This window comes from Coccinella septempunctata, chromosome 2 (assembly GCF_907165205.1).
Source record: "Coccinella septempunctata chromosome 2, icCocSept1.1, whole genome shotgun sequence".
In the NCBI taxonomy this organism is placed as follows: domain Eukaryota; kingdom Metazoa; phylum Arthropoda; class Insecta; order Coleoptera; family Coccinellidae; genus Coccinella; species Coccinella septempunctata.
This window is the reverse complement of record NC_058190.1, coordinates 28,336,062-28,547,344: the sequence shown is the minus strand read 5'-3', so window position 1 is coordinate 28,547,344 and position 211,283 is coordinate 28,336,062. Positions and strand designations below refer to the sequence as shown.

The window sequence follows — 211,283 nt, the reverse complement described above, 5'->3', positions numbered from 1 at the left end:
TTGTCGCAAAAATAGAATATCGCTGATGGTTGAGTCATCTGTCGTTGTCATTAGACAGCGAATCGAATTGTGAATTTTTCAATTTTTGTTCTTTGGCTATTATTTGAAAAATATTTATTTATTCTAAATGATAATGCAGAAACTGCATTATTGGCAATAAAAGCACTCCTCCCTAGTAGGAATTCAAATCAAATTCGATATAAACAACATATTCTCCCTTCTTCTTTATATTTCCTCTTTCCGCTTAAGACGTTCTGTGCTTAAGACGACACAGGCCAGAGACAAGATGACTCTATGACACAGGCGCTCTCCACAGACCGCCAGGTTCCGCTTAAAGCGTCTTAAAGACTGACGTCATGACTTATTCGCTCTAATAGCACCGCTTAAAGACGCTTCACGCGTCTTAATCGCGAAAATATGGCTCTACATTCGTCCAATTGCCAAAATGACAAGGCATTTCTATGATGACAATTTCAAAATTAGTCACGAAAATTTTAGTGTTGTCTCTGACTGAACCTTAGAATGTACCTACTATTTTTCAACGAGTGAATTTTCGCTTCAGCATGTATCGCTAAACACCTCGCCTTAATCGCCATATCTCAAAAACTTTTGAACGTAGAAAAAATTGCTTAGGAAAAAATTTGTGGAAAATGTTATGCTCTACAACTTTTATAATGAATGGGAAAAAGATTTGAAGCTCAGGAGAGGAGATAATTCTAAAAAACTGATTATATTTTTTCCGTTATTCTTGAGTCATTAGCTTCAAAATGAGAAAAAACGCCACCGTGCTAGAGAATGTACACGTGACGTTTTTTTTTTGCAACAGATTAAGAGAATATATACTTGTCAACATGTAATTAACCACATATACCTTAATCTGACACGCTCGAGTATGTACAATGATAGTTTTTTTTACTATTTTGACAGGCTGTCCTAGATACAGGTCTAATTTTTGGTAGAGGTACTCTATAGGGTCCAAGATATGTCCCCTTATATTAATCTGACACGCTCGAGTAAATCCCAAATTTCCTTCTTCGGCTCCCCAACTATTACACTTGTTTCTATTTCACATCACAAAGCACAACTCCGATGATATCAGCATTGGTAGTGGTTGTGTTTTGTGAAGAATTTACTTTATCGTTATTTGTTGCCGTTTGATGTAAAATGGATTCAACATCGTTACTCTTTTTGGATTGAGTGTTGAGACATTCAGTTGATAGCAAATGTGAGCTGGGAATAAAGTCAGGTGTAACGTCTGCAATATATTTTACCGATTCAACAGAATGTTTGTGTTTCTGGTGGTTCAAACATATAGTCTGGAATAATATCAGGATTGATGGGCCAGATGCCTGTCTTTTTGAAGCCATTAGTTGCATTCTGAACAGTTGCAGCTTTTCCACACGCTTCATTAAAAAAACACCCAATTTGTAAATGGGTCGAGTTTCTAAAAACTTTAATGTTCCGCTGACTCCTGCTCAATTTCAGTTGGAAATTTTTTTCTGAATATTCCCAAATCTTAAGAGTTACACTCCAAGGTTTTATTGTCTTCTAAGCGTCGCCTGAGGAATACCAATTGTTTTCCTTTTTTTGCTTAAATAGCCTTACTTATAGATTCTTGGCTCCAAAACTGCCGATTAGTTTTTCTTTCGTAGTTTCACGGCATATCACCTGAACAAAATGATAAATTTAATATAGGTGTGTTTTGGGAAACAGGAAGCTGCACTAACATAAAACATCAGACAACCGCCACAGACAGTCGATGAATGTCAGCGTAGAATAAGTTTCAGAAAATTGATTTTTCTATTTTTCTGTTTCCTGTTGATTGTTAATTCACGTGAAATTTTTTATTCCTCTTGCCTTGAAACTTCCTTTTATTTTTTTTGACTCCCATTGATGCAAGATGATTTTTTGTTGAAGAATTTAACATTCTTGTGATTATCCGTTATTTCCTTCGAGAGATATATCTATTCTCTACCACTGCATCAGATGCATTTCATGTTCTGTTTGATTTTTTGAAATCTACAACTTATGTAACGTCTTCAACCTTTAGTCGAAGAATATAACCAATATTAAACCTCCTCAAGCTATTGCATATTATGTGACAATAACTCAATTTTCTTCCATAGCAAAAATAAATATATTTGAAAACTGATCTCTTGTACTCTCCATGCAAATAACCAGATTTGGTATGCCTTCAATCAGTTTGTATAAACGTCAATTATGTTCGTTGCATATTTTCGAACTTGTGATAAAATACTAGTTACTAATTACATAGAACGGGCAACATAGTACTGATTTAAAACTAAAAATTATTTCGACAGGAGTCATAACGCCACATTTTCGTACTATACAGAGTGGAATGTGTCAAATTTCCATGGCCAACCGAGTGCTACAATAAAAGTGAATGGAGTATACAACGTCAGTTGTATCTCAAGCTTGCTTATGGAACATAATCCAAGTCGAAATTAAAATTTTATTTCGATTCCTAAGTGCTGTTCAGAGCTCATCTCTCTGTACCTACCAGGCAACTGCAGACATTTATCATACTTTCCATTACGGCCCAAGTGTGCTAGTGCTAGTACTAGGTTTCGTCTTTGCGTATTTGTTTTAGCCGGGTAATTATGCATTTTCGGGAAGTTTAATTTTCGTGGCTAATACTCGAGAAATATCCGAGGCGTAATAAGTGAAGGCGCAGCGGCAATTTCGAAATATACCAATTAATTTTCGCTGGCTCGGAAGGAGGGTGTTAGCCAAACAACGGCATGTTTCTGAAATACTAGCGTATAATTAACTTCGCGATGTTGAACACCAGATATTCCCAGTTAATGAGTATGTATTTGAGGTGTAATTGTGAAATTTTCATATGAATTTCGCTTCCGTTCGGGTTTCCTACCAACTGGCTTGGAGGCTTGGTTTAAACATTGCTTGCTCATTATCTGCACATGCAAATTGGTCGGAATGCAATCTCTTATTGAACGTTCGATTCAAAATTGGTTCGTTTAATTGTCACGGGTGATTGGATGTCAATCGAATCAAAATCTGCACATCTGTCAGAGAGTTATATCAGAGTGGAACAAGGGCTCCGATATTTAAGTAAGCTAACTCACCCTTCTACTGTAGTCCAAGAGACAGAGCCAAAAAAGGCTCTGAACTTATGAAGCCTGTTTTTTTTTCAGGTGATTATAAGCATAATACATAATATACAATAAAATGCTGCGGTCAGTCACGCACCCTTATAAACGTCGCTACGCAGCTGACTGACCAGCTGTGTCCCCATTGGACGTTGACTGACTATCATAATTTTGATTTATATAACAAAAACAACAGTTTACAAAGTTTCAGCCTTAAGAAATTGATTTTATTATGTCGGTGATCACGACATAATAAAATCATCATGTTTGACCACGCTCCTGAGGCGCCTGTTCTTCTGTTTCACTTGACTGACCACAGACATTTTAACCACGTATTCTACATAAAAAATAAGTTTGTCATATAAACATATGTCGAGAAATGTTTCCATTCCGAGATACGGGGTGTTAAAATTATAGAAAAAAAAATGTTTTTTATTAATAACTTTCACACCGCTTGAAATATTTTTATAAATTTTGAAACATAGGTTTTGAGCGTCAAGTAGCACTTTTTGCATAATATCATTTCTTTTATATTCTACCTGTGGCGTCCGTACTGCAGGGAGATGAATATTTTCAGATAAAAAAATGATACGCCACTGGTTTTTCCGACAATAAAAATTACTATTCAAATCCTTATTTAATTTGGAGCAAATTCGGTCTCTTGACTTTTTGCTGTACGAGGCACCGTTTCCGGTTAAAAAAAATTAAACAATTTTTATGCATGAAGAAATCGTTCACAAAAATAGTCTTATTATTATTATTTACCTACTATATACAATTTTGGCGTTTTCTTCATGCATGAGAATGTGTTTTATTTTTTTAACCGGAAACGGTGCCTCGTACAGAAAAAGTCAAGAGACCGAACTTGCTCCAAATTGAATAGGGATTCAAATAGTAATTTTTATTATCGGAAAAACCAGTGGCGTATCACTTTTATCTGAAAATAAACAGTCTCGCTGCAGTACGGACGCCACTGGTAGAATAGAAAAGAAATGATATTATGCAAAAAGTGCTCTTTGACGCTCAAAACCCATGTTTCAAATTTCATAAAAATACTTCAAGCAGTTTGAAAGTTATTGTTAGAAAACTTTTTTTTCTATAATTTTAACACCCCGTATCTAGGAGAGGAAACATTTCTCGACATATGTTTATATGACAACTAGGGCTTATTTTTTATGTAGAATACGTAGTTAAAATTTTTTGGTTACGATCTGGACCACCCTGTATATTATGATTATAATCACCTAAGAAAAAACCAGACTCAATAAATTCAAATATTTTTTTTGTCTCTGCCTCGCCGTCTACTGCAAGGGCGATCTAACGAATAATATTGAAATGTAAACATGAATGTTTGGTTGAATTTATTAAAATGAAAAGTCAAAATAGGGAATTTCCCTATGAAATGAGTCTACTTTCTTGTGTTTTTGAAAAGAATATCAATGTAACAGTGATATTTTCGAAGGAGAAATAACGAGAAAACAAAACTGAAGGTTTGCGTCTGATGAAGGTGTCTGATATAAACTCCGAAACGTCACATCCATTCAAGGTGTACTTATTCTTGTTATTCTCATACACTCTGGCAGAATGTTCCAGAGCTAGTACTAATGAACTTCAATACTGCGAGATCTTATAAATTTCTGGATCTTCGTAAATATCAGTGCTTCTTTGCATAGCACTGTCGACTAACGAAGCATTTAATGGGGAGATCTAGAAGAAACTGACGAGTGTTAGGCAAAGAAAACACCCGTCTTGATTTACTTTATGGTGTTAGGAGGAGAATGAAACCCGGATAACCTGCTCACAGAATGCAGGTCACAGCAAAACTCCGTTGGACGACAAACTTGTAGGAGCGATGACAGTAGCCACAACTTCGACATTTCTTCGCCGATATTGGATTATTCGCCAGTGATGCAAATCAAAATTCTCAGTCTTTATTCTTCTTTTTACACTGGGTGTGAATATAAGGAAGCAAAATATTCACATTTTTTTTTATTGAGAAGTCAGAAACATTGAGGGCCTTACAAAATGCTTCTTTATGTTGGATGGATTGTTAGGTTCGGTTAGGATAAGATTGTTAGGTCATTACTTCGGGTCGTTTTCGTCATTTTGTCGATACATTGTGTTACTCTGTTAATAACTCTATTTCATGAAATTTCGTTTTTCTCGTGAAATTCGTATTTTTTGAGAAACAATAGCAATATAGCACAATAATTGATCGGAAAAAGGTTTATTCGTAACAAAGAGCAAATAAACCAATTGACAATTGACCAAATAAGTCAATAATAACAAAGGCTTATAGGGCGTATTTTCCACAAATATCAATACTTGAGAAATAGGAATTTCAGAGAAGAATTATCGGCTTTCGATATCGGAATTTTCATTAACGAAAGAACCCAAAACAGATTGTTCCTGAAAATCATAGCCAATACACAACCCTTACAACAACAGCAATGAAATTCGCTGGAGAATTTCGGTGACAACGAAGCAGAAAACGTTAGGTGGAAAATATTCTTGTTCTAAAGGGATATTATGCAGATATACAATTCTATTCAATTGCATTTTCTTTTTCAGTATTAATTTTCCACGACTCTTCCATGTAGAAAATTCAACTTGAAGATTTTCATTTTCGTTTTCATTATTTCACGAATAGATGAAATGTCAGCTCTTTTATAAAACCTCTCAGAATATTTTTTAATTATCCTATAGAAGTGTGAAATGGAGGAAATGCGTCTTGAATGTTTATTATTAAGGACAAATAAAAATTCATACAAGATTTTAATTAATTTCGTTCTGGCGAGAGGCACTTTCCCGACTCGGAAATGTAGGTAATTCAGCAGAGCCATTACCTTCATTGATTATTATTAAGAGTGGGCTCTAAATGGATAGATTTGAGGTAATTGCCATTGAATTGACAGAGTTCAGGATTTGGATTCAAAGGATTTCGCCGATATGAAAAAGAAAAAGATTTCATGAGTTCACTTGTTGTAATATTCAAGTAATTTCAAAGATATTCATTTCTGGTTCACTGCTAGTTTTCGCATATCGCATATCAAAATATGTATCTGATTCATATTAAAAAAAAACTTATTCCTACGAATTTCCCTAGGTTCTTTGTCTATATTCTGTTCCTGATTTTCAGAGAGAGAATTCGTTCTGCAAGTGAAAATGAAAAACAAAAATTTTGGCCTCTTCGCAATAACGTAAATTATCACAGTTCCACAAAATGCAATCAGACCTAAAGCAAACTTCAGCTGTCAGTAGAAAATAACATCAAATCAAAGGTTCCGCATATTCTCTCTAATAAAGTAGGTATCTATTGATGTTTTCGGCATCCCTTTGATATCTAGGTACATGCCACTGTCGAGAGAGGGGTGTAAAGGGCAGTTGTTTGTCATTTCTTAGTTCAAAATTATGGTCATTTTCATTTAATAACCCTAAGGAAGATTCAAATGGTGTTTATGGTGATGATCGAGTATTTATACAGTTCTACTTGCATTTCTTATGAATATGAATTGTGGAAAACTGAAGAGTGTTGATGTTAAGGATGAACAATATCTTTCTATCTTTGGACTTCTAATTCGAGTGATAACATATTCTTTCTGAACTTTAAAAGCTAAGAATTAGAACAATGATTGCGGGAATTTGGAAACTTATCTTCCTTTCAAATCTTTATTTCAAAATTTGATAAATTTCTCCTTTTTCAAGGCTGTGGGGACAAAAAGTAGAAATTAATGTTATTAGCCAGTTTTGAAATGAAGATTTGAAAAGAAGATAACTGTCCAAATTCCCGCAATCACTGTTCTAATTATTGATTTCATAGATGCAAATACTAACAATATACAGGGTGGGCTTTTTAGAACGAAACAGACGAGATGACGGGCGGAGCAAATTTATTTCGAAAAAATGCTCGGACACGTCGATTATTGTTTCGAGGGGGACCACTTTTAAACACAAATTCACAACTATATCGCTTCAACCCTTAGTGTTAGAACACCAACCTCTGAATTTTGAATAGGAATGGGGTGAGTGATACCTCATTTGAAAGGCCTTTCTATGCTGAATTCAGCGTATTAATTTTTTTCTCATTTAATCCATTCGTTTTCGAGATATTCAATTTTGAATTTCGTACAGTACCAAGTCATTCCGCTAACCATGCTATGTGAAATCATCAATTATTTGACTAATTCATTCTGTTGTTACGATGGTAACCGTTAATTGTCAACATTGGACAACGAAATAATTATTATTGGTTCTTACTTCCTTCAGAAATTAAGGTGAAAATGGTTTATTCTTTGGCAGAAAGAATTGAAATTCATTGCTGATGAGAGAAATGAACATTATTTTGATGTCTGGTGTATGGCAGTTATGGAGTTTCATCAAATCTACAAAATAAATGAATAAATTCGCTTGATTCAGACAGCTTGCTTGACGACAATACCATCGTTGTTTCAAATTCAAATGTCAATATTTCAAGAATCAATAAATGAAATGAAGAAAAAACCAATATGCTGAACTCAGGATGAGAAGACCTTCTAAATGAGGTGAAATTTCCCCTATCTTCCGCATTGAAAAGTTAAGGGTTGTTGTTCTAACACTAAGGATTGAAGCGATGTAGTTGTGAATTTGACCTTAAATGTTGTCCCCCTCGAAACAAAAATCGACGTGTATAAGGCTATAATCAAACCAATATGGACCTACGGCATTCAATTTTGGGGATGCGCAAAACCATCGAATACGGGAATTATTCAGAGAACCCAATCAAAAATACTCCGCTTTATAACAGATGCCTCTTGGTACGTCTCCAATCTTACAATTCATAACGATCTAGGAATACCATTCATTTCAGAAGAAATCAGAAATCGTTTCAACCGTTATTAGCAGAACCTGCAAAGTCACGAAAACAACCTCATTAATATACTAACTGAGAATCCATTCAACATAAGAAGATTGAAGAGAACTTGGCCAGTTGACTTGAATTGAAAATATAGTAAAGAAGAATATTAATAGGTTAATATCTTCAACATGTCTGTAACTTTCATCACGTTTGCTCAATACTTTATAGAAGTAGATTGTAAACCTCAATAAAGAGCTATAACAAAAAAAAAAGAATATACCTTTCAAATTCAAGACATGTATCTAACTGAATAACAGGGAATCAAATGAGGTTATCAAAGTGTAACAATGCTGAATCCTTCAGCCAAGTCACGAGATAAGAAGGAAAAGGCAAACTATCGAAAGCGTCAGGTCTTGAGTAATAAATGGTGCCCAATATATCGTTTTGTTATAAAAATGAACTCACAACTACGGTGCAAGAGGTCCCACATGGGCTCACTCGTCCAGTCCTAACAAAATCATTTCAATAAATTTCATTTTCAGGTGACAACGTAGATGCCATCCTGATGCGTGGATCCTGCTCGATGTGCATAACACACAAACTGATGGTGTTAGTTATCGTTCTCGCCACTATAGTTCGATAGAATAAAACGGTTGTCACCGATCTGCGACCCGAGAAAAGGATGGACACGTAAGCCTCGTGTGATATGGTGGAGTGAAAAGTTGAAAAGTCTGGTGATATAGAACGACCGATTCTACATGTGATTCATTACCGAAAAAATTCTGATTACTAAAGGTGCGTTTTCTCCTCAAGCGCGTTGATATTATTTGATTGATGTTCGATTCGATACCTACCTGTCATCTGTCATTCATGAAGTTCCGATTGAACCTGATGACCTTTCAGTTCAGAAATATCGAATTCCGCCTAACCTGCCGAATAAGCAATTTGGCAAGAAACAATTGATCCTATAGTCTCATTCGAAATAAAATACCGAAGAGATTACATATTTGTTTTTTGAAAAACGACGAACTGTTTTCTTCAAAAACATTTACCATCTTCAAATGCTCACTCTTTTTTAGCTGAAAAACTGTTACAGATAATTCAAGATGTGAAAATGATCATATGGCAACAAAGCAAAATATTCGTCTAATGATCAAATGATGTCTTACAAAAAACATAACTTCTTTGCTTTCGGCAGTATTCTCTGAATTCGAAATATTAAAACACAAATTTATCGTTTGCTGAAAAAAATTTTCATCTCTATCTCCATTTTTTCTTGATAATATTTATATACTTATTCGAAATATATCGAGGAACTATATTTGAGCACTGCTGCATAAAAATCCATTTGATTTTCAATATCAAATATGAAGAAGTTTCATTAAAAAAACTACCCCAATACAATACAATACAATAATTTTGCCAACAAATTATTTTTTTTTGTATCAGCAGGTAATTTGCGCCCCCAATTTGGAAACAAATTCGAGTAAAAATGTATAAATATCAACATGATCTAGAAGTTAATTTCGAATTTCATTTCTGCAATTCGCTTGGATTGCATACATTTTAATCAAATTCAATGATAATGATGATATTTTTTAAATACCTACAATTGTTGACTGCCTAGACGTTATATCGCCTGTTTGCAAAATATTTTCAGATCTTTAAACTTTGTTAGGTACTGTCAAACTTGAGAACAACTCCATGCACCTTTATCTGTATTTAATAGCGAACTTAATTCAAACGTTCAGTTGAATATTTCAGTGCGTGTATATTCCTAATGAATGGTTTAGGGAACCCTCCTGTAACTCAGTAATAAATCTGAAGTAAGACAGTTATTATGCTATAATTCCGTAAAGCGTGAAACTTGTGAACAACTAGTTTAATTAAATTGTAAAACTTAGTTAACGCGTTCTATGGAATTTTCAATTCGACTTCACCAATAAAGACAATTCAACTGAGACGTGGAATCCGTATAGCAAAATTGTCGACGATGAAAATAATGACTCTGCCACAATTATTCCTACTCAGTGCTGAAATTCGAAAGAAAGCGGAAAATAGGAAGTAAAGGTGATATTTTCATCAACTCTCCAATAGGAAACTTCTGTCCAGTTTCTTATTTATTTATTTATTTATTTATTTATTCAAAGGAGTACAAAACAGGACGAACCCAATTATATGCACTCACTAATAATTACAGTTTAGGTTATTACGATGCAAAAGAGAAAATTAAACATAAAAATTTTTCTACAATATAAATGGATGCACAAACAAAAAAACAGTCATCATTACATAGCCTAACTATGATTAATAAAAAATCGTTTCAATCCAGTCGAAAAACTCTCTGGTGATAGTGAAAAAGCATCCACAGATGCAAGGGCCGACAACGAGTTATATGACCTGAGGCATCTAACCAAAGGTGAATTCAGGTGATAATTGGTGAAACTTTGGGGTATATGAAATACAAACTTATTCCGTGTGTTATAAGATGGCACATTAAAGGAGATCACACTGACAAGTTCACAACAGTCTGAAATATTTTTTATGATCTTGTAAACAAACTTTACATCCCTCATCATTCGCTGATCAGCAAGGTTCAACAATTTCAATTTCTTCATGATTTGTCCCCTGTTGTTTACAGTATTATGATGAAATTTTTTATTTATGTGCCTAATTAATTTATTTTGAACATTTTCTAACCTATTTATGTAAATATTATAATATGGGTTCCAGATGACCGAACCAAATGTTAAGACACTTTGCACATATGCTACATAGAGAGCTCTTATAGAGTTACATTGATGAAAATTTTTACATATTCTGATTATAAAACCTAGCATTCTATGAGCCTTTTTGGATACATAATTAATATGATGATCAAAAATGAGTTTGGAATCATAGAATATACCCAAATCCTTAATTACAGAGACTGCACTCAAGGCATTATTGTTTATTTTATATTGGGTCTTAATAATGTTTTTATTGCGAGAAAATGTTATATAACGACACTTACTGAAGTTGAGAAAGAGCGAGTGTTCTTGGCAATATTTGAAGAGTCTATCCAAGTCCTCTTGAAGCTTGACAGAATCTGATAAGCTAGAAATGGCACAGAAAATTTTCAGATCATCAGCGTACATCAGAAACTTTGTGAATCTGAAGCAGTCTACAATATTGTTGACGTATATATTGAAGAGAAGGGGTCCCAAATGAGACCCCTGTGGTACACCAGAAGTGAGATTTTTATAGGAAGAGCAATAATCACCAATAACAACTGATTGGCGTCTATCATTGATATAGGAAGTAATCCACCTCAGCAAAGTACCGTGTACGCCGACCTCATCAAGCCTCCGAATTAAAATGGTGTGATCGATTTTGTCAAAGGCCTTGCTGAAATCAGCATAGACCGTATCTACCTGAAGACCTGCGTTCATCTGCTCGAGAAGAAAATCAGTATACAAAAACAAGTTGGTTTCGACAGACCTACCCCTCATAAAACCATGCTGCTCAACGTTGATGATGTTCTTAACCTCACTATATAAAAAGTCATATATGATTGACTCAAAAATTTTAGCGATGATGCACAATTTTGATATAGGCCTATAGTTCTCCAAAAGTTGTTTATTTCCAGATTTATGAATTGGCACAATTAAGGCAGTCTTCCAGATTTTGGGAAAGCAACCTTCCCTTAAAGATTTGTTGAACAACTTGTGAAGAGGAGTAACAAAAGAAGAGGCGCAATTCTTGAGCAAACATGTGGGCAAATTATCTGGCCCAGGAGGTTTATTTGGCAGATCTTTTATTTTCTTCAGAATGATTTGAGGCGGTATAGAAAATGATTCAACGTACTGGTATTCGTGAACAAAGCACGAAGGATTGATCAGACTCGACGGATTGAAGACAGAAGCGAAGTGGTCAGAAAACTCCTCTGCAATGTCCTGATGATCCGTAATGACCCTGTTCGTTTTCTTTTCTTTTATTGCCGTGATGGAAACTTTAGCCCCTTTTTTATTTTTGGCAAACTGCCACAACAGTTTCGGATTGGAACCTATCGAAGACTCAACAGAGTCCAAATATTTTTTGTAGTCAGATTCAATTAGAAATTTTGAACGACTCCTCAATACTTTGAACTCTTGGTAGTCTAGGATGTTTTTGAATCGTTTCCACTTTCTATGAATCCTCCTTTTCTCTTTTATTACTTTAAAAGTTGAGTAACTCAGCCAACTAGGTGAATTCGATGAGTTAAAGGATGATTTAGGTACATACATCTCGATCAATTCAAAAACCTTTCTATAAAATACATCAACACATTGCTCAGTATTCAGACCCCCAAACCTCTCGTCCCACTCAACCTCATCCAATTTGTTGGAAATAAGCTCGTAGTCGGCTTTCGAATAATTAAATTTTTTCTTAGCTAGCCTTTCCTTTTGGAAACTGAACACTTTCCGCCCAACATAATCAAATTCTAAAGTATTATGAAACTTGTCCTCATTCACCAAAGGTTCTTTAGAAATTTTCAATCCTCTAACAGAAAAATCATTGTTCAGAACTAAGTCTAATGTATTATGAGAACAATTTTGATAGTGATTGAACTGTGAGAGGCCACAATATGACATAGTATCTACGAAATGATTTGTATGAACATCGGTAAAATTAAGAGGGATACAATTACTATTCACATTATCATATTGCCATTCAATAGAAGGCAGATTGAAATCACCACAAATTACAAATGAATCATTTGGATGGTCATTGATTATGTCCTCCAATTTAGAACAGAAATTTTGTAAGCTCAAAAAGTCACCTGGTGGGAGATACACACAGCATAGATGGAACCTGGATGAGTTGCTTGTCACAGTAAGCCATAGATCCTCAGCATCAGATATCCATTCGGACCTCGGAATGGCACACAAATGTTTATTAACCGCGATCAAAACTCCTCCTCCGTCACGCTTGGTCGAGCTACTCTCATCACGATCGCGACGAAATACCTCAAAGGCATCGCAAAAAACTTCACTATCAGCTATCGCACCGTTGAGCCACGTTTCAGTTAGACAAATAACATCATAATCACAGTTAAGGGAATTTTTGTAAATATTGGCTAGTTTGGATTTCAAACCGCGCACATTTTGGTACAGAATAGAAATACCCGTCACGATTGAGCGCAATAACCGAAAATTACCAAACTGAACTAAATCATCTTGTCCAAGTCACTTTCAGTCAGAATTTTTATAACCTTGGATTTATCCTCTTTTCTAGCATAAATAATACCATCTCTAACCCAGGTGAACTTGTAATTGCGTGATTTGGACAATTCCTTCGTTTTATTTAATAACATCTTATTGAATCTCGTCAGATGTTCATTTATAAATAGTTGGTTGGAAATGTTATCAATTTTAAGTACGGGAGGTGACGATCCGATCGACTTCCGTTTGAATCTAGATGCAGCCAAGAATTCATCTCTCTTGATTTTCCGATTGAATTTAACAATGATTGGTTTCGGTTTTCCAACAACAGAACTATTGTTAGCCCTGAACAACGCTTCAACGTCAGAAGGAGATATAGGACAATCAATGAATTCGGAAATCTTCTGCAATACGTTCGGCAAGTTCTCATTTTGTTTTTCCGGTACACCAAGAATTTCCAGGTTGTTCAATTTAAGCTGTTGCTCCAAAGTATCAATCCTTTTGGTTAGGTTTATTCAAAATTTTTTACTGCTGGGGAAGAAAATTTCATCACTAGTTCATCAAGTTAAAGTTCGCGCAGGGGGGCCATGTTTGAAGCAAGTTTATCTTAATCGTCATATGATTACGTATTGTATTTTCAGATTTTGTATTTTCCTTCCGCTTTGAAACACTTGCATGAAACCAAGGAAAATTCAACCTCATACATTAGGATATATTTGACGGAAATCAGAAATTCCACCACGATATTTCCACGATATTTAAACCCAATAACCTGAGGGCGTAGTTCTGGAATATTTATAAATATCGCGAACCTCAACAGGATGAATTCGTAATGATATTTCCCATCCCCAGTTGTGGGAAAACGTCAAAGTTTTGGTTTGGAAACTAGAGACTAGAATCTCCGATTCTGGAAAAATATAACTCAATATGAAGGATGCTTGATTGCCCATTCTACATATTTATGAAGACACAGAAATATTAATGAAGTAATACATGTTTCATGGCTATTATGAAATGAAGTAAACTTTAACTCCGGTGGTTTGGAAAGTTTTCAATAACCATCAAACGTAGGTATATTTCATTAATAATTCGGTGTATTCTCGAATCAATATGAAGACTTTCGCCATTTAGAAAGGAGCAAAATGAATGAAATTACCGATAAATAATAATAAAATGAACCCAGGATCAATATATCTGAACATTATAGTTTATGGAAAAATTCTTATTGCTGAACGATAAAGGTCATCAAGTTTAATTTCTCGACTCGAAATTATCTAAGTGTAAAATATGCTAAAACATCCATTTAAAAAATACATAAGAGTAATAATAGTGAAACACTTGAAATTAATATTGAAGTAAGTTTTCATCATTTTGAAACATTTCCACCAATATTTCCAGTTGTACATAAAACTTTCCATTCTGTGAGTGAATTCATTCGATGTGATTTATGCGATATCAAAGAATTCAAAACATAATAATCTTAGGATTGTCAATAGGCATTATAACAAGAACAGGAATGTTTTGGCAATCATTAAACCTTTTTTTCTTTCATAGTGTATAATACCATGTAAAATAATTCATTCACTATCCAATTAGGAAGATATCACTATTTATATTAACATTTTGTATGTGTTTTTTATCTAACTCTCAGGAGAAGTTGGTTTCTAAGTCATTTGTATGGCCAAAGTATGACTCTTTATACCGCAAAACTGTTATTATATTCCGCGCAATAGTATAATGAGTACATATGTACTTCTTCCGGAGTTTGAAATGAATAGAGATCAAGATGTTCTTCTGTCGGCAATGCAATTGTTTTTAAAACAAAAACTCAAATTCACTAAATGCAAATAATATAATTATTATTTCTTTAAGGCTCTATGAACATGTAATGTAACTGAACAGACATGAATTTAGGAAATAAACTGTAAAAACAGTCCTCAAGAGTTGTAGAAACCATATGTCGGCCAATTTTTTTTTGTTACTCCCGTGGTAACTTTCTTCAAAAAATACACTACTCAACACGTCTGTATTTGCGGTTATTTTTCTTTCCTTTCGTATTATGAACTTTGAATTTTCTGATATTCGCAGTCTTGCGTTGGAGTGTAAATATATTTCTTCAATGTGAAATAGCTATATAAGAGATCTCCAAAGTCTTGTAAATATACCCTTAAATTAATTATAGATATTAATGATAAATTATACATAAGTACCATGTTTTTTCAATACCCTAAATAACTACCTCCCTCATTATTCTTTCAAGTCCTTGATATGACAAAATAATGACCGATCATTCATTAAATAGGTTATACAAACAGAGCTCATTGATGATAGTAATATAATATAATCCATATGCATCAGGGAAAGCTTCATATTAACATAATATACCTATCGCTATCGATTGGTATTTTAATGACACGCATCTATCTTACAGAGTGTGAAATATTATTACACATACTTAGTTGTGCTTTGTAAAGGCCGTAGAGGTGTAAGCATGGTGATTTGGCCCTTGGAAGATATTTGAACGATATTGATAGGATTTGTAGGTACCACTTTTCAAATAGCACTTTTTAAATTTAACAAGGGCATTCAATTGCATAGTTACCTTATCCAGCAGTAGGTCAGAAAACCACGAAAATATTCATTTTGTGAAAGCAGTTGTAAATTGGTTCAGTCGTATTTGTCTGATAGATTGCAAACTTTATTCATTGATAGAGTGTTAAAAAACAACGGAGAACACTATCGGAATACTACAAAGTTCCATATAAAGGCCTATGTTTTTAATTCATATTAATTATTTACCAGTTTTCTCAACTAGGGCTTCATTCCAATGTTGATTAATAACTTTGAGATTTTTGCATGAAACTTTATAATATTTTAGCTTCAATCAGAAAACACGCCAATGCTTCTCCTCCATTAATTAAAAATTCTATTGAACATATAGGCCCAGTTGCAGGAAAGTCCATTAAGATTTGATGCCCTATCAAAATTTAAAACTGTCATTTTTGAAGGGGAAAATGAAGGATTAAGATTTTAATGAAGTATTAAATTTTAATGGGCTTTCCTGCAACTGGACGATAGGGTTTTCAATTTCAATGTAAAAGTAAGCCATGACAAAAACCTCAAAACTCATTATTTTCAAAGGAGAACCCATGGTCAGGTGGAATCTGAGTGAAAAATAGTGTACAAATGCTTATTTTCCCAGATCTTTGGTATAGTCTTTTCTTCAGGAATTCTCTGATTTCTTCGCTTCAAGGGTAAGGGAGATAAAAAACATTTCATAGTGATAAGTTTTTAATTATAAATTTTCGATATGTCCACCGTTTTCTTCAAGTCATTTCAAAAGACGTTCCCTAACGGATTGTTTCGCTCTACGAATGTTTTTTCCAAAAATTAATCTCTCGCAGCACAACTTTCAATTGTTTATTTAGAATCTTTATTCGAGATATTTCAATCAATGATCTTCGTTGAATTATATAGCGAAACAGGTAGTTAGAGAAAACTGTAGTTAGTAGGTAGGTAGTTAGAGAAATCAGTAGTGTAGTCAGTTCTTGGGCGAAGACAACGATCAATGATTCGGGTAGTTTTAGAATCGATATAATTTTTGGCCGTTCAGAAAATGAATTAAATCATTTCTATTTTTATTATTTATTATTGGAGATTGGTGAATGGATCACGCCTTCGTAGTAAGCCAGGTAAATAATAAACGAATTAATTCAGATGCATAACATCCGCAGATAATTATCTGCGTAATATTTGTTGATTTAATTATCTGCCGATGTTATGCATCTGAATTAATTCGTTTATTATTTGTTATTATTTTATTTTCTCACTAACTGAGTCCGGAAAGTACAATACGAACACATGAATCAATTCTCTCAGAAGGTATAAAGAAATACAGGATATGTTTTGATAGTTTTGTTATTGACTTGGTGTTTATTCTTGTGTCATATATTGGAAACGATTTCTTTGATAGGTGTAATAATTATTGAGTGATATATATTAAGTTTTAACTTAACTCTGCTCATTAAGAATATCTGCGACACTGAGGTGTGACCTCATGCGACATACCAAACTCACATTATCAACGAAACTAATTATCATCTGTCGATGATAGTTGTTAATGTTAGATAGTAACATTTCATAAATACAGGTGGAAAGACACTTTTCCACTGATCTCGACTTGGAAGATTGTAACAATGGCCTAAAAGAACCCTTGCTTTTTTACATGCGTAAAATTTTCTGCTCTTTTAATTTATGGTTGCTGGTATCAAAAATATATGATACAATTCCAGAAATCACATTCAACCTTGAAATGACTTGATCAAGGTCAAAGTGAGAGAAACATTTTTCTGTAACATACTCTCCAGCTGAGTTGTTCTGCCGTTTCGATATTTTTCAAAGACCCTGTAGGTGTGTTTTTCAGTCAGAATACTTGACATAATAAATTTTAAATGGCTGGTTCGCTGATCACTTGCTTATTGCAATAGTTTTCCTTAAAGGGACCTTATACGGTCATTAATAATAATTATTACCTAATGTGCAAGAATGAGGTTTGATAATAATGACGACGAAGTTTTGTAATGACGGGCAGTAATGCATGCAAATCGATCACGGTCGAAAATGGACTTAGACGATTGGGTTCGGACTCATTAGACGATAAGAGGGTTCGTTATTTATGTATGGAGAATATGAAGAAGAAACGATTGTATTTTATCAAAAATATTATTTTCCTTTGTCAAAACATTCGCTTCGTACACTCTTTTATGTGATTTAGACGCCGTTCATAGCACTTTTTCAGTCAGAAAGAAATCGAACGAATGAATTAAAAGGACAGGCCAATAAAGCCAACCGAATATCAGGTGCATTTTGGGACATCATCTGGAATAACACTTAGATATATGAATAAAAAGGCGAAAGTTACAATATACAAAATCTTTATTAGACCGGTATTTACATACGCTATAAAAACAAGAGCAGACAAAAAAAAAACGAATAATATCCTTCGAACATAGGAAACATAGGCTACACATTAAGAGACAGAAAAAGAAACAGACATAAGGCACGAATGTGAAGTAGAAGACATCAGGTAGAGACGTAAACGTAGAAGATCCTGGAATCATCACGTGGACAGGATGGCTGAAGGAAGGTTAGCAAAAATCACTAGGGATGGTATACCACGAACACGATGCCCCCTAGGAAGACCTCCAAATAGATAGATAGAATCGTGGTCTTCAATATCTCAAGTGAAAGTTGGAAAGCACAGGCCTACGGCCTATGATAAATAGAAGAAGAAGAAGAAGAAGAAATCTCAAACTACTGTCGTACAAAACATTGAGTTTTCTATTAAAGTGCCTACTTTAAGTGGATCGATATTTATATGAAGCAATAATATGTTATTTAGTTATTGGATTAATGTGGCCAATACTTAATGAGATTTCATGTTGGAAGTTGAAACCGATAATACGAATTTCACAAAATGAGTTTTTAAACCACCACACGTGTTTCGCTATCACAATAGCATTTTCAAATGGGTGGAAGTAAAAGTCATTTCACCAAAAATTGTCTACATAAAATATTCAAGATGGTTGAGCTACAGTCCCTATGACTTCGACAAAATTTAATTGAAAAACAAAATAAATGGTTCAGTACTTCCGAGTCTATCTGATTAGTTGTATCATCAGGTCACTTGAAAAAAATAACATATCGTGCGATTTAGTTGTGTATAGATGATTTTTGGTGAAACGCCTTATTTTGACCAGTTCTTCCTCCTAGAAGGACAAATACACCCTGTGTAAGCAAGCGTTTGACACTATTCATAAGAATCTAGAGAGGGTTATGACAGTTTCAGGAACATTCGGAGCAATTTTGGGAGAGGAACAAATCGGACTAGAGCTAGTAATGGTAATGTCCGGAAACGTTAGAGCAATTAATTAATATATAAAATAAAACCCAAAACCCTTAGATTTCAACAGAATGTTTTATTTTTTCCTCTTTTAACATTAAAATATTATATATTTTTTTTGTTTATTTTATGTTAACGACCAAACTGAAGAAAATACTACTAGTTGCACACAAATATTCAAAATAAATTCATTAATGGGGAGTTATCTAGGTCAATCTGGTGGTTGAGTTAATCCGGCGATAACTTACTTTTATTGATTTCCAACTTACTAAAAGGTTCAGTTTCTGTTGGGGTTTCGTTTATTTTCGGATTGGTTGGGGTTGAACAGACCAATGTACGAGAGAAATTTTTGTTTTGCTCTTCCCTTAATTCGCTCCAACTGGTATATTCGGCGAAATGGGTCAAGTCAGGCACATGATGGGAAGTGTGGTAGTTGGAGGTCGTTGTTGAGAATTTGAAGAGTCTCTTGTCGTCGTAAAAATCGAATCAAGATTTCACACTCGTTGAACTTTCCAAAGTGTATGTTCGACACAGGTGGAACGAAGGTGAGCCAGTATATCGTTTTGTACTATCTTTTCTTGATTTGATCTTAATTTTGAATAAATAATCAAATTAGAGTCCACTTTTACCGAATTGAGGCTCTTAAACAGTTTCTATATGTGAAATTTCGAAGTCTTTGTTGAAGTTGTGCTTTGCATTTAACAGATGCCCAGCAAACGTAGAATTTCCAGTGCCTCTGATGAAACAATTTCTGTGTTCTAAACTTCTAATATTCTTGTCTAAAATGTTCTACCATTTTGACCTATATAAAAAGATGAACAAAATCACTACAATAAGTAAGTTTATAAACTCCAGACGTATATTTATATAGGTACCTGGCAAGGAGATATTTATCTATATCTCCTTGGGTACCTATATACTACCTATTTCCTTATCCTCGAAGTTAGCACCCAGTTTTCGTTAAATGAAGATAATTTTTATTAATACGTTAGTAACTATTTCTAACACGAAATTTTGAACTTTCCGACTGTATTTTATTTATCGGGAAAAATCGAACATGGGTGACGTGAAGTTAGCACCCAACAGAATGAGGTGTATTCCTACCACTATCTTCAAGATACAAACGAAAATGTTCGTGTTACAAATAGTTACAAACGAGTTACTAACGAATGCAAAAAAATTACCTTCATATTCGAAAAAGTGGGTGCTGACCTCGTATTTTGGGGGTGGCATTATCCCATTATAGGTAAGGTAAGGCTACAAATAAAATTTTTGGCGTTACCAATGGTGGACAATTTTCGAAAATGTGGGTGCTAACTTCGCATTTTGGGGGTATCATTTTCCTATTATAGAAACGAGAGTTTTGGTGTTACTAACGAGTTGAAACAAATGCAAAAAATGTTATCTTCATTTTCGAAAAAGTGGATGCTAACAATCACGGACACTTTATTTCCTCGTAGGAAGCTAGTGAAAAGGAAAATGCAGAATTCATATCAGAATATCAGATCGATTTTAATCTTAGAAATCAGTTGCTCCGAGGCAATTATCAGAAAGTTATCAAGAAAGTAAAGTAACCGTAGAAGGATTTTTCAAGTTTTAAGGAATGATACCGTCAAACGGGGTGAAGTGGATCAAAAATCGAGGTTTTTTAGGAATAAGATTCAAAGTATCAGTGCGAACGGGCTGGCGTTCATAATAAAGATTCTATGATCCTTTTGCTATCGATTGGCCTATTTATCAAAATTCTTGGCTACACAGTTTTGAAATTTTTTTGGTTGAAGTGCGATCCACTTCAGCCCGTACTTTGAGGTGAAGTGGATCACATTTTAAAAATCAATGGATATTCACTCTAACTATAAGATGGTAGAAGTGGATCAGACGAAATGAAAAAAAAATCTATTTTTAGTCCTAAGACCAACAGATGCTTGAAATCAGAACTAGAACCATTGAAAAAATAAAAAAATCTTGATTCTTTCTGTGTAAAACTAAACATGTTTTGTTTCGGAACAAAATATAATAAACAACGAAAATAAATTTCTATCGAACCTAAAAACAGTCTTTTGAATTAAGGCACTGGCGCAGCTGGGGGAGTGGTCAACTCCCCCCAAAGATACCAACAATTCAAATTTTTTTTAGTACAAACATTGCACGATCGTTCGGTGTAAAGACCCCCCCCCCAAACAAAATATTGGCTGTGCCACTGAATGAAGGTATATGAATGTACACTATACTCTAGTTAGTCTTCATAAAGGTAACTTGCTTTAGGTGGATTTTGCAAATTATTTGGTGCCTTTTCACAAGAGCTATATCCTATGCATGCGGATATACTAAAAGGGTATTTTTGCGATATGGGCCTATACGCAACATGGTCAAACATGACTAAATCATTGGTGATCAACTTCACCCCTCACTTTTGAGTGATGTAACAAATATTTTTTTTCCTAAATAACTGTGGTGGTACATTTGATTTCAAAATGGGCAATATCATTCCAACTAGTTTATACGTAACTTGTAAAAGTTTAGGTGAGAATAACTATCGTAGTTATTGCCAAATATATAATTGAAGTTGAACAATTGAAAAACTGTTTATTCGAGAGAGTACGAAACTTTTTTTTTGTGAGAAAACTAACCATCTAGAATTGTATCCAAGGCACGAGTTAGCAATCTTAGAAGGTAACAGTAGACCCAGAGTTGTTTTCGCGGCAATTTATGGTCTTGTCTATGAGTTACGAGATAAAACACGGTTGATCCAGTTCACCCCGCTATATCCATTTCACCCCGTTTGACGGTACCTACTATTTTTAATAGTTTTTATATTCATAGCATTACTTGCCCTCCATAGAGATGAACAGAAGGTCTTAAAATTCGAAACATCAAATATGTATGACAAGTATATGACAGTCCTATTATTCATTGAAACTGACTTCAAATATGGAGGTGAAAATATTGAGCCAGCACCACATAATATCGAGACAAGTTGACCAAATTCAAAACAAAAAGAAGATAGAAGTTTTCTCGAGTTTCCTTCCCGATGAAATATTGCTCAAGAGCTGCAAAAGTAATGATCTGGACCGATACGACGGCGTTGTTCTCCTCATTGATATCTCAGATATACATATTTTATCGAGATGCAACACAGAGGTGGCTAAAGAAGGCATCTCAATCGCTGATGCATCAATAAATGCATATCTAAGTTCTATAATAGAAGTCGTCCACTTTTATGATGGTGATATAGTTGAACTTATACCAGATAACCTAATAGTCGTATGGAAATCGAATCCAGAAATTAGACTGTACAAACTGATAGACGCAGCCATTGCTTGTGCTCTGAATATACAGAGGGTTGTAGAGAATTTCAACAGAGAGATAGGAATAAATTTTCAGATGAAGCAGGTAATATCCTGTGGTGTAATATTTTTCGCTGTGATTGGCGACAAGGTTTCCAAAAACTGGGTGGTTTTTGGAGATATGATGCAGATTTGTCGTTCGACCATATCAACTGCCAAACCCAATGAAATCCTTGTCACCTGCCATGCTTGGGGACACCTGAATGAGGATAGATACGTTGTAAATTTCACTATAGGAGGGAATGTCCAGGTAACATGCATAATTTAACCCTAAAGCTATACCACTACCGCTGTCCTTATTTGGGAAATGATTTTGTGAACAGCAGAAATTGAAAAATTTGTCACTGTTCATTTTCTCATTTCACATCACAATTCAAAAAAGAATTGATTTTTAGATTTTAAAGCAATAAAATGGACATGTGGATACACGATGTTGTATTTTCGAAATCGATCGGTGCAAAAATTGTTTACGTTTTTCGTTTTTTGGTTTGTACCTATATTTCATTCATGGAAAATTTAGAAAAATATATATAACATATTATTTTTTCAACACCGATAAATATTGCCTGATTTTTTTTCGAATGTTCGTATCTCGATCATAAGCAAACTGAACAATATATTGATTGAAGGATTCTTTTTGAAATACTTGCATTTTTTTTCTTTTCTTCTCGACATGGGTTTCATCCACCAACATCGGAAACACAAGGAATAAAAACCAATGCACAACGCAACTTATTTCTATATACGAGGATATATTGAAAAATTCTTAGCCTTCTATAGAACCAAAAAAAATTCAATGTCAAAATATTTTATTACTCAACATATTCTCCTCTTAATTGGATACGTTTATTACAGCGTACCAAAATGTTTCTTCTTGCTCTGCAAACCATACCTCCACAGGTTTTATTACCCCTCGTTGGAAGAAAATTTACGACCTTTTAAATTTTTTTCAGTTGAGGAAAGAGATGATAGTGGGATGGAGTCAAATCTGGTGAATAAGGGGGGTGATCTAGTAATTCAGTCCCTAAATCACGAATTTTTTGCATGGCAACATGAGATTTGTGTGCAGGGGCGTTGTCCTGCAAAAACAAAACACCTTTGGATAGCATTCCGCGTCTTTTCTTTTTAATTTTTTCCCGTTGATGGGTCGCAGTAATGTCGAATAGTGATCTGCGATTATTGTTAATAATAATAATAATAATAGATAGATAATAGATTTGCAGCAATTTTTCTCATGTCCAATTTGACGTGAACTATATGATGAACGCGTTCGTATGAAATATTCAGTGCTTCAGATATCCGTTTTAGCCCAATTCGACGGTCATGAACTGCATCGATACCTACTTTAGGGGACTGACACAGAAACTGGCCTTATTCCCGATCGGTCATCATCTTCAATGGAAAATTTACCTCTTTGTCACGGTCGCATACAAAGGACATTGATCACCAAGGGTATAAAGCATATCTTCGTAAGTCTGCTTACCTCTTAACACTTTTAAATGCAGGTACTTGATAATTGCCCGATACTCCAATTTTTCGATTTTCATAATTTCGGTCGATATCTTGCTATGGCTATGGCAACGCAATATTTTTTTTATGAATGGAACTGGTCTGGGCTAACTAGATATCAATACATCCAACATCCTCGTAGGTAACCTCTATTTTCTATTTCAGATGTCAGGAAAAACCCATAGAGGAGAGTGCCCTTATATCGCACCCTTTTTTTGAATGCCTCATATCTTTGAAGGAAATTATTTCAGAGCTCTGATTATGAGCTTCCAATATATGTGATTATCAATAAAACAACAAATGGTATCAAAAGTTTATTTGAAAAAACATAAATCAACTGTATTAATGAAAAACAAATAGTTAACACATTTTGTTAAATTTGAATATGGTACCCTAATATCGCATATCCGATAATAGGACACATTTGGGTGGACGATATTAGGACGCCTCATTCAGTCAAACAGAAGTCACATACAAACTTTTTCTGCCTTTCCGAATTGGAGCATTCTTCATGCCCCCATTTCAAACACTTTGGCAACATCTAATTAATTTTTCAACTTTTGAGTCTTCTGAGAACGGGGTACGATATTAGGACACACTACACTTCAAAGGTTAGAATAGTGAAAACATAATTTATATCAACTTCTAATATTATTCTGTGCGCTCTAAATACAGTTCGGAGCTTATAAATATAATAATTGCTCAACTCGAAACATTTTACTCACCTGTTTTGCATAAAACTAAATGAATTGCGGACACTCTGAAAAACTCCGTATAGCTGAATTCACGTTTTTCTACCCTATTGCCCTCTAGTTGTTCGTAGCCGTTTTATACTTTAAATACACTCTTAAGCCACTTCTATGGCATAAAAGTCACAAAGAATTGTACTCCAAAATATAAAATTGGATAAATCGATGGTGCGATATTAGGCACCTGTGCGGTATTCGGGTACTCTCCTCTACTTACATTTAGGACAAATCTTCTGAATACCACTATCACAGTAAAAGGAAGTTTCCAAAAATGGAATTTCGAAATTTTCATCGTTTTCGTCCTACATTTTTATATTTACTCGAGAATGAATTCTATATGATTTTCACCAGATTAATTTTTTGAACCATCATACAATATTTTACATTTCAAATGTAGACGAAAAGCCAGGAAACAAATGTTTTCTTGGTAAATTATTGAACATAAATAATTTGTAGTTATTTCGTTTCAGATAATAAACCGAGTGTTCTCACTCGCTGAGCGAGAACATAAGAAAAAAGCATTACAAGATTTGGCCCGTATCTGGACTCTTTGCATGAATCACCTGGAAATAAGGAACAATATACTCAGAGAATCTAAACGCAATGATAAAATGTTACATCAAATAGCTCTCAAAGAAACTATTTTGAAAAATATAACACCGAGAATCACGTCGGAAGCAACATTGAGTTATCGCAAAATTAAGAATTTAGAAGCTTTCATAATAAAACCAGTTCTAGACAAAGTAAAGGAGCACCAGCAACTAGAATATTTATCGGAAGTGTGTGAAACGACAATTCAATTGATTCATTTGACAACCGGAGATTGCGACGAGAATGAATGGTTCATACTCATCAACGAAGCATACTGTATTATCAGTGGAATTGTCGCAAAGAAATACGGATGTGTCGTGAGAATAAAGACACTGTGCCACAAAACAGTACTATTTCAAGTAGTCTTCGGTCTCCAAGGATTGAGCAATGACAATGTAAATCAAAATGCCTTAACAACAGCAGCTGAGATTATGAAGGAACTCAGAAATTTGAAAAACCAAATTAATGTGAACATCGAAATTTTCAACGATTTAGTTCATTGCTCGGTGTTGGGACATCCATATAGAAAAAGTTACTTTGTTATTGGTAAGAGAGTGTTGCAAGAACCGAAAAAAATTTTCTACAAAATTCTGTGTGACTACAAAACTTACGAATATTCGAAATTACCCTCGGACTGCTTCGTTGAACAATGTAACTTCGAAGAGAGTAAAATTTCTGATGAAATACGTTTCGAATATGATGAGAGTTTCAAAAGATTTGATAGTATAATTGACGGAGAAATTCACGTCATCGGAAGGGATCAAGAACTTGGATATATTCGAAATATAATCTTCGAACCCGGAAAATCGGAAAATTTTCTTGCAGTCATTGTGAAAGGTCAATGTAAAAGTGGAAAATCCGTTATCCTCCGCAAAATAATGGCAGAATGTGAACAGAAACATTGTCCCTTGGCTTTCGTGAATTTATGTGGTGGAAAATCCAAGCCGTATTTTTGCGTTTCGGCCATTTATAGCCAACTTCTCGATCTGAGCTCTCATTCTTCGAAGGTCTCTTCAACATGTGCTTTATCCAAGAAGCTATGGCATTTCGAAGAAGCCCTACAGTTGCAAAAATCAACGATTTCAGAGGACATTCATCAAAGTATGAGAATTTTCGAGAATTTCCTTCAGGTTTGTAAGATGACCGCAGAATTTTCTGTAATTGTTATAGATAATATACAGAATATCGACATAAAGAGTCTACAACTACTGGAAGACATGTTAAAACTGAAAGTCATTAGGATTGTTGGCGCTGGACTTTTTGAGGAAGACAAATTACATATTCTCTGGAAGTTCTCCCTGAGCAACCAATTCAAAATAATGGACTTGGAACCACTTGGGGAAGAATTTATACCTGAACTCATATGTCATTTCCTGAATGTTCACGGAGTAATGAAAAAGCTTGTCGATTTAATAAGAAAAGTTTGTGAAGGAAAGCCTGGCTGGGTTCAAACCTGTCTCCTGGAGCTGTTGAATAAAAAAGATATTTTGATAACTTGTTCGTCATACAGAATGATATTGAATGAAAATTTCATATTTCCATATGAGAAAAATCAGAAAAGAATGCGTAAGAACGGGACTAATTTAAGATTAGCAATAATCGGAGAATTCCACAGGGAAAACTTGAGGGATATGTCGCCCAATGCTCTCACTCTTAATTTTTTTGAATCTTTTCCTTCGTACCAACAGATTATCATAAAAACTGCTGCTGTTATAGGAGATATGTTCACAAGATCTCTACTTGTCTTCATACTAGAATTACCGAACAATAACTTTTTCACGTACGCAATAAAATGTTTGTTCGACGAGGAAATTTTCGAGTGTGGTTCCAAATATTTCATCAACAACGCCAAAGTGATCAGCAATGAATTATCCTGCGTTTGTCACATGAAACACGAAGAACAATCCTTATTTCGAGATTTCCCCAAATATGCCTTCTGTAAGATTCTTCATTTTCGAAACAGGATACTCAGAAAAATAGCTTATGAGCTATTATCGGCCAATCAAAAAAAAGATTTGCATTTAAAAATAACGGAATTGTTGGAGAATGAAAATGCATTATGTCCTCAATGTTCTCAACACCGATCATCCGCAATTATAAAGATAAAAAAATATAAGGACATGATTGTCTTAGTTGAGCCACCAGAGTCACAATGTGCTTCACAATTCAACATAGAAGTAATTAAAAATGTTATAAGGAAAGAAATAACACACTCAATAGACGAGGAAAGTAAACAGATTGAAACTTTAAGCCCGAACACTTTATCAATAAGGAAAACTTGGAACAGAACGAACTGTTTCTGCCTCGAAATCATGACGAGAATATACAGCGACCTAGTCCATCATAGCCAAAGAGCGAATCACTTGGCTAAACAGATTTTTTTCATGTATCAATACGGCTCGATACTCATTCTAATTGGCGAGTTGGAGGATGCCATAATGTTGCTCAAAGAAGCTTCCCAACTCTGCATACTGAGCGATCTCGAAAAATACCACATTTCAGTTGAGTATTCCAAATTTATATTCTCTAGAATAGTAACAGCAATAGCCGAGGCCTACTATCACTTGGACGACTTCAAAGCTGCTAAGAATTATATCCTACTTTGTTTCAGGCAACAAGACATACCAATAATATCATTAGAATACAAATTTTGCTTCAAACTTCTGAAAGTAAATTCCAAATCAATTCTCGATTATTTTTCAACACAAAGCAAAGGTTTCGAAGAATATGTGGGGCAGACTTTATCCATATTAATGAGGATATTGGTAGCGGAAAACCAGTGGAATCTTGCTCTATCAGTGGCGGAAAGAAGTATTAATCTTTTACAGAGAGAAAACATGAACGTAACTTTGTTGTGCGATATTTACAGCAGTGCATTAGACATCTGCAGTATACATGGTGATATGCACACCTGTGAACAATTAGAAAAATGTGTCATTTCAATTTTATTTCAACTTTATTCAACAGATGGAAGTATGGAAATATTCGCCATGATCAAGTTGATGAATACTCTGTTCGTTATCAAAACAAAAAATGATACAATTCAAAATGCAATAAGAATAGGCTTTAGATTATACCACTTGAATTACTTCCTTCATGCTGAAATATTTCAGGTTGAAACTGTTACTATTTTAACAGATTTGTTGATTTCTGTGAAAAGAATAGAGGATGCAGTACATGCAATAACAGTTACAAGAAACATGACTAAACACACATTGTATGATGGAGATCTACTTTATTTCACATTCTGTATCGATCTCATCCTGAATGGAAGTTTTTATAAAGAAAAAATTGACACAATCGAGAATTTCGCTGAAAAACTCTATTCAGGAAACATCACCCATATATACTGCATTCACATTTATTTTAGCAGTCGGTTGGCCATGAAATAATTTTCTCAAGTTTTTGTAACTAGAACGGATTAAGGTTGGCTATCATGAAATGTCGTTAATGTCATAACGCCGTTGCCACAACTAATATCAATTTTTATTACGAAAATGCCGAAGGTGATTGAAAAAAGAGTCAGGGTTTCAGGAAGTGCTATTTAGAATTCAGGTCCGCTCATTCAAATACTTATACCCTGATATTCTAAAATCCACAATACGTCAGACGGTAGCGAACATATTCAATATAAGAGAATTTATATAATGTTTCATCTGAATCTAAACGACTTATATTTCAGCTGAATATTTCCACAATCAGAATGATTGTGAATGAAGAGGATGACAAAGAATTTCCTTCTATTGGAAGACCCAAAAATGTGGTGGCATGTTTGGGTGAATTAAAGCGAAAAGTTTACTACAGGATTTTCGATGAATGTCATCAAAGAATAAGTTCCCGAAAATTGATTTTTCTATTTTTCATTTGACTTGTCCTATACATTTTTAATGTCTTAAGGTACCAATAAATACCTAATTATTATTATTATATCAATGCATTCAGATGAACAGCCACAAATACGCGGCAGTTGTCCTGCTTATTGTTTATTCATGTGAAATTTTCGTTCAAAGGTGAAGTTCATCTTGATTGAAACTTCCTTTAATTCCTTTTATTTATATTGATGCAAAATGATTTTTGTTGAAGAATTTAACATCCTTGTAATTATTTGTTAATTCCTTCGGGAGATACCCATTCCCAACCACTGCAACATATCTATTTCATCTTCGGGTTTATATTTTTGAAATCGACAACTGATGTAACGTATTCAAACTTTAGCCAAAGAAAATAACGAACATTAACTCTCCTCAAGCCAGTGCATATTATGATATTATACTGATCTCTTGTATTTCCCATGCAAATAACTGGATTTGGTATGCCTACAATCAGTTTGTATAAACTTCAATAATATTCGTCACATATTTTCCGAAGAGATTGGACATTGTGATAAAATTCATAAAAACAGAAACATTTACGTAAAACGGGCAACATAGCGTTGATTCAAAACCCAAAAATGTTTTGACAAGCGTCATAACCCCACATTTTCGTACTATACAGAGTGAAATGTGTCAAATTTCCATGGCCAACCGACTGCTAAAATAAAAGTGAATGGAGTATAGAAAACACGTTAGCTCAAAATTATCTAATTATTTGTATAGTTACTTATTTTTCGAGGATGAATAATTGGAACAAAATGGAAAAGTGGAAAAACTTCTTCAGAATTCCGAAAAATGAAAAAAACGATTATTTGCTTGCTAAATTCAAACTTCGATATCTGGAATTTCATTTGCTACAATTAGTTAGAAGAATGGGATATGAAAAAGTCATTTCTAAGGAGGATCTGGAAGAAATTCACCAACTTATATTAGAATGTAGAATAATTGGAAAAAATTGGAAATGTTTCCTTCCAAAGTGCTACATTTACCAAGGCTATTTTTGCAAACTAAGGAAAAAATCGAAACATAGAAAATTCTTGAAGCTTGGTTCTAAAGAAGCTCATCAAAATGGAAATTATGAGGCACAGTGTTGGATTGATTTAATTGAAAATTATTGGAAAATGAGCATCACCAATAACATAATGTCGGAATTTCCCTTTGTATTCTGGAAAAAAGCTAGGAATATCAGTTTTGCTGAATGGATCCACATTATGTTTCCTCTTCCATTACCATGAAACTCATGTATTATCTGATAGATATAGTTCTTTATTCATTGCACAGCACCATTTGTTACAAGTTAAAAAAAATTTAAATACACAAAGATAAGTTAGCTATATCGTTTTACATTCTGTTCATGCGCCAGGTACTTCTTGTTGCTGATATGTTAAAGACCAATAGTAGCCCCCCAGTTTCTTCAGTTGTTCGTGATTACCCATCTGAAATGAAAAGATATGCTTTTTCATTTGGGATAAATTTCTGCGAACATGATATTCACCTCCACTATTTTACCACGATGAAGTACAACAATAATGTCTGCATTTTGAATTGTTGAGAGTCTATGGGCTATAACAATAACAGTCCTACCATGCTGAGCTTTATCCAACGCTGCTTGAACAATTTTTTCCGACTCTGTGTCAAGAGCACTGAAAAATTATTCATTCAAATATCCAGAAAAATGCCTGATATATTAATGTATATTCACGAACACTCATAGCGGATTATGAAGTCTAAACTTAACACAAAATTACCTGGTTGCTTCGTCTAATAACAATACTGTTGGGTTCTTCAATAGAGCTCTTGCTATTGCAATCCTTTGTTTCTGTCCACCTGATAATGTAGCACCTCTTTCTCCTACTAAAGTCTGATAGCCTTGAGGAAAATTACTAATAAAGTCATGCGCATTAGCTAAACGAGCAGCTTCCACCACCTATGACAAGTCATTATATAAATAATTCATACGCCAAAGTTACACAATTTCTAAATTTGCACCTCTTCATCTGTTGCTCCAGGTTTACCATAACGAATATTCTCAATAACTGAAGTTCCAAACAATATTGGTTCTTGACTAATCAATCCCAGAGCTCTTTTTCTTAACCATGATGGGTCTAATGTTCTCAATTCCTCTCCATCCAGGGTAATACTCCCTTCGTTCACGTCATAAAACCTGAAATAACAATTCGAACAACTCGTAATGGAGTCTTCTTTCTAGAGTTCAAAAACAAGAATACGGCGTGTTTCTAAATTCCATAAACTAAACGAGCTTATTGATATTATTAATGATATTGATCTTGACTAATAAATTTTCATCAATAATGCCAATTATGGAAAAAAACGTCCTATCATCCCTTCATCACTAAACAAACCGCTGATAGAGACTTGCCTCAAAAAAATATTTTAAGGGGAGTTTATACCACGGGACTTCCTCGCCATTAACCGTAAGGGTCGAAAGACTACCAGAATGTGGGGTGTTGCCAGAACACTAAGGCCTGTCGCCGACATGCAACTTTTCAGTTTCGCGATAGTTGCGCAACAGTTTGATTGCAAGCGGTTCAAGTACGCACACATACTCAATCGTTTCGTTTGTGTCGAGGCTGAAACTATTCGATCGCAAAACTTTTCAGTTGCATGTCTACGCGGCCCAATATAAATGCATTGTACTCACTTCTGCAACTAAACAAATGCAAAACTAAAAATTGCATGTCTTTAAGTTCACTGCTCCAATGCAAATCCCTCATTATCACCCAGGCTGTAGATAAAATACGCTCAGAAACTACTCGAAGACAGAATCGCCGTCAATAAACACCATATGACGGCCCTAGCCGGCCTGTCTCAATAAACATATCAATGGAGCACAGGACTCACGAGATGTGAGACATTGAAAACTCTGATAGTTCGTAGTCCGACAGAGAGCCAGAGTCTTGTTTTATTGTTTTATGATGAAGCGAAATTATGATATAGGTACATGATTTTGAATTAACTTGATAAAAAAAGAACCGAATAATGACTGAAAAGTTATACTGAAATATAATTGATAAGATATCCAATAAATAGGTGTAATTTTCTGAATTTATTGGTGACGCCTTGCCTTATCTGCATCATAGGACGAGCCGCCTCTGTAAACGAGGTAATTTTTTGATACATGTCATAAGAAAAATGAAGAGACGTTACAATAAGCTTATATGACAATATAATTATTACTCAACTAGGAGAACCTAAATCCGACTTGCTTATGTTGGGTAGGTCTACTCATTACAGGGACAGGGTGATTTACGTTTCTGCAGAGAAATTTGAATCGTCCAGAGCACCGATTATTTTCCATAGATTGAAACTGGTACAAATGTTAACTGTTATCAGATAAATGAAATCCAGAAATATCAGTTTGAAATTCGAGGTCTACATTCAAATAACTTTTTTTTCGGCCAAAAATCTATTCCTATGCCTGTTTGCGCAGACTTATTCAATACAAGCTTAATTTTTAAGCTGCATCCATAATCAATTCGCACTTCGGCATTGAAGCTAAACAGATGACGTCCTCAGTTACCATTCCTAATGAAATTCAAGTCTAGCACAGAATTCGAAGTCGGCAAAAGTTGTTGCAAACTGCAAACTATCACTTCGGCAAGGAATTTTGTATGTGCATTGCTTATGTTGTGGTCAGTTACATGTTTAACTCATTTGAGTATTTTGTTTACTGGAAATGGTAAATTGGTGCCGAAGTGAACTTCGGCCCGCGAATTGATTAGGAATGCAGCTTAAGGCTTACTTTTTTCTATGATTTCTATATTATAACGTGCGTTCAAAAAAATTCGTCGTCAAGTAGGCTATGAAATTTCGAAGGCTGATGTTCGGTATATCGACGTTCAAAATTCCATAGCCTACTTGACAACGAATTTTTTTGAACGCACGTTATAAGTTACCATAGCAATCACTGAAATAAATGTGGCTTAACGTTAAGCCTGCTTTAAATAAATATGTGCAAACGTGCATTAGTAACCGGTCCCAATTTATCTGATTTAACATGGAATTACCTATCGAATAAGCTACTTGAAAGTTAGCCGCACTCAGGACTGCTCATTCGGCGATAAAGTTTTAGGTTTTCCAAGATTAACTGGCATTTATACTCGGTTAATCTTAAAAGAAATATTTTTTCGTACTAGTATTAGGGATGAATTGATTCTGAAATACTTTTGGATGGTCATTGAAATTTTTGGAATAAGATAAATATTTTCAATAAATAAAGAAGAACAATCTCGAGTTTACGAAAAAATTATAATTGAACAGAAAACATGGATGACCTAATAATATTTCTGAATGTACAGTGGCGGATTTCTAAATAGGATAATAGGCAGTAGTCTACGGCGGCAAATTCATGAAGGCGGCAATGTTTTTATTTCTCTCTTATCTGACGACCGTTTTTTTCCTTTCGGGTGATTTGGAAAACCTAGTGATTTCGACGGTTTCATTTCGAAATCATCTATAAGAAATAATATGGTGATGCAGTTATGGCATGTGGAGGCATATCATCGGCTAAAGTTAATAAGCTATAACCGAAGAAAATTCGAAGAAAAAGGTTTTTTTTGATGGACGTTCATGGTTCAAAAAAGAATTTCGTCCTGAATAACCTTGAATTTACAAAATGTAAGAATAAGTAGAATAACTGCCAAGAAAACGAAACTTCAGGACTTCCCCTACTGAATGAGGCCAATCACATCCTCATCTTTCCACTTCTCAATATCGTAAAAACAAATAAGTGAGAGTGAGAGTTTTTATGTCCGATCAGAGTTCATCGCCGACGTCATGTGTGGAGCTCATTATAGGTTTCGACTAAAATGTACTCACCTCTCCAATAGAGCAACAACTGTAGATTTTCCATTTCCAGAAGCGCCAACTATAGCTACAGTTTTACCAGCTGGTATTGACAGGTTGAAGTCATTCAGTACAACCTATATTCAAAACAATTTTCAAGTGAATTCACTACGAAAAATTTAAAAATAGCCTACCTGTTCTGGTCTAGAAGGATAAGAAAATTTGACACTTCTAAATTCAATGTTGCCTTTTAGTTTATCATCCGGTATTATCCTACCACCGACCAGGGGTATTTTGGGTTTGACGTCCATGTACTGAATTTATAAAGAAAAATTATATGAATGTGGATGATTCCCTCCAGATCTAGAGTATTAATATCCATTCTCATATATGACCAACTATCAATTTAAATACTCACCTCAAAAACCCTTGTTCCAGCTGCCATTCCCCTTATCACTGAACCAAACAACAAGGAAATCTGGGCGAGAGATCTCTGAATTGTTTGAGAAGCCATCAAAAAAGCCATCAGCTCTCCCGGTGATAGTTGATTTGAGGATAACAAATATCCTCCCATGTATATTGTTCCCAACACCATACTGGCACAAAAAAAAAACAGGGTGAAATTTAGAATTTCTATATGAGGGAGACGAATATGAATACGAATATGTGTGAAGTTGACCCAGCATTTTTCGATTTTCGAAAAAAAATTTTGTGTTGGCTTGTGGTGCTTCGTGTCGTTGAAATTTTCCTTCAATCCATACGGTTCTCAAGATATTTCACATACCGTATAAAATGGCCTAGGTGAGCACATTTATTTGAGTTAAAACATGTGAGCTCTGCCGTTTGAATTCCCGACCGTTTTCGTCCAAAGATATTACTATATATGGTACTTACCTGTTTGCTGGGCTAGGCTACGTTGCCTTAGGGCGATCGGCCACCGAATGCGAAGTTGAACGAAGCTCAGCGTTTTCAATGCTAAATGATGAGCTACGTCACTCGATTCGTAGCTTGTCGATTATTAGCATCGAAAACTCTCAGCTTCGCTCAACTTCGCATTCGGTGGCCGATCTCCCTTAGTTGCCAATTCTCCCGCCTCTGGAACAATGTTACTGATATCCATATCGCTATTATACGTTATGAATTATCATAAGCACTAATATTCAAACCATGTTCCTTATTCACAAATGAATACGAAAAGAATGAATCTGACAGCAAATGGCAGATATTATCACAGGCAGTACAGGCACTTATGTTCTTATGAAATCGTAGATTCACGAAAATGACAATCGCCTGGGTACTAGTGTACCCAGGACGTAAAGAGTTTAAGGACGAAAAATACGAAAATTTGTACGTTTATATCTCCTTTTGTTTATATTATAACCTATATGAACAAAGGTAATGTGTCATTTTTTTGTTACAGCCGACGAAAAATCAAATTTGGACAAAGAAAAACGAATATGCTGGCCTAACTTCTCTCTGAGCTCTTGATTTTTCGGAAAATAATCATGATTTCAGTGAAAATTTCAACGGCACAAGTTACCACACATATAGAACAATTTATTGCAGTTTTCCATTCAGAAAGAACAGGAAACTCTAGGTTTTTGATTCAATTTGGCGATTTTTCATGAGAATATTTAAAGCAGAATTCAGCACAAATGTAGCAGAAATCTTTCCACTCATTTTCGGGATGAGAAAACAAATGTGCTGGGCTAGCTTTCGCGATATTCCGAGAAACTTGAAGGGCTCCTGCGAACATTCGAACCTGAGCACATGTTTAGCCTAATCTATTTCAGCCATTAAAACCCAAATTTTCAAAAAGTGCTGTGATGGCCATTTTAAACATTTTGTGAAATATCTTGCCAGAACAGTTTGGAATAAAGAAAACCTTTCAACGGCACAAACCTGAAACAATCCACCACAAAAAAGTTTTTTCGAAAATCAAACACATTTTTGAAATTGTGGCATAAAATACTGAGTGAGAAAATACATATTATGCTATTTCCAATATAATCGGAAGTCGCCCTACTGTGAAAATATTCTATTATTATGTACGCCCCAGCTGATGACTGGAAAGGTCTAAAGCCGGCCACAGATTTCGTTCTTTTCCATCCGTTCGAATCGCCGCGATTCGAACCGTCGTTCCAAAAGCGCCAAAAACCGATGTGTGTGGTGAAAAACCGTCGTTCTGAATCGTCGGTTAAAATATCTGTCCGAGTCTGAATTTTGGAACGACGGTCCATCGGTTGTCGTTCCAAACCGACAGTGTGTGGGGATTTCGTTCAGAATCGGCGATTATTTTTCATTAGCGGAGAGCAAATCGCGTCTAGACCATATTGGCGTACTGTTTTTGTATCATTTTATTTAGTTATTTCAGCAACGATGGGTCAGAAGACAGCTAACAAACAATTTATTACAGATTTCATCGATTTGTACAGGCAATTTACAGAATTTTTCAAATTTTTATCTGACACAGTAACCGCGGCCGCCACTGCTGAAAGATATTTCCTCTTCTTGACGTACAGATCCGAAAACGACTGAAAAATAACTGAGAGGATATACCGAAGTGTGTGGACAAAACAGGACGGAGATCAGAATCGTCGGTTCGAATCGCGGCGGTACGAACGTATAGAAAAGAACGAAGTCTGTGGCCGGCTTAATGCCGCCCACAGACTTCGTTCTTTTCCATCCGTTCGAATCGCCACGATTCGAACCGTCGTTCCAAAAAAGCCAAAAACCGATGTGTGTGGTGAAAAACCGACGATTCGGAACGACGGTTTTTCACCACACACATCGGTTTTTGGCGTTTTTGGAACGACGGTCCGAATCGTGGCGATTCGAACGGATGGAAAAGAACGAAGTCTGTGGGCGGCATAAGGCTTTGTACACATGAGAGCGTAAGACGCCGCGCCGCGTTGAGCGCGCGTACATGTGTAGGCTCCAATGCCCAGTCTAGTAACTCGAAGCGCGCTGCAAACGCGACGGTCGAAGTGAAAACTACAAACGCGCGCTCAACGCGGCTTCACTAAGGTGTACTAAGCCTAGTAGTAGGGCATTTCGGATCTGCTGACTGTGACTTGACGGGATTGCTCAAGTGTTGGATTATTTCATGTTTGGCATGTCATTTCCAGTGGTCTATACTTATGAATTTTCTAAGAAAAATGTCGTTCAGTGAATATTATTTATCCCTCACTGGTGATATGAAAGTGCAAAATAAAATAAAATTGACAATTATTGACAATATTGACTCATACAATTTTAATTTTGGTGATCATAAATGTCAGTTACTAAGTTTGAAATAATACACTATGTCGCCTTTCTCTGCTCTTACCGCTCTTGTAATCAAGTGGAGTAGAAAAGATTCGATAACAAGATTAGGAGTAGAGAAAGGCAACAAAGTATATTTTTCGAACTTAGTGTAATAGATGTTTTGTTTGCTCCTCAGCATGATGTCAATCCCAAATGTCCTTTTGAATATATCAGTGTACAAAAAACTGCCCTATGCATTTTCAGTTCAATAATGCCCCAAGTTCTCCCATAAATTTCCAGTGGACGGTCTATACCAATCATCCCTTAGAAATGGGAATGGGGTTAGTTGTAGAAAGAGAAGACAGCAAAGAATTTAAGATATGATAGTCAAAAGTAAAAAAACCCATAAACCCAAGAATTTAAATACACAGTTGCATTCCCCTCCACTAAAAAACTATAACTGACTCATACAGGCATAACTAATTCCTAAAACAAATTTTTTACCCATTTAAAAATAAATTTGTTCCAGCTTGAAACCAACCAATTCCAAAACCCAAACTTATATTCAAGTCCATTGCTAAGGCAGCTTCAGTGTCAAATAGATATTCCTCATCCTCTTCCATAGCGAATGCACGCACAGTTCGAATGTTAGAAACTGCTTCGTCTGCTACAGCAGTAGTTTTTTCTCCCTTCAAAAAAAGAACAAAAGTCCTCAATATATTTCAACTTACATGAAAAATCTTAATCACCTGAACTTGAGCTCTAATAGATATACCCCTCAATAATGTTCCAAATATTGTTCCTACAGCTATTATGCTTGGAACACATAAAAGAGTAATCAATGTCATCTGTGGTGAAATCATAACTAAGGAGGCTGAGCACCCTATGATTTGAGTGACAGCTCTAAGACCTCCTGAGACTATCTGTTTGAAACTGCTTTTGAAATCTTGAATATCAGAAGTTAATCTAAAAAATAAGATACCTGAACTATTCTATAAAAAGCTCTAAATACAAAATGAACCTGTTGATAACTTCCCCAGTTCTATGTTCATCAAAGAAACCAACATCTTGCTGCAAAACTGCTTTGAAGAGATCCCGTTTCATATTGAAAGCCATTTTTTCTCCTAAGTTTGACAGCATGTGAATGTAGAAAAATGTTGCAAAAGCCTAGCGGACAGAGGTAGTAATATGTAATGAATAGGATATTCTAATTGACTCTTAACAACCTTATAAGAATTTAAACATCCATTATACAATATTGAAATTATAAGAAGATAGATAAGTCCTTATCCCAGAATAATCTTTTTAGAAGTCTATTATTACTTATATTTCTATCAATTTGAATTAGTTGAGTCACTACATAACTTTCTATGTGTAATTAAATTACAATAATTCATACAAACCTGCATTCCATACATGGCAGTTATCTTGATGCTTGGAATTTTCATTTCTTCAAAAAACAATTTACTATTACTTGTTTCTCCAAATCTAGAAACAATATTTATTATATTTCCTATTACTAGAGGTATTTGTATATTGAGGATAGCAACAATTAAGGCACCCTAAAAAAAAATCAACATTTGTAACAGATAACAATTGAGTGAAAAAATGTATTTTTGTGAAGATATAAATGATAAAAAAGAATTTTATGAAATCCACTCACTGCTACTGCAGCTATAAAATAAATAAAATGAGGTTTCAGATATTTCCATAATTTCTTCCAATTGAAGGGGACATTTTTTGTTGATGAATCTCTGAATCCCGCTAATCTTGTTTTCTTCTCACATATTACCCTGTTATTTCTTACAACAATAGCTGCAATACTTCCACCACACAAACATATCCCAACAGCAGAGTATTTTTTCAATGAATTGGTTACTTTAGTTCTAGTACAATGTGTGGGTTGAATCGCATAATTAAATTGTCTATAGGCTTTAATAAATAGCGAATTACTCCTAAAAAGTATATACATGAGTATGGAAAACTGGAAAAAATTCTTTTTAAATTCACCTCAATAGTTTGCTGATGTTAAAAATATTCAAATATAGCTGCGACATATTTAATTGGGGAATAATTGTAGTATTATTATTTATTATGATTATTATGTAATATCACACTGCCTTCATTATCATCTTGTAATCAAAGATTATCTTATATGTAATTCATGTAATGTTTGAATGATTGAAAATATAGGGAACAATGTTTTGCAAGGTGATTTTCGAATTTGACATCTCAACATAACCTAGAAAATAGCAAAGAGAAAATCTTTGAAAATAGTTACATAGAAAAGCATGTCAGGAGTTTCTTCTTTTTATCACTCACTTTCAATAAAATTTATCATCCTAATAACTGACAAGTTCATACGTTTGTCATAGTCGTAAGATTATTTGAGTCTGTATTATTATGGCTGATGAAAAGGATGATCCTGCGGCAACCCCAACAACAGAAGTCAATGAGCAAGCAGGTGCAACTTCTGCAGTCCCAGCAGCGACAGCCGTTCAAGATATTGTTCAGCCCTTAAAAGACGCTGAACATGAGAAACGTATGTATATAAATTTTGAAGTTGTTCACTTTAGTAGGTGAACGCTTTTTCTCATAAGTGTAAATTTCGAAAACCTCTAGCAAAGATCTAGTGATATTCCAACATAGGAAAAAACACAATGAGTAATATATACGAATCCTGTTCTGGAACTACCCAAAATGTTATTACATATCTCAGGCCTCTGGCAACTCGTAACGTTTTACTAGTTTCAAACTACAATCAACAGAGAGTTGCCTCTATTGAGCGCAAATGTATGAGATTTTTAGATAGGAAGAGAAAATTAGAAGCTTCTTCTGGACCATGGTTGGCAACCAGTAGACTCTGTAGCATCCCTGTATCTACCCAGGGCACTTGTTCCATTTCGAATGTTTTGTTTCATCTTAGGCTCAACTCATACGTACCATTTTCCAACCACAAAACCGTAGTAGATATGCGTATGGTCCGTATATACACATATTAATTGTTTGAACCGACTGCAAGTAGTGGTATGGTATGTGTATGTATACATACGTACGATGCTTTTCCCTGCTCATTTACCACTTCAACAAACTTTGTAACGGCGTTTCATCGTATGTCTCGAGCTTTCTTCAAATGGGAAATGGCAAACCTCTCCCTGGTGGCTTCGGAGTCGGAGACAATTTTCTCTCTGTTATCTTGGATGTTAGCTATAATTGAAGAAAGTCATAATCCGAGTTCTCAAATTTATTCGAAGTTTCGAAATAAGGAACACAAATGCGGGCTCTGTTACCTACACAACTGTAAAATCCACCGATTCGCAGGGATATAATCTAGTACCAGTCAAGTGTAGAAAGGATCCGATCTCGAACGCGCCACGGATATTACGGGTTCGTTCGCCAGCCGAAACCAAGACTTTCACTTAGCAGGTGAAGGATTCAGAAACTCAGCTTAAAAAATTACGGGTTTTCTGCTCCCAACCGTTTCAGAAATATATCAAACATCGCCCTCAGTCTTTCTAATTCATTTCAATCTACTGTTTCATAAGAAAAAGTACATCTATATGTTACAGCTCAGCAAATATACCTGTTGGAAAAAATCATAGTACGCCACTGGATTGCTATCAAAAAAGTGTCTGTTTAATGTTTTCATTTCAACATCCTAGCTCAAGCAGAAACGGAGATAATGACCAAAGTTGAAATTTAATTTTGACCTATAACTCGCAAACAAAGGAAAATGAGTAATGCAGTTGATGGCATTATTAGTTTCTAGAAAAAAGACGACCACGCACATTACGTAATGTGCCATGCATTTTCTTCTATCTCGTTGGGTTGAAAAAGTTGTAATTCAGGTATCACCAATTTTTCCCACCCTGTACACAGGGTATACATTATTATTTGAGTTTTCTTCTATGAGAGGTCCTAACAATCATATGACAACCCTTTACAGGGTGTTCCATAACGACAATCTTTTTTTAGCAAATTCCGAATGTTTTACGAAAAAAGTTCTTTCTCATATGTACTCGTGAGGCTATCTCAATGGACAAGAAATCAGTACACATGGTGTGTTTTGATGTTTCTTTCGATTCCTCACATGAAGAGGTCATTACAACGGTGAGAAAACCTCATATAGGCTACTCTATGACGAATTGGTTCAGTTCCAAATATACTGAGATATCCATAAGATGATTCAGATTTCACAAAATAAACACGTTGTTCTTTAATAATTATTGAACTTGATGTATTTTATTGAAGAAAATTGTCATTAGGTATATGTTTTTGAATAATTATGAATTAATGGTCGTAGACAGGTAGAGGCCAGGTTGGGCACAACCTCCCCCATCCCAGTACTGGGACCCATTGGCTTAGCGGTTTTTTTTGGGGCCTGGAAGCTCAAAGTTATTTTTATGGTTACTACACCAGTACTGGGATGGGGGAGGTTGTGCCCAACCTGGCCTCTATCTGTCTACGACCATTAATTCATAATTATTCAAAAACATATACCTAATGACAATTTTCTTCAATAAAATACATCAAGTTCAATAATTATTAAAGAACAACGTGTTTATTTTGTGAAATCTGAATCATCTTATGGATATCTCAGTATATTTGGAACTGAACCAATTCGTCATAGAGTAGCCTATATGAGGTTTTCTCACCGTTGTAATGACCTCTTCATGTGAGGAATCGAAAGAAACATCAAAACACACCATGTGTACTGATTTCTTGTCTTTATGTAAGGATTTTATGTACATAGAATAAATCTTCTGCGTTTTTCTCACGAGGAAGTTGAAACTACAGAGTGAGAACCACATAAAGCTCGTTTGAAATTACCTAGTCATTGAAGAAAACAGAATCCAAGAACCATGTGTACATAATATTCCTTATCGATTTCGGTTATGTACCTACACCTTTACCTATGTACCTACATATGGAAAACTAGTTTTTATAAACATTCTGTATATCGAGAAATGACCGAAGCTCTCATGGAACAGCCTGTATAAGATTTCATAATACATACATACATTACATACGATTTCATCATGCAAGGAGAGTTGAATAATATCAAAGAACATCTTGTATAAATAACAATCACATTCAACATAAATGTACGAACACACAATATGAATGAATTTCAATATTCATTAAAACAGAAACACATCGTATTACGAAAGCAAAACCTCTCATCAATCCCTCTGTATATATATGGAGAAATAATCTATGTCGTCGTAGAACACCCTGTGCATCAAGACTGAGTTCTACCTATTTCGCTAAATTCCGACTTTGAAGTCGGAATTTCACGAAAAATATTTTTAACCCTCTAATACCCAAGTCCGCCTTGAGACTGGTTGCATATAACATATAAGTGGATAAAAAATTATTCTGCCCATGTCCGCCTTCAGTATAGGTTCATTTTGTGTGTACAGGTGTTAATGTAAATCAGTTAACTATTTGCGAAAAAAAGATGTAGATTATACATAAGCTAATTTGAAACTATACGGAAATAATTTTAAAAAAGAAAAAAAACTCGGGCATTAGAGGGTTAAAATATTATGTGGCCCTTATACGCTAAAAAAATCAAATTTCATTACAGCGTCCAACAGTTTTGTGGTTGCGTTCTCGTTGGAAAGTGGTACATGTTAGTAATGCCTTATTCACACGTTATGGGCATTGACGTTTTATATGTATTTACGAGTACGTATTTGGGCATTCACGATAATTTGAATACCAGGTGGTTATAATCATATAATGCATATAATAGTTTGATCGGTTCCTTATTTTAGAGCCTGAAAAACTAATGCAAAAGCAGAAAATCCGTGCATTTGAATTTTGTTTTACTTATAAAATAACCTTTCAGTTCATTCCACCCAGGCGAAGACAGAAACTTTAGAATTAGCTGGAAGGAAAAGAAGTATAGATGAGAAAAAGAAAGAATCGCTAGGGTAAGCCTTGATTATTATACCTAGAGATATTACCTCCATGAAATTAGTAGTGTGATGCAGTACCTACAGTTGGAGATAAATTATTTATTTTTATTTCTCGATCTACAACGTATCACTATGGCAAGAATATACAATTCGCACCAAGAAGATATGGAAGGAGGGTCGATAGACGACCTGAAGTCGACTTACATTTGCTACTAGGGTGTAGCCGTAAAAAAATCCGGCGGTGCCAAGCAATTAATTCGAATAATTTATTTCTCATACATGCTCTAATTCTAACTTTACTGAATAGTGAAATTATTTTCATTTTCCAACACTTCCATTGACTTAATCATTAGATATCATTTCAGCACAAAAGTCATTTTAAATTATCTTCTTTCTGTGCTACCCCACTGCTTACGAACCTAAGTCTGTTAATCACCCTTCACCCTTCCATTCGGTCCTTAACAGAATTGAGCCTTCTTCTCTATATCTTCTGATTTGCACACGAATTTGTTAGTCTCATTTCTAATTTATATGTTGTCATCACCTGTTCAGTGTTCATCTATGTTTATTCACAGCCTTCTATCTAAGAATAGGAAGATTTAGAAACGCCGATTATACCGGATGTTTTCTAATTGAGTGTCAATGTTTATGGGGGTGATTTTTGGGCCCATTTCAAGAAAAAAACTTGATATGAACATATGTCCTAAACGTCTTACCTTTGAGATACAGGATGGTAAATTTTTCAAAAATAAATCATTTATATTCAATATCTACAATACCAAATATTTTAATGAAATTTGTCATACATGTATACTATGAATCAAGAGGCATTTTTTAATGTATCACTTTCTTCTTAATTTTCACCAGTGGCGTTCGTACGTAATTTGACCTACATATTTTGGCAGACATGCATAGTACGCCACAGATTTTTCCTCAAATAAAAATTATTTTTGAAATTCCCAATCATTTCTTACCAAAGTTGATCACTTGCTTTTTTCAATGCGAATCACGGTTTCCGCTTAAAAAAATAAAAACCGTTTCTCTGCATGATCATAACAATATCCTTAATACATACCTACATATGACAATATCACCATGAAGAAACATACGTAGATTTTATTTTTTTTTGGTGAAACCCGTGCGTCGGACTGAAAAAATTCAAGAGATCGAATTTGCTCATAGTTGAATACAGTCAGTGGCGTGCCACTGACTGTCTGAATAATACCACCCTGTATCTCAAAAGGTAAGACGTTTAGGATATATGTTTATATGAAGTTTTTTTCTTAAAATGGGACCAAAAATCACCCCCATAAATATTGACATTCAATTAGGAAACACCCTGTATAATCCTTGATAGAAAGCAAGAAGATGTAAGCTAGACGGTATCTTGTTAGAATATAGTAATAGGCCCAATACCAGAGACTCTGCCCAATACAGTTCAACGCCTGTTGGAAGGGTGTTGGGTGATGATTAGCAAGGTCCAGGGCCGGATTAAGACCACTTGACAGCCGTTTTTTTTTATGTTTCACGAGATTGAATTTTTGAAAACTATCGCGACCTTATTTTTTATTCGCTATAATATAATATAACTTTATTGTCCAAACAGGCTCTAGGCCCAATTACAGGACACTGGTAATATCTTAAGTTTATACAAACAGTAAAAAAATCAAAAACAAAATATTCACATATACAGATATAGATATAACAAGTGACAACAAATTCAACAAAAGAAAAAAAAAATATATATTTATTCTCGAATGAAAGTTTTGGAGGCTTAACGACTACTAATGGGCCTCAAACAGCAACGCTTTCAATTCCCTCCTGAATCGAGACAGACCAACGAAACTGGCATCCATATTTCGGCAGCACAGATTGAATCTACTGCACATCGAAAAAAGTGGGGATCTACTAATAATATCGGAAAAATAAAATTTTTGCTCTACTTTTCGGCATTTGAGATTACGGAATGAAAATGCATATTTTCAAAATGTCTGCAGCTCTTCCAATTTCCTCCCAAGCATCAAATTCAAAATGTTTTTTATTGAAAATATTTCAACTTGTTCGTCAGTTGTACGTCCACAGACCAAGTGTTATTTCCTTTGAGCCTGCGTTTAAAACTGACAACTATCGGATCGCTCCGAACGACGCAAGGGCTCAATACGTCCAGACAAAACCGACGACGGAAGTCATAAAATTTTATGGGGTTTTCATTGACGTTGAACGAACCGTTTTTCAGTGAGTACGCGCCTGAACATGATGAAAAATTCAAGAATATTCAATTGAAAAACACAAAACGTTTCTCATATTTTTCAGACAAAGAAGTTGGTAGTTATGAAAGACAACATATTTTCAAAATATGTATCGCAAAATAATTCCTGCAACCAGGAAAGCGTTGAATTGAGCTTTGTGCCTTTGTGCTTGCTCCACTTGATCTAAGCACTCACTTTCATCTTTGCACAATGAACACCCACCAATGAAATATATTATGACGTAAATCGACAGTACAGTTAGAAATGCAAATTAGCACTCAGACAATAAGAAATCGCCTCAGAGAATATGATTTAAGGCCTCGTGTCGCGGCAAGAGGCCAAATTCTTACCCCAGCCCATCGAAGGGCGCGTTTGGATTTTGCGAGAGAGCATATCCATTGGGAAGAGGCCGATTGGGAAAGAGTTCTCTTCACAGATGAGTCTAGATTCTGCCTCTACCATTGTGATCGACGTTCCCTTGTATACAGACGTCCAAATGAAAGATATGCTCAGTGCAATTTCCTGAATACTACTGGTTTCGGGGGATGATCGATTATGGTATGGGGTGGAATATCTTTGACTGCTCGCACAGACCTAGTGGTCGTTGATAATGGAGCTATGAATACTGATAAGTATATAAGGAACATTCTTGAAGAGCATGTAGTGCCATTTGCCCCATACATTGGTAAAAATTTCATTTTTATGGACTATAATGCCAGACCCCATCGTGCGCGTATCGTTCAGGAGTACCTTGAAGAGGTTGAAGTCTCTCGAATGGAATGGCCAGCAAGAAGTCCAGATCTCAATCCGATTGAGCAGATTTGGGACAACCTCAATAGAAGGCTGAGAAGTTCAGAAAATCATCCAGCTATTCTTAATGACTTAGCAATCCAACTCGGAGAAATCTGGGAAGGATTAGATCAGAACATTTTAAGATCACTCATTTTGAGTATGAACCGTCGTTGCCGAGCTGTAATTAACGCAAGCAAGAGGTGGAAATTCCAAGTATTAAAAATCACTTATCAGCATTTCAGTATTTTGAAAATTGTTCATTTCTCTTCTTTCACATAAGATTCGGTGAATTTTTCTTCCATTTCATGTGTCTTGTTTCGTTCAAAACCTTCCCGAGAGAACATACAAAATAAGTTATACAGTCAATGTAGAGTTAACTTTCATTAAAATTGAGATTTTCAGAATGTGCGTTAATTTTTTTGCGCAGTGTATTATTTGGAATCGGTTTTCTCGATTTCAGTGATTTCCGTATTTAGTGACTGTTACTAACAATGAATTCGCCCCCAATACTGAATTCGCCCTGGGCGATTGCCCTTTTTGCCCTGGGGTTAATCCGGCCCTGGCAAGGTCAAGAGCAATTGACAAAAACTGTAGTCTTTAGCAGTGGCGTAGCATAGACAATGGGTAAAGTTAGAAAAAAATAATTTAAATTACCTTCAACTTTTGTGCTGAGACCTTGTTTATCCATTGGAAGTGCTGCAGATACTTTTACAGTAGTCGATTTAGTGGGTGAGAATTAAATTGATGAAATTTATTGCACTGCACCCCCTAATGCGTGCAAGCATTAGGTAAAATCGCTTCAAGAGAGCCAATCAAGTTGTGAATGGGAGGAAGAATGGCTTTTGAAAGAGATGAGTAACAATGAGAACATTCAACATTATTGCCCACCCACGAGAGTAATCCTTTGCATGTTGCATGATTCACACCGGCGCCGACACTTTGTGTCTGGCTATAGACTAGGTAGGACTTCTAACTGAAGTACTCTGGGTCACTCAGGTGTTGTCACACGCTACGTCACTCTCTCAACCATCCAATATGCCATCACTCTTCCAATTGCGCCTCCTTTCTATATCCTCCTTAGATGGCTATCAAAGATTATAGAGTTACTTAACTCTATAATCTTTGATGGCTATGTTTTAAATGTCAATTATTCGGTTTACGAGATTGACAATAAGACGATATTACCAATCAATATGTTTGACCGTAAAAATTCACTAAGAAGATATTAATGTGTCTTACCGGCGATCGTTATATTTTTCGGTCATTCTTAGAGTGAATTAGAACGGTAGTATTCAAATTCACACCCAAAGTGGAACGGAAAGGCTCCTTAGAATCTAAATCTTACCGACCCATATAGTCCGAGAGCTGGCAGCAAAAACAACTACCTCATAAGTTACCAAAGATTTGGTTTGGTACTTTGATTCAACTTTATAATGTGAACTTGAAACCGTCCGTCTGCCGTGCGTGAGTGGTCGCCTTATTGGATAAAAAAAATTGAAAAGATGAGAAAAAATCGATTAGAACCTCCTCATCAGTTACCACTGTAATTTTTGTGTCAAATTTTCAATTAATATATCACTAATCGAAATTCAGAAAGAAAACATTGGCAGACGGTCGCATTCTCAAGACAGACGGCCTAAAAGTATAACTACCTGAGGTACGTAGTTCACGTAGATTCGCAAAATTTGTCGCGGTTTTGAACCAATTGTGATTTTTCCTGATGTGAATATTGTCTTTTGAAATAAGAGCTTACATGTATTTTAAAAAGCGTCATCAACTTCTTCACAAGGGATATCAATTTCGATTGCCAGATCATTTTCATCATTGAAAGTTATGAGGACGAATAGAAAAATCGGCATACGGTCGCATCCTACGAACAGGTGGCTTCAATTCTATGAATATGTTAAAGGCCTTGTGTAATTATTCGCAACAACAACGGATACATTAAGGTCGTCAAGCAGAAATTTCATGTAAAAAATGAGCAATTTAAAATTAATCTCATTTTGTGTATATTGTTTAGAAAAACAGGAGCCAAAATACAACAAAAAATTGCAAAGATAACACACATTGAAAATCTGAATAGCTAACAAAGAAAAATGAATAAATAATTGTTATCTAATAAGAAGTATTAAAATTTAAATTCTAACTCAGTACGTTAATTATTAATTCATCGATTAATCTTCATCACTCCTCGCACTGTGGAATACTTATCTTCTTCTATGTCTGGAGTTGGTTTTCACATATTTCTTGAATTGTAGAAGGGCTCTGTTCGTGGTCCAATAACGCATTTCAGTTTGTATCTTCCATCAACTAGAAGCCAGGCATGTTTTCCAGAATAAAAAAAAAGCGGATGCACTTTTCAGACGTAATTCCAGATGGCGCAAACTTGATTAACCCTTTCCATTTCATTTCTAATTTTTTTTACGAGGTGGCATTAAGCATCTATCACAATTTTTTTCTTTCTGAAGCTTTATCTGCCTGTCATGCTTTAATAGGCGGTGATTATACAGCATCATTTACTGATGCACACAATTATATAAGCATTTTAGTATTATTGAAAAAGATCCCAATATTGCCAAAATTTCTGCGTCTTCTTGACATTCTCAAGAAACATTAAAAGAGCAAATTCAAGGCATTTAAGAATTTGTATGCTGCATGTATGGCTATGCTGATAAATAAAGTAGGGCTGGATTTGTTCCTTAAAAAGAAACTATGGTAGTTCTGTGTCTCAGGCATGTAATTCATAAAAAAAAGAAAAAAAAATTATGGGAGCTTGATGTCACCATGTTAAAAGGTGCTTATAAATGAAAAAAAAGTGCGAATCAAATTTGCGGCATCTGGAATTACGCCACAGAAGCCTATTCGAATTTTTTGATACTGAAAAACAAGTCTGGCTTCTAGTTGAGGGAAGATAAAAACTGAAATGGTTTATTGAACCACAAACCCCTTCTGCACTTCAAGAAATATGTGAAGACCAAACTCCAGGCATACGAGGAATGTTGCCAAAGTTCTGAAATTTAGCTGGAATTTTTATAATTTTGTTAATTCTTGTCAATATCACAGTGTGAATTTTCAACATAATCTTATGTTGCATACGATTGAATGTCAATCTGGGAGGACTCTCTACATCTTCTGAAACTCTTTGCAGGAGCAAATCGACTATTATAATTTTTTAATCGATTTTGTTTCAGAGACTGAGAGTGAAAACACTAAAAAATCTCAGAAGATATAATTTTTATTTTTAACTGAATATATTCATCTCAACCTGATGAGTGATCTTATCCATATACAATATTGAATAAATGATAACGGGAATTTGGACTGATTAAAAAAGTATATATAGTGATGTTACCTGAATCATTTATAACTTGGCCAACGTTTCGGACACTATTTGTACTTTCTCAAGGCTGCAATGATACGAATTCATAAATCATACATCCAGAAGAACACAACTGACACTCAGCTCGTTATAATATTTCTCTTGGTAATGAATCTTTTTTTCGAAGTTCGATCAAAAAGTTTGGTTATTGTATCAAATTATTAGTTTATCTTATCTTTCTTATGTTAGTGAGTCGGTAAATCTGTTCCTTCATAACAAATGTACTTCTCAGTTACAACGCATTAAAATCCACAAAACATCACAACTTATTAAAAATATCAAAAGTCAAGAGATTACAAAAGTATATCAAAGTCAGGAGTTGAAATAATATAAGCTACAAACCTCCAGTCAATGTATCACTGAACCAAAATGCCAAAACAATCTCAGCCTAATTTAAATATATTTCCCTCTGAGTAGTCACCGATAAACAGTACTTTACGATTCTGCAGACTCACCAAATACTCCTTGCAGATGCTGTATGGTTTCTTATGTTTCCACATCTACTTTTCACAAAAATAAAATCTGTCTTTGAGATTTTGCTGCCACTTTCATGATTACAAAAACAGTGATGAAAACGCGCCCCTATTAGTTAAACAACTGAATAATTAAAATATATTGAATAATCCTAATAAATATCTATTGTGATTAGTGCAATATTATTCAGTTGTATTGTGATGATTTCTCTGGGTGTGAAGGATCGATTGAAACAAGAACACTCTTCGCTTCTGAGCTGACATTTTGCTTTTATTTAAAAGTGCTGAAGCCCTGAATATGCTTTTACATAAAAGCGAAACGTGAGCTAAGAAGCAAAGAGTGTACTTGTTTCAATCGATCCTTCACAACCAAAGAAATCATCATAATACAACTGAATAATATTGCACTTGATAATTGCATAAACATGTTAAAACTTGTCTAGTACCACTAAAATTGGCTACAAGTTCTGCATATTTAATTACAGCACAATTCTCAGAACTTTGAAAACATCCCTCTTAGATGAAGATGAAGTATTTCACGGTGCAAGCACTGCAAGCAGTGATGGAGATAAGGCCATTAAATAATCGACTCATCGAGTTAGCATTTTCAATTTAACACTTTTTTGAATTTTCAATTGTGTGTTTTATCTTTTGTTGTATTTTGCTCCTGTTTTTCTAAACAATATCCACAAAATAAAATCAATTTTAAATTGCCATCTTTTCTTAGGATGCGACCGTATGCCGTAAGATGTTTCATTCGTCCTCATAACTTACAATGATGAATGATCTGGCAATCGAAATTGATGACCCTTGTGAAGAAGTTGATGGCGCTTTTGAAAATACATGTAAGCTCTTATTTCAAAAGACAATATTCACATCAGGAAAAATCACAATTGGTTCAAAACCGCGACAAATTTTGCGAATCTACATGTACTACGTACCTCAGGTAGTTATACTTTTAGGCCGTCTGTCTTGAGAATGCGACCGTCTGCCAATGTTTTCTTTCTGAATTTCGATTAGTGATATATTAATTGAAAATTTGACTTAAAAATTACAGTGGTAACTGATGAGGAGGTTCTAATCGATTTTTTCTCATCTTTTCAATTTTTTTTATCCAATAAGGCGACCACTCACGCACGGCAGACGGACGGTTTCAAGTTCACATTATAAAGTTGAATCAAAGTACCAAACCAAATCTTTGGTAACTTATGAGGTAGTTGTTTTTGCTGCCAGCTCTCGGACTAATACATACGTCTCATCATACATCTCTCCTGAAAACCATAAGAAATTATATGAGGGAAGTATGAAGCTCCATGAGAAATAGTTTGCCTTCAGAGCGCTTACATCGATTAATTATAGAGGTAGAAGGCAATCTCGTTGTAGAAGAAATTCTACTTGGTTCGGAGATATTTAGGGTGCATTTGTTAACACCCTCCACTCTTCCATTTGCCATGCTGCTAAACGCAAGGGGGTAGGGAGTAGATATCTCCATTGTTGAGTAGATATCAGCTATGTTGAAAAGGACTGGCTAATGTCCCTTATTTTCGAATTAAGGAAAGAGTTGGACCATAAGGGTGTTTACGCGACTTCAAAACTTGGAATCTTATTCTGTGGAATATAGGACAGAATTGGAAATGAGTGACATTTGTTCCATTATTGATTGTAGTCTGCCTACAAATATGGGGCGGTACAATGTTTGAAAGAACTGGTATTGAATAGTTATAATTCTCATAGAAAGATTGAACTGTGCATCAATTTTTCGCACATGAGCATTATTAACCCAAACGGGGCAACAATATTCAGCAGCGGAAAAAACCAAAGATAGAGCTGGTTATTATTCCTTATATGATTTTCAACTTCAGATGCAAATTTTCCAAATGGGCTTTGAAATTCAGCGTGGAATCCAGCTTAACTTCTAGAAATTCTGGTTTGAAGTTATGTTCCAAAAAAGAATAGGTAACCGAAAACTACGCTCAATTTTCTGAATTTTTGATGATTATTCGAATGGAAACACGAAACCTCGGTTTTATTTGGGTTAGGACGCAAACGCCACTCGAAAAATTAATTCCTCGATATGTCCAATTCTGTAGATAGATTATTCTCTATACATCTTAATCAGAATGACGGAATGCGAGTGCAATATCATCAGCGTAAGTATATAAATTTCTCAGAAGAAGTAGTAGGGATATCACACAGATATGATAAATTCAAAAGAAGTGGTCCTAAACTGATCCTTGTGGAATACCCTTATTCAAGGTTTTGAAATTACTTCTATTTTCATCAACAAAAACAAAAAAGACGAACCATTTTTCCGTACTTTCCATACAGATGTGAATAAAGTTTGAAAATTAAACCATCCTTCCATTCACTTTCATATGCTGAAGATAAATCCACAAATGCTCCTCTTTTGAGTTTATCATTATAACCTGTTTCATTGAACGTGGTGAGGCTCAGAACCTGGTAACAACAATTAAAATTTTTGCTGAAACCCCCCACACAATTTTGGAAAGAGTCTTCTAGAGTCGATTCAATCCTAAGAAGAATTCGCCTCTCCAAAATTTTGAAAGGAACACTCAATGAACCAAAATGGGTCGATAAACTACTAGTATGGTTTTTATACTATCCGTATTCGTAAGATTAATGCAATTTTTGATATTGAAACATTTTTTCTTCTGTTTCAGAGCCAGACGGAGTACATTGAAAGAAGTGAGTATACACTATAATATCTATTGTCCAGAATATTTCTCTTCTGCAGTAGATAATATGAAAATATTCCTGAATTACTTTTTCACCTAGCAAACAGAGCATACGGCAGAAATGTGTTCAAATCTTTGAGGTTCAAGTTTCAAATAGAACAATAGATAATAATTTCAAATGGCGAAGTGTCTTGATCAAAGTCACATTAGAATTCGAAGGGAAATCGAAGACTGTGATAATTTATTGAGCATTCCTTTAAGGACCGGTACTTCTGGTATGTGACAAAACATAAAAATATTGTAGTCTCGGCGTCGTAAATATCCCAATGAAAATATTTGAAGTAGTTGGAGGAAGATTATCATGAAAATTGGTTAAAAGAATTTGATGATATATTACTAGCCTTTATTCGGAAAAAATCAGTTATCGCAAAACTTCGTTAGAGTAAATTCCTTGAGGACAGTTGTTTTTGTAACTCTCAATAGGAACCGCCTAAAGAGAGGCGTCAGCATAATGCTCCATTTATTTTTGGAAGAATTTTGGTATTCATTTCTTTGCTGTATCACGTTACCGAGAATAAATCTACAAAAAGACTAAAAAACCATACTATCGGTGCGAACAAACTTATAATTTCTTAGGCCCGGTTCTCACTGGAGCGATACGATAAACGATGCGACCGATGATTCGATAAGCAACCCGACCCTGATCCGACATCGATCTGTTATAACCGGGCAAACGTAATGGAAGCAACTAATTCAGTGCACACTGAAGCGATCGCGATACTACACCGATAAATATCGAAATCGCGTCGGTTTGGGGGACACAGCAGCCAGGTCGCTTCAGCGACAGAAATGTGATTGAGAATCAAATCGGAAAAAGTAGCATAGAATTTCGTAATTGATTGACAATTAAGCGCTTGATTCGGCTATCGTATCGCTTCAGTGTGCACTGGAGTGTTGCTAAGATAAAAGTTACATCGGGCGATAAAAGATTGCTCATGTTGCATCGCTTATCGTTTCGCTCCTGTGAGAACCGCGCCTAAGGGCTACTTTCGACTGTCGTCGCCTTGGACATAAATAAGTCTAATCCACAATTTTAGGTTTTCTGAGTTAGAACTGTAGACAACTTCAAAGAAGCTCAAATCAAATTTTGTAGTGGTGAAGACATTCAATCGATTTGTAGCTTATTCGTTGTGTTCTAACAAAATTGCTAAAAGATCTAAGCATCAATTTATTTAAGTGAATAGAACCTAGCGGCTTGGACCGTTCCACTACTGCTTTCTACAGGGCTGATTTGAAATATTCAATAGGAGTAAAAAGTAGTAACCCACATTTGCCAAGCTTTGACTTGAATTCTATGGTTCTAGTCGTGAGCTAGTCTAGAGCGAAAAAAGTTCAAATGTGTTTTACTCGAAATTTATATTGAGTGTATTAGACCCATTCACGTCCAAGGCGACGCAGTGTGCCCTTCTGTGACTGAAGAGACCCAACCGTGACCTACAGATCCTTCGACACCATGGGCATGGATAGTCACTAACCAGATCTGGCCGCCGCTGTATTCTTCTCGAGTCTCCATTATAGCTGTGAACCAAAGACCGCCACTGTGATCTGTCTAATGCTAGTTGTTCCTAGTTATGATTGGCATTAACTGATTTTAGGGATTTATGCAATATATTCTTGAACCGCTTATACTGGCCTCCTGGTTTCCGAACTCCCTCTGTGAATTCGCCGTACAGAGCTAATTTTGGCAGTCTTGTGTCTTGCATCCTCAGAATGTGGCCGCTACATCTGAGTCGGGCCCTCGTTACTTGAGTCTCAATTGTTGTACAACTCGCGCGCTGCAAGACTTCTGCATTTTAAACTTTGTGGAACCATCTGATGTGCATTGTTTGTCCTAGATGACGTTGTTGCGTTTGTTCAAGTTGTTTAATGTGTCGCCTGTAGGAAGTCCAGATTTCGCTTCCGTAAAGAAGCGTTGGGATGACGACTGCTTTGTAAACAGCTTTCTTGTTCTTCAGATTGAGGTCGTGATTTTGAAACACTCTGTCCTTTAGCTTCCAGAATGCCCGTGATGCCGAATTGATACGGTTGTGTATTTCCTTGTCCAGGTTAGCCCTAGTATTTATTTGGTATGTTGAATACAAAACTGACAGAAATTATTCAGCAATAACTTTTTCAGATAAAAGCATTTAAAATGAGATTCTGAAGACAGAAATAAAAAACTAAGCAACGTAAAAATATTCGCTTTCTTTTATCAGTTGCAAAAAAATAACCGTCTTCAAGGAATTTCCTTCAAAAGCATGTACCTACATATTTCGAAAACAAAACATTTCCGGATATAGGATCATAAATGAAGTTTTCTTCCCATTTTAAGATGTAGCATATATTTTTAATTTTTTTTCGTGTAATATCGGATAGTAGAGCATCCACTACTACTAAAGGGTATTCCAACTGGAACGTACCATTTTGTTTTGTCAATCTGAACGCATTCCATGCACTGATTTGTTTGAATGTGGTTTTATTAGTTTGTTTATTACTCGATGTCATTTAGTCATGGCCAATTACTCGAACGAGCAAAATTTATAAATAGTTAAAACTTTGTATCGAAATAATGAATCAGTAATATTAACTTTATCCTTACGGTCGATGTTTGGTCGCCGAAACTAGTAAATTGGTTCGTAAATTGGTAAATTTTAGTCTACTTTTATTCTTAGTGATGTTCCTGTCATGTCAATTAGTCAAAGAAGTATAAGAAATGGTGCAAATATTGCGCAACAAGCAACAGCTCAAACCAGTCGATTCCCCGACGTTCACAAGCATTACCTAGGCCACTCCCAAACATAATTGTGGCGAATTTTGCGGAAGATTCTCTATCTTCACCCTTATAAAAACCAGCTTACTCTGGCTAGGAAGCGTCGGACTTTCTCAAGTTGTCAAATAGTGTCTGGATAAGATAGAAGCAGATCCCGAATTCCATCGAAAAATCAGCTTTAGGATGAAACTCATTTTTGGCTTAGTAGCTTCGTCAATATTCAAAATATCGCTATAGGGTCTACTGAAAATCCACAGGTTATTAATGAGAAATCTTAACATTCACTAGAACTAGCCTTCATTTCATTGATAATGGTGATCGCTATAAGCACATTTTGGAAGAGTTTTTGTTCACCGAGGTGGATGCCCTTAACATTGAGCAGATGTGGTTTCAGCAGCATTGAACGCGGACTCCTAGAAACGGGCATGCGGTGGCATTCATGATGGCAAAGTGAATACTTTCAATTTGATACTCCAAACAACCCTTTATAACGCTTGACTCCACCGAACTGCTGAAGCAAGTATGGGACCTACATAACGTCACTCGGATAAAATTATTGAGTAAACCTTTTTTGAGTTTCTGCAAAGGGAAAGCTCGCTTTCTGATGGATGGTAAGTTGACAATGATTGACATGCCGAGTTATTTCCCTGTTATTGGACGAGCTGGCTAAAAATGTCCTTTACTCGATAAATTGGAACTGAGGAAATTGACGGGTACACTTGAGGGACGCTGTTCTGTAAGTTATCATCTGCAGCACTGAGAGAGATGAGTCTTGCTTTGCCAGTGTGCACACAGAAATTAGGGTCAAAGTGTTTGCGAGTGGGTATTGGCCATCTCAGTGCTTCTCAGCCCATACACCAGTTGTTGGCTAGGATTTGCTAGAACCAATCTGAGATCTATAATAGCGGTTTTCACAGTACATTGTAGACTCAGAGCCCATCTTAAAAAACTCAGCATCGTCAATGACCCGCTCTGCAGACTCTGCTTAGAGGAGGACGAAACGTGACTGCCCGGCGGCAGACAGGGTCAGACTTGGAGTCTTTGGTTCTCCGAAGATGGTCCTAGAGGAACTCAAGAATCACTCCCCCTCCGACATAATCTCCTTTTTGAGTAGGATGGGACTGGAGGGAGAGATCTAGCTCTACGAGCTTGCCTGTGTGCTACAATAGATCGCTTGGTCGCAGTGGCAGGTTTGGTTTATCGGTCCAACACACCCAGCACTCAGTAATCGGTAGGTATTGTCCCATCGCTCCTCCGGAATCCAATCTATTATTGTCAAAAATACACCACCAATTAAACTAGAAATTGAAACAGTAAAAAACGTAACCCTTTCATATTCAAATTACAACTTCTAAGGTACATTATCCCTCAACCAATGCTTATGATGATCATGTCAATGATAACTGCGATAGCTTATTTTTCTCCATTTCGAAAAGTCCTCTGTTTAATCGAACCCTATCAATTTATCGTTACAGAGAACAGATTCTTTAAACAGCAGAGCGAAGATTGTTCTTGGAAGTATAATATCCATCAAGAAATCTGATACGGTCGGCGATTTCGGAGGCGAAAGAGGAAAAGTAAGTAACCATCAACGGGCATAGATTCAGACCTGAAACTATTCGGATCACAGTCGTGAATATACGTACCTGTCTCCGAGAAAATCGATTATTGTTATTATCATCATTTTCACATTTGAGTGCGATAAAGAACAGTTCGGCAAGATTCTCTATAGATAATGTGTTCTGATCAAAAGTATGAAACTGAGGTAAAGTTTTCTCTTCAACTTTTCCACTTAGAATAGCATATCAGCCCGAACTTCAAAACCTCTTGCAGATTGATGTCACTTGCAGATTTACATTTTCATTGAAATTCCGCAAGATGTGTTACTCATGTAGCTGCTTTCGAAAATCCAAAGAAGGATTCGAGACATTTTGCATCCCTTACGAAATTACCCCCAAATCAGTATTTCTCATTTTGATAACTACCAATAGACAGAAACTTTACATCAATTATTTTCAGTCAGCTCGTTACATGAATACTTACAAATTGGACTCTGAGAAACCATTCAATCCAGAGAAAGTGAAAAAAATTTTGGAGGAAATTCTACTCGAAGCTCTTGAAGGACCATACGATGAAGTAAAGTGTCCACTGAAAGCTAAACAAGCATCTGCTGCTATTCGTGCTAAAGTTAAGGAATTGGAATTCGATAGGTAGGTTATTATTGAGTTCAAAAGGTATAACCCCTTATACCCAATGATCCTATTAATAATGTCATACCAGATTTCTACCTTCGAAGTTCAAATTTTAATGAACGAATCGAAGGTGAAAAAACTCTGAGTAATGGGATGGGAGCTTGATTTCGTCAATAGGCTATGTCTGTCGATATGGAGTGTCGACTGTAGCAATATGTGTATTCAGGGTGATTTACTTAGACCTTCCACTTGATGATTCGGGAAAATTAGAGGCAATATTGAGCTGAAAATTTTTACCAAGGAGGTTTGGACATTAATCTATCCAACTGGATTGTTTTCATAGCCAGCAACTTTCAATTATATCGGAAACAAAACACTACTTTCTTATTTCAAATAACACGCCCTAAATATTTCATGGCAATGATAATTTCAAAAAAGATGGTTGGTTTATGAAGAGTTACTAAGAACTGAAACCTAAGAGAGGGAACAATCTAACCACAGATGGCAAACACGTGAATGCCATCTGCCAATTAAATTGATCCCATTCTTAGGTCTCTGTTCTTAGTAACTCTGTATTGTCCGTATTGTATGAACCTACCCTGAGTAATACCATTGAGTATTAAACTCAATGGGTTTAATACTCAATGGTAATACTTGGGAAATTGTATAAGTGTCTTTTCCTCGTTCTAAGCTTTTTAATTAATTCGTCAAAAATTTTGAGAGTATTTTTTCAAAATATTTTTCGCTTTCAGAGGTTTCAATCTGAGTTCTCTGTTTTTACGAAACAAAAATATTGAATTTAAAATTTTCCGTAACGTTTTGTTTTTCACCTAAAGTAATTATTTTCGTCATCTGGACATCAGACGTCAAATTAATCAAAAAGCGTAGAACGACGCCTACAACAAAACAGCAAACAAATGCTTTCCAAATAGTGAAGTTTTCCGCTCGACTTGAATAACTCTGAAACTATTGTATTTTGGCGTTAGAGAGATTTCAGACTAGGACACTTATCGACTCAACATATTTTTTTGAGTACAATCGATATGAGTAATAAAAAATGTGGGTTCCTAATAAATTTATTGATTTTTCCTTACTTTTATCGAAATTCACGCAATCAAAAAATTTTTGTGGTATTCCTCTGTAATTATCCGCCTACTTGATAGCCCATACGACTCACACTTTTTGATATATTATTTCTTTTCTTATAAACCGTAAATGCAAGAAATTACATGAGACCTTATTCATTCGAATTGAAATAATTGAATCAAACTATCAAAAATTTATTTTTCAATAATATAATATGAATAAGGAAAAGAGTTTCCTGCAAAACAAATTATGGGTGGCTTTTTTCACCCATTATAATTATGGGGGAAGCCTGCACCTTCTCGTTCCCATAGAATGCCCTCTCAATTTAATTTTCGAGAAAAAAAAAACGATTTTCAGGTGCTCGTGAATATTTTGAACAATAAAGGAGAATTGCTTCCGAATTTGCATGTTTTGCAGCTTTCAATAAATTGGTGAAATAAGACCATTCTACAAGTGTTGACGATTTCCTTGTATTAGGGGCCGTTTTATTCTCATTATTTTTGGGGGAACATTGTTAGTTAGCATTCAGTGATAATATATGGTAAATCATAACTATTGAGATATAAACTAACGATAGAAATATAGCGATATGTCATAGTACATAAAATGAGATTACTTTCCAAGGTTATACTAAAAAACGGTATAACAAGGTTATATTAAAAACGCTTAAATTATATCAGCAAAAAACGAGAAAAAACAACTCTGATCTTTTTCCACAGCAATATTTCATGGAGTCCAACTGGATCCCATGGTCATATTTTGATTCAAATCATTATTCCTTAGGCCTAAGGCAATGTCCCAATGCTAATGAGTGAACTTTTATACTGATATTAAAAAAAACTGTTTGTTTCATACATTGAGGTGTGAGGTGTCTCCTCTTCGAATACCTAGCTTCTTTAAATTTCCTTAATCTTTTATGGGTTTTCACTCCAAATCTATGAAACAAAATCAATTAAAAAATGAAATAAAGGATTTGTTCCTGCGTAAATTCTTGCAATAATTTGTCAGGAGCAAATCAACTAGAATCCTCCCAGAATAAATTTCAATCGATTTCTTTAAATTTCCCCAATTCATACGAATAGCTTATAACCTGACCGAATTTTGAATTAAATTGATGGGTGTAGGTACCTTTTATGAGTAATACGGTTTTGTAACAGATTTCACAAAATAAACAAGTTGTTTTTTAATAAATATTGAACTTGATGTATTTTATTGGAGTAAATTTTCATTAGGTCCATGTTTTTGAATAACTATAAATTAATGGTCGTAGACAGGTAGAGGTAAGGTTGGGCACAACCTCCCCCCACCCCAGTACTGAAATAGTAACCATAAAATAACATTGAGGTTCCAGGGCCCCCCTCTGTATATATGGAGAAATAATCTATGTCGTCGTAGAACAACGCCCTGTGCATCTAGCCTGTAGATGCACATATTCTTATGAAGGCGTAGAAGGGCCATATAATATATTAAAAATATTTTTTCTTAAATTCCGACTTTGAACTCGGAATTTAGTTAAATTCCGACTTTGAACTCGGAATTATCGGCTTATTCTTACGAAGGCGTAGAAGGGCCATATAATATATTGAAAATATTTTTTCTTAAATTCCGATATTGAACTCGGAATTTTGTTAAATTCCGACTTTGAACTCGGAATTTAAGAAAAAATATTTTTAATATATTATATGGCCCTTCTACGCCTTCGTAAGAATAAGCCGATTGAAACCGAAAATTTGAAAATCTTTATCGGGAAGCACTCTACTCATTTAACAAATTCAAAAAAATTATCACTATCATAATTACACTTCCAAAGGCAAACAATTGCAAAAAATTACCCGATTGATTAACTAATATTCCGCTTACATAGAACGTTATAAGCCACGAGACTACGAGACTCCCGCACGAGACTCGAGATGAGACGAGACTCTCGACGAAACTTCATGTCTTATCAGCGAGACGAGACTTCAATAAAGTCTCGTCTCATTGGTCTTGTGGGTCTCACTACCCCAAACTATTCATTTACACCCTGTACAAATTTATATTTGTACATGGTGTAAATAAAATTAATACTGTGCACTGGTCTAATTTTTTCTTGAAAAACTCAGACTTCAAATTTAAATCTTTTCATCCGATGCTTTTTCTCACTATGAAAGCAGACATATGTATTTGTATTTCATTCTTTTGAAAGATTATGAATTTCTAATTTCAGATATAAATTGGTCTGCCTCGTAACAATTGGAGAGAAGCATAATCAAGATGTAATGATTGCCTGTAGATTTCTCTGGGATGTCGAAAGAGATCGATTTGCCATGTTCTCCCATGAAACTAGTCATGTATTTGGGGTAGCGCTATGTTTTGGTCTATACTATGAATAAAAAAATTTTCAATTGTGTTCTCGTGAATTTCGATATATAATATAATACCAATGATATATGATTTTTTTAATGTTCATTCCAAGATCCAACTCTATTCTGTCCCCATGATCTCCAGAAGTCCAGAAGATATTGGTTATTGCAGTTAAAACGACTTTGAAGCCTGAATAAAAGATAGAATTAATTCAGAAGAACTCTCACTGAAAACGCATTAAATTGCCATTCATTGCATGCCATTTCTAGATGTGAGAGTTGTGTTACGAAGGCGTACATGCCTAAGAAGGGCTACGGCCACCCAATTTCCGGATTCTGGCTATGATCTTCGGAACCAACTCAGTTTTCATGAGATAGCAAAACGCAGGAAAAGTTGGGCAATGTCACATTAACTATAGTTTATTATCGATCAGAAGATAAACAATAAGCGCCAGGAGTTGTCTGAAGGTCATTCTGACGAAAAATGAGTTCTAAATAAATAAATAGAGTTTGTGGCTTCGTGGTGAAGCGTCAGCTTAGTACCGCAAGGTACTGAGTTCGATCTCGGGCTAGGAAAGAAATTTTCTGTTCGTTACGGTACGGGCCACCATTCACTGTTGGGCTAAAATGGACAGTGCTGTGCCTAGGGTGGCGTAAGAACACAGTAATAAAACCTACACAGAACACAACTGGTTCTCTGTACTCGTACAAGCTCACAGAGAGCTTCTGAGGGTTACTTCAGTAGTTCAGTACCTAGGAGAATCAGGATAATAGAATACTAATAAATAAATTATATTACCTTTATTTTTTCGAAATAATTTCTTTTTAAGAAAAGCCAGATATTTCATAATAAAGAAAATAATTGAACGATATTTAATTTTAGCCCAGATTCATCAAGAGTTGTAATATTAACAAAATTTGCAGAAATCAAAATGCCTGAACTTCATCCAAGTCGGCTTTAGCATTGAGTATTAACCCACCAGTTGAATACTCAAAGGCTTTAGTCTCTTTCGAAGCTCAGTCTCATAAAAACTAGTGCTTTATAACCCCGCGGAATTCACTTTTTTCCTTTTTTTCGAATTGACCAAATTGCTTGCTTTAATCGCCGATAATATGAAACCATGGGATGGATATGAATGAAACTTTGACATATATCTATTAAGTAATGATGCTTGCTAAAAAAACACCATTTACGATATTACGAGATAGCTCAACCCTCTTCTTATATTAGATTTTTTAAGGACTTGGACTTATTGAACGATACTCGTATATAAAATACTAATAATATGAAATAGGTATGTCGACAAGGATGCTTGAGCTCATTAGATTAGAATAGAAAAAGGATCTTCCATCCCTCTTATCGCAGAGCCTCCTCACTTTTTTCTCGGTTGTTCATGAAAGAGGAGACTCAGCATGTCATTCATAAATTTGAAAATTTTTGAAGCCAACATGTCGATCAATTTCCTATCAGTGGAACAAGGAAAGGATATTAAATGAAACATGAAGGATTCAACGATTCAGCTGCGATGGCGGGTGGTTCGTCTTCAGATCCTCCCGACAAGAAATGTCGTTTTTGTGGAAAGTTCACCTGTTCGAGTGATATAAAATGCAATGGCGATGGTTGTGAATCAAAAATACACAGTAAGTGTTTTGATTCCATAGCAAGGGTAATTCTCATCGATAAAGATAACTTTATGTGTCGTGTTTGTTCCGATGCAGTAAAGAAAAATCAATCTTGTCTGCAATCTTTTTCGGTTAGTGAAGCCACTGTGAACGAGAGTATTCTAAGGAAAGAAATTGAATGCTTGAACAGGGAAAAATCCCTTCTGGAGAAATATAATTCGGAATTGGAATTTTCGAATAATTTAATGAAGCTAAGATTCAATTTGAATGTATCTGTTCCGACACCCGCTTCTGATAATAAGTTCTTATCACACACGGAAGATACGAAGAAATCATATGCATCAGCTGTAAAAACGGATGGGGATTCCCATGTATTGTTGGTGAAATCCACGAATAAAAATGTAAACAATGCTGACATTGAGAATGAAATCAAGACCAAAGTGAATCCAATTTCTGATGATGTTCACGTGCTGGGAACTAGAAAAATAAGGGATGGCTTTTTGATAAGTTGTGGTGATGAGGGTTCTCTTGAGAAGTTGAAACTGAAAATTAACAGCGAGACGAAGGGCTCTTTCAATGTTTCGGTTCCTAAAAAACTTAATCCTCGTTTGATAGTTTATAGTGTAGATTCATTCTCATTGGCTAAAAGTAATTTTCTGTCTGAAATGATCCGAGTAAATGACCTGAATTGTTCCTTGAATGATGTCAAAATAATAACGAAGATGAAATATAAAGATAAGTTCAACATTGTATTAGAGACAAATCCCATTTTATTCAAAAGTATTATTAGTAAAGGTTTTCTATATTTGGGTTGGTCAAGATCTTTTGTGAAGGAGCATTTCAGTTTGATTAAATGTTTCAAATGCTGTAAGTTCGGTCATTATATAAAGGATTGCAAGAGTTCTACAGTTGTTTGTCCCAACTGCTCGGGTTCACATGAAAAGAAGTTTTGCGATTCTTCCGATAAGATGTGTACAAATTGTATAGATAGTAATTCTGGTTTGAAAACCAACTACGATATATGTCATACTGCGAATAGTGCTGAATGTCCATATTATTTGAGTCAAATTAATAGGTTGAAATCTAGAATTCAGTATTGAGTGTAAATATGGATAATTCAAGCAAATTCGTAAAAATTGCTCATTTCAATGTTCGCTCTCTGTTTCCGAAAGTAGATCGCTTGTTTGATGTTATGTTGCATTGGGGTTTGGATGTTGTGGGATTGTCTGAAACCTGGCTGAATGAGTATACTGATGACGATAGTCTGAGCATCCCTGATTTCAGATTTTTCAGGAGGGATCGTGTCGCTCGTATTGGTGGAGGTGTTGGTTTTTATATAAGAAGGTCCATAACGGCTGAAGTTGTCTTGAGTGATTTTATTGTGCCGGATGGAGTGGAAGCTATATGGGTGGCTCTGAAGGTTAAGAGTGGAATTATTCTTGTTGGGTCTTTATATCGCACATCGGCCTGTAGCTTATCAAGCTTCATCATTTACCTGGATGACGTCTTATCATTTGTTTCGCCACAGTACGATCACATAATTCTCACAGGTGATGTGAATGTCGATCAGTTGGTTGGAAATCCAGTTCCTGATTGCATTGGCTCTTACGGCTTTGAACAACTGATATCTGAGCCTACACGTATTGCAGGTTCATCGCGAACCCTACTAGATATTTTTTGCACAAATAGGACTGACTTGATTTTGAGCTCTGGGGTAATTGATCATTCAATGTCTGATCACCGTGGTGTTTATTGTGAGATAGATGTCAGGAAAGACGTGAGGATTCCGAAGCTTGCTATATATAGGGATTATCGTGGCTTTTCAATTGAGAATTTCAGATCTGACTTATCTAGGGTTTCCTTTCAGGACATTTTATATGTCAATGATGTTGACTCCAAGATTTCCATTTTCAGTCAGAAGTTAATTCATGTTTTTGACAAACATGCCCCTTTCATTGAGTCTAAGATCACCAAACCGTTCGCTCCGTGGATAACTCCTACCGTGAAAAATATTATGAAGCTAAGGGATGGGGCCTTAGCTAAGTATAAACGTACTAAGAATATCGCTGATTATAAGTACTATACGCAGCTTCGTAACATCGCGACTTCTGCTGTAAGGAAAGAGAAAGCTGCTTTTCTGGGTCGGTCAGCGTCTCAAGGGTCTAAACGTTTTTGGAAAGCCTTCAGGTCACTCAATAATCGGTTCGACGCAGATATTCCCGAGGGTTTCGAAAACCCGGACGAGTTCAATAAATATTTTGCTTCTGTTTTCAGTCAACCAAACGCTTGTCCCGAAACGGCGAGTTATTATAGGTCCAACACCTTCAGTTCTCACGCACATTTCGAATTCAAACTCGCTTCTCAGGAAGAGATTAGAGTGGTTGTTCTTGGTCTCGGGTCGAATGCTGTCGGATGTGATAATATTTCGGCGAAAATGTTGCAGCTATCGATTGACATTATATTGCCTTATCTCACACATATTATTAATGTTTGTATTGAAGCTTGTTACTTTCCTACCGCTTGGAAGTGTTCTATTGTCAGGCCTCTACCCAAATTGAAGAGTCCGGAACAGCTTAGCGATTTCAGACCGATAAGTATTCTCCCTTGCATGTCGAAGATCCTTGAGAAGATTCTTAGTGAGCAAATATATAGGTACATTACTGAAGCTGATATTATAACAGCCAGTCAATCAGGCTTCAGAAGGGGTTTCAGTACTACAACACTGTTATTGAATGTGGCGGATGACATATTTAGGGCATTGGATGAGGGAAAATCCACGATATTGACCTTGTTAGATTTTGCCAAAGCATTTGACACTCTCGACCACGAGCTCTTGTGTGCTAAGTTATCTTTCTACGGTTTCGGTGTGGGTGCTCTGCGGTTCTTTCGATCGTATCTCGTTGGCAGATTTCAGAGAGTTCGTGTGGGTGATATATTTTCTGATATTTCCCCCGTAACCTCCGGTGTTCCGCAGGGTTCAATCCTGGGACCTATTCTATTTTTAATTTATGTAGCCGATATGTATAGGGTAGTTATGTATGTGATGATATACTTTTATGCAGATGATGCGCAGATTCGACTTTCTTTCCATCCCTCTGATGTTGATGAAGCGGTGACGAAGATCAATGCAGATTTGTCCAGATTAGTAGAGTACTCCAGTGCCAATAATCTCAGGTTGAGTATCCCGAAGTGTGTCTCATTGCTTTTTTCTAGTGGATCTAGAATTAATTCGGAGCAGATTATCCTTAAAGTTGGTGATGAGCGAATTCCGTTTGCTAACAGCTGTAGGAATCTTGGCATCATTTTCGACTGCAGACTGAGATTTGTTGAGCATGTTGCGCTGCTCGTAAAGAAGTCGTACCTTGCACTGAGACATCTGTATAGGAATCGGCGTATTCTGGGTTTTCGTTCACGTAAATACCTTTGTGAGTCCCTTGTGCTGTCTATATTGAATTATGGCTTGATATTGTTCTATCCTTGCTTGGACTCCACAACTAAGTACCGACTTCAGAAAGTTCAGAATGCATGTTGTAGATTCATATTCGGTTTGCGCAAGTTCTCCAGGATCTCTAATAAAATAAAGGAACTCCAGTGGTTAAAACTCGATGGCTTGTACAGATTGCAGCTTGCTGTTTCAATAAAAAAAATTTTGACTTCGTCAAACCCTCCATATTTGCGTGATAAGCTCATCTTTCGAGGAGATGTTCATGATGTCTCTGTAAGACATAGGAATAGGCTTATGTTGCCCCGATTTAGATCAGCCATGTTTCAGCGATCCTTCACGTTTTGTGCTGTCAGTGTATATAATAGCTTTAAGTACCTATTCCATAGTTACTCTGTGAATGGTGTTAGGAAACATTTGAGAAGATACTTGCTACTTTCTCAGAATAGTTAGGTTTATTGTTTTTGTAGTATACCTAGTATAGTTGTAGTTTTAGTAGAAAATGTTTTTTTTTTCATCTTGCTTTGTTGTATTATATCAGAAGTTATTTTTGTCGTATTTGTTTTCGATAAAATTATTGTAAGAGGTTAAGTAGAATAGCTATAGGCTAAACTTCGCCTCATGATTGTATTCGTAGAGTACAAAATAAAGGCCCTTTATTATTATTATATTATTATAACCAACATCGCACTGGCAACTACGCAGAGGGTAGCTTCGCGTAAATTATGGAGGATAGCTTAAATTAAATAGGCACCAGTGGCGTGGAGCTCTCGTTGTTTAAGAGTTTAAAATGAAATTATTAGCGTATATTAATATAACTGATATTATAATAAAATGATTTTTTTATTATAAGACTATGGTTTTATCAAAGATCCACTCAACTACTAATGTGTTCTTTGATGAAACTATAGCGATAATGAATAATTTACTGGTCTATAGATGAAACGCCTGAATAATGTCTAAACATTGAAAATACAATTAAATTTTCTTTCATATCACTTATTAATCTAAGTTTGGGAGCCGGTGACATTTCAAGTATTGAAAAATGCTCAAGGCAACCGAAAGGCACAAGTATAATTTGAAAAAAATACTTGTTCATTGTAAGAGTGAAGTCGAATATTTACAAGATTGGCAAACGTTTCTGATCTCGTCCATTGAAAATAAATTTTATGTCAAGAAAAATCTTCTTATACCTACATAGAATAGTATTCTAAATGCATTGTTACTGAAGGACCCCTATCTATGGTTTTTCGTTTTTTTTTCTCTTCAATGCGGCGCGACGCAATTTTTGTGGTATTCGCGAATCCAATTACCGTTGAGGGCGCTGCGAAATGAAAACAAACTTTGACGTTTGTCAGTACTCTTTTCGAGATTTGTGCGGCCTAACAGAGTTTTTCTAGAAAATCAAGATATTTATCGGAATTATCGGAAGTGAATTGATTGATTCAGTTTCGTGAAGAAAGATCAACATTCTTTGGAAATATTTCATTTGAAAAGGGTGAATTGTGAAATAAAATCGAGCGATGATATTGGTGATCCACTGTACCTAGACACAAAATCCTATTATTTCACAGATTCTTTCTTGAATTAAACCTAGCTAATAATGTTGAGGCAGCATATACTGACTTTGTGAAGTTTCTTTTTAAAGTATTTCAATTCCATGTTATGTAGGTATGTTATGAGGTATTCCTCATACTGAAATCTCAAGAGACATAAATATGATTCAGCTCATGGAACAAGTTCTACAGATGAGAAAAAGCATTCATTTGGAAGTATAAAAATTATGAAATTGTATTTCTAAATCGTCAATTGAATTTAGCAGAAAACACTCACAAAGAAAAATCGTTTAACCTTACTCCTGCCAGTTGAAAGCACTGTTATGAATACCTTTTCCAATATTTTTTCGGAATCAATATTTCTATTCAGAAACCCAGACAATAATCCCAATATAACTTCTCCAAATAATAATTGTAATACTTTGTTGGACAACGTGAGATAAGAAAAAACATAAAGAACAAAACTTGTTTTGACTTCGCAGTACTGACAAAGTAGTTTCGTAATTCAGTCGGCAGAGGGCGTCTAGATTTTTGGATTCGCCAATCCTATCAAATAATTTAACCATCGAAAACAACATTGAACTTCTGACAAATTAATACCCTTCATGACACTCATCTTTCAAGATTTCCATTGGAAAAGTTATGTGAACAATCAAAATTTCCAGTCAAAAAACAGGGATGTATTATGACTCACCAACCCGGCCTTTCGTAAGTTTAGTTTCAGATGCCATTCAATTGGGAATGAAATGTTTATTAATGAAAAATATTGATTGAAAAGTCACAGCTACAGTCAAAATGAAATGGAAAACAATTCTGCGACTCTCACTTTCTGGAAAAACAGAGATTCGACACATCAGTGCCGAATATTTTTAGAATATGGAATCAAAAGTTGTATGATCCGCACAAAAAGGTCAGATGAAAAAATATACCTAGGTAATCAGTGACATGAGATCTGCAGTGGACCTTGATTGAAAGAAATTAGAAATGAACACATTAACTGAGTAATCCTGACCAAATTAACCTACCCCATTATTAGTTTGCCTATAATATAGTCTCAAGCCTGTTTGTAACAGCCGAGTATTCTCTGGAGAATTCTGTACTAAATTTTGGCAAGAAAACGTCAGAGATTATTTTGTATGCAACTGAATAGTGAATTCTACCGAAAGTGCGTACGTAACTGAAGAGAATTCACGGCGCATGAATTCACGAGTAAATTCTCTAGAGATTTCTCGGCTGTTGCAAACGGGCTTTAGATATAAAGTTGTTGAATTGAAGTCCATCATCCAAAAATATCTACTTTTGGAGGAGCAAAATGAAATGCTGCAAATCTTCTCTACTCGAACGATTTAGTATTGGAAAATTTTGAAGAAAAAGAGATTGATTATAATCCAATTATCTGCTGTCGTTTGTTCTTAGGGTAGGAGGATGTACATGTGCAGATGAAACTGGAGGCTGTGGTCATGGAGAAAGTTGCTGTGCCTGTGATGCAGGTAAATAAATGGCCCAAGGCATGCGTTCAATTGAATTTTACATAAAGCTTGATAAAAATTGCCTAGTTCTGCGATGTTACGAATTACACGTTGTTCAAAAATATTCTTCATCAAGTAATACCTGCATTGAAAGGTATTTCGGCAGAACAATTTTTTTGAATTCATTTTGCAAATTTTATTGAATTTCAAAACTTTATGGTTTAGAAACTATTTCTGACCATTTCATTCTTTTTACAACTGCCGGATTTCCCAAAAATGCCAGAATTTTCCTAGTACAATAAACATACCTACTTAGAAATATTTTCATCATATTTTCTGAATGCTCATTGAATTCCCAATTCCAATACATAAATATAAATGTAATTTTTCTTTTATTTCTATCCATTTCAATCAAATGAAATAAAATTAAAATTGGGAAAATATATTCATATTTTTTATGGTTCTATGGAAACTTGATGTCCAACATAGATATATTTTTCGTAAGTTATGCAATATGCAATGAAATATCGCATTCCTTACGCTTACGTGAAACACACTGTACAATACGTGAATCCTGCAAGGAACATTCTCTCTTACTTTACTTGTTTTGTGTTTCTTGCTTTTTCTCAACTCAACTTACTAATACCCATTGAGTATTAAACCCACCTAGAGAAACGCGGTTCAACGAAATGAAGCCGAAATTATAGGCCGTAAAGTGGCGGTACATAGCTGCTACAAACGAAACTAAAAACTGCCGTGGGACAGAGACAAGACAGTTTGTCTCTGCGTGGGAGTTTGCTTCGATTTGGTTGCAATTCATGTACAGCAATCTGTAAGGATATTTACTACCCTCCGGTACTTGGACTCAGCAGCAGGGTCGGATTTGTCCAAATCTTTGTTACATAACATGGGAAACAGAGTTCAGTTCATCTTATAATGGTGGTCGTGGGACAATCGAAAATCGGAAATAAATTACCAAATACCGAAGAAATTTTTTTCTTCAGAACATTTTGAAAAAAAAAACTGATGTTTCCAGAAATTATATATCACTTCAATAAGAGTATGTCTGTTTTTATACCAATTTTCTGAAATGAAAATACAATAATCGTTTTAACGCTTCAAAGTTGACGGAAACCCTTTTAATAATTGAGATGAAAAGAAATTGTCATGTAAATTCTAGACAGGTTTTTCTGAAATGGATTCAATGAATATTCAGTTAGTTCAATAAAATCCTTCAATGGTTTATTTCATTTACCCTATCACAAGATCACTTATTATAAATTAAATATTCGTCCCAAACTATTGTATTTTTTGCGTACCACTGATGAGCACGCAAACGGACAGTAAACTATTTAATTCCTGGAATAATAATTGATGAATTTGAACTGGCAAGTGATTTTATAATTACTAAAAGATATATTTCAATTTTTTTGATTCAGATTATTGGGGGGGGGGGATTATTGGGTTTAATTCTCAATGCTAATACTCAACTTTTATTATTACTGGCTTCCCTATTGGGTTCGTTTCAATTTCATTTATTTTTTGACCCTTTCATGTAACTTTTTACAATTGAGTTTGTCTTTAGTGATTTTCCGGTTTTTCATGTTACTCAGCTTCCATTATGTGATTTATACTCCTTGAGATGAGCTTTATCCTTGAGATGAGCTTTATCATAAAAACAATTTTTCACTTCTGTGAATGTTGAAATATAAATTTTAATTTGGACTAATAGAAAACTTCAAACATTTTATAGGATACACTCGACATACATCTTCATTGTGTGATGGAAGCCTGCAACTTACCGATTGTAGATCATATTTTCTGCTACAAAACGTTTCGATTATGCATGAAGGATCGTCTCAGAAATTTACTTTTTATTAAAACCAATGTTTTCTCTGAAAAACTTTGCTTTTATTGTCCTCTTAAGAGGTTACTAATAGCACATTTGAGATGTGGCTTTGAACATGTTTGCAAGCATCTTATTATTAATATTTCCTTTCACAGGTGCAGGTGGAAAAGTAGATGGTAAAAGTCACGCAACTCCTTCTGGAGGAGGAGGAGGAGGAGGAGGAGGAGGGGGCGGTGGTGGTAGCTGTGGGGAGAAGAAAAACTCGTCGTGTGTCAGACCAGAACCACCGTTTTGCACCGAAAAAGTTCGTAAGATTCTGAAAAAAGTGTTATTGGAACTCCTCGATAATAATTATGGCGATATTCTGTGTGACAATTTATCACAAAAGGCTGTGAGTTGCGTGAGGAGGCAGGTTAAAGAGCTCAGGTTCGATCCCAGGTAATTCGAACTATTAAGATGAAACCCCTCGTAAGGTGTTGAATCAGTTGACTGTTTTGAATTTTTTCTAATGAGAATATTCCTAATGAATGGAAATTTAGGGGAAATTATTACTAACAACCCCTTACAATATTGGTCTTATAATTCCGAATTCCGTTACATTAGGTTTTGTTTCACCAAAAAACTATCGCCCTAGGCAAAAAAATGTATCATAAAAAAAATTCATATGAAACGATGTGTTAGAGCTCTAATATTTACCATGTTTATCCCTGCTGTTTTATAAAAGGCAAATACCTCAAGACCTTTCGAGTCTATTATTGCAATGGTATTGTTCGTAAAAAAGGATTTTATTCCAAAAAGTAACGTGTATTCGGAAGAAACCAAATAAATACTTTCTGAGTACGGAACCGCTTACAACATTTAAATGAAAAATTCAAACAACTCATAATGTTCAAAAAAGTTTTGAGGACCAAGCGGCCCAATCGCCTAATATTTATAATTTATTCATCTTTGTGCGTAAAATTGGTATGTGAGAATATACATATTAATGAAATGATAAGCTGCGTCGGTGCAGCATCTTGCGAGGCCCATTAATGAATATCCATGCGCTTTCGCCATTTTGCAATCACCTGACAGTAACATAAAAACTGTGAAAGTTTTGAACCTTTCTATATACGTTTTCAAATTCAAATTGGAATTTATCAATTTCAAATTGACATTTATCAATTTCAAATTAATACTAAACGTAATAAAATTGCAATTGTAAAAATCGAACATCAACGTTCGAATGGAACTGAATCAGTTTATCACACAGATCAACACAGCTCTTTTTCTCTGTCTTTTTCGTTCGAAAATTATGAGTTTTTCTGATAGCAACATCTCGAAAAGTATTACTTATTACTAAGTATGTAGTGTTTTGGGCCCAATATTGTTTATAATTTTTCTAATTGACATATGTGATTTGAATGAGGAGATCTTGAGATGGTTGACCTCTTTCGTTGATGACACAAATGTTATTGTGGAAGGATCCGAGTTTGATGATATTAAGGCTAAAGCATTGTCAGTATTTAGTGAAATAAAATTGTGGTTTGCTAAAAATAAATTGGTGTTGAATGAAAGCAAGACATGTGTGGGATTTGGTATCAGAATTCTTTCAGGATATTTGAGTGTTAAAAATTTAAAGATAGTATATTTTGCTAATTTTGAGTCCTTGATTCGATACGGTGTTATTTTATTGGGATCCAGCAGTGAGGTGGAAAGACTGTTTATCATACAGAAAAGAGTGGTGAGGTATATTTTCTCGATGAGTTACCTTCAAACATGTAGGGGAGTTTTTAGGAAGAATAAATTACTCACTCTATTGTTGAATGTTTAGTTTTCTTTTTCAAAAATAGAGATATGTTCTCTGTTCATACAAGGAGGAATGATTACCCTCTTAGATCATTAAGTTTTCATTACCCAATACATAAATTGTCATCATCTGAAAAGCATCCTTCATATGCATGTATCAAGTTTTATAATAGATTACCTGATAGCATGAAGATTTTAAATAATTTAATAATTTTTAAGAGAAAAGTAAGAGAACTTGTTATTGAATTGGAGCCATATTCTTTGTATGATTATTTGTGCTAAATGTTGTTGCTTGACACCATTTCTTTTATGTTCGTTTACATACTATGAAATAAAGATATCTATCCATCTATCTATCCATCTATGTATTCGGAGTCTCTCAAATCTTTGCATACTCTGCGAAATGAAATAGTTAATAGGTATCCAAAGAACAGTAATAAACGTTGATTCTGAAACACAATGGGAGTCTGAAATCGTCTCTTTTTATGATAACTTATTAAAAAACAGTTTCTGTTCTGTTAATGAAACGGAATGGTAGAATCCAGAATTCAGAATAAGAGAATATCGTTCAAAATAATATTGGCAAGGCAGCGGTTGTTAATTGTGCAAAATTCATCGCTCATATCCAAAGTTTCATTTTTTCTGCATTCGATATGCAAAATATGAATTTTTCGAGAAAATTCATTATTCTCGAATAGTTTTAATTAATTATGACGTTATATACTGTGTATATCATTCAATATAATTTTTTCATCAATAAATTTTATCCCAAGGAAGAATTCAAATTCAGAATTGCCAATTTGATTTTGTTTATTGTCAATTGGTAATTGATAAATGCCAATTTGAAATTGAATAATGCCAATTTGCTTCTGATTAATGCCAGTTTGAAATTGATATTGTGAATTTGATTTTGACTAATGTCATTTTGATTTTAATTAGCGCCAATTTGAACTTGAAATGGTATAGATCACTTACAGCTGTTTTTAATAAACATATCCATCGTTTCACTTACTGACGATTGGAAACCATTCTAAAATATATCTATAGATAGATCATAGAAACGAAATCACAACCACTTTCTATCTTCAGTAACTGAAACAATGGATAGATAGGTTTATTGAAAACGGCCGTTACTCAACTAAAAATTCAGAAACTAGCTATCTTTTTCATTCCATACCCTACTAGAAAAGAGTTCCTAGTCTGTCTGTGTGTTAGCGATAAACTCAAAAAATACTGAAAGGTATTCATGCCGTTTTTATCATAAACAGACAGAATGATTCATGAGGAGGTTTATGTGTGTAATTTGTTAAGGCTTTGCGTAAATCAAATGGCTAAATCTATTGAAATATCGCAACTATTTATTTTCGGCATCTTGAAGAAGAAACTCCAGGAAATTTAGAATTTGAATGATCAAGAAAAAAGTTAGACTCTATATCTATCGAGCATTTTTATGCGATAGACGTACACCATGTGGCGGAAGATTTTGTCTTCTCAGACGAGAAAATTTGTTCAGTTCAGTTGTGATGAAACAAAACGATCGTGTTTACTTGAGTGATTTTTCCTCATGAACCCAGTCGGAAAGTATTCGACTTCTAATGAAAGTTTATTAATTTTCCTAATTTTCGAAAAACTAAGGAAGACCAGCGAAGAACGTTGATTGGTAGATGGTAGATTGGTTTTCCGGATATGTACGTAAATTATTATTCATTTACAATTATTCAGTAATTGCCACAATTTTGCAGAGAGCATGGCAGTTTTTTCATGTTCCATAGCCATAAAAACTGAAAAATTTTAACGAATTTAATGTTATATGGAATTTTTCATTGTTTTTCAGATATAAATACGTTTGTTTCATCACTGTATCCGAGAGAGGCCAGCATAATCTTCCTGTCGTGACAAGAACACTGTGGGATCCAGATTCAGACGCTTGTGCTTGTTTTAGTCATAGAACTTGTGCCACAATGGCTATAATACAATGTTTTGGTGTAATATGTGAAAAATGTGCCAAACCATGTGGAAAATAATGTAATGTTCTCTATAATAAATAATTATGTACAGTCCTAGCCTTGTTTTCAGTCCAGGAACTTATTTAAAAAAACACATAGAATGTGGATTCGTTCGCTTGTTTCTGACTCGAAAAAAATGTGCGATTCAATATAAAATTTAATCCAATAGGCTGAAGCAAGCAATTTTTCTGAACGGCCTGGATGATTTGCTCTCACTACCAAAAGAAGCTATGGCAAATTTACTCATGTGATAACCGATATACTGTTTCACTATATCAGCTCCACTGGTTTATTGAATTTTATATATTTGTTTATTTCAATCTTCAATCACCAGATTTTGTACCAATTTTCAAAAATTTCCATCTAGTAGTTCCCTAGATGGGTGACTAATTTGACGTGATCCTTCGCGGGGTTGTAAAAGGTGATTTTCAACATATTGTGTCCGGTGAACTATGGATCAAAAATGGGTATTTACAGAGATAATGCCTTTTTTTGACTTCTTGATAATTTTCAGTCTTTGTTTCCGAAAACAGACAATATATAAAAACTATTCAGCTATAAATATCCAGCTTAAAAATTCTAGGAAATGAAAAAGAAACCTTCATTTCATAAAAAAAATCCAAAACTGAACGAAAAATAAATGGTTTTAACTGACATCAACATACATACAAACAGGGTGCTGTTTAGAAAGGTTAGGCAGTGGATTCATATAAAAATTCTCATATATATATACAGGGTTCGGCAAAGCGAATTGATAAGTTCCGAAGGGTCACTGCTGCTCGGAATGAGGGGGGGGGGGTCAGATAGGTGCGGAAGGACTTCTTTTGTTCCTAAGGGTCTGTAGTTAATACCTATACCTACGTCTTTCTAGTATTCTAGTGAAAAATATCTGCCCAACATCATAATAATTGATAAAACAACTTTTTACTCATCATAAGGATAATAAATAATAAGAACAACATAAATATACGAGCATCCTGAAATGATGCATTGTAAAAAAAAACAATCAACGACTTATCATAAAAATAAAAAATCTAAATTCCATTGATGAGTTAACGAAACAGACAACCATAAATATTTAGCAATCCTACAACAGCTCACAATCAGAAGTAATGTAGCGATACTTAATTGTTTTATATAAAAATCAAGCCTCGTTTTAAATGTCCGTTTCCTTAAATTTTTCAGCTGAAGCAATGCAACACCGTCTGATGGAGATTTCAGTTTCGATATAGATATTCCGTTTCATTTGTCAGAATCCTGATTGATAAATTCAAATTCCGTAAAATTAAAATTTCCATCAGTAATCCGCCGTAATAATCCCAAATAAAGGAAAAGTGTCTTTCTGCATTCTGCGTTGTTTTTCCGTCCACAAAACCACACCGAATTCAGCATAAAACAACGTGGATTGCAGATAACGACAGTTTCTTTTACCGATAAGGAGATAACCGCCACCGAGAATATTCCTTCTGGGGAGAATATTCGAGAATACCGAATTTTTGGATGCAATTTTGATCACATGACCGTTCACATGTTGGAAAGTTGATAAATAGGGCCGCACCACCAGACGAACGTCATTCTTTATTCGCAATTCAGATTCTCTATTCTTGATTCGGCGATTCTAGATTCTTTATTCTTGATTCCTTATTCTGTATTCGATCATTCTCGATTCATTATTCTTGATTCATGATCGATTGAGCGACAGTTATTCATCATTTCATTCATCCTTTATTCGGCATTTGATTTCACTTTTAATTTTTCTAAATTCGAATATCCTACGATTTGTTTTCTTTTCTTTTCTCTAAGCGGTGGTGTGACCGTACACCGTACCAGAACAAACCGTAAGTCTTTTCTTGATACTGCATACTTCGTGATTCAAAGTTGCATTCTTTTATTTGTTTAATTGTGTTAATCCTTATTGGTTATACCCCTGTTTAACGCAGACTTCTGTCGCCTGGTTCCGTTGGTAATGCTTGGCGTGTACACCCAAGGTTGCCACGGAAAGACCACAGTAGCCTATGCCAGAGACAACCTGTCTCTGGCCTATGCCATCCTACCCCTATCGTGTTACGTTTTCGTTTTCCCGTTTACCGCAGACTTCTGACGCCTGGCTCTCTGGTGACGTAAACCAATCGGCAAAGGTCTCGAAGTCTTTCTGCTGGTAATGCTTGGCGTGTACACCCAAGGTTGCCACGGAGAGACCACGATAAACTACCCCGTTATCCTGTAAATTGTTGCATTGTGTTTCACCTGCATCAACCCCGTCCCGTTTATTTAATATTTTCAATTCTGATTGGCCTGTACACTGAAAATCACTGAAAGTGCTCGGGATCAAACCCAACGCTAAATTAACCGATTACAGGGACTTAGATCTTTCTGAGACAACCGGTTACTGTAAATTTTGTGTAAGCCCCGTACATCCCTCATTTTCTCAGAAGGAATCAAAGTGACCGCTATTGATTTCTCTCTTTCTTTAATACCTGATATTGTGACCGAACATAATTAATTTGAATATTGTTTAATTCATTGATTTCACTGTGCTTGAATGTGTTTGAATTTCTGATCACCGTGACAGTTTAATTATTGCATTTCTGTTTTCCTCATTTTGAACTGGGTCATCAGCTGCGTATATTTCTTGACTTGGAAATCATTGTATGGTTCACTATAGATTAAATTTATTGTAATAAATTCTTTTTTAAAGTACATGTTATCGCTACCACCTTAGATAACACCGAACTCTGTCTCCGACTAGTAGGTACCTGGGTGGGTTTGCTATTTCTCCCTATTGAAAGAATAGCTGGCGCTCGAGATGAAACCCTTTGCAAACTAAACCCGTTACAGTAGTTAATATTATGAACAGGTGGAATACACATATAGTCCATTAAAGAATGATTTACATCCTAGTAGGTCTTGAAAGTCCAGGCGCAGCTTAATATCTGGTCACTAAAGATCTTCAAAAATTTCTGTACTTTCATTCACAGAACTGTAATATATTAATATAACCTAGAAAAGTATAAGAAATATTCAGATTTGCAGCATATTGATCCGCATTCAAAATTGACACAATTATGTTTCCAATTAATACGATTAAATTAAGAGCATAAACAGCTGTACAAAATTCAAATAACCGTCGGTAAGTGCATAGATTCACATATCTATAGATAGTCTATAGATCAATGGTTATTCACAATACCAACATGAATTCCGTAACACAAAATCTCAACTTATGGGCTATTACCAACTTTAATTCGATTTTCCATAGCCACCCGAGATGTCCATCATTCTTGAATAGACTATATGTACCTCCAAGTACATTGTATTTATCCAAATTAATCATGTTTTTTACGTGAAAGCTCCTATATCTATTCGCACTTTGACATCGGTATTTGATCATTGATATTCTGAAGTCTCAATATTTCCAATTTCGCAAGAAAGCAGAAAGTCACTTGATACCATTTATTTTAGACATCATCTAAAAAGATATCCGGAGTAATTTTCAAACTATTGCTCATTTTAGAGTTGAGTAATCTTTACCTAATTCATTGTTTAAGGAAACGAACAAAATTACCATTCGCCCACCTCTGTTCTCATTTTAACCAAAGTATTTTTTGACTCGATCGATGGATCATCATTTCTCAATCAAGACTGCCATTATTGGGAAACTTCATACTTGTCAGTTGTGAAACATTTTCATACTTATCACACAGGTCTTTTTATTCTACTGTATTATCATGAAGGATAAAAATGAGATAACTTTTCCATTCGCAAAGAAACTTTTCGATTCGCACGAACTAGGTGATGAAGAAAGCATTGAACACATACTTCTATTGGGTCTTGAAAAACCACCTGATGATAGAAAAAGGTCAACAGTAAGCTTTAGAGAGGAATCACATCCTAGAAGCGCGGCCAAAGAAGAAGTTGAAATACAAGAATCGCTAGAATCCCTGAGGCTGTGCCAAAGACTGGAAGCAATCGACTATAAAGAAATTGATGATTATGCCAAAATTTTTGTGGACGAAATAATAGATATTTCTGTTGGTAAGGTGATGTTGCATTTGAATGAATGGAGAAAGTAATAATTGCATGGAAATGAAAAACTTGTTAAGAACTACCAACATTTTCAAATAAAGTTATTTCGTATGTATCTCAGGCATCATTTCAGGGGTATTAGAAAGATTCTTCTTAGAGGTACCTGAACATAGAGTACCTTCCATTTGTTCAACTATATCTAATCTCAAACATTATTTCGGGCCAGAAGAGTTTTTGCAATATCTCATTCAATCATCGAATACCTTTTTGTTCATAATGCTATTGTCCAAATCTTGGCTCATTTTCAATCAAGAAGTCCTATTAGGTATTATGAATTAATATACCTACAGTGGGTCATTATGGAAAGGTACAGGAGGGACATTTTATACGGTTGGTTTCAATCAGCTTATATCAACCCTCTGGGCATGATGACAGCAGCCCCTAAAGCTTAAATGGGAAAAGGGGTTGTATGATACCTTGTTTTAAAGGTAATTCTATTGCTTTTTCAAGAATTCTGCACATTTGACCTTTTTCGTTGTTATTTCCGAAAAATGAAAAAACAGTAGAATAGTTACAATAGCAAGAGCTGCAATGAAACATCAAAATAAGGACAATATTTTTAATAATGCTCCTGTTTTGATCAGTTACATGTTTTTCATTTGAGTATTTTGTCCGAAGTACGGTACAGTGAAAGATATAGATGCAGACATATTTGGCGAAACCCAAAAAATAATAGGAATCTATGCCAGTGGTCTGTTATGCAACAATATTCCAAGCAAAAATCCAAGCAATTGATGTGTACGGCAGGGTAATTGAATTCGAATAATTTGGGCTAAGCTAGTTTCTAGGAAAAAGCACGCAAAAGTGAGTGGAGGTAGCTGTGGACGTTGAAGAATGAAATTGAGAATTTTGTGCCACATAACAAAACTTCCGAGATCAGAGGATTTTCATTTCTCGATTAGTCAACTGGATTGAAAGCTAGATAGCACTAGACAGACAGTTTTATTCCGTTTTTCTGAATCACAATGCAGTGTGAAAAATTCAGGGAAAAAAAGGTTATAATTTGTTTTCTGCTTTCGATTCCAAAGTCTTTTAAAATGACCAAAAATACTTCCTCACTATTGAGATAATTAAAAGATCTTCAAATCATTATTAACTCGATCCTCATTCTTTATTCAATTCAACTCTTTCATATGCTTCCAAACATTCTCGGGCCACGCCTTCTTTTTTAAATCAAAATATTTCATCATTCACTTTATTAAAGTAGTGAGAGATGAAAATAAATAAAACTTGGGACATAATGAAACATATTTCAGCCGGTGGATAAATTTTTCCAAGGTGGCGGTGAAATTACGTGAAAACTCAGTCTTAAATTGCGAGGGCACATTTTCAAGTTGAAACGTGAAAATTTCAGGTCCTCCGAACGCCAACACTTTCTCCCTAACCGGATATTCCACAATTGAAACCGTCTGCCTGAATGCGTGGTGTGATCGACCTCGGTAAACGGTTTCAAAAACAGTTATGACAGGTGGAAGTAGTCCTCTCTATGAGGAACTGTGGTGTTATATCTAATTTTTGTTTTTGTTTTTGTATATGATATTTCAGTTTTGTATTTTTCGCTTTCATTTTTATCCTTATCAGTTTATGTATGCACATATGTAATCCAATAATCTTCGAGTTTATAGGCTTGTCCTCTAGTCGAAACAATTATGTAATAAATAAATAAATAAATAAACTCTAAGGCCTTCCTTGGAGATTTCTCTCTCCAAAAGGCCCGTCAAAATCGGTTGGACCTCGAAATGGCCGTCACGTGACAATGCTGTGTAGGGTCGATTTTACTTCTTGCCTGAATTTGCATACCATATCCCGCAAAGTATTCGTTGAAAAACTGTTCTGTGATGAGCATTCTTCATCTGGAATGAATATCGCAGATAAAGGATCACATTCATTTTTATAATAATTGCCAGACAAAAGCCCTCTTCAAATGGAACATAATTTTGGATTGCTTTAAAATATTAAAATCTGTTATAGCGGGTTATCCCCGAAAGTAGGACGTGTTGCCATTGCTGACTTTTTCATGGAACTTTTCGAGCTCTACAAATTGGTAACTACTTGTTCATTTTCCTATATCTTGTAGTTTCCTCAGCGTCGGCCATAAAAGCCTGAAATCAATGGTTTAATTCATTGTTTACGAAAAATCTATATTTCTCGTCATCGCTTTATACCTCCTCGAATAACTTGCCTACACTATAGTGGAATCGCCATCAAACACGGGCATCATAAATGTGAAAGCCATTGTGTTTGTTAGCAGTTAGCAGAGATTATACTCTGTAATCTGTGTTTGTTAGTTTTTTATTTGTTCTTACATAATATTGGAATATTTTCCCTTAACCCTCTAATACCCAAGTCCGCCTTGAGACTGGTTGCATATAAGTGGATACAAAATTATTCTGCCCATGTCCGCCTTCAGTATAGGTTCATTTTGTGAGAACAGGTGTTAATGTAAATCAGTTAACTATTTGCGAAAAAAAGATGTAGATTACATAAGCTAATTTGAAACTATACGGAAATAATTATAAAAAAGGAAAAAAAACTTGGGCATTAGAGGGTTAATTTGATTCCGTATCCTATGAGATACGCCATATTCACGCAAGTATTATTCTGTGTAGAGGGCTGCATCAGGTTGCATAATGTAGTACCTATATTATATATATAGACCTCATTTCATTCAAACCCACAACTATTTCCGCCATGCATGTTTGTTGAAAATACAGTGTCATTAGTAAGTAATGTTGGTTTTTTATAAATGCTCTTGCCAAATTAAGGGTTAAAGACAAAGAAAAAACTAACAGCACAATGGCTTTCACATTTATAATACATTATTTCACATCGAAAAATATCATTAATCACAATCAAATATAACCTATGTTACTCAGGAATAATATAACATATAGCTCTCTACTGGTGAAAGAGTTTTCAAAATCGTTTCGATAGTTCGATAATTTCTATAAACCCACAAATTCGGTAAATCTTTATAATATTTTGTGTAGAAATTGTTGATTAAACTTTCACCAGCACTCGAATCGTTGCCTATTTGAGGATCCACTGAACTACTAAAAACTAAAAATATCGAGTTAATTTTCCGTCTATCATGATGGGCATTTCTTGATTTCTATTTTTAATTTTTTTTATTTTCTATTGATTCCAGGAGTCTGCGAAAAGATTGAGGCTGTTTTGACCGGTGGCGACAAAGATTATTCGTACAAGGGAGCTGTGGCTGCAGAATATGAAGATATTGAAGAGGAAACAAGTGAGACACCTAGGAAGGAAGATTTTTTTCCTGGTTGGCCAACAATAGCACAGTTCAGTCTAGAATTAGCAATGAGGAGAATAGATCAATTCATGTCAGGATGGCGTAGGAAAGAAGCTTGGAAATACGCTGTGTTCTATGTAGCCAGTTGGAGTGATTTTTTATCCGATTTTCATCTATTTAAGGTAAGTAAAACAACTTGCCACAACCTTCGCCTATTTACAACAACATACAGGGTGTCTGTAAACAAATGCGAAGGACTTAGGCAGAGGATTCCTCGATAAAAATAAGCAGCGGTAATTCCTATATTTTTTTTTGGAAATCGACCTCCCTTCCAAGTTACAGCCTTCGGAAGGCGATGACGAGTTGACAGTTTTAGATTTTTTTTTGGCGGGTTCTAAGAAACATATAAAGTCATAAAACTATACATAATATGAAGCACTAAGTAAATGTTACTCACACAATTTTTCTAGATCTCATAACTTTATTATTAGGGGTTGAAAATAACAACGCCTTATAATTTTTCTTCAAGAATTGTTTACGTAGGATAGATTTTCGAAATATAAAATTCTCTTATGGTTTCCCATTCAATTCTGGAGAAAAAAGTCTCTTGGAAAATTTCGATACAGTCGATAATTTTCTCAGAATAAATGACAGCTTACAAGCAGTTCTGATCAGTTTTCATACTGTATAAGTGATCGAAAAAAATGTGTGAATATTATCTACTTAGTGCTTCATATTATGTATGTATTTTTTAGAACCCGTAAAAAAAAATCAAAAACTGTCAACTCGTCATCGCCTTCCAAAGGCTGTATCTTTGAAGAGTCGATTTCGAAAAAAATTTATAGGAACTACCCCTGCTTATTTTCATCGAGGAATCATCTCCCTAAGTCCTTCGCATTTGTTTACACACAGCCCTGTATATAACATGCTTTCGTTCGGAATTCTCATTTCGTTTCAAAATTTCCGCCAGAATTCATTATTATGTTCTATAATCAACTTTTCACGTGCTTTCAGTATCTTTAATTATGTATCTATGTCACGAAATCCTGCAACGTGATGTTTTCCAAGTTTTTTGGAGAAGGAACAAAATTGCGTCTTCAAGGTGGCAGTCCCAATTTGTTCGATATTGGTATGTGGGGGTTTTCTTCAAAATTCATAAATTCAAAAAAGCTTGTCCAACATTGTCTCATTTGGTTCTAAATTGTCATGTCATTCATTCTGTATCGATCCCAAATTTGACCGAATCATCATGTTATTAAGAATGACATTATTAACACGTTGACTGTCCCCATTCTAATTTTTTTTTCACCTCCCACGTCCAACACATTCATCCCAAGATAAGGGTTGCTTTTGAGTGATAAAATATATATTCTATGAAAAAATTAATTCTGCAGCCATTTAAGGAACTGTTCATGTTCAAAATTTTCAAGTCCAATGGAAGGCTTGATGCTGATGTTTCTTGAATCATGAATGATTAATTATGAACAATGAAAATATATATAATTATGAACAATGAAATATTAAAGGTTATCAATACATATTTCTATAAGATGTTCAGCCCATATGAACTGACCACAGTGCAGCGTTCATGAAAAGTAACCATATTTATCTTGAATGTCAAATGAATCAATGAATCACATACGACTCATGGACTCCTGGCGAAAATCTTTATGAATCATATGTGATGCATGGGACAGTCAACGTGTTGAGTGACGAAAAAAAACAGTCTAAGTACCGGTAGATTCGGGTGACTTGGGACAGTCCTGTAACTTGGGGCAATTACCCCCCTTGAACTTATAAGATTGTGTAGGGCCTCTTCGGTTAGTTTAACAATTAATTCCTGTTGAGTTTGCCGTGACCAGAGCGTTTAAACTGACAGGAAAAATTAACGAATTCAGGATAGTAAAGCGCTTTTTTATGACCCTTATACTTTCTAGTGTCCTGTACATGTGTTTCACTTTGTGCATGTGTAATTTTTTTTTCTGGATACGTGGGATATTGGGGTATTAGATATGTCATGAAACAAGGTTGTTAACAAATCAAACGGCAACAAGGATCTCTTTCATTTATTTTGTTGTTTCATAGGGTGACTTGGGACAATGCCGAATATATTCGCTTGTATCTATAGATACAAGCGGCGCATTGTCAGCAGGAAATATGGCGATTTTTCGAAGGATATTATTATTTACGTTATTTCCACAAAGGAATCGCCAAAGAATGAACGAAATCGAAGTTCTCTTGTTTTGTTTAATTTTTTTACATTTGAGTTGCAATATATACTTTCGCTGTAATAAGGGTTTATCATTTAATTTCCTTACCGAATTTGAACTATATAATCACAAATTCTATTTATATCCGAATTCTGAAGCAGGCTATATATCCTAATCAATAGTCTGAGTCATTAAGACCCGTTTGCACCAAACGCACTTAGTGTTAAGTGTCCCTTAAAATGAACTTAAATGAATTACGTTGCACCAACTGTAAAGTGACATTTAAATGGCTAAAGCTAGCCTCAAATTTAAGCGCTCCTGTAATGACCACTTAGGTATTTAAGGGCGGGATTCTAACCTGAAATAATTTGTTGAACTCATAAACTGGCTGCAGAACTGCTGTGGTTTTTCTAATAACGTCAACTACCTTTTATTTGACAATCCATATCATTATAAATAATAATGCTAATTCAGCAACAAGTGACAAAGTGACAACAAAAAGTTGTCACTCTTTGATAATAATATAATAGTTTACTTGACACTGACTGACAGGACAATAAGGTTAATGAAATGACGATCATCGACAACCGGTCAACCAATGAAAAGGCTTTATTAGACTAGGATGAAGTTGCACCAAAATAAAAAACTGAAATATCACTAGATATGAAAACCTAAGGGCCCCTTACTTAAGATTCTGTTAAGCCGCAGTCATGCAACTGACAATAAAATTAAGCGTCCATTAACTTTAAACTACGCTTAATTAAGTAATCATTTAAAGGGGGATTGGTGCAAACGGGCCTAAGCATATTAGAACCTCTTTTTCAGATAAAATAGGTCTCCTTTTTGAAAATATGACAAGTTGAATTCAACAATCGTCCCAAGTCAACCGAATCTACGGTACCCGAAAATTATTAATCATTAAAAATCATTATTTCGACGAATGTGTATGAAAACGTAGATCACAATTTAAAAAGAATATTTTAAAACGCGTGGACTAGATATTCAGATGAAAGTCCTCCGACTCAATCTCGTGAAAATGTAGCAGCATAACTAACAACATAACATAAGCGCCTAACTAACATCTATAAGCATTGCTCATAAGCCAACGAGATTTCAGCTGATTGACCCACTGACCGGGAATATCCGAGCTTTTAATGGGACTAACAGAGGCTGAGTTTCGCTTCTCTAAAAAATATATCTAATTGTCTGACTGAGAATACTTGAATACATTACATATCAAAGTTTTATCCCGATTCAGTCAAAATCTTCAGTATCTATCATAAACTGACTCAAATGGACCATATTATCAACTTCAGTTCTTCTCACCACCTGAGCCAATGACTCACATCAACTGAGGATTTCCAGTCTGACCTCAGCCTCATCAGTGGCAGTCAGTAATGCATATGCTATAATTCCTTGATAAGAAGGGAGGATATGGAAGTGTAAGGGCTGATGCCCCGATTCTACAGCAGCATACTCGACTGTTCAAGTACCTATATGAGGCTTTCATATTCTTTCATACTCCAAAACTTTTTGGGACACAACAATTACAACAAAAATGCTATACCGTGTAGAATCTGACATGATTGTCACGTGAATTTTCCGTACAAAAAGGTTGGCCTTAGTGTCGCGGTAGACAGAGAACGTGGTTTTAAGGTGAATACTTTTTTTGAGCGCGCTCGGACGCCTACTGTCCGGTAGTCCGGTGTACATGATGTTCACGTCTTTCTCCTCGACGTCGTCTTACCCTTCTTCGGCCATCATGTGCACCCAAGGAGAATCAAGATACATCAGAAAAGACGACCTGATGCCATTCCACATTCCAATGTTGTCGTTCTCTGCACCACTGTAATCGTTGCTATCATGCCGTCGATGCTCAACCGTAAGAGGTAGCACAAGATGAGGTCGATAATGCTGCAGTCCAAAAGACCTTATACAACGGTAAACCGCTGTAACAAGGCAGGTGGCCTTGTTCTCCTAACCACTCATCAGCCAAAGATCGAGTTGTCGCAAATCGGTCTCTAATGGCCATAAGTCTTAGACGCCGATCTTAAACTTCATTTGTGCCCCTTCGACTTCTGGTGCCTACTCTTCTTCGATTTTGAGCATTATCAAACCACGCTTGACAACATCTCATAACAGTAGTTGGATTTCTGTTAGTACGGTTAGCGATTTCTCAAAATGACAACCCCCTCCTAAACCAATAATTAATAATTCGACCTCTTTCAAATTCACTTAGCTGGCAATAAATTCCGCGTACACGTGTTACAGGCATTTTAACAACAACCGAACATCGACATTGGATCTCCTCGAACAGATGCTTTGTTGTAAAATTTAAAAAATTTGCAAAAACGACTACAATATTTAAGTAGCAGAAAATGTTAATTTTAAAAAACCTTTTATTTTAAAATAAATATTTTATAATAATAATAAAATTTATAATTTAAAATTTAAACAGCTCCTTCTGGGTGTTGCAGTTTCTTTGTCAGTTAATATATCTTCGTATCGCTTCTAGGGAAGCGAATGTACCAAAAAGCTTGATTGCTTGATATTTGATGATTATGCTGAGGAGCTCTCTTTCGCAGTATTTACTTGGGTCATTTTAGAAACTTCGGGGACGAAGTTAGAAATTCACCATTCTTGATGGCCAGTGAAGTGAAGTGAAGCATTGGCTTTATGGCAATGAAAATCATGCAATTGAAGGTTCGGTTTTCATTCACAGTTTCGAAAATCTCCAAAAAAGCTTTACTTTTATCTCGTTGCTTTCCACGCACCCTTTTTTTTTATTGGCATAACAGAAAGACCTCTTCAGCAGAGAATAAAATTAAGTAAAGTAATTGGAACAGATCAATCTTCGGAAGACATTAGCGATTCTGACAGCATCCTTACGATCAAGATAGTAGATAGTAGTAGTGTATTTATTGCTAAGCAATTGGCCATCAAGATAGAGGTGCGGAAATATTACATCCGCCCAGCTTTGGTTTGAGGCAGAGTCGTCCGAGTCTGTGGAGGAGATATAGATTTTTTGCTACATGTTCCCCGTCTTTTGGATTCACTCAAAAGATATCCTGTTCGGGAGTAGATGACATCAGGAAAAAAATTGAGAACAATTCCTATTTTATTTGTTTTTTTTCGCACCTTTTCATCCTTTCATTATATGCGCCGCATTTGTTCGGTTCCAAATGATAGATATCTTTCAGTCAGTTGTCTTCGTTGAAATTCAAGGAATATTGACATCCCAGCAGGCCTCGAAAGTCCAAACGCAGCTTAATTTCTAGTCACAAAAGATCTCCAATTATTTCTGTAATTTCAATCATAGAACTGGAATATACTGATATAACCTAGAAAAGTATTTGAAAAAAAGAAATATTCAGTCCTTCATTTCTTACCGCCGATACCTCTACTATTATTTAGGCCCCTAAAATAAAAATTCTTTTTATAAAATTTATATATAAAATTCGATTGAGTATTGGAATTCCCAAGATCTGCTTAGCAGATATGTCTGAATGGCCTAAGCAGTCGTGGACATAGTTCTTCTTCTTCTTCTTCTTCTTCTTCTAAGTGTGGTGCCCCACCGGGCTGAACTGAAGCCTCGTTACCCATTGTTCGTCCGCTTGTAGTTGGAGAGACTTAAACTCTGTGACATGCTGACAAAAATGCCACAAATCGACAGAGAGGTGTCCCTCTCACCAAAGGAGTTGTGGGTGTTGTGTTTCCTAGGTGTGTCATCCTAAAGTCTTCAAGGTTGATACAGAAGAACAGAATGTGTTCAACCGTTTCCTCCGTGCTCCTGCACCAGCGGCACAGGGAACAGCTACTCAGTCCCGTTCTATTTAAGTGTTTATTAAACAAATGGCCAGTCATTGCTCCAGTCACTAGACTCAGTTGTTTCCTCTCAAGAGCGTGGGCATAGTTAAAGGAAGAAGAATGAATATTCCAGATCAGAGCAAACTAATCAACCTACAAAATTTCAAAAATTATGTTTCCAATTTGATTAATTGAATTTGGAATATGAACAGTAGCACAAAATACGAATTATCTCCGGTCTGTGCAAAGATCTACATATAATAGGTCTGAAGGTCAATGTTTTCCTCAATAAAAATCTGAATTCCGCAACAAAAAAATTTTAATGTATGAGCTATTATGAACTTGAATTCAATTTTCCATAACCACCCGAGATGGCAATAATTCTTGAATGATTAATAGGGCAAATTATCTATGGCCTGCAAGCATAGATCGTCTTCTTTTTCTCTACTCTCCATCCATATGATCATCCACAGAAATCAAGTTGCGTGTGCTACAGATCTGTCGCATACTGTCTTTTCCTTCAGAAATATTATTCTCCCGCAATCAAAAATATTTTTGTTCTCGTGATCTCACTCACCGATCCGAAAACAATGTACATGTCCAACAGAATAGGTAAGATAAAACCCTCCCGGCCTCCCCCAAGGAAGCGTTCGTTAGACGATATCGACGAGCTCACCTACATGCTGATGCTCGGCACGAAAGCCGGAGGCAGGTCATCGACCTCTACCATTGCGTCAATCGTGAAGAAAATGGCGCTTACAGAAAACAAGTGGCTCCCGGAAACCGAAGATCTTCCAGAGCATGTCGAGGTCCATCACCGCCAAACCGTGGTGGATGAGGATCTCGAAGAGGAGGAATCTAGTACTGCAGAAAGCGTTGAGGAACCGACATCGGAAGTGTCGATTCCGGACAAAATTCGATGTATAAAGTTCGCAAATTTGGAATTTTTCGCTGAAATGTTCGTGGACGAGATCATTGATATTTCCGTTGGTAAGATCCCTCAAACTATAACCTTTCAGTTGCCTAGGTACTAGGACTAGGTTCCTACAGGGCATCTACAACTATTTCTGATTTACCCCACTCAACAAGATGCTTACGTTTCATTCCCTATTTTCCATGCTGCACATATCGTCCTATCCACTTAATCTCTGAAGGATCTTCTATAGAAGATAACTTGCTTAGACCTTAGACCGTCCTAAAATGGAATCAAATCTGTTCTTCTTTCCTTCATCAGTTGGATCGTATATATACAGTATACATATAGTCATTTTAACCCTTTCTACTCATTGGGTGTAGGGTGTTGTGTGGCCTCTACATCTGAACATATTCCCTCCACCTCTTCCTATCCAATGATAAACGCCTAGCTTCCCCTCTTATTCAATATCTCCGTAATGACTTGTCTCCAACTTCTCTCTGGTCTTCCCCGTCTCCTCTTTCTGGCATCTCTGGCATCCCAAATTCTCCCCGTCATTGTATCCTCCTCCATTCTTTTCATGTGTCCCCACCATTCCAACTGTCTCCTCTCAATAAATTTTTCTAAAGATTCCTCCTGCAAATCTCCTCTAATTATTTCATTCCTTATTCTGTCTCCTGTCTCTCTCCTCAAGTATTTCATTTCCATAGCCAGCAATCTTGGCTTTTCTCTCAATTTCAGATTCCATGTTTCACATCCATAAGTCAAAGTTGGTCTGTAGATGGATTTATACACTTTGAGCTTTGTTGAATTTGATACTTCCCTCTTATTCATAATACCTGACCTCATGGCGTGGTATAGTCTGTTCGTCTTCCCTATTCTATTGTCGATTTCATTGACCTGTCCCCCGTGTTGTACAAAAATATCTCCTAGATATTTATATGTGTCTACCTGTTAAATTTTTTTCCCTACCAATTTCCATTCTTCTTTCCTGCCTTGCCACTGCCATTACCTTTTTTTTCCCTCCATTCATCTTCATCGCATACTCCGATATAACCTCATCCCAGATATTCTGGGATGTTCTGTTGTAATTCTTCTTCACTTTTAGTCAATACTACTGCATCATCTGCAAATACTAGCTCCGAAACACATACCCTTTCCATTTTATGAAAACCCAATGTAACCTTTTTAGTCCTTTGTCTGCTTTTCTCTATTATATCGTCCATAAGGGTTATGGGCAATAGTGGGCTCAATCCTCCTCCCTGCCTCACTGACTCCTCTCCTTCTTAACGCATACCACACTGTCTCCTGTATCACCCTTTCAAAAGCTTTCTCTATATCTACAAAAGCCAGGTAGAGAACCCCATCTGTTCCCAAAGTCCGCCTCATCAATTCTTTCAAACTAAAAATATGGTATTGTCGCTGTCATCCGTTTTCTTCTATAGTTGCTATAGTTCTCAAGTCTCTTCTGTCGTTGCCATGGAGACACATTCTGCTCTCGTCAGTGAACATTGCTCAATGGTCCAGTTAAGGTGTTGACGAGCAAAAGCCGGCCTTGACGGTGAACTGCGGTCAGTTTTGAGCCTCTGTCTGGCAGTTTGGGATTCAAGGTAGCTTTCTTCAGGCGTCAACTGACTCACAACCACTCCTCGAACCCTTCTGAGCTCCTGTTGCACATCAACGCTCGCGAGATGACGATTTCTCAGCGATGTTGTGACAATGAAGCGATCTTATCTCTCACATGTGCTCCGGTGCCTGCTTATTTGTGATCTTCAAGTGAAGCCACCAGTCTCTTGAAATCTTCTGTATACTCCTGAAATAGCTAATTAGCTCAAGTCAAGTTCACGAGCGACTTCTCGTTGAAGTGGGATCGTTGGGTCGCTTCTTTCGACTATTTATCACGAAAAAAAAAAGAGTTTGTGGATATGTCCATCGACCAAGGTCTGATGAGTATGATTAATTCCCTCCACTCATGGGTACCATCGATTAATTGAACAGAGTTTATCTATGATGGGTCCGCTGTCCGCATCAAGCAGATTGTGGAACGCTCGTGTTTAACCATATTTATTTGCCATTGCCAAGTTCGTCATAATTCATGAGCTGTATTTTCAAATTAAATACTACGCTTTCGACTGAAAAAAGTTTCATGAAAATCAACCTTTTATAATGGTGTGCGGCTTCAGTCGATTGGTTTATATTCATAACTTCAATTGAATTTCTTCTGTAATAAGGGTACCTAAGAAAATAAATAAAAACATACTAAAATACAAATAACAGAGTGAATTTTTCCCGTGAGAACAGACGTATGCGAAAATCTTTTCAATGCCGCTCTAAGTGGGGAAGGTGGTCTTGTGACAGAAGTTCCATGCATTTGCGATGCTACCAAACCAGCGCCAGAGAAAATCAAGCTAGGTCCAAGCGACAACTCAAGCTTATCTTCAGTCGAAAAGAAAGAATTCTCGGGTTGGCCGACCATCAAGCATTTCACTGTCGGCGAAGCTAAGAAGAAGATAATGGAATTCATGGGCCAATGGTACTTCGTTGAAGACTGGAAATATACCGTACATTACATCGGTAGCTATAGCGACACGATTTCTGATTACCACTTGTTCCAGGTAATGATCTGAGTCTAGAAAAAATATTCATAGTTTTCATTAGTAAAAAAATCAGTTAGATAAGTTTTTAGGTCGCCGATTAATTGAGAATATATGAAGGTCAAAAAGATCTATTCAATGAGAAAAAAACATATTCACATATACATATAGCTATATTTCAAAGAAACATATTCTTTCTCGGAACCACGCTTAAAAGTTCCGTTTGAATGCCAAAATGGGCCTCTGAAAATATGAGCCCTTAGTATTAATGTTAAGGTTATCCGCATCGCACTTTTCGATTTCTCATGCGCATAAGAATAGCACAATAACAAAAATTTTTTTCTGATTTTCTGAACGACAAATTGCATCGCAATATCCTTTCTACATTCTGTAGAGAATTTAACACTTTACAAAAAAAGTCTGATTTCATTTTTCGATAAATGAACTCAGTCGAAAGTTATTCAAGGTCAAAGTTCAATTTACCCATAATTTAGCCGTTTTCTTTATGAGAAATTCATAAGTTCACAGGTTTTAAAACACACTGAAAGTTCATTCCTGAATTATCAGAGTTGAAAAAAATGATTTCATTTCATTTATCGAAAAATTACATCAGACCTTTTTTGTAGCGTTAAATTCTCTACACAATATAGAAAGTCCGTTAAATTTAAAACTCCATCAGAATGTTAATCCTTCATTATCCCCTTCAAAAATGACAGTTTTAAATTCTGATGAGGAGAATGAGTTATATAAACAAGTTGGCAATTTTGGCATTGAAAAAAAAATCAATTATTTTCTCCTGTTAAATCTCCCACTAGGTTCTTCGAAATCAGTATATACCGATTAGTGTTGATATTTGAATATTTCCTCAAAGCAGCTTATTTCTTCGATTTGCTCTGGCGAATAGATGAACTCTGTAGCCCAGCACGCAATACAAATACAGAGTGAGGCTCGTACAAATATTTCAAGTGTAGATTCTGGAGGTCAAAAGAAAGACTTTTTCCCTTTAAAATTTTTTCCGAATCGGTTCGGTTCAAAAGATACAGGCAGAAAACCATAAAACAATGTTATTTTTAGTTCTCTCTCTCTCTCTCTCTCTCTCTCTCTCACAATCGGTTTTATCGAGTAAAATGATGTTTGCAATATAGTTTTTCATTTATTTGATGAATCTTTTCAGAATACAAGATATCACCCACGACCCACGTCTTCCAGTTTTCTTATTATGACCATTACGTACCATAAAAATACCAAAAATTCAAAGAACCCAACTTCTGAAACTGAGTTGGACGCTCTCTAATGAATATTCGAACGTTTTGTAAAATAAAATATTCTTCATATTTTCTCGTATTATGCGCCGTTTTCGAGTAATTTGATGTTCAAAAATTAAAAAGTTTGTGGAATTTGAAGAATTGGGTACTTTGGATTAATACAACTCTGTTTAAAAGATCCACAGATGCGTAGTGTCACAGATTGAGCTAGTTATTCTGAAGGTTATTTTGTTTTTTCAGGGGTGGCACAGCTCATTATGAAAACTTTTGATGGCTATATCTTTTGATCAGGGCCGAATCGGATGAAATTGGTTGGGGAAAAAAGTGTTTTTTTACCAACGTTTCAAAATACTCTCATTTGAATGGCTGATTGTCCTGGTGCTTCACATTTTGTCTTGCGGATGAACAGGGGTAATAATTCAAGTGGTCCTATCATAGAGAAAGGGATCTCAGAGAAAGGGGTCTCTGGGTCCTATAGAATATTAGATTCATTAACCAAAAATGATCACGCCTAAACAGGGAGGCAATGAATACAATAATAAGGATTAATTGAGATGCATACCAAAGGCTGATATGAATTAGAGAAAATATGGGACATATGCTAGTGTCTTCGTCTAGGTTTCTATCAGGAGGGAATTGAATCGGATAACGTTTCATATTTCATAATGGGTGGCGCTCTGTATTACAGTAGCACTTGTCAGTATGGAATAAGAGTCCATCAATTCCAAAGGCTCTCCGTCTGAAAAGAAGTTATGTTGCTCTGACGAGGTCAAATGAGACCGATACCATGGTCATCATATGCTCTTCTTCGATGGAGCGTTTAAGGCCCTGACGATGGCAAATTAGCTAGTTCAACTCAGATCGTAACACTCATTGATATTCATATCAGCGGGTGGTATGCATCTGAATTAATCCTTATTCCTTTTTATATTACATTCATTAACCCAAATCTTTTAGATTCGATTATTTTCACTATCGAGTCTGGACTTGGCTTCTTCTAAAATTTATGCTAGTTACATCTCATGTAATCTTAGTTTCGATATTTCATTTCGAGCACAATTCATAATTGCTATAATGGCGTCCCTCAATTCTGAGAATTGTGAATCTTGCTAGTACTACTGGATCTGGAAAGTTCTTGATGAAAAATTGCCACTTCCACTCTTCGTTTTTTGCTGAAGTAAGCTTGTATATTCGTATATTCGATCAATCTACTCTTCACACTGGTGAGTAATAACCCCCTGCAACCCGCTCTCTAGGTACATTCTCCAGCATAATATATTTCTTATGTCATACATAGGCTGATGAAATTTAGCTCTAGGAAGAGATTTATACAAAATACTTTCATAGTAAAAAAAACAAATGCTCTTGGCTCAGAGACGCTATAGCTTCCTGATGGGTGATGTTCATACTGTTCATTTACTGATGCAAGGTATTCAAATACATATTATGTTCAAATTTTTAGAGCTGAAGGTACATTTTTTCAGCTGTATCTCCAGGAAAATAAGACCCTTCAAAAGAGTGATTTGAAAAACTTTTATTTATATTTGGGCGAAGTCAGAAATAAATAAATGGTCCCGACGTATGACAGTCAACAAATTAAAAACAATGAACGTAAATCGCAAAATGGAATAGGTACTTATTGTGTTTTGGTATGATGTTGAGTTGACACATATTTTCAATCTGGTCTCAGCTTACTCAATTCGTTCCAACCAGCAAATATATAGGGTGACATAAATATAAAACATATAAAAGTATACAAAACATATAAAGTATAAAACATAAAAAAAATACATACATAAATACAAAAAGACGAAGATCTCTCTGGCGAAAACATAAATAAAATATAATTCAGGGGAGAATTATTTGTCTTGTTGTGGTCTCCTCTTATACGTACACAGACTCTGAGAGGATTGAAAAGGTTCAAAATAGGCTTCTTGAGTATATTTCCTTTCGCCTAGGCATTGAGAGAGGATAAATTTTTCAGCTTCGCTCATGAGATCTGCCCTTGTTCCTTAGACGCAAGCATGGAGATGTAATATTTCTTCTAAGTTGATTTTTGGGGCACTAAACTGCCCTGATTCAGCTTTCTAGTTTCTCCTAGGCGAACCAGAGGTAGAACTCTTCTTCATATCGATGGTTATAAATATATTTACTCTAAAAACTCTCCTATTCCAAGGATTAGCAGTCACCTCAACGTTGCATCTGTCTCAGGAATTGACTTTTTTAATCGATCTTTGTCGAGGTTGAGGGAGGAGATATGTCGGGCGATCGTAGCGTGAACTTTGTTTTTAGACTCTTTCCTTTATTTCTTTTTTTTGTTCTGCTATTCGAGTTTCGCCTCAGTTTAAATTTAAATTTTGTATAGCATGTGTTATTGTTTACAGTTATGAAATGCTTTTCGCCATCATTTTGCTTGACTGAAATTTGTAAATCTCGTCCATTTCATTGTGTCGCACACTGTTATTCGTGTTGTTTGTTATTATTATATAAAAGGGTATAACCCGTTTATTTCCTTAAATAAATGAATGAATAAAAAAAAATTCTGACCTTCATGGCCAACAAACTACTTTCACAAGAGTGAATGGACAATAATCAAATAACGAATACATTATTCTGAGAAACAGATTGGTTTTTAGTTTCATCAGTTCTAATTTCAAAAAGATTTTATTCGTCGAACATCACAGTCATTTGGGCAAAATTATAATATAACACTTTGTTCTTCACTTGTTCGTAAAAATATATACATAAGCGCGAAAAATAAGTAAATTTCACATATACTATTTTCTGTTTCTCATCTCAGCTTACAGAATAATTTAAAATTAGACCAAGCATTGCTTGCACACTAATTGATTTTCATTATATCATATGATGATATGTATTTACCTTCCCGAATTCTTCTATTCCTGTCCTTCAATTCAATCTGCCAGTTTCTCGAACCAGATTTCGAACATAATAACGAATACTTGCACGTTACAATATATCCTCATCTACCTAAAAAGTATAGATGTCCCATACAAAACGATTAGAATATTCCTTATAAAAACTGTTGAACAAGTTGAGGGTATTGATTTCAGTCAAGTTTCTTCTAAAGACTCATTCAACTAAAAAAACCATTTTATGTCCATAGGGAATGTGGTCAATTCCTACCAAGGAGTATCCGATAGCTCAAGCAACTGCTACAATTTTTTTCTCAATTGAAGTTTCAAGAGTCAAACCGAAGTTTTGCCTGGTGGACGTAAGTAATTAATGTTACTTATATGTTTTCCATACTAGTATGGAGCTCCTAGAAGATATAATATTGTAACATCCCAATCCCTAGAATACTACTTTGATTCAATTGTGTTTCTTTATTATTATTGCTGACGCCGCTCGAAAGATAGCAAATAGCTCTCTGGATGCTGCTGGAACCTGGAAATTCTCTAACAGGGAAGAAACGATATAAAAGATACGCACGGTGGATTCCACATTCCACGGCAGTTAGTGCTCCGAAAAGGGTCGACAACTCCTGCAACCTACAACAATATAAGTCCAAGCGGTACATAGCTCAAATTATCCCAAATTAATTCGAAAATTCCCATAGTCCAATTTAATTACAAGCCTACTAGACGACAAACTCTTTTGAATGTACGTTAGAAGGATAATGAATCTTTGAATCTCTCTACAGTAGGCATACTACTGCTTTTACACTCTGCTAACCTATAGAGGATCTTTTACTTCAAACGAGCATTTTCTTCGCGTATATACGAAACCTCGGAAAGGTTTTAGAACATTGGCTAACACGGAGAGGTTTTTGATCATTCGACCAACTTACAAAAAGTGCATCATGCTCATGGCACCCACCACCCACACACGTTATCCGAAGTTTAAATTGGTGCTGCGTTCATTCGAGATAGTTCAAGGCATTTTGCGTGAACTCAATCCAAATAGACAAAACGCAGAAACACGGAAAAGTGTTTCTGACGTGCTCTCGTCAGACGCGAAAATTTTAGTTTGTAGTAGGTTAACGTTCTACGTTTTGTGAATTTTCAAGCGGTAACAACCACTAATTTTTCTTTTTTCAGGTCACCCTTCAGTTTGAAGGATCAAGCAGTGTATACAGAGCTGGACAATTCGAATTCATTGAGCAATGGCTATTCAACATTATTGATTCAAAACTGAATTTATTCAGGACTCTCAGATTCTGAGTACTAGTAAAGAAACAAGTTGTTTTCTATTGATTTTGTTTATTTATATGAACTAATATTAATAAACATTTACAAAATATAATGAGTTTGATCAAATGTTTAATAACTTGTAAATCTGTCAAAGTGGAAATCAACTTAACAACAAATATCACAGAATGATACTGACAGTCACAGTAATATAATACATGTTGCTAAAGTAAACAAATAACAAGAATACATCGATCACTTTAACATCTCCTTATATTAGTAATCAACAAAAACGATTTGTTAGAGGAACAATTACATTTTACCTGAATTTGTACTCACAACACTAAAAACATGATAAAACTTCAGTTAAAACTTTCCAACTCTTCTCCAGGTAGAATTTAGCACATTATTTATAATCAACCCAGTAGTTTTCACATCCTTTCAACCTTCCTTGCACAAAGAATTATAATACATCAATTGAATGATCCAAAAAAAAATTATTGGAACTATATTCATTACTAGCATGGAAGTTTCTACATAATTCCTTAAAATCAACAAAGAGAGGAAATTCAAAACAGTTCATACCACCAAGGTTATACGTAGTTATTTCCCTCTACCATAATATAACCTATATTTTTATTTGTACATTAGTTTTGAAAATTTCGTTCATAAATAAATAATTCGTTCTAGCTACTATCAAAAATCAAATATAATTGTTTCAGAATTCAATCAATGATCTTTCTCTATCTCACTGTGAAATGATGTGAATTTGTATTTTGTAGATGTTTCCTCATCCTGGGGTTTGTCTTCTATTGCCAGCTGTGTAGCTTCTCCATCAGCAACTCGACAACAATCCAACACAATTTGATTGAAAATTTCAGGTTTATCTGCATATACATGATGTCCAGCTCCAGGAATAACCTTCAATCTGAAGTATGAATTGTACCTTTTTTCTTTTATTACACTGGTAGCAGAATGATCTACCCATGATCTTGATCCATACAAAAGAGTTATGGGTACATCTTCTTTGAGTTGATCAATACGTTTCACCATAGGGTTTTTTGCCCACCCAAATTCAGACATCATACAATGATATGCACTTTCTCCACTGGAAAGAACCAACAGATTTTTGTCACATTACTCATGTACAGTTTGTTTTACGTAAGCAGGTCATTGGATTTTTATTCATCAACTTGTTCATGGAGCAAAATTAAAAAGTGAACCCTCAATATGATACAGGTATCAGAATATCTATAGCACATATGCAGAGAAAGGTTTTAAAAAAATTATTCTACAGTCCGCTTCTGTCTCCTGGCATTCCCTATGTTTGAAGTAGAATTTTTGCAATCTGTATAAATACATTATATAAAAAAACCTTAATTAGCAAGGGAACCAGAAAAAACTAACAATTAATGTCAAAACTTTCCTTGAAAAAACAAATTAGATTTTATATCGCCACTTGCATTTGATAACCGGTGCTTATCCAATGATTGTTAAATAATTAATCCAACAAAAAGACACAAAGGGAATAAAAAAAAAACCTTTCCATTGCAAGTGTGTTGTAGTTTCTAAACACGTCCATTGACCAAACTGGGTTTGTTTATAATGGTGTAGCACAGAGCACAGGCAATTTGTAAAATTATAAACGAGATAAAGAAATATCCTCAACCTTGAGCGAAAACGTTGTTTTGCGCGAGAACTAATTAATAAATCACTGGAAGTGCTTTTCACGATTAGTCAAATTCATGGATGAGTTAATGCTGGCCAACTTATTTCATCCCTATCTAGGCAATCGAAAAATATGAAATTTTCACAACGCTAGGTTGTGCTGGCCCGTAAATTTAACTTTCATAAGAGGGTGTATTACTGCAGTTTCATATCCAATATTTGAATTTCATTTCTTGATTGAGGGATTAGAGAATAAGTAACCGGCCAACATAAACCAACTTTTAAATTGAAAAGAAAAGACTACCAGAATTTGGGGTGTAGCCAGAACACAGAACGATCTGTAGAAGTTGCGAATATGACAATAGATAGAAGCACTTAACGAACGTCTTTTTTCAATCCCAGCAGGTTTCGAATTGTAGCTTCTGGTAAGACTCTTTATATATTTTTATATGGAAATCCATTGAAAAAATCATTTCATCTCGGAAAGAGAATCACATGAATAAACATTTGTTATTCAATGAAAAAATTTTCCTTCCTTTTTTCTGTTTGAAGAATAAAAATACTTCTAGCTTTCCGTGATGAAAATCCCATATAAATTAGCAGTTTCCGACTTAAGATATGCCTTTTTGCTTTTGGAACTGACCACTGAAACGGTGCAGACCCCTCTTGATTAAATTTATTGCAGACAATGCGCACACACAACCTAACAAACAAATTAGGCTACTAATTAGGATAATTTTGAATAATATTATTGAAAAAAAATGCAAACTACCTATATTCATATATGCCAATTAAGGATTGACTGAGCATTCAGAAAACATAGAAAAATATCCTCATGTATATCAGCACAGAATTTGTCTTTTTACCATTTAATGAAAACTAATAGAAAACATCGATAAGTTGCTTTTTTCAGAGGGTTTTTTCGAAATAACTCTCTATGCCTATGTTCAATAATCTTTCTTATAGCATATTTGGATAGCCTGTGCAAAATACTATGGTTGAATTTTTTATTTTGACCAATAAATAAGTTAAAACAAATCCGGTGACCTGCATATGTGGAACACATTGTAAATATAATCACCAATACAATTAATTTTTTAAAATATGCTACAGCATTCAAGAGAAATGCTCTTTGGACCAAAAACAAAAAATTACCTTGGGGTCTGAGAATTGCACTGGTAAATATATTTTGGTATAAGGGATTCATCAATGGAACCAGCATACTTCTTGGTGATATCAGGACGAATGACATTTATGAACCAAGGTCCTGTAGAAGTAATTCACATTGTTAATATTCTGTTGAATTCAAGAGATATATTTTATCAGCATACAATAGGATAAATCTTTTACCTATTGGACCAGCAGCTCGAATCCCTGATAAAGGATTGAAAGGCGTTAATACAGTTGATAATGCCCTTACCCACAAAGGCATATCACTTAAATCTCGAGGTCTTTCAGGAAAACCCCAGGGATCTGCAAGAATTAAATGTTTCACTCTCTCGGGATAACTGATTGTATAGGAAGTAGCCAAAAAACCACCCAAACTGTGACCAAGAAAAATGAACTCTTCTAATTTCATTTCCTTCCTCCATTCTTCTAGAGAATCAACCAACTGTCTTTCAGCCTCTAAACTGTCAGTACTAAAAGTAGGTCTACTGCTCCTACCAAATCCTGAAAATTTAAATATAAATGTGGTGCAGCTTGTCTGATAAGAGGAATTTTCAATTCAGTTTAGTTGAGTTAGAAATGAAAATCTCCAATGTGATTACTGGCATGATTCAAATGAATAGTGCAAATGTAAATATGAATATTTAGGTACTGATAGCATCTTGATTTTATACATTGAAGCGACTAACATAATGACAAAAGCAATTTTTTGAGGAACTTGAATATTGAGTTTGATTTTTCAATAGTAGTGAATCGTGAATTTCAATGGGAAAAACAAACTAGTGGCGCTATCTTCACAGAATCACAGGGCACTATTTTCTTGCAGAAATGACTAGTGATATTTGTGAATGAATATTTCAAACTATAAGAGCTGATAAATTAAAAACTTCTGTTTTTTAGGTGAAGCTCCCTTGACATATTTTGCAGAACTCGCTGATGCTACTCAGAACTGTCAACAAAACTGTTTCTTCATTGGAAATATCGGTTATTGGAATCTTTGATCGTATGACAGCTAATAAAATTAAAGATTTTGTTTTTTCGGTGAAAGTATGAATTTTTATTTAACACGTTGACTGTCCAATGCATGAAGAATGCATAAAGATTTTTACCAAAAGTCCATAAGTCTTATGTGATTCATTTAACCTTCAAGATAAATATGGTTACTATTCATGAACGCTGCAGTGCGGTGGGTTTATATGGTCTGAATATCTTCTAGAAGTATGTATTGATATCCTCAATCATAATTAATCATACATGATTCAAGAAACGTCATCATCAAGCCTTCCTTTGGACTTGAGAACTTTGAACATTAACACTTCCAAATGGCTGCAGAATTAATTTTTTCATAGAATATATATTTTATCACTCAAAAGTAACCCTTATCTTTGGATAAATGTGTTGGGTGTGGGGGGTGAAGAAAAAATTAGAATGGGGACAGTCAACGTGTTGAAGAACTCAACTAAAGCTTCTCTGAATGCTAAAAAGGCTTTAATTTGAAATTAGGATTTTTTGAATTTTGAACCTCATTAAAGCAAAAAAGATTACATGTTTCGATAACATTTTTTCGACATATTTTGTAGAACATGCCAAGTGGTACTGAAAACTGCTGTCAGAACGGCTTTCGAGATTAGTTTTGGCCTTAGAAAAATTCTGTTTTTTCGATTGAATAAAGGTGAACGATGGTGTAAAATGATTTGAAGTAAATATTCTAACCTAATAAATCAAAAGCATATACTGGTCTAGTAGATGCAAAAGCATCCAAGTTGAGGCACCACAATGCTACACCAGCCCCCAATCCATGAAGTAATACAAGAGGAGTTTTCTTTGATTCTGTGTTCATAGAAATTGTCCATATTTTATCTGCAGAGCCTACGACAGGACCAATATCCACGTACCAACCTCTATAAGGCACCTTCAAAACTAAAACAATCAATGCATCAGAAAGTAGTAAAATACATATGTCCAATACCCATTTAATGCATGCGAAACAAGACAGAGTTATGTTTACATTACAACACTCACTTGAGAATATTTTCTTCTCCAAAGTTCTTAACATTGGCTCCGAAAACTTATTCCATGTGAACCAATTTGGCTTCAAGAAGCTATAAAAAAATACTTCAATTATGACAACATAGTTTTAGGTTAAGGGAATAAGGAAAATCTTCTTGCCTAATTACTAATCCAGCACATTTACAATAAAATATCGTCGGCTTGACAACAAAACTATTGAACAATTTGAATGTTATTTTGTAATAAATACTGGCCATTCTTTTTATACATGAATGTTCAAAATTCAGTTGATTTTTTACTTCTCTGAAAGATGACAAGGACCACGCTTGGTGTATTAGAACTATAAAGTAGCTTCTCTGGTTTGTTCACAATAGAAACTACAGCTAAAGAAAAATTAGATCTATTTTGATAACGTTGTCGGTGCTCTTTCTAGTTTCATGGAAATAGTCCTTGACCCTTGACCATCATATGTTAATTACATATTTATTTATTGGAAATTTTCTTCATACAAGAACTGCTCTTATATTATCGGTTTCCATAAATCGATCCGAATTAAAACTTACACATGTCTCTATTTACATAGAGATAAGAATTCCGATCGCATTCAGGATGGTTAATTTTAAATTTATGGCTAATTAACTGCTACTTTTGTCCTGTTGAATTATACTTTATTATAATTCCGAATTATAAAATTCATTCCTACTTCCAGAACATTTCAAAAAAAACAACCAAAATTATATTGTTTATAAACATTATTAGTGAAAACCATCACACAGTTTAAACTTTAAGACCTATGCCAATAATAATAAACGCACAGGTAGACCACTCTATTTATAGATTACAAGAAGAAAATGTTAATTATTATTCATTATGTGATATTATATATAGAATTGTTGATAAAATTGCTAAACAACAAAAATTTCGCATACAAAATGCCTCAGAATAGCAAATCTTTTGAATCTCACGATCATATGCATTTTTAACAATATTAAATTATTATATCAATTTTAAAACTATGAAAAACTAGTGGTATACGTAAGCGGTAAATGTAATTTTAACTCTTTGAGGCCCGGTTGTTCAGTGCAGGATTTTAAGTTGATCCTAGATTAAAACGTGACTGGACATGAACGGAAATGTCAAAATTAATCTAGGATTATAATCCTGCTCTGAACAACCGGGCCTAAGCATTTATGATATGAGACTCGCATATTATGCATTACTATTTTAGTATTTTGCGTCGCAAAATGCAGAGTGCTAAGTAATATAATATGGATGGATTATTAAAATATCATTTCTCATAATGCAGTTTGATGGTGGAATATTAAATTATATAGAAACACGAGACTCCCATATGCATTACCTATATAATACTATTTTGCGACGCAAAATGCAGAGTGCTAGAAAGTATATTATATGGATAAAAAAATTTTGTATCTAGTGCGCGAAATGCTTTTTTGGTGATTGAGAACTGAGTTAAAAAAATAGTCGAGATCACCAAAGTATTTCGCACTTGAGATGCAAACAAAATTTTTTCTACAAACTTCAAAAATATCATTCTAAAATAAGTAACATGCTTAGCTTAATATGAAAAATATTTTTCCGCCGACCTCTTAATAATAATAATAAATTATACAGAAATGAGATGTATAGTGACAAAATATATAATTGAATTCGTCAGACTGAATTTTAAATGAACAGAAAAATAACTAAATCAGACATACCTCACTTTTTGAACATTTTCTTCATTGTTGAAATCCATAACTTTGATTATGATTTATTTATCAACTGAGCGAAATATACATCACAAAAATAATTATTCGAGTACGCTATAAATACATGCTCGATAAATCATTACAAGGAAGGTACTATAGAGTATATCCATCTCAACAATAAAACACAATTTGAGTTCATTATTTCTCGATAGGAATAATCTGTACGGTGATATCTCATATTATTTGGAAAATATCTTGATTCTTGAACATTAATGAATATCTGCGATGAACTTTGAATTCGAAATGCTTTGTTATGTTTTCTGATAATTTTTCAACGACATGTAATCAAGAAAATTTTCAATGCAAAAATCTAATTTTAAAATCGAAATTTGCACTTACATTTCACTCACAATGATTCATCGAAAGATTATTATCTGTAATTATCATTATGCACAGAGATAATAAATAGTGGAAGCTATACAAAATAATGATATGCTCAAACTGAAAATGTGTGTAGATGCAGGATCATTTCATATTTTTGCCTTTCATTCTGTAGTTCGAATGCGCATCTTGATTAGAGTAAAAAGTACTAAAAGTAGTCAATTTGCGCATCTTTGGTGACCTGTCAGATTCAAAAGAGACTTTTTTTCTCAGGAAAAATTTTGAATGATCTAATATGATTTTGTCAAAATTATCTAGTTGTAAGTCAAGAAAAAACTTCATTTAACATAAACTTTCACTATTGAATCTTTCAAGAATGGTCTAGCAGTATATTACGAATTGTTTGAAGTTAGATTTCAATGTACATCAAGGTCAAATACCTAGTTATAGCTAATTATCCAAAAAATCGAGTCATTCTCGTGAATCCTCTTGAGCGGCTTGAGGTGATCTGCATTCTGCAGAGCAATTTAAGTATGACTACTTCCTGGACATGGAACCAATTCTCTGAGAGTAAACTGTTGAGTGTGGAGAAAACAATTCTATCAGGTGAGAAGTAAATAATTTATTTTATTCGCCAAAAACCCAAACATGACTGTTTATTTAAGTTTTGAAATCAAAATACATAACTCGTTTTGTTAATATAAAATGGGAAACTGGTACCAATGAGAGAATATGGACTATTTCGTTGAATACAGAATCAAAAAATACCCCACTAGTGCTCCTTCATGGCTTTGCTGCAGGAATTGGATTTTGGGTTCGAAATTTGGATCCGTTATCGAAAGATAGACCAGTGTATGCTATAGATCTCCTTGGTAAGTAAATGAACAGGATGCAATAAATTCATCAAAGGAACAAGAATTCAAAGAAATATTTTTTATTTTGAGTATTATTTTTATCAACTATTCTTGAATATTGCTTTGGTCCTACAATTTTCATATATGTATATTTGTTATGTTAATTATTATGTTAATAGGATTTGGCCGATCTTCTAGACCTGAGTTCAGTATGGATAGTCTGGAAGCTGAACGTCAAATGGTTGATTCAATAGAAGCTTGGCGTAGACAAATGGAATTGGAACAATTTATCCTTTTAGGACATAGTATGGGTGGTTTTTTAGCTACATCATATGCTATCTCATATCCTGAAAGAGTTAAACATTTAATACTAGCTGATCCATGGGGATTTCAGGATAAATCTCAAGCATCTCCAAAAAATCCAAAACTGTTGTTCAAAATTCTAGGAATTGTTTTGTATCCATTCACGAATTTAAATCCTCTAGCCTCTGTAAGAGCGTTGGGACCCTTTGGTAATTATATATATAATAATATTTTACTTTGAATTATCCTTACGTTCATGTTTCATAGGGCCATGGGTGATTCAAAGAATGAGAGGTGATATAATAGACAAGTTTGATGATATTTTCGAAGATAAAACTATAATCCCCAACTATATATATCATTGCAATGCTCAAAACCCAACGTATGTCTAGAATTAAAGCATGTATTATTCAAAAGAGTATGAGAAAATTTTAAGATCCTCATTATTGAGTATTTCAGCAAGTAATATTTTAAAAAAATGTTACTTCATCATACACACAAGCAACAATTTTTATCAAGCAGTAATTTTATTCTATCAAATTATAGATTTCAATGTATTGTTGGATAACTCTTGATTATTGCTTATATTCTACAGGGGTGAGGCAGCATTTCATCGTATGATACATGGATTTGGTTGGGCTCGTAATCCTATGATTCATAGAATACCAAACCTGAAAAAAGAAATTCCTATCACATATATGAATGGATCTGACTCGTGGATGGATCAGGACGGAACAATGGCTCCAAGAATAAGAGAAATGAGATCAGACTGTTTTGTAGACATTAAAGTAAGAGTATAATCAATTACCTTAAAATCTTACGAATTATATATCAATTATTTTAATGAATTGGGGGGGTAAAAAAGTATTCCTGACAATTAGTCCATTCTTATCAAAGAATTGTTATGTTGTATGTAAGGATAAAATTCCTTTGTTATTTTTCAGATTATAGAAAATGCCGGCCATCATATATATGCAGATCAAGCTGATCAGTTTAATGATATAATAATAAAAGCCTGTAAAATTGCGGATGATGAAGATGATAAAGTCCCAATACTTACTCTAAAAAATGGTCATTACAAATTGAAGGAAAATGAAGAAGATGATAGTATTGATTACTCAGATGACAACAATTCTGAATTCGAAACAAATTTAAGTTGATTATAAAATAAGATCAATGAAATTCAATACAGAAGTAATTATTCAATGTGATATTTTCAATAAATAAAGTGTTTTTAATTATTGTTACAGTAAATTTATCTGTTAATTTTTTTTATAGTTGAATAGATTTTTGAGATCCCATGTCACAAAACGTAAACTCTGAATATTTGAATAAGGGGTTTATATAATTTTTTTTCAGACCAAAGTCTATTATCTTTCATTTTACTTTTTATTTTTTTGTAACACCTTGTATTTCACCTCAAAAATGGAATGGCAAGCTCAAGTTATGATGAGTTGCTTCATATCACTTTATGCTTTAGAAGCATCCTTTACGAGATAATGGCGAAAAATTGAAAATGTTTTCCTACACCTAAGGCTTAGTACACATGAGAGCGTTAGATGCCGCGTTGAGCGCGCGTACATGTGTACGCTCCAATGCCCAGTTTAGTAACTCTACTCTACTACTCTGTAATCTGTGGTAACTCTACAGAACACACCCATTGACTTACTTTATGAGTAACTCGAAGCGCGCTGCAAACGCGACGGACGAAGTGAAAACTACAAACGCGCGCTCAACTCGGCGTTTAACGCCCTCATGTGCAGAGACAACAGGGTTGTCTCTGCTCATATGTACTTAGCCAAAGCCTGATATTTTGTCAGCAGTTTTTGACGATTATTTGTATTTGATGTTTGACAATTAATTATGATCACTCTGTATACTCTAGAGTTAATTTTTTTTATGTGTAGGAGTAGCCGACTTGCCTACTCGAAAAAATACTGTCTGTATCGCTGGCGTAACTATATATTGTCTCTATTAATTGCTATTAAAAAAACTCCATATTTTCAATTTTTCGCCATTACCTCGTAAAGGATGCTTCTAAGGTATAAGGTGATCTGAAGAAACTAATCATAATTTGTGCTTGCTATTTCATTTTTGAGGTCAAAATCAGAGATATAGAAGGGGTCTATATCTCTGGTCAAAATCCGGGTGCTACATTTAAAAAAAGTGTAACTTTGGTCTATATCTTTGCGAAGAGAAGCTAGACTGGCCTGACTAGCAACTTACTGGACTTCACAACCTATCTAATTTTCCATCAGTCTCTCCATCAGCTCCGGACTGAGATAAACATAGAAGCTAGGGAGGTGCTGGGGATGGGAGGAGTACTGATCTGATCGTATTATATATATTCGTATAACTATGAGCCATTACTGGTAAAAAAGGGTCAGTATGAGTGGCCGCACTTTTCAATTGTGAGAAATTATTGCGATACCCATTAACTGGTCTTCGGGAACATAACTACATCTACGTTCCAAAAACTCGTCTAGATCTTACAGCAGAAATGAAAAAATTACATATACTGACTTTGAAGACCGTGCAGCGAGTTATATAAGCATATGGTCCGTATATACACATTTGGTAACCGAAAGTTACCAGCTTAGAATATAGAACATAGATATTCTATGTTCTAAGGTTACCAGAGCGGTTACTCTGGTGACTGATATTGAACCGAATTGTCAGGAATTCGACATTTTCTAACTTACTAACCAGAATTAACCAAATTGTATCAAAGAGGAAATCAAAGAGGTTAATCTTTGATTGTATATACGGACAACACAGCCCATGTCGAGTTTTTTCCGAATTACTCCCTGAAACAAAAATGTTCAAGCGAGAAATTCACCCGCTACATACCCCTTGCGTGTACAGCACTAAGCACTCTGAGGAATTTTAAAACAAGAGGAGTAATGACATGAGTTCATTGAACTCAATTATTGAGTTCAATGCATGAGTTGCACGAGATCGTTATTTGAAATTTAAAATGTCAAATGATTCTAAATTTCTCAGCCAAGTTTCAGAAAAAAAGCAATATACAGGGTGATTCAGAACCCGAGGCGAAAAATTGCGGAACGTATACAGGTTGCTATTCCTGATAAAAAAAGTAACATAAAATTTTTGGATATTGTCTTGTTTCCGAGATATAAAGAGTGTTCAAAATTTCTGCATGTCATCAATTTTAAACTTAAATAGCTGATAAAAATACAGAAAAAATTGAATCAAATGTTCAAAAATGCCTCCATTAGCATCAACACATGCTTGGCAACGCAGAATGAGGGAATTGTACACTAATTGCATGTTTTGCCTATTCTGAGTGGATTCGACTTCATTAAAAATTCGTTCCATTAATTGTTCTTTATCATTAATTTCCACTGCGTAAACTTGTTGTTTCAAATATCCCCATACAAAATAATTCGAATCAGGTGATCTCGCACCTGTCCACGCCGACCAATCCATCTACCATTGAAATTTTGGTTTAACCAGGCGACAACGTTATTTCGTCCAACATACGGTGGTGATTTATGAAATTTAATTATTACATACAGAAACATTATTGTCCAAAAACTCAGAAATGAAGCCTCGCCGGCCAAAAATTTTTATTACGTTCAATCAAGAATATCACTCTCTATATATGTCCCTTAATTTTTCGCCTCAAGTTTCGAATCACTCTGTATATACAATCCTTTTGTGTGACTATGGCCATGAAATCCTCAACATGGGCTGATAAACTCAGACAATTCAAGAAGAAGGGGGATAAACCTCTTTTACCATTAATGAAGTTCCTCAAATTTTCTTCAAGAGTTGCCCAACGATCGAGTGCAAGTCTACGAAAATAATCTTGTAGACTTAACCCTCTAATGCCCAAGTTTTTTTCCTTTTTCATAATTATTTCCGTATAGTTTCAAATTAGCTTATGTAATCTTCATCTTTTTTTCGCAAATAGTTAACTGATTTACATTAACACCTATTCTCACAAAATGAACCTATACTGAAGGCGGACATGGGCAGAATAATTTTGTATCCACCTATATGCAGCCAGTCTCAAGGCGGACTTGGGTATTAGAGGGTTAACAATCTTAACATTGAAGTTGCTGTAATCATTGGATCTGATGATAGAAAAAAAGCCAATCTTTTCAACCTGGAGACACAGAAAAAGGAGCCACCTATTGAATTCTTAAAACGAAGACTAAATTCGACAATAAATACGGATGCTAGAGAAAGAACGACAAGAAACGGAACTACGACTAATGCAGTTTTTCCATGTTTTCTTGATTAAATGCATTTGGAGGTTCTCATATCCTATTTCAGTTTCCACAAATCTATTGATTAAAATAAATTTCCCCAGCAGTTTATCATAACTAGATCTATTCCGACATTTAAAGCCAAAGAAGTTTGACTTTTATAGCGTGTTTTTCCACGCGCCAATTGTTTTTTATTCCATTTTGAAGATTTTGCAATTCCCCATTCACGATTACTCAAAACACTAATACTAAATTGGTTCAAAATAGACCATACAAAAAAAGCTGTCAAGAAACATTTGCTGATTACAAACATTTCCATGGATTCGTTGCTGAAAAATAAGAATTTATTTTTCACACATTTGTGTTGGGCTTATGAATGAGTGGCATTATTTTATTCACTCAAATTTGTCCGTTATTTTCCGAAAATGTAACTTAAATAAAAAAAATTTCATATCTAATATTTTATTCAATACTCGAGTGCTATAAGAAGTTCATATCAAATTTTAACAATGTTTAATTTTTGATCATTTTCGAGCCCTACAATAAATGTAAGTAGGCTTTTTTTTTCAATGAAAATTGTGTTGCCTCAATTTTGTATAATATACCTATCTACATTATACAATCAACATTTTCATAAAGTTATTGGACAAAAATACATATTCAACAATTGGGATATAATAGATAAATAACTACTTAAAACATAATTTTATTAGCGAAAAAATAAAAATAAATTTTTTCAAAAAGTGATTCACAGCTACCATAGCTTAGTATGTATTAATAAAATAAATTTCAATTCAACGTTTCACTTAGATTATCCACATTCTCATTCACTGATTTCATTCCATTCGCAATACCATTCGGAACATTTCCTTTATTTTTCTTTTGGTCAACAGAGTCAGAAACGTTATTCACAATCTCATTGAATAGTTCTGCTCTCTCAGAGTAAATGTGATGTCCAGCATTATCGATGTACTAAAAATAAAAAACATGTCAGAAAGCATATACAAAAATGAATTTCCTCTTAGACTCAGGTCTAGCTGAAAATGAAAATGGCAACAAATATTTGTTGTTTCCAGTTTCCTCAAACCTCCAGTATATTCCTGAATACTACTCTACTTTTGTCAGTCCAAAAATAATTCTAATTCTTCAACTTGATAGAGAAACCTTAAGAATAACTAGAGTTCTTCATTGTAAAATTGCCATTTGAGAGAGGATTATGGGATTAAAATTTTGTAATTTCAAATAGCAAAAAGGAAAGACATATTCAAAATGCCATGAGTTTTATTTCAAAAGCTAATACATCAAGCCATGTTGAGAGAATTATGCTACTATTTATGGCATTAATAGGTCTGAAAAAGTATATTTTAGACAGAATTGTCATGAGTGGAAGTTAAACAAAGTGAATGAGTAAAATAATTGAATGAAATTGGATGATAACCTACTAGATTTTGATGAGGTATTCTACTAGTGCCGCGACCTATGTCTACCTAATAGTCAAATATTAAGAATTTTTTTTTAACAGAACCTCAAGTATATCCAGAATTGCACAACCTAGAAATATTTGTTTACAAATGGAACAATATATTTAGTTATGTTTTAACAATCAGGACAATTTTGAATATTTCCACCCAAGAAATATCTAATCTGAATATATTTCTTGCCTGAACCATTGGTGAGTATAACACCTTCTTGCTATTTACTTGATTGAACAGAACAATAATCTCGCATCTTTCCAAAATTTGTACCTCCACTAATGCCAACCTCATTCTAGGATATTTGAATGTTTGGAATTTTTTGCATGCAAAAATGTTCTATTTACGGGTTTATACAGCCTTTTTGAGAATTACGATTCAGGACTAATGGTGGGTTTATGCGAACTTCCTAAGAACTAAATGTAAACTTAAGAACAGAGGAACCAATCTAATGGGCAGATGGCGATCATGGCGGATGGTGTTCTATGATATGATAAGATATGTTGTAAAAGTTTGAGGGGATTCCGCTAAAACTCTAAATCAATGTTCTGTCTAAAGGCATCATTAAGGCACTGAGCTCCTATGTCATTGATTCAAAGCTGATTTGGGAGTGCCGGAATAAACTCAATGATGTAGGCAAGAAAAATAAGGTCTCTTTAATCTGGGTTCCCGGTCACTCGGGAATCGTAGGAATGTAGGAAACGAGAAGGCCAATACACTTGCCAGAGAGAGCGCACAAACGCCACTCACTGGCCCAGAACCCTTCTGTGGTATAGGAAAATGCACCTACAAGAAGGAGTTTATGGAGAAGGAGAAAGCCGAAAGGGAAAAACTCTGGCGGAATCTCCCAGGAATGGATCACTCCAAAAAGTTCCTTCGGAACTTTGAAACTGCTAGATCCAAAAAATATCTGGATCTCAGTAAGAACCAACTACACCTACTCACTGGCTTTCTCACAAGACATTGTCGCCTAAAGAAGCATCTGTTGAGAATGGGTTTGTCGGACACTGACGCTTGTAGATTCTGGGAGGAGGAGGAGGAAGAAACTCCTATTCACCTGGTTACGGAACGCTTTGCCATTGCAAGCCAAAGGAAAGAGTGCTTCGAACAAGAAACTTGTAGGAGTGCAGAATTATCCTCGTTGAAGCCGTCCTAGATATTGGATTTCATCAGATCTCTGGATCTGGAAGGCGAGCTGTAAAGGGCACGATGAAAACAGCTCTGTTAGGGGGCCAATAGACCTTAAGGTCGCAGTGAACTGTAACCCCTTCTCACTATAACTATAAAGGCATCATTCGGTGTGGTCTGCGGTCTTCCAGTTTATGGTCAAATTTTGACCATTCCAGTTGCATTGAAACGTTTTGTAATATTAGACTAATCGTTGAACGTCATATGTGATTTCTTTCAGGATAGGAATCATTATTATAGTATATTATACATTTTTCTTGACAGTGAAAAGATAATTTCTCAAAAACCTTCCAAAATTTGTATTCATTTCGATAATTTTAGCAATATTTTTATATTCAGAGCCTGCTTCTAGTGAGGTGATATAGAATATTATAATATACAGCCTAGCGAATAATGGCTCATTAATCACAAGTAATTTATGCACAAGAAAACGGATATATTATGATGACTTTCAGCATAGGTCGTGGATAAAAAATATCAGTAACGCACTTAACTTCCAATCTGCCGCCGCGCTTACCGCTTTTGTGTATGCGTTTTGAATGGTAAAGTTTCATCATGGTAGAGAAGGTAATAAATTTCTTCATAAACTTTTTAGGGTTTTCACTCCCAATCTCTGAAACAAAATCAGACACGTTATAGCCGGCATTTCCACTTGTTGAATACAACCCTCAGTTCAGAATTTTTTTGCAGTATATGATTTTTATCAGTCCAGTTCGTCAAATCACTAGATTATAAAATAATTGAAAAACTTTTCCTCGTCGTTTCCTAAATCAGGAAACAAATGTGGAATGCTCTAAATTCCTTCCTTCTGCGATTAGTTTGATGTCTATTTTTTTGCTTCCTCTTCGATCGATGACGACCACAACAGTGGTCAGAGATCGACTGATGTTAAGGGGAAGTAATACCTCAAGAACCACCATTCAAAAACGGCATTCGCTATTTCCTAATTTACGTTTTCGATTTTTTACGTGAAGCCTTGATTTTTTTTTAATTTAAGTTAAAGGACGTATAGATGTCACCCCGTCTTTTTTTCCAATTTAGTTGTTTTTTATGAGAAAAAAACTTTAACTTTAGAGTCAATAAAATTATTTTCACAATCATTTTTCGACGGTTTTTCGACATATTTCGATAAAAATAACGACGGGGTGACATCCGCTATTCAATTATTTATATATTGCAAAGATTTTCAAAGCGATATATGCCAAAATTACACTGAAATTCAGGAATGACTGAAAATTATTCAATATTCCTAATATTACATTTCACGAGGTAATTTCTATCTCAGTGCGTAATTCAGGCTATTGCTCCAAAGATGTAACACATTTTCGTATTTGGGGTAGCATCCGTAAAGCAACCAATGTCGATCGTCTTGATCTCGAATCGTATGTACTACTTCCCCTATAAGACAGTGTGATGATTCGAGGGCGATGGATATTTTACCGGCCAGTGTGTAAACGCAGACTATTGGCAAAGAGTAACAAACAAGAGGTTTCACTCTGTCAATTTACAAGGCAAGACCTCGTTCACAGAAATTCAACCTTGAATAAGCATCAAATCTCACCCATTCGGCTATCTGAGCTCTTCCTGACTTGGGTGACCAATCACAGCCGTCTATAAACTTGAGATGGCTGTGGACCAATCCAATTGAAGATCAATTTCGAACCGAAGTTACAAGTTCTTTTCGTCGGCAGTCGATTTCTAATGTCAATTGCCAAAGATAAATTCCATTTTTATGAATGTTTTTTCTTCTTGGGAAATGAGAAACAAATCACTCAGACTTTAAATGGATTTATGTTGCCGATACTCACGTTCTAAACGCTATTGTAGAGAAATTACGGGGTATATTTGAACATGGGGAACTTTGTATTCATTATTATCGATGGCAATTTTGGGCTATTTCCAGCAATTTGGATCATTCCTTCCAATGTTTCTTCAAGCATTTGGAAAAATTGCATGTGCTTCAACCTCATGAGACAATATGGTTCAAATGTGATTCTTATGATTACCGGTTAACATATTCTAAGAATATGACTTATCTGCCGAATAAATTCTATTAGACGATGGTGAAAGTATCGGGCGGTATAGGCGTATATTTATTGGAAACTGGTATTTATATTAACATTCTGATTCTTCAAAAATTTCCTCCCCCCCCCCTCTCTCTCTCTCTCTGTGGCTTGTTACAAAGAACTAAGGCTTGAACTACGTGAATGCCAAAGATTTTTAGGTTATGAACGCCATCTGCCAATAAAGTTAATTTCTTTTTCAGGTCTTAACATGCATAAACCCACCAATAATTCCTTAGTTTTCACGAAAAGTTGCAGGAATTCACCATACTCCTTATTGTTAAGAGGAGTTTATACCACGGGACATTCTCGCCATCGGTATAAGGCGTAAAGGGGGAAAGACTACCAGAATGTGGGGTGTTGCCAGAACACTTGAACGATAAGGAGAAGTTACGAATATCCACTAGTTTCCACTTTTGTCGAAAAGATGGCAGCACTTAACGAACTCCTTTTTCAATTTCACCAGGATACGAATTGTAGCCAATAGCGAGACTTTCCGAGAAATTTTTTCATGTGGAAATTCATAGAAGAGATTATTTCACATCGGAAAGTCAATGAATGATATGAATGAATATTTATTCCTCAATGAAAAATTTTTTTATTTTTTTTCCGTTTGACGAAAAACAAAATTTCTGACTTTCGGAGATGACGAACAGATTGAATGAATTATAATGAAAATCCCATACAAATTTGTGGTTTCTGACGTAAGATTCATTTTTTCTTTTTGAACTGACTACTGAAACAGTGAAGACCCCTCTTAAGTAACCAAGGTGACGCAAAAAAGCTAAAAGATTTGGAAGATATCACTGAATGATAAAACATTGACCTGGAGGTAATTATTCTTCACCATTCATTAAACATATTTCAACAGTTCTTTCTACATTGTGTATGTACAAAGAATTCCAAACATCCGTTATTAGGACTTTATTCTTGGACTGATCCGGGTGCCAAAGCTTTTTACAATTTAAAACTTACAAATCTTGGATTCCACTCAGGAAAAACTAGAGAAAACTCACAAGCTATCTACAAAAAACAATTAATACTGTTTTCAGAAATAGCTGAAAATTGAGAATCCTATAGTGAAGCTTTTAGGGCAGGTATAGATTTACTTACTCTGACATCAATAGTATTCGGCCTCATGTCCTGTATTCTTTTTCCCATTTCTTTATCCATCCATGTATTTTTACCATATAAGATTGTTACAGGTAAATCTTCTCTTAATTTGTTGACCCTTCGAATCATAGGATTCCTTGCTCTGCCTATTTTCTTAACCATGGTAGTGAAAGCTCGTTCACCTCTGAAAAGAAAAATACTTCAAACTGAGTATTAAGTATTAACACTCAAAGGTATCACCCCAACAATGTGTAATAAGCAAGATACTTCATGGTTACTCAATAGGAGTTATTTTAGGGCTAAGATCATCTACGAATTGACACGAGCAAAAGGATCAATTTAACGTAAGATCCCTGGACAAACTAAATTTTTTTTTCTGTTACCAGCTTTTTTAGAAGATACGTATTAAAATATAAATCCTTGCAGCGATTTCTTGAAAAAATGTTGTGTTATCCTCTAAAAATCAACCGTTTTCTTGTTATTTAAGTTTAAACTTGGAGTATTAATGTGGGTATTTTTATGAGAATTAATAATATGTTCGGTTTTCAAAGAACCAAATTGGTCTACTAGTGCACCCTAATAGTGCTGGAAGTGATAGAAAACAAAGTAATGTGTGTGTCTGTCAAATGAATTTATAATAGAAATAATTTATTGAGGGTGAGGATGATGAGGACTTAGGTGTTTCTCAATTAAAAAAATATTTCAATGAAGGACCCAGGACCATTGTCGCATGTTTATTTTTCGAGTTACAGGGTGTCAAAGATGGAAAGTGAAGTTTCTTCTTCATTACTCTGAATTTTTCTTCTATAACAAGGACGAACTGAGAAGATTTCCATTGGATTAATTTCAAACCAACTGGGCGAACTACCCGAATCTTGATTGAAAATTTTCAAAGCCGCCCGAGATGTCGTTAATTATTGAATGGAGTATAAGTACCAAGAGGGAGTTGCGAGGTCCCTTTTGAAATGAGACCGTGGGCAACGTCTTGCTTCACCCACGGCTAGCTACTCCATTGTATATTAGGTTCCGCAAACTATGAGTCAAATCAAATATCATCATACGCATTCACTAAGTGGTGGAACAACTGATATGAATAAAAACACAATGGAATTTCATTGTAACGTTATCACTTCATTATTTTCTGAAAAATTCGGCTATCTTTGATAACGAGTGCGAATTTTGGGTTTTCCACTCGAAATCGCGATAGGTAGAGAGAGGTATTCTGCGAAATCCGGATTTCCCCAATCTCTTCAACAATAGCCATCGATGTTTATGCTTCTATAATGTTTAAATTTTCGAAAAACATGAATTATTAAGAATACGATTTAATATCTGAATTTCAGATATATTATTATAATCAAATGCTGAAAATTCAAATTTTATATCAACCGTAAACATTTTAGGCAGTACTGACATAATTTTTCGCAATTATGAAGTTCAAATAGGTTATCTTAGTGGTTCATGACATCATTATTTTCGTAGACAAAATAGTGAAAATAAATAATTAGAGCGATTTCAATAACATCCCTATAACCCCAGAGGCTTGGACTGCTTCCGTTGAATGCAAAGATTTTTCACCTTTCTACAGATGCTGAACAGTGAACTCGCAATCGCACCAACTTTATTCACCGCGATGAATGGGATAGCGCAATGGTAAGTTAGCTAAATGTGTTAACGCTTGGCTGATTTTCAATCAATAAATGCTGATGTGCCTCAGGTCTTGACACTCGCCCCAATTCTGATTCACCTGTTTATCCAACATAAATCCACTTACAATACCAACTTCGCTGCTCACACTACTTGTGCAAAAGAGGTCTAGACTATTTGTCTGATATGTGACACCAATATTACCAAGCATATTATTTATCTGCCGGTACGGCGCGTTATGGTTGATCTTTCACAGTTCTTTGGAGCTGACCTCTAGAATGCTTCTGAAACCTGTCAAAACTGGCCAAATAGCTCAATCCCACTGGTATACAGTGAAGCTTCGGCTACCTAGAATGGCACGATACGACCGAACATCTAGACGCTTTCCCGGAGAGCTTTGATCTGCAAACCTTAAAGCGCCTTACGAACTTCCTCCCGTATTGAGGTTTAACCTTCGTGAAACATTTTAGTAATAAAATTAAAGAATTGGGGAAATTTTAAGCGTGGATTAGTCAAAATTGCTATAAACAATATCGAATGCGATGATTAACTGCGCTGTAACCTGTGAGTCCAATTTTCAACTCACTGCGCTAATCCAAGGGCTGTTAAAGCCTTTTGCGCTTCTAAGGATGCGATGCATTAGACATATCTGCGCTGTAGAGCTATTTTGATTGAACTCAATGAGCTAGCGCAGAAGGGTTCACTTGCGTTACGGCCAGCGCAAGAACTCAGTTGTCCAACTCTTATATCTTATATCCTGGATGGATTTGAAAAGGTGTGGTTTCTTATATACGAATAGAACTTAATGAAAACTAATATATAAATGCCAATACTGTAAAGTAATATTCAGTAAAATAATCCTTGAACAATTTTCTTCCTGAGGGCTGATAATTATCTTCAAAATTACTGAGCATATTTCTTTGTCAGATAAAAATATTTTCATATCCGAACAATTAGAAGTTCCTACTAACACATAATATTTTTAATGTATCAGAGACAAAAACTACATAGCAACAATGATAACCTTAGATGCCTTTTGAAGAAATTTTCTACGTCATTGAAAGTAATCATTTTTTGATAATTGGCAAAATAAAATGTTTATGCACGAAATCAGTTCAAATTTGTGCTAATGCTAGGAAATGAAATGTAAGCTTTTGAATTTCACAATTATGTAACTAGCAATGCACACTTGCTTAATATTTTTTGCAGAATCTCAAAATAATTCCACATAATCTAGAAGCTCCTCCAATACATTTTTTGTATAACTATAAATTATATCACTTGACAAAAATGGTTGAGGTCCAAGAGGTCATATCTGATATCTTGATTATTTTTCATATTTCAATAGAGAAATGTGGAGTTAATGAAGAATTAAGAAATAATAAATAACACTTACGTTGGATTTTGTGCATTGCAATGATATATGTAGTTTGACATAATAGTCCTATCTTCTAAAACACTGCTGTAATTGTCAACTATATCATCACAAGTTTGCCTTATCCACCAGGGACCTGCAAAATGCCTGTGTTATAATAAAACCAGAAAGGAAGGTGAACAAAATTTACCTAATTTTCCTAACATTCTGAGGAATTCTAGGGGGCTTATCTTTGAATATAAATAACAGAGAGCCTTTATTTGTATGTTGGGGTATGCTTTCCTATCACTGAAACCCCAGGGATCACACAAAACTAAATGTTCTACCCTATCAGGGTAATCTAAGGTATATGCTGTACAAATATATCCACCCATACTGTGTCCAACAAGAACAAACTTTTCCAAGTTCATCTCTTTTCTCCATTCCTCAATGGAATCAACAATTTGTTTTTCAGCTCCAATACCATTTTCTTCAAATTCTGGCCTGGAAGACCTTCCAAATCCTGCATAAAAGGTGGTATGAAATTAAAATAACTCCTTGAAGAAATGTTCTTCAAGAAAGACCTGAAGCTTCATGCAGGATGTAAAGTTAAAAGTGAAAAAAAAAACATGCAATAGAGTGTAACACTCTTATCTCTACCAGAGAATGAAACTTGACTCAAACTCCCATAGACAAAAGATTGATATGTCCTACCTATGGTTTACTGTAATACTTAAGGTGCACTCTAGGATAGCTTTCTTGGTATATGTAATACCATTATTTCTACCGATGAAACTTTAAGTTTTGACCTACTCACCAATTATATCCAAAGCATAAACAGGTCTATTCTTAGCTAAAGCATCAAAATTGAGCAACCAAAAGCAGCTTCCTGCTGCAAATCCATGAATTAGAACTATTGGAGTATTTTTAGATTCGGTATTGAAAGATATTGTCCAAACTTTTTCATTTGAACCACTGGGCAGTTTTATTGGCACATAAAATGTTTTATGAGGAGTTTTCAAGGCTGAAAATTCAATTATAATGAAAGTTATGCAAACCACATGTATATAGTCATACTCACTTGATAACATTTTCATTTCAGCTTTCACTAATTTTTCTTCAGAATAAGGGAATTCTTCAGTAGTATTAGGAGACATTTTGTCAGGAGATGAAGATGATACCACTGTAAAAAAAACTTATGATTTGCTAATAAAATGTATTCATACAACAGTCACAGCTCAAGTTCCTCGGCCTGTAAATAAATATAAATTCCATATTTTTAATCTTCCATGGGAAAAATCAACATACCGGAAGGAGTCCTTGACATCTTAATTAAAAAACAAGGGTATTGATTTTGATTGATACGATAATAAAATTTTAAAAACCGCTTCATTGGCAAATGAAACCAATCTGATAAGTTAATGACTCATTTTTAAAAAACGTACTTACCTATATTGGTCGTCATTCTTGCAAACATCAATAAGTCTTTCTGATAGTCTTGAACACTTTGAGAATAATATGCTTAATTTATTATAACTATATGATCCTTATTCTTTTGAAAAGAGTATCTTTCATACAATGCCAAACCTTCAGCTGTGCAAAATTCCTTTCTTTATCTCAGTAAAATGATATCATTTGCCGATGTTAATCCCCTCCTTATCGTTCCCTTTCTGATTCATGTCACTTTTTCGTTCTTCCTGTCTAAAACTCAGAAGAAGATATAAGGTCATCATCTATTCTTGCAAACACTATTCACAGTATGATGATCACAATGAATAAATCAATCCTGCAATTTTTGGAAATTATAAAATCAATTTAGAATTCACCTGCTGCTGACTTGACTTCGAATGTAAATTAACTGTCAAAATTGTCAAACTAGTAAACCACAAACCACGTTCTGTGATCTCAGGCCACAGCGATCAACAATCAACAACGCTACGCACGGTCGAAACCTGAACCACAGACAATGGCAAAATATAAATTTAATAATAATGATGTAACTTTCCGTTTTGGTCGAGGCTGAAGAGAGGAAATGTGAGCTAGATGCTTTATCATTCCTTGAAATAGGTCATGATTAATTTCATAGCGAAAGATGACATTTTTTTTTCATATTTATCATCCCATCTCTCATTTTCAGTCTAACTAACTGGCTAACTAAATTTATACACCCTCTGACCCTCTGCTGCTTCTATATAACGATCCACGTACAATCATAATTCATAATCTTTTATTCGTGCTTCAGGCATATAAAATTTTGGTTTTTATTCTGATGTCTGATTAGAAACTTCTTTCGAAAAATACACTTCGTCACCTCTCTCTACTTCTATCGTTCTTCCGATCGAATCTTTCCCACCCCACGACCCCACTCGATAAAAAAAATAGGAGTAGAGAGGAGGCGACGAAGTATATTTTTCGAACAAGTATCAACAAGTTCTTCTCAAAAATTGTAAAATCGAATTTAATTGCTCTCAAGAATGGTTGTAGCGAAAAACGATAGTAAATGTATTCAAAATAATATTCTATACAGCGCAGGCGCAGCGTGCCAAAATAGTAACGCAACCATTCAAAAAGGAAAGGCTTTTCAAATTCAAAATCGACGAGTGAGATTTTTCTTTTATAATTGTTCTTACTTACAAGAGTTATGGGCTTGTTGCGTTACTTTTTTTTTAAGGCTGTATGATACGTGTGAAATGAATATGAGGGCTGGAGAAATGTTTTCGAAATAGTGATATTTTTTACCACTGTGAAATCCGATCTGTTAAATTACGGGGGTGTCCCTGGAGACTCTGGTTTTCATATAAAGTACTAGACTACTAGAGCCGAGAGCCTATAACTTCAGGGGTGTTTAGCTCAGGCTCAGAATATGAATATACAATATTATAAGGAATATATGAGGTTTATTTGCGCCAGAGTTTCGTTCTAGGTTGAAATATCTATAAAATGCGGCGTTGTCGAAGTAACATCGGGGTGTTACAATAATTTTGGACCTTTGGTTACAATTTACAATTAAAGATTATAGACTATAAATCTTTGGTTACAATAAGTAGCAGGTTGTTGTCGAGCTGGCTGGTAGTTCACATTAAAAATTTGACTGGAAAATGAAAAGCCATAAATAGTTCCTGTTTTTCGCTTTGTTCGGTATATTACTGCTTGAAGTGAAATTAAGTGTTAAAATTACGGGAACAGTGGTCAGTCTTTGTGTAAACTTATTATGTGTTATGTTATGAAGAAATTATTGAACTTGGAGTTTGAAGCTTAGATATCTGAGATGATCAAGTGGTGTTTTTATTACCCACTCGCAATTCTTCGATTTGAGTATTATGCCTCGTAGTTGTGCAATCCCTGATCGCAAATATGCTCTATGCTCCACAAATGAGAAAATTTTGTTGTTTAGATTTCCGAAAGACCCCTGGAGGAGACGAAAATGGCTAAATGCAATTCATGGAGAAAGTAGTTTTAAAATTGAGGAGACACATTATGTACATTCACATTGATCAGTCGATATTCCATATTGCACACACACTGAGAGTTGTTAGCTTCAAAATGTTTGATACTTATTATTTCTACCATGGTACAACCAGAGAACCTTGCTCTATGGGTAGAAGCATATAGGCGGAACCTTTGAGTATTGACATGGGTTGAATACTCAAAGGCGGAACTAAACATTTTTTGTGGGGGGGGGCATCCCTTAGGTAGGTCTGAGGTGACCGCCTCCGAGGTAAAGATGTTGGGTGAAGAAGATGTGCAAAAGTTCTAGAAATGGCTAAAAACAACGAAAAAGCTCCAGACTAGCTGTTTTCCTATTTCTCTTTTTTTCTGGGGGGAGGGGGGGCACGGCCAATCATCCAAATTTTGAATGAGACGACAAAAAATATTAAATGACACTGAATTTTTCAATCTTGTCAAATCAAATATATATTTCTTCTTTTCCTTCACCGAAAAAAAGGGAACGCAAAAATCGAACAAACTATCATCTGAGAGCAATGGGGAATTCTCCTCAATTTGGGTTATCACTGCATATGCAAGTTTAAACTGAATAATTATGAGTTTCATTCATGATTTTTTCAAATTCACCGCGGAAACTATTCAAAATAATCCTTAAAATATGGGGTTTTAAAATTTAAATAGCTTTGTGCGGAGTTTACGATTTGGCAACAGCGCATACGAGACAATGAAAAGAACAAAGTCCGATCAGCTTGTTTATAAAATAAGAGCTGTTGATCTACAGGCGCGTACTTACTGGCGAGCTTCAACTGCAACCGGCCATAAAAATCCCATAAAATTTTACTCCTCGTTCGTCGCAGACTTCATAGAAAGCCATCTTTGTCTATCTCATCAAGATGATGCATTTGTTGTCCTTTATTATCAAGGCATATTTCAGTCGATGTTGCCAGCATGTGCAATTCTCACAAAACGCTTTAAACTTTAAATACCCATTTTTATTTTTCCTTTTTAAGTGCTTAAAATAAGTTTTTTTGGGAAACGGTTGAAATGGTTAATTCAAAATGTGACGTTTCAAAGATATTTCATAAAAAATACGTCATTTTCGTCAGAAGGAGTATTCCCTTTTATCATTAACGATGGGGACCCGAAATAGGAATGTCCAGGGTTGGTAAAAATTACCAGATGTTGGAATAGAATCACGTCGTCCTAAAAATAAAAACGGCTAGGGTGCAATTATTATGTTTTGTAATGATGCTTCCTGCAGTTACTGCATGCGTGTACTTCAAAATGAAAATTGCATTTTTATTGTAACATAAAAATCTTTAGAGAAGATGTCGGAGGACAGGGACATTATCATTCAAATATTTAAGGGAAAAGTAACTCCTCGAAGGTCACGAAAAACCCCCATATGTATTACCTAGCAGTTCTAGATTCCGATTTACAGGGCTTTTTAAAATTTGAATGGAAATTAAAACCACCGAAAACTGCAATCAAATATCATTCGATTTGCCGGACGGTATCAGATAAATTTGGACAGTCGTTAAAATTTCGCTAAATCACCCTATATAATGAATTTCATGATTTTTTCGATATCTGCGTGAACTGTGAGATTTATTTATCCAATTCGTCAAATAAAATTGCGTGACCGAGACCTGATTTTTTTTCTTGGTAGTGACTAATTTTTTCTTTCGTGTCGATATTTAACATCCTATTTTTCTCACAACGAAGTGAATTTTGAATCTGTGAAATAAAACAAAAACAAAACGTCTCCCATTGTCTTCGAAATTAAGGCCTTCCATCTGAATACATTTCTCAGCTCATAAAAGTATGGGTATTCATTGTTTTCTGTATTATCCTAAGCTCATTCCTAATTTCATCACGTACAGTTTGAATTTCAAGTAGTAGAGCCTTTCGGTTATTCACTTCTTCGTTATAAAATTTGGGGCTTTATATATAGTCCTACAAGAAGAAATCGACTGGAATCAAGTCAGGGGATCTAGCAGGCCGAGAAACTGGACAATTCCATACTGGATCATTCTGATTATTCATTCGATCAATCAATCATAATATCAACATCAAAGTGTGGGAAAAATCAAAGGTGCGTTCTATAAATTAACATAAAATAAAATTATCTCTGCAATAAATGATGTAGGTACAGTTATTTTATTGATGAAATTCATTAAGATTTAAAATTCACTTCGTTATGAAATGAAAAGGATCACTTTATAGATTATTCTTGCTAATTAAATTACTTAAGTTATGTAAGTATTCGATCAAATAATATGTAAAAAAGGTAGGTATATTTTTTGTCTTTGGGGCGGCACAAAGGGGATTCTGCACGCAGGCGGCCAATATCCTAGGATCGGCCCTGCCGTGAATTATAAATTTGGTGGTATAGATTGTAGAGGTGACTTTTCGAAAGGCTATCTATATCAATTAAAACGGCATCAGATATCTAACATCGAAGAACAAATTTTGAAATGAAACGGGAAGTAACCGAACAACTGGTACCAGTTTTTAGTTTATAGCAAGTTGAAGTGCGGAAAATAATCAGGTTGGGCAACTTGAGACAATGGTACAACTTATCTCCCATCGAGTTGTTTAGATCAGAAATAAAAAGTAACTATTCTCACACTAACGAAGATAAAAATAGTCGTGATTGATGATTGCCAAAAATGCCAATCTTGTCAAGATCAAAGATTATAGAGTAGAAAGATAGGAAACGAAGCGACTAAAGTGATGTGAGCGCCATCTGTGTTTCAAATGTGTTTTTAAGGCCCTAAGACTGGATAGAATATTAATTCGAGGGACATATGAAATTTTGCGAGATGTCAGAGTCATATGGCCATTTTGATCAAACAGGTTTTGAATGTTTTGATTCTCGTATCCATAGACAACCTCGTATCGCTTTTTGTTTTTCAAGCCCGTTTTAGTTGCTGATTATTGAAATTTTTGTCTAATTTCTTGGCGAAAACCTCAGAAAATCGAACGAAAATTATTGTATGGTGAGAACTGTGGATCAAATAAAACGAATTTTACTAACGAAAATGGGAATGTAAGTATTAAAACTGGTAATATGTGACTCGGTCATTTATTCATTTTTATTTTCAGTGCTACGAAGTGGATAAAATTTTTAGGACGTAAAGGACTGCAAACACTACTGACTACATCATGTGCAATGAACGTTTTACTGCAAGTCGATTGAGAACTGTTCATCCACGTAAATTGTTGTATGCAGGAAGCATCCCTTACATGAAGGTCTCATTTAGGGGAAATTATGACTTTTATATGTCTATCAAAGATTCTCAATTGCCTTCAATATATTCAGAAATGCAAAAGTTTTATGGATTTCGATTTGGGAATCGGGTGACTGTCAAATTGTTGTTTGGAAAGTCAAAGTTTTATGAAACCTTCTGTGAGTGTTTTGTTCATTCGTCCAGAATGAATACCATACCATGAAGAAATCATAAAAAGCATGAAGAAATTATAATGACGGGCTTGAATACAGGTCTTGTATACCTCTCTGAGGTTTTTTTCAATTGTGGTTCTGAAAATTTTGTAAATAATATGTAAGTAACGGAAATGTGTGTATCCTATGATGGTAAATTGAATATTGGTTCATATCAATTTCTGATATAAATTGTACAAATTCAACTCAGTTTATTAATTCAAAACGTTTTCACAGAAAAACATCTTTGACGTCCTATAGAGCAGATAATCATGTACTCTTGTATCCTAGTCAAAGCTCTATTCGTTGTCCATAATTTCAAATTTCTGTAAATTTTTTATAGATTGCAAATAAAAATTTATCACATCCAACAGCGTATTTCATTGATACCAATCGATTCCAACAATGTTCAGATGAAAACTAACATCCTGGTCACAAAACAAAACCATCCTTCCGTTTTGTCGCTCAGGATGTTTGTTTTCTGGTCTCAACAAGGTCAATATTGAAATTCAATACAAGGAATAGAATTCGAATTTCGCGCCCCTCAATTATAAAACAGAAAACTGTTATTAAACTGTTTTTCTGTATTGATAATACGTTTTCAGCGCCATCTCATTGTCAAATGTGTTTTCACTGGCCAAAATGTAGTCGGTTTTTAGTACTAGCGATATGAGGGCGTTTCCTATCTTTCTAATCTATAATCTTTGGTCAAGATATTTACGAAGTTTCATACTTCAATAAGTAATGAAATACGCGTCGTCGCATGATAGATAATTATAACAGGGCTACCTGCCAATAAGTAAAAAAATACTAATTTTCTTTTCTTGGAAATCGTGGATGAAATTAGCAATTCAGAGAATCATTAATAATACACCTCTGTTCTATATAAATGCCTTTTGAGTTTTGCGGATATAAACTCTCTACCAATTTGTGGTAGTCGGCCGTTAACAAAGCAATAATAAAGCATTTTAGTGATTGAATGAATCGAGGGTAATCTTTAATATCATCTCCAACTCGTCTTTCATTCTAGGACCTTGACACTGTTATCGTTCTTTGGATCCTATTATTTGTGTTTAAAGCCCGTTTGCAACAGCCGAGAATTCTGTGGAGAATTCTCTACAAAATTTTCGCAAGAAAACGGCAGAGATTATTTTGTATGCAACTGGACAGAGAATTCTAGTAATTCTACCGAAAGTGCGTATGTAACGGTAACGGAATTCTCTAGCGAATTCTCGGCTGTTGCAAACGGGCTTTACAGGCATAAAGTAAGTAAAGTAAGTATGGGGTGTGTTCTGTGTTTACAGGGGCTGTTGTCCGTATATACACATTTGGTAACCGAAAGTTACCAGAGCGGTTAATCTGGTGACAGATATTGAACCGAATTGTCAGCTACTCTGTAATCTGTGATTGTCAGGAATTCAACATATACGGACCGCCCACTTACTAACCAGAAGAAACCAAAGTGTATATACGGACCACAGCCAGGGTGATTAATTGGGAAATGAGCATAAAGTAAGTGTTGATGGAGTACTCCAAGGTGCTTCTAAATAACCTGTATTATATGGGTCTCTCTATCTTATAACCCAGATTCAGGGTGATTTATTAATTTTCCCCGTTTTTTCTAATGAGTACTAACTTATAGATAGAGCATGCAATGGCATGCATCCCATACATTTTTTGTAATATGTGGTCCATATGTTCTTTGTGAATAGTGATGGCGGTTGCCCTAATAACATAATAATTAACATAATATTCTAGCTATGTCCGGCTTTGAAAACATTTTTGAGTCGAGTATAAACAACAGAACAGAAAGAATAAATAAAACTAAAAGAAGTTTTTATAGTGTTTCTGCATACGACTTTGCGAGACCTCAATTTGATATTTTGCGAGGCACTCTGGTGACGCAAGAGGGCGTTTCCATGAAAAAGGGACTGAAAACAAAAAATTAAACAATTGATGAAATATGAAATTTTCTGCTTTAAGCCTAAGTGAACTCATTAATGATCAACAAACTGTGAATCCTACCGTCCGATTAGTCTATTGCCTATCATATGTCAAAGCTATTCGAAAAACTCCTACTAAAAAGACTAGAAGAAACAACATCACTGAAAAAAGATGTACTAGAGCCCCAATTTGGATTCCGAAACAAACACTCAAATTCAACAATCCAACAATGCCACCGAATTGTCAACAAAATCAAAACTTGCATTGAAACAGGGAAATATACTGCACTTCGGTGTTTCTAGATGTGAAACAAGCCTTCGACAGAGTCTGGCATGAGGGGCTGATCGATTCTACAGAATACTGAAGTCATACTCAAATGATAGCTACTAAAAATGGAGGTTAAAATAGAGGACTCGTTATCAGATTATAAGACCATAAGATCTGGCGTTCCGCAGGGTAGCCTAATCGGACCTTTACTGTAGGTACCTCATATTATATTCACCTCGGATATCCCACAAACTGATCAGTCCACCACTCCACCATGGCAACATTTGCAGACGACACAGAAATTATAATATAACCTCAGATGAAGACCCATTGTTATCATCGAAAAGCTACAAAATCATCTGCATGTTCTCTCTAAGTGGCTTATAAAATGGAAGATACAAATGAACACCAACAAGGCAGCCCAGTTTACTTTCACCAATAAAAAAGGGAATCCCCCACAAGAAAAACTGCAAAACGTGCCCATACAGACCTATTCAGTCAGAGATCAAGTACTTTGGACTACATTTGGATGAGAAACTAACATGGAGAACTCATATAAATATGAAACGGCGACAACTCGACATTAAAAGTGAAGAAAATGTACTGGTTATTGAACAAAAGATCGAAGCTGTCCCTTGAAAATAAATTGACAATCTACAAATATATCCTGGAACCAGTGTGGACATACGGAATAGAACTGTGGGGATGTTCTAAGCCGTACAACACAAGAATACTTCAGGCATTCCAGACGAAAACGCTCCGTATGATAGGAGTTCTATGGTATTTGACAAACCAAACTGTACAAAATGATCTGGGGATAAAATCTATAAAAGACACTATTAAGCCAGGAGCCAGGAATCAACAAATACAGGGACCGAACCACAGATCATAAAAATATAGTGATTAGTAATCTTTTCGCCCAACCCCTCTTGAAGAAGAGGCTGAAAAGAACCTGGCCCGAAGACTTCTTGGAGGAATAATATTTGTACGTAGAACGATTGATGGATGGTACCCGAATCAAGACAAGATTTTCATAACATTTACTTATAACTATATAAAAGAAGATTGTAAATATGCAATAAACAGTTAAAAAAGAAAAAAAATTAATAATCACATCATGGTCCAACTGAGATGCTATATTATGCTTAGTTCATAGAGAAAAGCTGAAATTTCATAGTAACTATAGAGGACTAGTGCGCAACCATAGGCGGAAATGAACATTTTTTGTGGAGTGGGCACCCCTTAGGAAGGTCTGAGGTAATCGCACCCGAGGTAAAGATGTTGGGTGGAGAAGAAGTCCGAAAATTCTAGAAATGGCTAAAAATAACGAAAAAGCTCCAGAATTGCTGTTTTTCACCGCTGTTTTCTAATTTCTCTTTTTTTCTGGGGAGGGCACCGTGGACATCTGGGGGGGGGGGCACGGCCCCCCCTGGACCCCCCCTATTTCCACTTATGTGCGCAACAAACTGCTATTGGACCTATGCTCGGCGCAAGATTCAAGATTGTGCCGAAGTCTACGTACTCTACGTTTACATAGTTTAAGTGGTCGCGCCTGTTGTCTCAGAGTTTGTCTCTGGTCGCGCGTTAATTACGCCCGACCATGTAAACAGTTGACGGACTTCGGCACAATCTTGCAGATCCAGAACAATGTTGCACCGTACGTCTGCACAATCGCGAGTTGACGCACGATCCACAGATTACAGAGTAGCAGAGTGGCACGATCCACTAATCTAGGCCTCAGCATTGAGTATTAAATCCACTCCCCACTTTTTTCAATTTATAACTCAGTCATGAGCATTCAGAATATCATATTCGCATTGAATTATGATCTATAGACGCCAATTTAGTGGGTCTTCTCAATTGCTTCTTTTTTAATGTCCTTATTCAAGCATGAAAAAATTTCATGGATTCATTCTGAAAATTGAGTGAATGTCCAATCGTTGATAAGCCAATCAAGGTCTTGTGAAACGCGCTGTTGGACGTCAAGTTCAAGCGGTGTAGTTGGTCCTTAAGAGGGGTCTACACCGTTTTAGTGGTCAGTTCAACAAGAGAAAATGAATATCTTTCGTCAGAAACCACTAATTTATATGAATTTTTCATTATAATTGAATTCAATCAGTTGGTCACCTCGGAAAGTAAGAAATTTTTTTATTCGTCAAACGCAAAAAAAATTAAAAAATTTTTTCATTGAAGAACAAATTCATGCTATTAACTTTCCGAGGTGGAAGTAGCTCTTCTATGAATTTCCACATGAAAAAATTTCTCGAAAAGTCTCTCCATTGGCCACAATTCGTATCCTGGTGAAATTGAAAAAAGACGTTCGTTAAGTGCTGCCATCTTATCGACGAAAGTGGAAACTATTGTAATATTCGTAACTTCTACCCTTGAGTATAGGGTTGAATACTCAAAGCTTCTACTTATCGTTCAAGTGTTCCGGCAACACCCCAAATTCTGGTAGTCTTTCACTCTTTCCCTATTTAAGACTGTGGGCGGCATTATACGGATGGCGAGAAAGTCCCGTGGTATAAACTCCTCTTAATCATAAAAATGAATATCATTTTATTAAATTCATCTTCACAAAATGTGTTTAGAGTGTCCATCATGAGATCTAATACATTCTCTACATCTTCTAATGAAAGATTGCTATATTCTGCTTGCATGTTATAAAACATGAAATAATTCAGGTGCTAAAAATTTCAAAAACAAGGTTCACAAAACTAGGCCTTGACTCATTGCAATAGGAATTTCTTCTTTATCGAATGCTGGAAATACAGTGAGTTTAACCATTTCGGAATCTCAATAAAACAGGCATATTCTTTATTACTTTGGCACCCAGTTAGGTAACCATATTTTACACTACGTTAGTTAAGGCAAAAACAATTGAAAAAGGAAATTTGATTCTTTGTTTAAAAAAAAAACCATGCATGCATCCCAAAAATACGTAATACATTCGATGTCGCATATCTATCCAGGAATACTATCCAAAAAACGGATTGAAAAGATTCCTTCATTTGGAGTCTTGCCACCAAAAAGAGTGAATGTAATTTTTTTGAATTTTCGAAAATCTCGAAAACCTAGGGAATTTTATTTAACGTAAAATATATTTTGAATCGCCACAACGTCCACTACCTGCAGGTACACACGTCACACATACTTTATGTAAGTGTTCTTTATTCTTTTCTCACAAATATTCAATATTTTTCCCTCTAAACAACGTTGTACGAAAATTGAATTGAAAAACAGCAAATAAAGATAAGAATAGATTTTCAAATAACTGATCAATAAATTAGAAAATAGATGTGTTTTTACATGTCTCGAATGTGTTTTAATTTCTTATTTCTTTAGAGCTTTGGTGGGCACTTCTTCTGGTCAGCAAGCCGGCAGGTTGTTGAGACAATTTCATTGAAATGATCAGCATTCTCTGAAAATATATGATGACCTGCATTGTCGACTACCTGCAACCAAAAAATCAAAATATTAAAATTAAAACGATTTCTAGAGAAGGAACGACGAGTTACCGTATTTTGTCGTTGTTGCAGTTTTCTGACTTTTTCTTGACCAATTGCAATCGAAGGTTTTTATATCCTTCATGATGTACTTAGAAAATTGAATGAATATATTTTCCAACAATTAATGGAGTTATAATTTTATTCGATTGAAATGATTGTTCCCCGCAGTTTATCATAACTATAGGACTATTCCTGCATTTCCAACCAATTAAAGAGGTCGCTTGGTTTTCCACGAACCGTAAGGTGGTAATACTTTGTAATATTTTTTTCAGAGTTTTTGATTAAAGTCAGATGGAGATCTCGTTATATTACTGCAGCCAATATAAGTTTTGTATCTATATACATATTTCCTATTTATAAATCTGATAGACAGAATAATATCTAATTAAAACGTGTTTTTCTAAAAAAATTTCAAATAGGTAGGTGTAAAGTCACCCTCCGATCGAGTTACGTTAATATAAAATTCGGCTTATTTGAATCTGAGAGTATTCAATGGGCGTCTTTACTCTTGAATGATCTTTTTCAAGCCTGTAGATTTTACTGCACTATTTCAATATACAACAAATGAAAAAAGGCTCAGAAAAACTTGAATACAAACTCTTTCACGTACAAAAATATGAACACGCCACTTCCTAAAAAAAAAGAAAAAATGTTTGTGTCATAGTCAAATGAAAAATAGCTTTTCTGGTGACCATCACAAAACTTCCGTTGCACGATCGATGGCAAGCAGTTGGGAACAATATTTGTTCTATATAAACGCTTGAAATATATAAACCCATTTTAAAAAACCGATCAAGTTTGATATGATTAATTAATATGCAATGTTATTCTGAACAAGAAGATATAGCTATAATATATCTTCCTGATTCTGCATGTCGTTACCATGGTTATCTCATCGTTTGCGTTCGGTGCATAGAGAGATCACAGAATTCCATTTATTTTACAACATTCGAGTGCAGGAAAACTCCTGCTAGTTCTCTCTCGCACGCATGCGTTCTTCCCGCACAGTTTGGGAAAGTTACTCTTTGCAACTTGAAATGCGTGTGGGAAAAGGGTTGAATACGCACGATAATTTTCAATATCATCTGTTATTTTGTTTGGCAACTTTTTTGGATAAAAATGTTTTTATGGCGTTCCAAAAACTTCACGAGCCAATCTTTTTCCGCAGCAAGTTTTCATTGTTCAATTTTCCTTCCAGTTTTATACAGACGAATCTTCATTAACATTAACATAACCTTTAACATTAACATTAAGAGTAACATCAACATTAGCATTGACATTATAACATTGATATTAACATTCTTAAATCGAATTAGTCAATTCTGTAAAGAGAAGAATCACATCTACAAACTGTTGGTTTCAGCACAGCCTTCTGAAGTAAGTAAGACTCTATAGATGTGGTATCAGAGACAGGACAGGTTGCCTCTGGTTGGTATCTACGCAATACAACAACAACGATTTTTCGCGATCACGGTATGCGTCTTTTTGGCCTTAAAACATATGCTAACTTGCAAACTTACCTACCGTTAAGGCAGTTGGAATATGTTTTACTACTACGCGTACTGACTGCCGCTTGAAAATGTTCTATGTAGTCATTTATCAAGATTGCTAATGCAATTGGTGTTAATAATTCGCAAATTATCACCATCTTACGGTATTAAATTTTTTTCTTTCATTCGTCTAAAGCCGAATGAGGATGGATATCCCACTACATACCCCTGATAGAGTGATAACTGATAACCCTTCCATTTCGGCCATGCCTGATATCTTGTTCAAGTACAGCGACGCATTAGACTATTTAGTTTCATTAGGCCGCATCGCAGATTTGAACAGATCTTGATTTACTCGGTTTACACCCAAAGTGCGAGCACGCCCAAAGAAATATTCACTTCAAAAAATAATTTTAGGAATCCCTTAACGATGGTTGCAAAATGGCGAAAGGACTGAAACAATAATAAGATAACGGCAAAAGGCAAAACGAAATAATTTTTATAGAATTTCTCCAAATTCAGAGGAATCCCAATATAGAGAACAGAACATATTTATCAACCACAAGATGTTTTTCTCAAATTAAAATCCTTCTGCGGTTTAGTGTAGAAACACAGTAGCACAGTAATCGGCTATCCACTCCACAGGTGGAAAGTGTAAGAGCAGGCTGTGCTGAGGCCAGTAGTTCTGTTTGAAATCTTTTGCAGAAAACATGTCATCAACTGATGGTGTTATTATTTTCGTTTTCAAATTTGGATTTGAACCCTTGTGAAAATGCAAATTGGTCCAATGGTATAAAATTTGGGGGCTAAAGCCTTCATTCAAATTCGAGTTCAAATTCAATATCTCCGCCACTGGTACATCTGATACGTTAAGTACAGAAAGCTATTATTAGTGACAATGTGTGTACAGAAACTCAATTCTGTAATTCAAACGCTTCCTGAGATATTAGCAAAAAACTGAAAATAATATAAATTTTTGACACCCTGTACCTCGGAAACGAAGACCCAGAGGAAAAAATGGAAGAGAAAAAAAATGTTATTTTTTCATGAGAAATCTACGGTTGACCGTTGATACACTTATTTAGGAACGTATAGAGAAATAACCTTTAGTCATCATTTTACAATTTTTTGGTATTACAGATACGTTTCGCATTGAAGTAATTTCACTGCATAGAAAATGAATGTGATTTCCAGCATGTATCAAAAATCACGAAAATAAGTAGTGTTTGTGATAAGTAGGAATTTTTTTTCTATTGTTTCTTTCATCTTTCATCATTTTGTTTCCGATAAAAACCGAAGAAATCTTCAAACTGTTCATGGAGTATTTTTAAATTTTTTATCTAAAGTAAAAAAACGGGATGCAATTTTTTCATTGTCCGACGATTTTATACTTACATGAAAATCTACGAATGAATCTGGTCTCAACTGTTTTATTCTAGGACCCATTGCACTGTCCATCCAAGTATGTGAACCGTATAAGAATGTTATTGGAATGTTTTTATCCAGTTTATCTATTCTCTTGATCAACGGATATTTGGCCCATCCAATTCCAAGAACCATATTATAAAATGCTTTTTCACCCCTGTAACAAAGTTCAACCATTATTATATTTATTACTCTGCAATAAATTAAATTAGCGATAAAATTGGGGTATGCTGGTATGCATTAAGTATTAAACGGTTGGATTGATATAATTTCATCCACAACTTTTGAATATAGTGAAAGTAATATACCTTTTCTTGAGCTTCCTGATATTCATAAATAAATCACTTGTGCTCTGAACCATAATTCACTGGTTTATCAAACTTCTAGCTTCTAGAGTTCGATGAAATTTCAACTTCGCGAATTAGATTCAAAAACGTTCAATATTATTTGGTAGAATTAAAAATTGTTATTTATTTGATAAGAACCTTTCGGCAGTCGTGAACAAACTATATTCACTTGAATGGCAGCCTCGAAATGCCTGTTCAATAATTTACAAAAAGGCGAGTTAAGAAAAAAGTGTTGTCCAACGTTTTCTAATTTTGAGTAGGATGCGACTATTGAATAAAGATTATTATTAAAAGTACCATAAACGTCTCTTACGTCCCTCCCCTTCCTCGCAGAATCCTTAATTCGTGTAATGAATTCAGAAATATTTATTTTTGACTTCGTTACTTGGACGCAAGTATACATATCGTTTTCTCAACAGTTGACTCTTAACTTTTCGAAGCTAGTTTCAAAACATAAATGAGCTTTAAAAAGTGTCATTTTATATGTCAAAATTTGAAAAAAGATATTTCCATACAATGTTTGCGGTGGACTAAAAGTGAACATCGACGACATGAATTTTGAGAGACCCTTTAGATTTTTCAGCCAGCAAGAAATGAAGGAGTTATAGAATTTTTTGGCTTTTAGCTTCATTATGCCATGTCTGTACAAGCTTTAGCTCCCGGCTGGCCAGCCCTAAGCGGTACTGTTTCACCACGGTCAATACTGTTTTTCTCATATCGCTCCAATGTCCAATAGATATTAGGTATTTTCTCCTGCGTTCAAAATGGGCGTCTAGAATAAAGTGATTTACTGATTTCATTAATTTATTGAAAAAATTATAAGTTATTAAGATTAATTTTTCTGTTCAGTACTGCACAAAATAAAAAATCATCACCATAACTTATTTGGACATTAACTTTCAATCGATTCTCGAGATCCTTGACATATGACCTGTTATTGATTGTCTAATGATCAACAGTTTACTATTACTATTGTTCTATTTTTATTGCACACGATTGAAAATGACAATTTCTCAATTTTCGTTCATAACTAGAATACCTCTTCAAATTCGAATTGGCGCTTATTAGAATCAAAATGGCATTAGTCAAAATCAAATTGACAACATCAATTTCAAACTGGCATTAATCAGAAGCAAATTGGCAATAATCAATTGCAAATTGACAATAAACAAAATCAAATTGGAATTCTGCATTTGAATTCTCCATTGGAATAAAATATGTAAATTAAAATTTTTTATTGAATGATATACACAGTAAATGACGTAATTAATTAAAACCATTCGAGAAAAACAAATTTTCTCAAGAATTTATATCTTGCATATCCAATTCAGAAAGGAATGATATGAGCAATGAATTTTTGCTCAATTAACAATCGTTGCCTCGCCAATATTGATTTTCTTTAATCTCTGCAAAGACAGAAACGGAAGTTAATGACAATCGTGCGTTTTCTCCAATGATTCATCATGAAAGAGACAATTTCAGCACCTTATTGTGTTTGCAACCAGAAAAATTCATAATTTTTGAACGAAAAAAACAAAGAAAAAGAGGTGGAAAGGTATATTGATCTGTGTGTTCAACTGATTCAACTCCATTCGATCTTTGATGTTCGATTTTTAGAGTTGCAATTTTATTCTGCTTATTGTCAATTGGAAATTTATGTTGCCAATTTGATTTTGACTAGTGTCATTTAAATTCTGATCAGCGCCAATTTGAACTTGAAAAGGTATAGAAATGATAGGCCGGTTCTGTTTTCAGATTTGGATTAGTCAGGAGAAAAAAACAGCTCGAGATGTGTCCTACGTTTTCTTCGATCTAGCTGCTATAGTTCTCGAGATCCCTTCAGTAGACAACGATATCTTCTTATTTTTCTATCGGTCGTTGTGCTCCTTGAAATTCATGAATAGATACCCTGGAGCAATCATTAGATTGCATTGTATCATGACCAACTGCGGTCATGTATGTTCTACCTATAATAATGATTATTGGCACTCGATAAGGAACGAATTTGAAGGCTACCTACAGCATTGAATGCTTGTAAGTGTCCATCATATACACCCCAAGAATGTGAAAGAAAAAACCCATTAATTTTTATGTAAAAGAGTAAAATAAAGCAATCAAGAAATGTGTAAAGCAAATAAATGCAATTTTTTGCTGATATACTTACGTTGGTTCCCTTGCAGCATTACAATAATAGAAATATTTTGGTAATATCGACTGATCCATCAATTTATCTCCTATTTTCCCGAAGATATCTCGTCGTGTTTTTTGCATAAAATATGGACCTGCAAAATACTTCTATATCAGAAAGCTGCCTACAGATAGGTGCGCATAGCATTTTCGTATTGAAAATGTACGAAAATACGAAGGTTTTACCCCATTCAGGTCCCATCGATCGGATAAATCCGATTGGGTTGAATTTATAGAAGATAATCGACAAAAATCGTAAAAAAATCGGAGGTTCTTCATATTTGTCCGTGTAACCCCATTCATCTGCCAGAATCAAGTGCTGAATTCTTTCAGGGTATGTCATCGAATACAATCCAGATAAATATGCCCCCATGCTGTGTCCCAATAGGATCATTTTTTCTATTTTCATCTGTTTCCTCCATGATTCGATGGCCTCTACCATTTGTTTCTCAGCTTCTAAATTGTTCTCGCTGAAATCAGGCCTGGAGGACCTTCCGAATCCTAAAAATTTTTATGTCATCTTCAATTATTGTGATTTGTGAATTCCTCGATGTAGATTGAAGAGTGCAAGATAATGTTAATGAAAAATTTATAGAGAATACGAATTGTTTAACTGTGTGTATACGGAAATAAATTTAGGATGACCATATGGATTTAAAAATTTACTTTTAATTATGTAAGTAGATATCGATGAAAAGGAATAACAAGTTGCATCTGGAAAAAACTGAAAAATTGAATATAAATGGTGAACCTGACTTGCACACATATTTTAACGGTAGATTCTTGAGGACAAAAGAAACACTTTTTCCTTCACCATTTTTTCCGATTCGTTCTAGATAAAACAATATAGAGGTAACCATTTTAAGTTTTCATAATGAGCTGTGCCATTATGAAATAACCTAATACATATTAGAAAAACAAGCATAAACTCACAATTCCCATTCCATTTGCACAACAAAGTAGTATTTATTATAATACAAAAGAGTAGAATTAAATGAGGTACCACAATTTCGTTGGCGAAAAATATTGAATACTCTTCTCCCGAATTGTATTTCGATAATTATAACGAATTCAGCGTGCAAGCCCCCATATGATCTTCACCTCCAATTCATTTCATTTCGTACTATAGGCAGGGCCGCCGTCAGGACCGGCAAACCGGGCACCCTGCCGGGGCGGCACATTCTGGGGGCAGCAAATCAGTTGATAAAACGATACCAATTTTTTCACACAAAAATTTTTTTTTCAAAATCAAAAAGACGAACATTATTAATCATTGAAATTGAAATTGAAAAGGCGGCTTTTTGCGCTTCGTCGCCAAACAATTCACATATGTTCTTCTCAAAGTACCGAATAAAAATAAATTGTAACCAGAAACAAAGGAATACCGCCAGATGGAAAACGATCAAAGATGCCGTATTCTACTCATAAATAATTATCAAAGTCAGCCTATAAATATCTCCACTGCAGCGGGTACTCACTGTCCATTTTTTTGCTCTCTAGCCAGTCGGTCTCTTTGATAAACGTCACAGACTGTATAGTTTTTGAGACGATTCAGAAATAATTTTTATATTCTGTTTGCCAATCTGAATTCGAAATTCTTATTTCTGGGAGGAATTTAAAATACTTGAGAAACAAGAGTACCTATCATCCCTTTACAATTGTATATCGTGTTTATACGAATTGAAACTGTTGTATATTTTCTTATATGTCTTTATCTGTGTAGTTTCGAATTTCAAATTGAATCATAGTGAAGGTCAACTCTATATCTGTATTTTTCAAATGTTTCACTGTATATATTTTACTGTATGATACCGGCGCCGGCGTAGTTAAAAGATATATAACCCACTCTTTTGTATTCTTTTTTTTTTCTTAACTTTTTTTAGATTCAACATTTACCAAGGCATATCAATTTATAAGAAAGACTCATCTCTGAATATCTACATTTTGAACATGTTGTACGTTATTCCATAGAGAATGATGTACTTATACTCATTATTCATTATAGCAAGTAGGCAAAATATCATTTTGCGGGGGCTGCAAAATTTTATTTTGCCGGGGCGGCAAAATGTCTGGCGGCGGCCCTGACTATAGGTACACCTTTTCAAGTTCAAATTGGCGCTAATAAAAATCAAAATGACATTAGTCAAAATCAAATCGTTTAAATCAATTTCAAACTGGCATTAATCAGAAGCAAATTCGCAATAATCAAGTTCGAACTTGCATTTATCAATTTCGAATCGTCAATAAACAGAATAAAATTGCAACTGTGAAAATCGAACATAAAGTTCGAATGGAGCTGAATCAGTTGATCATACAGATCAATACACCTTTACAGCTCTTTTTCTCTGTCTTTTCCGTTCAAAAATTATGAGTTTTTCTGATTGAAATACTTCGAAAGTATTAGGTACTAATGTATTCGGAGGCTCTCGAATCTTTGCATAGTTTGCAAAATGAAATAAATAATATATCCAAACAACAGTGAACAGTAATAAACGTTAATTCTGAAACAGAATGAGGGTCTGAAATCGTTTCTTTTTATGATAACTCATCGAGAAAACGCACGATTGTGGTTATCTTCCGTTTCTGTGCAGAATTTGCAGAGATTAGAAAAAATCGTTCATAACGATATGGGAAACGTAACAATTACTAATCCTTCTGCATCGGGCATGCAGGATGTAGTTTTTGTGAAAATTTGTTTTTCCCGATTTGTTTTAATTAATTACGTTATTTACTGTGTATATCATTCAATAAAATTTTTTCATTCAATATATTTTATTCCAATGGAGATTAAAAATTCAGAATTCCCAATTTGATTTTGTTTATTGTCAATTTGTAATTGACTGATGCCAGATTGAAATTGATTATTGCCAATTTGCTTCTGATTAATGCCAGTTTGAAATTGATGTTGCCAATTAGATTTTGACTAATGCCAGTTTGATTCTGATTACCGTCAATTTAAACTTGAACAGGTATAGATAGAGTAACTAGATTCAAATATAACCCATTTAAACTTTCATTTGCATATACATGAATAAGGATATTTTCTCTGAACGTTCGAACGTTGCCAAGTTAACAAACAAAGAACACCATAATGGCAACAAAATTTCGTTCAGAATTTGGTATCACAGGGAAAATATTTCGATTTACTACTATTGGTTAACAGGAACTAGGAATTCGTGGGTTGATTAACAAACCATAGCTAAGTGCCAACGTTTCGCAAAGTATATTTGCTTCTTCAGGGCTATAAAAAGATCGAAAAAACTTAATTAGAACACAAACAAATTGACAAGAGCTTTACAAACAACAACATGATCACAAACACGATGTAAAAGGCAAAAGACATGAATTTCTCTAATAATCTATCAATGACTCAGGTATTCACTACTTTCGGTCAATTTTCATTAAGTACAAACATTCTTCTTCATTCTTTTCTTTTATATGTTGATTTTGAAATTTGAGAAACGTCAAGAAACAGTAACAAAAAAGTATCAGTTATCATGATGGTACAGTGAACAGAGCGAAATACAACTAAGAAACCTACCAGAGCCATAATCATGTTTTCCACAAGATATTGATATTTTTCACGAACAGCCAGTGATGCATCGGAAATTCGAGAGTTCAGCTCAGACAATTCTTAGATTGAAGACACCTTGTTTCACATATTATGACGACTCCGGAATGAAAATAAATTTCCACATGGGACCAGCGCAAGAACTATGACAACCTGTCGTAGATAAACGGATTACAAAATATCGTCAGGTAATCACAATAATTACATCGTGTTTGTGATCATGTTGTTGTTTGTAAAGCTCTTGTCAATTTGTTTGTGTTCTAATTAAGTTTTTTCGATCTTTTTATAGCCCTGAAGAAGCAAATATACTTTGCGAAACGTTGGCACTTAGCTATGGTTTGTTAATCAACCCACGAATTCCTAGTTCCTGTTAACCAATAGTACCTAGTTATAATACCTGAAGGAAGTGAACCATCATAGATTTCGATTTACTCAACAATATTTGGTTCACTAACTACACATCATATCATACCTAAAAGGTCGATGGCATAGAGCGGCCTTTCTCTAGAAAGAGGCTCGAAATTCAAACACCAGAATCCAAGCGAAGCGGCAAAACCATGTAATAACACTAAAGGTGTATTCGATGATTCTGTGTTCACCGATACTGTCCAAATTTTTTCATCTGTACCAAAACTTGTGTCTATTGGAACGAACTCACTCTTGTACGATGGGATGACTGAAAATAAAATTAAAATCATTCGAAAACTTCCCAATCAACATTAGTAAATGATTTTATATTTTTTTACTTTTTAACTCATTTCTATATGAATGTTGTAGACTTCGAAAATCTTTTTCTATCATTAAATCTTCCTATGTTATTCTGTAGAAGAAAAATCGAATAAATGATTTGGTGATTGATGTATTTTATCCACCTTTTTTATTATAGGCCTATAGGGATGAGTGTTATCGGCGTTATCGAAATCATGCTTTTTTCATAGTAGAGTTGTTGATCAGTTTATGAAAGACGAAACAATTCGACGAAAACATGAGGTGTGCCAACAAAATTGATAACACTGGACTAATAAATCATTATGGTAGAATCTGAAGAAAAGTTTTGGAAACAGAATGAACAGGGTGTTTTTTCAACCTGCACACTCAGAAGTTATCACAATAACAACCTGGTATTTTGAAAAACGTAGTAGTATTCAATGTAGGTACTCATTCATATCGTAGGTACTACAATGAAAATTTCATCAAAATTGTAATTCTGATTTGAATTTCAGGTAATTCATTAATTAATACCTAATTTATCGTATTTTATAACATTCAATCTCAATAATTGAAAAAGGGTTTCCAAAAAAACACTATTAATGACCAAAGCAACCTCAACAATGAAAGGTCTATCCATTTATGCATTTAGTGTTGCCATTTAAAAACTCAACTAGCCTCCACCCCCTATAGAGAGTGCATGATAAACTCCACATTTGTACATCAAAAGTTCAAGATACCAATTTACCTGTTCGACACCTATTCGAAAAATATTAAAAACCGAAAATATGAATTTTGTGAGTTAATTTTTAGTCACTCCGTATTGATATGTTGATAATAATAGGACTTGGGTAAAACAGCTAGGCTCGGCTAGTTTCAAAATAATCTCTACGATATGAGCAACAGCAACAATCTCAATGATATGTGCAATAAAACAAGTATAGCTGAAAATGCACAATAGGTTATTTGTGCAACCAGTTGAGAAAAGCATTTTATTTCGCAATAAGCGGATTTCTGCGGAAAAGAACGCTAGTTATCTAAAAAATTGGTTCCCAACGTGATTCACACAATATTTTTCCTGATTTCGAAAAGGATGCTACTATTTGATTTCATATTAAAAGTATGATTCCTTTTCATACATTTTCTTGGTCGGCCATTTTAAAAAGCGTTGTAGATAGAATATCGGTTCATTTTGATCTTTGGAGGGGTTTTGATCCATGGAGAGGTTCTAGAGCTGTCAGACTGAAACGGAAATTTTTCCAAGTACATCTCAAATATTGTTTTATACACACATTCCGAAAATTTTTTTGGCCGAGCATTTTAAACTAACGAAAATAAAAGGATAACATGCGCTCCGTCAGAGAATATCGATTCAATTTAAGAGCTAGGACTCTAGAGCTATTAGAATGAAAAGAAAATTTTCCTGAGTATATCTGAAACCTTCTTCTATGCACCCTTTTCATCAATTCTCCTGGCTGGTCATTTTAAACTAACCAAAAAAATGGACAACATGCGCTGAGTCATAGGCAGAATATCGCTTAATTTCAATAACGTGTGTTTAAAAAATTCGTCGTGGGCTGTGCAATTTTGAAGGTTCATATTTTGTGTCGATTGTATCACCACATCGCTTATACCACCACATTATTCGAAGAGTGAAAATATGATGACATTATAATATATAGCGTAATTTTCGATATGAAAACGTATTAGGATAAATTCCTATAGCGTATTCAATAATTTCAACAAATTAAAAAGAAAATCACAAAATGTTACGGAAGGAACTGAGTGTTACGTTCAAGCACTGAATATCAACCTTCAAAATTCCACAGCCCACTTGACGACGCATTCCTTTTTGAACGCACGTTACTTAGAACTGGGGCTCTAGAGCAGAATGAAACAGAAATTTTCCTGAGTACATCTGAAGAGTTCTTCTATGTACACTCTCAACTTTTTTGGCCGGTCATTTTAAACTATCGAGTAAAAATGGATGACAGGCGCTCCGTTGTAGACAAAATATACAAAGGTTGATCTTTGCAGCTGGGGCTCTAGGGCTGTTATGCTGTCAGAATGAAACGAAAAATTTCTGACTACATCTTTTGGCCGGCTATTTTAGGCTTTCGGAAAAAAAATGGGAAACATGCGATCGATCTCAGACATAATAATAGTGAAAAAAATGTAGAAAATTGAGACAGTTCATCAAAAGGGCTTATGTTGACAGAATACTATTATTGTTATCCTATTTTATCCCATTTTTACGACGATTGTTGGAGGGTTCGAACAAGAAGAAGATCGTGGTGCCCGCATTGTGAAGAATTTGTGAATAATTCAGGCGAATTTTATTGTTGAGATTTTGAACTAATAAGCAGTTTTTTACACTTATGTCCTAAGTCTGTTTCTGTCAGTTGGTACCGAAATAAGCCATTTCATAAAATCGAGTAAGTTACTAAATATGAATAATGTGAAAAATTATTCGGCAATCTTAAGTTTCTCTTTTCATTCCCACTTAAAAATCGAACAGGTCAATATCCTAAATGAAACCACATGGTTGAGTCAGACATCAGGAGATAAGGCTTTCATTCATGGGCGCCCGCAGAAATTTTTCTCAGGGGGGGCAAAATATCATCTACGATTAGTTTTACTGAAAGAAAAATTTCTCTAACGGTGTCTATCAGAATCTCAGGGGGGGCCGTGCCCCCCCCTGGCCCCCCCTGCGGGCGCCCATGCTTTCATTGACCGGGAGGAAGGAGGGGAATTGTGCCCTAACACCCTCGTCTTGAAGCGCCAATGAGTTGAGCCACTCCAACAAAAATCAATTGAGTGACCATTCAGAAAATGTGACATGTTTAACTGAGGCAGTCGGTATAATAATGATATTTTTACGAATTATAGTGGTATTATATTATAAGTAATAGAGTTGGTTTCCTCATAATCCTAATGCGTTAGTTGTGTGAACATGCATATCGATGAAACTAATATGTCTGCTTCTTATTTATACATGAGAAAAATTAAATGATTGAATGAAAGACGACTATGAAAGTCATTACCAGATAGAATTTTTTTCTCCACTTCAACTAATTTACATTCAAATATCGCTTGTTTCTCATCCATAATAGCGAAGAGAAAAACCGTGCAAATCAATATTGCGAAAAAAACAGGAATAATATGAGATAGACTGGAAGGAATATAACTCATACTATACTATCTAATGAGCACTATCAATTCGATTGGATGACCTTTAATAGTACATGATAAGTATCATAAGGGGATCTATATTCCAGTGTTGGGGAATTCGATGAATCTATGTCGAATACTTCTGGAAATATATTCACTTATTTTTAGATTTCAGTTGAGCTTATTTCTACCCTTTTTGCCGCAACCACATCCAACTTCCGTTTTTCAAATGAAAACATATGGTACCAATATGTTTTCATTTGAAAAATGTGTGGTACAAAAAAATCCCTTGAAAAAATAAAATTAATAGTATCTCAACCAATAACTTAAAATTGAGATACAACAGCAATTGAGTCCTGATGGTACTTATTTTTTTTGAGAATAAAAATGAATATTCTATTCCAACCCCTTAGTCGCAAATCCATCCAACTTCCATTTTTGAAATGGAAACATGGGCTCGTTGGAAAACTCGCCCAAAGTGAAATTCCACCGCATCTTTGTTTTTTTATTTTGTAGTTATCAGGACAAACACGTCTCTTGAAAAAAAAAATTGAATTAATAATTAATTTGAAAAACAAAGAAGGCTTTTTAACAAATCCATTATTTTTCGGCAATAAAATAGAACCTTTTCCTTCAGCCTCTTAGTCTAACCTTGTTTTTCGAATGAATATAACATTTGTGGCTCGTTGGAAAGCTCAAGTTCACCATACGATATCGTCATTAAGAAATCACAGAACATATCGCAGAATAAAAATGCAAAAATTGACCCCTTTATGGTTTTCGAAAAGATAATGTTCCCATATTAGTAAGTTACCGGGTGAAAAATTTTCATGTTCTGATTTCTTCTTTTTCCAATTTTCAACTATTTTACACATATCTATGAAATTTGTGTTCAATTTAAAAAATTTTCAATTGAAAATTGTGAAAAACAAATTTTGCATTAGTCTACGGCTATGTGAGCAAGCGAATCAAAACTTTTCAATCCATTTAAGCGTCAAAAGTGATAGTGAATAGCCATGTTCGCTTATCAGAAATGATAACCAATTTTCTATGAGTTCATTCTATAGCTATTCAGAATGATGAAGTTTTGTGAGAAGTTATAGGAACCATTTAAAGGGAAAATTGTTTTAGGTTAAATTTCCTGAATTTTAGGTTTATTGTCGATTTTGACCTCCAGGAAAAAGTGTCCATATTCACAAAAAATATTATGACTTGGCTACATGTTTTTTAAAGTTCTTAAATGAACGCCTCGAAATGTCTGCCACTTTTCGGTCACAATGTGTTGCTATGAAAATATCGCCATTTTATTGAATAATTTCATTAAGAGACAAAATTTGTTGATTTTGAGACATGCTTTATATAAGGGATGAAACAGCAACATTAAATTAATGATGTCGAGCATAATTTTATTTGACAGGAACTACGTATTCCTTGGTTAGACTATTTAGATTTTTAGTTCTCCTTGTTACGTATTCCTTGGTAAGGCTATACAGGGTCTTTCACGAGGAACCTCACCCATATTTATACGGGAAACTACTGAACGTATTTTCATGAAATTCAGCACTTATAAGTATTTCACGATGCTGATGAAATCTAAAATATTTTCAAGGCATGAGCACCTCCGGTTTTTCCGGAAATGACGTCAACTTCCGTTTTTCAAATTAGAACACCATTTTTTATTGCAGAAATAGATTCCTTAGAAAATTTCAAGTTATTTTGATGAAACATTTTTCAGTTTTGGTTGGAAAATTCTCTCTGAGCGGGAAAATTCGAAAAAAAATCGAAAATAGAGCTCCGCTGAAACAAGAATAACTTCGAGGTTTTTGGATGGAAAATTTTCATTTTTGGGATTTTTCAAGATGTAAGATTGATGTATCCACTTACTTTAAAAATCGACATCGCGATTCATGATACAGGGGGTGAAAAAATCGCTTTCAAACTTAGGGATGACAAAATCGTGAAAAATCAATTTTTTCAAATTAGAACCCCATTTTTTTATGGCAGATATTGAATCTACGTTAAAAAATAATGTGAGTGTATGCATCACACCCTTGCCCTAAAATGGATATTTTCTGAGTTATTCACAAAAAACTGATTTTCGTCTTGAATTTTCAGCTATTTCTTTTCCCTTCACGCCAAAAAGATGAAATTTTCAGGAACTGTTACTTAAACCATGTTTTAGATTTTACTACCCTAATATGCAAGAGAAAAAAGTTACAGGTTGTTCCTAAATAGATGGCGAATTTTGATTCGAATTTGTATCGGAAACCTCTTTATTTCAACTAATCGGCCATCGGTTTTCTCTCCAGTGATAAATAAATAATTCCTTATGAACCATATGCAAAAACTTACCATGTTTTACATTTTTTTTTTTTTAATGATAGATATCATTAGTTACATCTGCCAAATTCCTCTTTATTCAGTAGCATTTTGTGTTTACTATTAATTTGGTGATAATTCGTATTAAGTTATAAAATCGATCACTATGCCTAATTTTACCAATGAAGGTTATTTAAATCTCATTCTACTTCATGGAGAATGTAATAAAGTTGTAGATAGAACGATTCGACTGTTCATTGAGAGGTTTCCTGACCGACCCAGACCAACGAGAGATACCATTAACAGAACCATGACAAACTTGAGAAATGTCGGATCTTTCGTTGAGAAAACTATACACAGAGAAAAAAGTGTAGTAGAAGATGAGAACAACGAAATTACAGTTCTTGCATATTTTCGTGTGAATCCTCAAAATTCTCTCAAAGATGCCGAGATTGATCTGGGATTATCTCAATCGAGTGTTTGGAGAATATTAAAAAAACATAAAATGCACCCATATAAATTCAATAGGGTACAGCATTTGAAGGAAACTGATTTCGTCAGGAGAACAGAGTTTGCGAAGCTATGATGATTCGATTTCAAGAGAATGAAAACTTTTTGGACTGTATAATTTGGACAGATGAATCTAAATTCACAAAGAATGGTTCTTTCAATAGGCATAACAGTCACTATTGGGATGAAGAGAATAACCACCACTTCAGACAATGGAACTTTCAAGAGACCTGGAGTTTCAATGTTTTTTGCGCCATCAAAAATAATGCAATTCTCGATGTTCACATTTATGATGGGACTTTAACTGGTAAGATAGAACACTACACATGTTTGCATTATTTAAAGAATGTTCTCCCTTAGGAGATAGATATTCTGACATATTGACTCAAATAATTGAGCCGCTAGTACAGAACCACAATGACTTATGGTATCAACAAGATGGCGCGCCTCCACACAATTCACTCAATGTGTCAAATATCTTCTTCAGGCTATTTGAAGATCGATGGTTGGGGAACAATGGTCCACATCTTTGGCCACCACGTTCTCCCGATTTAACTCCTTTAGACTATTATGTTTGGGGTAGGATAAAAAATATTGTCTACTCAACTCCCCTGACTGATAAAGAGAACTGCATAGAACGAGTCAGAAATGCGTTCAGGTTTGTTTAGATATTTAGATTCATAGTTTTGAAACTCAATTTGGTTTTTAAACACTTTTGCAGATCTCTTCCTCCCCATGAAATGAGAAGAGCAACGCACGAAGCATTCCTGAGACGTATAAATAAATGTCTAGAAATTAACGGTCAAAACTTTGAGCATCTTCTCTAGTTATAACTGCGAGAGTTTGCCATGGTTCCCCTAATAGTAACTTGAAGTCGGTTTCAAGAAGAGGTGAAAAATCTACAGCATGGTTCAAATAACAGTTGCTGAAAATTTCATCTTTTTGGCGTGAAGGGAAAAGAAATAGCTGAAAATTCAAGACGAAAAACAGTTTTTTGTGAATAACTCAGAAAATATCCACTTTAGGGCAAGGGTGTGATGCATACACTCACATTATTTTTTAACATAGATTCAATATCTGCCATGAAAAAATGGGGCTCTAATTTGAAAAAATTGAGTTTTCACAATTTTGTCATCCCTAACTTTGGAAGCGATTTTTTTCACCCCCTGTATCATGAATCGTGATTTCGATTTTTAAAGTGGATACATCAATCTTACATCTTGAAAAATCCCAAAAATGAAAATTTTCCATCCAAAAACCTCGAAGGTATTCTTGTTTCAGCGGAGCTCTATTTTCGATTTTTTTTTCGAATTTTCCCGCTCAGAGAGAATTTTCCAACCAAAACTGAAAAATGTTACATCAAAATAACTTGAAATTTTCTAAGGAATCTATTTCTGCAATAAAAAAATGGTGTTCTAATTTGAAAAACGGAAGTTGACGTCATTTCCGGAAAAACCGGAGGTGCTCATGCCTTGAAAATATTTTAGATTTCATCAGCATCGTGAAATACATAGAAGTGCTGAATTTCATGAAAATACGTTCAGTAGTTTCCCGTTTAAATATGGGTGAGGTTCCGCGTGAAAGACCCTGTATAGATTTTTAGTTAACACGAAAACACGTTGTTAAGTCTTAAGTGCGACAAAGTTCAGGAGGTGTTCTGCATGAAGAAGTAATTATATGTAGTTTGCTTTATAATTTTTGCAGCAAATGATTCATTTTCCCTAATACGGGGGGGGACTATTTAGTATTTATTTATACCAGTCGGGATAAATATGCAGATGATATTTGGCGTGTTTTGAGAGCTAGTTATTGCGCATTTTTCGACATGCAATTGATGCAACATGACATGATCACAATTTAAGAAGTAAAATCAGCTGTCAGAGGACTACACAACTGGAAAACACCTGGGCCTGATGGATTACAGAACTTCTGGATCAAGAAACTTTGGATCATGCATGACAAATTGACCTCCGCAATAAATGATGTCATTGAAAATGCTGAAAGAATCCCAATATTCCTTACACATGGCATAACGTACCTGTTACCTAAAGACCAAAGGAATACAGAAGACCCATCCAAATACCGACCAATCACATGTGTTCCAACGATGTACAAACTAATCACATCGTGCATTTCAAACCGAATTCACAACCATTGCGAAAGGAATAACATCATCGCCATGCAACAGAAAGGATGCTTCAGTTATCTGCAATCAAGCGTTCTCCAAGCGAAGGAATCTTTACGCTGCGTAGATAGACTACAAGAAAGCATTCGATTCCATACCTCACGAATGGCTTTGACTATCTTGAACATTTACAAGGTGGATCGTGGATCCCAATATTGTTTAGTTCCTGAAAAACGCCATGTCAACATGGCGTACTAGTCTAGGACCTATTCCAATAAGACGCGGAATTTTCCAAGGAGAGTCCTCTGTGGTTCTGCATGGCCCTGAATCCCTTGTCTCATAGATTGAATTCTACGGACTACGGATTTGCCATCAAACGCGGCAGTAGAACTATGATGAAACTGAATCGTCTCCTTTACATGGACGATTTGAAACTCTTCGCATCTACCAAAGAACAAATGCAACTGATGCTGAAAATGGTGGAATGATTCTCGGAAGACATCAAAATGAAGCTTGGACTAGAAAAATGTCGACTGCTTAACATAACGAGAGGGAAAATAGAAGATGGTACGTTCAAACTCAAGGAAGGTGCAGAAATTGAAGCATTAAAGGAAGGAGACACATACAAGTATCTAGGCATAAAACAGGCAAGAAAAATCAATCAGAGCCAGATGAGGAAAGAACTAACGGAGGAGTTCACTCTAAGATTGAGAAGAATAATGAGAACTGGCCTTAACAGCAAGAATATGATAAAAGCTATTAATACCTACGCTTGCTCGGCGCTGAGCTACTCATTCGGTATCATCTCTTGGACCACCACCGATTTAGCAGCCTTACAAAGAAAAATAAGGACGATGCTGAATAACACAATAAACATCACCCCAAAAGCTCAATAGACCGGACCGAGCTAGCTATGTGAAGCTGGCACCCCCAAATGCGAATTTTGAAACAAAAATTTCAGGGTCGTTTGTCCATCGTAGGTCCACGTTTGTCCACTTTTTTTTTTCATTTGTCCAGGCACCGTTTGAGAGATATGGGAAAAAACTTTTTTCTGTGCATTTTCTGAGCAGCACCCCCAAATTGCAAAAACGTTTTTTTGATGGTTCAGATTGTTTGTCCAACGTAAGTCCACTTTTGTCCATCCAATTTTTTCATTTGTCCACCCACAGAACCGTAGAAATCAACCTTTTAAAATTTTGGAAAGTGTGAAGTTGGCACCCCCAAATGAAAATTTTTGAACCAAAATTTCAGGGTCGTTTGTCCATCGTAGTTTCATGTTTGTCCACCCAATTTTTTCATTTGTTCACCCACAGAACCGTAGAAATCAACCTTTTAAAATTTTGGGGAAAGTGTGAAGTTGGCACCCCCAAATGAAAATTTTTGAACCAAAATTTCAGGGTCGTTTGTCCATCGTAGGTCCATGTTTGTCCACCTTTTTTTTCATTTGTCCAGGCACCGTCTGAGAGATATGGAAAAAGAAGTTGTTGCGGTGCATTTTCTGAGCAGCTCAGCCAAATTGCCAAAACGTGTTTTTTATGGTTGAGATCGTTTGTCCAACGTTAGTCCACTTTTGCCCACCAAATTTTTTCTTTTGTCCACTCACAGAACCATAGAAATCAATCTTTGAAAATTTTGGAAAGTGTGAAGTTGGCACCCCCAAATGAAAATTTTTTAACCAAAATTTCAGGGTCGTTTGTCTATCGTAGGTCCATGTTTGTCCACCTTTTTTTTTATTTGTCCAGGCATCGTTTGAGAGATATGGAAAAAAAACTTTTTTCGGTGCATTTTCTAAGCAGCGCCCCCAAATTGCAAAAAAGTTTTTTTGATGGTACAGATCGTTTGTCCAACGTAAGTCCACATTTGTCCACCCAATTTTTTCATTTGTCCACCCACAGAACCGTACAAATCAACCTTTTAAAATTTGGAAAGTGTGAAGTTGGCACCCCCAAATGAAAACCACCAAAATTTCAGAATCGTTTGTACATCGTAGGTCCATGTTTGTCCACCTTTTTTTTTCATTTGTCCAGTCACCGTTTGAGAGATATGGAAAAAGAACCTGCAGTTCTGAATCTAAACTCGCCAAAGTGTGTTCGGATTTATTATGTTTCGATTTGGATCTTGTTTTTGAAATTGAGAAAGATCTATTTCCTGATGGAATAAAATTGAACGAAATTCCTGTGGATATTGAGGTAATACATAAATGTATGCTAGGCGGGGTGATTGTCCATTATTCTCAACACTTTGTCGTATTTACAAGACGGGTTACAGGAACTTGGACAAACTGCGATGATATGTCACTAAAAGTGCAATCAGTTAAGGACAATATATTTGTATATCCAGTCATCGCCATTTATATCAAATGAGAAAACTGATAAATTAATATAGGTACTAGTAGTCTTGTCCATATTTTTCGTTTCAAATAAATAATAGAAAGGAAAACAGATGATTTATTTACCCATATATTCCCCATAAATTGAAAAACATCAACAAATCCTTATTTGCAATTTTTGAATTGTCTATTGGAGGACTTTGATAATTGGTTTTCTTACCATTACATTACAGTCCATTCCATTTGCGAATGGTACCTGGACAACTGAAGAAATTCGTAGACAAATATGACCCGCGATGCAACAAAGTTATTCTCAATAAATTCGCAGTTGTTGGTAAAATTACGAATAAAAAGAATATATTTGCTTTTTTTATCAATAAAGCATATGAACCAATGAAAGTTTTGATTGGACAAACGTGACTTTGGACGAACGATTCATTTGGTAAAAAATATTCATTTTAGCAACGAAGAATTTTGATTAATTAATTTTTCATCCCATCTTGCTAATGGAGTCTATACAAATGCAAATGATGCCAATATAACACCTTTTTTAAATGTTTTTTATGGTTCTGCGAGTGAACGAATCAAATAATTGCCTAGATTGTAGTGGAATTGCGGAAAACGCCTTCCCTCAATAGGGTGAAACTGCTCAGAAAATGCAATGGAAAAATTCCCTTTTTTATATCTCTCATACGCTCCCTGGATGAATGAAAAAAAGGTGGACAAACAAACCTACGATGGACAAACGACCCTGAAATTTTGGTTCAAAAATTTTCATTTGGGGGTGCCAACTTCACACTTTCCAAAATTTTAAAAGGTTGATTTCTACGGTTCTGTGGGTGGACAAATGAAAAAATTGGGTGGACAAATGTGGACTCATGTTGGACAAACGATCTATACCATCAAAAAAACGTTTTTACAATTTGGGGGTGCTGCTCAGAAAATGCGCTGAAAAAAGTTTTTTCCCATATCTCTCAAACGGTGCCTGGACAAATAAAAAAAAAGGTGGACCAACATGGACCTACGATGGACAAACGATTCTGAAATTTTGGTTCAAAAATTTTCATTTGGGGGTGCCAACTTCACACTTTCCAAAATTTTAAAAGGTTGATTTCAACGGTTCTGTGGGTGGACAAATGAAAAAATTGGGTGGACAAAAGTGGACTTACGTTGGACAAACGATCTATACCATCAAAAAAACGTTTTTGCAATTTCAGGGTGCTGCTCAGAAAATGCACCGAAAAAAGTTTTTTTCCCATATCTCTCAAACGGTGCTTGGACAAATGAAAAAAAAAGGTGGACAAACGTGGACCTACGATGGACAAACGACCCTGAAATTTTTGTTTCAAAATTCGCATTTGGGGGTGCTAGCTTCACATAGCTAGCTACCACGACATCTTGGGGGTAGAGGAATTGTTGATTTGTCCAACCGTATGTCCCAAGAGATTGAAGGACTTCGAAAATATTTCCTGAGCAAGGCTGCTTCGTCAGAACTCCATCGAGTAGTTTGTGTTGCTGATAGTTCAACACCGTTAAAGCTACAACAGGATCACTTGGAAACCGTCGAACACTCTGCAGAAAGTAAAATGCAGAAACTGATTGGCTAACCTTTGCATGGAAGGCACCAGAACGAGGTCTGGTGGATATCTGCGTCGAACTACTGGTTGACTTCCGGAAGGTTGTTTCCTGAGACAGAGGGCTTCATGCTCGCTATCCAGGATCAGGTGATTCCAACAAGAAACTATATAAAATTCAGGGTGGTCCAGATCGTAACTAAGAAATTTTAACCACGTATTCTACATCAAAAATAAGCCCTAGTTTGTCATTTAAACATATGTCGAGAAATGTTTCCTCTGCGAAATACGGGGTTTTAATACAATGATACAATAATCGGTTTACACAATCAGGAAACAAAAAAGCTACTCGAGAATGAGACGGGACTCTAGAAACGAAAATCCCATGGGAATCAATTTCTACGCTAAATTATTCAAATCTTTCATCAGTTTGCATGATGTAATCACTATGTCATTGAACTCATCTGCCTTCTCAGAATAGAGGTGATGTCCGGAATCGTCAATGATCTGAAAAAATGTTAAGATTATGTCTTATGAAAAAAAACTGTATATGTTATTTAGAGAAATAACTCCGAAAGGGGGCTTATAAAAAACTTCGTGAATGATCATCTCCTCAACAGATTCAAAGGTGCTCGAGTAATTTCATCATGCACTGTCAGCTTTTGTCCTACACAGGCTGGTTTACTAAAAAATTACTTCTGTTGTATATCCATGCACGGCTGTTGAAAAAAAATGGATTTGCCATTTGAAACAAAATCGTGGATTATTGATTCCTGAGCACGCTGTAAATTTTTTCGAAAAATTTTCGAATATGTGGAAACTATTTGGTCTATTGGCGAAGCCCGCTTTAAAGTATTGTCTATTTTTTTTGCCTCCGAGTTAAATCAACAGAGTCTTCTACACCGGTCATTCATTCTCGACCTCATATAAAATTATACGAAGGACTACTCATATATTCATGAAATTAATTATTTTCATTGTGTTATTCAGGCTGTTGAGAAAAAAATGACCTTTGTAGACATCCTGCTCACCTGGCATATTGTGAGTCTTTCACTCGTACAAATATTTTAATAGTAGATTCTTGAGGCCAAAAGAAACACTTTTTTCCCGAACAATTTTTTCCGATTCGGCCTTGATAAAAAGATATTGCCATTTTAAGTTTTCATATAATGAGCTGAGAAAAAAGTACCTTCAGCTAACTTAACTAGTTTAATCTGTGACACTACACATCTGTGGATCTTTTGAACAGAGTTGTATTCAGCCAAAGTACCCAATTTTTCAAATTTCACAGAAACTTTTTAATATTTGAACATTAAATTACTCGAAAACGGCGCATTACACGAGAAAATATGAGGAATACTCTTATTTTACAAAACGTTAAATATTCATTAGATAGAGTCCAACTTAGTTTCAAGAGTTGAGTTTTTTAAATTTTTGGTATATTTATGGTAGGTAATGCTCATAATGAGAAAACTGAAAGAAGTGGGTCATATCTTGTGTTGGAAAAAGATTCATCAAATGAATGAAAAACTATATTCCGAAATTCATTTCATTCGATAAATCCGTTCGCGGGATATAACTAAAAATTATATTTTTTTATGGTTTTTCAACAGCCTGTATCTTTCAAACCGAGCCGATTCGGAAAAAATGGTAAAGGAAAAAAGTGTTTCTTTTCACCTCAAGAATATATACTGTTAAGACTCACTGTGTATGTATGATAATTTCCAATCATTGCTTTGATATGGCATAATTGTTTTTATTTATACCCTTATTTATTCATTAAATTTTATCCTGAGGTGAGGAAAATAATAGATTTCCCAATACGTCACTGCTGAATGAATGTAAATAAACATAGTTCCTGCTAATAAAGATCTTTCCTATTGTAAACGAATTTCTTGTCAAAAACTCAACATATATCATACTGCGTTCACCAGATATATCTTCGGCGACTTTTTGTACGCTCCAAACTGAAATGATCACTTCGATAGTCTCTAGTCTCTACACTTTTCTTCAGTCGAATTATACCAAACAAAATCTTAACTCACATCGAATATTGTGTGTTCTTTAATAGGCTATTCAAGTGACTTTGGAGAGACTTAATTTTAGTAGGTATATACCTACATACTCACATTTATGTCTACCGAACAATCTGGCCTTAGTTCTTTTATTTTCTGCCCAATAGATATATCCATCCATGTATCGGATCCAAATATTAATGTTATAGGAATTTCTTTCTCCAATTTATCAATGCGCAGTATCATCGCGTTTTTGGACCATCCGTAACCCCATATCATGCTGTAAGCTGCTCGTTCACCCCTGAAAATGCGATCGAAAAAATAATGGCACGACACGTTATTTAATTCATCTAGTTATATACATATGAGATTTCGTGATTTTAAAAAGTTAAACGATTATGAAAATGAAATAATAACCGATTAATCTTGCCAGTGTATTGTTGGTTAAATTTATTCAACTGAAATTTCATATTCTTTCGAGTCAATATTTCGTAGCCAATTTATTCTATTGAAATTATCTCGATTTCTTATTTAGATATTTATTCATATACTTAGTGCTCATCAGTTCACACTGAGCACCTACAGTTTTTGGTTTAGAAAAATTTCAATGCCAATATTTAGTACCGAATTTGTTCCAGTTTGTTATACTACATTAGTAGAAGGTAGATTTTCAGTTATTTATTATTTATTTTTCTTGTTTTGTACACCTCGACTTCTATGAGAAGTATGTGAAGCAATGTGCACTTGATTAAGCTCACTTCGTGTCGTGGGAAAGGTTTTTGAGCAAGATTGCGGATAGAGAGAAAACCGACAAGTGTTTTGATGATACCGCAGGTGAAGATATTCAAATGCGCCATTTTCTATCGATTCTCTAGATTTGAATATTGTAAGGAGGGAATGATTCTGTTTCTACAGAATTAATTTGTTCCATGCTTTTTCATAGATATACATTTAAGTAATCATCTTGCTGGCACTATTGAATAATAATTAGGTGCATTTTACATGATTCACAAAGTATTTATTATATTTATATACAGGGTAAGTCAAATCGAAATGTTTATATACAGGGTGATTCACGCGATCGCCTATTAGATGTTTATGGGGAACTCATCATAATTTTGTGCTGATAATTTGTATGGTGGAAATTTATATGTTAATACAAATTGAGTATTAAAATTGAACTTAGATTAAAAATCTGTTTTAGCAACTTTCTGCTAACTCCACGTGGCCCACTACTCAATCATCGATTGAAAACATTGCTTTCTGAAACCAGGCATTACATTACATAACTCATCGATGCAAGAAAATGATTTTTCATTTTTTGGTGACGTCCTTATAATCCCGGGTTTTCCAATTAACGTCCAGTTTCATAATCAAATTAAAAGTCACTTTAAGCTTAAAGTTTCCTTTACTGTCATTTTTAGTAGGGTTAAAGGAAGCTTTAAAGTTAAAGCTGCTTTAGGTTTGATTATGAAACCGGCCGTTAAAGAGTTTTAAGGCCCGGTTGCTCAGTTCGGGATTAAAGATAATCCTAGCCTAGGTTAATTTCGTCATTTTCGTCCAATTCTGTCTTACAGGATCAACTCAAATCTCGGCTTAATCGGGCCTAAACGATTAGTCAGTAGGTATAGTAATCGATATGATACTTACGTAGGATTTTGTGCGTTGCATTGGTAAACATAGTTTGGTAAAATAGATTTATCCTCTATTATATCTTCAAATTTTATGGCTATATCGGATCTAGCTCTCTGAATCAACCATGGACCTGAAACGTTATGTCTATGATCTATGACCAGTGTGAAAGCAGCCACGAGTTCCAGCCACGCGTTTGCCTCGGCGCCTCGGTGAAGCGTTCGGCCCGAGGTTCGGCCCGCTCGCGGTGCATCTTGATTCGTAATCAAGGTACGGGATTGACATTGAAAAGTGGAAATGAAAATTAAATTTAATGACCTTCTCGGAAAGGGGTGAGGATGTACTTAGTATCTACAACTATTCTCAACTATTTCTAGGAATGAATAACGAGTTAGTGGGTCAATAAAATGGAAATTTCCTAGTTTCGAGCACAAGTAGGAAAATATATTCACTGAAAAAAAATAGAAATATTCCAATTTTACTGGAAACTAGAAAATTTCCATTTTATTGACCCACTAACTCGTTATTCATTCCTAGAAATATCTAGTCTATCTATTACACTCACACATATAATTAATTATTTTCATTGTGTTATTCGGGCTGTTAAGAAAAAAAATGATCTTTGTAGACATCCTGCTTACCTGTCATATGGTGAGTCTTTGACTCTTACAAATATTTTAATAGTAGATTCTTGAGGCCAAAAGAAACACTTTATTCCAATTTTACTCGAAACTAGAAAATTTCCATTTTATTGACCCACTAACTCGTTATTCATTCCTAGAAATAGTTGAGAATGGTTGTAGATATTTAGTCCACCCTCACCCCTTTCCGAGAAGGTCATTAAATTAAATTTTCATTTCCACTTTTCAATGTCAATCCCGTACCAGTCTAGATTACGAATCAAGATACACCGCAAGCGGGCCGAACGCTTCACCGAGGCGCCGAAGCAACGCGTGCCTGGAACTCGTGGATGCTTTCACACTGGTTTGTAACTACTTATTATTGAATGATTAAAAACTTATTCACTTAATGGAATTCTAAGTTTGATGGGAATGAATTCGTTTGTAAAAATAAAAGGTATAGTAAAAAACTCGAGTTGTAGGGGCACTCCTAGAATTACGCACACGCTGCTTCGCGGCTCGTGCGTAACTTTTTTTAGTAAAATATGCTTCTTACAACCCTTATTATGTAATATGCTATTTTTAACGATGAGCCTTTTTAATAATATGTATTAGGTAGTGCGAGAGACTTGACCCATGATATGGTCGGAAGACATAATCAGTGGTCCAAGTTTCCCGCACTGAGCTTGGATAATAGATAATAAAAAAAATTGAATATAAAAAATGTACAGAAGTTCAAAAAAGTAAAAACATCTCGGAATAAATAAGGGAGAGTGATACTGATACTGATACTGATTGCTGGGTGTGTTGGACGGACTAACCCAAACCTGCCACCGCGACCAACGGTCTATTGTAGCACACAAGCATGCTCAAAGAGCTAAATCTCTCCCTCTAGTCCCATCCTACCCAAAAAGGAGATGATGTCGGAGGGGGAGTGATTCTTGAGTTCCTCTAGGATCATCTTCGGAGAGCCGAAAACTCCGAGTCTGACCCTGTCTGCCGCCGGGCAGTCACAGAGGATATGCTCAATTGTTTCGTCTTCCTCTAAGCAGAGTCTGCAGAGTGGGTCATTGACGATGTTGAGTTTTTTGAGGTGGGCTCTGAGTCTGCAGTGTCCTGTAAAAACCGCTATTATGGATCTCAGATTAGTTCTAGAAAATTCTAGCCAGCGACTGGTGTATGGGCTGGGAGGCACTGAAATAGCCCTATGCGAGTGACGCAATCCAGGACGGTTGCGCCATTGCTCCAGGACCTTTTGCCTTATCCAGCTGTTGTTTCGGTCCCTGATTAAGGAATTAGGAATTCCTATACTGGGTTCCGGGCCAATAAGCTTTGATGTCGCGCCTCCTCTGGCCAGAGCATCCGATACATCGTTGCCACTGAACCAAGAGTGTCCAGGTATCCAAATCAGTTGCAGTCTGTTTAAACTTCCCAATTTGGTGAGTTTAGATCTGCATTCAAATACCTGTGCCGAATTGCATTTGTCTGCCGCGAGAGATTTGATCGCAGCTTGATCGATCTGCCCGCCCAGCCACTGTCAAGTAAATGGCCTGCGCACAGATCAATGGCGAAGATTTCTGCCTGAAAAGCTGTCGCCGACTTTCCCAGACTAGCACTGAGTTTGGTCAGCGGTCTACGGCTGTAGACTCCGGCTCCAGATCCCTGACTGGTTCTGGAGCCATCAGTAAACCAGCAAGGTCCTTGTAAATAGAAATCCTTGTGATGGAGCCATTCGTCTCTGCTTGGAATCAGAGAAACGAATGTTCCCTCGGTGCTGGTTCTTGTGATTATTTGATCAGTTCTCATGCCCATCACCTCGTCAGCCTCCAGTTGGGCCGACAGACGACTGGGCACGAAAGTGAGTTTGTCAGGCTCGTTTACGGTAAGGTGGTGGAGCCTGTGGGTTGCTAGTCTTGCCTCTCCATGGACAAAAATGTGAAGGGGAGGGAGGTCTAATAGCATCTCCATAGACGAAGTTGGAGTAGAGCGGAAAGCCCCCGAAATCATGAGGCAAGCCGTTCTTTGGAGTTTGGAAAGTTTGTTTTGGGTTAGAACGCGTTAAGGGAGAGTGACTCTGAAATAGAAAATATGTATTTCATACGCTGATACATCTGATGATGAAAACCTTGACATAGACAATCGTTGGTCATTGGAAATTGTTTTCTGATATACAAACTTATGGTCAAGTCTCTCTCGCCTCCTGTTCAAGTTGAACAGGGCTCAACAGTTCAACTCTCCCATAGGTTAGGAAGACATGAGCCAATTTTCGGTTCTTGAAAAAAGAAGTGCTGTACTCTAAATGTTCATCTCACCATCACTCTACTATTATCTAACGTTACCTATTTGGGCATGATATCCTCACGCAAAAAAATGAGTTGCTACCATTTACTTATTTTTTATTTATTTATTTATTTATCAAATAAGGAATACACACAGGTACAACTTAAGTGGCTTCAGAGTGAAAAGGGGTTCAACTCTCCCGGACTACCCATACGTAATGGTCATAATAAAAAGACTGGAAGGCGTAGGTGATATATCTTATGTTCGAAAAAGATTATTCAAATATAAATGAAAAACTATTTTCCGAAATTCAATTTATTCGATAAAACCGTTTGTGAGATTAAACTCAAAATAACATTTTTTATGGTTTTTCAACAGCCTGTATCTTTTCAACCGGGCAAAAATGGTGCAGGAAAAACGTGTTTCTTTTCACCTCAAGAATCTACTGTCAAAATATTCGTACGAGTCAAAGACTCATCTCTGTATACGTGAAAATGTTATCTTCATACACCGGTTACCGTAGCCCGCCCAATCAGAAACATAAATCGGTGTTAAAAAAATTATTATTATTTTGAAAAAAAGACACATCCGCGTGGGATTTTTTTTAAGGAATTTATTCACAGTGCTCATTAGCTCCACTATGAAGTGTTTCAGCATGATCCATTCATTGTGAGACACCCTATATAGTTATTTCACATATTTCGGAAAACATCTAGATAAAATAATCTCCATTAAATTTTTATGATTGTAGTGGATATCTTATCTGTTCAAACGAAAAATATTATGATTCACAATAGTACCAGGTATAGTTCCGGCCTTGAACAATCATTTGAAATGATGCCAGATATAATTAGGCTATTGTAACCACTCGTGTTTCCCATAGGTTAGTTCAATTTTGACAACCGTCATGATTAAAACATATAAAAAATTCAGGTGGAGCTAGTGATTCCAGCCTTGCTCGTCATGAATAGTGAAATTAAGGAGTGAGAATAAGAGCGCTACACCTACTCTGAAAATAATGTTTTGGAATCAGTTCTCCGAAGAAAAACTCATTGAACTGGAGCATACCATCTTATCGAGTAAGTAAAATAATATACAGAATATAGGATCATTCTCTCTTAACTTCACATAAAATTATACAGAGAACTCTCCTGAAAATTTTCATAAAATTCATTTTCAGTTAAGAGATGTCGAGAAAATCTAAGTATATGTATTTTCATGTTTTTGTCGCCTTCCGTTATACCAGAAATCAATTTCGTTTTTTCAAATGGTATATGCTCAATAAATGAGATTTTCGGTCAGTTTAAGGTCCATCGGGATTCGAGCCGAGCCGTGACGTGTGTGAAGCATAGCCATTGCATAAAGACTTTTGACTATCGCCTACGAGCGTCTATAGCTAGACATTGATTAGTAACTCATGTATATATACTCAATCAGCTGGCCTAACACGATATAAGCTTATGAAATCCTACCGATCTACAGATCCTACCGAAAAATTATCATTGAATTCATTTGAAAATGAAAACATTTTAATTTTTTTGTTCATAATTGTTGTAATTGTTCATAATAAATTTAGTTTCCTCATTCGAAATATATTTCAATCTGTGAAAAATTATTTTTTCAAACCACGCTCGTTTTAATGGATAGTGGCACCATAGATGTAGGTATAATACTTATAGTCTAAGATACGATATAAAAGAAATATATACCCTCATCTGTTATTATTTGATGATGACAAATGTTATAAGTTAGACAATATGTAGATTGATAGATCGCAAATGGGTTGCCTAGCTAAATCAGGGGCCAATAGTGTGTTAAATAATATTAACTTTCATCATTTTTTTGATCTACTACCCTCATTTCTTATTCATGATTATCCAGAGTAAGTCGACAGAATATTACACGAGGAATCAGGATAGCATGGGTTGCCTAGTTTCCCCTTGGTACTCCTATGAGGTTGCCAGGTACAAACAGGTAGACAACCGTCATTTATAAACCCTCATCAGCTATTTAATTAACTTTTTATTTTAATGAAAGGTTTCTTTATCCCCTATCTCTCAGTATTAGGTTGCCTGGTCAAAAGTGGGGCAAATCCATGGTTGCCTAGATTTTATATGTTAAAATTTAAACGCTAGCAGGGGGAGCGACAGAGAGTTCAGAAATACGATTTTTCCGATTTTTGGAGGGTGCACATTGATTAAATGCTGGAATTAAAACAGATTGAATATCAACAATAATTTCAAAATTTTTTCATTCACACATTTATCAATACTATAATACAACGATACATAAGCATGGAATTTTATTCTGATTCTGACTCATCAGGAGTATCCACCTCAAATTCAATATCTTCTTCGTTTTCCTTAGTTTTCAAGGTGTCGAGTATATTCTGGACTTGTAAGGGTGTTGCATCCCCTAAGAAGCATGTTGGCTTCAAATAACCATCCAAAAACCAACCGCATTCTTCCGGGTTGAGTTTGACGCAACATTGATCAGTAGCATGCAGGCACATAAGATCCTTTCGTTTGCATAAAAAGTGTAGCACTTTTCTACACTCCATTTGATTTACACCAGTGTACAGGAAGTGTAGTTTATCTACACATAGTCAAAAGGATGAGGATAAACTACACCTACTCTACACTGGTGTAAATTCAATCAGCAAACGAATACTAAAATCGAGTGTAGACAAGTGCTACACTTTTTATGCAAACGAAAGGACCTTATGTGGCTTCATGCTACTGATCAATGTTGCGTCAAACTCAACCCGGAAGAATGCGGTTGCTTTTGGATGGTTATTTGAAGCCAACATGCTTCTTAGGGGATGCAACACCCTTACAAGTCCAGAATATACTCGACACCTTGAAAACTAAGGAAAATGAAGAAGATATTGAATTTGAGGTGGATGCTTCTGATGAGTCAGAATCAGAATAAAATTCCATGCTTATGTATCGTTGTATTATAGTATTGATAAATGTGTGAATGAACAAATTTTGGAATTATTGTTGATATTCAATCTGCTTTAATTCCAGCATTTCATTAATGAAGCACCCTCCAAAGATCGGAAAAATCGTATTTCTGAACTTTCTGCCGCTCTCCCTGCTAGCGTTTAAACTTTAACATACATATAAAATCTAGGCAACCATGCATGTGTGCCCCACTTTTGACCAGGCAACCTAATACTGTGAGATAGGAGATAAAGATAAAGTAACCTTTCATTTAAAAAAAAAGCCAATTAAATAGCTGATGAGGGTTTATAAATGACGGTTGTCTACCTGTGTGTACCTGGCAACCTCAAGGAGTACCAGGGGGAAACTAGGGAACCCATGTTTTCCTGATTCCTCGTGTAATATTCTGTCGACTTATGCTGGATTTTCATAAATAACAAATGAGGGTAGTAGATCAAAGAAAATTGATGAAAGTTAACATTATTTCACACTGCGATCATTCACTTCGCGAGTGTATGGCCCGGCGCAAATAGAAACGCAGGTTAGTGAGGTGACGCAGCGTGAGTTTTTGTAAAACATAGAAAAGACCAAGACCGCGCAAATAAAGCGTGATAGTGACTTGTCAAATAGTACGTGCAGCGCAAGAAAAAGCTGCGTCACCCTGCGTCACCTCACCAACCTGCGTTTCTATTTGCGCCTAGTCTATGTGTCGAATAAAACAGTATTTTGAAACTTTGAGGGCGTCAGCCTTCTTTTAGCCACCGAAAAGCCTTCCCGAAACGGTTTCTTCACTTTTTGGAGATCGTTCACTTCGCAAGTGTCCGTGTCAAATTAACAGTATCGCTTAAGTTTGAGTGCGTTCCTGAAATGGTTTCTTGACACTTTTGCGATCTTTCACTTCGTAAGTGCTCTGTCCGATAACGCAGTATTTTGAAACCTTGAAGGTATCGATCTTCTTTAGCCAGGTGGTCTGCCAATTGCACGTTCAACTCTGGGGTATCTAAATAACTTATAGCGTTTTCTATTGGTAAAACTAGTGCTGCACTGGATCACAGATGCCCAAATATGAATTATGGTATCTTTAAATATATGCTCTATTTTTATAATATGCACTCAATGAGCACTAGTTTCACTAATGGAATATTCTATTACAGTGAATTCCATTGAAAGAACTAGCTTCATATCCACTAGTTTTACCAATAGAAAACGCTATTAATATCAGTTTTCCTGAAATGGTTTCGATTGAGATTCAATCTGGGAGGACTCTGCATCTTTTGAAACTCTTAAGGGTTTTTACTCCCAGTCTCTGAAACGAAATCAATTAAAAAATTTAAATGATCGATTTGATGGATCAAGATAATAATTTGACCATTTGTTCAACAGGAATAGATCGTATTTGGATAAATTTACTGAGAAAAGAACTGACATCCGGTAATTTCAAAATTAAATGAATCAACGTCTCCATGTATTGATAAATGTCAATTGAGAAACTACAATTCAGAAAATTTTTAAGAATTCGTCTGATGAAGGAGTCTGATCACAGATAACAGAGTCTGATATAGACTCCGAAACGTTACGGAGTTATCATTTTAAGTTCCATCTTTCGTTCATTGTCAGGCAACAAATTTTTTTCATCTGCGCCTGATAAATTATTGCAAAAATTTACGCAGGACCAAATTATTTCAATTTTTTAATTGATTTTGTTTCAAGGGCTGGGAGTGAAAACTCTAAAGTCGGTCTTTTACATTTAGCAACGGCCGAAACGTGCTAAAGTGAACTCATATTCTCAATTGTGTTCCAAAGTAGATGCAACAAAATTAAATCTTCCTAAAGACCTAAAATTACTGCGAATTCATCATCCATGAAGGGGCACTTGAACGTCTCCCAGCTCCCAGATGGCAGAGGTGTGTCGTTTTCTGTTCGAGTGAGTCCAAGGAACCATAAGCTGCGTGTTCATTAGCGATAATCCGCGAAAATAACTCTCTTCGAGTGAAATTTCGCAATTCAGACCGAAAACTTTCGTGATAGTTGGGGAGCCCAAGAGGGAAATTCGGGATATACTCGAGAGTGTCAGATTAATATAAGGGGAAGTACCTTGGACCCTGTAGAGTACCTCTACCAAAAATTAGACCTGTATATAAGAGAAGTTGTCTAGGACAGCCTGTCAGAATAGTAAAAAAACGATTATTGTACATACTCGAACTCGACCGTGTCAGATTAAGATATATGTGGTTTGTGGTTAATTACATGTTGAAAAGTATACAGGGTGTCCCAAAACTAGTGAATCAAACGTCACACCACGATAGAGTAGACCAAATATTATCGAATGACACCAACATCAGAATTTTATTAAAATACCTAAAGTTGCCGATTTTCGAAATATTTTTCTTAATCACAGGGCCAGTTTGTAAAAAGGATATCAATTTTAAATTATATGGAACTAAGATTATTGTTTTATTTCACCCTATTGAAATTATTTCAAGTAGTTAATCGATAACCTAAGTAAATGTAAATTAAAACAATTGTTTTTCCTACATGATTTTTATCACTCAGAATAAACCCCCTCTATAGGGGTGATAATATGGGAGAAAAACGCTATCCTTAATCACAAATCGGCCTTGTGATTGAAAAAATAGTTCGAAAATCGGCAACTTTAGGTTAGGTTTTTTCAGAAACGGTACATTTTCGCTCAACTAATGTTGGTGTCATTCGATAGTATTTGATCTACTCTATCGTAGTGTGACGTTTGATTCACTAGTTTTAGGACAGCCTGTATATTCTCTTAATCTGTCAATTTAAACGTGACGAAAATATGTAGGAGGACGCCAAACTTGCAAATAAAAACGTTACGTGTACATTCCCGAACGCGGTGGCTTTTTATCTTAATTTGAAACTAATGATTCATGAATAACGGAAAAAATATAATCTGACTGTTTCAGCAAGCCGAAACAATACAAATTGGCGATAAAGGTCACAAAAATCAGTTTCTTTGAATTGTCTCCTTTCCTGGACAATTTGTTTTCGCATTCCTTATACCGGGTGGCCCACCCTGTGAATGAAGATATTTTGAAAATCTTTTCTTGTGGTGTGTGTGGGATGTCGCAAAGCACAATTTAAAATTATTTTCATATATACAGGGTGTTCGAAAACAAAGATATAGACTAAAGTTACCCTCTTTTAAATGTAACACTCTATATTTGATCTGAAAAATGGAATGGCAGGCTATGATTAATATGATGAGTTTCTTCATATTACTTTATACCTCAGAAGCACCCTTCACGAGATAATGGCGAAAAATCGAAAATATGGAGTTTTTTTAAATAGCAATTAATGAAGAAACTAGTTACGCCAGCGATACAGACAGAATTTTTTCGAATAGACAAGTTAGCTCCTCCTAAAATTTCAACTCTGGAATATACAGAGTGATCATAATTAATTCTCAAACATCAACTACAAATAATCGTCGAAAACTTTCTTATTTCAAATGCCACACCCGGTATTTCTATATCTCGTTGAACGTAAAAATTAATTTCGAAACTATCTTCATAAAATTTTCCTACATCTAAACCTGATAGTTTCTGAGCAATTTTCGATTTTTAATTCAAAAATAGTAAACGATTTTCGCCCTTTCGTAAATGATCCTTCTAAGGTATAAAGTGATCTGAAGAAAATCATCATAACTTGAGCTTGCCATTCCATTTTTGAGGTCAAATACAGAGTGTTACATTTAAAAAAGTAACTTTGGTCTATATCTTGACCCTATATGTATATATGAAAATAATTTTAAATTGTGCTTTGCGACATACTACACACACCACAAAAAAAGATTTTCAAAATATATTTATTCACTCTCTCGAAATGAGCGCCGCGTCTGGGCTGGGCCACCCGGTATAAGTTGAAGGGCTAACATTTTCTACAAATTTTGTCGGAAGCAATTTTTTCTACGTTTGCACGTTTTCGAGATATATGGCGATGAATGTACATTAGACTGGGTTTCTACATTGACCTTGGCCTTTCGCATGTGTGGCTAAGCTCCTCGAACTTATCGCCCTCCAACTCGAAAACGGTTAAGAGTATGTAAAATTGCTTCAGACAAAAGTTGTATAGAATTTTATCATCTACAACTTTCATAATAGATACAGAAACGATAAGAGGTACACGAAGGAAGATATTTTGAAAATTGTCAAATTAAGAAAACCCTCCTGCTTAGTGTCAGATTAATGGGTCAACACATCTGTAACACGGAGATTAACCATCTGTATGAAAATCTGACACGCTCGAGTATGTACAAGTAATGATTTTTTTGCATTTCCAAAGGACCGCTGTGACCTTGCGTCACGTTTCTTGAAAAGTAGCTTTCTTTGGGTCCAATTAAAAAATCCTCTGAAAATCTGACACACTCGAAAAAAAAGGTTTTTTACCATTTTCAACTCTTCCGTACGGCCAGCCTCACCACGCAAACTGTCAGATTAACATGAATTTATTATCACAGAGACACGTAGGGTATATTGTTATGGTAATTAGGCGTAAGCATTCCTTAGAGTAATGTAAACAACCTCGAGTAGAGTTCGAGGAATATTCGTATAGCTTTTAGTCAGCAGTTTTCGTTTTCCTCTGGTAGAAATGTAGTTTTGTGATTCATTATTATTCAGACCTGCTTGAAATAAACTTGCTTCGAGAAATAAAGTTGTTTTTTTAAAAAAGTGAACTTAGAGCGTAAAAATATAATTGGCGACGAGGATGGGATTTTACTAGTGTATCCCAAAGAAAAGCAGGTGTACACGTGAATTTCAATTCTTTGAGTAAAAATCCAAGAACAGAGATTTGTGTTGGTGCGACGTTACCTTCAACAGAAAAACCGAGTACTAGAGGCAAAATCTCCAGCGACACTGGTGTGACCGATTCAATCAAGAGGCGTTGCTGAATTCCTGAAAAGAAAAGGAGAACCAACCCGGACTGGATCCACACCTAGTTACCCTCAAAGATCACCCTTAGGAGTTTGGAAGTAGCATCCCAGACACGAGGTTTAAAACGGAAGACAAGTAAGTTAGGCTGTTATAATAATCCCAGTTTTTTTTCCTATCCCTGGACCAAAAGATAAGGACCACATTTTTATTTATTAATTGAACATTTTTTTTCCTTCAATATAATCTACAATCATTGAGTCGTTAATTGAACAATTTAATTCACTTAAAGTTAATACTTCGGTTAATACCAAGAAAAAATCGAAAATGACCTCTCCCAATCAAAATTGTGTTGTGATAGATCTCAATACAGTGAAATACTTTGGAGAATTATTACCTAGATTTAATGGTAACCCTAACGAATTACAAACTTTTCTCTTAGAAGCAGATCATTTTATGAGTCAATTCGGAAACACAAATAATGAGCTGATTAATAAATACTGTTTTGCAACAATAAAATCAAAGTTAGTTGAACAAGCGAAAACAATAGTTTATTCCGGACCATCATGCAATACCTGGTTAGAATTAAAACACGTATTGAATAATAAATTCGGGTTCAAAATTAATTTTGATGTTCTGCAAAGCGAGTATCAATATTTGAAAAGGAAACCTAAAGAATCTTTATCAGATTTCATCGAAAGGGTGAAAACAATTAAATTACAGTATGATTACCAAATTCAATTACAAGGATTATCCTCAGTAGAAATTGATGTCTACCGAAATTTATCAGACAAAATTGGAAACACGGTTTTGTATAATAATGTAGACGAAAATTCTAGAAATCTATTAGACCTTCAACCAAAATCATTCGATGATACCTGCAAACTATTGGAGAATAGAGAAATAAAGAGACAACAACTCTATTTACCAACGATTTCAAAGACTACAATTTATTCTCCAAACCTAATATCAAACGAAAGACAAAATAGTAGTCAAAATTATAATCAACGCCCTTCGACTAGTAGAGAATTCCCATCTCAATCAATACCATTGAAATTCAATAAAATACCGGAGCCGAAATTCGCAACCAACAGTCAAGTTTTCGGAAAACCCCGAGATGTATTCAAACCAAACCCAAATCAACAACTAAATCAACCAAAACCGGAACCTATGTCAATCAGAACGAGAAATTATCCTACTAAAAGACCAGCTAGTAGTCAAATTCGCCAAGAGCCTCCGAATAACAGGCAATATTTCAGGAAAACCGGACCTTCAGAATTTATATCCGAAGAGCTAACTAATACGGAAAACTTTGAAATCGAAGAATTCGAAACGGATCAAGAATTTGAATATCATGACGAAATAGGCTGTGAAAACGAAGTTGATACCAACGAACAAGAAAATCAAAATTTTCAAACATTAGCCTTCAAGCATCCCACGACTTAAATTTTACGAAAGAACATTTGGCATCATTACCATACATTAAATTAGAAGATCCACCTTGTAAACTATTGATCGATAGTGGTAGCTCTATGAGAATAATTGATCCAGCTGTAGCTTACAGTTTATTCCCTGAAAATATTTATGAAGAACACTCATATTTCAGAACGGCTGTAGGTAAAGATCATAGTAAATACAAAGTCGCTTTTCCTCTTAATTCATTTGGCCTCGATAACTCATATCCGTTTGTTATCTATAAATTCCATACACAATATGATGGTGTTATAGGCGCTAATCTATTGAAATATTTAAAATTAAAATTCGACTGGAAAAATCATGAACTAGGAAATGATATAAAAACTCAAAAATTTTATCTTCAGCAAACCAGACATAATGAAAATCTCCCTATCAAATTAGACCATTTAGACAAAAATATTCGAAACCAATTGACAAAAATATTACAAAGTCACAAACAAGCTTTTCAGCTACCAAATGAACCTCTGAATTTCACTAATAGTGTCAAACATCACATTAGGACTATTGATGAAAATCCAGTGTATGTAAGAAGGTATAAATACCCGGAAGTACATAAGCAGGAAGTCAAAAATCAAGTTCAAGACTTGTTGAGTAAGAATATCATAAGACCAAGTACCTCTCCATATTCGTTTCCAATCGTAATCGTTCCCAAGAAAACTGATCAATCAGGAAATCGTAAATGGCGAATGGCCATAGACTATAGAAAATTGAACGAAAAAACGGTCGACGATAAATTCCCTATCCCGAACATTGATGAATTATTAGACCAACTCAAAAATGCAAAATATTTCAGCGCCCTAGATTTAGCCAGCGGCTTTCACCAAATTGAATTAGATGAAGAATCAATCGAAAAAACAGCATTCGCTACAGATGAAGGACATTTCGAATTTCTGAGAATGCCCTTTGGTCTTAAAAATGCGCCGTCAACATTTCAGCGTGCTATGAATAAAGTCTTGAAACCAGTAATCAATAAAATATGTGTCGTTTACATTGACGATATACTAATTTTTTCAGAAACTCCAGAGAAACATTTAGCCGACATCCAAACAGTTTTACAACTCTTAGAAAAAGAAAATCTCAAAATACAATTAGATAAGTCTTATTTCTTTCAGAAAGAAATCATATTTTTAGGATATAAAATTTCGGAAGAAGGTGTAGAACCAAATCCTGAAAAAATTGAAATCATCAAAAAATTTCCCATTCCTAAATCGATTAAAGAAATTAAATCCTACCTCGGAATGATAGGTTACTATCGGAAATTTATTCCTAATTTCTCCAAATTGACAAAACCTATGACGAAATATCTGAAAAAAGACGTTAAACTCAATATTCATGATCAAGAATATATCGATGCATTTCATTCAAGCAGAAACCTTCTTATGAATTATCCTATTCTTCAACACCCAGATTTTAACAGACCTTTTGTTCTTACAACAGACGCATCCCAATATGCTATAGGTGCTATCTTATCCCAAGGGACACCCCCAAATGACCTACCTATCGCGTACGCTAGTCGAACACTAAACGAAGCGGAAATAAAATATTCGACAATTGAAAAAGAACTTTTAGCGGTAGTATGGGCCACGAAATATTTCAGATCTTATTTATTCGGTCGTAAGTTTACCATCTACACAGATCACAGGCCCTTGACATGGCTATTTTCCCTCAAAGATGCCTCTTCACGATTAATGAGGTGGAGAATAAAATTAGAAGAGTTTAACTTCGAGATCAAATATCGAAAAGGAGCCAACAATAATGCGGATGCAATCTCTCGCATAAAAATAAACGAATTAAACATAAATGAATCCTCCGATGATGATCTAGACGCAGAATCGGTTATCCCCCAAATTACGCATGAAGACCTTGAATTATCACAGAAAGAATTAGACGAAATTACGAAAGCATGTACGAAAGACGACCAAGCAGAACAATCTTCTTCTCAGACTATTCATAGTAATGCAGAGAACCCTATATTAGAAATACCTTACACCGAACGTTCTCTGAACTCATCCATGAATCAAATAATATTTCAGAAGTCTAACTCTTTCAAGATTGAAAAATTAAAATTGCATAGGAACACTCGCATAAGACTTATTGTCTCTATAAACACATCAGACGATTTCACGAAGTTCCTAAAAGAATATGTCAGTCCAAATAAACAGTATGGTATATATTTCAAATCGAAAGAATTAGAGAATATATTCTTGACAATGACTCAAAATATATTCAAAGCAAATGCTTTTTGTTTCAAAATTTCCAATTTACTCTTAGAAGACATAGAAACGGAAGAAGAACAACAAGAAAAAATCAAAATGTTTCATGAAACCAAAACGAAACATAGAGGTTTTCAGGAAAATTTAGAGAGCATTAAAAGACGTTTTTATTGGCCGAAAATGGACAAAGATATTAGATCATATATTAACTCTTGCGAAATTTGTCAAAGCCAAAAATACGAAAGACAACCGAACAAACTGATTTTCAAAAGCAACCCAATAGGAGAAAAACCATTTTCCCATTTATACATTGATACCATTGTTATGAATAGAACTCCATGTTTGACTATAATAGATTCATTTTCGCGTCATGGTCAATGCTATATTTTAAATAGCAAAACGGCAACTGAAATTGCCAACCAACTCACTAGTTACTTTTCCAATCACGGTATTCCAGAAAAGATAACTTTCGATAACGGAACGGAGTTTAAAAACCGAATCATACAAGATCTAGCAGAAACCCATAAAATATCTCTCCACTATATTACGAATTACAACCCTACCTCTAACGCCATAGTTGAACGATTTCATTCCACTCTGATTGAACAAATTAGAGTATTAGACGAAAAAAATATCTCGTTGTCAGAAAAAATGAATAGAGCACTGTTGAGTTACAATAATTCAATACACTCTTCGACGTGTTATACACCTTTGCAAATCATTAAATCTGACTTGAATTATAGCACACCTGTGGAGAAAACAACCCATGAAAAAATTTCGGAATACATCCATCAATACCGAGAAAATATGAAAGAAATTTCAGATCATTTGAAATCACGTAAGGAAGAACAAAAATTGAAAATAGATAAGATTAATCAGAACAGACAACAGGAAAAAGTCGTAGATGAGTCAAAGCCATCTTATTTAGTCATACCGAAAAAGGCAAAACTAGATCCAAAATTTAAGAAAATTAATGTAAAAATTCTAGACGATATTCGTATCAAGAATCCTGATTCTCAAAAAATTTACCACAAAAACAAAATCAAGCAGAGACAGTACTAATTGTGCATTTTTCTCCCTTTCAGACAAAAAAAAATGAGAACCTTTGAGTGATATAAGTAAAATATTACAGGATCATTTTGTCTTAGTGGATCAGTTGGATTCAGTCAGTTCTAATACGATGGTTTCAAACTATGTTGAATCGATCAAAAACCAGTTGAAGCAGAATGAAATTCTACTCAAAAACTTACATTCTTCTCGACACAAACGAGGTTTGGTAAATGCTGGTGGACATATAGCTAAAGTTTTATTCGGTACACTTGACAGTAATGATGAATCCTTATATTTGGATTATTTTCACTTTGAAAATAAAATTCAGTCATTGAAAACGGAACAGAATCAAGTTATAAGTGTTGTGAGATCTATGACAGCAAAATATTCCAATATTACGAATAAAATCATACAAAACTATAATCATTATCGATTAGTTCAGAATGATATTAATCGACTCATCCTTACACAATTTGAAGAGTTAACTATAAATAGAATTCGGACTGAAGTCAACACAGCCATCAGCTTTGCGAGACTTCATCTTCTGCACGAAAGTATTTTGCCCTTAGATTTATTTTATGAGTTCGTTAATTCAACCGATTTCATGAGTCATCTTCACTATTTAAAAGATTTCTATTCCGTTTGCTATACTTCGGTACAATTCAGAAATAATGATGTGATCTTTATAATTGAAGTACCATTAACCTCTCCAAATCCTTTGGATACCTATCATCTCCAATATGTCCCATACCGAAATGTTACCCTCAGCGAACAGCCTAAATACTTATTGGCCAAGGAAGAACAGCTTTTATGGTCCATCGACGAAGAATGCCAGAAGGTAGAGGATTGGTGGATATGTTCACAGAACTTGTTACGACCAGTGCCCAGTTACATGAAAAACTTAATCGATCAGAAGACAGAAAATTGCAAAAGACATCATGTGCAGTGCAACGACGATTTATTGAAATTATCAGCGACAAAGTTTCTATCGACCGGTAATGTGCAAATCGGCGAAGTGTGTAAAGACCATACGGAATTCTACAAACTTAGTGGAGTTTATTTGATAGAAACCCCATGTAATATTACGAACAATTTTAAGTACTTTCATGGTGAAAAACTCTCAATCATTTTCCATAACGTACCTCTTCCTAATATGAAGAGAGAATTAATTGAAAATCTGACTGTATCAGATTTGATATTCGATAATTCAACAATGCAAGAAACGATTTTCAATTGGAAAATCCACCCTAACCATGTATCATCCATTTATTCTATTTCCAACTTAATCATTGTCATAATAATAACATATTTTTTGTATAGAATTTTTATTGATGAATTAACAAATATTGTTAAAACGCATAAGAATAATTCAGCCATTGATGCTGAAGTTATTTCTTAAAAAAAAGGGGGACGTGTTATGGTAATTAGGCGTAAGCATTCCTTAGAGTAATGTAAACAACCTCGAGTAGAGTTCGAGGAATATTCGTATAGCTTTTAGTCAGCAGTTTTCGTTTTCCTCTGGTAGAAATGTAGTTTTGTGATTCATTATTATTCAGACCTGCTTGAAATAAACTTGCTTCGAGAAATAAAGTTGTTTTTTTAAAAAAGTGAACTTAGAGCGTAAAAATATAATTATATACAGTATCTTAATCTGACACGCCCGAGTATGTACATCGGACTTTTTTTCTACAACTTGATAACCTGCAAACGCTTTCCCCACCGCTGAAAGTGTATACTACGTAGAACTTTTTTTTCTTTGTACCCTCTTATCTTGAAAATTCACTAGGTCTCCACGACGCTCGAGTAAATCCTGATTTAGGGTGACCGGCCACCGAATGCGAAGTTGTGCGAAGCTGAGCGTTTTCAATGCCAATATAATTGACAAGCTGCGTCACTCGATTCGTAGCTTGTCAATTATATTAGCATTGAAAACGCTCAGCTTCGCACAACTTCGCATTCGGTGGCCGGTCACCCTAAGAATCGTCGGCTCCCAACTACGAGCGGAGCAAACTGATTCGGTTTTGCTTTCGCAGTCAGTATGGAGACCATGAAGTAAATCAAGGGTGTTTTCTGTGATGAAAACTATGGGCCAAAGATTATAGAGCTTTGCTATGGACTTGGACCACGGTCACACTACGCGAAACCCTTTGATGCGGGGACAAAAACCAACACAGACCTCCGGCTCTCAGCGAAGCCCCTCGCCCCGCAATTACATCTTGGTGAGGGGGGCGTCTTACACTAGGCGAAATTTTCAGAAAATTCGCTAATTTAAGGGAAGCTTCATATTGAAAAATCAGCCTTCCTGAATTTGTTCTTTCGCCGTTCTTGTACTACTACGTGTCTTATCCTATATCTATCGCAATAAAATTCAAACATTTTGAAGCATTTTTTTCAAATTTCAAATTGTAAGATTTTACAGGTGGACAATCGGCACTGGTGGAAATTTCTCTTTCCCTAAACAGATAAAACTTACCAGATTTTGTTTTCATGTTCACATTCCAGCTCTGAAGGTACCTTACGAAACATTCTATGTCCCGATTGAGTTGAAATCAGGTTCCGAGGAAAAAATATGGACAATAAGCTTGAACTCGGAATCGACGAAGACACCTTTAGTTCTAGTACACGGCTTCGCTGCTGGAATAGGTTTTTGGTGCAGAAACCTGGATGATTTATCGAAAGATAGACCGGTTTACGCCATGGATCTGTTGGGTGAGTTCATTCCTCCAAAAGATTCCTGATTGATTTGGAAAGTTAATATATTGAATATATCGGCTCCCATGAAAAAATAGGTAAATTTCGGTTCGTAGGGGGACATTTTATACGGTTGGTTCCAATCAATTTGTATCGAACCTGTGAGCATGATGACAGCAACCCCTGAAATCTGAAATGCAAAGGGTGGTTGAGTGACACCTTGTTTTAAAGCATTTACGGCCGGTTTCATAATCAAACCCCTAAAGTCGCTTTAATTTTAAAGCTTCCTTTAACCCTATTACGGCTGGTTTCATAATCAAACCTAAAGTTCCTTTAATTTTAAAACTTCCTTTAACCCTACTAAAAATGACACTAAAGGAAGATTTAAGCTCAAAGTGACTTTAAATTTGATTATGAAACTGGGCGTTAAAAATGACAGTAAAGGAAGCTTTAAGCTTAAAGTGACTTTGAATTTGATTATGAAATTGGACGTAAGAGGAGTTTATACCACGTACCCCATATAAATTAGTGGTTTCGGACGTAAGATATTCATTTTTTTTTTAACTGACCACTTAAACGGTGTAGACCCCCTCTTAAATAAACTGCTCCACATGAGTTAGGAATATTGACTTAAATTGCCAAAAAAAATATAGTTAAAATAAGATTTTTGTGATGAAAATTCATATTAATATGATTTCAAGTTGCGAATTAATTTTAGCCTGTAGGTCTGCAGCGTATACAGGGTGGTTAGAAAAAATCGAATTAATAAATAACGAAATTTTATTCCCAGAGAATTCAAGCATTTTAAGACTATCAATACAATGTATGGCCTCCAACGGCATCAATAACAGCTTGACATCTTCTTTGCACACTAAACACGAGATTGTTGAACATTTCTTGAGTAATTTGGTTCATAAACGGGACAGAAGCTCCCTCAGATCATTTGAGGGGTTCAGAGCTGAAGTGAACCTTCAGCCTAGTTTTGAGATGAATGGCTTAGAAGTTATTTATCACCCATTAATTCAAAAAAAAATTCTTTAGATTTTAAAAGGTTAGAATGTAAGCATAAGCTTACATAAGAATAATAATAAATAAAGAAGATACTTTTGAATTAATTGGTGATAAACAACTTCTAAACCATTCATCTCAGAACTAGGCTGAATGGACTAGGCTAGCCCCATTTAAGTATTCTGGGGTAGGTTGATGATTATCTAATCTTCTTTGGAGCACAACCCATGCATTTTCTATGCAATTCAAATCTAGTGAGTGCGGAGGTATTGGTAAATGTGGAATACCAAGCTCCTTGCGTGCATTCTCAACTATGGCTGCACGGTGCGGTCCTTAGACAAATCTTTTTGGCGTGAAGGGAAAAGAAATAGCTGAAAATTCAAGACGAAAAACAGTTTTTTGTGAATAACTCAGAAAATATCCACTTTAGGGCAAGGGTGTGATGCATACACTCACATTATTTTTTAACGTAGATTCAATATCTGCCATAAAAAAATGGGGTTCTAATTTGAAAAAATTGATTTTTCACGATTTTGTCATCCCTAACTTTGAAAGCAATTTTTTCACCCCCTGTATCATGAATCGCGATTTCGATTTTCAAAGTGGATACATCAATCTTACATCTTGAAAAATCCCAAAAATGAAAATTTTCCATTCAAAAACCTCGAAGTTATTCTTGTTTCAGCGGAGCTCTATTTACGATTTTTTTTTCGAATTTTCCCGCTCAGAGAGAATTTTCCAACCAAAACTGAAAAATGTTACATCAAAATAACTTGAAATTTTCTAAGGAATCTATTTCTGCAATAAAAAAATGGTGTTCTAATTTGAAAAACGGAAGTTGACGTCATTTCCGGAAAAACCGGAGGTGCTCATGCCTTGAAAATATTTTAGATTTCATCAGCATCGTGAAATACTTATAAGTGCTGAATTTCATGAAAATACGTTCATTAGTTTCCCGTATAAATATGGGTGAGGTTCCTCGTGAAAGACCCTGTATTGTCTCGCCTGCTTGCTAGCCGAGGCGCAGCAGATTTATTTACAAGCGCGACTATAATACAAAGTTTTCCATCTTTAGACACATTTTTGCCAATATATCGTAAGCTACAAGGCAAGTAATAATGTATCGAAATAACCATTTCGGAACCTTTTTTATAAACAGAGGCACAAAGAAATTAGAAGAAGAAGCACTCATAGCCTGTGCTTAAAATTTTAAACATACATAAAAGTGATTTATATATGTTATTTTTTCATCTATCGGATGCCACTAAACAAAAATTATTTTTTATGTCAGGTTTTGGGAGATCATCAAGGCCAACGTTCAGTTATGATCCAGACGAAGTCGAAAAAGAAATGGTAGATAGTATTGAGGCTTGGAGAAAGAAACTCAACTTAAATAAATTCCATTTATTAGGCCATAGCTTGGGGGGATTTATATGCACATCATATTCATTTTGTTATCCGGAAAGAGTGCTACATCTTCTTCTTGCTGACCCTTGGGGTTTCACCGATCACTTGAGTGAAAAACCGTCATTTTTTTCCAATCTCTTATTCACCATTGTCCATGTGAGAGCTTTAGAGTTTGTCAGAGCAATCGGACCATTCGGTGAGTTACATAAATTATCTATCCGCATCGCATTTCGAGTCAAAATTTCGAGGAAGGTTCAAACTGTACAGGGTGTTTCATATTGTAGATAAATTTTGGACAGTATTCTTGCGCTAAAATAAAAGGTATAATAACTATGCCCCAGACCCAGAAGTGTTTGGTTACGGAATATACGGTTTCAACGTGGTGGGTGACAGTAAACTACATTAAAGTTTTTATTAGGTACCTACTTGTCATTGAAAACGACACGTGTTTCACGGAAAAAGGCACAATTCACTTTTCTTACAAATGGAACAGGCAATTAATCAAAAGTGATATATACAGGGTGTATCTGAATGACACCGAGAAAATGAAGGGTTATTCTTTAAGTAAAATTGAAGTGGGTATTTGGTATAAAGTTTTTTAAAACATCCTTCCGGAAAAGTTACACACGAAAATAATTTTTTTTTCTCCTGTATATTAAGCAATGACAATAGGCAATTCTAGTATCGATATTATTGCTTGGGCCTTTCAGCCATATTTTTTTAAATGGAAAATTTTCCTCCAAAGAAAAGTTGTGAGGAATAATATCTTAGAGGTTTACTTTTATTTTCAACCCTTTCGTCAGGGTTGCAAAGTTTCCAACATGTTTAATTTCAATGACAGATGATATTTACTAAGTTTCGTATCTTCAGCTCAAAATACAGAAAAAAGTTGTAAGTAGTATAACTTTTCCGGGGGGCGGTTTTTCAAAAAATCGTATAACAAATACCTACCTACCCACCTCAAGTTTTATCACACAATTGCCCCCTAAATTTTTTCGGTGTTATTCAGATACACACTGTATATATTCATTGGATAAAGAGCATTACAATTCGTAACATCAAACAAAATTATAGCATGTGTATGAGATACAGTTTTAACAGAGTTTGGCGTAACGGGGTTCCATACAATTTTGCATGCGTATAATACAAGAGCTTAGGGAAAATCCTCAGTAAACACCCTTTCTCCCTGTGAATGTAATAGATCGTAAGGGATTAAACTGTTTACCAAATAAGCTGAAATTTTTCATATTGAAACAAGGGTGGTCCTAGACTGATTTTCTGGGGTAGTAATTGAAAGAACAATTGAAATTTCAAATTAAGACTTCAAATAACACCCTGTAGGTATCTCTAGGTAGCATTTGCAGTCCCATATTGTTTTTCTTAAAATTGTACAAGGAATCTTTCCTTTTCATTTCATTTCACAATATTATAATATTGTTTTTTTTTTAAATTTTATCATATGAAAAATTTAAAAAATCTGTATAGTGTATAGTCTATCTTGCTTGCGTTCCAGTAATGCCAAAGTTGGAGCATAAAAAAGGCGCAGTTTCTAACTGGCAATTTTGCACAATTTTTTTAAACATATGTAGGCATATAAAAACATTTGTTTCATGAAACTTATGTACACTTCAACTGTATTTCTGTAACCAAACATAGTTCATATGTTTTATATTTTATATAGCAAAATTACCCTCATTCAAGCCACAATAATTAACTTCCTGCAGTTATGTAGCTAATTAAGGAATAAGTTAATTAGTTAGTTAATACATATTATCATAAGAGTATAATGACATCAATTGGCTCATACTGATTCCAACAGTTCCACAGGATTGTGCACAGGTAGATGAAGTACCTATACTTAATTCACATGAAGTAGTCTCAGAGGTCAAATTCATATAGGGAAATAGACATAGACATACCAGTGTGAAAGCAGCCACGAGTTCCAGCCACGCGTTGCCTCGGCGCCTCGGTGAAGCGTTCGGCCCGCTCGCGGTGTATCTTGATTCGTAATCAAGACTGGTACGGGATTGACATTGAAAATTTAATTTAATGACCTTCTCGGAAAGGGGTGAGGGTGTACTAAGTATCTACAACCATTCTCAACTATTTCTAGGAATGAATAACGAGTTAGTGGGTCAATAAAATGGAAATTTTCTAGTTTCGAGTAAAATTGAATATTTCTATTTTTTTTTCAGTGAATATATTCTCCTACTTGTGCTCCTCGAAAATCATATAGTACCTGATATTCGAATTCACGAATTCACCCCCCAAAACACCCCTCCTCTGTTTCGGACCAAGTTACGATGAATCGGGTAACATTGAGATATTTGAATATTTTTTTTATGAATATATTCTCTTTGAGATGTTCTTCGGAATCTATAAAGCCCCCGATGTTGTCGGGCACGAATTCACCCCCAACTACCCCCAACTTGTGTTTCCAAAAAATTATGCTAAGTCGGATGAAATTGAGATATTTGACTTTTTTCAGTGAATACATTCTCTTTGAGATGCTCTTCAAGATCTATATAGCCTCCGATTTTGTCGGGCACGAATTCACCCCAACAAGCGTTTCCGAAAAATTTTGCTAAGTCGGGTAAAATTGAGATATTTTGATTTTTTTTCAGTGAATATATTCTATTTACTATGCTTTTACCAGCTATATACCACCTGATTTTGTCGGGCAGGAATTCACCCCCCACTACCCCCAACTTGTGTTTCCCCTTCTCTGTTTCGGACCAAGTTACGATTAATCGGGTAAATTTGAGATATTTGTATGTGGGGGTAGTGGGAGGGTTTTCGTGTCCGACAAAATCAGGAACTATATGATTCTCGAGGAGCACAGGTAGGAGAATATATTCACTGAAAAAAAAATAGAAATATTCCAATTTCATTCGAAACTATATATAGAAAATTATATATTATATATGAAAATAGTTGTAGATACTTAGTACATCCTCACCCCTTTCCGAGAAGGTCATTAAATTTAATTTTCATTTCCACTTTTCAATGTCAATCCCGTACCAATCTTGATTACGAATCAAGGTGCACCGCGAGCGGGCCGAACCTCGGGCCGAACGCTTCACCGAGGCGCCGAGGCAAACGCGTGGCTGGAACTCGTGGCTGCTTTCACACTGGTCATAGATCATAGACATAACGTTTCAGGTCCTTGGTTGATTCAGAGAGCTAGATCCGATATAGCCATAAAATTTGAAGATATAATAGAGGATAAATCTATTTTACCAAACTATGTTTACCAATGCAACGCACAAAACCCTACGTAAGTATCATATCGATTGCTAAAGTATACCTACTGACTAATCGTTTATGCCCGATTAAGCCGAGATTTGAGTTGATCCTAGAAGACAGAATTGAACGAAAATGACAAAGTTAACCTAGGCTAGGATTATCTTCAATCCCGAACTGAGCAACCGGGCCTTAGAATTCTTGAAATTGGAAAACCCGGGATATAAGGACGTCACCAAAAAATGAAAAATCATTTTCTTGCATCGATGAGTTATGTAATGTAATGCCTGGTTTCAGAAAGCAATGTTTTCAATCGATGATTGAGTAGTGGCCCACGCGGAGTTAGCAAAAAGTTGCTAAAACAGATTTTTAATCTAAGTTCAATTTTAATACTCAATTTGTATTAACATATAAATTCCCACCAAACAAATTCTCATCACAAAATTATGATGAGTTCTCCATAACCATCTAATAGGCGATCGCGTGGATCACCCTGTATAAATATTTCGATTTGACTCACCCTGTATATAAGTATAATATATACTTTGTGAATCATGTAAAATGTACCTAATTATTATTCAATAGTGTCTTCAAGATGACAGGTGTATCTATGAAAAAGCATGGAACAAATCTTTCTATCTGCAATCTTTCTTTCAAAAACCTTTCCCACGAATTGAGCTTATTAAGTTCACATCGGTTCTCATACTTCTCATAGAAGTCGAGGTGTACAAAACAAGGAAAATAAATGATAAATAACTGAAAATCTACCTTCTACTAATGTAGTGTAGTAATGGAACAAATTCGGTACTAAATATTGGCATTGAAATTTTTCTAAACCAGAAAATGTAGGTGCTCAGTGTGAATTGATGGGCACTAAGTATATGAATAAATATCTAAATAAGAAATCGAGATAATTTCAATAGAATTGAAATTGGGTGCTGAATATTGACTCTAAAGAATATGAAATTTCAGTTGAATAAATTTAATCAACAATACACTGGCAAGATTAATCGGTTATTATTTCATTTTCATAATCGTTTAACTTTTTAAAATCACGAAATCTCATATGTATATAACTAGATGAATTAAATAACGTGTCGTGCCATTATTTTTTCGATCGCATTTTCAGGGGTGAACGAGCAGCTTACAGCATGATATGGGGTTACGGATGGTCCAAAAACCCAATGATACTGCGCATTGATGAATTGGAGAAAGAAATTCCTATAACATTAATATTTGGATCCGATACATGGATGGATATATCTATTGGGCAGAAAATAAAAGAACTAAGGCCAGATTGTTCGGTAGACATAAATGTGAGTATGTAGGTATATACCTACTAAAATTAAGTCTCTCCAAAGTCACTTGAATAGCCTATAAAAGAACACACAATATTCGATGTGAGTTAAGATTTTGTTTGGTATAATTCGACTGAAGAAAAGTGTAGAGACTAGAGACTATCGAAGTGATCATTTCAGTTTGGAACGTACAAAAAGTCGCCGAAGATATATCTGGCGAACGCAGTAGGTATGATATATGTTGAGTTTTGACAAGAAATTCGTTTACAATAGGAATGATCTTTATTAGCAGGAACTATGTTTATTTACATTCATTCAGCAGTGACGTATTGGGAAATCTATTATTTTCCTCACCTCAGGATAAAATTTAATGAATAAATAAGGGTATAAATAAAAACAATTATGCCATATCAAAGCAATGATTGGAAATTATCATACATACACAGTGAGTCTTAACAGTATAGATTCTTGAGGTGAAAAGAAACACTTTTTTCCTTTACCATTTTTTTCGAATCGGCTCGGTTTGAAAGATACAGGCTGTTGAAAAACCATAAAAAAATATAATTTTTAGTTATATCCCGCGAACGGATTTATCGAATGAAATGAATTTCGGAATATAGTTTTTCATTCATTTGATTAATATTTTTCGAACACAAGATATGACCCACTTCTTTCAGTTTTCTCATTATGACCATTACCTACCATAAATATACCAAAAATTTAAAAAACTCAACTCTTGAAACTCTATCTAATGAATATTTAACGTTTTGTAAAATAAGAGTATTCCTCATATTTTCTCGTGTAATGCGCCGTTTTCGAGTAATTTAATGTTCAAATATTAAAAAGTTTCTGTGAAATTTGAAAAATTGGGTACTTTGGCTGAATACAACTCTGTTCAAAAGATCCACAGATGTGCAGTGTCACAGATTAAACTAGTTAAGTTAGCTGAAGGTACTTTCGTCTCAGCTCATTATTTGAAAACTTAAAATGGCAATATCTTTTTATCAGGGCCGAATCGGAAAAAATTGTTCGGAAAAAAAGTGTTTCTTTTGGCCTCAAGAATCTACTATTAAAATATTTGTACGAGTGAAAGACTCACAATATGCCAGGTGAGCAGGATGTCTACAAAGGTCATTTTTTTTCTCAACATTAATTTCATGAATATATGAGTAGTCCTTCGTATAATTTTACATGAGGTCGAGAATGAATGACCGGTGTAGAAGACTGTTGATTCAACTCGGAGGCAAAAAAAAATAGACAATACCTTAAAGCGGGCTTCGCCAATAGACCAAATAGTTTCCACATATTCGAAAATTTTTCGAAAAAATTTACAGCGTGCTCAGGAATCAATAATCCACGATTTTGTTTCAAATGGCAAATCCATTTCTTTTCAACAGCCGTGCATGGATATACAACAGAAGTAATTTTTTAGTAAACCAGCCTGTGTAGGACAAAAGCTGACAGTGCATGATAAAATTACTCGAGCACCTTTGAATCTGTTGAGGAGATGATCATTCACGAAGTTTTTTATAAGCCTCCTTTCGGAGTTATTTCTCTAAATAACATATACAGTTTTTTTTCATAAGACATAATCTAATTATAACATTTTTTCAGATCATTGACGATTCCGGACATCACCTCTATTCTGAGAAGGCAGATGAGTTCAATGACATAGTGATTACATCATGCAAACTGAAAGATTTGAATAATGATAATGATTTAAAAGAATGAGGAAACCAAGTGAAACCCTAGGGCCTAGGGTAAATCCGAAGATGTGGCTTTACAGATTAATCATAATATTAACATTTCAGTCTGGGGATCAACATCAATTGATGGTTATGATAAAGTATAAAGTAGATGAATAATAAATTTTTTTCATCGAAATAAAAACCTTTTTATTCGTTTTCTTTCTTATCTAAGTATTTAGCGTAGAAATTGATTCCCATGGGATTTTCGTTTCTAGAGTCCCGTCTCATTTTCGAGTAGCTTTTTTGTTTCCTGATTGTGTAAACCGATTATTGTATCATTGTATAAAACCCCGTGTCTCGCAGAGGAAACATTTCTCGACATATGTTTAAATGACAAACTAGGGCTTATTTTTGATATAGAATACGTGGTTAAAATTTCTTAGTTACGATCTGGACCACCCTGAATTTTATATAGTTTCTTGTTGGAATCACCTGATCCTGGATAGCGAGCATGAAGCCCTCTGTCTCAGGAAACAACCTTCCGGAAGTCAACAGTAGTTCGACGTAGATATGTCGACGTAATCATGGTTGACCTCGTTCTGGTGCCTTCCATGCAAAGGTTTGCCAATCAGTTTCTGCTTTTCACTTTCTGCAGAGTGTTCGACGGTTTCCAAGTGGTCCTGCTGTAGCTTTAACGGTGTAGAACTATCAGCAACACAAACTACTTGATGGAGTTCTGGTTAAGCAGCCTTGCTCAGGAAATATTTTCGAAGTCCTTCAATTTCCTGGGACATACGGTTGGGCAAATCAACAATTCCTCTACCCCCAAGATCTCATGGCAGCTCGGTCCGTTCTAGTGAGCTTTTGGGGTGATGTTTATTTTGTTTAGTCAGCATCGTCCTTATTTTTCTCTGTAAGGCTGCTAAATCGGTGGTGGTCCAAGAGATGATACCGAATGAGTAGCTCAGCGCCGAGCAAGCGTAGGTATTAATAGGTTTTATCACATTCTTGCTGTTAAGGCCAGTTCTCATTATCCTTCTCAATCTTCGAGTGAACTCCTCCGTTAGTTCTTTCCTCATCTGGCTCTGATTGATTTTTCTTATCTGTTTTATGCCCAGATACTTGTATGTGTCCCCTTCCTTTAATGCTTCAATTTCTGCACCTTCCAAGGTGTAGGGAGACAAGGGATTCAGGGCCATGCAGAACCACAGAGGACTCAGCGAATCTCCTTGGAAAATTCCGCGTCTTATTGGAATAGGTCCTGTTGTAATGGGGCCGCATCTGCTGCTTTCATTTGAAGACTAGTACGCCATGTTAACATGGCGTTTTTCAGGAACTAAATAATATTGGGATCCACGATCCACCTTGTAAATTTTCAAGATAGTCAAAGCCATTCGTGAGGTATGGAATCGAATGCTTTCTTGTAGTCTATGTACACAGCGTAAAGATTCCTTCGCTTGGAGAACGCTTGATTGCAGATAACTGAAGCAATTATTAGCTGTTCTTTGCACCCTTGGCTGTCTTTGGTGCATCCTTTCTGTTGCATGGCGATGATGTTATTCCTTTCGCAATGGTTGTGAATTCGGTTTGAAATGCACGATGTGATTAATTTGTACATCGTTGGAACACATGTGATTGGTCGGTATTTGGATAGGCCTTCTGTATTCCTTTGGTGCATATTTATCCCGACTAGTTTCAGAATACTAAATAGTCCCCCCCCGTATTAGGGAAAATGAATCATTCGCGGTAAAAATTATAAAGCAAACTACAATTACTTCTTCATGCAGAACACCCCCTGAACTTTGTCGCACTTAACACTTAACTTAACAATGTGTTTTCGTGTTAACTAAAAATCTAAATAGCCTTACCAAGGAGTACGTGACAAGAAGAACTAAAAATCTAAATAGTCTATCCAAGGAATACGCAGTTCCTGTCAAATAAAATTATGCTCGACATCATTAATTTAATGTTGCTGTTTCATCCCTTATATAAAGCATGTCTCAAAATCAACAAATTTTTTAGTCTCTTAATAAAATTATTTAATAAAATGGTGATATTTTCATAGCAAAGCATTGTGACCGAAAAGTGGCAGACATTTCGAGGCGTTCATTTAAGAACTTTAAAAAACATGTAGCCGAGTCTAATATTTTTTGTGAATATGCACACTTTTGCCTGGAGGTCAAAATCGACAATAAACCTAAAAATTAGGAAATTTCTCACAAAACATCATCATTCTGAATAGCTATAGAATGAACTCATAGAAAATTAGTTATCATTTCTGATAAGTGAACATGGCTATTCACTATCACTTTTGACGCTTGAATGGATTGAAAATTTTTGATTCGCTTGCTCACATAGCCGTAGACTAATGCAAAATTTGTTTTTCACAATTTTTAATTGAAATTTTTTTAACTTGAACACAAATTTCATAGATATGTGTAAAATAGTTGAAAATTGGAAAAAGAAATCAGAACATGAAAATTTTTCACCCGGTAACTTACTAATGGAACATTATCTTTTCGAAAACAAAAACCAAAGTCCTTCATTATGGTGTTTTCCATAGGGGTCAATTTCTGCATTTTTTTTCTGCGATATGTTCTGTGATTTCTTAATGACGATGTCGTATGGTGGACTTGAGCTTTCCAACGAGCCTACAAATGGTATATTCATTCGAAAAACAAGGTTACACTAAGAGGCTGTAGGAAAAGGTTCTATTTTATTGCCAAAAATAATGGATTTGTTAAAAAGCTTTCTTTGTTTTTTAAATTATTTATTAATTTAATTTTTTTCAAGAGACTTTCTTGTTTTTCCTGATAACCACAAAATAAAAAAACAAAGATACGGTGGAATTCCACTTTGCGCGAGTTTTCCAACGAGCCCACAAGTGGAAAGAATATGTTTCCATTTCAAAAATGGAAGTTGGATGGATTTGCGACTAAGGGGTTGGGAAAGAATATTCAGTTTTATGCGTAAAAAAATAAGTACAATCGGAACTCAATTGTTGTTGTTTCTCAATTTTAAGTTATTGGTTGAGATACTATTGATTTAATTTTTTCAAGGGATTTCGTGTTTCTTCTGCACAAAATTAAAAAAAAATAAAGGATTCCTTGTTTCGGGAGCTCTCCAACTCACACATGGTATGTTTCCATTTGAAAAACGGAAGTTGGATGTGGTTGCGGCAAAAAGGGTAGAAATAAGCTCAACTGAAATCTAAAAATAAGTGAATTTATTTCCAGAAGTATTCGACATAGATTCATCGAATTCCCCAACACTGGAATATAGATCCCCTTATGATACTTATCATGTACTATTAAAGGTCATCCAATCGAATTGATAGTGCTCATTAGATAGTATAGTATGAGTTATATTCCTTCCAGTCTATCTCATATTATTCCTGTTTTTTTCGCAATATTAATTTGCACGGTTTTTCTCTTCGCTATTATGGATGAGAAACAAGCGATATTTGAATGTAAATTAGTTGAAGTGGAGAAAAAAATTCTATCTGGTAATGACTTTCATAGTCGTCTTTCATTCAATCATTTAATTTTTCTCATGTATAAATAAGAAGCAGACATATTAGTTTCATCGATATGCATGTTCACAACTAACGCATTAGGATTATGAGGAAACCAACTCTATTACTTATAATATAATACCACTATAATTCGTAAAAATATCATTATTATACCGACTGCCTCAATTAAACATGTCACATTTTCTGAATGGTCACTCAATTGATTTTTGTTGGAGTGGCTCAACTCATTGGCGCATCAAGACGAGGGTGTTAGGGCACAATTCCCCTCCTCCTCCCGGTCAATGAAAGCCTTATCTCCTGATGTCTGACTCAACCATGTGGTTTCATTTAGGATATTGACCTGTTCGATTTTTAAGTGGAAATGAAAAGAGAAACTTAAGATTGCCGAATAATTTTTCACATTATTCATATTTAGTAACTTACTCGATTTTATGAAATGGCTTATTTCGGTACCAACTGACAGAAAAAGACTTAGGACACAAGTGTAAAAAATAGCATATTAGTTCAAAATCTCAACAATAAAATTCGCCTGAATTATTTACAAATTCTTCACAATGCGGGCACCACGATTTTCTTCTTGTTCGAACCCTCCAACAATCGTCGTAAAAATGGGATAAAATAGGATAACAATAATAGCATTCTGTCAACAAAAGCACTTTTGATGAACTGTCTCAATTTTCTAAATTTTTTACACCATTATTATGTCTGAGATCGATCGCATGTTCCCCATTTTTTTCCGAAAGCCTAAAATAGCCGGTCAAAAAAAGTGTTTAAAAGGGTGCATAGAGGAATGTTTCAGATGTAGTCAGAAATTTTTCGTTTCATTCTGACAGCATAACAGCCCTAGAGCCCCAGCTGCAAAGATTAACCTTTGTATATTTTGTCTACAACTGAGCGCCAGTTATCCATTTTTACTCGATAGTTTAAAATGACCGGCCAAAAAAATTGAGAGTGTACGTAGAAGAATTTTTCAGATGTACTCAGGAAAATTTCTGTTTCATTCAGCTCTAGAGCCCCAGTTCTAATTAACGTGCGTTCAAAAAGGAATGCGTCGTCAGGTAGGCTGTGGAATTTTGAAGGTTGATATTCAGTGCTTGAACGTAACACTCAGCTGCTTCAATAACATTTTGTGATTTTCTTTTTAATTTGTTGAAATTATTGAATACGCCATAGGAATTTATCCTAAGACGTTTTCATATCGAAAATTACGCTATAATGTAATATAATATAAAAGTCATCATATTGTGGTGGAACAACAACAAGCGATACCTTTAGACACAAAATATGAACCTTCAAAATTTCACAGCCCACTTAACGACGAATTTTTTAAACGCACGTTATTGAAATGAAGCGATATTCTGCCTGTGACTCAGCGCATGTTGTCCATTTTTTTGATTAGTTTAAAATGACCAGTCAGGAGAATTGATGAAAAGGGTCCATAGAAGAAGGTTTCAGATATACTCAGGAAAATTTTCTTTTCATTCTAATAGCTCTAGAGTTCAAATAGCCGACCAATAATATGTATGTAAAGGAATCATACTTTTAATATGAAATCATATAGTCGCATCCTTTTCAAAATCAGGAAAAATATTGTGTGAATCACGTTGGGAAACAATTTTTTACCGAACTAGCGTTCTTTTCCGCAGAAATCCGCTTATTACGAAATAACTGCAACTAAAATAGGTTATTTGTGCAACTGGTTGCACAAATAACCTATTGTGCAGTTACAGCTACACTTGTTTCATTGCACTTATCGTTGAGATTGTTGCTCATATCGTAGAGATTATTGAGAAACTAGCCGAGCCTAGCTGTTTTACCCTATTGTCCTATTATCAACATATCAATACGGAGTGACTAAAAATTAACTCACAAAATTCATATTCTCGGTTTTTAATATTTTTCGAGTAGGTGTCGAACAGGTAAATTGGTATCTTGAACTTTTAATGTACAAATGAGGAGTTTATCATGCACTCTCTATAGGGGGTGGGTGGAGGCTAGTTGAGTTTTTAAATGGCAACACTCAATGCATAAATGGACAGACCTTTCATTGTGGAGGTTGATTTGGTCATTAATGTTTTTTTTTTAGTAAACCCTTTTTCAATTATTGAGATTGAATAATTTTTAAAATACGATAAATTAGGTATTAATTAGTTAATTAACCCTCTAATACCCAAGTCCGCCTTGAGACTGGTTGCATATAAGTGGATAAAAAATTATTCTGCCCATGTCCGCCTTCAGTATAGGTTCATTTTGTGAGTACAGGTGTTAATGTAAATCAGTTAACTATTTGCGAAAAAAAGATGTACATTATACATAAGCTAATTTGAAACTATACGGAAATAATTTTAAAAAAGAAAAAAAACTTGGGCATTAGAGGGTCAAGTACCTGAAATTCAAATCAGAATTACAATTTTGATGAAATTTTCATTGTAGTACGATATGAATGAGTACATTGAATAATACTAACACGTTTATCAAAATACCAGGTTGTTATTGTGATAACTTCTGAGTATGCAGGTTGAAAAAACACTCTGTTCATTCCGTTTCCAAAACTTCCATTTCAGATTCTACCATAATGAGTGTTATCAATTTTGTTGGCACACCTCACGTTTTCGTCGAATTGTTTCGTCTTTCATCAACTGATCAACAACTCTACTATGAAAAAAGCACGATTTCGATAACGCCGATAACACTCATCCCTATAGGCCTATAATAAAAAAGGTGGATAAAATACATCAATCACCAAATCATTTATTCGATTTTTCTTCTACAGAATAACATAGGAATATTTAATGATAGAAAAAGATTTTCGAAGTCTATAACATTCATATAGAAATGAGTTAAAAAGTAAAAAAATATAAAATCATTTACTATAATGTTGATTGGGAAGTTTTCGAATGATTTTAATTTTATTTTCAGTCATCCCATCGTACAAGAGTGAGTTCGTTCCAATAGACACAAGTTTTGGTACAGATGAAAAAATTTGGACAGTATCGGTGAACACAGAATCATCGAATACACCTTTAGTGTTATTACATGGTTTTGCCGCTTCGCTTGGATTCTGGTGTTTGAATTTCGAGCCTCTTTCTAGAGAAAGGCCGCTCTATGCCATCGACCTTTTAGGTATGATATGATGTGTAGTTAGTGAACCAAATATTGTTGAGTAAATCGAAATATTTTCCCTGTGATACCAAATTCTGAACGGAATTTTGTTGCCATTATAGTGTTCTTTGTTTGTTAACTTGGCAACGTTCGAACGTCCAGAGAAAATATCCTTATTCATGTATATGCAAATGAAAGTTTAAATGGGTTATATTTGAATCTAGTTACTCTATCTATACCTGTTCAAGTTTAAATTGACGGTAATCAGAATCAAACTGGCATTAGTCAAAATCTAATTGGCAACATCAATTTCAAACTGGCATTAATCAGAAGCAAATTGGCAATAATCAATATCAATCTGGCATCAGTCAATTACAAATTGACAATAAACAAAATCAAATTGGGAATTCTGAATTTTTAATCTCCATCGGAATAAAATATATTGAATGAAAAAATTTTATTGAATGATATACACAGTTAATAACGTAATTAATTAAAACAAATCGGGAAAAACAAATTTTCACAAAAACTACATCCTACATGCCCGATGCAGAAGGAATTATATGATAGCAATGAATTTTGCTCAATTAGTAATTGTTACGTTTCCCATATCGTTATGAACGATTTTTTCTAATCTCTGCAAATTCTGCACAGAAACGGAAGATAACCACAATCATGCGTTTTCTCGATAAGTTATCATAAAAAGATACGATTTCAGACCCTCATTCTGTTTCAGAATTAACGTTTATTACTGTTCACTGTTGTTTGGATATATTATTTATTTCATTTTGCAAACTATGCGAAGATTCGAGAGCCTCCGAATACATTAGTACCTAATACTTTCGAAGTATTTCAATCAGAAAAACTCATAATTTTTGAACGAAAAAGACAGAGAAAAAGAGCTGTAAAGGTGTATTGATCTGTATGATCAACTGATTCAGCTCCATTCGAACTTTATGTTCGATTTTCACAGTTGCAATTTTATTCTGTTTATTGACGATTCGAAATTGATAAATGCAAGTTCGAACTTGATTATTGCGAATTTGCTTCTGATTAATGCCAGTTTGAAATTGATTTAAACGATTTGATTTTGACTAATGTCATTTTGATTTTTATTAGCGCCAATTTGAACTTGAAAAGGTGTACCTATAGTCAGGGCCGCCGCCAGACATTTTGCCGCCCCGGCAAAATAAAATTTCGCCGCCCCCGCAAAATGATATTTTGCCTACTTGCTATAATAATAATAATAATAATAATAATAATGGGTATTTATTTCCAGAATTGTACATAAGTGACAAAATGGAAACAGGTCAAAATTCTCTACAAAAGATATTAATTACATTGTACCAATACGATATATCTATCTACTACAAAACTCCAAGAATTCGATTACAGAATAGGGTTCACATTGAACTAACATTAAAAATAATTCTTTCTTGAAGAGTTTAATTTCCTTTATATCTCTAATTTTTCTTGGTAAGTGATTAAACAATTTCATACTCATATAGAAGCTATTACGTTCAGTGATTGACAGTTTGTGAATAGGTAGTAAATACTCAATGATTCTCCTGGTAGCATTTACATTTCTATATTTCTCAAAATAGGAATTGTTCTTGAATAAAAATAATAAGAGTCTATATACATATAGGCCAGGCACAGTTAATATATTATGTCTCTTGAATACACCTCTACACGATTCCCTATATTTCATCCCAAACATTATTCTTATAGCTAGTTTCTGGGTAATAAACACACGTTCAGCTTGAGTGCTTCCTCCCCATAGTATAATTCCATATGATACAACTGATTGAAAGTTTGTAAAATATACTATCTTCAATGTTTCCATATCGATTCTGTTTCTAATTGCTTTCAACGTATAAATGATTGTGTGAAGCTTTTTTGTTACTGATTCGCAGTGCAACCCCCAGCCAAGATTTTTCTCAATAACTACACCCAATAATCTCGTACATGAGTCTATCTGAACTTCTCCATTATCAAAATCAATAGTCTCAGGGAACGATAAATTTGAGCGATTAGTCGAAAACATTAGAACGTTAGTTTTGTTTCTATTGAGAAGCAAACCATTATCTAGGCACCATTTTTCAATCCGTGTCATGGATATTTTCAAATTATTCACAACATCCTCAATGTTTCTACCTGATATTAAAACATTAGTGTCATCAGCATATAGGTATGTTTCTATGAGCTCCTCTATAGGTGCCATGTGCTCAGTAGTTGTGTCCTGTGGTTGCGATGTCTCAGTTAAGATGTCAACATGTGGAGGAAGTTCACTTTGAGGGCAGAAAATCTCGTAGAAAGCTTCGGGCAGGTCGTCAATATAGACTACGAATAGAATAGGTCCCACTATAGTACCTTGAGGTACTCCTTTAAGTATGGTCCTTTCAGATGACAGAATTCTTGTACCTTCGTGATGTAAAAAAGTTATTTGTTTTCTGTTGGTGAGGTAACTTCTAAAAAGTCTCAGAGGTATTCCCCTTATACCACATCTTTCCAGCTTTCTCAACAGCAATTTGTGATCCACGGAGTCGAAAGCCTTCGAAAAATCGACAAAAAGCCCAGCGGGACATTGACCTTCTTCAAGGATAGAAGTTATTTTCCACAGGAATTCGAATAAAGCTGTTTCAGTGCTTTTGGCCTCAGTGAAACCATGTTGAGTCTTCGATAAAACATTGAATTTCTTAAGGAACTTTACGAGGCGGTTTGAAAGAACTTTTTCGAAAATCTTTGCGAATGAGGTGATTAAACTAATTGGTCGGTAGTTAATGAAATCGTTTAAATCACCTTTTTTGTGGCATGGTCTTACGAGAGTCTTCTTTAGGGAATCTGGGAAAATGCCTGATTTGAACACATGGTTCAATATGTAACAGAGAGGTTTTATTATTAGGGAAATATGGCGTTTAATGACATTTATTGGGACTCCGTCATATCCACTGGAAGGTTTATTTTTCATTGATCTGATCACATCTAGTAATTCAGGCTCCTGAACTTCAAAAAGGTAGAATGAGTTGGATAATTTAGGTTTAACATTGCCATAAGTACCATCAGCAACAGAATTTGGAGATGTGGTGACGGGTGGCGTTATGAAGAAATCGTTGAAAAGGTCTGCTAACCGGGACATTTTCGCACCACTGTCAGTATATCCGCAAGGGAGTTTGTTCTCGGGTGATTTTTTTATGTTACTTATATCCTTGACAACATTCCAAACTGCTTTCGATTTGTTTTGGGCATTTTTTATGATAGAAGAATAGAAACACTGCCTACCTGAACTCAAAGCCGCATCATAACGACGTTTACAGCATCTATAGGCGCCTAAATACTCTGAGTTCTGCCTTGAGACAAGAAACAATAAATCCAACTCCTCCCTCAGTGACCGAATCTCAGGTGTTATTACCGCTGTTTTAGTTCTTTTAGTTTTCATTGATTTCAGAGGAAAAGCTACCTCAAAACTGTCAAGAAATCTATCAGAAAAGAAATCCCACATTTCATTTATATGGTCAATAGGCACGTTATATAGTCTGGACCAGTCAATATTCGTAAGAAGTTCGTTAAAAATGAGATGATTTTCTTCCCCAAACATTCTCACATTTCTCCTGATGACAGGTTTTTCCGAACCATTTTCACTCTGAAAGATGAACTTTTGACCGGAGTGATCAGACAGATGTTCCTCAATCACCATGGCAGCCCCTTCAACATTTGATATGATGTTATCTAGGCAAGTTGAGCTGTTCAAGGTCTTCCTGGTGGGTTCCATAATTGAAACCTTCAGATTATATGACTCTAGGATTGCTTGAAACATTTTGGATTCGCTTGAAGCAGTCAATAAATCGATGTTGAAATCTCCAGCAATAATGAATTTATATGTCGAACATTTATCAAGTAGAATCATCAGTTTTTCAAAAAAGATATCAATATTACTCAGAGGTGCAGTATTAGGACGATAAATGCAGATAATTATGTACTTATCAGAGCCAATTATGATCTGGCTTGCGCAGCATTCAAACGAGCCATTCACATTTAAATTTTTGAAGTCTACTCTATCTATACATTTCATACCCTGTCTGGAAAATATGGCACATCCACCATGTCGACCCTTCTCTCGGCAGAGCGCAGATGCCAGGAAATAACTTTGAGGTGTGTACATCTTAAGTTCTTCTTCGGTCTTCCAGTGCTCAGTTATACATAAAATGTCTATTCCATGGATAGATAATGTTGTCTCGAGTCCCAAGAATGAAGTTGCTATGGACTGAATATTCTGATGGAGGAGTCTGAAAGATTTACTATTTTTCAGTCTATTTACTATTTCATGACCGCAGGTGGAGTCGGGTTTTTCCGAAAAAAATTCCTAAAGTTGAACTCTCTCAAGACTACACCGCTCGGCCACAGTTCTGGGTTTGATGAATGATGAGTATAAGTACATCATTCTCTATGGAATAACGTACAACATGTTCAAAATGTAGATATTCAGAGATGAGTCTTTTTTATAAATTGATATGCCTTGGTAAATGTTGAATCTAAAAAAAGTTAAGAAAAAAAAAAAAGAATACAAAAGAGTGGGTTATATATCTTTTAACTACGCCGGCGCCGGTATCATACAGTAAAATATATACAGTGCAACATTTGAAAAATACAGATATAGAGTTGACCTTCACTATGATTCAATTTGAAATTCGAAACTACACAGATAAAGACATATAAGAAAATATACAACAGTTTCAATTCGTATAAACACGATATACAATTGTAAAGGGATGATAGGTACTCTTGTTTCTCAAGTATTTTAAATTCCTCCCAGAAATAAGCATTTCGAATTCAGATTGGCAAACAGAATATAAAAATTATTTCTGAATCGTCTCAAAAACTATACAGTCTGTGACGTTTATCAAAGAGACCGACTGGCTAGAGAGCAAAAAAATGGACAGTGAGTACCCGCTGCAGTGGAGATATTTATAGGCTGACTTTGATAGTTATTTATGAGTAGAATGCGGCATCTTTGATCGTTTTCCATCTGGCGGTATTCCTTTGTTTCTGGTTACAATTTATTTTTATTCGGTACTTTGAAAAGAACATATGTGAATTGTTTGGCGACGAAGCGCAAAAAGCCGCCTTTTCAATTTCAATTTCAATGATTAATAATGTTCGTCTTTTTGATTTTGAAAAAAAAATTTTTGTGTGAAAAAATTGGTATCGTTTTATCAACTGATTTGCTGCCCCCAGAATGTGCCGCCCCGGCAGGGTGCCCGGTTTGCCGGTCCTGACGGCGGCCCTGCCTATAGTACGAAATGAAATGAATTGGAGGTGAAGATCATAGCTTATATGGGGGATTGCAAGCTGAATTCGTTATAATTATCGAAATACAATTCGGGAGAAGAGTATTCAATATTTTTCGCCAACGAAATTGTGGTACCTCATTTATTGTATTATAATAAATACTACTTTGTTGTGCAAATGGAATGGGAATTGTGAGTTTATGCTTGTTTTTCTAATATGTATTAGGTTATTTCATAATGGCACAGCTCATTATGAAAACTTAAAATGGTTACCTCTATATTGTTTTATCTAGAACGAATCGGAAAAAATGGTGAAGGAAAAAGTGTTTCTTTTGTCCTCAAGAATCTACCGTTAAAATATGTGTGCAAGTCAGGTTCACCATTTATATTCAATATTTCAGTTTTTTCCAGATGCAACTTGTTATTCCTTTTCTTCGATATCTACTTACATAATTAAAAGTAAATTTTTAAATCCATATGGTCATCCTAAATTTATTTCCGTATACACACAGTTAAACAATTCGTATTCTCTATAATTTTTTCATTAACATTATCTTGCACTCTTCAATCTACATCGAGGAATTCACAAATCACAATAATTGAAGATGACATAAAAAATTTTAGGATTCGGAAGGTCCACCAGGCCTGATTTCAGCGAGAACAATTTAGAAGCTGAGAAACAAATGGTAGAGGCCATCGAATCATGGAGGAAACAGATGAAAATAGAAAAAATGATCCTATTGGGACACAGCATGGGGGCATATTTATCTGGATTGTATTCGATGACATACCCTGAAAGAATTCAGCACTTGATTCTGGCAGATGAATGGGGTTACACGGACAAATATGAAGAACCTCCGATTTTTTTACGATTTTTGTCGATTATCTTCTATAAATTCAACCCAATTGGATTTATCCGATCGATGGGACCTGAATGGGGTAAAACCTTCGCATTTTCGTACATTTTCAATACGAATATGCTATGCGCACCTATCTGTAGGCAACTGTCTGATATAGAAGTATTTTGCAGGTCCATATTTTATGCAAAAAACACGACGAGATATCTTCGGGAAAATAGGAGACAAATTGATGGATCAGTCGATATTACCAAAATATTTCTATTATTGTAATGCTGCAAGAGAACCAACGTGAGTATATCACCAAAAAATTGCATTTATTTCCTTAGCACATCGCTTCTTTCTTTCACATTCTTATTTCATTGATATAGGGTGTATATGATGGTCGCTTACAAGCACTTAATGCTGTAGGTAGCCTTTAAATTCGTTCTTTCGAGTGTCAAAAATCATTATTATAAGTACAACATAGCATGACCGTAGTTGGTCATTGATTCAATACAAACCAATAATTGTTCCAGTGTACTTATTTATGAATTTAAAGGAGCACAACGACCGATAGAAAAATAAGAAAATATCAATCAATATCAGACTATCAGTCTGGGTGAATGTGAAATGAAGATTCGCTTATTACTCTATTGAGCTCGAGAAAACTGATGGTTTGCTTCAATTTGTACAGGGTGGGCAAAATTCGTTGTCTACTGAGGGGATCTCGAGAACTATAGCAGCTAGAAGAAAACGTATAACACATCTCGAGCTGTTTTTTTTCCTGACTAATCCAAATCTGAAAACAGAACCGGCCTATCATTTCTATATGTTTTCAAGACAAATTGGCGGTAATCAGAACCAAAATGACATTAGTCCAAATCATAAATCAAATTGGCAACATCAATTTCAAATTGGCAACATCAATTTCAAATTGACAATAAACAAAATAAAATTGCAACTATAAAAGTCGAACATCAAAGATCGAATGGAGCTGAATCGGTTGATCACACAGATCAATATAACGTGCGTCCAAAAAAATTCGTCGTCAAATAGGCTATGAAATTTTGAAGGTTGATGTTCGGTGGCTGAACGTATGTCTTTCCTTGAATTACTCCATCTTTCCAAAATGTAAACAATGATGACATTAACCTATACGTAATTTTGTACGGAAAGTTAAAAGGCACTTTTTATAAAAGGTTTCTTGTAAATTTTACCCAACGTGTGAAAAGCATTTCATTCATTGAGTAAGATGCCAAGAATCCAAGCAAACTGCGGTGGTAAAATTTTAACCGTCCCCTATTTTCATTTGTAAGAGACATGAATTTTGTATTGATAGTGGTATTTTTTTTTTTTGTGAAAAAGTTCTAGCTACTAATCTACTTCAGTCATATGAATAAATCATATGATTATTAATTCTCTATAAATATTGAATTCATTTGGTCATTACTGAAAATCCATGACTAAAAACTAGAGAACTGAATTACATGAAATTTATTAAATTTCAATTCAGCTATAAAAAGGCATGATGCTTTCTCCTTCATGACATTCTGCTGTTAAAGTCCCATAAAAGAGAATAGGTCCCATATTTTGTCTTTGACCAATTTTTTGGATGCTACAAGGGTAGATAATCACAACCTCTTCAATTTTCTGATAACATGTAAATCTTCATGGAAACAAATGGATGTCTTTTTTTCAAAATCGTGTGGCATATGCCAACAGATACTCCAGCCACTTGAGATAAAACCCGAACAGAGGTTTGTGTCATCATATTTTCATTACTGCCGAACTCTGGAGTTTTCTTCTTTGGTCGATCACTTTCTTTTTTGTTTGAACATAACTGTTTCGTCAACATATCGCAAAACATTAGGTACTATGGAAAATTGATAATAAGCCGAACAAAATATTTCAAAATATTTCCATCTATTTTCTCGCCAATTTTGAAGTAGGATTCAGAAGTAAAATCTTTTCATACGTCTGTAAAACCATCTTTATAATTTGCTGATAATTTCAATTCAATAACAATCCAAAATGCTTGATTGACAGTTCACCTGGAAAATAGTATAGAACAAGCTAAGAATTACGTTTAGACACGTTCAAAATTCCATAGCCTACTTGACGCCGAATTTTTTTGAACGCACGTTACCTTTCCAGCTCTTTTTCTCTGTTTTTTTCGTTCAAAAATTATGAGTTTTTCTGGATCTTTGAAAGTATCAAGTACTAAGTGTATTCGGAGTCCCTCAAATCTTTGCATATATAGTTTACGAAATGAAATGAATAATATTCAAACAACAGTGAACAGTAATAAACGTTGATTCTGAAACACAATGAGGTGCTGAAATCGTCTCTTTTATGATAAATCATTGAGAAAACGCAGGATTGTGGTTAACTTCCGTTTCTGTTCAGAATTTGCAGAGATTGAAGAAAATCAATATTGGCAAGGCAACGATTGTTAATTGAGCAAAATTCATCGCTCATATCATTCCTTTCTGAATTGGATGCAAGATATAAATTTTTGAGAAAATTTGTTTTTCCCGTTTGGTTTTGATTAATTACGTTATTTACTGTGTATATCACTCAATAAAAATTTTTCATTTACATATTTTATTCCAATGGAGAATTCAAATGCAGAATTCCCAATTTGATTTTGTTTATTGTCAATTTGCAATTGATTATTGCCAATTTGCTTCTGATTAATGCCAGTCTGAAATTGATGTTGTCAATTTGATTTTGACTTATGCCATTTTGATTCTTATAAGCGCCAATTTGAACTTGAAAAGGTATTCTAGTTTTGAACGAAAATTGAGAAATTGTCATTTTCAATCATGCGGTCGTGTGCAATAAAATACTAAAATAGAAATAGTAACCTGTTGATCATTAGACAATCAATAACAGACCATATGTCAAGGATCTCGAGAATCGGTTGAAAGTTAATGTCCAAATAAGTTATGGTGATGATTTTTTATTCTGTGCAGTACTGAACAGAAAAATTAATCTATCTTGTAATTTCTTCAATAAATTAATGTAATCAGTAGATCACTTTATCCTAGACGCCTATTTTGAATGCAGGAGAAAATAATATCTATTGGACATTGGAGCGATATGAGGAAAGCAGTATGGACCGTGGTGGAACAGTACCTATTAGGGCTGGCCAGCCGGGAGCTAAAGCTTGTACAGACATGGCATAATGAAGCTAAAAGCCAACAAATTCTATAACTCCTTCATTTCTTGCTGGCTGAAAAATCTAAAGGGTATTTTAAAATTCATGTCGTCGATGTTCAGTTTTAGTCCACCGCAAACATTGTTTGGAAATATCTTTTTTCGAATTTTGACATATGAAATGACACTTTTTAAAACTCCTTAATGTTTTGAAACTAGCGTCGAAAAGTTAAGTGTCAACTGTTGACAAAACGATATGTATACTTGCGTCCAAGTAACGAAGTCAAAAATAAATATTTCTGAATTCTGCGAGGAAGGGGAGAGACGTTTATGGTACTATTAATAATAATCTTTATTCAATAGTCGCGTCCTACTCAAAATTAGAAAACGTTGGACAACACTTTTTTCTTAACTCGCCTTTCTGTAAATTATTGAACAGGCATTTCGACGCTGTCATTCATGTGAATATAGTTTGTTCACGAATGCCGAAAGGTTCTTATCAAATAAAAAAAAATTTTTAATTCTACCAAACAATATTGGACGTTTTTGAATCTAATTCGCGAAGTTGAAATTTCATCGAACTCTAAAAGCTAGAAGTTTGATAAACCGATGAATTATGGTTCAGAGCACAAGTGATTCATTTATGAATGTCATGAAACTCAAGAAAAGATAGATTACTTAATACTTTCACTCTATTCAAAAGTTGTGGATGAAATTATATTAATCCAACCGTTTATTACTTATTGCATAGCCAAATTTCGTCGCTAATTTTCTAATTTAATTTATTGCAGAGTTATAAATATGATAGTGATTTAACTTTGTTACAGGGGTGAAAAAGCGTTTTATAATATGGTTCTTGGAGTTGGATGGGCCAAATATCCGTTGATCAAGAGAATAGATAAACTGGATAAAAACATTCCAATAACATTCTTATACGGTTCACATACTTGGATGGACAGTGCAATGGGTCCTAGAATAAAACATTTAAGACCAGATTCATTCGTAGATGTTCATGTAAGTATTAAATCGTCGGACAATGAAAAAATTACATCCCGATTTTTCACATTAGAAAAAAAATTTAAAAATACTCCATAAACATTTTGAAGATTTCTTCGGTTTTTATCGGAAACAAAATGACGAAAGATGAAAGAAACAATAGAAAAAAAATCCTACTTATCACAAACACTACTTATTTTCGTGATTTTTGATACATGCTGGAAATCATTAACATTCATTTTCTATGCAGTGAAATTACTTCAATGCGAAACGTATCTGTAATATCAAAAAATTGTAAAATGATGACTAAAGGTTATTTCTCTATACGTTCCTAAATAAGTGTATCAACGGTCAACTGTAGATTTCTCATGAAAAAATTACATTTTTTTTCTCTTCAATTTTTCCTCTGGGTCTTCGTTTCCGAGGTACAGGGTGTCAAAAATTTATATATTTTTCAGTTTTTTGCTAATATCTCGGGAAGCGTTTGAATTACAGAATTGAGTTTTTGTACACGCGTTATCATTAATAATAGCTTTCTGTACTTAACGTATGAGATGTACCAGGGGCGGAGACATTGAATTTGAACGAAGGTTTTAGCCCCCAAATTTTATACCATTGGACCAATTTGCATTTTCACAAGGGTAAAAATCCAAATTAGTAAACGAAAATAATAACACCATCAGTTGATGACATCTTTTCTGCAAAAGATTTCAAACAGACCCAGGTGACCATATCTCATAACAGTTATGAAGGAGAAATGTATCCCGCGCTCCTTGTTTTATAACAGATATATCACACTAAGAGTACAAATACAGAACGCTTATGTAGCAGCTATGCTCCTATGTCCGCCTCAAACAAGGAACACATCTCCTTTCTGAAAGGAGCATAAATAGTTCAAACATGGATCATGCAAATATTTGTTTCATGGGAGATCTATATATATTACCTTCATGTGTTATGTTTATTATGTTTCATTTGTTATTAAAGACGCTTTCAACAAAAAGATGAAAAATTATGGAAATTAATATAAACTATTGCAATAATAATGAACTCGAATTTTGATTTTTCAAATAGTGTGTGTTTATCAATCATTCTTGAGAATAAAATTCAAAATCATCTCACATCAGTTCGGTGAGGTATGTGAACGAATGAACTAATGTTCAAAAACAATATATTTTCATAAATTTCAGATTACCAAATTAGTGCACACGTTAATAGAACTAGAAAGAATAAATTACATCATGCAAACTGCTGGGTTCATGATTATTGTTCTCCAAGAAAGATTTTAGGACATGTTTTTCTGGTCTTTGCACTTTCCTGCATTCCATAAAAAGAATAATCAACAGTTCGTTAATCTTTTGGCTTAGGTCAAAAAGTTTTTAGAAGAATTTTGTCCATGTTATGCGTTAAGAAAATGATAAGAATACTATATGCATATTTCATATCTTTCTGAAGAAAAAATTTTCAATATAAGTATGTGATTTATTCATTTATTTCTACAAATGATGTACATGCAACACGTGAGAAAATAACCTATATCGAAATTTACATCAAACAGGACATTATTTATTCAAATATAATTTTTATATGCTGGATATAATAAAACCATAGCCTATTATGTTTTATAGAACTGCTATGAAAATACGAGAAATGATTTATTGACCTACAGTTCGATATCCATAGCACTTTCTTTTCAGTTATTCACCATTTCACTGGAAAATTACTATGACACACAAATAACTTATCAAACGTTCAATATCTGCACTTCACTTTCAGTAATCCACTATTCAACTGACAAAACGTCTAAATGATAATAAATAAATATCGAAACGACAGCAGTATCGATAGCATTTCTCACAACCCTCCATATTTGTTTACGTTTTACAGCGCCCTCGACGGTAGTTAAAACGCTTATGGTGTCATGCTCTGTCGATGATCTCAAAATGATACATGGCAAATAAAGAACAATGTTACAAAAATGTTACGTGGATATCTTGGAGCGGGTACATGAAATTTACAAAATGTGGATATAATTTAAATACAGCACAGGTACATCCCAAATATCGTATCAGACACGTAATGGTTACAGAAAAATAACACATAACAAAGTTCCCCATTCGATCTCCCGAGAAAACATAACAGATATGTTACTGGTCACCTGGGGAACTACTGGCCTCAGCGCAGCCTGCTTTTACTCTGTCCACCTGTGGAGTGGATAGCCGATTACTGTGCTACTGTGTTTCTACACTAAACCGCAGAGGGATTTTAATTTGAGAAAAACATCTTGTGGTTGATAAATATGTTCTGTTCTCTATATTGGGATTCCTCTGAATTTGGAGAAATTCTATAAGAATAATTTCATTTTGCCTTTTGCCGTTATCTTATTATTGTTTCAATCCTAACGTCCCTTTCGCCATTTTGCAACCATCGTTAAGGGTTTCCTAAAATTATTTTTTGAAGTGAATATTTCTTTGGGCGTGCTCGCACTTTGGGAGTAAACCGAGTAAATCAAGATCTGTTCAAATCTGCGATACGGCCGAATGAAACTAAATAGTCCAATGCATCGCTGTACTTGAACAAGATATCAGGCATGGCCGATGGCCGAAACGGAAGGGTTATCAGTTATCACTCTATCTTGACTAATGTCAAGATAGCTGTCAGAAGTTTTCTAATTTGCTCCTGATTTTTTTAATTATTTTTCAATGTATAATAACCGTACATCTACGGGAGATGATTCCCCAACATTAGGTTCCTGTAGCGTTGCTCGAACACCTGAAGAACAATTGAATCATCACTTGGAAGACCGGACCTGTTCCAAAAGAATCTCCCGGTCAGAGAGTGGAATTATTAGAGTTATTTCGTTGAATATTGAAGGAATCTCCAAAGATAAAAGCGATTATTATTATTATTAGTGGGATATCCATCCTCCTTCGGCTTTAGACAAATAAAAGAAAAAAATTTGATACCGTAAGAAGGTGATAATTTGCAGATTATATTAACACCAATTGCATTAGCAATCTTGATAAATGATTACATAGAACATTTTCAAGCGGCGGTACGCGTAGTAGTAAAATATATTCCCACTGTGAGCTTGTAGACTTAACGGTAGGTAAGTTTGCAAGTTTGCATATTTTTTAAGACCAAAAAGACGCATACCGTGAAAGCGAAAAATCGTTGTTGTTGTATTGCGTAGATACCAACCAGAGGCAACCTGTCCTGTCTCTGATACTACATCTATACAGGGTCTTTCACGAGGAACCTCACCCATATTTATACGGGAAACTACTGAACGTATTTTCATGAAATTCAGCACTTATAAGTATTTCACGATGCTGATGAAATCTAAAATATTTTCAAGGCATGAGCACCTCCGGTTTTTCCGGATATGACGTCAACTTCCGTTTTTCAAATTAGAACACCATTTTTTTATTGCAGAAATAGATTCCTTAGAAATTTTCAAGTTATTTTGATGTAACATTTTTCAGTTTTGGTTGGAAAATTCACTCTGAGCGGGAAAATTCGAAAAAAAAATCGAAAATAGAGCTCCGCTGAAACAAGAATAACTTCGAGGTTTTTGGATGGAAAATTTTCATTTTTGGGATTTTTCAAGATGTAAGATTGATGTATCCACTTTAAAAATCGAAATCGCGATTTATGATACAGGGGGTGAAAAAATCGCTTTCAAAGTTAGGGATGACAAAATCGTGAAAAATCAATTTTTTCAAATTAGAACCCCATTTTTTTATGGCAGATATTGAATCTACGTTAAAAAATAATGTGAGTGTATGCATCACACCCTTGCCCTAAAATGGATATTTTCTGAGTTATTCACAAAAAACTGTTTTTCGTCTTGAATTTTCAGCTATTTCTTTTCCCTTCACGCCAAAAAGATGAAATTTTCAGGAACTGTTATTTGAACCATGCTGTAGATTTTTCACCCCTTCTTGGAACCGACTTCAAGTTACTATTAGGAGAACCATGGCAAACTCTCGCAGTTATAACTAGAGAAGATGCTCAAAGTTTTGACCGTTAATTTCTAGACATTTATTTATACGTCTCAGGAATGCTTCGTGCGTTTCTCTTCTTATTTCATCGGGAGGAAGAGATCTGCAAAAGTGTTTAAAAACCAAATTGAGTTTCAAAACTATGAATCTAAAAACCTAAACAAACCTGAACGCATTTCTGACTCGTTCTATGCAGTCCTCTTTATCAGTCAGGGGAGTTGAGTAGACAATATTTTTTATCCTACCCCAAACATAATAGTCTAAATGAGTTAAATCGGGAGAACGAGGTTTCCGATACAAATTCGAATCAAAATTCGCCATCTATTTAGGAACAACCTGTAACTTTTTTCTCTTGCATATTAGGGTAGTAAAATCTAAAACATGGTTTAAGTAACAGTTCCTGAAAATTTCATCTTTTTGGCGTGAAGGGAGAAGAAATAGCTGAAAATTCAAGACGAAAAACAGTTTTTTGTGAATAACTCAGAAAATATCCACTTTAGAGCAAGGGTGTGATGCATACACTCACATTATTTTTTAACGTAGATTCAATATCTGCCATAAAAAAATGGGGTTCTAATTTGAAAAAATTGATTTTTCACGATTTTGTCATCCCTAACTTTGAAAGCGATTTTTTCACCCCCTGTATCATGAATCGCCATTTCGATTTTTAAAGTGGATACATCAATCTTACATCTTGAAAAATCCCAGAAATGAAAATTTTCCATCCAAAAACCTCGAAGTTATTCTTGTTTCAGCGGAGCTCTATTTTCGATTTTTTTTTCGAATTTTCCCGCTCAGAGAGAATTTTCCAACCAAAACTGAAAAATGTTACATCAAAATAACTTGAAAATTTCTAAGGAATCTATTTCTGCAATAAAAAAATGGTGTTCTAATTTGAAAAACGGAAGTTGACGTCATTTCCGGAGAAACCGGAGGTGCTCATGCCTTGAAAATATTTTAGATTTCATCAGCATCGTGAAATACTTATAAGTGCTGAATTTCATGAGAATACGTTCAGTAGTTTCCCGTATAAATATGGGTGAGGTTCCTCGTGAAAGACCCTGTAGAGTCTTACTTACTTCAGAAGGCTGTGCTAAGACCAACAGTTTGTAGATGTGATTCTTCTCTTTACAGAATTGACTAATTCGATTTAAGAATGTTAATATTAATGTTATAATGTCAATGTTAATGTTGATGTTACTCTTAATGTTAATGTTGAGGTTAATGTTAATGTTAATGAAGAATCGTCTGTATAAAACTGGAAGGAAAATTGAACAATGAAAACTTGCTGCGGGAAAAGATTGGCTCGTGAAGTTTTTGGAACGCCATAAAAACATTTTGATCCAAAAAAGTTGCCAAACAAAATAACAGATGATATTGAAAATTATCGTGCGTATTCAACCCTTTTCCCACACGCATTTCAAGTTGCAAAGAGTGACTTTCTCAAACTATGCGGGAAAAACGCATGCTTGCGAGAGAGACTAGCAGGGGTTTTCCCGCACTCAAATGTTGTAAAATAAATGGAATTCTGTCATCTCTCTATGCACCGAACGCCAACGATGAGATAACCATGGTGACGACATACAGAATCAGGAAGATATAGCTATATCTACTTGTTCAGAATAATGTATATCACTGCATATTAATTAATCATATCAAACTTGGTCCGTTTTTTAAAATGGTTTCATAGAATTCCAGCGTTTATATAGAAAAAATATTGTTCCTGACTGCTTACTTCCAATTCACAATGATGTTAATGGTAATGGTAATGTAACGTTGTGAGCTACGATGTGAGCGCTTAAATAACAATAAATTCAAGAAATATTTTTGACGGAATTTGTTGTATATTATCGTTTTGAAGTAGTGCAGTAAAATCTACAGGTTTGAAAAAGATCATTGAAGTGTAAAGACGCCCTTTGAATACCCTTAGATAAGCCGGATTTTATATTTACACATATCTACCTATTTGAAAATTTTTTGGAAAAACACGTTTTAATTAGATATTAACTTGTCTGTCAGATTTATAAATAGGTAATATGTATATAATAACTCCATTAATTGCTGGAAAAAAATGTATTCATTCAATTTTCTAAGTACATCATGATTTTCCGAGAAAGACACGAAAAGTTTGTGGAAACTGAAGTAGGATATAAAAACCTTCAATTGCAATTGATCAAGAAAAAGTCAGAAAACTGCAACATCGACTAGATACGTAAACTTGTCGTTCCTTCTCTAGCATTCCTTAAAATTTTAACATTTTGATTTTTTGGTTGCAGGTAGTTGACAATGCAGGTCATCATATATATTCAGAGAATGCTGATCATTTCAATGAAATTGTCTCAACAACCTGCCGGCTTGCTGACCAGAAGAAGTGCCCACCAAAGCTCTAAAGAAATAAGAAATTAAAAGACATTCGAGACATGTACAAACACATCTATTTTGTAATTTATTGATCAGCTATTTGAAAATCTATCCTTATCTTTATTTGCTGTTTTTCAATTCAATTTTCGTACAACGTTGTTTAGAGGGAAAAGTATTGAATATTTGTGAGAAAAGAATACTTACATAAAGTATGTGTGACGTGTGTACCTGCAGGTAGTGAACGTTGTGGCGATTCAAAATATATTTTACGTAAATAAAATTCCCTAGGTTTTCGAGATTTTCGAAAATTCAAAAAAATTACCCTCACTCTTTTTGGTGGCAAGACTCCAAATGAAGGAATCTTTTCAATCCGTTTTTTGGATAGTATTCCTGGATAGATATGCGACATCGAATGTACCACATGATTTTCGGGATGCCTGCATAGTTTTTTTTAAACAAAGAATCAAATTTCCTGTTTCAATTGTTTTTTCCTAACCTAACGTGGTGTAAAGCAAATATGGTTACCTGTTAACTGGGTGCCAAAGTAATAAAGAATATGCCTGTTTTATTGAGATTCCGAAATGGTTAAACTCACTGTATTTCCAGCATTCGATAAAGAAGAAATTCCTATTGCAATGAGTCAAGGCCTAGTTTAATGTGAACCTTGTTTTTGAAATTTTTAGCACCTGGAATAAAACATGCAAGCAGAATATAGCAATCTTTCATTGGAAGATGTAGATAATGTATTAGATCTCATGGTGGTCACTCTAAACACATTTTGTGAAGATGAATTTAATAAAATGATATTTATTTTCATGATTAAGAGGAGTTTATACCACGGGACTTTCTCGCCATCCGTTTAAGACTTAAAGTGGGAAAGAGTGAAAGACTACCAGAATTTGGGGTGTTGCCGGAACACTTGAACGATAAGTAGAAGCTTGAGTATTCAAGCCTGAATACTCAAGGGTAGAAGTTACGAATATTACAATAGTTTCCACTTTCGTCGAAAAGATGGCAGCACTTAACGAACGTCTTTTTTCAATTTCACCAGGATACGAATTGTGGCCAATGGAGAGACTTTTCGAGAAATTTTTTCATGTGGAAATTCATAGAAGAGCTACTTCTATCTCGGAAAGTTAATAGCATGAATTTGTTCTTCAATGAAAAAAATTTTTAATTTTTTTTGCGTTTGACGAATAAAAAAATTTCTGACTTTCCGAGGTGACCAACTGATTGAATTGAATTATAATGAAAACTCATATAAATTAGTGGTTTCTGACGAAAGATATTCATTTTCTCTTGTTGAACTGACCACTAAAACGGTGTAGACCCCTCTTAAGGACCAACTACACCGCTTGAACTTGACGTCCAACAGCGCGTTTCACTAGACCTTGATTGGCTTATCAACGATTGGACATTCACACAATTTTCAGAATGAATCCATGAAATTTTTTCATGCATGAATAGGGATATTTTAAAAAAGAAGCAATTGAGAAGACCCACTAAATTGGCGTCTATAGATCAGTTACTATGAAATTTCAGCTTTTCTCTGTGAACTAAGCATGATAGCATCTCAGTTGGACCATGATTTGATTATTAATTTTTTTTTCTTTTTTAACTGTTTATTGCATATTTACAATCTTCTTTTATATAGTTAGTAAATTTTATGAAAATCTTGTCTTGATTCGGCTTCCATCCATCAATCGTTCGTACAAATATTATTCCTCCAAGAAGTCTTCGGGCCAGGTTCTTTTCAGCCTCTTCTCCAAGAGGGGTTGGGCGAAAAGATTACTAATCATTATATTTTTATGATCTGTGGTTCGGTCCCTGTATTTGTTGACTCTTGGCTTAATAGTGTCTTTTATAGATTTTATCCCCAGATCATTTTGTAGAGTTTGGTTTGACAAATACCATGGAACTCCTATCATACGGAGCGTTTTCGACTGGAATGCCTGAAGTATTCTTGTGTTGTACGGCTTAGAACATCCCCACAGTTCTATTCCGTATGTCCACACTGGTTCCAGGATATATTTGTAGATTGTCAATTTATTTTCAAGGGACAGCTTCGATCTTTTGTTCAATAACCAGTACATATTCTTCACTTTAATGTCGAGTTGTCGCCGTTTCATTTTTATATGAGTTCTCCATGTTAGTTTCTCATCCAAATGTACTCCAAGGTACTTGATCTCTGACTGAATAGGTATTGGCACGTTTTGCAGTTTTACTTGTGGGGGTTTCCCTTTTTTATTGGTGAAAGAAAACTGGGCTGCCTTGTTGGTGTTAATTTCTATCTTCCATTTTATAAGCCACTTAGAGAAAACATGCAGATGATTTTGTAGCTTTTCGATGATAACAATGGGTCTTCATCTGAGGTTATATTATAATTTCTGTGTCGTCTGCAAATGTTGCCATGGTGGACTGATCAGTTTGTGGGATATCCGAGGTGAATATGAGGTACAGTAAAGGTCCGATTACGCTACCCTGCGGAACGCCAGATCTTATGGTCCTATAATCTGATAACGAGTCCTTTATTTTAACCTGCAAGTAGCGATCATTCAAGTATGACTTCAGTATTCTGTAGAATCGATCAGGTAAAATTTTTTCAGTTTGAATAGTGGCCTCTCATGCCAGACTCTGTCGAAGGCTTGTTTCACATCTAGAAACACCGAAGTGCAGTAATTCCCCTGTTTCAATGCAAGTTTTGATTTTGTTGACAATTCGGTGGCATTGTTGGATTGTTGAATGTTGAATGTTTGTTTCGGAATCCAAATTGGGGCTGTAGTACATCTTATTTCAGTGATGTTGATTCTTCTAGTGTTTTTAGTAGGAATTTTTCGAATAGCTTTGACATATGATAGGTAATAGACTAATCGGACGGTAGGATTCACAGTTTGTTGATCATTAATGAGTTCACTTAGGCTCAAAGCAGAAAATTTCATGTTTCATCAATTGTTTAATTTTTTGTTTTCAGTCCCTTTTTCATGGAAACGACCTCTTGCGTCACCAGGATGCCTCGCAAAATATCAAATTAAGGTCTCGCAAAGTTGTATGCAGAAACACTATAAAAACATTTAGTTTTACTTATTCTTTCTGTTCAGTTGTTTATACTCGACTCAAAAATGTTTTCAAAGCCGGACTTAGCTAGAATATTATGTTAATTATTATGTTATTAGGGCAATCGGCACCACTATTCACAAAGAACGTAAGAACCACAAATTACAAAAAATGTATGGGATGCATGCTCTATCTAAAAGTTAGCACTCATTAGAAAAAAACGGGGAAAATTAATAAATCACCCTGAATCTGGGTTATAAAATAGAGATATAATATACCCATATAATACAGGTTATTTAGAAGCACCTTGGAGTACTCCATCAACACTTACTTTATGCTCATTTCCCAATGAATCACCCAGAGCCGGAACGAGGGCGTGGCGAGAGAGGCGGACGCCACGGGCGCTAGCGATCTGGGGGCGCAAAATAAAATAAAACAGTATTCTCTCCAATTGAATATTTTTCAATTAATATTTAACACTAAACATAATATTATAAAAATATGTCACAATACATTATAAATATGTGTGTAAATTAATTTAATGTGAACGTAAAGAAACACTATACATGTGGGATTGTAAACACCGTCCAGTCCATGGACTGGAGAATAATAACCAAATACTTAATAATAAAGAATTATTAAGTATATAGTCCACACCATCAGTCTGAAAACAGAATGCGTCGCCATCTAAAGAACGTCTCTGTAGAAGGCTGTGGCGTCGCATAACAACCAACGCAATAACAGAGGCCATGTGGCCATGTCGAGATCTACTCACAAAAAAACTATCGGAGACCGATTGAGGCGCAAAACCTTAGCCGATTTGGGGTATTTCCTTCAGAACATAGACAACAAGAGCTCCTTTTATCGCAGAGATCGCTCGTGCATTTTGGTTTCCAAGGGTTTTACTCCTTCTTATTATAATATATACTTAGTAATTGAGTGAAGTTATAATATGAGCCTGGAAATCATTTGAACTAGAGAGCTGGTAAATTATCACAGATAGAGATTACAGAAGATGAAAAGAGAAAAAAAATTAAAAAGCCTGGTGTGGAGAAGCTGATGATGAAACATTTAATTTTGACTAGAAGAATAAGCTGAAAAAGGACCTTATTCAAGTATTGAACTCTATTTCAGTGGAACTTGAAGAAAGATTCAGTGTTTTACCAGAAGTTGCTGAAAACAGCTTTCTAGAGGGAATATGTATGCAAGACTTTCTACTTGGCGAACTAAACAAGAAAGCATTGAAGTATAGTTATGATTCAGATCCATACGAATTTGTGGCCACTCAAAATATTCTTGACTTTATCAGTAACTACAGCTGCCACATCTACACATTAACGTTCTTTCAACAAATTGAAATTCGTGAAAACCTATGTAAGGTCTTCAACTGGACATAAAAGGCTGACTTATTTAGCATAGCAGTCCCATCAATTGAAAAGAATCACGACATCATGCATTGATATTCTTGCAGAAACCAAAGCAAGAAAAGTCAAATTATAGTTCATTTTGAATGCATTATTGTTATTTTGTATCCCTTTTATTTTGATTTTATTTGTATTAATTTTTTTGAAATAGGAAAGATTTTTCCGAGCAGAAAAAGCTAGGTATTCGATTATGAAAGATAAATACAAATCAACATAAGAAATAGAATTTCTAAGGGGCGCATTATTAGAATTCGCCACAGGCGCCAGAATCCTAGTTCCGGCTCTGGAATCACCCTGTAAAGCCCGTTTGCAACAGGCGAGAATTCTCTAGAGAATTTACTCGAAAATTCATGCGCCGTGAATTATTTACCGTTACATAGGCACTTTCGGTA

General features: G+C 35.0%; 13 protein-coding genes and 1 long non-coding RNA gene across 24 annotated transcripts in view; 8 read left to right on the top strand and 6 right to left on the bottom strand.

Annotated features, from left to right (window-relative positions):
• LOC123308467 (lachesin) overlaps window positions 1-10,080 on the top strand; it is a 422,460-nt gene extending 412,380 nt beyond the window's left edge. For both annotated transcript variants that reach the window (XM_044891126.1, XM_044891127.1), the window contains one exon: window positions 8,508-10,080. In XM_044891126.1, the coding sequence (XP_044747061.1) occupies window positions 8,508-8,608 (101 nt within the window). In that variant the 3' untranslated portion in view covers window positions 8,609-10,080. The remainder of the gene's footprint in view (window positions 1-8,507) is intronic.
• Window positions 10,081-21,981: 11,901 nt separating this feature from the next.
• LOC123307784 (adenylate cyclase type 10-like) lies at window positions 21,982-30,448 on the top strand. The gene is made up of 3 exons (XM_044890210.1): window positions 21,982-22,647; window positions 25,126-28,592; window positions 29,801-30,448. The coding sequence occupies exons 1-3, from the start codon at window positions 21,982-21,984 to the stop codon at window positions 30,351-30,353; spliced, it is 4,686 nt and encodes a 1,561-aa protein (XP_044746145.1). The 3' UTR covers window positions 30,354-30,448.
• On the bottom strand, window positions 30,364-39,399 carry LOC123307785 (mitochondrial potassium channel ATP-binding subunit). 2 transcript variants are annotated; one of them, XM_044890211.1, is made up of 13 exons: window positions 39,181-39,399; window positions 38,834-39,125; window positions 38,574-38,732; window positions 38,192-38,337; window positions 37,920-38,136; window positions 37,675-37,859; window positions 34,343-34,520; window positions 34,119-34,238; window positions 33,958-34,061; window positions 31,108-31,282; window positions 30,867-31,045; window positions 30,614-30,761; window positions 30,364-30,554 (listed from the first exon to the last, which is right to left on the bottom strand). In XM_044890211.1, exons 1-13 carry the CDS (start codon window positions 39,225-39,227, stop codon window positions 30,471-30,473), a joined length of 2,034 nt encoding a protein of 677 aa, XP_044746146.1. In that variant the 5' UTR covers window positions 39,228-39,399; the 3' UTR covers window positions 30,364-30,470. The 2 variants fall into 2 exon arrangements, with proteins under 2 accessions (XP_044746146.1, XP_044746147.1); XM_044890212.1 differs by lacking the exon at window positions 39,181-39,399 and having other exon boundaries at window positions 38,574-38,658; window positions 38,834-38,976.
• A 142-nt stretch (window positions 39,400-39,541) lies between these two features.
• Window positions 39,542-61,142, top strand: LOC123308559 (dynein light chain Tctex-type protein 2B). Its single transcript, XM_044891273.1, has 6 exons — window positions 39,542-39,712; window positions 43,025-43,109; window positions 52,669-52,693; window positions 56,968-57,069; window positions 57,512-57,702; window positions 60,977-61,142. Exons 1-6 carry the CDS (start codon window positions 39,574-39,576, stop codon window positions 61,140-61,142), a joined length of 708 nt encoding a protein of 235 aa, XP_044747208.1. The 5' UTR covers window positions 39,542-39,573.
• Window positions 61,143-68,328: 7,186 nt separating this feature from the next.
• On the top strand, window positions 68,329-74,899 carry LOC123308029 (putative glycine-rich cell wall structural protein 1). 2 transcript variants are annotated; one of them, XM_044890550.1, is made up of 4 exons: window positions 68,329-68,441; window positions 69,150-69,223; window positions 71,207-71,355; window positions 74,674-74,899. In XM_044890550.1, exons 1-4 carry the CDS (start codon window positions 68,419-68,421, stop codon window positions 74,677-74,679), a joined length of 252 nt encoding a protein of 83 aa, XP_044746485.1. In that variant the 5' UTR covers window positions 68,329-68,418; the 3' UTR covers window positions 74,680-74,899. The 2 variants fall into 2 exon arrangements, with proteins under 2 accessions (XP_044746485.1, XP_044746484.1); XM_044890549.1 differs by having other exon boundaries at window positions 71,207-71,489.
• Window positions 74,900-78,496: 3,597 nt separating this feature from the next.
• LOC123308580 (A-kinase anchor protein 14-like) lies at window positions 78,497-97,606 on the top strand. 2 transcript variants are annotated; one of them, XM_044891307.1, is made up of 4 exons: window positions 78,497-78,880; window positions 82,080-82,366; window positions 96,101-96,208; window positions 97,035-97,606. In XM_044891307.1, the coding sequence occupies exons 1-4, from the start codon at window positions 78,574-78,576 to the stop codon at window positions 97,155-97,157; spliced, it is 825 nt and encodes a 274-aa protein (XP_044747242.1). In that variant the 5' UTR covers window positions 78,497-78,573; the 3' UTR covers window positions 97,158-97,606. The 2 variants fall into 2 exon arrangements, with proteins under 2 accessions (XP_044747242.1, XP_044747241.1); XM_044891306.1 differs by lacking the exons at window positions 78,497-78,880; window positions 82,080-82,366 and adding exons at window positions 88,695-89,191; window positions 91,416-91,729.
• On the bottom strand, window positions 97,180-104,220 carry LOC123308578 ((Lyso)-N-acylphosphatidylethanolamine lipase). Of its 3 annotated transcripts, none has more exons than XM_044891302.1 (6): window positions 104,081-104,220; window positions 101,982-102,061; window positions 101,673-101,879; window positions 100,143-100,463; window positions 99,948-100,059; window positions 97,180-98,232 (listed from the first exon to the last, which is right to left on the bottom strand). In XM_044891302.1, the coding sequence occupies exons 2-6, from the start codon at window positions 102,013-102,015 to the stop codon at window positions 97,854-97,856; spliced, it is 1,053 nt and encodes a 350-aa protein (XP_044747237.1). In that variant the 5' UTR covers window positions 102,016-102,061; window positions 104,081-104,220; the 3' UTR covers window positions 97,180-97,853. The 3 variants fall into 3 exon arrangements, with proteins under 3 accessions (XP_044747237.1, XP_044747236.1, XP_044747235.1); XM_044891301.1 differs by lacking the exon at window positions 104,081-104,220 and adding an exon at window positions 103,691-104,051; XM_044891300.1 differs by lacking the exon at window positions 104,081-104,220 and adding an exon at window positions 102,129-102,325.
• A 19-nt stretch (window positions 104,221-104,239) lies between these two features.
• LOC123308576 ((Lyso)-N-acylphosphatidylethanolamine lipase-like) lies at window positions 104,240-106,477 on the top strand. 2 transcript variants are annotated; one of them, XM_044891299.1, is made up of 7 exons: window positions 104,240-104,382; window positions 104,438-104,668; window positions 104,728-104,934; window positions 105,096-105,428; window positions 105,487-105,601; window positions 105,815-106,007; window positions 106,164-106,477. In XM_044891299.1, exons 2-7 carry the CDS (start codon window positions 104,482-104,484, stop codon window positions 106,377-106,379), a joined length of 1,251 nt encoding a protein of 416 aa, XP_044747234.1. In that variant the 5' UTR covers window positions 104,240-104,382; window positions 104,438-104,481; the 3' UTR covers window positions 106,380-106,477. The 2 variants fall into 2 exon arrangements, with proteins under 2 accessions (XP_044747234.1, XP_044747233.1); XM_044891298.1 differs by having other exon boundaries at window positions 104,330-104,668.
• A 3,667-nt stretch (window positions 106,478-110,144) lies between these two features.
• Window positions 110,145-120,257, bottom strand: LOC123308579 ((Lyso)-N-acylphosphatidylethanolamine lipase-like). 3 transcript variants are annotated; one of them, XM_044891305.1, is made up of 8 exons: window positions 120,118-120,257; window positions 119,741-119,992; window positions 119,373-119,543; window positions 119,109-119,315; window positions 118,503-118,814; window positions 118,334-118,448; window positions 115,291-115,474; window positions 110,145-110,426 (listed from the first exon to the last, which is right to left on the bottom strand). In XM_044891305.1, exons 3-8 carry the CDS (start codon window positions 119,446-119,448, stop codon window positions 110,244-110,246), a joined length of 1,077 nt encoding a protein of 358 aa, XP_044747240.1. In that variant the 5' UTR covers window positions 119,449-119,543; window positions 119,741-119,992; window positions 120,118-120,257; the 3' UTR covers window positions 110,145-110,243. The 3 variants fall into 3 exon arrangements, with proteins under 3 accessions (XP_044747240.1, XP_044747238.1, XP_044747239.1); XM_044891303.1 differs by having other exon boundaries at window positions 119,373-119,474; XM_044891304.1 differs by lacking the exon at window positions 120,118-120,257 and having other exon boundaries at window positions 119,373-119,474; window positions 119,741-120,111.
• Window positions 120,258-130,548: 10,291 nt separating this feature from the next.
• On the bottom strand, window positions 130,549-143,815 carry LOC123307215 ((Lyso)-N-acylphosphatidylethanolamine lipase-like). Its single transcript, XM_044889437.1, has 6 exons — window positions 143,676-143,815; window positions 140,396-140,599; window positions 136,539-136,853; window positions 136,330-136,447; window positions 133,789-133,975; window positions 130,549-130,849 (listed from the first exon to the last, which is right to left on the bottom strand). Exons 1-6 carry the CDS (start codon window positions 143,737-143,739, stop codon window positions 130,736-130,738), a joined length of 1,002 nt encoding a protein of 333 aa, XP_044745372.1. The 5' UTR covers window positions 143,740-143,815; the 3' UTR covers window positions 130,549-130,735.
• Window positions 139,560-140,123, bottom strand: LOC123307217. The gene is made up of 2 exons (XR_006536962.1): window positions 139,894-140,123; window positions 139,560-139,593 (listed from the first exon to the last, which is right to left on the bottom strand). It is a non-coding gene; the product is annotated as an uncharacterized LOC123307217 (long non-coding RNA).
• Window positions 143,816-153,058: 9,243 nt separating the features above from the next.
• On the bottom strand, window positions 153,059-156,519 carry LOC123307127 ((Lyso)-N-acylphosphatidylethanolamine lipase-like). Its single transcript, XM_044889344.1, has 3 exons — window positions 156,325-156,519; window positions 154,789-154,975; window positions 153,059-153,166 (listed from the first exon to the last, which is right to left on the bottom strand). The coding sequence occupies exons 2-3, from the start codon at window positions 154,951-154,953 to the stop codon at window positions 153,059-153,061; spliced, it is 273 nt and encodes a 90-aa protein (XP_044745279.1). The 5' UTR covers window positions 154,954-154,975; window positions 156,325-156,519.
• Window positions 156,520-160,012: 3,493 nt separating this feature from the next.
• On the top strand, window positions 160,013-183,325 carry LOC123307691 ((Lyso)-N-acylphosphatidylethanolamine lipase-like). 2 transcript variants are annotated; one of them, XM_044890095.1, is made up of 6 exons: window positions 160,019-160,285; window positions 174,297-174,503; window positions 176,785-177,096; window positions 180,063-180,177; window positions 181,273-181,459; window positions 183,056-183,325. In XM_044890095.1, exons 1-6 carry the CDS (start codon window positions 160,225-160,227, stop codon window positions 183,170-183,172), a joined length of 999 nt encoding a protein of 332 aa, XP_044746030.1. In that variant the 5' UTR covers window positions 160,019-160,224; the 3' UTR covers window positions 183,173-183,325. The 2 variants fall into 2 exon arrangements, with proteins under 2 accessions (XP_044746031.1, XP_044746030.1); XM_044890096.1 differs by lacking the exon at window positions 176,785-177,096 and having other exon boundaries at window positions 160,013-160,285.
• Window positions 183,326-186,467: 3,142 nt separating this feature from the next.
• On the top strand, window positions 186,468-206,607 carry LOC123308326 ((Lyso)-N-acylphosphatidylethanolamine lipase-like). The gene is made up of 6 exons (XM_044890938.1): window positions 186,468-186,634; window positions 189,584-189,787; window positions 195,679-195,993; window positions 196,085-196,202; window positions 199,880-200,066; window positions 206,329-206,607. Exons 1-6 carry the CDS (start codon window positions 186,487-186,489, stop codon window positions 206,440-206,442), a joined length of 1,086 nt encoding a protein of 361 aa, XP_044746873.1. The 5' UTR covers window positions 186,468-186,486; the 3' UTR covers window positions 206,443-206,607.
• The last annotated feature ends 4,676 nt before the right edge of the window (window positions 206,608-211,283 follow it).

Excerpts from the sequence above, each read along its gene's own strand:
- LOC123307785 (XM_044890211.1), bottom strand. The coding sequence starts at position 39,227 with ATGTCGCAGCTATATTTGAATATTTTTAACATCAGCAAACTATTGAG. Across the intron at positions 38,137-38,191 it reads ACTGGGGAAGTTATCAACAG|ATTAACTTCTGATATTCAAG; the intron begins GTTCATTTTGTA and ends CTTATTTTTTAG. Across the intron at positions 31,046-31,107 it reads CTGGAGCAACAGATGAAGAG|GTGGTGGAAGCTGCTCGTTT; the intron begins GTGCAAATTTAG and ends GACTTGTCATAG.
- LOC123308578 (XM_044891300.1), bottom strand. The coding sequence starts at position 102,226 with ATGGCCAGTATTTATTACAAAATAACATTCAAATTGTTCAATAGTTTT. Across the intron at positions 102,062-102,128 it reads TGTGCTGGATTAGTAATTAG|CTTCTTGAAGCCAAATTGGT; the intron begins GCAAGAAGATTT and ends ATTTTTTTATAG. Across the intron at positions 101,880-101,981 it reads GGAGAAGAAAATATTCTCAA|TTTTGAAGGTGCCTTATAGA; the intron begins GTGAGTGTTGTA and ends TGATTGTTTTAG.
- LOC123307784 (XM_044890210.1), top strand. The coding sequence starts at position 21,982 with ATGGAGGTGAAAATATTGAGCCAGCACCACATAATATCGAGACAAGTT. Across the intron at positions 22,648-25,125 it reads CTATAGGAGGGAATGTCCAG|ATAATAAACCGAGTGTTCTC; the intron begins GTAACATGCATA and ends ATTTCGTTTCAG. Across the intron at positions 28,593-29,800 it reads TCAGGAAACATCACCCATAT|AGAAAACACGTTAGCTCAAA; the intron begins ATACTGCATTCA and ends TGAATGGAGTAT.
- LOC123307127 (XM_044889344.1), bottom strand. The coding sequence starts at position 154,953 with ATGATATGGGGTTACGGATGGTCCAAAAACGCGATGATACTGCGCATT. Across the intron at positions 153,167-154,788 it reads ATTGTTCGGTAGACATAAAT|ATCATTGACGATTCCGGACA; the intron begins GTGAGTATGTAG and ends ACATTTTTTCAG.
- LOC123308029 (XM_044890549.1), top strand. The coding sequence starts at position 68,419 with ATGACTCACCAACCCGGCCTTTC. Across the intron at positions 68,442-69,149 it reads ACTCACCAACCCGGCCTTTC|GGTAGGAGGATGTACATGTG; the intron begins GTAAGTTTAGTT and ends GTTTGTTCTTAG. Across the intron at positions 69,224-71,206 it reads TTGCTGTGCCTGTGATGCAG|GTGCAGGTGGAAAAGTAGAT; the intron begins GTAAATAAATGG and ends TTCCTTTCACAG.
- LOC123308559 (XM_044891273.1), top strand. The coding sequence starts at position 39,574 with ATGGCTGATGAAAAGGATGATCCTGCGGCAACCCCAACAACAGAAGTC. Across the intron at positions 43,110-52,668 it reads AAAAAGAAAGAATCGCTAGG|AGCCAGACGGAGTACATTGA; the intron begins GTAAGCCTTGAT and ends CTTCTGTTTCAG. Across the intron at positions 57,703-60,976 it reads AAGGAATTGGAATTCGATAG|ATATAAATTGGTCTGCCTCG; the intron begins GTAGGTTATTAT and ends TTCTAATTTCAG.
- LOC123308326 (XM_044890938.1), top strand. The coding sequence starts at position 186,487 with ATGAGTTATATTCCTTCCAGTCTATCTCATATTATTCCTGTTTTTTTC. Across the intron at positions 196,203-199,879 it reads AATGCTGCAAGAGAACCAAC|GGGTGAAAAAGCGTTTTATA; the intron begins GTGAGTATATCA and ends ACTTTGTTACAG. Across the intron at positions 200,067-206,328 it reads ATTCATTCGTAGATGTTCAT|GTAGTTGACAATGCAGGTCA; the intron begins GTAAGTATTAAA and ends TTTTGGTTGCAG.
- LOC123307691 (XM_044890095.1), top strand. The coding sequence starts at position 160,225 with ATGTTTTGGAATCAGTTCTCCGAAGAAAAACTCATTGAACTGGAGCAT. Across the intron at positions 160,286-174,296 it reads GGAGCATACCATCTTATCGA|CTCTGAAGGTACCTTACGAA; the intron begins GTAAGTAAAATA and ends TTCACATTCCAG. Across the intron at positions 181,460-183,055 it reads ATTGTTCGGTAGACATAAAT|ATCATTGACGATTCCGGACA; the intron begins GTGAGTATGTAG and ends ACATTTTTTCAG.
- LOC123307215 (XM_044889437.1), bottom strand. The coding sequence starts at position 143,739 with ATGGATGAGAAACAAGCGATATTTGAATGTAAATTAGTTGAAGTGGAG. Across the intron at positions 140,600-143,675 it reads GGAGAAAAAAATTCTATCTG|TCATCCCATCGTACAAGAGT; the intron begins GTAATGACTTTC and ends TTTTATTTTCAG. Across the intron at positions 136,854-140,395 it reads CTATGCCATCGACCTTTTAG|GATTCGGAAGGTCCTCCAGG; the intron begins GTATGATATGAT and ends AAAAATTTTTAG.
- LOC123308576 (XM_044891299.1), top strand. The coding sequence starts at position 104,482 with ATGTACATCAAGGTCAAATACCTAGTTATAGCTAATTATCCAAAAAAT. Across the intron at positions 104,935-105,095 it reads GTATGCTATAGATCTCCTTG|GATTTGGCCGATCTTCTAGA; the intron begins GTAAGTAAATGA and ends TTATGTTAATAG. Across the intron at positions 106,008-106,163 it reads ACTGTTTTGTAGACATTAAA|ATTATAGAAAATGCCGGCCA; the intron begins GTAAGAGTATAA and ends GTTATTTTTCAG.
- LOC123308579 (XM_044891303.1), bottom strand. The coding sequence starts at position 119,768 with ATGTTTGCAAGAATGACGACCAATATAG. Across the intron at positions 119,475-119,740 it reads AAGAATGACGACCAATATAG|TGGTATCATCTTCATCTCCT; the intron begins GTAAGTACGTTT and ends TTTTTTTTACAG. Across the intron at positions 119,316-119,372 it reads TGAAATGAAAATGTTATCAA|CCTTGAAAACTCCTCATAAA; the intron begins GTGAGTATGACT and ends TTGAATTTTCAG.
- LOC123308580 (XM_044891306.1), top strand. The coding sequence starts at position 88,792 with ATGTACATGTCCAACAGAATAGGTAAGATAAAACCCTCCCGGCCTCCC. Across the intron at positions 89,192-91,415 it reads GATCATTGATATTTCCGTTG|ACGTATGCGAAAATCTTTTC; the intron begins GTAAGATCCCTC and ends CCGTGAGAACAG. Across the intron at positions 96,209-97,034 it reads CGAAGTTTTGCCTGGTGGAC|GTCACCCTTCAGTTTGAAGG; the intron begins GTAAGTAATTAA and ends TTCTTTTTTCAG.